The following is a 288,358-nucleotide window of genomic DNA, read 5'->3' on the forward strand; positions in this document are numbered from 1 at the left end:
TTAGCTGTTTGAAACCACCAGCTGCCCCTCAGGAGAAAGATGAGGCTTTTCACTTTCAATAAGAGTGACAGCTTCCGAAAGCCACCGGGGCAGTTCTACTTGTCCTATAGAGTTGCTATCCTTGAGTCAAAGTCAACTTAATGACAGCGAGTTTGAGTTTGGTTTTCAGTTATTTTAAAGGACAAACTAATACCCATTTATGGGTTTGCCATCAGATATTTAGCCTGTCTCCTAATGTCACACAACTCTGTTGCTTTCCATTTTCTTTTTTTAAAATTTTTTTTTTCAATTTTCTTATTTACATACTAAGTGGTAATGAACAGAGATATAGCTCAACTGCAGACTATTTTCCAGTAGCTTCTCTTTTCTTTCTATTTTCCAGTAGCTTCTTTGTAACAGGTGCTGCAATACTATGGTAAATAACGTATATGTGCCACTTTAATTTACTTCCACTGCCAATTTCCAGTCAGCCAATAACCAGAACTTCAGGGGGAACAATGATACTCGTGAGGCGTGCACACCTTTGAATCATCCACCATTTGAGATCAAAAGGGCAGCATTTACCCAAGGACAAAGTTCAGAAGAATTTGCAAAAAAGGAGGAATGGAAACAGGAAACACAAGGAGGAAGTGGGATAAAGGACATTATACTGTGGGGATTGCAATCATTGACATGAGACAAAATATATGCGAATTGTTTAATGAAAAACGGATCTCCTCTGTAAACCTTCATGTCATTCATAATAAAAAGTAAAAGAGAAAATGCCATAAACCCAGTTAAAAGGGGGGAGAGAATTATTTGTCCAATTTGGTAGAGAGGAACGCTTTACTAAAATCATCATCATCATCATATGGCATGGAGGAATTAGAGGGTAAAAATGAAATAAGACCCACCATGAATATCTGATTTTTGAAGCTCAGAAAGAGATGCACTGAGAAGCCTCCTATGTTCCCTTTATATGATATAAAATGGGTTTGTTAAAAGTGCTTTAAGCACAATTAAACCCATAGCTTAGGTGCAAATACTCATTACCTTACTTCCCAGTGTTAATTCCAATGAAAAACTTGGTGTGTGTGTGTGTGTGTCTAGACTTTTTCTATGCAAATACTATGCATATAGTGGAAGGAGTCACTAGGAAGTGCAAATGGTTAACACCCTCAACTGCTACGCCAGAGGGGCTTGGTGATCTCCTTCCACAATATCAGCCATGGAAGACTCTGTGGAACGCAGTTCTACTCTGACGCAGGGAGTTTGCCAGGAGTTGGGATAGACACGATGGTAACTGGTTGGTATTGCAGACACACAGACATCTAAAACAGCAATGGGTTGCAACTATGTTTCCCCCTAGCTCTTTTGTTTTTTTGCCTCCCTGTAATGTATTGCAGTCAATTGCTCATCCTGACTCCCTCCCAGTTACATTGTTCTCCTTATATCAAAGACCCTTAACTCAGTCATCTGATCCTTTATGGTAAATGATTGGGACAACTCCCATTTTCTGCTCCTACAAACAATGATGCAGTAAACAGCCTTGTATGAAGCTTAACTTTGAATATCTGTGTGAGCTACGACTTGTCTTGCAAGAAGTGGAATGGCAAGGTCAAGAGGTTTGCCTAGTTGAAATTTTTAGTAGGGATGACTAAGTTACCTTGGACATTTTATATCCAATTTGTGATCTTCTGTCCTGGTATGTAGCTGAGGATTCATGTCATTTAGGGTATGCAGTTGAGAAATAATATGACACCAGACATTAAGGGGCTTCAGGAATCAGTTGGTCTCTCTCCCAGGGAGAGCAAGCTGTGAGCATGGCGGGGTGGGAGGGAGAGCAAACCGTGAGCATGGCGGGGTGGGACCGAGGACACTGCTTGCTCTATCAGTGCCTGTAGGACCCTTTGACGGGGGTTGTATAGCGCAGTGGTTATGAACTTGCCACTCATACTTGAATCCCATTCTTACCATTTACTTGCTGAATAACTTGCTTGACCTCTTTGTGCCTCCGCTTCCTCATCTCCAAACTGGGGGTAATGCTGATCCTAGGGTAGCAGTTAAAGAAAGGGTGGGAGACTGCTCTTAAAGCTACATCTGTACCATTTTAATGAAATTTAATGTTAGTTTGTGGTGATTTGGAGGGACTAAGGACCCCCTTCCACACCAGTAGGCACTGCTATGCTAACTTAAGACTACGTTGTAGGTGGGCTCAGTGAGGTGGTGTGTGAAGAATTCCCAGTACTTGGCCCAGAGATAGCCCAGTGTCAGAGCCTGCTGACTGTGGATGACCTCAAGTCTGACAAGATGGAGGTCAGGAGTAAACCAGGATGGGAGACACCTACCCTCCAGAGATACTGGCCGGGAGAGTCCAAGAGAGATCCCTAGCTTCCTCCCCACCCACCCCAAAATAAACCCACTGCCAGTGAGTTCACTCTGACTCACAGAGGCCTTAATCAGGGCTTCTGAACAATGGCCTGTGGGCCAATGCAGCCTCGCACTTGTTACTGCAAACAACGCTGTATTAGAGCAAGTCATACTCGGTCACTTGTGGCTGCTTCCGGGCCCCAGCTGCAAAGGCAGAGTTGAATAGCTGCAGTAAAGATTGTGTGTCCTGCAAAGCCTTACACATGACCTATCCAGTCCTTTACAGAAAATGCCAGCCCCCGGCATAGACGTAGCAGAGAGACTCAGCCCAGGTTGAAGGGGCCCAATGCTAGAAGGACAATATAGATATTTTATAATGGGTGTTGATAACTATCAAGCATTCACTGTGTGTTAGGCCCTACTGTAAACACCTTATCTGTGCTGATTTATTTACTCCTCAAAATAAGCCTAGCAAGGAGACACTGTTTGGGATACTTGGTCTGAAAACATGGCCCAATGAACTCTGTCTTCTGGGGTTTACATCTTTGAGTCTTGATAGCCCATGACTTGTGTTAACTAAGAGAATAATGCTACAAGTGATGTTGTTCCCATTCCTAGTCCCACCTTTGTGAGGATTGGAAGCTTTGTTCCTTTCTCCTGGAACTGCACCTTGAGAACCATGAGATGTCATACAAGAGATCATGTGGGAAGTCATGTGGGAAGGCCATGTGGGAAGGCCATGTGGGAAGTGGGAAGGCCATATGGGAAGGCCATGTGGGAAGTCATGTGGGAAGGCCATATGGAGGGGCCGTGCACACAGAAGGGTCTCTGAGAGCATAAAGAAAGGGCTAGTGGTCCTGCTGTCCAGCTCATGCGGGACTTCAGCTAACTCCAGGAAAGAGACCCGTGCAAGCTCCGTAGAATTGCTGAGCCTAGTCAGCTCACAATACAGTGGTGCTAAGCTCACCGGATGGGGATGCTAAGTACCAATTGCCAACTGAGACATGACTTCTACTAGGATTATTCTAGGTCTGTCTGACCTCAGAACTTTAACCAGTAGTTCTCACCCCCTTCAGGACAGTAGAATCACCTACATAGGTTTAAAAAGTACTAATTAAATCAGCATTTCTGAGAGTGGCATCCTGGAGTAGAATATACACAGGTACACCTGAGGTGGGAAGCCAGTACTCTATCCACTATTTCCAAACCTTGCCTTAAACTAAAAGATGCCTGACATATTTGTGAAAAGCAAAAAACAGCAAAATAGATTCCTCCACTCTAATGGATATATCGATCTAGAATTTCCATGGGAGGACCCTGGTACTGTCCACGCAACAGGTTCCTTTGTGATTGTTGTTCTTGTTCGCTGCTGTCAGGTTGGTTCCTACTCACAGCCACTCTGTGTACAATAGAACACGAGACCACCTGGTCCTGCTCCATCCTCACAACTGTTCTTATGTTTGAGCCCCTTGTTGCAGCCACTGGGTCAATCCATGTAGTCGACGATCTTCTTCTTTTCCCTGCCCCTCTACTTAGACCAAGCTTGATGTCCATTACCAGGGACTGGTCTCTCCGGATGACATGTCCAAAGTCCGGGAGATGAAGTCTCGTCATCCCTGCTCTAAGGCGCATCCTGGCTGTACTTCTTTCAAGAAGAATTTGTTTGTTCTTCACCCACCCCCAAACCATTTTATTGGGAGCTAATCATATCATTCCATAGTTCAGTCACATCAAGCGGTAGAGTACAATTGCCACCAAAATCAGCTTGACAACATTCTCTTCATTCTTGAACTCTTTGACCTCAGTTCCCGTTACTCCACCCGCCCCCCACTGAGCCCCCAGGAGTCCTTATTCTACTTGCCGTCTTTATAGGCTCATCCATCCTGGGTTTCACATACTGAAAAACATATAACAAAAGTTCAAGAGGGTTATCCCCAAGACAAACTATAGCTGAGGTAATCCCCAATATGAAAAACAACAACTACAAAAGAAAATGTTTGCTCTTTTGGCAGCCCATGATACTTTCAATATTCTTTGCTAGCACCATAATTCAAATGCATCAATCATTCAAATACACGCTCACTCAGGTGAATCTTAATATCAAGCCAGATTGGAGGGGGAAAATAAAAAACTGCTGGAAGACTGAGGTTAAATGAGGAGGCTCAAATATAAGAGAAAGTTGGAAAGTTTTGCTCTGGGCTTGAAGCCTTTTCAGGTTTGGAGAACTGCTTGGCAGCTTAGCCTACACTTAGAATACAACACAGCCCTTTTCAGTAGTTCCCACAGAAGTAAGTCTCATGCCCACCAAAGACATGCACTATGATATTCACTACAATTTTACTTATAATGCCCTCAACCTGGAAATAACTCAAACGGTGCCCACAAGAGTCTGAGTATAGAAGGCCCTTCCCACAAGGGACTACTAGTCGGCAAGGAGACACAGCAATGTTCTGATATACACACAACATGGATGAATCGCACAGACGATGTTAAGTGAACAAGGCAAGTGTAGGAGGAGTGTTCCAGAACAGACAAAACAAATGTATGGGAATCAAGATCCAAATCATTATTTTCTCTGTGGATTCTCCTACGTGTGTGCATGTTCTGTGGTGCATGTATGTGTACATCCCTGTCTATGTGCATGTGAATGTGTATGTACACATTGTGTATGTGGTATATGTGCTGTGTGTATAAGTGTACACGGATGCATGTGTGTGTGTAAATCCTGTTCCCTCTTAGGATGCTATCAGAAGGCTTCCCAGGGAGGCAGTCACTAGAGGACAGGACTGACCATCATTTGGGGGCCACCTGAGAGAGCTTTGCTTGCCTGCTTACTCAAGACCTATGTTATCCAGTGAAGCGAGTAAATTGGAAGTACACGGCCAATACATACTTATGCACACATTGAGTATTCAAAGTGCTGTGGCAGGAGGCCCGGTGACACAGTGAGTTATACACTGGGCTACAAGCCACAAGGTTGTCAGTTCTTTACTCTTTAGGAGTGAGATGGGACGGTCGGCTCCCATGAATGTTTAGTCTTAGAAACCCTATGGCTCAGTTCTATTTTTTTCTTGAAGAGTCCCCGTGAGTCAGAATCAACTCAATGACAGTGGGTGGGGCTAGAATGCTCTTCAAGGACCCTGGAAAGGACACGTGTATTAAAAAAACAAACAAACATCCGGTCTGTAAGACTTGTAATCGAGTGGGGTACAGTACAAGGCAAACTATGTTTTCACTCATTCATTCTTTATGTATTTTTTGAGCACCTACTATGTGCTAATCTGTAAACCAGCACTGGACACAGAGCAGGAACCCAGCCCCAGCCCTGTCCTACTGTGGCTCACAGTTCAATTCAGCTCAAGGTCTCTTTTGCCCCTCATTCTGCCTATTCCATTTCCGAAATAGCTCCCAATTTCATTCCCACTGGCCCTGTCCTAGTTCATGCCCTCATCTTTTCTCATCTCTGAGTGATTATAGAAGTTTCCTGATCATTCGGGCTTCCAGTATTAATGCTTCTGGTTCATTCTCCAGACCGACAGCTCTTATTGAAGTGCTCAGTGCAAAACAGAGTTTAAAAAGTGATGGCTCGACGTAAAACAGTTTTAAAAGGCTGGTTGGCAACTCTGGCATCAGACTGTGAGCCTAAATCTCCACTTCCAAGATCCATGAACTGTGACTATAGGCAAGTTCCCAGGAGGCCCTAACTTAACATTGTCTGTGCGATTCATTCATGTTGTGTGTATATCAGAACATTGCTGTGTTTCCTTGCTGACGAGTAGACCCTTGTGGGAAAGGCCTTATATACTCAGGCCCTGTGCATCTTCTGTAAAATGGAGATGGAATACTGTGATAATAATATCAGGAAGAATATCACTGATCTCACGAAAGAAATTGAACTTTAATCTGTACTAAAAGCGACTCATTCATCTAGCATTTGCTAAACCCTCCTCCATCTATCTCACTGACATCGACCTGATGCTGACTCACGGCAGCTCTCAAGGACAGAGTAGAAATACCCTGGTGGGTTTCTGAGACTGTAAATCTTCACCGGAGTAGAAAGCCTCTTCTTTCTATTGAGGAGAGGCTGGTGATTTCCAAATATTGACCTTTCGGTTAGCACCCCACCTGGTAACCCACGACACCATAATCTTCCCACTGACTCCCCTTGCTTGCTCCTTGTCTGACATCCCCTTGGGCCCTGCCACCACCCCAGCCAGTACTGTGGAGGCACTTGTATTGGTTAGGATACCTTTTGGGTTCCAGTCCCTAAGCTTCTGTACCTGTCAGTCCTGCTTCCTAGAATGCCTTCCTTTCTAGCTTCTCCTGACTGGATCTTACTCAATTTTCAAGACTAGATGCTCCTGACCACCCCGTATGCCCCTTAACATAATCACCAGGATTGGCTTTGTACGTTGATCTCCTGTTTCCACTTGCTAGAATATGAATGTCTTCCAGGCACTGAGCCTGAATCACGGAAGCAAACGATTTTCTCTACCCAGAAACTGTACCACCCCACCCAGGCGGGTGCCCAGTATGCTTTCTGACCGGGGCAGGACATGCAAACATTCAATGACTTCTGAGTTAGCTTTGAAACATAGGCAATACATTAATTTTTTAATGTAACTTGTGCATGTATACAGTAAAAACCAAATCTAAAATGAACTAAAGGCTTATAATGAAAATTAAAAGTAGGCCACCTCTCAATGACCTAGCTCCGCTCCCCAGAGGCCACTGTTGAGATCAGTTTCTGTGTATTCTATGCTGACAAGAATTGTGCCACCTCCGATTTAAAAAAAAAACTTGTAAAAGTTTAAACCAAAAGAAGTTTGCAAAAAAAAGGAAGTTTGCAAGAATACTACAGCAAGCCCCCACACCCTTTACCAAGATTCACTAGTTAATCGTTTGTCTTATTATATTAAATATTTTACCAGCATTATATCATTGAATGTTCACAACTATCAGAGAGCGGGGCCCATTTTGGCAGATGAGGGAACTTGAGGCACCTGACAGATGATGGGGCTTGCCCAAGGCTACCCGGTTGCTGAGGTAGGAGCTTTATTCCTCAGGCTGCTGCAGGATTTTAATTCAACCTGTTGCAGCTCCCTTGGTGTTTTCTTACACCAAGGTGAAATCCACCTCCCTGGGATAGTCACCAGATGATCAGAGGAAAAGTACACACACTCCTGCCATGGAAGCATTTACTCCTTCCTCTCCTAAACCTTTTTAGTCCCTGTAAAACAGCCGCCATGGCTGTAGATTCCGCATGCGTCAAAATCACCTCCTCTGTGAAGGCTGAGTCAATCACGCCCCTCTGCCTCCCTTGCTGCCAACGGGATGCCATTTACATAACTGAGCCGAATACAGGCCCTAGTGATCTGAACTCCTGGAATCCTTTTAGCCTTCTCCCAGCTCCTGCCTTCCCTAACTCACCTCTCACTGTTTGCTCAAATCCCCGCTCCTCTGTGAAGTCTTTCCCTGCAGTCCTCTCCCAATGGTATTTTGGCCAGGAGCGTGAACAGGGCAGGCGGTTAGACTGGCAGCTCAGTTCCTGCCTAGCAGGACCACTTGCCCAAATTGTTGCAGGTGTCTGAATTGTCATTTTCTCAAGGCTATAATGGGGGAAATCGTAGCAAAGTCAGGGCCAGGCACGGGACAAGCCTTCTCTTCCGTTTCATAATAGAAACGGATGGCTCCTCGAGGCTTGTAAATCCCTTTAACCGCTATTTCTTCCCATTACTCCTCGAGGGTTAAATACGAGCTTTTGGACCAGTATGTGGCCCTAACATTAATGCTAACTACTACTATACTTCTGTAGCGCGCGCAGCTCGAGTCCGGGGGTCCGACTCCGCTCAAGTGCACGGAATCCGGCCCGTTGGGCGGGCTGGCTAGCCGAGGTTAGCAGCGAGCCCCGCCCACTCCGTGGCCCCTCCGCCCGCCCCGCCCCCGCAGCTGTCAGGTCGGCGGGCCTGCGCGCGTCCACCAAACTAGGCGTCAGGCGGTGCTTCCACCCCCTGACGCCGCACAACGTACCTTGCTTCCATGCCCTTGTTCCCGCCTCCGGCTTCCAGTGGCTGAAGAGTTTCTTTGTTAGCTGCAGCCCTCCATGATCATTGGTCGACGGGACTGTCGGTCGTGCGGGGAACGTGGCCCCGCCCCGCGCGCGGCCCCAAGGCGGCCTCCGCGCTCCGCCCCCGCCCGGGGACGCGCCCGGGAACGCGCTCGGCGCTACACTCCCATTTGCAGCGGCCGCGGGGCGCGGAGGTGGCCGGGACCTGCGGCCGCTGGGAGCACCGGAGGCGAGGGTCCGGTGGGACGGGTCGGGCGCACCGGGGTGCCGCGCCCTAAGGTGGCCCCTCCGGCGGCGGCGGGGCCGCGCCTTCCTCAGAGCCTCCTCACGGGCTGCCCGCAGCCACCCGCCCACCAGGCCGCCCCGACCGGCGCCGGCCGAGAGTCCGGCATGGCCCCGCGGCCCGGCGTGTGACGGCCCGCGCCCCAGCGAGCCCTCTCGCCGGCCATGTCGGCTGCCAAGGAGAACCCGTGCCGGAAATTCCAGGCCAACATCTTCAACAAGAGCAAGTGTCAGAACTGCTTCAAGCCGCGCGAGTCGCATCTGCTTAACGACGAGGACCTGAGCCAGGTGAGCGCCGCGGGCTGGGCGGAGGCCGAGGGCCGGCGGCGGGGGCGGGCGGGTGAGGAGGGCCCTGAGCGGAGTCCGGTGCACCCAGGGGACTCCGAGGGCTAGGGGACCGAGGGGACGGTGTGGGGTCGAGGGCGGGGCGACTGGGGGGTCGTCGAGGGCAGGGGGCAGGGGACCGAGGGCCAGGTCATTAGGACTAGGGTATCTAGCTCAGGGTCCTTGGGTCGGGTGACCGGGGTGGACACCCCGTGTCCCTCAAAGCTAGCTTGGGCCAGGCAGCCACTGGGCCCACGGGAGGCGCCCCCACACTGACACTCACCGGATCCCAACTTTACCCCTTATGAGACCGACGGTGCCTTTTCTGGAGGTGGGTGGAGGCTGGCCTACCTTTGAAAATCCAATGTATGCAGGAAGATGCGAGCGAGCGGGACTGGGACCCGGGATGGCCAGGGGGAGTACATGGATAGAGGAGGCGGACAAAGGGAATATCCTCAAGTATGCCGAAAAATAACATCGCCACCGTGTGACTCATATGTTTTGGGGGACTGAAAAAATGCCTGGGTTTTCTCAGGAGGGACACAGTACTTGGGGATGGTCTCTTGCCCTCAGAATCTGTCTTGGGTGCCACACTCAGGACTTACCTACCCAGAGTGACAGGGGACAGGAGAGTTGTGGTCCTGCCAGGCCTGCCCTGATTCTGAGTCATCCCTGTCACTGGCTATGGAAGTGGGGGAGGGGGAGCTTCCTGCTGTCTGAGGAGGGTCTTGAACTTGAACTTCCACTGGAGGGCTTTCCTTCCTGGGAGAGCTGGGGGCCCCTCTCCCTCTCTCAGCTCACCTTTCCCACCCTCCACTCACCTGTGGGCCCTCCCTTTGTGGAGCATCTGCCAAATGAGGGGTTGGAACTAGGTTAAGGGTTTCCCCCCAAAAGACAGCATCCTTGGCCTTTGAAAACAGAGAGGCCCAGGGCCACAGATCTGGAGACTTGATTCAGGAATTGGGAGGCCGGGCACTTCTTAAAGCTCACCAAGGGATTGTGCCTTGGCCTCACTGGCTTTTGTGAGGCCTACTGCCTTCCAGGATCCGTCGACACTTGGAGGGCTTGTGGCTTTCAGAGCTGGATTCTTGGGTGTCTTGACTGTGTTTGCAACTCCTTGGGATATGTTGATGAACTGCCCTCTCTGTTCCTCTCCCTCAAGTCACGGTCTTCACTGGGGTGCCCTCTCCTCTTGTACCGGCTCATGAGGCGGGAGCTTCCTTTATATTCCGGGTCAGTTTGACCTAGTTGTAGCTATTCCTGCAGACAAACCCTTACACTGAACACAGGGCTCTCAATGGCTGTCTCAGTGCAGATGAAGTGAATGTACACAGGGTGGAGTTGTTCACACGATGGACACAGTGGGGTGGCAGGCCAGAGATTATGGCCTGGGGCAAGAGGCCTTCCTCTCAGGCCCAAGATGAGGTCCTTTCCTCTGAGGTGAGGCTTCCAGCTCTCGTCACCTAAAACCAGAAAGTTTCACCAAATACTCAGAACTGTGAAGTCTGAGGTTGTGTGAACGGGAAGGGCCTTTGAGGAAGGTCAGCCTGGGAGGGGTGGCACTCAGTTTCCTAGTCGGGTGCAGTAGGGTTTCAGGAGTTGACTTTGAGGGAGAAGAACTGACCACCTCTTGTCATCTGGACCCTTTCTCCTGGGAAGGTCCATGTATGGAGAGGAGCTCCCACACCCTCCTCCAAGAATCAATAAGTCCCGCTTCGTGTTTTGGCTGTGGCTTTCAACTGTTGCCCTTGAACAAGTCACTTTGCCTCTGTATGTTTTATTTCTTTATCTATAATTTGGAAATTGACCGGCCTTGTGAGCTGTTAGGAAAAAGCAAATTATGTTGTTATTATTTTTTCTCTGACCGTTTAAAAATAAACAAGAAACCCCCTACAGCATAGGCACCTTTGACTGAGGAAGTTTCTGGGCTTGGCACAGGGTGTTCTGAGAGCGCTTTCCAAACAACTGGCCAAATCTGGTAAATTAGATATGTAAATTGCCAAGGGGCTATTTTCTGATTCTTTAACATATTAGAGGGGAACCTACGTGTCTGAGATGAGTCTGGTAAACACACAGATAGACACTTTTAAAGTCTGTTAATTGTTCACTAAATTGGATGGGAATGCATTTAAGGTACTTCACTTTTTCATGGTAACCGAAGTTAAATTCTGGGTTCAGGAATAGGCCCAAGCCTCCCCAGAGCACAAGTTGAACTGCCATTTCTGTATTAAGTAGTGTGGTTATTTGTCTTGGGAGATATTAGCCAGGCGTCTACCTCCTGGGATCTTTTGGGAAGAAGCTACTCTTGAAAAAGAGCGAGGGATGCTGTTGCCAGCCCCTGTCGCTATGGCCCTCTGTCTCCAGCCACCACCCTCTCCAGTGCTTACTTTTCAGGCTCCCTTAGAATACGTCAACCAGTCCATTCCCACCGGTCTCCTCCAAGCTCCTGTTTCCTCCTGCCCCTCACTGCCCTGAGCTTGTAGACTGTGCAAGCTTCAAGCTGTAGCCCCGATCTTTGAAGGCAGCCAACACCCAAACTGGGGCGGCTACGGGAAATGGTAGCAACAGTTGGAGAGGCTGGCTTTGGCTGTTGTGATGCCATCTTCCTAGGATGACAAATCTCCCATACTCCTGATTGGAACTTTCTTTCCTTGGCTTGGGCTCATTTCCCGCTTGAACTTTTCAGGGGAAACTTCCCTGAGCAGACCTGAAAGGGACAAAGAGAGCAGTTAATTTAACTATTACTTCTTACTGGTGAGAAAACAGAACCCCAGAGAAGGGAAGTGACTTGCCCAGGGCAGGGAGAGAGCCAGGATCATCCAGCAAATCCTCTGCCCCCTTCTTCTATTCAGTCTCTAAGAGGCATTCCATGAGTGCGTGATGACAGTGATGTCAGGGACAGTCATGTGTACGTGCTAAAGAGTGTGTGGTGTGGGTGCCCCACTAGGACTCTTGAAATCCTAGTGTGAAATGGAGCCGTCTGTTGACCTCTCGTCACCCCTGAAATTTAGAATGGCCTAGGATGCATCACACGTGACGGGCTTGTACTGCAAGAGTCTTCCCAGAAGTTTAGGGCACAATGTAATTAAAAGGCAGTGGGATTTTTCCACAGACTTTTTGAAGCCCCTTTGAGCTTGTTACTCATGCTCCAGGCTCGAGTGGTGGGTCTCCTTCCTGCTTTGCTGTGTGTTACTCTGCACACACGTGGGCTCAAAACAGTGAAACCTTTCAGTTGCTGTATATTTTTGCTTTGCAACTTTTTATAAAATGTTTACTTTACCCTAGAGTGCTTTTCTTGACACTATATATAAAGATTCCAGTCTTTTTACATTTATGCAAAATCTTTTTAGCATTGTGGCTGTACCATCATCTTAATGGTTTCCCTACTGAAAGTTATCTGGGTGGCTTCTGGTTTTGTTGCTACAAACAGTGGGTGGCCCCAATGAACATCTTTATAAATGGGTGTGTGTGTGTACGTGAATACTCTGGAGCATACACATGCAAGTATTTCTCTGGGACATATACCCCAAAATAGAATGGCTGCATTGACATCAAGCACACAAAGTTTTTTTTACAGATACTACTAAATCGCCCTCCAAAAAAGGCTGTCATGCCATTGACCAGGCTGGATATTTTCAAATGATTTAATTCTTTAATAATTTCCTTCATCATGTGAGGTCAAACTTCTTTTTATAATGTTTGGGTCTTATTGTTTCTTCTGTAGATTGCTAGTGTATATTATGTGACCGTTTCTGTTGGGTTAGTGTTTGCCTTTCCTGTCTTACAGGAGCTTTCTACATAGACTGCTGGCCTACTGCTAGTACTACCTTTCACCCTTGCGTCGATTCCAACTCATCATGACCCTACAGTAGAGCCACCTCTGTTGGCTTCCAGAACTGAAACTTTTCTGGAGTAGAAAACCTCATCTTTCCCCATACTGTCAGACAAGGTCTGGCAAACATTGTGTAAAGGACCACCTGTAAACATGTTAAGCTTTGCAGTCACTAGTCAGCTTGGTAGTTTTAACAGGAAAGTAGCTATATGATGATACTTAACACTAATGAGTGTGGCTATTTGTCAATAAAACTTTACTTACAAAAAAGCATTTGGTTAGTGGATTGCCCCACTCATCATCTGCTGACCTACTGGATAGTAATGTGATCCCGCTATTAAATATGCGAGACCTTTTATCCTCAAAAGTCCAGGATGGTATAAACAGCTAATACCTTGGCTGCTAACTGAAAGGTTGGGGGTTGGAGTCCACCCTGAGGTGCCGCAGGAGCAGGGTCTGGGACCTGCTTTTGAAACATCAGCCACTGAAATGCTACCCTGATACGCAGGGGGCTGACTTGACTCAGAATGGACTAGACAGCAGGTCTGATGTTTGGTTTTATGATAATGGTCTTTTCCATCATCATGATAGCTTTAAATATAAACGCAGTTAAACCTATTTCCCTTTATAGTTTTAGAATGCCCTCTTTCTAAGATTAGGAAGTAGTCTCTAATATTTTCTTAATTCGTCCAAAGCTATTTTTAAGTGTATCTTTTAAGTCTATCAGCTTTGTGTGTGTGTAAATTAATCCTCGCTGAAGGCAGAAATTTTAGTAGGGTCCCCTGAAGTAGTCTAGGTAGCTCACAATAAAGAGCTTTTCCAGGTCACTGATGGTGAGTATGACGGAAACCCTCTGTAACTTAGGGACAGTTGGTTGGTAGTGAAGTTGAGGGTAGCTCCTGTGTTGCTATCTTGGAGATCTGAGTGGATAGAGGTATCTTGGAAAAGACGGTCTCACAGATTTGGGAGGAGTGATAGGGTACATTTTAAGCTGTGGAGATGTCCATTTGATTCTGAGGTGGAGATATCCACTCAGGCTGTCAGCGGTTACAGTTCACCATATTAACCATTTTGCAGTGTACAATTCAGTGACATTTAGCACATTCATAATGGTGTGCCACTATCCCTTATCTCTGGTTGTAGAGCAGTATCATCCCCAAAGGAAGCCCTATACACAGCCACTCCTCGTCGCCTGTCAGTGCCAGGCCTGGGCATAAAGTGGAACGAGAGAATAGAGAGGAATCAGCTTGTAAAGAGGCAACAAAAGTCGGGGCGCTGCTGAGAAAGTCAGGGCAGTGGATTGGAGGCAAATGGTGAGTGAGTGGAGAACCAGGTCTGCAGCCCAGGTTCTTAGCTTGCAAACCCTCTTGCCAGCCTCTGTCTGGGTTTCCAGGCTTCCCAACTCCAAATCTGGTTATTCTGCTGACTTGTGTGACTTTCAGCATCACTTTTGTGTGTGGGATGAACCAGTTAGCACTTAAGTTCTAGTTCTTTTTCTAACAACATTTTGTTGTCTGACCTCAGTGTTTCCATCTGGAACCCGAGGTTAGTCTTGACCTCTTCCCAGGCTCTTCTGCCCTTCCTGTGTAATTCTTTCTCCTGCTGTGCTCAGAGTTGCTGGGCCTGTGGGGTGGGAATCCAGATAGGAAGGGGTGCCTGGCCTGGGTTTGTGAATCTTTTCATCCTTGATTGTCCCTTTGTTCCTCTGATATTCTTAGGTTTTCACTTCTTTGACTTAATATTTATCTTAGAAGGAGTGTACCTGTTGTAATTTTAATTTTGGCATCACCAAAGAAATTTATTTTCTCACAGTTTAGAATACTAATCTGAATTCAGGTTACTGGCTCAAGGGTAGACCTTCTCTCTCTCTCTGTCCTGGAAGAAGATCCTTGTCTCTTCTGAGCTTCTACTCCTGTATAATCTTTATGTGGCTTGGCATCACCCTTCCCTGGTCTCTGTTAATCTCTTTTATATCTCAAAAGAGATTGACTTAAAGGGCAGCATTTGCCCAAGGACTAAGCTCAGGTCAGGAAAGACTGGACAAGGAGGAGGAATGGAGAGAGGAAAACATGAGGAGGTAGTAGGAGAAATGATGCCCCATTGTGGGGACCGCAGTCCTGACATGAAACAAAATGCTGGGGAACTGTGGAGGGAAAGTCTAGTCTGCTACGTAAACCTTTACCCCAGACACACAAAGAGGTAAAAGAGACTCCGCTGGTCCTGTCTGAGGAACATGATAGGACACCCCATTCCCAGCACATACCCTTTTAGTAGGGGACTGATAGGTTGTTTGGTAGAGAATGTCACCTCCCCACTACTCTGTAGTCCTTGTATTACCTGGAGTGAGTGTCTGATTGTTTCGAGAGTTTAGACGAGGGGTGGACAGTTTTTTCTTCCAAGTTTTGATTGGGAGGTGGGTGAAGATTTACAGAGCAGATCATCAGTTTTACATTAAACAATCCATATACATTTCGTTTCGTGTCCTTCGTTGCTCTTTCCCCCATGGGGCATCGCTTATTCTGCTGTATCCCTGTGTTTTGTTTCCACTCCTCCTTTTCCCCTAGACCTTCTGAGTTTTGTTCTTGGGTAGTGCCGCCCTTTCCATCTCAAATGGCTGATGATTCCAAGTTGTGCACCCCTCCCTAGTGTTATTGCCCCCCCCCCCTTGGAGGACCTGCCTGTTGTTTGGCTGTTAATTGAACCAGGGAGTGAGTTTAGTTTCGGCCCTAAAAGGTGACTAAGGGCTTTAGTCTTGGGGGTTCTGTCAGTCTAACTGACCCGCAAGCTTGATTAGACATATTTTTTTCCTTAAAGGGATCCCATTGCCCTTGAGTTGATTCTGGTTTGGGTGGTGCTATAGCTCAGAGAAGGAGTGCCCCTGACAGTCTCCAAGGCTATAATCTTTTCAAAAACGGACGGGCACTTCTGCTTTCCCAGGATGCCTGGTGGGTTGAAACGGCTGAACTCATAGTTAGCAGGTGGCACATAACCCCTGCACTACCATGATTCCTTAAAAGGGATCAGAAAACCAAACTCACTGCCATTGAATTGATGCCGACTGATTCAAAGGTACAGACTATAAATCTTTCAGACTTTAGAAATAAATATAAAACATTAAATCACTTAATGTGGGTTGCAAGAGAATGCAAGGCCAACAAGCAAATTCAAAGAGATTTTGTAGGTATTTTTATAACTATGTTAGGAGCCTTGGTGTTCCTGTGGGTTACACTGTGGGTTGCTAACTGCAGTGTCAGCAGTTCAAACCCACTAACCACTCTTTGGGAGAAAGATGAAGCTGGCTCCTCCCTAAAGATTCACAGCCTCAGAAACCTTAGCAGTTGTACTGTGCCCTAAATGGTTGCTATGAGTCAGAATCATAGCAGTGAGTTTGGGCTTTATAATCACTTAAAAAATGTCAAAGCCCTTCTTGGTTCTTAGGCAGCTAGATGGATTTGGTCCATCAATGGACCAGGTATAGTTTGCCCACCCTTGCTTGTGCTAGACCAGTACTGCCAGCGGACATTTTCCTGCATTCCACGTTAAGCAATTTAATGTTTTGTATTTATCATATTTTAAAAGACCAGTTAAAATTCATACATTTTATGTAATTTGTAAGAACTTATATACTATGAGGGGGCTTTAAAAAGTTTGTGGGAAAACTCCACTATCTTTTCATTTTATTTTTCCACATACTTTTTGAAGCCCCCTTGTCTATTCAAATTAGCATTCCAGCAGGAGCCTCTGTGGCCCATCAACTGAACATTCAGTGCTGACCAAAGGTTGGCAGTTCAAACGCACCCAGTCACTCCATGGGAGTAAAGACCGACCGGCAGTCTGCGTCTGCAGAGATGACAGTTGGTAAAACCTTCAAAGTGGTTCTCCTCTGCCCTGTGTACGGTAGACGGCACCCAACAGCACTCCCAGCATGTAAAGAAGTGGCTATTGTGCGTACTCTACACTTAAGGCTCATTTCCATTTAGCCAGCTCCTTTATGAAGTGCCGGCTGCCCCTGCATGGCATTGAGCCCCTGGGGAAGCACCCTGTATTTCTGGGCCTGCCACCAAGCCACGAGGTGCTATCTGTGCAGATAGCTTCCAGGACTCCTGGAATGCTGGGCCTCATTACCAGAACGTTCCTGTTCTCTTCCATTACCCCTACCCCACACCCAGCCCCCCAACTCTGATATTATTTTGTCAACTTTTGGTGGTTTCTGTTTTGATGACCACATTGCCTTTAGTGATAATATATTGAGCTTTCCGTCCAGACCATGGGCTCTACTCCCCGATGGGCAGAGTTGGGGGCAGTGGAAGAAGGATGCTAGCTAGACTGGGTGAAATGTGGGAAGATGCGAAGGAGATAGGATGGATCCCCTGCCTTCCCACCCAGTAGGCCCATGACTTGAGTGCTTGAGTGCTAAGACTGAGTTCTGTGATAGAGTCAATGCCGACTCACAGTGATCCTATAGGACAGGGTAGAACTGCCCCTCTGGGTTTCTCAGACTGTAACTCTTGACGGTTGTTTCAAACTGCTGTATTTGGGGGAGGGGCAGGTAAGGAGGTGGTGTTGACCAACCCAGGCACAGGGGAGCAACAAGTGATCCAAAATTAGTGACAAGGAGGGTGTGAGAGGCCGGGTAGGGACTCAGCAAAGGCAATGTAACTGAGAGAAATTACTGAAACTCAAATGAAGGCTGAGCATGATAGTGGGACAAGAGGAAAGTAAAAGGAAATAGAGGAAAGAACTAGATGACAAAGGATATTTATAGAGGTCTAAATACAGGGATGTACATATGTACATATGTAGGTTGCTTTAGCTCTCCGTGCCTCAGCTTCCTACCTGTAGAGTGGGTAGGTGTCTATGTTTGCTGCAGTTGTGGGCTAATGAAATAGATGTTGGGCCCAGCATACCCTATCGAAACCCACCTCCTTGGCAGTTTACATCCTTGGTGGTATGCTGTCTGGGATGCCCTGTGAATACTGGGGCTCTGATGTCAGCCAGTGAAAATAGACTGCTGACTTAGAGCTCTGTCCCAGTTCCCAGGCTGCCATGGCATCTTACTGTTGAGAGAAAAGCTTTTAAGGAGAAAGCCTGGGAGGAAAGCACCGCCCTGGACCTCTGGCCCCCTAATGCTACGTGGGAGGGGAGGGGTTTCGGGCAGTATGAAAGCCGCTGGCTACTGCTAATTTGGAACCTTTAACATAAGAAAACAGGCTCTACTTTTACCAAGGGGTCCTTTCCATCTGAAATGACACAGTTGGACCGGTCAGTGGTTTTCAAGCTTTCATTAAATCACGGAGCCTTTCACCAAAAGAATCTCATCTAGAGAGAGAGTCTATGAGCACAACAGAAAAAGTGACACAACTCTGGGCCAGCTCTGTCTCCCACTTGGGGACTGAGGAGTCTGTGGGGAAGCTCTGCCCTAGTTGGTACACTTACTCACCCTGGTTTTAGCAGTGGGGGTTTTGTGAAATCCTCATGGTGGGTCCATAGCTGTATTTGGCAGGACCCCGGAATGCTCTTACCCACTGTTACCTACAGGATCAATTCCTTTGGGAGGTAGGAGCCTAGTGGGGCTGATTGAGTGGCGTTTTGTCTCCGGAGATTGGGACTGGAATCTTCCAAACCATGCTCGAGTTTTCTCAGTCAGGGTCATCCTAGTTCACGTGAAACCGCAGCCTGCTTTTGCCTGGAGCATGTAACCCTTCCGGTTCTTTCCTCCCTTTGCGGTCAGCGGGACTGCAACCCCATACAGCACTGAGGGCTGCTGCCCTGGTCTCGGAGGAAGCTTGCAGTGGGAGTCTTCGCAGTTGTTATCCACATTCCTAGCTCTAGTCCTTGGAAGGGCCCTATGATCACAGCCCCGGCCAGTTGCCGGCAGTTTGGTGAAGCAGGTAGGGCTGCTGGTAGTAGTGCCACTTGCTGGAGGCAAGGTTCAGAGGTTGAGTAGCCTGCCCATGACGAACCTGGTTGGAGCTTGATATGGGTGTTCAAAGAGAGACATGGTATCTGACTTTGACTTGATTTACATACTTGTCATTGTTCCTTTCTGCATGGGAAAGTTGATGGTGGGGTGGCTGGGGTATTACTGGGAAGCGGAGCCTCCAGGGGCTCTGCCTTCCCTCTGCCCTTGGAGCAGGAGAGGAATTGTCCCTGTTAGTGGGTGAAAACCCAGAAAGGTTGCTACTAACTTCCGACACAAGCAGGCCAGTGAAGGCTTTGGTGACCAGTGGTAACATGGACTTCACAGGGCCGTGTAGGTCATCTCCCTGTGTATGTTCTGAAATTCCCCATGTCCCCAGCACGGCTGTGGATTGTGGTGGTGACCACACCTTTGGCACAGCCCTGAGCAGGAAGCTCTATTTTTTCCCTCTGAAAGAGCAATTCAGAATCAGGAAATGGCTGTGTCCTTGATCTCTGGAGGTTCTAAAGTTGGCTTAACTGACAGACTAATCAAGACCCATGGTGTACTCTTCAGACCTGGCTTCCTACCTCAGTATGCTCTTAGCATAAAGCTGAAGGGACCAGGAAGCAGGGGACAGCACTGGGAGCTGAGCTGAGTCAGAGACCAGGGTCTCCATATCCTGGGTCTCCAAGGCTACCCCTGGAGTTCTCTCTGTGCCCGGACTGAGAGAAGGATTGGGGTCAAGAACTGGGCAGGCCCAGCTACTACTGTTCATTCAAATGGGACCAGGTACAATGGATAAAGCATAGTCTTCCACACAGATTTGGGTTCAAATCCTGGTTCCATTTTCAAAGCTGATTGAATAAGTTATTGGGAGGTACGGATGTCTGTTTATCTGAAAGACGATCAAAATCATCCCTGTGAAATTGATAGAAGATGCTGACTCAAAGCTCACTGCCATCGAGTTGATGCTGACTCAGTGATCCTATAGGGTAGAATCTAGCTGCCCCTGTGAGTCTCCAGGGCTCCCAGAGAAAACGCTGATAGAGCATATCAAGCACAGAATGAGTGGGTGCTTGAGTATAGTGGGTAGTCTGGACAGTAGGCTTCAGTTTTAGGCACTACTCAGTCAGCATGGGTCACACAGATGTAAGTTGAAGGCCCTGTCTTCTGGAGCTTACCATCTATACCTAGTTAATCTACTCTCATGCACATTCTTTTGAATGCCAACTGTGGGTAGTTGCTGGGTGAGATGATGTGTGTTCAGAGCAAAGCAGAGCAAGTGCCCCTCCCTCAGGGAACCCAGTAGGCAGTGGGGTATTTGTATTGGAGAGGACCTGAGATTTCTGGCTCCCAACTAACTTTACAGATGAGGAGAGACGGGCGACGAGACTTCTTCCAGCTTTCCATAGATAGCTGGATGTCAGCCCCTGATTCTGTGTTCCCAGTTTACTCCCACAGAGCAACTCAGCAGCCTTGTCACCCCAGCCCGACTTTGTACCACCCAGCAGCTTCCTGACAGTAATCCCTGGAGGATTGAAAGGGATACCATCAGCTTGGTTATATAGGCTTGATTTTCAAAAAATTTAAATAAATAAAAGATGGGATAGCTAAGAATTTTTGTTGATATTCCAACTCTTCAAAACCAAAGTGACTGCCATCGAGTTGATTCTGACTCCTAGTGACACTGTAGGACAGGGTGGAACTGCCCCTGTGGGTTTCTGAGACTCTCAACTCTTGATGAGAGTAGAAAGCCCTGTCTGTTTTTCTGCCATGGAGCAGCTGGTGGTTTCAAACTGCTGGCCTTATGGTTAGCAGCCCAACATATAACCAGTATGCCATCGGGGCCACCAAATCAAGCTCCCAACTCATGGTGACCCCAGGCATAGGTGGAAAAAATACTTCCTGCCCTACATCATCCCTATGATTGGTTGTGGAGTGACCAGTCTTGGGGCTTTCTCGCACTGGCTGATTTTTGGAAGTAGGTCACCAGGCCTTTCTTTGTCACCTTAGTCTGCAAGCTCCGCTGAAACTTTTCCAGCAGCATTGCAACATACAAGCAAGCCTCCACTGATGGACAGGTGGTAGCTGTACATGAGCTACATTGGCCAGAAATTGAGACCCCCACAGGGAAGGTAAGAATTATGCCATGGAATCACCACTGCCTCCTTAATTCTTGGTGGGAGTGCAAAAGGATCATCACCATCCCTTTTGGACTTACCATGGGCCTCAGGCTGCTCCAGTGAGCAGTGACCACCTTCGAGTTCCCCAGCCAAGCCTTGGCCCATGCCCCATGCCCCATGCAGGTCCTGTGGGTGACAGAGGCAGATCTTGATGTCCTCACTCACTCTCCCGGGGAATATCTCAGTTGCCTTTGGCACTTTGGGAGAGTTTGAAGGAAAGCTTTACTGAGTGAAGCGCCCAAAGGGTTATAGAAGACAGACAGCCCAGGGCCAGCGAATGGGCCCACACCCAAACTGCAGAGGGTGAGATGTCTGGCCCTTTGGTCTAAACACTGATTAGCCACCTCCACTGGCTGTTGGGTCCTGCTGCCATCGATACCTGAGATGTCCTTTCTTCTAGGAGTGGCGTGCCCCACTCATAAGACCATGGCAAAGAGGCCCTGTTGCCTCTTCAGCACCTGTGGGCTGGTTTTCCCCCCTCTGGCAAAAGCTACACGGGCAGAGACACCCACCGTGGCTCCCAGTTCACATGGTTCTCTTCCTGCCCTGCAGCCTGTGGGGCCAGACTTCTTGGGCTTGATTGAACCGTGGCGTTTTGTGGCGCTCAGGTTTTCATGGGCTTAAATCACAGAAACACCTGACGCACCCTGAGATTATTTGTCGAGGTGGTGGTGGTATTAATAGCTAACAGCACTTGCTCAGAGCCAAGCCACTGTTCTAAGCACTTTGCATATATTAGCTCATTTATATTCACAAGCAGCCTGGTGAGGTAGGTAGATGATAAAGTGGAGATAGAGAACAGTAATGAAACTTGCCCAAGGGCAGTGCAGTAAGTGGCCAAGCTGGGGTCTAAGTCTAGATGATGTGACTGAAGCCCTTGCTCTGTAGCCCTGTGCTGCTCTGTGTCCCACACTGACCCAGGCATTGGTTGATGGCCTTATGGACATTAGATTTCTGGTGGTGTGTGGCCTTTGTTGACTACTGGTGCCCAGGACTGGGGGTGTCCTATTGCACTCGGAGTGTGGGGGTGGGGAAGGGAAGCAGATTGAATGACGTGTCTTAGCATTAATTTGTTTCTCCTTCTCACCTGGTTCGTAGTAGGAAGGGCTGTTTTGAGGGACAGGGCATGCATCTTTCCTGAAAAGCTTTTGCCCCCAAAATGTCTCCATGCGTTCTTAAGTATCCCTCCCTTAGCTACGATGTTGTCATGCTCCAAAAATCCAGCAGCCATGGGCTCATTGTCAAGACCAAACAGGGAAGAAGCTTTTAAAAATGTCATGTTCCCCTCCTCCGCCAGCTGCTGTAGCACAGGGAGGAGCTGTGAGCAGGGGCTGGGCTCACAGGGCATGTGTGTGGGCAGAGGGTTAGGAGGAAGCCGGAATCGCAAGTGGGAGGGAAGGCTGCCAGTTGGCTCTTGCAGCCTGCACTGCTGCTCTGTGCTGCTGGAGGCACCGAGCTGTTTTCTGTCTGTTTGCTTTAACTTGAGGTGAAATTCACATAACAAAATTAGCCATTTTAAAGTGCACAGTTCTGTGGCAGTTAGCATATTCACTATCTTGTGCAACCACCCCTCTCTAGTTCCAACTGTTTTCTTCACCTCCCCAATCCCTGGGATCCTCAGCTGCTGACAGCCATGAATAAATATTGGTCTCTTTGACTTTACCTGTTGTAGATATTTCATGGGACTCTACAATAGTTCTCCATTTGTGTCTGGCTTTGTTGTCGCTCAGCATGTTTTCAGGGTCCTTTGATGTGGTAGCATGTATCAGAATTTCATGTCTCTTTATGGCTGAGTATTCGGTTGTATGTATGTACATCTCATTTTGTTTATCTCTTCATCTGCTGATGGACACCTGGGGTGTTTCTGCCGCCCATCTGTTGTGAAAAGTGCTGCAGTGCACATTGGTGTGCACACATCTGTTTGAGTCGCTAGTCCTTTGGGGTTGCTGGATCCTGCCTGTGTTTTAAAGCATCACATCAAGCCTGGTGTTGGGCATTGCAGACTCTTGAGGGAGGGAATGGCAAAGATGATGCTGGAGACATGCAGGACCACAAAATAACTCTGACCCCAACTGAGAATTCTCTCTTTAGAGACTCAGGTTCCTGGTGGACTCATAGAGGCTACAGCTCCTGTGTGTACCTGTGGGGTGGTGGCAGGTGGATTGTGTGGCTGTGTAGTGTGGCCTCCTTCCTGCTTGGTCTAACCTGGAGTTCAGTCAACCAGTCAAGGAGGGACCAAGTGGAGCTTAATTATTGTGTAAAATGGACTTAGGGAGACCCTGATGCCCCCAGGAGGCTAAGATGCACAGTGCATGTCTGGGAGAGGGCTACAGTGTCCTGATTCCAGGCCTCCAGGAGCACTCAGGGACAAGGAAGAGACCCTGTCTGTCTATCTTGATCACCACTGTATCACCAGGCTTCAAACTTTAATTCCTCAGCAGCAGAATACAAACACAAACCCAGACTTATTACCATTGAGGCCATCCCAGCCCCTAGCCTCCTGATAGGACAGAGTGGAATGGACCACAGGCCTTCTGAGCCTCTGATCTTTACAGAAGCAGAATGTCACAGCTTCCCCTGCAGAGTAGCTGAACTCTTGGTTAGCAGAAAAATGCTTAGCCCCCTGTGCCACCAGGGGTCCTTAACAACATTATTGCTTCCCCTTTATTTTCTTGCATGAAATATATTATGATACATAAAAACCTATGTATGAAGGCAGGGAGGAAGCATGCCCCCCCCCACCCTACCTCTGAAACCAACACTCCCAGGTGACCCTCCCAAAAGTCTATCTTCTGGGGGGCTTCACAGTTTGAAAACCACTGATTTATTCTAACTTTTGCATTAATATTTTAAATACAAGAATACTTAATGTATACAAAAGGATCTAAGTAGTACTTATGTGCATTATGAGCCATCACGGTAAACTCAATGTCTATGCACTTACTGCTTAAGAAAGAAAACCTTGTCAGTCCCATCGTCTTACTCCGTGTCCCTCCTCATAGCATCCTTTCCCCAGAGGCAACCCCAAAAGGTGATAGCTAAGAGGTGAGGTCCAAGGGGAAGTGTCTGAGCTGATTAGTGACAGTGAAGCAGAGAATGGGGACCAAAGAACATCTTGATACAAGCTCCCTGCATTTGTGTCTTCCCCTGACCTAAGGCGAGGGGGATTACTTTGCTGGCCTCTGCCAATGGATCTCCTACGCTCCTCACACACACAGCCCCTTCTCCTGGCTTTTTTGCCAAGGCAGAGATTGGCAGTTGTTGAAGTGAATGGTTTTCCTGTCGTGCTGTGTCTAGGAATCTGTTTCTATCCAGATGGGTTGTAACATAGGAGCTGGGAACACGCCAGCTTAAGATGCAGCCTTTTAAGGCAGTGCTGTCAAGTGGAAAGAACTCAGAGTGGAAACCAGAAAACTTGATGTGACTGGGCTCATTTGTGTCCCAGCTGATGAGTGTGGGGCCAGTAATCAGGTAGGAGGACTGTGAGCAGAGGCTCAGGGACCAGGGATGGTGGGCAGATGGACAGGTGCAGCATAGCAGTTACTGGGCCTATGAGGATGTGCTGGAATTATTGGGGGCTTGGCGTTCTAGGTTAGTGTCTCCCCAATCATTCGGTCTTGGGACCCTTTTACATTCCTAATTATCAAGGGTCTAAAAGGTTTATGTGAGCTCGGACCATCTTTATTTACTGTCCTTGAATTTAAAACCAAAAAAGTTAAGAATATGAATTCATTTTAAAATAACATAAAATGGCATGTGTTATGAAAAAGAAAACTTTGCTTTCCAAAGTCAAAAAACCAATTTCCCCCCAATTAGTTGGGATAATAATACATTAGTGAGAGTTTCTGTATGATTTTACATTTTTGTAAATCTCTTTTAACGTCTGTCAAAGTAGACAGCTGGATTCTCATAGCTCCCGAATTCATTCGTTTGCCCTGTGGCCTTCAGAAAACTCTACTGTATACTCATAAAAGAATGAGAGTCTTAGTATTATCATAAACATAGTTTTGGCTTGAGGACTTCTGTGAGAGGGTCTTAGGGACATGCAGGAGTCCTTGGCTGCACTTTGAGATCCATTTGGAAGACCGTGTGTGCCAAGACAGAGCGTTTCACTTTAATGGGAGTGGAAGTAAGGAAACAGGTTGTGATGGATCTGAGGAGGGTACAGACCTAGGAGAGACCCCAGGCGACACTCTGAGAGACAGTGAGTTGGGACTGAGGCCTCTTGGCAGGTTTGCTGTAAGAACTCAGGAGAATTAGAGAATTACAACAGCAGCTACTCCCAGCAGACGGTCTGAGCATGCCCCTTCTAGGCCTGGCTTACCCTTATTGTCCTGCTCTCAGGCTCTGTAAGGGATAGAGAAGTGTGGGGTACAGACGCGGACCTTTAGTGTTGTTTCAACGATGTATGAAGAACAGTGGACCTGTTCAATTTTCTTGATCTCACAGACAGAATCTGAGGCTTAAAGGAGGAATTTGCTTTATCTTAAGTTGCACTTCTGTGCTCGCAGGAAGAGGAAGGGAAGAGTCAGTTCTCATGCTCAGTGCTCACAGCAGGGAGACTGGATATCGATGTGGGCTGCTGATTTAGGGGCTGAAAGCACTTTGGGATTAACTGGCTCTCCTCGAAGCTCTATCATGAGTTTGTGCTGCAACCAGAAAGGGAAGCTATTCCTGTTCATCCACCCTTTCATCTATTCATTGAGAGGGCCATGCCGGCAACTTCTGACTTGATCTTGGTGACGGGTTCGGTGAGTTCAAGGTGTGGTGGGACCTAGGACTAGAGCTTGTGTAGGATGTCTAGGTGGAGAGGGAGATGGGGCTTTACTTGATGTAGAAGGAGGTGTGTCCTCTGAGGAGGTGGGGTGAAGGGAATGAGTGGAATCTGGGGGGCAACTCGAGGTCTACAAGTGGCCAGTGGACAGGGTTTTTGTGGGGTGGGGTGAGGGGAGAAGCCTGCGTCAGCGCTGAGGATGTGCATCATCAGAAAGCTCCTCTTTGTAAATCAACGTGTTCTTTACTGGGACCTGCTCCTTGGGTTTTTGGACAGGAATTTAGATGACTTTAATGTTAAGTAAGAGACCTGTCCTCTTGGATTCACATCTTTCAATTACACCACAGTTTTTGCCATGCCTGTATTTTTTATGGCATCTGTACAAAAAAAGATTTTCTCTGCCCCGTTCCTCCCTGCTCATTCTCTCAGCCCCCACCCTCATTGGCTATAGCTATGTTTGTGGAAAGGTCTGTCTATCGGTTTCTTTTGAGAGTTTTTCAGGGTGACCTTGGACTGCATCGCTGGGGTGCCAGGCCTCGGGGCCTTCCTTCCAGTGTACCTTCGGTGCTTTTCCCCTTTTTTTTGGCTTTTGAGCAGTTAATTATCCAGACTTCATATTGAGAGGTGGTATTTGTGTCTTTGGTTTCCCTTGAAGGTTTAAATACAAAGTTACCAAAGCTGTACATGAATATTTATAACAGCAGCACTATTCACAGCAGCCAAACGGTGGAAACAGCCCAAATATCCATCAACAGATGAATAGATAAACACAATGTGGTCTAGCTATACAATGGAATACTTCTTCATCCATAAACAGCAATGAAATCTGGATGCATGCCATTATATGGATGGATGGGCCTTCAAAACTGAGTAAAATAAATCATAAAATCCCATGTGTTGTATGACTCCATTTATAGGGAATGTCTAGGTAGGCAAATTCAGAGAGAAAGATAGCAGATTGGTGGTTAGTTAGTTGTTAGGTACCATTGAGTTGGGTCTGACTCACAGTGACCCTATGTACAACAGAATGAGTGACCACCCAGACCTGCACCGTCCTCACAATTGTTCTTGATGTTTGGTCCCATTGTCACAGCCACTGGATCAATCCAACTTGCACAGGATTTCCCTCTTTTTCACTGCCCCACTATTTTACCACCATGCATGATGTCCTTCTCCAGGGACTGGTTTCTCCTAATAACATGTCCAAAATACATGAGGCAAAGTCTCACTATCCTTGTTTCTTAGAAACATCTGGTTGTACTTCTTCCAAGACAGGTTAGTTTGTTCTTCTGGCAGTCCATGGTACTTTCAACGTTCTTCACCAGAACCACAGTTCAAATGTATCCATTCTGCTTCAGTCTTCCTTTTCAAGGTACAGCTTTCACAGGCATATGAGGCAATGGAAAATACCAGAATTTGGGTCAGTTGGAGCTCGGTCCTCAAAGTAATGTCCTTATTTTTCAATACTTTGAAAAAGATACGTAAAGCAGATTACCTAATGCAACTCAACTTTGGAGCTCTTGATTGCTGCTTCCATGAGCATCGGTTGTGGATCACAGCAAGATGCAATCTTTGACAACTGCAATCTTTTCTCCATTTATCATGATGTTACCTACTGGTCCAGTGTGCGGATTTTGGTCTTTTTTACATTGTGTTGTAATGCATACTGAAAACTGAAATCCTTGATCTTCATCAGCAAGTGCTTCAGTTCCTCCTCACTTTCAACAAACTAGGCTCTGTCATCTGCATATCGCAGGTTGTTAATTAGCCTTCCTTCAATCCTGATGGCAGATCTTCTTCAGGTCATCCAGCTTCGACAGTGGTTGGCTTTACTTTTATGTGACACCTCTGTGCTCTGAGGAATCAAAGCACCCATGTTTACAGCTGGGAGACTGGACTGGGGACAACTACGAGTGGCTCATTTGGGGACATGAGAGCAGTTTAGGGATTAACAGAGTGGGGTGATGAAAATATTCTAAAGTTGCGGTGATGTTTGCACAACTCTGAATACACTAAAACCCACTCACTCCGATACATTAAAAGGGTTAATTGTGTGCGAATTCTATCAATAAAGCTGTTAGCAAAGCAAAATGACAGTTTGTACCACCTTACTCTTCACTGGTGTGCATGTTTACATTTTGCCAAACCATTGTTGGGCAAGCCTTCATTTCGTGTCTTACTGTTATTTCTAATTATTTGACAGTTGCTACCAATGAGTTGGCTGCAACAATGGGCTCAAGCCTGTGAGAATGGGCAGGACTGGGCAGTGTTTTGCTCTATTGGATTTGGGGTGGCTGTAAGTTTGAACCAACTCAGTGGCACTTAATTAGCCAGCGAGTCGCGAGAAAGACAAAAGCTTTCCATTCCCATACAGAGGCACAGTCTCGGAAACCCACGGGGGCGGTTCTCCCCTGTCCTGTGAGAGGAGTGGGCTGTTACAACCCACTATCATGGCTTCGCTGTAAGGAAGTTTGGGCAAGACCCCAAGCAGCTGCTGGTCAGAAATTCCCCTCTCAGGAGAAGTCACCCGTAGGAGCAGGCCTCCTTCTGAGTTGGGGCCAGCCTCCATTCAAAGGGGGTGTCCAATGATGACATTAGATTGCCCTTGGGGAATGAGGAATGAGTTTTGGAGCAATGTACTGTGACTCAAATCCTGCTTCTGCTTTCCCCAGCTCTGTGGCCTAAGATGAGTTACCTTGTCTCTTTGGGCGCCTCCATTTGTCTGGAATGGAGGCAATGGTAGTGGTAGCTATGATGATCCTAGGGAGAAGTTCAGGTGCAACCAAGAAGGAAGACTGACGAGCATTTCCAAGCCAACTCACCAACCCTCTACCATTAACCTGATTACTGTGTCTCTCTGTGCACCCTTGTCGGCCAGGGAAGGGGGTGGGGCACCCACCACATCTGCTACACACCAGATGCCCCATAAGTTGATGGGTGGTGGCTCCTCACACCCCGAAGTCCAGCTTCTTCCCATAGCACACTGTCCAGGTCCATAGGAGGCCAAACGGCCTAGGCACTCGATGGAGCCCCTGGCTGAGGCCGCATGCAGTTTTTACTGTCTTCATACTCTTTGTAGGGGCTCACTTCTTGTATTTGGTGGTGATGTTGAGGGCAGAGTGTGAGTTCCAAGCTGTCTGATGGTAAAAGCCAAAGCACACTATTTTCTCTTGTTTTATTTTTTTAATTAATAAATCATTTTATTGGGGGCTCTTACATCTCTTATAACAATTAGCACATTTGTACATATGTTGCCATCATTTTCAAACATTTTCTTTCTGCTTGAGCCCATGGTATTAACTCCTCTTTGTTTCCTCCCTCCCCCATCCTCCCACCCTTGTGGACCCCTGCTAAATTATAAATTATTATCATCATATCTTTTTTTTTTTTTAAATTTTAACAATTTATTGGGGCTCATACAATTCTTTTCACAGTTCATATATATACATACATCAATTGTATAAAGCACATCTGTACAGTCTTTGCCCTAATCATTTTTTTCTCTTTTCTTCTTTTACATTTTATTAGGGACGCATACAACTCTTATCACAATCCATACATATACATACATCAATTGTATAAAGCACATCCATACATTCCCTGCCCCAATCATTCTCAAGGCATTTGCTCTCCACTTAAGCCCCTTGCATCAGGTCCTCTTTTTTTTCCCCTCCTCCCTCCCCCTTCCCCCCTCCCTCATATGCCCTTGGTAATTTATACATCGTTGTTTTGTCATATCTTGCCCTATCCGGAGTCTCCCTTCCCCCCTTCTCTGCTGTCCCTCTCCCAGGGAAGAGGTCACATGTGGATCCTTGTAATCAGTTCCCCCTTTCCAACCCACTCACCCTCCACTCTCCCAGCATCGTCCCTCACACCCTTGGTCCTGAAGGTATCATCCACCCTGGATTCCCTGTACCGCCAACCCTCATATGCACCAGTGTACAGCCTCTGTCCTATCCAGCCCTGCAAGGTAGAATTCGGATCATGGTAGTTGGGGGGAGGAAGCATCCAGGATCCGGGGGAAAGCTGTGTTCTTCATTGATACTACCTCACACCCTAATTAACCCATCTCCTCTCCTAAACCCCTCTATGAGGGGATCTCCGTTGGTCGACACTTGGGCCTTGGGTCTCCACTCTGCACTTCCCCCTTCATTTAATATGATATATATATTTACATACACACACTTATATCTTTTTTTTTGCATGATGCCTTATACCTGGTCCCTTGGGCACCTCGTGATCGCACTGGCCGGTGTGCTTCTTCCATGTGGGCTTATTTGCTTCTGAGCTAGATGGCCGCTTGTTCACCTTCAAGCCTTTAAGACCCCAGACACTATCTCTTTTGATAGCCGGGCACCATCAGCTTTCTTCACCACATTTGCTTATGCACCCATTTGTCTTCAGCGATCCTATCATGGAGGTGTGCAGTCAATGATATGATTTTTTGTTCTTTGATGCCTGGTAACTGATCCCTTTGGGACCACTCGCTCACTCAGGCTGGTGTGTTCTTCCATGTGGACTTTGTTGCTTCTGAGCTAGATGGCTGCTTGTTTATCTTCAAGCCTTTAAGACCCCAGTCACTATCTCTTTTGATAGCCGGGCACCATCAGCTTTCTTCACCACATTTACTTGTTCACTCACTTTGGCTCCAGCCGTTGTGTCGGGAGAGTGAGCATCATAGAGTTCCAATTTAATAAAAGAAGGTATTCATGCATTGAGGGAGTGTTTGAGTAGAGGCCCAAGGTCCTTCCGCCACCTTAATACTTGACCTATAAATATAGACACATAGATCTATTTCCCCATCCTCCTATATATATTTGCATGTACATGTCTTTGTCTAGACCTCCATGAATGCCCTTTGACTCCTAGCTCTTTCCTCCATCTCCCTTGACTTTCCTCCTGCCCTACTACCATGCTTCATCGCCACCTGGGCTAGAGTATATCTCTTCTCTAAGCAACCTTACCCTTGATCATTTCCCACAAGGCCTGCCACTCCCCCTTCTCTACCATTTGGGGTCCCATGTTTTTCCCTTGTCCCTGGGTTTGTTAACACCACTTCCTTACCCCCCCTCTACCCCCCCACCCCAAGTCCCCCCAAAACTGTCGGTCCCATTGTTTTTCCTCCAGATAGTTCATCCAGCCTGCCCTATTCAGACAGACCTGTGGAGTCACTAACATGCACGAAAACTAGACAGAGGAAAACAAAGCAACAGTATACAACCAGACAACAAAACAACAAAAACAAACCACTGACAAAGAACAGAATAAAACAGTTCACAAGAGAAAAGCTTGTAGTTAGTTCAGGGATCGTTTGCTGGCCCTTAGGAGCGTTTTCCAGTCCAGTCTGTTGGGGCACCACGCCCTGGCCCCGAAGTCCAATTTCAGCATTCCCTGGGGACCTTGCCACTCCATTACACCGTCTGCTCTCTCCTTTTGCCCATGTTTCTGTTATTCATGGCCCTGTTTTGGGGGTGGGGAGCAGTTTATACATAGATCATTTTAATCAGTTCCCTGTTTCCCCTCATCTTCTTCCCATGGTATTGCTACTCCCATTACTGTTCCTGAGGGGTTGTCTGTCCTGGATTCTGTGTGTTGAGAGCTGTTATCTGTGCCACTGTCCATGTTCCAGTCTAGCCAGATTTGTGAGATAGAACTGGGGTCATGATCGTATGGGGAAGGTGGAGAGGAAGCACTAAAGAACTTGAGCAGCGGTTTTCAACCTGTGAGTCATGACCCATTTGGGGGTCGAACCACCTTTTCACAGGGGTCACTTGATTCATAACAGTAGCAAAATTACATTTACAAAGTAGCAACAAAAATAATTTTATGGTTGGGAGTCACCACCACATATTATGGTTTATGAAACTGTATTAAAGGATCATGGCATTAGGAAGGTTGAGAACCACTGAAGTAGAGGAATGACTCTTTCCTTCCTTGTGACCCTTCTGTAAGGGAAGGCAGGACACTATTTTCTTAATGCGAGAGTCCTTGGTGGAATAAGTGCTTTCTGGAGGATGACAGTGATGACTGGCACTTCTTTTTGTTCTGCCGTGTTTGCTTTAGGGAACCCTGGTGGCTTAAAGGTTTCTGTTGGGCCGCTAACCTCAGGGTCAGTGGTCTGAAACCACGGGCTGCTCTGATTGAGAAAGATGAGGCTTTCTGTTCCCATAAAGCGTCGCTGTGAGTATCTGCTTTAAGGAAGAGCTTTGTTTTTCTGGGGCACATTGCACTTCAGTACTCAGTGGAGGTGAGTATGGTACCTGAAGGAACAGCCTGTTGATAGGAATGAGCCTTGGTGGAAGAGGGGCAGATGGCCCTGGTGAAAAGGTTTTCTCCTTGGGAGCTTAGACTTGGAGCAAGCTAGTCCTGGCATCATTAATCTGGGTGGCCACAGGACACTGAGGTCTTGGCTGCGATAAGACGTGAAGCTGGACTTTTTAGAGATCCCAGTACCTCTTTGTAACCCCTTCACATGCCCTACAAAAGGTAGATGACCAGGCGAGCTGTGATTTACACACTTACAAAGATATCTAGAAGGTTCCTGGACATGCTTTCTCTTTTCACATTCAAAACAAAGAAAAATATGAAACAGCTTGTGTGCTTAATTGTGGATATATTTTCTCAAAAACTCCTTGGGAAAAAAGCAGGAGTGAGGCAAAGAACCGACCTCAGAACCATAGAAACGGTATGAGTTACAGCCTACACAGTCTCCCCATAGACTCTTGCAGGTACACCTCTACCAGCAGACATGTGACTCCAACCTAATGCTTTGCTGGCCTCCACCTTTGGTCTGCAGAAATGCGTGCCTGCCAGATTTCCCCCGAGCTGGGAAACTGGCATCCTCAGCCATGGAGTCTTCTTTAGGAGTGCTCGGGACTTCTCCAACACAAGAATTTTTATGGGGGTGGTTATTCTGTTTGGAAATCTGGCCTGCAGCCTGCTGTGAGGGCGCCTCTGTGTGGTTTGGTGGACTCTCCTCTGCTTCCAACCTTGGAATCAAGAGTCCATTTGGTCTGATTCGAGGTGGCCCTGTGGTCATGCTGCACAGTGCTGTGACTCTGAAACTTATCACCTCTTTTGCTCTCCTGACTCCTCTGACTTCCATCTGAGCACCACTGTGTGCTAGGTGTTGTGATGGTCCTGGGATGAGTGTCCTCAACTCTAGGCATTCTCGCTTGTTCTGCTCCTCTCAGTGCCTGTTTGCTTGTCTGATAGGTTCTATTTTAATGATGTGGAGGGCTTGGTGTACTTCTTAATCTGTTGTAGTTGTAGTGGATGAGACTGGGACCCACACTGTCTCACCCTGGGTCATACAACAAGTAAGTCATGGAGCTAGGACTTGAATCCGGGCCTTTTTGTTCCCAGGCCAGGGTTTTTACACTGTCCAGAGCTGTTAGGTCCTACTGCTCTTGGTGGAAGACAGGCTATACTGGTTTCCTAATCACCCCCCACCCCACCCCCATCCTGCCATGAATGATGAAGGCCACCTTTTAGAAGTTATCCTGCTGGCACCATCTCAGAAATCACACCTTGTGTGCTCAGGAAAACACCCCCCCCAAACAAATAATATATGGTAAATGCTGTATGATAGTAACAAACCAGCTAAACAAACTAACCCAAAAATGTATGCATAATCCCATCAGTCAACAAAATTACTGCTTACCAGTTCACCTGATTAATAGACCACATAAAAATCAGACTCCACAACCCTGAGACTGGAAGAACTAGATGGTGCCTTGTTACCACTACCACCCACCACATTAGAAGGTCCTGGACAGAGGGAATGAAAATGTCAGGCAATACTTGAAATCATAAAGAAGACCACAGAGGAGACTCCCCAAACTGTGGCCCATAGTGACCCTTCAGGGCTAGCACTGGACTCAACTCTGGTAGAATCATCAAGCTTTCGAGATCAGAAGGACAGCATTTCCCCAACAACAAAATTCAGAGGGTTGGGGAAGAAGGAAGAATGGAGACAGGAGGCCCAGGGAGTGTGTGTGCTGACACACTGCAGCGGTTGCAGTGGGTGAATGGCTGAATGTAAAGCTGATGGTCTGCTCTGTAACCCTGTTCCTAATTCACAATAAAACTTAAAAAACAAAACAAAATCAGCGTTTGCTTTCTGACCCCATCTTTAGCCATCTTGCGAATGTAGCTGAGGTTTTCTTGTTCACATGTATGGTCACACTAGATTGCAAGCCCCTTATTTATTTCTTGTGCCAGTGGTGGTTCAAACTTTCACACGATTCCTAGGGAAATTCTGTTGAACACCTTCAGAGGGTGCCAGACATAGTGGGCAGCGTGCATGAAGCTGCCTGGATCTGGGCAGGAAGTGCTGGCTCATGGAGTTATGCTCTTGCTTAATGCTATGCCATGCGGTGGAGGGTTCCTTGAATCCCTCATAATTATTTGTAATTAATGACTGTGTAACATCTTGGTGAGTTAATAGACCATCATTTACTTAGCCTTTCCATACTGAAAATTGGGTTCCTTCCCTGTTTTGCTGGAATAGCTAGATAATTCGCCTGTGAACTCATTTGTGGGCTGAGCGTTGGCTTTACTTTGTCTTATTCTGGAGGCTCCACTTCTGGCCATAGGTTTACTGGGTCAGCAGCACAGCTGCCTCTCGACTTACTGCACGTTGCCGGGTTGCTGGCAGCACTTCTGCCCGATTTTCTTTGCCACCTGTTGGGCACACTGTGGTGTGACCGAGGATTTGCATCTCAGGGAGGAAGACATCTCAGTTGCAGTTCAGCCTGTTTGGGGCACCAGGTTCTGTGGTGTGCTGTTTGTCTCATGGCACTGGGGCTTGGGAGCTGGTGTGGCCCTGCGTGCCTGAGCTGACTTAAGAGTGCAGTTAAGTTCTCATCTGGTGGTAATGACTACTGTGTCACAGCATGTCCTCAGTCCATGGCTGGATTCCATCAGTACTCTTCCTGAAGGAGGCAGGAAGCTTGCAGGGGCTTCTGTATGGGTCAGTGGTTCCCTGGAGTAGAAGGTGTCTGGATGCAAAAGTGCCATTGATAAGTGGAGGGCCTTTGGGAGGGGCATTATCTGGCAGGAATGAGGGTAAGACCTCTGTTTGTGCACTTAGGCTATTGGGGCTCCTCTCTCCAGTATCATATGGTGCCCTGTGCCTGATCGCCATTTTCAGAAGACGGAGGCTCACCTAGATGCCCCCTTAAAAGGCCTGGTCCGCACTTGTCCCTCTACTTTCTGAGTGTCAGCTCTTTTCCTTGGTTGGCCCACGTGGCCTGGGCTGAGACAGGTCTGTCTCTGATAAAGCTCAGCTCTGCCAGAGAAGTGCCATGAAGAGAAAGGAACAGAAGGACCTGGTCCAGGCTAGCTGAGCAGACCTGGAAGGGAGAGTGTGTGTAGCATACGTATCTTGAGAATCCCTCGAAAGAAGCTGGCCGCACAGATTGGTCTAATGCCTGGGTGGTCAGCCCAGCCAATCTAGCTCTGTGGGCTGACTGCAAAACCATCTTGGTTGGAGCCTATAGGTTCCAGCACCTATATACCTGTGTAGGGAGTGGGCTGGAGGGAACATTTGCCAAATAACTGGGTTGTTGGGTTTTGGGTTTTTTTTAAAAGAAATCATTTTATTGGGGGCTGGTATAACTCTGTATCACAATTCATCTATAAATCCATTGTGTCAAGCACATTTGTACATTTGCTGCCATCATCATTCTCAAGACATTTGCTTTCTACTTGAGCTCTTGGTATCAGTTCCTCATTTTTCCCCCTCCCTCTCCGTTCTCCCCTCCCTCATGAACCCTTGATAGTTTATAAATTATTATTTTTTTTTCATGTCTTACACTATCCAATGTTTCCTTTTACCCACTTTTCTGTTGATCGGTTCCTTCTTTCTCCCCCACCTTCCCCTTACCGTCCTGGTATTGCTACTCTCATTATTGGTCCTGAGGGGCTTATCTGCCCTGGATTCCCTGTGTTTCCAGCTCTGATCTGTACTAGTGTACATCCTCAGGTCTAGTGGGATTTTTAAGGTAGAATTGGTAGTGTGGGGGAGGAAGCATTAAAGAACTAGAGGAATGTTCTTTGTTTCATTGTTGCTATACTGCACCCTGACTGGTTCTTCTCCTCCCTGAGACCCGACCCTTCTGTAAGGGGATGTCCAGTTGCCTACAGATGGATGGGCTTTGGTTCTCCACTCCACACTCCCCCTCATTCACAATGATACGATTTTTTCCTTTGATGCCTGATACCTGATCCTATCGACACCTCATGATCACACAGTCTGGTGTGCTTCCTCCATGTGAACTTTGTTGCTTCTCAGCTAGATGGCCACTTGTTTATCTTCAAGCTTTTTTTTTGTATTTAATCATTTTATTAGGGGCTCATACAACTCTTATCACAATCCATACATACATCAATTGTGTAAAGCACATGTGTACATTCATTGCCCTCATGCTCTTACAGCTCTTATAACAATCCATACATAAATTATATGGAGCATATTTGTACCAATATGTTCCCATCATTATTTTCTAAACAATTTACTTTCATTAAAAATTTTTTTATCTTCAAGCTTTTAAGACTCCAGATGCTATATCTTTTGATAGCCGGGCACCATCAGCTTTCTTTGCCATATTTGCTTATGCACCCACTTTTTCTTTAGAGATCACATTTTTCTTCATCATCATGGAATGCCAGTTTAATAGAACTTAGTGTTCTTGCATTGAGGGAGTATTTGAGTAGAGAAGTCCAATGTCCATCTGCTACCTTAATACTAAACTTGTAAATATATGCACATAGATCTATTTCCCCATCAGCATATATTATGATAGACTTAATTATTTTAAGATATTGTATATGATATTGTAATCTCTAATGTAGTTGTATGAAATCTTAATAAGGGGATCCCATGGACCTTTTACCCAGTCTATGCTCTCCCCCTTGCTACGTGCCGCTTCCTCCCCACCCCCTCCAGGGAAGCACCCTCTTGTTTGGTAGCTCATTGTCACCACCAGGATATCAACATTGAACTCCTCAAGAGATAGCACATTCCTCCGCTACAAGAACCCTCCTGTTGCCCTTTAATAGCCACACCCACATTGCTCCTGCTCCCACCCTACTACCCACCCTTAAGCAATCAGTCCTCTGTCCTCAATTTCTTCAGTTCAGCTCAAGAATATATACTACAGTAAAGATCACTGGAGGCTTTCCTTTTTTCACTCAGCATAATTGTAGGAAGTTTCATCCAGATTATTGGGTGTTTCTATACCTTGATCCATTTTTAGTAGTACTCCATGTTAATTTGTCCATTCACCTGTTGAAGAACATATGAGTTATTTTCTATTTGGAGTTCTTATAAATACAGCTGTTAGAAATATTTTACCCACCAGTTTTTTTGTGGATGTAAATGTTCCTTCCTCAGGGATAAATGCCCAGGAGTGCAATTGCTGGATTGTTTGGTAATTGCCTAATGAGGAAAGGCCAATCACTGGAGACAGACATTATATTTGGTGAAGAGGATAGCTTCCAAAAGGGAGTGGGGGCATCACAGAGATGGATTGGTAGCAGTGGATTCAAGCATGCCAGTGGCCATGGGGATGGTTTAGGCCCAAGTAATGTTTTGGAGCAGAAGAAAGGTGGGGCACTTTCTATTCCCGGAACCTTACTGGGGCAGTTCTACACAGTGCTGTAAGGTTGCTATGGGCCGCCATCGACTGGATGCACTGAGAGAGTGTGTGTCTTTTGGAACTGACTTGACAACAATCAACAGCAACATACTAATCACGTGTTTAGTTTATTAAGGAACTGCCCCAAGTTACTTTCCAGAAGGTCCAAACCATTTTAACTTTTTATCAGCAGTGCATGATGATCTAGTTTCACTGTACCTTTGTCAAAAATTCATACTGTCACTATGTTAAAAATTTTATTCTGATAGGTGTATACTGATGTTTCATGTAGTGCTAATATACTTCTCCCTAATGACTAATGGAATGCTGGCGACATCGTGGGTTACAAATTGGGCTATTAACCACTAAGTCAGCACTTCGAAACCACCAGTTGCTCCAAGGGCGAAAGATGAGCTACCACTCTCGACTCTGTCCTACAAGGTTGCTATGAGTCAGAAGCTGCTTGATGGCAGTAAGTTTGAGTTTTTAAAAAGCTAATAATGTTGAACACTTTTTTCATGTACTTGTCATCTGTTTATCTCCCTCCATTAAATGTCTGTTTCAATTTTTATGAAGTTCAGTTTATTATTTTTTCCTTTCATGGATTGTGCTTTGGGTGTCAAGTCTTAAGAAATCGTGCTTCGTCCTAAATCTTGAAGTCTTTTTATGTTTTGTTCTGAAGTTTTATAGTTTGATGTTTTACAATTAAGTCTGTGATCTATTTTGAGTTTGTTTTTGTATAAGGTTCGAGCCTTGAGCTGGGGGTTTCATTAAAGCTCGGCAATACGTTTACAGGAATGCTGCTCCACATAAAACAACAGCTTTCAGATGGATCAGCTTTTCAGGGAAGGTCAAGTAGTCTTCAAAGATGAGTTCAAAGCAGAGAGGTCAGCTCAGAAGGTTATGTATGTCAAGTGTTTTTTGGAATTGCAGTGGAGCAATCTTGATAGCCTCTACTTGTCTGTCAGTTTGTCATTCTGTGGTGGCTTGTGCATTGCTGTGTTGCTGAAAGCTGTATCACTGGTATTTCAAATACCCACAAGATCACCCAAAGTGAACAGGTTTCATCAGAGCTTCCAGATTAAACACAGATAACAAAGGAGGGATAGGTTGTCCACTTCAAAGGATAGCATCAAAACATTGTTAGTTACTGAAAACCTCATGATTAACAGCAGAGATAGTACCAGACCACGAGCCCCTCAGGTCAGTAGGCACTAAAACATGACTAGGAAAAGCTGCCTTTTCAAGTAGAACGAACCAAACCAAACTCTCTGCCAACACTTCATTCTGACTCATGGCGACCCTAGAGTTGACCATAATGACGTGGATGGAGTAAAGTCGCCCAGACCTTCATTTGCTGATTGGGCACTACTCAGATGAAAAGAAACAGCTATATGAAGTATGAATGTAAGAAAATGAAGGCAAGTGGAAAAAATGATGAGCCCAAAGAGCTGAACAGAAAGTTCAGAGGGCAGCTTGAGAAGACAAGGTCAAATATAATGAAATGTGGACAGGCCTTATGATAGTTTGTTTTTTTGTGCCAACAAGGCACCTGTAAGAAGATATGGGTGGAGTTTAGCCTGTCAATGAGGTCACAGCCTGATGATGACTCCCTATGGGTACGACCTTCTCAGAAAGAGGATCCTGGTAACCTCCCCCCACTCCCTACCCGACCCCCCCCCCTCCCTCCGACTCCACCCTACCTTCACCTTCCTGCCGGTTGACCCTGGTGGCTGTGAGCTTGTTGATCCGACCACTGCCATTGGATCCACACAACTTGCACCCACTGGCCTGTGATCTTCTTCCTGCATTCTGTATCATTGCAGATGGCTGTGTGAGTCTGCAGAGGGGCTTAGGACTAGCATCGGACTCATGGACTTGAGTTGGACTGGGCTGGGATGTTTGCTTGATTTATAATTACTTCTCAATATAAGGGTTTTTCTTACACATAAATGAGTGTCACTGGATTAGTTTCTGTTGTCAACCTGACTTAACACAGTCATACAGTTAGAAAACTAAAAAATATATATGTAAACAAATAAGCAGACTAATTAATTAATTAAAAATTTTAAATGTCAGAACACACCCAGCACACCTTAAACTGAAAGAACGGAAACAAAAATTCAAGCTTCAAGTTGCAATATTGAAAGATTCTATTGCAACATATTGAGTACAGGAAGAATCAAAAGAAGATGGAAAGAAAACACAGAGTCACTGTACTAAAAAGTAGCTGACATTCAGTCATTTCAAGAAGTAGCATATGAACAAGAAGCAATGATATTGATTGAAGAAGTCCAAACTGCACTGAAAGCATGAGCCCCAAACAAAAAGTTTAAGGAATTGATGGAATACCAATTGAAATGTTTTAACAAGTTTATGAAGTTCAGTTGTCTATGCCGGAAATTTGAAAGACAGCTACTTGGCAAACTAACTGGGAGAGATTTATATTTATACCCATTTTAAAGAAAGTTGACCCAACAGAATGATCAAATTATAGAACAAAATCAATTATGTCAACTACAAGTAAAATTTTGCTGAAGATCATCCAAAAACGATTGCCTCAGTACTTTGACACAGAGCTGCCAAAGATTCAAATCAGATTCAGAAGAAGATATGGAAGAAGGGATATCATTGCTGATGTCAGATGGATCTTGGCTCAAGGGAGAGAATACCAGAAAGATGTTTATTTGTGTTTCATTAGCCACCCAAGGCATTCAACTCTGTGGATCATAACATACTATGGATAACCGTGAGAAGAATGGGAATTTCAGAACACTTCATTGTAATCATGTCGAACCTATAGCTGGATCAAGAGGCAGTAGTGCAAATGGAGCAAAGGAATACCGCATGGTTTAAAATCAGGAAAAGTATGTGTCAGGGTTGTATTCTCTCACGATACTTGTTCATTCTGTATGCTGAGCAAATAACCAGAGAAACTAGATTATATGAAGATGAATGTGGTAACAGGGTTGGAGGAAGGTTTATTAACAACCTTCAACAGGCAGATGACACAGTCTTAACTTGCATGAAGTAAGAAGGACTTGTGGCACTTGCTGATAAGGATCAAGGATTGCAGACTTCAGTATGGATTACAATTTAGTGTTAAGAAAACAAAAATTCAAACAACTTGATCAATAGGTAACATCGTGATAAAGGGAGAAAAAATTGAAGTTCTCACGATTTCTTCTGGCTTGGACCCACAAACTGCTCATGGAAACAGTTGTACCCAGAGGAGGACAGCATGCTTGGAGAAGTGTAGAGGCTGTAAGAGAAGAAGCCATCCACTAAATGGATCGACGCAGTGGCTCCGACAGTGGACTCTAGCATAAGAAGAGCTGTGATGGGTGGAGTGCAGGACCAGACGGTGTTTGTTTCCACTGTGCATAGAGTTGTTTGAGTAGGAACGAACTTAAGGGCTCTGAACAACAACAATCCTTATAGATTTTATCAAAAGATACAGGATGGCCAATAATTATTAATAGATACTTAATTTTGTCAGACATTTTTCCTGAATTGGTTTTATGATCATATCAATTTCCCTTTTATGCTTTTAATATGGTAGATTTCATTAATTAATTTTCAAATATTGAACCAGCCTTGTGTCTCCTTCTTAACCCCACAATATCTTAGTATATCATTGTTTTTACATATTGGTGAATTCTATTTGCTGTTGTTTTATTGACGAGTTGTGAGCTTACATTCATGAAGGATATTAATGTGGCTTCCTTTAAATTTTTTATGTTTTAATTTTTTGGTACTGTCATTATCTAGCTTGGGATCAGAGTGCTACTAACCTAATAAAATGAGTTGAGTAATGTTCTTGATGTTCTGAAAGGGATAATGTAGAATTGGTGTTAATTTTTCCTTATATAGTTGGTAAAATCATCCAGTGAACATGGGCATTTCTTTTTGGGGAGTTTTAAAATGAAATATTCAGATTCCTCGGTAGGTTTAACCCACTCTTGATTCTTAGCAATCCTGTCTGACAGAATAGAACTGCCCCATAGGGTTACTTTCCAAAGCTGGCACCTAATCCACATATCATACATTTCCATCATTCAATCATATCAAGAAGAATTGGACAATTATCACATCAATTTTAGAAGCACACCGACCTGCCCCATGGTTACATATTGATGTATGTGTGGATTTTGATAAGAGTTGTATGCTCCCCTAATAAAACGATTTAAAAAATTAAAACAAAATAAAAATAAAATGGTAAGGATAAAATAATAGTAACATAAAGATAAAAATACAAATAATGAGCTAGAAAGAAAAGACTGACATTAATATTTTAGAAGTCAGAGAAGAAGTTTTTATCAGGGAATAGGTAGAGATACTTTCACCTAGAACAAATTCAGGTTGGGTCAAAACGGAGGTCAAGTATCAAGTTCAAGCACAAATTCAGGTTGGGTCAAAACGGAGGTCAAGTATCAAGTTCAAGCCAGCACAATCAATGTTGCAGTGATTTCTATCTGATGGTAAGGCTGTTTGAGACCTTTGCCGGGAGCTAGTGGGGTCTGCCAGCAGCTTAATCTAACTAGTTACTCTGTAGATGGGTTTTGGGCTCCCACTGTCCTCCATAGTCTTCTCCAAATTGGATGTTCATAATTTAGGCTCTGATACTCTTCCTTTCATCATATTTGAATTTTCTTATTGTCATCTTTGGATCACACAAGCTGGTGTGCTTCTTCCATGTGGAGTTCGTTGACTCTTCGCTTAGATGGCTGCTTGTTTAAATATAAGTCTTTTTGATTGATAGCCAGGCACCATCTGCTTTCTTTAACACTTTGCTGTAAGACCTTTGTCTTTTGTGATCATTTCATGAAAGTGAGTATGGAGCAGGGCGATGTTTTCAGTTCTTGGGTTGGGGCTAGAGGTAACTAGGAGCTCAGATTCCATCTCTATGTCCATGGGGTATGCACGACTCAGGCTTACTTTGGCAGCCATAATGTAAAAAATCAAAATCCCATAAGACCAACTACACCAATAACAGCAACAAACCAACCAGCAAACAAACAGAAAAAACAAACCAAAGGCAGGAAAACAAACAAAGATGTTTAACATTGTCAATCATCCCCCTAGGGCACCGGTTCTCAACCTGTGCGTCACCACCCCTTTGGGGGCTCGAGCCACCCTTTCCCAGGGGTCGCCCGATTCATAACAATAGCAAAATTACATTTATGAAATAGCAGCGAAATTAATTTTATGGTGGGGGGGTCACCACAATATGAGGAACTGCATTAAAGGGTCTCGGCTTTAGGAAGGTTAAGAACCTCTGCCCTAGGGTATAAGGCACTTACACTGTTGTCATCCATGTTCCCAATGACACAGCCCTCTGGACACTGTCTGTCTGAGGAGTCTGTGTGCGGACATTTCCACCTTGAGCTGCTGCAACCTATGAGTTGTTGCCTTACGCAGTTCGGTCTCCGAGTTAAGTGAGCTCTGTTTAAGTATGGGGATTGGTGCCAGAGGGTACCTTCCTGGATCAGTTCTTCCAAGTGCAGATCCCTGCCCAGCAGATTGAAACCTGTCATGTCACTGCGAGATGGGAATTGAAGTACTAAATATATAGTGATTCTGTTTCCATTGGACACCCACCAAGTTGTGGGTTCCCCCCAAGGTCCAGTGACTGCCACTTCCAAAGTCCCAGGTCAGCTATTCCGTGCTTCTTCTTCCATCCAAGTACCCCAGTCCTCTGTCCAAGGGTGCAGGCAACTTTGAGGCAGGACTCAGATCATTCAACCGGGCCTCTGTGTTAAGTCCTTCTGGTGTAGCCCCTGTGCTTTACCATGCTGCCTGCAGGGTCAGTTTCCATGATCATCATGGTACTTAGTCCATAGCATAGTTCACCAAAGGTTGGGTAGAAATATATTTGTAGTGTCTACACAGGAACACAGAATCTGTGCCATTGTTCCCCTAGGTTCCTTACAATCATTGTTTAGCATCCCTTCCTGATATGAGGTTACTTCTCCCCCAATCGCCCACCATACTCACCAACAGGACTGTCAGCATCTCCTCCAAAATGGAGATGATCCTCTTCCCTGGTCTTAGCTTGATTTTCTGGCAAGATTCTCCTACCATTCTTGTGGGGGCCCATGGATTTGCCCCAGTCTTGTCTCTGTGATGTATAGCCTCAAGTGCATGGTCATCTCCCATTTCTGCCCGCTTGAAGGAGTGACTCCAGGAATTACAAGGTCACCTCCTTCAAGATGGCTCTTGTGAAGTGCGCGAAAGGGAGGTGATGTATGGTTCATGGCCAGGTAGCCTTTGAACTTTTGTTGAAGAATTGGTTCCTAAGATTTGTTTAATTGGTGTTTCTTCTTAGAATAGTGGACTCATACAATACTTGTCCTTTTGTGATTGACTTGCTTCACTCAGCAAGGCGGTTTCCAGATTCTTCGTGTTATGCCGTGCTCTGTGCTTTCATCGCTGTTTTTTAGGGATGTCTCCTGTTCCATTGTGTGTATGTGCCATAGTTTCTTTATCCATTCATCCCCTGTGGGGGGTTTGGGCTGTTTCTGGTTTCGTGCTATTGTGAACTGTGCTGCTGTGAACCTGGGAGAGCACGCCTCCCTCATGTTGTGTCTCCTGTTTCTTTAGGGTATTTGACTAGCAGTGGCAGTGCTGGACCACATGGGATTTCAGTTCCCAGTTGTTTTAAGTATTGCCATATTATTTTCCCCAGTGGCTGTATGTATGTACACATCCACCAACAGTGTATACGAGTTCCAATTTCTCCAAATCGTTTCCAGCATTTTTTGTTTTTCTTTTTAAATTTGGGATAGCATTGTAGTTGTAGTGGCATCTCATTATGGTTTTGATTTTTAATTTGCATCTTCCTGATGGCTAGTGATCACGAGCATTTTCTCATGTGTTGGCCATTTATACTTCATTTTTAGGGAACTGTCAGTTCATATTTTTTAACCATTTCATAATTGGGTCTCGTTTTCTTATTGAGCTGTAGCAGCGTTCTGTATATTTTTGTCATTGTTAGAAATGTTTTCCCAGTCTGTGGGCTCTCGTTTCACTCTCCTGATGAAGTCTTTTGATGTGCACAAGGGGTGTAATTTCAGCATGTCCCAGTCATCTGTCTTGTCTTCTGCTGTGTGTGCTTCCTCCATTATACTTGGTAGTCTGTGTATGCCCTGCAATACGGCCCTTAAGTTTGTTCCAGCTTTCTCATTGATGATCCTGAGAGCTTTGGGTTTACATTCAGGTCGTTAATGCATCTTAAGTTTGTTTTTGTGCATGGGGAAAGGTACGGTATTCTTATTTCATCCTTTTGTTTGTTTGCTTCATTTTTCTGCATATGGAAATCCAGTTTGTCCAACACCATTTGTTGAAGAGGCTGTCTTTTGCCGCATTGACTCTTTCTAGCTCCTGTGTCAGTGTTATCCTTCTTTCTTCATCATTTCTTGTCTAAAGAAAATTTTTAATTTCCTCTTTTATTTGCTTTACTACTTTGTCATTATGTTGTTCAATCTCCATGAGTTTGTTGTTATGTTTCTGCTCATTTTATTGTTGATATCTGATTTTATAACTTTGTGGTCTGAGAAGATTGATTGTAGGCTCTCAGTTTTTTAAAATTTGAGAGTGTTCCGTGTGTATTAGAGATGAACATATACTGTTTTGTTGGATGAAGTAATCTATATATGTCCATGTGGTCATTTTTATTGGTTGTTGGTTTTTTTGTTTTTCTTGATGCTCTCTCTTTCCTTTAGAGTGGTGTATTAAAGTCTCCTGTTATTGTCAGTGTGTCTATATATCCTTTTTGAGTTCTGTGAGAATTTGAGTACATATTTTGTGGGTGTATCCTTGGGTGCATATATGTTTATTATAGTTAGGGGTTTCTGAGCCTTTGTTCCCATTATCATGATGTAGTGTCTGTTCCTATTAGGTTGTTTGCCTTCAAGCCTCTTTTCGGAAATTAATATCGCTACACCTGCTTTCTTTTGGTTACTCTTTGCTTGGTGTACTTTTGTCCAACCTCTGGTTTTTAATCTGTTCATGCCTTTGTGATGTGTGTTTCTTGTAGGCAGCATACTGATGGATTTTGTTTTCTTATCCATCCTGCTACTTTGTGTCTCCTTACTGGTGCATTTAGCCCATCAACATTGAGTGAGATTTTTAATATTTATGTATTTGTTAGTCATTTTGCTTTATGTATGTGTGTGCTATATGTTTAGTTTCTTTGTTCTTCCTGTTATTTCCTTGTTTTGGGGTGTTGGTTTGTGTGTATTTTTGTGGGGAATTGTCTTGTATGTTGATTTCAAGTTTGTGGGTTGTTTTTGTTGGGTTTTGGGCCATAGTGCTTCATTGAGTAATTTTTATAATGGTGATCTTGTTTTTGTGAATTCTTTGTTTTTCCTTGCCTTGGAATACTTTTATTTCTCCTTCATATCTGAGTAATATTTTTGCTGGCTACACGATTTTTACTGGCTTACAGTTGTTTGGGTTTTTTTTTCCTTCAAGACTATATATGCCACTCCATTGTCTTCCTGCCTGCATGGTATCTTCTGAGAAATATGAGGTTATTCTAATTCCTTCCCATTTGTATATAATTGACCTCTTTTTCTCTTGCTGCTGTTAGAGTATTCTCCTTGTCATTGCTAGTAGACATCTTGACTACAATGCCAGGGAGTTTTCTGTTGGGGCTCTCTCCTAGCTCGGGTTCTTTGGGCTTCCTGAGTAATCACCGTACATACTCATGTATAAGCCTAGTGTTTTAGCACATTTTTAATGCAGTTTTTGTGGTAAAATTAGGCACCTGGCTGATATTTGTGTGGCGTATACTCGAGTGTATACGGTAGCCTTGCCACCTTTAGCTATTCAGAAAGGTTCTCTTGCAAGAGCTCTTGGACTAATCTCTGTGTGGATTCTTTTTGCTGCTGCTTCTGGAATCCCTGTAAGACACGGGTTGTTTCACTTATTGTATCCCACATGGTTCTCAAGGTTTCCTCAGTCTTGTTAGTCTTTTAGGTTGGAATCTGTAGGCTTGTTTTCCAGCTCACTAATTCGGGCTTCCATCTCTTCAGTTCTGTTTCTCTGTTATTTTATAGTGTTGTGCTATTCCTTTACAGGGTTGTTTAATTCTGCAATTCTAGTGTTGGGTTTTTGTGTTTCTGTTTGGAGGTTACTAGCTGTTCTATTATTTCACTTTTTCTCTCCGACTCTTCCTTTAGAAAGTCAGGAAGAGTTATGGGAGGGAGAACAAAGAAACAGTAGGCTAAAAAAATGGGAGAAAGGGGTCAGGTAGTGTTATTTGGTAGGCTTAAGGAAGGGACATTAGAACCCTGAAATGCCTGATTTGCAGTGATGGAGGAATGAGTACTAGTATTTGCTAGGAAAAAAGACTTTTAAAATGTACGAATAGTGTCAGCTTTTGGTTTTATGAGGATGAGAAACAAATAAAAGGTCTGAGAAGAAATGTGAAACTAAAGATAGGTTAATAGTGTTATGAAATAAAACTTTAGATATTTAAAGAAAGGAAAATTAAAGGAAAGGGCTAGAGATAAAGGTTTTTAAGAATAATAGGAAAAATAATACTACAGTAAGTATAATAGTAGAGTAGGATGCAGGAGAGCTGTTAATGTATGTTTGTTTGGGCTCTAAGCTTTGCTCAGGAATTTGTAAAACCTGCTGCAGTTTCCCCTTGTTTTGTTATGCTAATACTTTGTTTTTGAACTGCATTTCAAAGAAGTATAAAAAGGTAAACCCTGGAGTGGCCTTATTTTTTAAGGTCTCTGGCTTTTTTTGGTGTCTTGGGACCAGGGGCTGTGCAGAGCTGTTGCCTCAGTGAATGGGGGATTCGATTTGCCAAGTAGGGCTGGAACTCCGTAGACTTGTGTTCTCCACTTATGCCCACTCTTGGCTGCCCTGTTGACTCACCCTTGCCCCGCTCGGAAGGCTGTGTGTTGGGAGCCAGGGCCGTGAGATATCCAGCGGGACTCTTCTGGTGTATGCAGAGAGCCAAAGCTTTATATTTTTGCTGCTCTGGGCTGGTCCCTGAGAATTACGTTCCTGCAGCTCTGCCACTCTTCTCCCACTGCTAGCTCCTCAATCCCACAGGCCTGGGAATCTGCACTCAGCCAGCCAAATGCTGTGGGGAGTTGACATTGCTGCTCTCGACTTTTAGTAAATTTGTGCCTACATATCTTTATGCTGAAAATCCTGTGGTCTAGAAGTATAGGATACCCCTCTCAGTGGCTCCTTTGTGCTGTTCTCCGTGGAGTCCCTGCCATGTATGCTACTTGATCGCCATCCTGCCCGGAAGTCCAAAGCTGTGATTCTTTAGGGAAAAAAATAGATTCATGGATTTGAATCACTGACCTCAATTAGCAGCCTAATGCTAATCCACTATTCCACCGGGGTTCCTTTAAGGATCCTGTAGAGCCAGTCAGTTTAACCATTTGGATGAATTTATTATAATCATTGATTTTTGTGGAATTAGTTAATTTCATCTAAGTTAAATTTATGTTTGCTGAGTTTCATAGTATATCCCTTAATGCCCCCTTTCCCCTCCTTAAATGTTACTTATGTATAGCAACCCAGTAGTTTCTGTCTGTATGATATAGTGGCATTGATTGCATTCCTTGAGGTATGCACCCCTTCCCACCACCTTTTAAAAATTATTGTCTCATTAACATAAACCTGCTGCCCTCTAAAACTCAAACAAGCACGCAAACAAACACCCTCTCATTGCCATCGATTAGATTCTGACTCGTGGCAACCCTTCAGGAGAAGCCCCTGTGGGCTTTAAGGTGACTGATTTCAGGTGATGTTTTTGATTTAAGATGTAAAGATTATTTTAGGACAATAGTTTCAGGGATGCATTTGCCCTCCATGACTCCAGAAAGTCTAGAGTCCATGAGAATTTGAAATTGTGTTTTGCATTTTCCCCAGTTTTGAACATGACTGTTTTTGTTTGTTTGTTTTTCCCTAATGAAAACTATTTTGTTATTCTTAATGATGAATTAGGTGGGGGGTTACATTTCACTGATCAGGATTCTTTTATGTTTGTCGGTGGAAACTGGGCACCATCCAGTTCTTCTAGTTTAATGGTAAAGGAGGCAGTTAGGCACATGCATTTCTTTCTCCTCCCACTCCTGAGTCTCCTTCCTCTGTTGCTCCAGGTGAGTTGGGACGAAATGTCGTACATTGGATGGCAGCTTCCAAAGTTTTAACGCCCCAGGCCCTACACAAACAACTAGGAAAGAGAACAGAACATCGAATTGGACCAGTTGACTAGGAGGTCCCATGAAATCATGATCTTAAACCTCCCAACCAAAGTACCAAATCCCATGAGATGTTTGATTATACATAAGCAGCCTTAGCAGCTGTTCTGCCCCCGTCCCCCCACCCCCATCATTATAAATATAAACCATCACACAACTTTTGCCAATTCAACTTTTTACAAATTTGTAACTTATTGGTAGTAATTGCAGTAATCAACTGTGCAGCCCAGCTCGTAATCAAAGCAGTTTTTCCATCACCAACCTCGTCCTTCCTCACACCTGGTAACTACTGATAAATGTTGGTCTCTTTATAAGTGAGTTCATGTAATATTTGCCCTTTTGTGACTGGCTTAGGTCACCTAACATAGTATCTTCAAGATTCATCTCTACTATTAAGATTTCATTTTTCCTACTGATTAAATAGTCTATTGTATGTTTGTATGTACGTATGTGTCTGCGTATGTTGCACATCTTGTTTATTCATTTGTTTGTTGATAGGCATTTAGGTTGTCCCATCTTTTGGCTACTGTCAACAGCACTGCGGTGGACATTGGTGTACAAGTTTCTTTGAGTTCCTGCTTCCAAGTCTTTGGGAATATACCTAGGAGTAGAGTTACTGAGTCATGTCATAGCTTGCTCTATTTTTAGTTTTTGAGGGACGGCCACCTTTGTCCCACAATGACTGTACCATTTAGTATTCCCATCAGCAGTGGATAAAGTTCCAATTTCCCTACATCCTTGCCAAGATTTGCTATTTTTTAAATCCTAGCCATTGGAGCATAGCAAAATGGTATCTCATTGTGATTTTGACCTGCGTCTCTGGTGGCTAATGTCTCTTTGGTGAAATGTCTGTACAAATCCTTTGCTCATTTTATGGTTGGTTTACTGGTCTTTTATTTTGTTGTAAAAATTTCATTTGTACTTTGATTCTTTTTAGAGATGCAGTTTCTTAAGATAGTCTCCCAGTTAGTAGCTTGTCTTTTCACATATTTGGTGAAGTTTTTCAACGAACAAAAGTTATTTATTTTGTCTTTAGTTATTTTTGTTTTTCTTATTATAGTAGGCAATCAATTGTTGAAAGCTAAGCCTGACAGCATTATCCTTGCTGTTCTTGTAGGAATTTTAGGGTTTTAATTTGCACATTTAAGTACTTAATTTATTTTTATTTTTATATATGGTATGAGGCACAGTTCCTGTTAGTTTTCTGCATATAGAAATCCCAATTGAAGAGACTGTTGTTTGCCCATTGAATGAACTTAGTTAGCATTTATCGTCAAAAATCAGTTGACCATCAGAGACTCCAAAAATCACGATTTTTTTGTTGGCTTGAGCTAATAGTCTCCTGTTTAACGGAGGCATTTTCCCTTTACTTCGGCCCTTTAATGCGTTTATATCTGGATATCTTTATATTATCCATTCAAAAAGCTTTTAAGTCTGACGCTTTTTACACAACCTCGGTCTTTGATTTTGTTGTTTATTTGTTTTGGGTTCTCTCACTTTTTCTTCTACCCAGCAACATGAGTGTGGGTGTAGCTTCTCCCCAAAGCCTTCCTGAACTTCCAATTCTAGAGATTCCTTACCAATTACCATGATTGTAGGAGCTGAAGAAATTATGCTCCTTGCCAGTGTCATCTGCTGAGGCGCCTACTCCGGCTGCCTGCTGTCTCTGCTCTGCCTTTTTCTGTTGTCCTGCTTCTTCAGGATACCCCAAGTCTTCCACCCATCCCAAAGTACTACTGCATGGTTCTGAGGAGAGCCCAGTGAAGAAGAAGTAAAGGTCAGGACAAGAAAACAGAAGGTCCTAACTGTGTTCTCTTAGACTGAGATGTGCATACTCAAAAGACTGACTTTAGAAACGGAAATAGCTCTGCCTCCAGCAGATGCAAGAACTTGCTGACGTCCTGAATCTTAGCTCCAAACAGCTTAAGACCTGATTCCAGAACCAGAAAACCACCAACTAACTGGTCAAAGAATAGCCATGTGTGACTCAAGTCTTTGTGCCTACAGAGTATCTAGACCTATGTGCTTTCTACCACCAAGGATATCTTCCTTCTGGAAACCTTCCAATGTGGAGCAGTCAGAGCTGGAAAAGCCAGACCTGTAACAACCAGAGCTGGAACAGTCGGGCTTGAAACAACCAGACTTGGAACAGATGCCAGGTGTGGACTAGCCAGATATGATGCACCCAAGCCTGGAATAACCAATCCTGGGACAAGTCAGGTCTGGAACAACCTGTTCCAGAACGGTGGAGAGGAATTCCTTTGCCCAGTTCCAGCAAATCTCTACCTATGATCTGGAGGCTGTACAAACTTTCACCTTATTTTTAAATGAAGCAAAAGCATATGATCTGAAGCTGGATGAAGATAGACATATAGCTCTATGTCAATCTGAGTAGCGACTGCATTACTTCCCTTTTTGTAGGTCTTCTTGTTTCAGACCTCTGCCTTGACAGCCTGATTTTCCTTCTTCCTATTGTTTGGGGTGGGGGTGGGACAGGTGGAGATTGCTACTTAACCAAAGATTCAATAATTGCCTCCTGACAGTTTGCATGGGTTGCTTTAGACAGGGTGGTAAAAGATGGCCCTGACTATAAATAGCTATATGTAATACTACCTTGAATATCTTTAAGATCTAGCCTCAAGAATAGGAACTAAAAGTACAAAGATGTGTGATGAAGGATTGTTTGTATTTATAGGATTGGGAGTCTTCTTAGTAAACAGTTTAGGAGTGAGGAAAGGTTAAGCCACAGGGATGGAATTTCTCCCCAAAGCCTTGGGATGGGAGGCAAAAAAAAATGTTCCCTTGTTGCAACTTCCTGGCCCTTTTCTCATCAACACAGCTTCCACTTTCTTAAAACTTCTTCCTAGTGGTACTTAGTTTGTTAGGTTGTTAGGTTGAGTTGGTTCCAACTCATAGTGACTCTGTGTACCAAAGAACAGAACACTGCCCAGTCCTGTGCCACCCTCATCACTTTTATGCTTGAGCCCATTGGGGCAGCCACTGTGTCTAGCAATTTTGTCAAGGTTTTCCCGCTTCTCACTGCCCCTCTACTCTACCAAGCACTAAGTCCTTTTCAGGAACTGGTCTCTCCTGATGACACGGTCCAAGTACTGAGTCTTGCCAGTCTTGTTTCTAAGGAACATTTTAGCAATTCTTCTACCAAGAATGATTTGCTTGTTCTTTAGCAGCCCATGATACTTTCAACATTCTTCACCGGCAGTCTTCCTTATTCAGTGTCCAACTTTTACATGCATATGAGGTGATCGAAAATACCCTGGCTTGGGTCAGGCGAACCTTAGTTAGTACTCAAAGTAAGATAGAGCCTTTAAAGCTTTTCAACATTTTAATGAGGGCTTGTGCAGCAGATTACCCAATGCAATGTGTCCTTTGATCTCTTCATGGCTACTTCAGTGAGCATTGATTGTGGTGGATCCAAGTAAGATGAAATTCTGGACAACTTCAGACTTCTGTTTCTCATGATGTTACCTATTGGTCCAGTTGTGAGTATTTTGGTTTTCTTTACATTGAGTTGTAGTCCACACTGAAGACTGCAATCCTCGATCCTCATCAGCAAGTGCTTCAGGTCCTCCTCACTTTGAGCCAGTAAGGGTGTATCATCTGTGTACTGCATGGTGTAGTTAAGCCTTCCTTAAATCCTGTGCCGTGTTCTCCTTCTCACAGTCCAGCTTCTCTGATGACTTGCTCTGCATACAGATTGAGTAAGCATGGTGAGACGATGCAACCCTGATGCACACCTTTCCTGGTTTTAAGGATTTAAGCCATGCACCGTCTATTTATCGATTAATTTATTCGAATGCCTTTGTTCTACACATCCATGTATAGGGTCCACATGAACACAATGAACTGTTTGGGGATTTCTGTTCTTCTCGAGGCTATCATATTTTGTTATGGTTCTCATAGTTTAATGTTATTGCTTAGTTAAGCATTTTTTTCTGGTATTCTCTGCTTTCAAACAAAATTCTTCTGACATTAGCAGTGATATCCCTGTTCCATGACCTCTTCTGAATTCAGCCCGAACCTCGGGGAGCTCCCTGAGAGTGTACTGCTGTAACTGTTGTAGAATGATCGTCACCAAAATTTTACTTGCGTGGGATATCAGTCATGTTGTTCTATAATTTGAGCTTTCTGTTGGGTCATCTTTCTTTGGAATGGGCACAAGTATAGATCTCTTCAAGTCAGTCGGCTCGAAGGCTGTCTTCCAACTTCCTGACACCGACAGATGAATACTTCCAGGGCTCCATCAGCTTGTTTAAACACTTTAACTGATACTATATCAATTTCTGGAGCATTATTTTTGGCTAATGCTTTCAGTTAGTATCTTGACTAATATAGCTTGGACTTCTTCCTTCAGTATCATTGGCTCTTGCTTTTACTTCTACTTCTTGAATTGATTGAATGTTGACTGGTTCATTTTGGTACACAGACTGTATTCCCATTTAATTTTGACATTCAATATTTTGCCTATATAATCTTACAGTACTGCAACTCAAAGCTTGAATTTTGTTCTTCGGTTCTTTCCGTTTAAGATTTGCTGAGTGGGTTCTTCCATTTTGCTTTTTTAACTGTAATCTTTACACACTTCATAGTACTTTTATTGTTCCTCGAGCTTGTTTGAATTTTTCTGCTCAGCTCTTGTACTTCATCATTTCTTCTATTTGCTGTAGCTCCTCTACAATTAAGAACAAGGCTCAGAGTCTCTTCTGACATTCACTTTGATCTTTGCTTTCTTTCTTGTCTTTTTAATGACCTTTTGCTTTCTTCATGTATAATATTCTTGATGTTATTTCGTAGCGTATCAGGCTTTCTGTCATTATTGTTCAGTGCATTGCATCTGCTCTTCACATGTCCTCAAAATTCATATGGAATATACTCAAGGTTGTGTTTTGGCTCTGGTATACTTTTAAAATTATCTTCAGCTTTATTCTGAATTTCCATATGAACAATTAGTGGTCTGTTCCACAGTCAGTCCCTGGCTTGGTTTTAACTGCTAATATTAAGCTTCTCGATCATCTCTTCCACAGATGTAGTGAATTTGATTTCTGTGTATTCTGTCTGGAGAAGTCCACATGGTATTGTTAAAAAAAAGGTATTTACAATAACGAAGTCATAGGTCTTGCAAAATTCTATCGTGATCTTCAGCTTTGCATCTGTCACCATATTCTTCAACTACTATTTCTTCCTCTTTGTTTCTGACTTTTGCATTTCAGTCACCAATAATTATCAATGCATCTTGATTGCATGTTTGATCAAGTTCAGACTCAAGGCTTAGGTAAAATTCTTCATCACTAGCTTTAAGGGTTGGTGCATACATTTGAGTAGTAGTTGTATTGACTGGATTTCCTTGAATGTGAATAAACATTATCCTATCACAGACAGCACTTTGTTTCATGATAGATCTTGAATTGTTCTTTTTGGTGATGAATCTGACTCCATTCCTCTTGAAGTTGACATTCCTACCATAGTAAACACTCTGCAGAGACGAGGTCTGTTCTGTCTTTGAGCTCTTGTCTGGATTCATCTGTGGACAGCAAGACACACTGCTGGGAATAAACCTGTGAGAGTATGAACTGGAACCCCGGTGGCCGCCCCTTTGACGCCCTCTCATAGTACTCACTGGGAATAGTGGCATCTTACTAAGTCTTAGAACCCATGAGCATGGAATATAATTGACCTAAGTATTCTTTAATACTCTGAGCAGGATTTGTAGTTGATATCTTTGTTTCATTCCTGATTTTGGTAATTTATGACTTCTCTCTTTTCTGTGCCAGTCTAGAAGTCTGTCAATTTTATTGATGTGTGAAGGAATCTGTCAGTCGGCTATCAATTGGAATAGTATCTGAGGCCCTAAAGGCTTGCATTCAGACAAGCAGCCATCTAAGCAAGGAGTCAACTAAGTCCACACGGTACACACTCCCCAGCTTGGGTGATCCAAAGATGACAATTACAAAATTTGAATATGACGAAGGGAAAAGTTTTAGAGCTAAAATTATGAACACTCAATTTGGAGAAGGCTATGGATGACAGTGGGAATCCAAAGCCCACCTGCAGAGTATCTAGTTAGATTAAGCCCCTGGCAGAGCCCCACTAGCTCCAGGCAAGGGTCTCAAACAGCCTTACTACTATCTGACAGAAATCACTGTAATACTGATTATGCTGGATTGAACTTGATACTTGGTCAGTTGACCTCCCTATTGACCCAACCTGAATTTGTTCTAGGTGCAAGTATCTCTTACCTATTCCCTGATAAAAATTTCTTCCCTGACTTTTAAAATATTGATGGCGGTTTTTTCTTTCTTGCTCATTATTTGTATTTTTATCTTTACGTTACTGTTATTTTATCCTTACCACTTTATTTTGATTTTGTTTTTCATTGTTTCTGCTGGGTTTCCCCATTTGTGAGGCACAGAAGGAATGGATGTATAGAGAGAATTACTGTCGGGCCGAGGTGGGGTTAGGATATAGGGAAGGGAAGGGGATTTGTGGAGTAAACAATGAATGTGGGGTGGGGGCGAGAGCACTAGAACTGATTGTGGTTACCCAACTCATTTCAAAAGTGATTTAATCATGGACAGGGGGAATGTTCCGAAATTAATTCTTCTTGACATGTTTGAACAATTGAAATGTATGATATGTGGATTAGGTGCCAATAAACCTGTTTACAAAGAAAAGACAAAGAAATAGAATGAATTAAAGAGATCTAACTTTCTGTTTTCTTCATGTTTATTATTTCTACATTTTTAGTTTCATAGATTTCTGTTCTTGTTTCCTTACTTTATTTTGCCTTTTTCCTAGGTTCTTAAAGAAGGCACTTAGAGTACTACTGATTGCTTCCTCTTCTGTTCTATAGTTAGCCTTTTGGGTACTACAAATTACCCTCCTAAATGTTCCTTTTCATTCTGTTCACTATATATATATATATATATATATATATATATATATATATATATATATATATATATATATATATATATTTGTTTTGGGGTTTTTTAAATCATTTTGTTAGGGATTCATACAACTCTTATTATTTGTTTTTAATGTCTCCAGAGTTTGTCCTTGACCTGTGGTTCATTTATAAATGTGTTCTTTAGTTTCTGTTTGGGGATTTTCCCTTTATCTCTCTCTTACTGATACTGAGTTTGATTTCATTGTGGTCATAGATAAAATGCTACATGATTAAGATTCTTTCTGGCGAAAAGCAAACCTAGAAAACCCGCCACTCTGACAGTCCTGGGGTTCTGTGGGCCCTGGCATGCTTGCCCTCTCTCCACCCTCAATGTTGGTTAAGTTTGTTTCTTATGTAATGTCCAGGATTTGTAGGAGCCCTGAGTGACAGGAAATGGAAATCTCAAATGACAGGCTTGAAAGGCTTTGGATTGAAGAGGTGGGTACTCAGGCCACCAGCCAGTAGCCAGTGTCAGGATACCAGAAGCAAGTGCTTTGGTTCCTGTGGGTCTGCCAGGCTTGGATTTAATTGACAGGGAAATAGCTCCGGGGAGATTTTCATGTGGTAACTTTGTGTGGGATCTAGACTAACAAACTGGGGACCCTTGTCCTGTGCAATGCTGCTTGACATAGAAGTCACGGATCTTCCTTTGCACCCTTAAAATCTGGCTCAGATCCTTAATATTGACAACAGATCATCTGTTTCTCTTGCCTCCACCTGACCCCTCATAATCCAGCTTCCCAAACAGCAGCCAACAACCACCGCAAACGTGTCACTATTTCTCAAGTGCAAGCTTGTATGCTAGCCTCCCTCGGGTTTCTCGTTTGTAGCCTGACTTTCACGTTTCACGGAGCCCTGAGTAAGAGGATGCCTGGCGGGGAGGGCCTCAGGAAGCCTTCATTTTTCCTACTTGGTGGTTTCAAAGGGTGTTGATGTCTTCACAGGAAAGTTACTCGAGCCTCCAGTCTGGTGGGGACACTAAAAACGTGGTCCATTGTGCTGTAGTGAGACCAGCAGGAGAGCAGTTGTGGGAGGAATGAATGGCGCTTCCTCCGGGAAGCCTTCCCTGGTCTGTGGGTGGTGTAGGGGGCAGAGCTGGACTGGAGGCCCCCCGAGGAAAGGTCCACACCCACGCATCATCTTGGGCAAGAGTGGTGGCCTCCCTTTCTTAGCACACATACCTTGAGCAGGAGCCAGTGTATTGCTGATGTAAACCCACCGGCAGAGGGACTGTGCATTTAGTCATGGACTTCAGTTAGCAGTGAGGGCTTGACCATTGCAACCACATACCAGGGAGGGTTTGGGGAGTACCTTAGGGGCAAGCACCACACTAAATTATTTTTCCCTTTAAGACAAGTTTTTTGAGATGTAATCAATATACCATAAAACTCATCCTTTTGCCCACAAAGCTTTCCAGCCATTAAACAAACAAAAAAGCCAAATCAGTCATTGTCATGTTGATACTGGCTGCTGGTGACACCTGTTTGTGACCTTGTACCAGTGAATCATTTCTTCTGAGATGCCTCTGGGGGAATTTGAACCCCTCTTGTTCAGTTAGTACTCCAGTGTCCGCCAGGGAATAATTGTGTAGCAGTGATGTTGTTTTTCATCCCATTCAGTCTGCCCTGCCCATGATGACTCAGGTGTCACAGAGTAGGACTACTTCTTGGCTGTAATTTTTTTTCTTTCTCTCTCTTTTTTTTTAAATCATTTTATTAGGGGCTCATACAATTCTTATCACAATCCATACATACATCATTTGTGTAAAGCACATTTGTACATTCATTACCTTCATCATTCTCAAAACATTTGCTCTCCACTTAAGCCCCTAGCATCAGGTCCTCATTTTTTCCCTCCCTCCCCGGTGCCCCCTCCCTCATGAGTCCTTGATAATTTATAAATTATTATTTTTTTGGCTGTAATTTTAACAAGAAACAGATAGGCAAGCTCTTGTTCCTTAGAGCCACTGGGTGGATTGGAACCAGGACCTTTTAGGTTAGCAAACCTCTTATGCCACCCAGGTAGGTCCCTTACCACTGACGCACCCCAGAACATTTTCATTACTTTCAAAAAGTAATGCGGTCTCTGCTAAAACTCACTCACCATTTTTCACTTTCCCCAGAGACTGGAGGGCAGTGTTCTACTGTCTACCTCTAAGATTTGCCCATTCTACATATTTCATGTCCACAGAAACTTATAATATGTGCTCTTTTGTAACAGACTTCTTTTTTCTCAGCATTGAGTTTTCATGTTTCATCCATTTTGTAGCTTTAGAATGCATTTATCACCCCCCCAAAAAAAAAAAAACTCATCCTTTACCTGTCACTCCCTCTATCCCCATCACCGTCCTCCCACTCCCAGCAACCCACCATCCACTCTCTGTCTGTGTAGATTTCCCTGTCCTGGAATGGGTGCAGTTTGTACAAGACATTTGTCACTTAGAATAATGTTTCAATGCCATTCTTGTGTTGGTACAGATCAGTATGTCATTTCTTTTTATTATTGACCAGTATCTCAGCGTATCTTGTATATCACATTTTGTTTATCCTTTCGTTCATTATTGGACATTTGGGTTATTTACCCCCTTTTTTACTGTTGGGCCTGACATTGCTGTGAATATTCACAGACAAGTTTTTTTTCAGTCATAGATTTTAATTTCTCTTTGGTGTATACCTGTGAGTGAAATTGCTGGGTCATAGGGTAAATCTATGTGTAACTTTTGAAGGACCGGCAGACATCTCAGAGTGGCTATTTTGCATTTTTGTGCTGTCTCATCAGTCCTAATAAACTTTATGAAATGTAGATAGGGCATCATCCCCATTTTATAGGTGCATGTCAGCATTGATACTCAGTTTTCTTATATAAATTCATATAACTGGTCGTTTGGTTAATGATTCTTTGGCAAACGGCAGCTTCTCCCAGATCTTGTTTTGGATTATTTCAGTGAAGGCATTGACATTTCATGTGAAGATACCTCATGCCTAGCACAGTACCCAGCACATTGGCATCAAATTTTAATAAAGTAAAATATCTTCTCCCCCTGATCAGAACCTTGGAGGCAGCCTTTTCTTAGGGATTGCTATAAAAATAGCCCTCTGTCATTTAGTTGATTCTGACTCACAGCAACCCTGTATAGGTTTCCCGAGCCTCTACGTCTTTATGGGAACAGAAAACCTCATCTTTCACCCATGGACTGCATGGTGATTTTGAACCAAAGACCTTGCAGCTAACAATCCATTGCCTACCTGGCAGTGCCACCGTGTCTCCTACAGTCTGGTGCATTCCACTCTGCCTAAAAGGGATGTGGAACCCTAAACATAACCCTAACCCAAACCCTAAGTATAAGCCTAATCCTGACCTTAAAACTAAGTCTAACCCTAACCTTAACACTAACCTTAAGTCTTAACACCAACTCTAATCCCAAGCCTAACCCTAGTCTAATCCTAACCCTGTCTTCAAAATCTAACACCAACCATAACCCTAACCGTAATCATAACCCTAAGTCTAACCCTCAGTCTAACTCCAACCCTAACCGTAACTCTAACCCTAACCCTAAAATAAATAAATAAAATTTAAAAAGGGATGTGACTGCACATCAGATGCTGACCTATGTTCAGACAACTCCCTGGGGAACCAAGCCTGTGGCTGAGGCATGAGATACCTTGGGATTGGTCAGGCTGAAGAGACTATTTTCAATGAACTTGTTTTCTTTTTCACTGATTGAAGGCCACTGATAACCTCCCCTCCTTTTTTTTCTCCTCTAGGCAAAACCCATCTATGGTGGTTGGCTGCTCCTGGCTCCGGATGGGACTGACTTTGACAACCCAGTGCATCGGTCTCGGGTATGGGTGAATTCTCAGGGTGTGAAGATTTCAGGAGGGAGGCGCCACAGGGACCCAGGGACAAATGAACTGGTAGAACTGAAGAGGGTGATAGGGATTTTAAAATGGATCCTGGATGACAGGACCAGAAGCCTCCCCACCCCCATTTGGCAAACTTGTAGATCCCACCAAAAAAAAAAAAAAGACATTATAGTTGATTTTACACACACACTTATTTATTTTTTATAAAACTTTCAACAAGTCAACTTGGACTCATAGTGACCCTTCAGGACAGAGTAGAACTGTCCTTGTGGGTTCCCAAGACTTTAAATCTTTCGGGGAGTAGAAAGCCTCATCTTTCTCTAGTGGAGTGGCTGAGGATTTTGAACTGCTAACCTTGCAGTTAGCATCAAACCCACTAAGCCACTGGGGCTCCTGTTATTATATATTGATTATATATAGTTCCCCTAAATGAGATGTGCTCACATGGCTGCCACTTTTTTTGAGGGACAGCTTGGCCATAGAACTCAACTCACTGCCATCCAGGTGATGATGGAAAAGACAAAGGGACTTTAGCAAACCTTTGTATTATACTAATTAGGCTCCCACCTTTCTTCAATGCCCAGACCCTGCTTCCCTGTTTCCACCCCATCCAGGACTCAACACTCTTGAGCAAAGTAGGGTTCTCCTCCTCCTCCTCCTCCAGACTTCACATTTTCCCTGAAGTACACTTATCCTAAGGGGAAAGGGTAGGGCCCTCGATTCTTTGGGGAGCCCCAGAACAGGCTCCCTGTTGGGCACAAGCTGCTAGAACAATCAGATCTAGATAGTGAAGCCAGCCATTGTGGCTGACTGACCTGTGGCCTGTTCTTTTGTTAAGAAACCTTTTTGAGGTTCTTTGACTTCACTGTTGAGCCTGTCTCCGTCTCATGCACTCTCTTCTGTTACTACACCACCACCACCCCCTTTGCCCTGTCCCCTTTGGTTCCTCTGCCACCCCTACTGGCCTGAGTATCACATTCTGCCCACAGACCTTGCATTGTGTCCTGGTCTTTGGGATTTCTTCTGGAAGGGGTTTTGGTTTCAAACACAACACATAGGAGCCTTGGAAATGTTTCTTGGAAGATGCCCAAGTGGCTTCTCCCGAGACACCAGCTTGGAAGCAACTCTGCCGCAGGTGCTCTTGCAGGCCCTGTGAATAGCCCTCCTTGTGCCACCCAGGCGAGGGGAGAGCAAGCACGACTATGTGCTTCCCTCAGCTGCAGCTGCAGCTGCCTGGGGGAAACACATTTTCCTCTTAGCCCAATCTGACAGAATTGCCACTTTCAGTTTCTGTAGAGCAAATCTACATTTTAAAGAATACACAATCCTGGCCCAAAGAAAAGAGAAATGACATTTTAGGTAGTTCTTGGGGCCTCATTGCCTATAAAAGTGTGAGTATGTGTTCTGCTGGACTTTTTGAAATGTTGAGCATAGGTCCCGGGCCATCATTCTGATCTCTAGGAATCAAGGAGCCGTTCTAGTCAGTCACTGATGTAGACCAGAAGTCTCATTGTATAGAGGCTTCAAAAAGTTCATGGGAAACTCCATTATCTTTTACTGCCATGGGCTTTTCGAAGCCCCCTTGCAGGTGGGCCCTTCTGACGACAGAGAGAAAGGGGGTGCTTCCTATGAGCCTCTTTGCAGCATGCATGTGACAACCCTTGGTGCTGTCCCGTAAGAGTGGTGGCAGATGCAGAGCATAGGCAGAGAGGATTTACTCTGAACCTGGGAGAGAGGCCTGTCTCCATGGGCCTTGTTTCTCTGCAGTCTTTCCCTTGTTAGACTCTTCCAAGTGAGTCTAACTCATGGAGTATAGGTATAATTTTTCTTCTAGGGTGCCACGACCTCTACCACCACTGCCTCTTCCTTAGACAATTCCTTGATTTTTTTCAGGACAATCCCTTTATAGCACTTTCCCAGATTTATTTATTTATTTTTCTCAGAGAAGCTGACTGGGTTATTCAGAAGAGTCTTGGGTTATTCTATAGTCATGTGAGGTATTTCTTTAACATATGAGCTCACATTATGTGATAAGCTCTGATGCGTGTCAGGAAAAATCATTTGCCATCAAGCTGATTCCAAACCTTGGCAGCCCCATATTCCCAGCGTCAGATTGTGCTTCATAGAGTTTTCTGTGCCTATGATCTTTTGGAAGCAAATCACCAGACATTTCTTCTGATGTGTCTCTGGTTGGTTCAAATCACCAACCATTTGGTTAGTGCTGGTAGTGTAGTAGTTACATGTTGGGCTGCTAGCCATCAGGTTAGCAGTTCAAAACCACCAGCGGCTCTTCTGGAGAAAGGGCTTTCTACTCCTATAAAGGGTTACCGTCTTGGAAACTCACAGGGGCAGGTTTCCCTCTGTCCTAAAGTGAATCACCATTAACTCAGTGACAGTGAGGGGATTTTTTGTTTTGTGTTTTGGTTAGTAGCCAAATGCTTAACCCTCTGCACTATCCAGGGAGGCTGCTGTATACCAAACCAAACTCAACTGCCAATGAGTCAGTGCTGACTTACAGTGACCCCTGTGGGTTTCCCAGACTGACTGTTCATGGGAGTAGAAAGCCCAGTCTTTCTCCTGCAGAGGTGCTGGTGACTTCAAATTGCTGACCATGCGGTTCACGGCCCAATTCGTAACCACTGCTACACCAGGGCTGGTGGTGTAGAGCTCCTCAAAAGGACTACTGAAACGTTGATGTGTTGTGCTTCTAAGCCGCTTACACAGTTAAAAGGGAAGGGGTGGGCTATTTCATTGTCAAATCTTGAAAATGCATGTGGAAACACAGGAGGTGATGGGCCTTTCCTGCTGATCCAATCTTGTCAACGAGTCAGGGTTTTTATGCTTACGGTCCCTCTTCCTGCCACCTGCCCCACTAAGGGAAACCTTGGAATCAGCTGGATGGCAAATGTTTTTAGCCAGTCGCCCCTGGCACGGGTTAGTTGGACCTGGGGACTCAGCCGACTGAAGCTGGGGCCAGAGCCCTCTTAACCTTGCACTTTGTGCTCTGTTCCAGAAATGGCAGCGGAGATTCTTCATCCTCTACGAACATGGTCTCTTGCGCTATGCCCTGGATGAGATGGTAAGTGTCCTGCTGGTAGTGGTCACACGAGTGGGTTGAACACAGCAGCAGTGTGCTCATGCTTGCCTTGCTGTCTGAGGAGTCTGGGGTATTTTGAAGAACTCGTGGCCATTCAGGGAGATGCCCTTCAAGCCCAAGGCATCGATTTGAGGCATCTTCTTCAAGAATAAGTGACGAGAGAGGGAGTCCCTTCTGCTCACACTAGTAGACGTTTGCATTCATCCACAGCACACTCTGTCACACAGCGGTCCGTGTAGAACTCTAGGTCGTCAAGGAAGAAATGTTTTGCTTCCTGTGGGGCTTGGGTGTGGGTGCGTGTATGTTTCTGTGCGAGCGTACAGACATTCGCATGCTATATTCTCAAAATTGCCTTTAATCCCCACTGGAAAAATTGTTTTTGCTCATCTTTGTGATCTTGGCTTAGTTGTTAGCTGACTGCAGAGTATCTTGGCCGTGTGCCCACTGTCCCTCTGCTCTGAGCCAGAGGGATATGGACTCCTCCCTGCTCTGCCCCTGGCCTGCTTTTCTGCCTATTTGCTGAGCAGGGTGTGTTACTGTTACTCCACAGGCAACACTGAAAACTAGCTAGGTCTAGGGCTCTGTGTTTTCCTTTTCTTCTCATGGCTTTTTCTCTGGTTAAATTATGGCTCACTCCAAACTTTGTAAAGTATCAAAGACAGAAGATACAGCTACTTTTGTGACGTGTGAGCGTGTGTGGGTGTACACATTGAGCATGAGTCTTATGTGTGAATGTCATTGCCATAATGCCTGTGCCTCCTCTGATCATGTCGACCCCGGTGCCTCACCATGTGGTGATACTGCTTCCTTTGAAACTGAACTGTGGTCTGTTAAGGAGTTTGTGCTAAGTCTAGCACGAAAGAGGCACTTGGGGGCATGTTTGGATGACATTTCTGGGATACCTTGTGGCGACAGTAGTGCAGCATTTCCGCATTGGGACTGCCCTAAAAGAACCTGGTCGTGCTGTGTACCACAGGCTGATCCCAGCCCATTGGGAGCCCATTTCTTTGCTGCACAGGTGAGGGCAGGGTTCCGGAGGGGTAAGCCGGGACTTCCTGTGCTTTCCCAGGACTTTCTGGACTGTTTGGACACTGATTTATAGGGTGGTCATTAAAGGTCATAAGTATAAGGCCATTAAAGGACCTGTTCCTGCACACAGAAATTGCGATCTTTTGATGTGATTCATACTCTGTACACTTCTGTTTTGAGATTAATAGCTATGGATCCTTAGCTGACTCTCACCTCATTAGTTCCTTGTTAAAAACTATATATATATACACAAGTAAATATATATTTCCCTTCTCAAACATATTTGGACATGGTAAAATGGGCCACAGAGGGTATTTGCCATGGAAATATCTGTGATCCAGAGTAGTTCGTAAGTGACCTAATAGGGTGGTGGAATTCATTGGAGGTGTGGAACAAAGAAGTAACCCTTGCCCTTGCCCTGGGGGAAGGGAACCAATCTAAAGGACTAGCTCTCTCAGCCCCCACACACACACCCATCCCCCACCCCTGCCTTTCTCCGCCCCACAGCATCCTAACAGCCTAGAAGGAGCCTTGTGTGGAGCGGTCATGATTCCTTTTGTGCACAAGGGTAGCTTCTGAGGGCACTGTCATGTTGGCACCATTGAGAATTGCTCCTCAATGGCCGAGACTGAGCCACAGGGACTGCCACTCTGGATATGCTGTTTCCCACCAACTTGGTGTTAGGGTTGAAAGGTGTCATACGCCAGCCATATGGGGACCAGAAAAAACTCAGGGAAAATTAGGACTGAAGATGGACATTGGAGTCCAGAGTTAGAAATCATGGATAGGCAACTTTTTGACAAATGACATTGGGGCTACAGGTGGTATTCTAGGCTCCCCCTGAGCAGTGTATATTCACTGCCCCTCTGGGAATAACAGCATTGTTTTCATGGATGCATACGAGCAGGGCCAGTCAAGTGGAAATACCATCAGAGGAACACTGAGGTTGTAAAGGAAGGCCTTGTGGGTGGAAAGTGTACCGTGATCCCCTTACAGCACTATCAGGCTGAGGGCAGGGTGGAGCCACCCCAGTCCTTGTGGCATCTCCATAGGGGCTGTAGGCAGGCCCAATAAGTGAGTGCTAGGGCCTCTCTACGTTTAGCGATTCAAGTGGTCTGACCAGTGATGCTAGAGCTTTCTACAGGAACATAGAAGTGTGGGTCTCAGCCAGGCCAGTGTGCCCTCAGGGCTATCTGAAGGCATCTTGAGATCAGTGTGGAAGGTCGCCAGTGGAGCACAAATGTCACCGGTGCCAAGGGGGAGACATGGGGTCAGTGATTTACCTAAATGTTTATTTTTAAATTAAAATAATGACTTTGAGTTCTGACTGATTGTCTTTGTAAAGAGTATGGAAGAAATCACCTGTTGGGTTTCCTGAGAGTGGAGCATGTGGATCAGATTTATGCCTGCTGGCTTTGAGGTCAGCAAAGAATGGAGTCATGAATGCTACCAGTCTGGAGGGTGGTGTGGGCTCATCACATACCAGGAATCCAAACAAAAACCAAACCCAGTGCCTTGAGTCAACTCCAACTCAGGCAGGTTTCTGAACCTGTAAATCAGTGGTTCTCAGCCTCCCTAATGCCGTGACCCTTTCATACAGTTCCTCATGTTGTGGTGACCTCCCAACCATAACATTATTTTTGTTGCTATTTCATCCCTGCCATTTTGCTACTGTGATGAATTGGGCGAGCCCTGTGAAAGGCTCGCTTGACCCCAAAAGAGGTCACGAATCACAGCTTGAGAACAACTGCTGTAAATGTTTATGGTAGCACACAGCCCCGTCTTTCTCCCACAAAGCCACCAGGGCTTCTAATCAGGCAGCCAGAGCCCAGCAGAATTGTTGATGGGTGTCTCCCACTGGAGTTGCCCAGGTCATGTGCCCTCCCTTCCTTCATCTTTTAATGCTCTGATCTTAGCTGCTTTCTGCTGCTGCTTCAGCCCTGGCTCAACCAGAAGCTTCCTTCTCAGTCCTTCCCGGGTGAGACTCTGCTACCTCCAATCCATTGGAGCATTTTGTCTGCCTGTTCTTTGAACACGTACTCAGTCTGCTTGAAGTTGTTATTTGACTTATACAATATTCCTATTTGTTTTCATTGGTTTACATGCTATCTTGCCCACTCAGTTGTAACTTTTTCCATTGTTAGCCTGATAATTGCTGGTGGTTCCCCATGTTATGCTGCTGGCTCAGGCTCGGCAGCATGCATACTCTGCCTTTGATAAATATTTTTTGAGTTGAGCGAGCCAGCTCTGTACATTCACTAATGCAGAATTTTGACTCCTATCTTGGGGAAAGGGAGAGGTGTGAGGAAGAGAAAGAAGGTGGGACCTAGGATGTTCTGGGAGTGGGATTCTCTGTGGTTCCTCAGCAGACAGACATCCATCCAAAGGGCTCTGCGGAGCAGCTGGGAGCGGTTGTCACAGAGCCCTGCCTGGGAGGGTACGGACGCACAGGGTGCTCCTTGCTGGTTATGGAAGCTAGCCGATGAGGTGACCCTCGAGGGCTTACTAGCCAGGCCTGGATCAAGGGACTTCTGCTGGGGCCAGGGCATTTGAATCCAGTCCAGTTCCTGACCATTGGCCTTCTCTCCCTGCACTTCTGAGAGGACTAACTTTTAGGATTCTCTTTTCCTTTTTTGGGAAATTTCATTCGAGATACACCCACATACCCTGTAACTGGTGGGTGTAGAGGAGAAGCAGATTTCCCAAAAAAGGAAAAATCTCCCAAATGCGAGTGGAGGTGAGGTGGGCTCAGGCAGCCTTTCAGACAAGTGAGGGCTTGAGGCGTTTGGCTGGGCTGCTGGGCTCTCGCAAGTGGGTGAGGAAAGATCTGGAAACCCGAACCTGTGCCTTTCTCCTCTGCTCTTGTTTCCCCATGTAGAACAGACTGCTTGTAGCTTTTCTCTTAGACTGCTGTGCATCTAACTTTTGCATCCAGGGCCTGATAGAGCGCTCAGGGACTGTTGTCTGCAGAGCCCAGGCGAGCTAGACACGAGCCCCTCGAGAAGCAGGAGCAGGAGCGGGGGGAGTGTGGAGCAGGAAGGGCTCTGAGCACTGTGGGCACCTGGCTTCTTGCTCCCACTCTTCCCTCCTGGACAAAGATGAGAAGAGAAAATGACGCTGTTGAACAACGACCCCTGCTCACCCAAAGGGACACAAACCGTGAAGAGATTTGTCACCGGGGCTTCCAGGCCAGTCTTCTGTCTCTCTTCCAGGTGCTTTTGTGTCTCATTAGATGAGTCCTTATTTAAGTCAGGACAGATGAGATCTGCAAGGTTTTGTTAGGGTTGTTAAGGATTTTAGCTCAGCCCACCCTTGTAGGTGTCATGGGGAACATACTGTTAGCTTATAGACATGGGTTTTTCTCAGGGCCAGTTTCTCTGGACTTCTCAGTCCCATGTTGGTTTGGAGTCATTGTTTACTCATGGGTAAGAGAGGGCCGGGACTAGATGATTTTTAAAGGACTCTTGGATGTGAATAGTTTAGGACTCTGTTTTTAAAGTTTTGTTTCTTGTGTGAGGAGGAAATTCCGGAATTCCCATTCTTGACAGATTCCTGGTGTTACATAAAAGCCATGCCCTGCACAGCTGATGGGCTGGGAGAAGACTGTCACAGGTTAGCCATGCGCTCTACTCCTGCCTCAGGCCCTCAGTCCACCTTTCCCAGAAATTCTCGTACACTCGTGTCTCTCAGGGCTTCCCCAGCACTCTTCAGGTGCAGAACCACATCTGATGAGCTCCACGAGACCTGCTTCCACCTCTACGGTTTCCCCTAGGTGCAGCTCTGGTTTTGCTTAATTCTGTGATGGTAAAATGTCCGTAACAACAAAGTGTCCCACTTTAACCATTGTTAAGTGAACAATTTAGTGATGCTGACTGCATGCTGTGCAGCCCTCACCACTGCCCATTGCCCCCAAGTTCCATCACCGGAGATGAAAGTAAGCTCTCAGTCCCCACAGCCCCGTCAGGGTAACACCGAATCAACTTTTATTTCTCTGTATCTGCCCGTTCTAGGTATTTCAAATAAGTGAGATTATACTATAGTTATCTTTTGTTGTCTGACTTATTTCACTGAGAATGATGTTTTTGAGTTTCATCTACCTGACATTGCAAATCAAGACTACTTCTCTCTGTCTGAAAAATGTCATCCCAGAATTTTGAGCCACTTCCACACTGCTTGAGTCATTGATAATCATTGTAGTTACTGGATTCTGAACAAAGAACTGTAGGAGAAAGATGCAAAGCTGTAAGAAGGTCCCTTGGTGTGACTAAGTGCACATTCTGTTGGGAATCCCATAAACCTGTGGAAATGGAAAAAGTAGCAAAATGAAGAGAGATGGTGTTAAAGGTGGTCGTTCGGGAAATCGGAAATGGGGAAGGTTCTTTCCCCACCCCCTCTGCCTTCTCAACTTGGGTTGTACTTTCTAAGGTAATGTCTTCCTTCTCCTCCCCGCCCCTGGCCAACAAAATATGTTGATGATGTGCAATAATTCTCCAAAGACTTGATAATAACCAAGATTAAAGCTGTTTCTCTCTCTCTCTCTCACACACACACACACACACACACACACACACACACACGGGCTGGGGCAGAGGGGGAGGGGAGAGAGAGAGAGAGACTGACTCCGACATTGGTGAGAACATTTTGTCGTCGAGTAGTTTGGGACTCTAGGGAACCAGCATGCACATCTGAGGAAAGGTAGAGCTGACTTTTCTCCTACCCACTCTCTAGTCTTCTCCATGCCACAGATGTGGCTCCAGAAAATGGGGAGGAGCGTCTGGAACCCGGTTTCATGTTGTAACTTACATTTCAGATGGGAAACACCCAGGTGAGGTCGTTTTGTCTGTTGCAGAATTTTTGCAGACTGGAGGAATCCTGTTGTGATGTGAGAGGAATGTGGTATGCGTGAGCAGCAGAGACACAGGTAGAACCTACTCTTGGTTGATGGGTTCTGAGCTCCCTTGTCTTTGCTTTTGCTCTTTGTCTTTATGATTATAAAAAAGGAGACTTGTGCACATGGGCTCATCGTTGCTGAAAATGAAAACAGCCCATGTTTGTTAGCAGATAAACAAACTGTGGTACATACATACAATGGAATACTGCTCAGCCTTCAAGAGAAAGGAACCCTATAGACATGCCACAACAGGAATGAACCCTACAACCTTGCTCGGTGGAAGAAGCCATTCTCAAGGCCACAGGCGGGTTGTGTTTGATTTCTTTTATCTAAATGGGCAAATCCATTACAGGTCAATAATACATTAAAAAAAAGAATGCATTAGTGACTGCCAGGGATAAATCCATTACAGGTCAATAATACATTAAAAAAAAGAATGCATTAGTGACTGCCAGGGATGGGGGAGTTGATGGGGTTAAAGGACAGAGGTTAGGGAGTACAGGGTTTCTATTGGCGGAGAAGAAATGTCCTAAAGTTAGATTTTGGTGGTTACAGAACTCTGAATGTATATAAAATCTGGGTGAATTACATATGGTTTATATTGTAACAAAGCTATAAGAAAAGAAAAAGGAGACATGATTTAGTCTAGTTCATTTCCTCTCCAGTTTGGTATTTTGGGGGAAAAAAGCATTGGATTGGGAGTCCGGAGAGAGCGGACTGATTGATGCCTCTCGGTGTGCCTCTGTGACCTAAGAGCCATAGCATATTGCAAACATCACCATCAGAAATTGGTATTTTTATTGGTAATCATCTGATTTATTTTGGACATATCAAGAGAGACCGGCCCCTGGAGAAGAACATCATGCTTGGTAAATAGAGGAGCAGCAAAAAAGAGGAAGACCATTGACAAGATAGATTGAGAGCGTGGCTGCCGCAGTGGGCAGGACAACTGTGAGGACGGTGCGGGACCAGGCAGCATACGGTTCCACTGTCCGTGGGCCACTGCAGGTTGGAGCCAACCCAGTGGCAGCGAATGTTGTTTTTAGTTGAGCTGGCTCTGACCAGAACAGAACACTGCCCAGTCCTTGGACATCTCCGTGATCATTGGCAAGTTTGGGTCAGTCAGTCCATCTGTTGGAGCATTTCCCTCATTTTCAGTGACCCTCTGGATGGCATGTCCAAAGTAAGCAAATCTAACGGTCACTACATTGACTCCAAAGGAGCATTCTGGTCGATTTGGTCAATCCTTCTCTCTTTTCTCTCTCTCGTAGTTATCCAGCTTTTATATATACACAGTAGGTGATAGAAAAGATGAAGGCTCTGGTCAGGCTCGCCTTCATGAAAGTGACATCCTTGCTTTTTAAAACTTTGAAGAACTCCTCTGAGCAAATTTCTCCGATGGAGTATGCATCGTTGGGTATCTTAACTGCTGCTTCCACGGGCATCGATTGTCTATTGGCCCAGTTGTGAACATGTTTGTAGTCCATATTAAAGTCTTTGATTGTCATCTGTAAGTATTTTAAGTCATTTTCATTTTCATCAAGCAAGGTTACATTATCTGCATATCACATGTTAATGAATCTTCCAATCCTGATGCTGCAGTCTTCTTCATACAGCCCAGTTTCTCAGATTATTTGCTGAGCATACAGATTGAATAAATAATGGGAAAGGACAGGGGGAAGGATACTGTTTCCAATTTTGAGTCACAGTATTCCCTTATTCTGTTAGGTTTTTTTCTTCCCCTAACAGTTTTATTGGCACACAATTTACATATCATACAGTCACCACCACATCTTATCTTAGAACACCCCCTCTCCCCCCGCATGGTTAAATCGCCTTCAATATGATTTGTACAATCACAATCAGTTCTAGTGCTCCCTTCCCCCTCCTGCCCTCATCTACTCCCCAAATCTCCTTTCCCTCCCCTTTGCCGATTCCCCACCCCTGCATTCCCTTTAACACCTTGTATCAGTTATTATCATTACACATCCATTCCTCCTGTGCTTCACCACTGGAAAATCCAACAGCCTTGGCCTGTTTTTATATTAACATCTGCAAGGGTCAGACATTCCATCCAGTGGGTGTGGTTCAGTCACAGAGCCTGGTGGTGCTGTGCGTTAGGGCTGGCCTGGTAACTGTAAGGGCGGCTGTTGAGACCTACTCTTTATGTTTATTATTTCTTCTGGTAACTGGGCTGATTTTGCTACTCTCCTTTGTCCAATTGTTGGAGATGTTGGGTTGAAATATTTATTTTAGTTATGTCTTTTTTGATGTATGTGTTTATGGCCATAAATTACCCTCTGAGCCCTGCTTTTGCTGTATCCCAAAGGTTTTGATGTGAGTCAAAGAATATTTGCGTTTCATTTTCTTTTCCCCCCTATTATCAGGGAATCATTTTTAAGCAAAGTGTTTAATTTCCATGTTTTTTATTCCCACACGTCTTCCTACTGTTGATTTCTAATTTCATAGTACTGTGGTCTGGGAGGATGAGAATTTTCTACTCCCGTTAAGAGTTACATTCTCTAAATAGTGAATACCTACTTTGCAGAACACTGTGGATGACGGGGAAAGTTAAAATCCATTTGCAGGACCCAGACATGGAGTGAGTCTCCGGTGAATCATGTCTGAACACAAGCTGGGGGTGTGAGTAGCCTTGTTATCAGACAGAGCATTGTAAAGTCCATCATGGCGTCTATAGGTGGGTTAAAATGTATATCATCTGATCTTCCCTTTGGTCCATTTTAAACTAGTTTGAGTTTAAAAAGAAAATGAAGGTGGAAATACACTTGGATTGGGCCTCTTCCTTCTGATGCTAGACCAGAGAGTTGTGAATAACTTCACTATCCCAAGGAATGCATTGGAAAGTGAATTCTTATGGTTGCATTTAAGTTAAAATTTAACACCTGATCATTTGATTTCCTGTCTGTTTTAAATTTGTTCTGCTTTTCAGTGGCTTCTGCTTTCTTTTCACTTGGGTTTTAATCTGTTTAATGGTCAATGCTGCTAGTATTCTTGTTGTGGCATGTTTCCTGCGTATGAAATCCAGGAAGAGTGAGTCTATAGAGACAGGAACTGGATCAGTGGTTGGGGGGACGGCAGGGGAGGTTGGGAGGAAATGGGGAGCTAATATAATGATGGCTAAGAAAGAAGAACATGTTCTAAAATTGATTGTGATGAGGAAGCAGATGGATTTGGGCCTCATCTTAAATCTTACCTCATGTGTTATTCCAGGTTGACTAGAGAAATAAATCCAGAGACACTCATGTGTGTATAAGAAAGCTTTATGTAAAAGAGCAATTGTATATTGAGAAACATCCTAGCCCAGTCCAGATCAAGTCTGTAAATCCAATATTAGCCCATATGGCCGATACCTGTCTATAAATTCCTTTTCAGACTCACGCACACATGCAATGATGCTGAATGCAAGAAGATCACAGGCCAGTGGGTGGAAAGTCTTGTGGATCTAGTGGCCGTGGAAGCATCTCAGCGCTGGCGTGGGTCTCCACGTGGCTCCTCCAGGTCCAGGGGTCTGGCTCAGTCCATTTGGCTCCATGTGGCTTGTCAACAGGAATGTCAAACAGAGCAAGAGTGTGTGTCCCACCACCAGGGAGGAAGACAAGGGTTTCCAGAATCCTCAGGAGAAGGCTATGCCCTCACAGCAGCCTAATTGGCTATGACCTGATTGACATGCTAGACTCCACCCCTTCACTCAAGTTGACAGGAGATTATGTAACTGCCACACCTCAGTACTATAGTGGTTTGTTCTAATAATGTGGCACTGTATGATACTCACCTTCTGACAACAATCGCTGAAGACAAAATGGGTGCATAAGCAAATGTGGCGAAGAAAGCTGATTGTGCCCAGCTATTAAAAGATATAGCATCTGGGGTCTTTAAGACTAGTAGTTAAGCCCACCAGGCCGTGATGATGATGTTCCTGAGTAGAGCAGCCAGTCCACAGAGAGAACAACATGGCTGGCCCCACTATGAGACATGATGCCCCTCAGTGACTAAGGGCGATACAGGGGACAGCACCGGAGACACAGTGTGGGAATTGCACCTGACCTGATCCCACCACACCGAGGCAAATCACTGGGGGAGTGCAGCGGAACAGCAAGGGAATGGAGTGGCAAGGTCCCCGGGGAATGCTGAAAGTGGACTTTGGGGCCAGGGCGTGGTGCCCCAACAGACTGGACTGAAAAACGCTCCTAAGGGCCAGCAAACGATCCCTGAACTAACTACAAGCTTTTCTCTTGTGAACTGTTTTGTTCTGTTCTTTGTCAGTGGTTTGTTTTTGTTGTTTTGTTGTCTGGTTGTACACTGTTGGTTTGTTTTCCTCTGTCTAGTTTTCGTGCATGTTAGTGACTCCACAGGTCTGTCTGAATAGGACAGGCTGGATGAACTATCTGGAGGCAAAACAACGGGACCGACAGTTCTGGGGGGACTTGGGGTGGGGGGGTAGGGGGGGTAAGGAAGTGGTGTTAACAAACCCAGGGACAAGGGAAAAACATGGGACCCCAAATGGTAGAGAAGAGGGAGTGACAGGCCTGGTGGGAAATGATCAAGGGTAAGGTTGCTTAGAGAAGAGGTATACTCTAGCCCAGGTGGCGATGAAGCATGGTAGTAGGGCAGGAGGAAAGTCAAGGGAGATGGAGGAAAGAGCTAGGAGTCAAAGGGCATTCATGGAGGTCTAGACAAAGACATGTACATGCAAATATATATAGGAGGATGAAGAAATAGATCTATGTGTCTATATTTATAGGTCAAGTATTAAGGTGGCGGAAGGACCTTGGGCCTCTACTCAAACACTCCCTCAATGCATGAATACCTTCTTTTATTAAATTGGAACTCCATGATGCTCACTCTCCCGACACAACGGCTGGAGCCAAAGTGGGTGAACAAGTAAATGTGGTGAAGAAAGCTGATGGTGCCCGGCTATCAAAAGAGATAGTGACTGGGGTCTTAAAGGCTTGAAGATAAACAAGCGGCCATCTAGCTCAGAAGCAACAAAGTCCACATGGAAGAACACACCAGCCTGTGTGATCGAGTGGTCCCAAAGGGATCAGTTACCAGGTATCAAAGAACAAAAAATCATATCATTGACTGCACACCTCCATGATAGGATCGCTGAAGACAAGTGGGTGCATAAGCAAATGTGATGAAGAAAGCTGATGGTGCCCGGCTATTAAAAGAGATAGTGTCTGGGGTCTTAAAGGCTTGAAGGTGAACAAGCGGCCATCTAGCTCAGAAGCAAATAAGCCCACATGGAAGAAGCACACCGGCCAGTGCGATCACGAGGTGCCCAAGGGACCAGGTATAAGGCATCATGCAACAACAACAAAAAAAGATATGTGTGTGTATGTATGTGTATATATGTGTATATGTATATATGTATGTGTATATATGTATATATATATCATATTAAATGAAGGGGGAAGTGCAGAGTGGAGACCCAAGGCCCAAGTGTCGACCAATGGAGATCCCCTCATAGAGGGGTTTAGGAGAGGAGATGGGTTAATTAGGGTGTGAGGTAGTATCGATGAAGAACACAGCTTTCCCCCAGATCCTGGATGCTTCCTCCCCCCAACTACCATGATCCGAATTCTGCCTTGCAGGGCTGCATAGGACAGAGGCTGTACACTGGTGCATATGAGGGTTGGCGGTACAGGGAATCCAGGGTGGATGATACCTTCAGGACCAAGGGTGTGAGGGACGATGCTGGGAGAGTGGAGGGTGAGTGGGTTGGAAAGGGGGAACTGATTACAAGGATCCACATGTGACCTCTTCCCTGGGAGAGGGACAGCAGAGAAGGGGGGAAGGGAGACTCCGGATAGGGCAAGATATGACAAAATAACGATGTATAAATTACCAAGGGCATATGAGGGAGGGGGGAAGGGGGAGGGAGGGGGAAAAAAAGAGGACCTGATGCAAGGGGCTTAAGTGGAGAGCAAATGCCTTGAGAATGATTGGGGCAGGGAATGTATGGATGTGCTTTATACAATTGATATATGTATATGTATGGATTGTGGTAAGAGTTGTATGAGTCCCTAATAAAATGTAAATGAAGAAAAGAGAAAAAAATGATTAGGGCAAAGACTGTACAGATGTGCTTTATACAATTGATGTATGTATATGTATGAACTGTGAAAAGAATTGTATGAGCCCCAATAAATTGTTAAAAAAAAGACTAGTAGTTAAACAAGCAGCCAACTAGTAGGGAAGCAACAAAGCCCCATGGAAGAAGTACACCAACCAGCATGTGTGATTATGGGTTGTCCACGAGAAGGGGTATCAGAAGTTCAGAAACAAGTAACCAAAACGATGTGAAGGGGTATGGATGTAGTGGAGACTCAAAAGCCACCTGTAAGATAATTGGGCAGTCCCGCTCAGAAGGGCCACGTGAAAGGAATGATAAACCCAGGGTACAGTATTTCACTGATTGATCACATAACTATCCTCTACTTCTTTAATATTTCCTCCCCTTGCTATTATTTTTCACCTCATTAATCATGTTAGAGTTGCGTATGTTCACTTGTGTATTTTAGATCATTGGGTACATGAAAGTCAAGATAGATAACCTATCAGAAACAGTAATAGGAGTAATGGGTCCCTGGCGGTCTGAGAAGGAGTGGGGAGAATGTGGAGTTGCTAGCATTGATGGTTGTATAACCCCACTCCATGGGATCAAACAACTAAAGTGGGTTTAAAAGGCAGGGAAGTGACTCTCTGTGGGTTGTACATCTTTAATTTTAACTTTCTACATGTCTTGTTCAGTGACATTGTCTATATTCTTTTTTAATTGCATAGGGTTTATTTACAAAAGTAGAATAGCTGTAACAGCAACAGTGATCTGTCATGGCTGATGTGGTCTTTGCCCCATCAATATTTTGTTGTTGTTGCAAAATACACAGCAGAACATGCCCCAGCCATCTCTATACATACAAGTTAGTGCCATTGAGCACATTCTTTGGGTTGTACAAGGATCCTCACCTTTTTTTCTGAGTTGTCTTTCCTCTTTAACACAAAATCACTGCCCTGAGGAGGTTCCTGTCTGATATTTCCAATTGCTGTTATCACTTTGATACTACATAGATAGTTCTTTAAAGGGCATACTGCTCAGGTTGCGTGGGTTTTAGTTAAGCTAGACTGTTGTTCACCTGTTCAGACTTCAGGGGTATGTTTGGTTTGAGTTTGAGGATTATCTCAGGGCAGTAGTGTCAGGGCCTCATCTACTCCTGAGGTAGTTAGTTTATTGTGCCAACTTGGCCGATAAATACGTGTGGGATTAATTGAAGGGGAGAGAGATAAATGGCTGGGCGAGCTTCGTTTTTCTTGTCTCTTGCTCTTTGATCATCGGACCACTGGGTGGCTGCCTTGCTTGTTCTGTGCCTCAGTTGGCAAGCTACACTACCTGTGGGACACCTAGCCGGTGGACCATGTCGCTGTAATTTGAGGTTCCTTCAAGACCTTCACCACACCATTGGAATTTACCTCTCTTGAGCTGGGGACTGTTGGACCCTGTCATCTGGCTGACTGTTGGTGACCTTGCTGTTGGCTGCCTGTGCCCGGATAGCCTGAATTGCTCTACAGAGGACTACCTGGTGAGCCTCAAGACTTGAAGGACTGCCAGTGTCTCACAACTGTCTCGTGGGAGTGAGTTGCACTGAGCCATTTGTACTGCTTTATAAGTTAATTGTTTATTCCTTATGTTATATATCTGTCTATTTATATAATATATATAAAAATTATTAGGATTCTGATTTTGTTTCTCTAGAGAACCCTGTCTAACACAACTCCAACACACCAGTAAGTGTGGAGTCCATGATGTATATTTTTAAATCTCCAGCTTTGGGTTTGTTGTGGCCTTCAGTTTTCCCACACAACGAGGTGCCACTTGGAGTCAGGCCTGGCTGTGTCAGGAGGCTGTGTGACCTGGTTACAGCATTAAACTTGAATAATATGGAGTCTAATCCCCTTGCTTTCCCCTTTGTCCATTTTTCCCTCCGGTAGAAACCTCACAAGTTGTTAACCTCAATCAGCTTTGAATCCCTATGCATTCCTTCTTCTCTGTTCCTTTCCCATCCTGGGCTTGCTACTATCATAATTAGCATTTTTGAAAATAACTGTAACCCTGAAGTGGTTTCCCCCTTGCACTAGCACTGTGAGCAAGATGGGGAGTGGTTAGAGGGAACCTCCATAGGTTGCCATCTCCCTCTGTCCCATTGGATCTCTGGTGTTCCCACTCTTCACTTAGAAGATCTCTTTCTTCTTTTTTTCCCTTTTTGTTGTTGAAAATATAGACCACTAGAGCACACAGGACAAACAAAGAGGGAAGAAGAGTGAGTGAAACACATCCTGGCCCACCAAGCCCCAAGGATGATATTCCTGCTCAGAACAAACAGTACACAGAGAGGACCATGGGGCTGACCCCACCACGAGACACGATGTCCCTCACTGAACCATAGCACTACGGGGGACAACACTGGAGACACAGTGTGGGAATTGTTCCCAATCTGACCCCACCACACTGGGGCAAAACATTAAGGGCATGCAACAGAGCGGCAAGGGGGGGTAGCAAAGCGATGAAGTCCCCAGGAAATACCCAAAATAGAATTTGGGGACAGAGTGTGGCACCCCACCAAACTTGACTGGAAAATTCTCCTAAAGGTCAAAAAACAGACCTGGGACTAAAAAAGAAAAAAATATAGAGACAGCAAAACATACACTAGTTCGACTATTTCTACACATTTGAAGTGGCACTATTGATAAAGTTCTTCAAATTCAAACCATTCTCACCAGTCTTTCCCCATTAACATGAACTTGCTACCCCTTAAATTCCTTGTCTGGCGTTTAGAATTACTGACATAGAGAGTTCTTCAAAGAGCTTAATGTTCAAGGCAAACATTCCTTACGAGATATAAGCGAGTTCATTGTTTGGTTTAAAGAAGACTTCAGGGGAAATTTTTAGGTATGGTTTAAAGATTATGTCAGGGAAATTGTTTTGGGGAATCATACAGCCAACCTGGCTCCAGAATACCTGGATTTAAAGAGAATTTAGGATCCTGTTTTATATCCTCCCCCACCCCTCTGATGAAAATTCATCTATTGAATCCCTGATCAAAATGTCCAGTATTAGTAACTGGGCACCATCCAGTCCTTCTGGTCTCTTTGGAAAAGGAAGCATTTTTCAAGAGATTAAACATGCATTTCTCTCCTTTTCTGATTGGCCATCTTTTCTGCGGTTCCAGGTAGACACCGGTTGTTGCACCTTGGATGGCTACTTGCAAGCATTTTATGAGCCGAGCACGATTCGGCTAACTGGAAGGTTGAACAGAACTGAATATCAGAATAGCCAGTTGTTGCCTCTCTGTCCTATGAAACTGTGACCTAAGCCGCCAAACTGAGAAGCCGGATCCCATGAGGTGTTTCATTGCACATAAGCAGCCCGTGTAGCTGTCTTTCCCTTGCATGGCAGGGGGGGCGGGGGGGTGCTGGGGAGAAGACTTCAGATGGACAGGGATGAAATCTAGAGATACATCACTCATTTGCTAGTTAAAATTTTGACAGGGGCACAACTTATTGATAATAGTTATACTAACTGGATTATTATCCTAAATCAATGTAAGTTTCCTATCAACAGAAACACAGTGCTCCATTAGCAAAAACTTCCCCTTTCTTCCTCCCTCCTGGCTCTGGTAAACACTAGTAAACTTTGTTCTCTATGCATCTGCCTGGTTTTGCTTTCTTATACAAGGAGATCTCCTTTTTTTAAAAAAAATCATTTTACTGGGGCTTCTACAACTCTTATCACAATCCATACATCATTTGAATCAGGCATGTTTGTGCATATGTTGCCTCATTCTTTTCTAGACATTTACTTTCTGTTGAACCCTTGGTATCAGCTCTTCTCTTCTTCCCCTCCCCAGGAGACCTCCTTCTTTAAAAATAGTTTTTGTTTAGAATCTGATACAATATTTAAGGCTCATAAAAATTAGTTAAAGTTGTGGACTCTCCTCCCCCCAGCCCCACAGGTGGTTTAGACCCCCTCAGGTGTCCCATCAGTGCCAGGCTCTGAGGACTTGCTGGATGAGGCAGGTCTCTTAGGTGGACCATTTAGTTATGCAAGGCCTGTGCTAATAGTCTGTGTTAGTCCTTGACTTTGAAGGTCAGGGACTGAGTTGGGCCCCCAGGCCTAGTGCAATCTACATATTCCCTGGGGGGCGGGGAGGGGGGCTTTGCCGCTGAGCACTTGGGTCAAGTTAACTTGTTACTGACTGCTAGAGGTGAGTGGGATGGGAAACTCCTGATGGCCTAGGTTTGTGGGCCCAGGGCTGCATCAGTGGCAGAGCTGGGAGCCATTAGCTAACAAGTGGCATGCGGATTTTTCTTTCCTTTTTCCCCCCAGTTTAATTCATTATGCCTCTGGCAACTTTGGATCCCCCCATTTGAAGGAAATAGGGGTGTAGGGATATTAACTGTAGGGGACTTTAAGTACAGATGCTGTTCTCTGAAACCTGGGGGCTGAACCTAAACCTCTCTTCTCTTCTTTTAGCATCTACTGGGGGTGGTATGGAGGCTGTGTGAAGAGATTCAGTGACTTCACATTTCTGGGGAGAAGCTTGAGGACATGAACTTGTGAAAATATTTGTGCTTTTTTACTATGATCTAAGCCCCTGCATGCTGACCTTGGAAACATTTTCTACATAGGGAACAACAGTGGGTCCAAGCCCTCCAGAGTTCATTCGAGGGCTACATGGGAAGGAATGAGGCCCGGGGAGATGAGTATGTCCCGGAATCTGAAAGTCAGAAGGCTTTCTGGAGGCAGCTGGGTCCTGCTCTTCCAGGCTGTGGACAAGGAGACTCAACTAGAGCTAGGGAGGTAACTGAGACTCTGCGGGGGCCCAGCTCATAAGTAAGGGCAGCCAGCTGGCTTCCCACGTCCTTGACTTCTGGTGAAGTGGGTAGAAAAGGAGGGGCTAAATGTCTTATGTAATATTTGAATTTAGCAAAAGTATAGGGGCAGCCTACACATTCTGTGCTTTCAGTTTTGGAACTTTCACAAGGATAGACTTGAGCCTTGGTGAAGAAAGGAAATAGGTAAGAGCATGCGGACTGAGTGGGTGAGGACAGCCAGATGGAAGGGAGCAGGTGTCAAGCCAGGTGGGTTGGGTGGCTGCAGGCAGCCCTTAGTCCTTCTCAATAACTGATCACCGAGAGAAGGTACAGGCCACCACTCCCAGTTGGTCTGCGAAAACATGATTCCCTCCTTCTAGTGTCCCTGGCCCCAGGAAAACAGTAGAAGTATCTGTCTCATTCTCCCAGACAGGGACTGCCTTTGACCTTTGGAGATGGGGAATGAATGATGCTGCTTTGTATCAGCTACTAGATTGGTGAGTCAGCGGTCCTCCCTGACTGCCTCTCTGGTGTGGGTGTGTTGTGAAAGCCAGTGTGTGAGCGTGTGGTGGCCTTGTGCTGGCCAGCAGTGATGCAGCACAGCTGACCTGGGATGGCAAAGTGGCCACCAGCTGCTTCCTGTGATCTGTCCTTAGGTACGCCTGTTCCACACACACACACAGTTAACTGAGGGGGCTGGAAAAGAGCTCATGTCATGCCCAACTGAGTGTCATCTGCCAGCTCCTTGGCCCTGGGCACATCTTTGAATAGTGGGAAGAGATGATGGGGTGGCAGGGACCGCAATCCTGACTGTCAGTGGTATCTCCAGCCCACACGCACCCTGCACTGGTTTGCTAGGAAGGAGCTGAGGAGATGGGCTGTGGCTGGCACCTTGTCAGGTATCTTTGAAGCGTGGGGGAACAGCCTCTGAACAGGGCTGCCACCCTGCTGTGCATGGTGCTGTGTGAGGAAGGGCTAGTGGCTCCCTCCTGCAGGGAGAGAGATGACTTTGGGCATTAGGAACGGGAATAGCTGAGGATAATTGGTTAGGAAACTAATTGCGAAGCAGCAGGGCAAGAACTACTGAAGACTTGTTTTATGGGGTTTAGCAATAAACATATTTGGGATTGAAAAAGCAAAGCCAAGTGTCTGGAGCCATGTGCCCATGTGTGTGTGCAGGCATACAGGCACGCACAGGGTTAATCAGTGTGAAGCCAAACAGCAGAGTACCTTCCCCTTCCCCTCTCGGCCCTCACTCAGGTTCTGAGATCCATGTGCCCAGCTCTGCCTGGCCTGACCAGGTCTTTCACCTAGCCTCCCTGAGAAATAACGGTGCTGTGGGTTATAGCACAGCCTGAGGAGCCAGACCCTGAAGGCCTTCCTTGTGGATCAGTAGCTTTGACATATTCTGCCTTAATCCCCTCCCTATTCCCTTCCACACAGTACTTTTTGAAAGAATCTTTTCTTTGAAGATTCCAGGGTTAGCATTTTAGAAATGCCAGTCAAGGTGAGAGTGTTTTACAGACGGCATTTTGAGATTAATAGTTTCATTTTATCATCCTGCAAATTTCTTTTACAGTTTGTTTGTTTGTTTGTTTGTCGTCGTCCTCCCCCCCCCCCCCCCCCCCCCCCCCCCCCCCCCCGCCAAGTAACAACAGGTGCTTAGCATCGGAAGGTGGCTATCTTTGTCAACCATTATTCAGCCTACCATAGTCAGTCATCAGAGGGAGCTAATAATACAAATTGCTTTGGAAGCAGAATAGTGGGTTGGCTTTTTCTGGTAGGCTCCATTCAGAAGGCTGAAGAGCTAATGTAGCATAGCCAAAGAGTGAGCCCTGGGTCAGTGGTGTATGGTTGCCTTGTCACTTTGTTGTCATACGTATTTTTTTATTCAGTTCTAGTTTGGGGCTCTGGAATGTTCAGCTGGATTGACAGTACTCCTGGGTGCTTCTGTCAGACATGACACAGACGTACTCACTCAAAACCAAACTCCACGTTCAATGAGTCAATTCCAACTCACTGTAGCCCTATAGGCCAGGGTAAAGCTGCTCCTCTGGGTTTCTGAGGTTGTATATCTTTATGCTCGTAGAAAGCCTCATCTTTCTCGCAGGGAGCAGCGGGGAGGTTCAAACTTCTGACCTTGAAGTTAGTGGCCCACTGTGCCACTAGGGCTCCCATTAAAGATGGGGAAAGAGAACAGCAATGCCCAGAAGATGGAAGGATGAAAGATGGCCCGAGGAAACAAGTCTAACCAGAGTCTCAGCTTCTCCTTTCTTCCATGACTACCTGTTTTAAGGATAATCAGAATCCTGTATTGTCAGCATAGGAGAGGACCTTAAAAAACAAGTCCTTTTTTGACAGATTAGAATATGAAGGCCTGGAGAAAAGTGGTACTCCAGCTCTGGCAGCCTCTCTGACTCGATGAGCCCCTCAGTGTGCAGGCTGTATGCAAGAGCCAGCCGCAGGGAGGCATGAGGAGTGTAGAGTTACTTGTCATCCTGGCAAGGCTGGATCTGTGCCTCTTCTAATATACGAGGCACATAAGCATGTTAGTACCAGCTAAGCTCACAGAGTACCAAGGTGAAGGAATTGGGAGGTTATTGGACAAGGATCCCAGGTCCAAAGGATGAATTCCACCCTGGGCTCTTATTTGGCCCTTATATTCTGTTTTCATTCCATCCCCCTCTCAACCAGATCAAGAGCTAACCAATCTCCTCAGTAAACCACAAGTCCCCCAATGTGCATAGTAATCCACCTGCCCTTAAAAGATTATGGCCCCATCCATCAACCATTTTGGCCAAGTTTTTTTGGGCCCAATTTTAAACTCAATCCCAGAGAGACCACATATAAAGGAATAACATAACACTGTGTCCTTCCAGGGGCTGTCACTGGATCAGGAGCCTGAGGCTCACTTCCTCCAAGTAGATGTCTGCATGTTTGGGAACCAGCTAGGCTCTGTGATAGATGTAGAAGTAAAATAAAATTGTGTCCCAGTCACAGTGTGTTCACGTTTGACCCTCCGCATGGCCCTGTGGTAGAACAGTCGCTTGCTCATGACGAGGGTGTTTTCTGGGTAGAGTTCTCACATCGAGCCAGGGGTCAAAGGCACTACGAGTGGAGCATTTGGGCTTAGTTCCTGTATGGTGAGTTGGGCTTATAGTCACCTCTCTGACTCAGGAATCTGGGAGCTTTCCCTGGTTAATGTTTGAAGAACTCTCCGAGACAGCAGGATAAGCTATAGCCTTACACCTTTCTTTGCAGGGTGTGGTTGGGCTGTCTGCTACTCATCAGATTTCTAAATGCCTTCAGTGTACTGGGCTGGCACAGAGAGGTAACCATGCAAAGGAAAGGGCTGGGCCACCCCCTTGCCCTCAACTCCCTGAGATGACTAGTATCTGAAGAATTTATTGGGTGGGCTGGTGGGGGTTGGCTTATGCCCGGGTATGGGGGAAATGCCTGCCTTGTCCCAATTTCCAGTGGATTTTCAGGAGAAACTCCACCCAGCACCTCTCGTGTCCTAATCACAGTTACTTAGGTAGTTGTATGAAGGGGTCAGGAGAATGTTAGCATGGTTCTTGGAAACATGTAGTCCTCACGTGTGATAGACAAGGAAGTCGAGAAGCCAGTGGGTGGACTCGGCTTCCCAGGCCTCTTCCAGAGACCCGCTTGACCTCCATGTGGAGCACTCTGGCTGCCTGGGTTTGGGATTGTGAGATGTGTACAGGGTTTTGAAAGCCGCTTTCTTTATTGTTCTTAAGAAGGTCTCTTTGCTCTCCATATAAACTTGGCATTTAGTTTTTCCATTTTTTTTGAAGAATGAAGATGGGATCTAGGTCATAATTGCATTATTATTTATAGATTTCTTTCAGGTACTGACATTTTCACACTATTAAGCCTTCCCCCCGTTAACATGGAATACTCTTCTATTAAGGTAGCCCTCTTTTGAGTTCTTGGAGTCGTGTTTTTTAGGGGTTTTGGTACAAGTCTTTTGTTTCTCTGATGATATTAATTCTTTCATGTAGCAATTGTAACTGGTAATGGTTTGGGGGATTTTTTTGTTTGTTTTTCTGTTTTGGAGCTCTCTTCATTAATGCACAGGAATCCATTTTGATTTTTGTAGGTTGATCTCATTTCCGGCCATAGTGCTGCATCTTTCCTTTGTTCCACCAAATTTTTGTCATGTCTTTGGGGATTTCTTTCCATATGGAAACATGTCATCTGCAAGTAGAGATAGGTTTATGTCTTCTTCTTTGACAGGTTGGATACCTTTGATTTCTTTTTAGTGCCTAATAGCTCTGGCTAAGACTTCCAGCACAATACTGAATGAGAGTGGTGATGGAGGACAACCTTATCTGGTTCCTGTTCACTAGGGGAATGTTCTCAGTCCCATTTGGGTGCAGTGTTGGCTATTGGTACTGCTGGTCTAGTCTTTATTGTGTTGAGAAATTTCCCTTTCATTCCTCTTTCATTGAGTGTTCGTATCAAGAGTGGGTGTTGGATTTTATCAACTTGTATCAAATGCCTATTCTCTATATGATGCATTTCTATGATCATATAGTGCTTATCTTTTCTTTCGATGGCGGAGTACATTGATTGTTTTTCCTTTTTTTAAATCATACATACACATATAAAGAAATCATTCATACATACATACATCCATTGTGTCGAGCACATTTGTACATTTGTTGCCATCATCATTCTCAAAACATTTGCTATTTGCTTTCTGCTTGAGCCCTTGGTATCAGCTCCTCATTTTCCCCCTACCTCCCTCACAAACCCTTGATAATTTATTTTTTTTAATTGTCATATCTTATACTGTCTGAGGTCTTCCTTCACCCTTTTCTGTGTCCGTCCCCCAGGGAGGGGGTTATACCTAGATCCTTGTAATCAGTTCCCCCTTTCTACCCCATCTTCCCCTTACCCTCCTGGTATGGCTACTTTCATTATTGGTCCTGAGGGGTTTATCTGTCCCAGATTCCCTGTGTTTCCAGCTCTTATCTGTACCTGTGTACATGCTCTGGTCTAGCCAGATTTTATACTGTTGAAATCTATTGGCTAGGATATTTTTGTTTGGTTGGGTTTTCATTGAGAATTTTTACTTCTATGTTCGTAAGGGATATTGGTCTGTAGTTTTCTACCCTGTTAATGTTTTTGCTTGGTTTTGGCATGAATGTCATCCTCGCTTCAGAAAATTGAGTGTTCAGGAGTTGGCTGTCCTTTTCTAAATTCTGGAATCGTTTGTATAGAATTTGTGCCCACTGATGATCCCATCCTTGCTCCCCAGGCCCTCCTGGGCGGTGGGTGACACTGTGGCTCCCCTGGGCTGGCCGGTTGGGCCGATGCCTGGGGGCTGAGGGCAGTGGCAATAGATAGATAGATAGATAGATAGATAGATAGATAGATAGATAGATAGATAGATAGATAGATAAAGAATTCGTATTGATTCTTCTCTTAGCTGAATTCTTGGTAGAATTCCCCAGTGAAGCCATCTGGTTCTGGTCTTTTCTCAGTTGGGAGCTTTTAAATGATCTGACCCATTTCTTCTTTTGTTGTGGGTCTGTTGAGGTTTTCTACATCGTCTGTGTTCATTTAGATGGGTAGCGTGTGTCTAGAAAGGTGACCGTTTCTTCCAGGTTTCTGAATTTATTGGAATACATTCTCAGTGGTGGCAGGCAGTAACTTTTTATGGGGTATGAAATATACATAATGTGTACATAATATACCATACTCAGTCTGTGTGCTGAGCAGATACTCTGAGGAACTGGACGATATGACAAAGAACTCAGTGTCAGGATTGAAGCAAGCAAGGCCTGTCAGCAACCTGCCATGTGCAGGTCTCACAGTCGTGCTGGCTGCAAGTGAGGAAGACTTGAAGCCTTTGCTGATGAGGATCAGTGACTCCAGCCTTCAATATGGATTATGACTCAGTGTAAAGAAAACCAGAACCCTCGCAATTGGACCAGTAGGTCACATCATGATTAAAAAAAAAGTTAAGGATTTCATCTTGTTTAGAGCCACAGTCAGTGCTCGTGAAAGTAGTAGTCAAGAAATCAAAGGACATGTTGCCTTGGCTAAATCTGCTGCACAAGACTGCTTGAAAGTATTGAGAAGTAAAGATGTCACCTTCAGGCAGGACTACTGTGTACCTGACCCAAGCCAGGTATTTTTCAATTGCCTCATATGCATGTGGAAGTTAGAATGAGGGAATCTAAAGAAGAATCGATGTATTTGAATTCCGGTGCTGGCGAAGAATATTGAAAGTACCATGGACTGCCAAAGAACAAACAAGTCTGTTTCAGAAGAAGTGCGTGCAGCCAGAATGCTCATCAGAAACGAGGATGGTGAGACTTAGCCTCCCGTACATTTGGCATGTTATCAGGAAATATCAGTCCCTGGGAAAAGACATCATGCTTATTAGTAAAGAAGAGGGATAGCAAAAAGGATGCAGACCCTAGAGCCTGGAGGATGGTGCAGGACCAGATGGTATTTTGTTCTGCTGTACATAAGGTTATTAGGAGAGGAAGCAACTTATTGGCCCCTAACAGCAGCATCCGAATAGGGTTCCATGGTAGAATTCTCAGCTTTCTTGTCAGTAACCTGTGTTGAATTCCTGGCAAGTCCACCTGGGTATACCACCACCATTCATCTGTCAGTGTAAGCTTGTATATTGCCATAATGCCGATGAGTTTCCAGTGGAGCTTCTGGACTAAGATGAACTATGTAGAAAGACCTGCCAATCTATTTCTGAAAATCCTCCTGTGAAAACCCCATGATAATTCAAGCTGTACTGGACTAGGGGGGTGTCACAGGAACGGGCAGTGTTTCGCTCTCTTCTGCATGATGTCGCCATGAGTCAGGGCCAACTCAGCAACTAACAGCCATGCATCGTGTATACCCACACCCCTCCCTGCAGCTCGGTGTTTGCCCTGGGATATTACTATGGTCACTGACACCTGTGAGGCTGAAAATGAGCCAGATGGGAATTTTTAAGGTACCATGAGGCTTTCATATTTTTGTTTTGTTTTTTCTCAAAATAAAACATGTGCCTAGTCTTAAAAGTATACTCTAAAGTGTACAGTAGAAGTTAAGCCATCAGTCTCTGCCCTGCCCCTCTTTTCTCCTGAGTCCTGTTCCCTAGATCAGGGGGTTGGCAAACTGCAGAACTTGAGCCAGATGGGGCTCTCATAGTACATACATGCGTCTCTGAAGTAAAATTGAAAAAATGTTAAGGCTATTATTCAGATCATGGTGGTTTCATTTGTTTGTTAAAGTATGTTTCTGGCTCTCGAGTAATTTTGAAATTGTGCGGGACAGGGCTGGCTCTTCCGTCTCATGGGTTTGCCCACTCCTGCCCTAGAGGAAGCCACTTGCAACTCTTACAACATATTTTAGTATCCATCCGTCTTCTGGGTTTGTAAATGATCGGGGTATGTTGCTAGTTCTCGGATTGTTTTAAAAGTGTTTGTAAAGCATATAATTCACGTACCATCTAACTCATTGGTTTAAATATATTAAAAAGAGTTGTGCAAATCATCATCCCAACCAGTTTTATAAGGTTTTCTTCATTCTTGCACCCATTATTAGCTCCCCATTTCTTTCCATTGGATTTTTTAAGATACTGAGTTTATAAACCAAAAACGAAGCAAAGCCCAATCATTGAACTGATTCCAACTCATACCCAACAACCACCTCCTGCCATGGAGTCGGTTCCCACTGAGTGGCACCACCTCATGTTCCTGAGGCCAGGAATCTATGGAAGAGACAGTCCCACCTTCCTCCTCAGAGTCACCTGTGAGCTTGAATTGCCCACCTATGGTTAGCAGTCCAGCCCTTCTCTGACAGTGTAGCTCGCCTCAACTGTGTCCCGCTGAGCAGCTGGTGGGTTTGAACTGCTGGCCTTGCAGTTCTTAGCCAACTCTCAGTGACCCAATATAGGTAGGTTTCCAAGGCTGTAGATCTTTTTTTTTTAAATCATTTTATTGGGGCCTCTTACAGCTCTCACAACAGTCCATACATCCATGTGTCAAGCACATTTGTACATATGTCGCCATCATCCTTTACAGAACACTTTCTTTCTACTTGACCCCTAAGTATCAGCTCGTTTTTTTCCTCCCTCCTCCATGAACCCTTTATAATTTATAAATTATTATTATTTTCATATTTTACACCAACCCATGTTTCTGTTGGTCATCTCCCCGGATTTGGCCTGGGGGCGGGGGAGTGTTAGACGTTGACAATTGTGATCCGTTCCTGGCTGCATATCTTTATGGGGCAAATAGCCTCATTTTTCCTCCAATACTTACCCAGCAACACCACCTTCCCAACCAGTGTGCTTCATAACTATATGTGTTATGTATACCCTGTAGGATGAGATGTAATTCTTTCACAAAATTAAGAATGAGGAGCTGATTCCAAGAGCCCAAATGGAAAGCAAATGTTCTGAGAATGATGAGGCCAACAAATGTACAAATGTGCTTGACACAATTGACGTATGTATGGATTGTGATTAGAGTTGTGTGAGCCCCCAATAAATGATTTAAATAAAAAAGATGTAATTATTTCACCTACCTAGTTTTGTGGCACACACACATATGTACAAGTATGTATAGGCACATACTCACCCAAGTTTTCTAACCCTTCCTCCAGCCTCCCAATAAAGTTATAGTGAATGAAATATTGAGGTTTTGTCATTATGTTTAAATTATTATACAAAGTGTACACCTTTAAACTCTGTATTGAACTATGAGTATATATTTCCTTCATGCGACTTGCGGTTTTCCTTGCTATTCAAGTTAATTATTTCTCATAGAACTTCAAACTTTCTGACAGAATTGTACCTTCCACCCTCTCCTGTTATCCTAGGAATTCTGTCTCTTTCTGTGTGTGCTCTACATTGCTCTCTCCCCATTTGGGGAAGCATCTTGGGAAAGGTGGGAAGGCAAGTTCGAGACCTTGCATGTCTACAAGTGCCTTTCTGCCTCCACACGCCCATGATTGGTAGCTGAACTGACTGTAAAAATAAAACCAAAAACCCACTGTCATTTAGCAGATTTTGACTAGTAGTAACCCTATAGGACAGCATAGTACTCAACTCCATAGGTTGTAAATCCTTTGAGAAACAAGCTGCCATACCTTTCTCCTGCTAAGCAACTGGTGGGTTCAAACTGCTGACCTGCCCGTTAGCAGCTGAACACTTGCCCACTGTGCCTCCAGGGCTCCTGGACCTGAATTTGACAGCGTAGAATTTTGAAGACATTGCTTTGTCTTCACTGTTGCCATTGAGAAGTTTGAAAGATCCCAGGCTGAACCAAGGATCTGATTCCTGATCCTTTATGAATGAAGTGAATTTTCTCTCTGGAAAGTTTTGGGGCTTCTCTCGACCCAATGTGGATTTGTTTCCTTCCCAGAGCTAGAACCCTGCTCACCCCTCCGGCGTCATACAGCCTAGCCTATAGGTCAAGAAAGTAAAGTTGTCTTGTATTTCTCCCGCCCTGCTTCGGAAATTTCCCTGCTCTTCTCTTTCCGAAACTCATGTTATTTGCTTGTTTTCCAGGACTGATTCAGATCCTCTTTCTATGTCACTTTGTCTTGCCTGAGATTCCACTATATCTCCCTTTTTTAACTATTGTAAATTACTTATAACATTTGCCAAGGCAACATTTTTCAGATTAACTTTATCTTAAAACCTGTTGGATCTTTATTTTTCTGTGTTTTCAGTTTCTTAGACCTCCGTGTTTTCTGTATGTTCCTTTCTTTATAACATGTTATCCATGGTTCATGGAGACAGCCCTCTCTCTTATGAATCTGGCTGTTTTGAAATGTCTCTTATCTCAGCATTGACTCATGTTCTCCTTCGTCCCCTCTTCTGTTTATTTTGACTGGGCCCTCCTCAGAGGAGTGGCAATCCTTGGTTGTGAGTTCATTTTTTGAAAATTAAAAGCCACATATTTGTCTGAGGGTGGGGTTGACTGTTAGGGGACAGTCAGGAAGAGAACTAGCTGCTTTAGGGGAGACCATTGAGTGTCTCCAGGTACAAAGCCCCTCATCTTTAATGTAGGGACAATGTTCGTTTTAGGAAGTCTTTGTCTCTACCTTGTCTGGTTTCCCTAGATCGTCTCCTCTTCAATCGGAGGAATGGGGAGCAAAGGGAAGCTGGGTGACTTGAGGCTGGGGTTCAGATTTCAGGAAGCAGACTTTATGGGATCACCTGCGCTTTATCCCTCCACCCATCCCCACCCTGGGCCTGACACTCACCCCAACTGCAGAGCCTTACAGGAGGCTCCCTGTGGTTTGCCACCTGCTTCAAGCTGCACCTGGGATCTAAGTGTTCCCACACAGGCACTTGTCTCTTCTCCCAGAGAGGCCCGATGCTTCCAGCTTTGTGCTGGTCCTTCCTGCTCTACCTAGCCCCATCTACTTCCTCCAGTCCAAATACTACCCATATGAGGTAGTTAGTTGAATGTGCCAACCTGGCCCATAAACACATGTGGGGTTAATTGACGGGCAGAGGGATAAATGGCTTAGTGAGCTTCGCCTTTCGAGTCTCTTGCTTTCTGAGGGCCAGACCAGGGTGCAGCTGCTTTAGCCAGTTCCCTGCTTTAGCTTGCAAGGCTCACTTCCTGCAAGACATCCCCAAGGAGAAGCCACATGGACCTACCCTGTATGCAGCCCTGGGTGAAGACCCTTGCCAGCGCTGAGATGTTTATGAATTCACTGACTCAGCTTTCCTCCTGCAGTCGGCATCATTGCGTCTGTTTTGTTAGATGGAGGAGGACTTTGTGGGTTGGTGTTGGACATATGGGTTAGTGTTGGACTTGTGGGCTTGGGCAGCACTGGGTTGGGATGTTTTCTTGATGCGCACTTAACCTTTATATAAAACTCTGTCTTAAACATGAGTTTCTATGGATTTGTTTCTCTAAAGTACCCAGACTAACACACCATACCTTCTGTCTGGAGTTGTTTCCTCTTCAGTTTTATCCTGGAGCTTATACTTTTTACCCCCAATTCCGCCATAGTCATTTTATTGGGAGTTGGAAGGAAACTAAAAGAGCACTCAGCTGTGCTCAGTCCGCCATGGTTAACTTGCCTCCTCCCTCATGCCTTGCCTTCACACCGGGCAGCAGCAGCTCCTGCCTTCCTTCCCCACCCCATTTGTTTCTGTGACTGTTCTTTTGGCGTTCTGCCCTTGATTTGTCCTTGGTAGGTCATACTGTACATACTGCATTTTGCTAGGGCACTCAAGTGCATACGCGTTCATTCATGTGATGCACACAAATATGTTGGGCAGGATGTGTAAGTGCTTATCTATGTACTTAGCAGTCTGCATGTGCACATGGGTGTATATTTAGCAGTGCGTGCATGCAAATACATGATGGTGTGTTTATGAGTATGCGTAGTAGGCTGTGTGCATGTGCTTGATGGTGTTTGTGTGTGCACATGCATGCACACATGTTTGGAAATATGTACATGTGTGAACATACTTATTGTGGGGTACACATTTGTTCACCTTCTGAATTATGTGTAGAATCCGTATTTATTGTCAGTACCTTTTATGAGGAAAGTAATACTTTAATAATCCTAGCTTCTCTTCTGGAAACAGAAGAGTTAATGATTGCTGCTTTGGAAAAGTTAGAGGGAGGCAGTTTATCAAATTTACCTGTTGTGAATAAAGCCCTTTGCCGACCCGCCCAGTCACCTACTTGTGACCAACAATAAGATCCTTGTTGTCTTGTGCTGGGCAGGTTCTGCAGCTGATAACTGGCTGCGTTGGAAAAGTACAACCAGGGCTCACAGCAATGGGCATATTTTCCTGGGGATCTTTAGAAACCACGAGAGAAGGTGAATGGATCCATTCCCTCATCACGTGCTGCTGTGTATGCCACTGGCAAGCTGGGTATCCAAGGTGAGACAGCCTCCCGACCCCCTAGGAACTCCCAGTCTAACCGGAAAATAGTGAAGTGCAAGAGCCACAAGGGAGCCTTCTGGGTTTCAGGAACACAGGAGAGAAAAGAGACAGGCAGCCAACACACCCTACTGGCCACCTTTATCAGACTGGCCGGTTCACTTCTTCCCCAAACTAAAAAACAAACAAACAAACAAAAACCTTGCTGCCAACGTCCTGCAGAGACCCAAAGGGCAGAGTGGAACTGACCCTGTCGGTTTTCCAGGCTAACTTCACAGGAGTAGAAAGCCTCGTCCGTCTAACGCAGCTGGTGGATTCACACTGCCGGCCTTGCATTTAGTAGCCTGATGCATAAGAACCACTATGTCACCAGGACCCAAATAAGGCCTCAACTGTGATGGAGGTGGAGGGTACCTCAGGCAGAGGAGGAATATTGTAGGGCTGAGAACAGACTTTCAAAGTGCTGGGAGTGGGTGGGAGAGGGGCTAAAGAGATGGCGGTTTGTGGTTTGTACCCCTGATGCCAGAAATAAAGTATGTTCACGGTGGAACACTGGGAAACAAGAAAACACTAATTCCCAGTGGGGTAGAAAGTCTGCCTATGGGCTGTGAACTGTGCACCACTCCCCTATGTGTACTTCATAAGACCTCACACTGCCTGGGGTCACTCCTTCAAGAAGGGGTGAGAGGGAGAAGATGCCGTACAACATTGAGACAAAGCTGTGGCAAATCAACAGGCCCTTGACAGGAATGAGAGGGGAGCCTTACTGGAAAACAAAGTTCAGACCAGGAGGGGAAGCTTCTACCTTTCAGAGGAACCGCTGATATTTCTGTTGGTGGGTGTGGTGGTTAAATGGGGTAGAGCCATCTCACACTGGGAAGGGATACTAAACATTAATTGTAAGGAACCTAAGGGAAGAATAAACCCAATTAGATATTCCTGCATAGACACTACGAATATGTTCCTACCCAACTCTTGGTGAACCACATGATGGACTAAGCACTGTGATAACCTTAGATGCTGACTTTACAGGCAACATAGGGCCACACCAGAAGGACTTGATGTGGAAGCCTGACTGAACGAATTGGGCCCTAACTCAAAACTACTTGTACCCTTGGATTTAGGACTGAAATTCCTTGATGGGAGAGGAAGCAAAGGATGACCACCCCAAGACTGGAAATAGTGGTCATTGGACCTTGGGTCGGGCCTCTGGTTTCATGAGTGTGCAATGAAAGGGGACCCAGAACCACCACATACTCTACCTCAATCCTTCCCCTGCATTAATATGACAGGTTTTAATCTGATTGGAAAGAATCTTCCCTTGTAAGAAATGGTACAGGAGAATTTCCCCTAGCACCAACCCCCAAACTCAATGTAAACCGAGCAAAAACTCATTGCAGCGCAGAGTTGGACTATTCTCAAACTCCTTATCAACAGTATCTTGGGTGAATTATTGGTGTTATCAGTGCTCTTCCTTATACCCTGAGAGGATGATTGCCTTTTGTTTCTTCACTTCTTTTTAGTTTTCGGCCTTCTGTTTGTTCTTTTTTTTGGTGGTGGGTGGTTTTTTATTTTGTCACAAGATGACCCCCAAAGTAAATTGAAGCGGTTCATAACTTGTGGCCCGGCAGATGGATTCAGGGCTCCCACCCGGGACAGTTAGTTCTAATAGGATAGCCCTGCTCCAGACTCCCCTGCATGAAGAGATCACTGCAGATAGGGGCGTTGCAGCAAAGTGTGGTGAAGAAAGCAGATGGTGCTGGTGACCAGTTAGAACAATGTCTGGAGGTGTCTAAGTGAGGGTGTCTCAATGAGGCATCAACTAAGCCCACATAGAAGAAGCACACCAGCCTGGGGGATCCAAAGATGAGGATGAAAAAAATCCAAACATGATGAAGGGAAAAGTATCAGGGCTTAAATTGCACACACCCGATTTGTAAAAGGCCGTGGAGGACAGTGGGAACCCAAAATCTATCTGCAGTCTAACTAGTCAGATTTAGCCTCTGACAGATCCTCTCTGGCCATAGGTGAGGGACTCAAATACCTTTACTATCAGAGATTATTGTAAACTTGATTGTGGTGGACCAAACCATGCTATGACGTACTTGGTCAGTTGAGCTCCCTCTTGACCCAACCTGAATTTGCTCTCAGCTCAACTATTGCTCTTGTTCTACAACAAAAATTACTTCTCTGGCTTTTAAAATATTGTTTGTGGTCTTTTCTTTCTTACTCTTTATTTTTATCTTTGTTATTATTTCCTTTATGCAGTTTCATTTTGTTCTCAATGGTTTCTCTTGGGCTTCCCAGTTGGTGTCGCACAGAAGGAATGGACACATAGAGACAATAACTGATGCTGGTTTATTGGGATGTGTGGGTGGGTGAGGGGATCTGGAGAGCAAACAGTGAATGGGGGAGGGGGAGGGGGAGGGAGCACTGGAACTGATTGTGATGGTGTATATACTCTGCTTTTTAAAAGCCTATATTTTATCAAGAAAATGAAAGAAAGAAGAAAAGGAAAGGAAACCAGCCAAACTTGGTCAGTGGTTACTATGAGTGAAAGAAGAGTATGTTTAGGGAGCACTAAGTTTATGTTAATGGTGGCGGAATAATTTGGAAAACGATATCAATAGTGGTTTTACATCACGAAGAGTATAATCAATAGCATTGAATTATACATGTAGAAGTTGTGGAATTGAAGAATGTTTTCTTGAGCATATTTTTACCTCAATTAAAATAAATTACATGGGGAAAAAAAAGCACAAGACAAAATCACCCACTAAGTAGTCTTTCATGACTGAGGTTGAAAACTAGTTAATATCTTGATTGGTAGACTCTTTAAATTTGTTTAGTAACTTTTCTTTGTGAATTGGATGAAGGTCTACAGAGCAGATCACTGTTTGAACATTCAGCCGTTGATGCACATTTTGTTTCAATTCATCCGTTTCGGTCCCCTTCACGCCCAATCACTTATCCCGCTTCTTGTTTCCATCCCTCCTCCTTTCCTAACTTTTTGTCCTTCAGTAAATGCCACCCTTTTGATCTTAAACGGTTGAGTAAAGTGTCACAGCTGAAGGGTCACTGAGGCTCATGGTTCCGGTCCCAAGAGTAAACTCAAGGGACCCCTTGCTTGAGTGTATATTTGTGTGCTTCTGTGAGACTTCAAATGTCCACTCAAGGGCACACAATAACTGTGAGTGTTTAAGAAACCTATCGTTCTAATTTTTAAAATTCTGTTGAAATGTTCTCACAGCATTCTGGAATTCAGGTAGCTGCCCTCTCTTGTTGGCCATTCCTGGTGCTTTTTTCCCCTTGTCAGCGCCATGCTCAGTGAGCTGCCTGCCAGCGGAGGCTGTGCACTAAGCAGCGGCAGCAGCAGTGGTGTGCACTGCCAAATTATGGTAGTGCCCTAGGCTCCCCCACTTTCTCTTGCTTCTGTCCTGGGAAGTTCAGGGCTGCTTTTTGAGGTGCATCTCAGAAGTTTATATGAATGATCCGAGAATTGAGGCAGCCTGCTTCATTTGAAGCCTGTAGATAACCACATGATCTTGTTTCAGAACCAGTTTCACTCTTCTGAAGAGCCCTGGTGGTGACATGGTTAAGCGCTGGGCTGGCTGTGGGAGCCCACCAGTGGTTCTGAGAGAGAGCTCAGCCCCTTGCCTCCAGGAAGAACACGGCCTTGTTTAGCCTGTAGGGGCTCTGAGTCAAAAGGGACCCAGTGGCCACAGCTTTGCTGTAGTCTGGTGCTGGGTTTTTGTTGTTTTTTCCTTAAACTGTTAACCTAGAACCAGTACTGGGGATGAGCTGGGAGGTGGCATTCCTACTTCTCCAAGCTCTTCCTCTCCCACCTTCCTCCTCCTCCCACCCCTTCCGCTTTTTCTGTCTACCCATCCCCTCTCCTTCATTGCCTCCTCTGTTCTCCCCTTCCCACTTCCTCCTCCCTCCCCTTTCTCCTCCTCCTGCCCTTCTGCCCTTCTGCCTTCTCCCCTCCTCTTTTCCTCCTCTAACCCCTTCTTGGCTGCAGAGAGGTGGGAAGGAAACACAGCTAGAACTGGCGGGGCAGGGGTTGAGGGGGGCCACCTGACCACTGATTCCCTCTCTTCCATCTCATGCCTTGGAAAGAGTGGCATTGGCCCACAGGCTATAAGTGAAAGCTCTGACCAAACACTAGCTGGAATAATTGGGGGCCTGAAAAGATCACTCCCCTCAGCCTCAATCAGAGTGTGCCCACCCCCCCAACCCTGCTCTACACAACCTCTTGCTCCTTCAGCCCCTGAATCCCCATGTCTTTCAGGTGATCTCATCAGTCTTTTTGCCTGCTTCCTCCCCACAGAATCTGTGCTTCTCCCTCCATCCCCTGGACTTGGGAACAAAGATCTTACTCTCATTCATCTCTCCAGCCTCAGAATGGCAATAGTAAGAAAGGCTGAGTGTCAGGCTGGAGGACTGCTGGCAGCTGGGCTCTGTATTCCTGGCACCCCACTTCCACCCCAACCCCCATGCCCAGCTCCTTCCCCCAAGGCCCACATCCAGGGAGCCCAGGAGAAATGAGGACTGTGCAGATGAGCCAGCTACCTTCCTCGCCCTGGCTCCTGCTCTGAGTGTGGGATGCTGGCCTCAGGCGGGATTCCGAAGCTGTGTTGCCTGTGAGAATGGAGCAGGGATCCCAGACCCAAGCAATGCTTGATTAGCAAGGCCCAGTAGGAGTCTGTGGGAAGCCCACAACCTCGAGGTTGTTCTCAGCCACCACTGGATCAGACTGGCAGCTTCAGACACCTCCCCGCCCCACCCCCTCCAAACATTGGACGCCTGCCTAATTGAAGCTTTCTTTATCCCCATGTTCCCCGCTCTGTATAAAGAGACCAGCAAGCAGCGAGCCCTTCCAATACTCCAGGAGCACAGAGCAAAACGGGGGGGGGGGGGGGCGGGGGGGGGGGGGCCGGGGAGGAAGACTGCTCCAGGGCCGCTTGCTTCCTTCTTCCCCTGGGGAGGAGGAAGGAAGCAGGGCTGGGGCAGAGGGAGCAGCTGAGCCTGGGACTGGGAAAAGGATTGCTTTCTCTTTTTCTTTTTTTTCACCCTCAAAGACCCAAAAATAACCATGTCAAAAGTGCAAGCTTTGCAAAAAGGGCCCAGAAGAGCCAGCTGAAAGCTATTTGCTTCTGGAGGCTTCCCTGATGAGCCCCTGGGAAGCACCACCCCGCACCCCACCCCACCCATGCCCCTTCCTCCCAGGCTTCGCCCCCCCAGGACCACGTCCTTCCTGATTTCAACAGAGCTTCCAGAGTCACAGTTAGAGTGAAAAGTATGCAAAGGGCAGCTCCATTCGTTTGTGAAAACTGATTAGAAAATATGAAATCGTCCTTCTACTTAATTTTCTTGTAAGTCGAATTTTCCTGTTCAGATTTCTTACAGCAAACCTGTAGCTAAAATGAGTTTGTTTGTTTGTTTGTTTGTTTTAGAATCATTAAGTCAACCCTGGCTGGGCGCAGTCCCATGTGTGTTGGAGGAGGGCTGTGCACCGTGGGGTTTTCAAAGACCAACTCTTTGCAAGTGTTTTGCCAGGCCTCTCTTTTCAGGTGCCTCTGGGTATACTTTAATCTCCAGCCATTTGCACCCCTCAGGGTCTCTGTAGCTTAACTGTTGTTTTGAGATGCTGTCAATCGACCCTGTGTGCAACAAAACACAGCACCCCCCACCTGGTCCTGCACCATCCTCACCATTATTCGTAGGCTGGAGCCCTTCAGCTGTCATCCCGTGCTGTCGCAGCCACCACTGTGTGACCCCTCCTTGTCAAGGGTCTTCCTCTTCTTCACTGCCCTTCTCTCTCCTGACAACATGTCCAAAGCACAGAGACAAAGTCCCATCATCCTAGATTCTAAGGAGCATTCTGGCTGGAATTCTTCCAAGACAGGTTTTTTTTGTCCTTTTGTAAAAATGTAGAGAATAAAAAACATATAAAAATGGAGTCTGATCTTAAAGAAAAGGGAGTGGTAATATGCAAAAGCACAAATGCCCCTTAAAATGGTTGTGTTCAAAATATTTTTCCAAATTGTAGAATTAACATTTTTTGTGTGTGTAAACAAGATGTCACAAAGATGTAAATATAAACCTACTTCCCAGAAATTAAAAAACAAAACCGATCGTTACATTTTGGGGTGTGCATAATGTCAGGCCCTTCTCGGTTTCCTTGCTTATGCCCCAAGGAAAGACCCTCCCACATGTCTTTCCCACAGCTGCTCACCTGTCTTGCTGCAGCATGGAGGGACTTCCTGTTGGCTGTGGTGAGACTAGGAGGGTAGATAGAAGGAGTAACCTTGGAAACTTACAAATTGGTTTTTTTGGGTTTGGGGGTATCTTTTAAATTTTTTAATCATTTTATTGTGGGGTTCTTACCAATCTTATGACCCTCTATCATTCAGTTGTATTAAGCACACTTGTATATACGGGTATGTTGCCACCAACATTTCCAAAACATTTTCTTTCTATTTTATTTTATCGGGGGCTCTTACAGCTCTTATCACAATCCATACATATAACATGTCTTAACACCCACTGCTGTCGTCCTTCATCCATTTTCCTGTTGTCTGTCCCCCTGGGATGGGGTTATATGCCAATCATTGTGATCAGTTCCCCCGTACTTGCTCCCCATCCTTCCCTTACCCTCCTAGTATTACTACTCTCATTATTGGTTCTGAGGGGTTTATCTGTCTTGGATTCCCAGTGTACGTGTTCTGGTCTAGCTGGATTTGGAATGTAGAACTGGGGTCATGATAATGGGGGGGGGGGGCATTAAAGAACCAGAGGAAAGTTGTGTGTTTCATCGGTACTATATTACACCCTGACTGGCTCATCAATTCCTTGTGACCCTTCTGAAAGGGGATGTCCAATTGTCTACAGATGGGCTTTGGGTCTACACTCTGTCCTCCCCCACCTTCACATCGATATGATTTTTTTTGCTTTGTTTTGGGTCTTTGATGGCTGATACCTGATCCCATCGACACCTCATGATCATGTAGGCTGGTGTGCTCACCCTCCACTTGGCTCTCAGTAATTCCTCTTGGATACATTGCACTTGATCAAACCCCACCATGCCTCCTCTCCATCATTTTTAGATCTCTTGTTCCCTCATCCCCCCCTCCCCACCCTCTCCTATGTCCCCCCAGAACCACCTGTCCCATTTTCTCTTAGGGATTGTTTGTCCTGCATATCTTATATAGATAGACATGGAAACTTACAAATCTTTATCCACAGGCATTCTGCTGGAGATCCAGGTTATCCAGGACACAACACAGTCTCTGGGGAAAGAGAATATGGTAACCCCAGGTGCCCGGGAAAGAGGACAGGCTTATTCCAAACTGAGCCTGCACACCCTTCCATGTCCTTCATGGAACCAGTCAAAGCGAAATGAGAGAGAGAGAAACCACTTCTGTCCTTCAGCAGTTTGTCAGAAAATACATCATTGGGGACTTGGGTTCTAGTTCTGTCTGATATTAGCTGACCCTGAGCAGTTTTTGTGGCATCATTCTCAAGAGCTTGTATTCTTATCTATAAAATGGGGAAAATCATAACAGCTTCTTAAGAGTATGTGAAAATTAAATTAGAACCCAGTGAAGCTTTGCTTTCTGTCACCAGCTGCTCTCCTGCTTCATGAATGAGTTCACAGTCAAAATGAGGGAGGAGGTGGGGACATGTCCTGTTGTACTTTTCATGGCACAGGAAAGACAGACGTCTCCCGTAAGGGCAGGCCTGCTTGAGTCAGTGTTGCTGCCTACTCGTGGCAGAAAAGCTCAGCAGCACGTGTAGAGCAATGTGCTTGAGTCAGTGTCATGGACAGTGTCTGCCTTTATCCCTGCAAAGCACACGCAGGCCCCTCGAATATACTGGTGAGGAAACTGGTTCAGACGACTGATGGAGACGCTAGAAGTTGAACCAAGTCCTTCTCTGCCACATGCTGCCTCTGAAGATGTTGCTATGGGACAGTTCCCTGGCAAAAAATATCAAACCTGGCATACAGGACCAGTCTACATGCTGTATATAGAGAGAAACACTGCATTGTGGCGTCAGGAACAAAGAAACCACTGGAGCAGACTTCATAAAAGGGGAGACTTCATGCTGACTTGAAAGACCAGTTCACCAGGCAGGCATGGGGAAAGCACAGGGTATGTCGGTGACAGTTGTGGGTGGGGATAGTTGGACTTGGAGATGAATGGAACGTGGGTCTGGGTCCATGTGCCTGTGTGATATATACATGCATATTGTGTGTACAAACCTATGTGCGTGCTGATGTGTTAGGCTGGGGTCTTTGGCAAATGACAGGCCACTGCTGGCTGCCAGGATTGACAAGGCAGTGTAGCAGGCTATTGGCTCAAGTTCAAAGACTCAGCAGTTGATGAGCCTGGTGCAGGATCCAGGTGCAGCAAAATGCAAAAGCAGGTCCCCACAGTGTCCACTTATATAGTAAGTAAGCCACACCCCTGATGAAACTTCCTTTCAATTGCATCAAGGCTGTGACCTGAGTAATCTTTTTAGAGCTGGTAGGCTGCTCACAGCAGGTCCCATTATGGAGTTGATTGCATTGTGTTTGGTCGGATCATGGGGGATGACAAGGCCTTAGCTGGCAAACCACTGAGAATCCTGACCCAGCCAAGTTGACAACAAACTTAACTATCACAGCTTGTCTATGTGTGTTCCTGTGGGTGTATGCATGTGTGTATGTGTGCCTGTGGGGGTGTGCATGTGCTTTGTGAATGTGTACATATCTATGTGTACACCTGTGTGGAAGATGGAATAGGATCGTCAGATGGGAGAAAGAGGAGAGATTCTGCCCTGGTATTGGGAGCTCTTTCCCTGTCTTTTGACTACAGACAGACACACACACCTACATCCAGGCCCTTGGAACCTGCAGCATGAGTGGGACCGAAACCCAGCACATATAAGCTGGATTCCTCCAGGCGAGCTGGCCCCACGCTTGCTTGCAGGGCTCCCCTTCCTTGGGCCCTGCCTCACTAGGTGCTCCTGCCATTATCCTCCTGACCCAGACCTCTCTCCTGGTGGCAGGTAATTCAGGCAATGCATACTGGTCGTATTGTAACCTATAGTAGAGCATGTCCACAGGTTTTCACTCCCATGATCTCCGAGGACATGAGAGGACACCAGCACTCCCTGTCACCTCCTCCAGAGTGAGTGGTGGACTGCACAGCAGCAGGGTTAATGGGGTCTTCCCCAGGAGATAGTAGGGAGCTGGAGCTAGCCCCAACCTATCCTTGCTTGTCCCAAGTCCCTCCAGCTGGACCAGAAAGGTCATTGCTCAGGCCCGCTCCATGCTGGAGTTGTCCCTTTGTCTGCTAGCAGTGTGCGTCTACACCTCCCTAGTTGGCACCTCCTTGTCCACCTTGCATTGTTGTGCTTCGTCGTATCTGTGTCATTCACCTGCCTGTCCAGGCCTGGTCCCACTCTGCTGCTGAAGGGTAAGGGGTGTGGCCAGTATGACCTCTGCTTCACAGCCAGGTAGGCCTAGGTCAGAAAGTGGACCCCTTCTTTCTAGTTCGGCTCCTTCTGCTTGTCTTATCTCTTCTGCAAAGTGTTAATCCTTGAGAACCAGCTTTGTGAGATGGCTGGGAGCCCTGACACAGTCTGACCTTGACCCTGAGCAGCTTATGGTTCCTTATGGTTCCTTACCAGATCTGTAAAATGAATGAAGAGAGTGAGGACCACCACTGCATGTCCTACACCTCTCAAAGGCCTGGGAGTGAGCACGTCACTGTGTTGTCGTCCATGTGTGTTGGGAGAGGCGCAGGTCCACTGCTTTATGCTGTCCTGACAAAGTAAGAGTAGACCATAGAAAAGTTTCAAGTTGGTTCTGTTTGGGGGTACCCAAAGGGCACATCACCACCCATCTGTCAGTTTGTCCTGTGTGTTACTGTGACTCTGGAAGCTATGACACCAGTATTCAAATACCAGCAGTGTCCACTATGGTAGACAGGTTTCAATGGAACTTGCAAACAAAGACAAAGTGGGAAGAAAGGCCTGGCTATTGATTTCTGAAAGCCCCATGGGTACAGAATGTTGTCAGATGCAGTGCTGGACAATGAGCCCCCTGGATTGGTGATGGACTCAGGCACACAGACCAGGCAGCCCTTTCCTCGGTCACACATAGGTCACCCTGAGTTTGAAGTGACTCCGTGGCAGAGTTGTATCACCACATGATGACACAACTGTCCATGATGAGACTGCACTGCTGCCTGAGGGCAGGGGACCCCGCCGTGGGAGACCCAGGGAGGAGGAGATGACACCGAGAGTATAGCTGGGTAGCCCTGGTTTGGGGTGTTGTGGTGAGGGGTATGCTGTGTTAGGAAAAAGCTGAAGGAGGAGATACTTTATGGTTTTCATGTTTGGGGTTTTGTAAGTGAAACCCTGACACTTAATCAGAAGTAAAAGGTTGTATTTGTCATTTGTGCTGATAAGCTAAAGGAAGATCAGCTTATTTTCCTTTCTGCCCAATTTTGCAGAACTTCACAAAAAAAATTTTTTTTTTGGACAAAATCAATCATATCATCAGTGTTGGGAGAGGCTTGGATGGCCAAAGACTGATGATGAGCAGTCAGACTGGAGCAGGACAGAGCCGGGCAGTGTGGCGCAGCCCAGCGCAGGCATCACCTGCCAGTTCAGGGAGTAGAGTTGCTGGTGCCACAAGGGCCCTGCATGGAGGAAGGCCTCACAGTAAGCAGAGGGATCCCCTTTGCCTTGAAAAGGTTTGAATATGGAGTGGCGGGGAGGCGGTAATTGTTGGAAAGTGAAAGCGCGGGTAGAAAGTGGAGACAAGACTGGTAAGATAGGTGATGGGGAAACCTACCTTATCATAGTGCCTGGAGCAACATTTTGGTATATTTGTTTCTATGATTATCTTTCCTTGTAACTTTTTAGATTTTTAAATTCAATTATAATACTGTTTGTGTGGTATTAAGGACCTTTTGTTCTGAGTATACAATATACAAACTAGAAAGAATTTGTTAAATCATTGCTCAAAGTCGTGTTTTGTACAGTTAAATATTAACATTTTTGTAATGTTATGTCCAAATTGCTTTAACAATAGATATTAAACACCACACATTTGGTGAACGTTGTGGAGGCAACGATGATGACTCCAGCATCCAGCCGTTCTCCCTTTTTTCTCAGAGTTGCATAAGGGTTGTACACTACAGGGAGAAGGAAAGCCCCCAGACCAGTAGGTGCACAGGCTCTGACAGCACAGGCTCCAAGGCTGGCCTACCTGCCTCATCCACTACTTGACAGATGGAGAGCTTGGCCTTGAATTAAGTGCCCCTCCTGAGGAGACTTGCACAAGTTGAAAGCTGTTTTAAGCTTTCACTCCCATTGTTGAAGGTGGCCACAAACAGAGTCCTGCCACGCCTGGGATGGGAAGGTGGACACACTGTCAGCTCCACTAAACTCACCAGCTCTTCAGCCCCTGATGGACTCTTGTGAAATCTGGCCTCACGTCTTCTCTCCGGAGATGTCCAAGAAATACACCCCAGTGCTGTCCCTCCTGAGCCCCTGGGGCCTCAGGGAGGGCTATCAGGCTATGACAAGATTTTCTGATACCAGTACCTAGCAAGCTAGGGGTGAGGAGGAAGTCTCTGTGTGAGGCTAGAATGGGTTCACAGCTGACTCACAGGCCAAGCAGCTCGGGTGAGTTACCTCCTCATCTTTGGAATGGCGACCATTCTCTCTCAGTATGTGGAATGTCTTGCTGGGGCCTGTACATGCAGGATGTACCCTGAGAGAATCCAGACCAGAGCAGGCATGAACATTCAGAGAATTGTCTGCACTCCCAGCTCTCTGCCTGGAGAATCACACCGGTTGTTTGGGCCTGTTGGGCAAGAAAGAGATGTGCAGCGTCCTTTATCCCGGGTGCCACCTCTCACATCACAGTGTGGCTGAGTCTTCTTCCTGGGCGCATCTAACCAGACCCGTGGCCCTTGCATAGGTTGGTATGTTGATTCACCTCTGTGGCTGCTATGCTTTACTCCATGTCCAACTTAGTGTGGAGTGCGTGGATACTCATGCTCCAGCCGTGCACGCACAGTGGCCACTGTGTGTCAGCTCGGGGCCAGCCTGAGATGAGGAAGTTGTGTCATATGAACTTCAGTGAAGAAAGTATTGGCAGTTTGTGGGGTTATAAAAGCCACAGCCACATCCTCCTCTGGACCAGTTAGCTTCCCTTACAAAGGGAAAAGGGATGTGGCTTCCTGGCCCCTGACATACTTTCAGCCCAGACAATCCATTGCCCCATTATCCCTGCAGGACCTTGGCCAAGTGAGTGAGTTCACATCTAGGCCAGCAGCACCCTAGTGGTGATGCAGAAGCCAGAGCCCTGAATTGGAGGGCTGGTGCAGTTTGCCTGGCGTACCTGGAACCCTGATCTGCCTGTATGGTGAGAATCAAGTTCACACCCTGAGCAACATGTATCTGTTTTTGCTGATTAGACCCTGTCATCGCTCAGCACTTGCTTTTGGCCCCTTGAGTGATTTCCAAGGTGCTGTCAGCATCAGTGTTGGTTCCTTCCTGAGATGGCCCTGGTGGTGCACAAGGGTTTCATATCTGCTACATCAGAACATTGTAGGAGTGAAAATAGCTTTGAGAAAAAATGAAGCAAAATTTTCTGCAGGAAGAGATTGATTTCAAATATACTCTCCTTCCCTCTTCCCTCAAACAATGGCCCTTTGCATATGATTTCCCTGATCAGTTTTATTTTCATTTTCAAAATCATGTTTTTGTTTTCAGTGAAATGTTTTGAGAATGATGATGGCAACAAATGTACAAGTGTGCTTGACATGATGGATGTATAGATTGTGATAAGAGTTGTACGAGCCCCCAATAAAATGATTTTATATTGTAGGGCAATTGTCTCAGTGAATCCTCTGATCTCAACTGGCCCAGTAAGTCAGGACGTTTTAAGAATATGAGGTTCTGGGGCAGGGAATGTATGGATGTGCTTTATACAATTGATGTATGTATATGTATGGATTGTGGTAAGAGTTGTATGAGTCCCTAATAAAATGTAAAAGAAGAAAAGAGAAAAAAATGATTAGGGCAAAGACTGTACAGATGTGCTTTATACAATTGATGTATGTATATGTATGAACTGTGAAAAGAATTGTATGAGCCCCAATAAATTGTTAAAAAAAGAATATGAGGTTCTGCCCATTTTTCTCCTCTTTTTTATTCGAAAGTTGGTAGTGGTAGCCAGGCATCACGTAGGTCTTCTGGTCAAATAAATGAGGTCGTAATTCTTACATACGACTAGTTCTGTAGACTAGTTTCTTCTTGAGAATTGTTGGTTTCTTTTTTTCACTTTTGGTCGGACAAGTAGAAACAAGTAATTATGTCTTATTTAGATGGTTACTCACAAACTTTTCAGACCCCAAACATGTACCAAACTATGATGTAGAACATAAGCTTTATGTTGGCCAAGTTGTCCTGAGTTTTCAAACCCCAAAACCAATCCCTTAGTTATATCTAAACATCATATATGTAATTGTATCCCCATGGGTTTTATTTATATATGAAAATGCAAACATATATACATATACATATGCTTGTACCTAATCATATACATACAACATATATAAGGAGGCTTGGTGATGCTGTGGATTAGATATTGGCGCTGCTAACCGCAAAGGGAGAAAGATGAGGCTTTCTGCTCCATTAGAGTCGTGGAAACTTTATATAGGATTGTTATAACAGAATCAAACATTGCCCAGGCCTCTGGCATCCTCACAATAGTTGATAGAGTTGAGCCTGTTGTCTCAGTCACTGTCAGCCATCGAGGGCCTTCCTCTTTTTGTGCTCACCCTCCGCTTTCCCCAAGCACAGTGTTCTTTTTCAGGACTGGGTCCCTCCTAGGACCATATCCAAAGTAAGCAACATGGAATCTCACCATCTGGTTTTTAAGTAGCCTTCAAATTGTTCTTCCAAGATAAATCTGTCCTTCCAGCAGGCCATAATACATTCAATATAGCATAATTACAACAGTGGTTCAGTCTTCCTTATTCAGCTTTTACATACATACGAGGCTATGGAAAATACTCTGGTTTGAGTCAGGCACACTTTGAGCATTCAAGTGACACCTACTTTGTAACACTTTGCCAGCAGATTTGCCCTACGCATCTACATAAAAATATACCCACACATATATTTTTGGTTGTTACAAAATTACATATTCCATAGCAATTACCAAAAGATCCTTTTCCCTTTTTTTGTATACCTCTTAGTGACTGACTGCATTTACCTTGGCCAAGTTGTGTACACTTTACCCACATTCAATGTTATGTTTCCTGTTTCCAAAAAAAAATAGGTGTCTACTATCTGGAAGGTAATTCTCCTTATCTTTCCCCACCCATCCCTGAACATTGGTCTCTGTATATAAACCTAGCTTTCTGTTTTTATAGATGTGACATCATACATTGCCCCTCTTATGATTGGTTTATTCCGCTCAATATAATGTCTTCCTGTCTTACTCATGTTATGTTTCAAAGACATCATTATTTCTGTCTGTATAATCTGTTGTATGTATTTATCAAATTGTGTTTATTTGTTGATGGGGCAGATAAGTTGCTTCACCTTTTTGCTATCTGACCAGTGCTGCAAGAAACATAAGGGTGTATGCTTCTGTTTCTGTCTCTTCTGTTTAATCTCGGGCATTCTAGAATTATTCATTCATTCATTCATTTTTGAGAAAGCACCATACTGTTTGACATAGTGCTTAACTTATAACGCTTTATCATCCCAGTGGCACTGGATAAGGGTTCCAATCTCTTCACATCCTTATCAGCATTTATTGTTTTCTCTTCCGTGTTCTTTTCCAGTCAGTACCATTGTAGCAGGGCTCCGATGAGACCTCACCATCGTTTTGATTTGCATCTCTCTAACAGCTAATAAGCACAAACATCTTGTCATGTGGGTTTGCTTTGTTTTGTTTTTTTACCATTTGTCCTTTTCTGTGAAGTGGTTGCTTAACTCTGGATGAAGTTTTCGATATGACCGTAACGATTGTGTTGAGGGTGATTGATCCCCAGTCCGTAGCTTGTCCTTTTCACTCTGTGGTAACATCTTTTGATGAACATAAGGAGGTAACTTTTTTGAAGTTACAGTTATCTAATGTGCCTTTGCTGTTCGTGCATTTGTAGTTGTATTGGATAATCTTTTGTTTGTTTATTTTAAATTAGGTTCAAAAGATCCCTATGTTTTCTTATAAGAGGTTTCTCCTTTTAGCTTGAATATTTAAAAGTTAATGTTTGTGTGTGGTGTGAGATATGGGTTCTGTTTCATTTTTCTGCAAGTAGTTAATCCAACCTGATTTTATTTAAAGCTGACTCAAACCTCTGAATGAAGCTTCTTTGTTGTGTTTTAGTAACAGGTTATCTATCGCATGTTGGGGGTGTTTTCTTGGGACCAGTCAGCATTGAGCGTTTCCCAACAGGGAACAAGCTTCATGACTCTAGCAGCTATGGGAATACCATGCAGAGTGTTTTCTCAACCCCAACGAGGAGTCTTACTCTGAGACCACCAGGGCCAGCTGGAACTGGGCACCAAGATTTTACACAATTAGCGTCGCCTTGTGAGAGCCCCCTATCTTTCCTGAAGCAAAACATTCCTGGAACTAAAATGAGCATTGAATTAGCATAATAGAAGATGCAGACAGAGCTTGAAAGACTAAGAGGAAGGCGGGGCTTCCTGGTGCTGTGGCCTTTCCAGGCTTCCTGATGCCTTACATCCTTGTTCGACAAATCTGTGTGGTTGTGGGTGTGGGTGTGCCTCCTGCCTGGTTCTGTCTTGTGTGGCCTCTTGTCTTGACCATGCCCTAATCAACACTGACCTAACCCCTAAGTTGAGCATGGGGAGCCTTTTATGTCATTAGATGGGAGGCACCTTGCTGCTGATTTATTTGCTCTGGAATTACTCCCGTATGTCAGCCATTGAGTGAGGCCAGGTGAGAAGGACCCCTTCCTGACCTTGGGGAGGACAGCTTTATGGGAGACAGACACCTGGACATGCTTACAGCTGGCCCACATGGACCAGTGCTGATTCTCTCATGAGGGAGACAGAGGTGTGGTGAGGAGACTAGGAGACTGAGCTCCCTCTGGAGAATCAGGTGAGAATTGGACTTGAGGAAGCAAGATCAGAGAAGACCTGGGAGAACCAGCAAGCTACGGAGAGATGGGGGGAGCACCCCGTCCACATGCTAGACAGACCAACCGACCTGGGGAAAACTTCAGGCCAGATAGTCTGGCATGCTTAATCCACTGAGGTTAAGGAGAGACAGAAAGTCCTCTCCTCGCAGCCCCAGTCCAGCTGGTCCTCTAGGTCATTCTGGGGCTAGAGGGGTGGTGAGTGCTTGTTTACACGTGCAGTGGTGGGATTGTGATTCATACACGTTCCCTCCTGCCCTACCATGGTGCCCTTGATGAGAACTGCGCTGGATTGTTACAGAGGCGAAGGGCTCTCCTGGCAGCCCCAAGAATGGTAACAGTAGGATAAAATGTCTCTCCCCAGCAAACCATCACTTTAGGAGACTTGGCCTGGTTCATGATTTATTACAGATTCTGCTCATCAGAAAACTGAGCCATTTGCCGATGTGTAGGTTTCAACTCGAGGCTGCCTGTGTGTCTGAGTAGAACCATGCTCCATAGGATTTTCAACAGCTGGTTGGGGAATAGATCGCCAGACCTTTCTTCCAACATGCCTCTGGGTGGACTTGAGCCACTAACTTTTAGTTAGTCATTGAGAGCTTAACCTATTGTGTGCCACCTATTGTGAGACTCCTGAACCTTGTCATGGAGAGACAATGAGTGAGTGAAGGCACCAGGGGTGATTTTACCTTTTAATAATTTTTAGTATATCTAGAGTTAAGCAGCCATGTCACCGTTGATTTTAGAGCACTGCCATCCCCCTCCTCCAAAATCCGTAGCCTTTAGCAGTGACTTCAACTTTCCTCCAGATGCCCACCCCAAGTCCCAGGTAACTTTGTCCCTTGAGATTTGCTGATTCTGGACATTTCCTGTAAATGGAATTGTTCATTGTATGTCCTCTTGTTTCTGGTTGATTTCTCTCACCATAAGGTTTTCAAGCTTCATCCATGTTGTAACATGTATTCCATTTTGTGGGGGGAAACGGTATTCCAGTTACCTGTGATGGGCGGGCGTTCAGGTTATGTGCACCTTCATGTTTGCACTACTGTGACTAATGCTGTTGTCAACATCCATGTACACATTCTGTTTGAACGTTTATGTGTTCCGTTCTCTTGGATATATGCCCAGTAATGGAATTGCTGGGTCCTATGCTAACCGTTACTTTGTTTAATTACTGGGGGAACTGCTGAACTGTTTCCCACCAAGCCTGCCCCAGTGTACAGTTTCAGCAGCAATGGGCGAGGGATCCAATCTCTCTACAACTTCACCGCGACCTGGTATCATCTGCCCTTTTCACGTAGCCATCTGAATGGGAGTGAGTGGTGTCTCACTGTGGTTTTTATTTGTGTTTCTCAGGCTCTTTTTTTTTTTTTTTAACTTTCTCTGAGCATGTTTCTTCGTGGTAACGAAGACATATGCTGTGTTTGTTTGTCAAATAGTCACGCTGCATTTAGCAATGTCCAGATGCTGTCCATTTTACTGTATCAGTGTTGACCCCTTTAGACCCATGACTGGTCTAATCAACGCCATTTCGTAGACAGCAGAGCAGAGGCCTGGGGAGTTTAATAACTTAGCCCAGGTCACTGTGCTGGGCCGCTGTGTGAGTAGCTGACATTTCCTGGTGTGTCAATGCCAGAGCTGCACTTAGTAAAATTTAGGGATTTGCTACACGGAGCCTTTTCTATGAAGTTAGTTGATAGTGACTAAACAGGATGGCTTTTCCTTCCTGCGGCAGAATGGCTTCTGTGTCCCTGGGTAGAGGAGCTGCTTCTTGAACGACAGGCAGGAATCAGAGATAATCGACCTCCTGAGTGGCTATGCCCTTCTTTCCTGCCTCCCTCCCGCCCTCCCTGCTTGTCTCCCTCTCCCTCCCACTCTCCTTTCTTGCTAAACAGCCTAAGGCTATCTACGTGAGTGTCCCCCAAGAACCCTTTCTTCCTCCATTCGCCCATTGTCTCTGTCACCTTGTTTTTCTGACCATCAGGAGACAGAGGCCTGGTGTTTCCTTTGACTGTCTTCTCCATGCTCACCGTCACCCCCACCCCATTACCCAAAGGCCTCACCTGACCGCACCAGCTGCTTACCCTGGTAGCCGCGCCTCTGCTCTGAATGATTAGGAACACCCACCCACCCCAATTTTTCACCCCTCATCACATTGTCTCTGCCCTAGTTTGGGTGGGGGAGGGTGGTTGGTGTGAACTGTGAGGGGCTCTGTCCCTTTAGACTGGCCGGCGGTGCCAGCCCCGGATCCACAGTGTGGATGTTGGGTGTTTTCTCCTGGATACCCTCCTGGATCATGGGCGCCCCTCTGTAGGGTTATATAGCCTCATGCAAAGACCTAGAATAGACAAATGCTATTCTTCCTCAGGCGGGCGCTGATCTCATCAAAAACAGCCTGAGATGGCACCATCTGTGTGCTTATGGTGGGATGCAGCACTCGTTTCAACAAGCCTTGTCACCTGAAGGTTTAGCTTGGTTCTCCATTTTCTGACCACAGGTCTCCTCAGATCCCAGGGCTGCCCGACCTGGGAGCAGCCACACCTCTGACACAGGTGGTGCTGGTCTTGAGGCTGTGGGGTGGAGAGAAGAGACCTCTTTCACCTGGACTTGGGGACCATAACACAGTCTCTGCCCCAAAGTTGTGGCCTCGATGCTGTTTGGGGCAGCCCAGTCGGAAGTGATGGTGGTGGTTGTGGCACTAGCAAGGGAAACGTGGTGCCTGGTGATCCAGAAACCCTGTAACAAGGAGATACTGTTCACCTGAAGACAGTGATGGGAGATAAGATGATGTGAGACCAGGTGTGGGCTTGTGGTTGTAGTCAACCATGTGTGTGTCCACCCGCCCCTGCCAGGCCTGTCTGCGGCCTGGGCCCACCATGGGCAGTGCTCTGGAGCCTGGGTCCAGTATGCCTCCAGGCTCCTGCATTCCTGAGTGCTAGTGTCTGACCAGTGGGGCATGGTCAGGGTGGAGACGGCTAGCGGCCCTGCGGGTAAGCCAAGGCCTCAGTGTCTCAGGTCAGGTTTCAAGGGCATAATGAAAGCAGGATCCTGTGACATAAACCTTGACTTTAAACCTGCCTCTGAGCCAGCCTGTAGGTTTTCTCCACTTGGCAGGACACATACATCATGAGTGGCATGCTGCAAGAATGGGCCTTGCTGTGCAGCTAACTCACAGTAAGGGACTGGAATTCCGGGGCATTGTTTGGGCATTCCTGGTGGGAAAGAGACCAGAGCACTGAGACAAGGACCTGACCTCATTTCCCAGATGCTGGCCTTGTACAGTGCTGACTGAAAACCTCAAGTTCCAACTAGACTCTCTTAGCAGGATAGCGTCTTCTCTGGAAGCAGAGGAGGAGAGGCAACAGGGAAAGTAACCCCAAAGAACACAGCCTCTGGCCCTCTTCCTCTCTGAAGGTCTTGAGTCTTTGTCATATTTGCTTAATCCTTGGCTCCCGCCCCTACAGCTTGGCAAATTTGACCTGGAAGAGGTCAGGTTCCATTGGGGAAGTTGGGGGACATAGCATTTACAGGCTTTCCTATGAATCCAGGGGTTCTGGGCATAAGTAGAGTCCAGAACCCTTAGTCCCCTCAGTTGCAAGCCCCCCTCCCCCAGATGCCTTCAAGAGGAAGCCAGGAGCCTGGATGGGTGGGTATGGGTACACTGTTTCTGCACTACGGTCAGTAGTTACGGGGAGCAGAGTCCTGACAGGTTCTCCCATCCCTGGGGCTTGTGGGCACTGGACCAGTCCTGAAGAGGCTTCTGGGCCACATGATGCCAGCTTGGCTTCCTTCTCTAGGAGCACCAGCAGTGAGTCCAGACAACCCCCTACCCGCACCCCCAGAGTGCCTTCCTTGCCTGCCATCCACCCTGGCTCCCGGCAGTGCTGGTCTCCTGGGTCCTCTGGGGCAAGAGGAGAAGCTAGAGAACTGAAGCCCGGCCTGACCTTTATCGTGTGCACGTTGGCTTCCACCTGCCAGCTACTTGGCTTCCTGTTGGCTCCTCTGCCGCCTTTCTCTGCTGGCTTTCTTGTGTCTTCAGATTTGGACCACTGTGAAAGCGCAGGATTCTGAGACGCACGCAGGGAGCTCAGTCCTGAGTTTCTCTACCTGGTTTGCCTCTTAGAAAATGTTGAAGAGTTTCTCCACACTGGATGATATGGAATCCTTTGGGTCCTCCCTGTGCTGTAGCCTGTGGTGGCCCTAGGCCCTGGTGGCTTGCCTTTAAAGGCTCCATATGATCCTCTCCGGTCTGTCAGTGGCAGGCAGGAGCAGTCCCGAAGCTCTTGGAAATGGGTCTGAGCACATCCCTTGCAGTTGATGTACACCAGCCAGACATTTCAACTAGACTTAAGCCAACGGAGCTGTCCCCAAAACTTCTGGGGAGGGTAGCAGAGATGGGGGTGCACCTCCAGCCTCACTGGGTACTTAAGGAGCTGGAGTGGGAGGCATGGTCACACTAGTGAAGTACTTCACCTCCCGTACTGGCCACAAGGGGGCGCTGGGTGGCTGGCCTCCCACTTCATAAGTTGTGTCATATTGGAGAGTATGACTAGTGCTTGTGCTGAGGGGACTTTAGGGCGCTGACTGTGTGAAGTCACCTTTCTGGTTGCCTCCACCTTCCGCAGATACTCCTATCTTCCCCTACCCCCCCAAACGAAAACTCACTGCCATCAAGCCAATCCGATTCAGTAGGACACAATAGAGCTACCCTACCCTTTTGGGTTTTCAAGATTGTAACACTTTCTAGGAGTCGAAAACCTCCTTGTCTTTCTCTGGCAGAGATGCTGACGGTTTCAAACTTCTGACTTTGCTGTTAGCAACCTAACACATATCCCACTACAACACCAGGACTCTGGTCCCTCACCCCCAGCATAATGCTTTCAGCTGGGTTTTGTCTCTCCCTCCCTCCATCTTCCATCAGCTCCTTTCTGGCATTGCCAAAACCTGTGAGTGATTCAGGACAGCTGGATGACAGACAAAACCAGAAGTTGCTCACTGGCAGAGCTGAGCCTGCTTGTGGCATCCACTGGACAACACTGATCATCAAGGATCAAGGTCTCTCTGTAAGACAGCTGTTCCCAGCCTTGTCTGGCAGCAGAAGCACTTGGGGTCCACGCCTCACTCACCCCAGCCCCAGCCCCAGCCCAGCATCCAGTGAGAGTCTATGGGTTCTACTATCTAATAAAACCTTCCCCAATAATCCCAGCTCTCAGCAGATGGCCGAACTTGACAGCTTACTGTTTAGGACAGCTTGCCTATCTTCTCTAGCTTGATGCAGAGGTCTTGATCTCCCATGATCCTTTCCTCCCTGTTTCAGACTCTAGCACTGGTTGGTGAGCAGGGAGGGGCTGCAGATGGGGTGTGGTGGACTTTAAGCTGCAGCAATCAACAGCTGGGTTTTTTGTTTGTTTGTTTGTTTGTTTTGTTTTTGATTTTTCGAGAGATGGGGTAGGCCTCTGGGCAGGTAGAGTTAAATTTTGTAAAGACTGGTTGCTAAGGGTGGCAGCAGCTAGAGGAGGTCTAGCTGTCGAGCTGGGATGTGAAATCTCCTTGCATTTCTCCTTTCAAGGCCAAGACCGCTGCTGAGACACCTGTGCCGGCCCTCTAGCAGTCTGCAGGCCTGCATGCCAGCTCCTGCCTCTTCCTACTGGCCCTGACACACAAACCCCTTGGCCAACTCGCACAAGGACTGTGTCTGACCAAGAAATGTCTTCAGCCACACTTCTCCCCTCTTCAGCCCTTCTCCACTCTCCTTTTCCTCCAAAATTTCCACTCCCTCCTTGATCAAAACACACCTTAGAGAAGATAGCTAATTTCCATTGAATACTCCGCTGTGTTCATTCCTAGACTCTTGAGTAGATAGAGACTATGACAGAATTTTTTTTCCTCTAGGTCTCTGGTATTTTCTCCAGCCAGTGGTATTTATTTTTTTAAATAAAAATGGCATTGAACAATTACTGTAAAGAAGTGGATGGCAGATGGTGGGTGCCAGGTTTCTCAGTGTTGAAGTAGGAGGTAACAGACAAGCAAGGGAGGCAGCTACAGTTATCCATGTGGTAAAGAGCCAGAGACACGGTCAACATGGTTAGGTTCCAGAGACTAGGTTGCTGTGTAAATGTTGGCACCATGCAAGAATGGAGGCTGACTACATCTTTACAGACATCAGTGCCGGTCCTTTCAGAGCCACGGCTTGGCCCAGTTGACCCTTAGCCTACTCCTCACAGCTCTGCGTTTGTTACGGCCAGGTCTGCGTTGCTAATGCACTAACTAGTTGGATGGTACATTCTTTACTATTGTCAGTACAAAATGTGGAGTAGCAAGATGAATTGATAGTGAAGACTAGGAGTTAGGCTGCGACTCCCGAGGTCAGCAGTTAGAAACACCACAGCCAAAAGGGACCGAGTCGGCGGCGTGGAGAGGGTATAGACATGAGTAGTTTGGCTTAGGGAGCAGTAGTGGCTCAACGGTAGGCTTCTCTCCTTCCTCTCCTCTGGGAAAGCTGGGCTCAGTTCCCAGCCAGCACACTTCATGCTCAGCCCCTGTTCCTCTGTCAGTGGAGACATGCGTGTTACTATGAGCTAATTAGGTTTCAATAGAGCTCCCAAACAAAGACAGTAAGAACAAAAGCCTGGCAATCTACTGTCAAATGTCAGCCTATGAAAACTTTATGGCTAACAGTCAGTCGTCTGATCCTTACCAATCATAGGGCTGACGCAAGACCAGGCAGTGTTTCATTCCAGTGTGCCGGCATTGCCATGAGTCACGGGCTGACCAACATCAGTTAACAACAGCATTGTACTTGGGCTAAGGTAGACACAGATGGGGATACACGCACGCAGCTTTATATGTTCATAGGTATGTATCTGTACACATCAGTATCTTATACACACATTTCCCTGTCTGTCAACCAAGAGGACCTGGGAGCAGGACATCACAATAGCCGTGAACCCACTTGGCACCCAGCCCTTGATTTCTGTTTCCATTCTCCAGTAATGGGAACCGTAGCTCCTTGGAGAAATGGCTGATTCTAAGACTAGGACAGGAAACTTACACAAAATGAGCCAGGAGCCAGCTGAAAAACTTGAGCAACAAAATAAACAAAGTAGCATTGAATTAACAAAATAAATGGATTAGTATTGGATTACAACACAGAATACAAAGTAAATGCTAGAAGTAAATCATTGAATAAGCAATTAAGTAGAGGAGACAAATCTCTTGTGCAGAAAAAGTCTAAATAATTTAGATATGTCACCATCAATGAGATGGGACATAACGCCCCCAGAAAGTATAAGCTTCCCATAGTAACTTCCTTTCAGAGAATGCAATGGTAAGAGAAAGAAATGACAACTATACCATGAAGAATTGTGACAGACACAGCCTAAGCCAGGTGACCAAGGCCAATATCAGCAATAATAGGGTATCTTGAAAACATATGTCTTGTCCAGGGTTCTCTAGAGGAGCAAAGCAAGTAAGCTGTATATATGAATCTATTTAGAAAGATTTCCTGCAAGGAAATGACGCACACAATGATGGGGGTTGGCAACTCCTAAATCTGTGGGGTCAAGAGATAGGCTAGAGACCTCTGCTGCTGGCTCATGGAATTGTACCGAACCAACCAACAGCCTGTTGTCCAGAGTTAACTGCAGTGCATAGATGGAGTAGAACTGTCTCAAAGGGTTTCCAAAGCTGTACATCTTCAGGAAGCAGACTGCACATCTTTGTCCAAGGAAAAGCTGGTGGGTTAGCAACCAAGAGCCGAACTGCTGTGTCAACAGGGCCAGCTGGAGACTCCTCAGACTTATGTCTCAAGAACTAGAAGTCAGGCAGTGAGAGGACTGCAGGAATGAGTGTCCTTACCAGAACACCCACTGTCCCCTGCAGGCAGACCCACACCCAAGGAAACTACTCTTTCAGCTGATTGGCAAAAGACACTACCAAAAAAGTTAAAAGGCAAGATCCTGGTTAGGAGAATATCTTTAGAAACTATATATTCAATAAGAATTCCACAACCAAAATATGTTTGAAGCTTTGACAACTTAGGCACAAAAAGACAACCCAATCCTAAAATGGCCAAAGGATTTGAATAGACATTTCACTAAAGAAGACATTCAAATGGCGCCCAACAAATGAAAAGATGCTCCACATCCTTAACCATCAAAGACACACAAATCAAAATCCCACTGATGCGCCAGTTCACTCCCACTAAGATGACAAACATTTTAAAATTAAAAGACAAATAATAAACTTACTGAAGACTTGGGGAAAATTGGAACCTTATCTGTTGCTGGTGAGAATGCAAGATGGTGTACCCTTCACAGCAAGCAGTGTAGTCATTCCTCAGAAAACTACATAAAGCAGAGTTACTATTGACCCAGCAACTCCACTCCGGGGAATAGACCCCCAAAGACTTGAAATCTTAGACCCAAATGGGTATACTTCTTCACCTGTGTTCACAACAGCCAGACAGTGGATGGCTCCACGGTGATGGATTAAGAAATGTGGGACACCTATACAGTAGACAGTGCTCGGCCAGTAGAGGAGCGAATCTCAGAACAACTACAGTATGGATGGAGCGGAAGGCACTTTGCTGAGTGAAATCCGTCATGTTGCTTGACCTCATTTACATAAAAAGGTAAGAAAAGGCCAATGTGTAGAAACCAAAGTCTGTACCTAGGAAGAGAGGGAGCTTTGGGAAGAAAACCAAACCCACTGCTTTTGCTTCAATTTTGAGCCCTAGCAACCCTGTGGGCTTGATCTGCTGGCCGACAGCAGCCCGTGTGTCACTCACTGTGCCAACAGGATTCTTTAGTGGGAGGCAGAAAAAGCCTGAGTCGCTGCCATTGAGTCTGATTCTTAATGACCCTATAGGACAGAATAAAACTGTCCCTTTAGTTTCTGAGAATATAAGTCTTTATGAGAATAATAAGCCTCCTTTTTCTCCTGCTGGTGGTTTTGAAATGCTGACCTTGTGGTTAGCAGCCCAACATGTAACTCACTTGCCACCTGGGCTCCTTATTGAGAGGAGGAGACTCTCTAATGGCGCACTGTTTGGATTTATGGCGATGGAAAAATCGCATTGGTTAAAGCTAAGATTGCAGTCAATTCTTGTAATCCCTGCCAATAAATCTTACACCTAGAAAAAGTTGAATTAGCAAAAGTTGTATGTTTGTTCTTTTTTAAGACAGTAACAAAAAGATGAGCTGCTGAAACTACTTACTTACAAGCAGTTTGGAGACTCGGTCATGATTTTGTGGGGCACCCCAGTTAATTGGCCTAATAGCATATTTAGTGCTTCTTTTCTACCTCCTAATTCATTGTGTAGTGACAGGGGTCTTAGACGCTTGGGAATGGTCACCTGAGTACAGCGATTGGTCTCTGTTTGCCTAGAGCAGCAGAGGAAGGAAAGTCAAGAGTAGGAGAAAAGAGAACATGTTGTTCCATGAACAGTTGCCACGCTTGCCATGAAATCAGAATAACTGAACGTGCTTGGCAAGTATTACTGAATATTCTGATAAAAGATTTTATATAAGAACCCTTCCCAAAAGGAGAAAATTACACAGCAGAAGTTGAAATTCTCATGGATCCCAGAGTTTGTGGAGCCATGGAAGCTGGCTGGATACCCAAGACCATTGCCCTGAGATCATCTGTAAACTGTCAGTCATAAACATTTCCTGAAGTCCTCTTAAAATGAAACAGTAGTGTAACTTCACTAGTAAAGAATGTCAGCCTTGAGCAGTATGCTCTTTTACGATCTGGGCATATGGAATTGCACTGACGAAAGCAACCCAGAATGGGCCAGTGAGTTTATTATGTTAACGGAGATGGGACAGCTCGGTAAAAGAGGGCACACTCAAAGACTGTAGTCGGTGCCATTGAATTGTACGTGAAGAGACTCGAATGGGTATAAGTTTTCAACAAACTGCAGAAATATAAATTATTAGGGGGAAAAAAGAGGCTCCAACTCTTTGACCTGGCCGCTCAGGGGGCATGAAGCTTGGGTGCAAGCCAGTGGATGGATGCCTCCGTGGCCAGCTGCTTGGGGCGATCCCATAGCTCTTCCTGGCGTGTACTGGTGACCAGACTGACTTCTCATCCTCAGATTGGGAGGCCCTCAGAATGTTAGGAGAATGTTTGCCACTGGGGTCAAGCCCTTGGTGTTTACAGCCTCAGGAGCCTCCAGTAAACCTTCTCAGAGCAAGCAGTGCGTCCTTAGTGTCCCTGAACAGAAGTGTGTTCCCCTCAGTGAGAAGTGAGGTGGCCTGCCCGCAGCTTCTCCAGGTCCAGCCAGGTTACTCTCTCATTCCCCTGAGCCCTGCTGCTCTATCCCACTGGGATAATAACCGGAGTGGGGGACACAAGGTTCCCAAAGGGTCCCTCCAACTTCCTTCTGGCTAGCCCTGAGGGCAAAAGCATTGAATCAGTTCTTAGCACCTCCCTACCTTGTGAGGAGAGAGAGAGAGGGGAGAGATTAAGCCCTCACTTTATGTGGGCATTATCACCTCCAGGCTCATGAAAGGTTTGTGGGGGGTGAGGGCATTACTGAGGTCAAATAGACATAACATAAAATTAAGGGGCATTTCAGGGACACTTAGTACATTAACAAGGATATGCAACCACGGCCTTTATTTAGTGCAGCATAATTTCACAATCACAAAAGGGGATGTCCATGACTGCTAGCAGCCACTGCTCAGTTCTGCCCTACTTAACTCTGGTATGCTTGCTTGTTCTCTCGCGCTCTGCATGTTTCATATAATTGGACTCCAATGATATATAACCTTCTGGGTCTCGATTCTTTCACGTTTTGTGTTTTAAAGTGTGTCTGAATTGTGCGGATGCATGTGTAGAGCTTCATTCCATCATCTGTGCTACAGAACATACGTAATGCATTTTGTTGTTGATGGGCATTTGTGTTTTTCTATTCCATGGCTCTTGTGAATAGGACTACAACAAATACTTGCATGAAAGTCTTTGTTAAGTGCTTGTTTGCATTTCTCCTGGGTCTGTACTGCAGGGGGGATGGCTGGGTCATATGGGTAACTCTTGTGTTCAGCCTTTGAGGAAACACCAAACCTCTCCATAGTGGCTGTACCATTCTACGTTTGAGACGAGAGAAACATCTGCCCTCATTTTAGATTGTGGGAATCAAGGCTGCAAATTTGTGACTTGCCCAAGACTACAGAGATAGTGAGTGGCAGCTCTTGGATTGGATGTCCAAGGTGGGACACTCCTACTCGGTTCAGAACCTAAAGCCCAGAGTCAGCTTTAGATCGCAAGCCTCTCGGGGTGGAAAGAACTGGGAGCTGGGGGGGTCTGTGGCCTCAGGTCTCCCTCATGCCCTAGCGGTGATGAGAGCCCTGGGGATCCCCATACTCCATTGCTCCCAGCTAGCTGACCTCCTGGGTGGCTGAATCATAGCATGCAAATTTCTTGTTGGATGTCTAAGGGTAGGAGACATTGAGAAACCTACCTTTTCCAAGAAGAGGTGTAGTAGTGTGGGAGGATCCGCCTCTGTGCATGTGGCTGGAGTGGGTCCAGGGTGACCCCGTGAGGGTACCCCATTACTGGCAATGGGCAAGCACTTACTGGGTGGCTGTCAGTCAATACTGGCTTCAAATAATGCTTTTCATAGTCTATGGGTAGATCATGATGAATATTAAACAATAAAAGTAAAACTGCAGTGTGTGTGTGTGCTTAGAGTAAGCATTGTTCCATAAAGTTTCCATTTCACCTGCATGTGTGCTGATCCCCACAGGTCACAGTCACACGGGAATGTGAGGTATAACATTCTTCCCTTCTCCTTCCCCTGGGAGAGATGGAGGTGGCCAGCTTTCCCTAAACAGCATCTGTTAGGCCCTGGAGTTGAGATAGAGATTACTAGGTAGTGAAGCTGCCTTGGGGACAGTGGGCTGTGGTGCCTTGGCCCTTCAGCCTGGTCACCAGTGAGGCTCAGGCGATCTGAGCCATAAGCAGGGTTGCCCGCTTAGTTGGTGACATCGAGGGCAGAAAAGGATCAGAGGCCCTGGGGGCTATAGGACTGAGTCCCTGGCATTGCAACATAGAGCAGTTGCCCTGGTCCACATCACCCTGTTTTGGGAAATTTAGATGAACCAAACTACTTTCAACTGGCCTCTTGGGAAGCCTTCTTCCATGCCCCTGGAGGGGCAGAACTGGGACAGAGAAGCATAACTTTGGAGAGCCACGGAGGCCAGGTGTTCTTTCAGCTGGATTCAGGTCACAGCCTAGATATCTGCCCTTGCTTGGCAGTTCAAGGTTTGGATCTAGCTAGGAAGCATACAGGTGGCATAGCTGACCTCTAAACTGAATCAGGGAGGGGCCTGACTGGAATTTGAAGCATGAACCTAAGCCCGAGTCTGGCCATCTGCACACCTGTAGTTGAATCTACCCCAGCTTTGTGAATCTGAGGCGCTAGAGTGCAGAGTAGTGAGGACCTAGCTCCAGAGCCAAGCACAGGGGTCTGAATTCTGCTTCTGTGTGCCAGCTATGTGAACTTGGGTATGTTCCTTCACTTCTCTCTGGTCTGCTTCCCCGTTTGTTGAATGGGGTGGCACTGGCTCCAGCTCTGTAGGGTTGCTCTGAGTTTCACTGGAGGTGACACGTGTGAAGCACTTGGACCATTATGTAGTTATGACTTGATAAAGGAGTGTTGTTGCACACCTGGGCCTGGACCAGTACAAGAGTACTTGGTTGGAAGTACATTTTGTTTGTTTGTTTTAAACGTTTTATTAGGGGCTCATACAACTCTTATCACAGTCCATACATATACAGACATCAATTGTATAAAGCACATCTGTACATTCTTTGCCCTAATCATTTGGAAGTACATTTTTTAAGGTAATACTGGACCCTCATACACAGCTGGGAGGAATGTAAACTGGTACAGCTGTTTGGGAAAACCAGCTGGTAGTACCCCAGAAACAGATTTAATTGATGTGGCCCACTAGTTCCGCTTTGAAGAGCAGCCCTGGTGGTGGAATGGGTTACATGTTGGTTGTTAACCACAAGGTCAGCAGTGTGAAACCCCCCAGCTGCTCCACGGGAGAAAGGTGAGGTTTTATGCCCTTGTAAAGATAGCCTTGGACCCACAGGGGCAGTGGAACTCTGTTCTACAAGGGTCCCTATGAGTTGAAATCAAACAAAATGTGGTATATGCATTTGCCATCAAATCAATTCTGACTCAGTTGCGACCCTATCGGATGGAGCGGAATGACTCCTTTGGGTTTCCGAGGCTGTGAATCTTCACAGGAGCAAAAAACTTATCTTTCAAGGAGCATCCGGTGAGTTCATGGGACATAATTCAGCCATAGAAAAGAATGAAGCACTGGTACATACCTACCACATAGATGAGCCTTGAAAACATTATGCTATGTGGAAAAAAAAACAACTTAAACTCACTGCCATCAAGTCGATTCCCACGCATAGCCACCCTGTAAGACAGATAGAACTGCTCCTGTGGGTGTCTGGGACTCTTTAACTCCTCGCAGTAGAGTGGTTTCAAGCTGCTGGCCTTGCACTTGACAGTCCAACCTATGACCGCTACTCTACTAGGGCTTTATATGATTCCTTTTATACGACTAGTGACAGGAAAAGTGGATTAGCAGTTTCCAGGGCTGGTGAGGTTGGTTAGTGGGAGAAAAGCAAGTGACTGATAATGTGCGCAGGGTTTCTTTCTTGCTTTTTTTGGGGGGGGAGGGGAGAGGGGGAGGCGGAGCAAGGCGTGGTAAACTATTCAAAATTGACTCTGTTGTTGGTTGGGTTGCACTGCGATAGTGAATTGTATGAATTGTATCGGTGAACTGTATCCTTTAAGGAAGGGAATCAACTGGCTTGTGAATTCTGTCTTTATAAAGTTGTTACTAAAAAGAAACCATCCCAGGTATAACTGAGAATGGAAGCACCTGAGGTTAGAGCAGCAAGCCTCTTCCCACCTTCTGGGCACCTCCTTCCTGAGACGCTGGAAATTAGACTTTTGAGTCCCAGGTGTGAGTTGGGGTTCCAAACCCAGTATTTGCTTCTTTTATGAGTGTTCTTGACATGTTTGCTCCACTTTCTGCGTATGTAATAGAATTGGTTAGTACCAGCTCATGGCGCCATGTAAAGGGGTGTGGAGGAGTTTGTCATTGCGTTAGAACCTCAAAGAGATCCTGCCATGCAGGTGTCAAGTAAACTTCAACTTTCTTCAGTCCTTACCTAGTTGGCCAGGTCTGTCTTTTTCTGATACTTCTAAATCCTTTGAGAAGGAGGTAGTGCGCTCATTTCACAAATGAAGACTCTGAGACCAGAGAAGTTATGTCTGGATTCTGTGGTGATGTTCTTCATGCATCTCTGCTCACTCCATCAGGGATACTCGGTCACATGGCCACATATAGCTACACAGCTGGCCAGTGACCATGTACACGCACACAATTGCCCCATGGAGCAAGGGGAAAACAGGCCTTGAGGGGCAATTTGCAGCTTGCTGCAGTGACTCAAACCAGAATCTGTGGTCTTCAGAGCAGAGAAGCCATCAGAATCTGTGTGCGTGTGCGTGCGTGCGTGCGTGCGTGTGTGTGTGAAAAAGAGGTGTGTGTTCTGTTTTCGTAATATGCTCATATACTGGCACTCTGTACTGACGGGCATGTGCTGTCGGCCTATAGATCAGTGTAGGAATCTCAGCCTAGAGAGAAATGGTTGCCTTTGAAACCCCTAACCCTCCACTTTCCTGCCATTCCTGTTTTCTGTTAACATATCCCTTGGGATCAGTTTCCTCATGTAGCAGAGTCTCAAGGCCTAGAGTGTCAAAGTGCCTTGTCCAGGGCCAGCTGGGGGATACTCACATCTGCACGTGGGCTTCTGCACTCTGAGAAGGCCATGTGATGGAGCATTAACATGATGTTGAGGAATAGGGGCAGGGGAAATTGGAATGTCTATAGAATCAGGTGATGACTGGAGCTGAGCACAGAGATGGTAATGTTGGACGCCCCTCCTCAGACCCCAGCCCCGGTTGGAAGCCCTGGTCTGTGTAAGAGACTGGGCCCTGTGTGGTCTTCTGCAGGCGCAGGGCAGGGAGGGACTTTTGTCTAACCCTCTTGGCCCAAGGAAAGCACTGATGTAAGGTCACATTCCGGCCCATGGCTCAGCTGAGAAACTCCATTCTGCCCCACCCAACTCTTTTTTCTGGCTGCCCCCCAAGTACCTTCCAAGAATACCAATCAAGGAATCCACACAGGTATCTAGGCATGGTTTCTGGATATGGCTCATGTCCCCACCTGGGTTCATTCTAAAGCAGGACACAACTTGTACACATCACTGAGAGTGCCATGAAAGGGTAGATGCAGACTCTGTAGGACTGTGTAAGCCCTGCCAGCAGAGCCTGCACGCATTCTAGGCTGGCCAGGCAAGGCGGACCAAGCCCGAGCCCCACAAGGCCAGGCTTCTTGGAATTGAGCAGTGGACTTCTTTCTCCAGTGCCACACTGCCGCCATGCTGCCCCTCCAGGGACAAAGACGATGGTGAGAGCTCAGGCCACACGCACGTTCTGTAGGCAGGACAGGCTGTTTCCCAGTTTCGCAGGCCAGGAGCTCATTGTTGGGGGAAGGAGGGGCCTTCCAACTTCAGTGTACCCATCAGCAGCCATTCTCCCCTGTGCTCCTCAGTGGAGAACCTGGAAGCAGAGGGGCTCTGGTCACTGATGTCTGCCCCTGTGTCAGTGTGGGGACACCTTTCCACACCTTGGCAACCTGCACAAGTCATGAGGCCACCAGTGGTGAAGGCATTAAGGAGGGAGGAAATCCAGCCCAGGGTCACCGTGATACCTGGTTTGCTCTGCACACCTCACTCCTCAAGCTAGGGTGCCTCCTTCCAAAGGACCTCCTCCCGGGTGGGAGGGAAAGCACCAAGCCAGGATGCTGAATACAGCATCCTTAATGGCTTCTCTTCCTGTGTGGTGTTCAGTTCCTTAGTTCAATGTCTTCAGAGGGTTTTGCGATAGGATGAAAAAGTTATTTTGGCATTATAGCCCCCAGATAGAAAGGTGCCGTGACTCTCCCACCCAGCCCGCCAGCCCTGCCTCCTGCTCCCACAGCGGCAGCTTCTCTGTGCCCGCCCCCACTCCACCCCCGCTTCTAAAAATAGCCTGGCTATTTTAGAAACCCACCTCTCTGGAGCCTTGTCTTACTGCTGTCTTGTGAAAGCAGGCTCTTGGCTGCTGCTCTCCACCAGCTGTCTCCATGGAACTGCCCCTCCTGTCTCCTCCCTGTTCCGACAACAAGGAAATGAAGCATGACTGAACGTTCTCTGGAGGAAGCCAAACCCTTGGCCTTCCTTCTCCCCTGGGATTGGAGGGAGTGGGGAAGACACAAGACCAAGAACCTGGGGGGAGAGTTAGCATGGGTAGGTGCCAAGCAGTGGGAAGAAGTTCCAGGCCTGTGGGGAGGTGGCCTGGGTGAGTGTAGTGAGTGGATGCCACCTTGTTCTGTAACTGTGAAGTTTGCCACTCAGTGCTCTGCCTCCTCCTCTCTTTTCAGCCTACCACCCTTCCCCAAGGCACCATCAACATGAACCAGTGCACAGATGTGGTAGACGGGGAGGGCCGGACCAGCCAGAAGTTCTCTCTGTGCATCCTGACACCCGAGAAAGAACATTTTATCCGGGCGGAGAACAAGGAGATCATCAGCGGGTGAGTGTGCCTGCTGTTTGCTGAGCTAGATGCTGCCCTTTGCTTGCCCGCATGGGCGCTTCTGCGGAACACATCCTCCCTCCCACCACTGCCTCTTTCCTTGAGCAGGTCAATTGCCTGAAGCATGAAGATGACATTTGGTGTCAGGAGAGTGCATACTGCTGTTCAGCCTGTGTTCAGTCCTGTGGCAGACAGCCTGCATCCCCTCTAGGACTGGGACAGCTCGGACTCCTCGGTCCTGGCCTCTGGAGTCCCTGCTGTGACCACATCTCTTGAGGTCCCCTCTGTTGGCCTGGACACTGGGGCCCCAGGGCCTTGCATGTGGCTAAACATTCCCAGCCTAGAGGCTCATCTCCTGGCTCCACCTCACTCTTTCTTGTCCAGCAGGCAGGGTCTTGCTGTGGAGTCTGTCCCCTGGACCCCCGCAGCCCTCTTGTCACCCTGAGGCACTTGAGCTGTCAGGGAGTCAGGGGGAACACGTGTACCCTGGGGATAGGTGGTTCAGCTCCCTATCTCTTCTCTGAGCTCTGCTTCTCACTCGCCCAGATGGAGCCCTTCCCGCTGCTGGATCTCACTGCTCCCACCCAGGGCTCGGGGCCCATGAAGGTCTGAGGCCTGAGTCATATGACAGTCAAGCTCCATGTCAAAGCCAGGTCCCCAGGGTGGTGTGTTAGGCCCAGTTGACCAGAGAAACAAATCCAGAGACATTCATATATGTTAAGAAAGAGCTTTATATCAAGGAGTAATTGTATATCAAGAAGACATCCCAGCCCAGTCCAATTCAAGTCCATAAAACCAATGCTAGTCCATAAGTCCCTCTTCAAACTCATGCAGCTGCATGCAATGATGCAGAATACAGGAATATCCCGGGCCGGTAGGTTCAAAGTCTTATTGGTCCAGTGGCTGTGGACACATCTCTAGAGGTCTGGCAGGCCTCCGGCAGGTTTCCAAATAGCTCACCAGCAGGAAGTTGAAGAAGAGAGAGAAGGGAAGTTCCCAGAATACGCCTTATGAGAATTCCACACCCACAAGGAGGTACCATCAGGCTGTGACCTGATCGACAGGCTAAACCCCACCCCTACACTTCTGTATGCCAAGTTCACATGAAGTTATGTAACTACTGCAGCTCTCTATGCCTCTTGGGCCACATGGGGTAGGGAGCCATAAAGGGGGCCAGCCCAGCCCTCTCACAGGAGATCAGACATGGCCCAGAGCCAGCCAAATGGGCCACTGTGTGCTGCCTAGAGCTGGACAAGGAATGTGACAGGGCTGCCAAGTCCACCATGTCACACACACCATTCCTTTAGAGGATAGTTGGAGGCTGGCCAGCATGGGCTCGTCTCTTCTGTGCACTCATCTGGGCATTCCTTCCGCTCCGTTCCCTCCTACTCCCTTACCCTCACTCACTCTGGTACTGTCCTCCAGACTAGGAGAGTCGACCTGAGCTATGGCCCCGTGTCCACATTGAGCCTCTCTCTCCCTCTGCTCTGGGTGCACTAAGTTCTGATTTCTAACACATTCCTGCTGACTCCTGTGAGGAATCTGAATGCAGAGGACAGGACCTACCACCACTGCCGGAGCCCGTGCCGCCCAGATTCCAGCACCCGCCCTGATGTGCAGAGACAAGCACCAACTGTGCTCTGAGGGTGCCCACCCTCACTCAGTACCAATGTGGCCTCCGGGGCACATCTTCCCTGGGTATCATCAGGTGCATAGCTGGTGTCGGCAGAGTCGTGGGAGGCCCGTGGGCCTAGGAACAGCCCCAGAATACCCCTGCTCCTACTGTGCTGCCTAGAGGCCCTGTTGCCTAGGCTCTCCTGTTCCTGTAGCTGTGCCCCACTCAGCGAGCACCCAGACCAGGTCAGGGCCGCAGGACATCTAGAGAGGCCCTGTGCCAGTGATCCCCCATTTGTGTGGCAATCTGCCTCCTAGATCAAGTTGTAAAGGGACTTTGTATCACAGTATGTTCCTGCTTCTGCAGCCCATGGAGAAAAGCGTGCAGGCCTAGGGCTTGGGCTTTGATGGAATGGGCACAGCCGTGGTTCTTTCTCAGCTAGGCAAGAACTGCTTGCCACAGGCCTTGTTAGGCTGCCAGTGCCCCCTTGGTCAGTAGGCTCCTCCCAGGTAAGGCCGGCTTCCCCACCACCAGCTACCATAGCTCACCTGACTATAACCTGGCCTGCCTGCAGTGTCCCCAGATTCAAGTAGCACCTCTGCCCCCAGCCCAGCGTCCTCTGGCCATGCTGATCTCTCTAGCCAGGCTCACTCAGACTGCTGGCCTCTTCCTCACCACAGGCCAAAGCAGGGCTAGTGTAGACCAGGTACTACCTACAGACCTGGCCACCTGTCTCTGGCAGAACCTTCCTACTTAGTCGAGCAAGCTCAGGCTTCATTCCTGGGTCCCCCAGGGCAGGAGACCCTCAGAGTAGATGAGCTTGGGCTGCCCTCCTCCTGCCCACCCTCTACTATGTAGACCTATTAGGAAGCCCATTTCTCTGTCCACTAGAAAATTGTCCAGGAGCTAGGGCTGCCAAGGTTTGCAGACCTTTGTTCTCCCTCTGCCCTGCCACCTTCCCTGCTGCCTGTCCAGGTGGATCCTACAGCCGTCAGTGCTGGCTTCCTCCCTTTACAAGATAGAGCCAAACAGAGAGCTGAAAGTCAAGAAGGCCACCCGCTGCAGGACTCTTTGGTGGCACAACAGTACAGCCCTGTACAACATTAAGCCCAGCCTATCTGTGCCCCTGCCAGGTCTGCTCTGAGAGCTGAGACTGACCCTGAGAACATGGCTGCTGGGGGAAGCAGTCACCATGTGGCCGGTCAACCCTTGTGTCAGGGTCATTCAGGACCTGTGAGCTCCCAACCCCAACCCCCACTGGTACCATGACTATCACAGGGTCAGCATCCAACCCTGGGGCCAATCTGTGCTCCCTTCCATGGCCCACTCTGCTAGCTCTACTAACCCATCCCAAGGTGGCACTCTCACCTGGGACAGCTCTGCACACAGGCATCGGAGACCAAGGACTTGACCCCACGGGCTCTGGTGATGGACTGTGCCCCTAGGGCCACAGCTATGATCCCTGATCAAGGATCTCACCGGGTGCCACGCTCTTCTCTCCACAGATGGCTGGAGATGCTCATGGTCTACCCTCGGACCAACAAGCAGAACCAGAAGAAGAAACGAAAAGTAGAGCCTCCCACACCACAGGTAGGCACCCCCTCGAGGCCTGGGGAGAAGGGAGAGGACTTCCTCATTGACCCAGGGAGCAGGGTGACGTTGCGTGTGCTGGGGCTGGGATGGGTGCTGTGCAGCACAGCATGTGCCGTGCTCTCCGCAACCCGAGGAGAGGCACGCCAGAAGTAGGTGCCCTTGCAGCCATCACCCCGGAGACTGTGCACGCTCTGGGCTTTGATCCTAAATGGTAAATTCTGGTATTGGCCTTGACTTTGCCGTGTGTGCACACTCTCACTCCCTTGGCTCCTGTGTGCTCAGAACAGAGGTGACGGTTATGCCACCAGGTCCACTTCTTCCCCAAACACCTCAAGGGTCGAATGACCCTTCCTCCTCCCTCCTCAGAGTGTCTGGACCGGGGCTCCCTGCCACCCACGCTCCTTCCCAACCTCTGCCATGTTGTTGGGCCCTAATGGGGTGATCTCACTTTGCTGAGCCTCGGCTTCCTGTTCTGCAGAATGTCAGGGAGGGTGTTGGATATCTAAGTCTTAGTGTTGCCGCAGCACATAAAGGAGCATGGAGGCCTGCCCGTCTCCTTCCTGGGCTCCTGGGCCACCTTCTCCTGCTGGATCCTCACGGCAGAGAGAAGCATGGGGTACCCAGGAGGCACAGGGCCTCCAGTCCGCAGTCCCCTGGCTTTCTGCCTGAGCCCCTTCTCTCCATGCCCACCAGGGACTCCTTGTGCATTCCTGGTCTCAGCCTGCCCTCTCTCTCTGCCCCTTCCTTGCCAGGAAGTCCCAGCAGACACCCCCAGCAGCGTCCCCGGACTGTGAGCGTCTCTGGAGGCAACTGGCAAAACTGCAATCAGGGCCATTCCCAGAGACTAAAAATGGGACTTCCGTGGTGCTTCCTGCCGGGAGCAGCAGTTAAACACACAAATCCCCCAAAGCTGCTGGCTGGAGAGATTTAAAAAAAAAAAAAGTTAGGCAGAATAGCAGCATTTGGGCCTATGCTGCGTTTCCATGGTGACACCTTGGAAATGCCATGGGAGCAGAGCTTCTAACTCCAAATAAGGTAACTCCCAGTGCAGAGGACACACTGCGCCAGTCCAGGGGATTTAGTGACTCTGCTTGTCCCCTAATAACCCCTCCGCTGTGGCAGTCCATCCTCCCCCCGCCAAAAAAAAAAAAAAATACTCTGACCATTGCCACTTGAAGGAGGTACCTTTTTGGTACCTTCTAGAGGTCGGTAGCTGGAGCTAGCATGATTCCAAGGCAGAAAGGTCACCCCCTTCCCTGAGAACCTCTTAGACCCAGGAAACTTGGAGTCTTTTGCCCCAGCCAGTTCAGCTTAGCCTTTAGAGCAGTGGTTCTCAACCTTCCTAACTCCATGACTCTTTAATACAGGTCCTCATGTTGTGGTGACCCCCCCCCACCCAGCCATAAAATTATTTTGTTGCTACTTCATCACTGTAATTTTGTTACTGTTAAGGGTCGGGTGACCCCTGTGAAAGGGTCGTTCGACCCCCAAATGGGTCACGACCCACAGGTTGAGAACTGCTGCTTTAGTGACTTTGGGCTGGCCTCACCTTTCCTCCTGGTGCTGTGTGCAGATGGGAGCCCTAGAGTTGGATGGAGGTCAGGTCAGAAAAGCTGAAAACCTCAGGGTCCTTTGGAAGCCTAGCCCTTCTCTGACCTCTTCCCCACGACCTACATGACTGACCCAAGAGAACTGCTGACCACGCAAGCCAATGGCTTAAGGCATCTTGCTGCTGTGTCCTATTAGCCTTGACTGCTGCCCTCAGTCCAGCAGGGAGTCCCCTTAAGGAAAGGTACTGTAGGGAAGCCGCGGGCCTTGGAAGGTCAGGCTTCATGTGAGAGACCACTAGTGTAGGGACTTCACCGAGGAGGAAAGATGATGATCGTCAAAGAGGCTGTGGGGGGGCACACCACCTTTAGCAGGAGGCAGGGGTCCTGGGTGGCAAGGATCACTCACAGCAAACAGGCCTCAGAAGCTGGAGGGAGCACCTTCCTTGCCCCTGTTAAGCTCTCAGCAGAAAGACTTTCCTGGCCCCCAAAACCTAGTGCAGAAGGAAAAGATCATGTAAGTGTGAACTCCTGGGGACCTGCTCTTCTCTGCAGCCAGGTTCCCAAGCACATATGCAAGCCTGGTGTTTCATGTGCCCAGCCCCCACCCTGTCATCCTCCAGGCTGGCCCTCCCTTCTCCCCAGCCCACCAGGCTCTCCATTCTCTCACTTCTGCCTGTCATTTTTCAGAGACCTTGAGACGAACCCAGCTCTTGGTACCCGAGGGCTCCCTCTGCCCCACGTTTGAGCCTTAGGGCCCAGCCAGGGCTTCTCATTTTGCAAAAGTCATGGTTTCCACTTGGGGCTGTGCCTCACCCAACCCCAGGGCTGAGCCCTCCCTTCTGCACATGGGAAGTGAAGAGTAAGGCTGCCTGCCCGCTGGGATTCCCCTGCTGTGAGACGTCTCTGCCCCACATCCTCTCCTGCTTTGAACCCCGTCTGATGCACAACAAGCAGCTTCCCTGCAATGCCCATCGCCCTGAGCACTGCAGCTGCCCTGGCCGTGCAGGATGCAACCCACAGGAAGGCCAGATGCTTCCCTGCTTTTTCTCACACAGAGGCATCCCCAGGAAGCGCTCTCCCCCTATACTGAAAGTAGAATGGGGAGAGAGAAGGTAGCCTGCCCTAGTTCAGCTCTGTTCTGACCCTCCACACACCTGCTTTAGAGGAAACAGGGAGAACTCCACACTCCTCTCCTTCCCTGGGTTGTCAAATGACTTCATTCCCATTGTCCCCATTGACAAGACGAGGCTTGGCATAGAGGCAAGAGGGCGCAGGTTGACAAGAGAGAAGGGAGCCTCTGTTAAACTGGGCTGTACCACATGAGTGTTCTCCTGGAATGAAGCCTGTCTTGGGTGGGGTCTCTAGAGAAGCAAGCCAGGAGCGCTCCTCTGTGTATATGTAGAGAAAGATTCTGCGCATAGTCACAGAGGCCGACACATCCCAAGTCCATGGGTAGGTCTCAGGCTGAGGCTTCTTCAGACACTGTGACTGCAGGAGCTTGACAAACCCAAGATCCAGTCAGAACAGGGCTGCTGGCTCAAAGACTGCAGAAGTTAACTAATCAAGGTTGGTAGGCAATACAGCAGACCACTGGCTCTAAATCCCAAGAACCAGAAGTCGGATCCTGAGAGCAAAATGAAGAAAAAGCTAGAGGGCTTTGCCAGGACATCCATGTATATTCAATGCAGGCCTTACCCTTGAGTAGCAAAACGAACCAAACTGCCATAGAGTGGATTCTGTCTCCTAGCGTCCCTCCAGGGCAGAGCAGAGCTGCCCCTGTGGGGTTCCCAAGCTTTAACTCTTCATAGATGCTTAAGCTTCATCTTTCTCTCATAGAGCAGCTGGTGGTTTCAAACTGTTCACCTTGCAATTAATTAGCTCAACTCGTAACCCGCTGTGTCACTGGGACTCCAAAGCACATCGGGACTGTGACTAGATTAAGCTTGTTACATTCCATCCGGACCTCTCTGAATCAGATCAGGACTGATCACCTCAGAGAACATCATGTGGAGGGATTGCATCATTACAGACCAGCCAACTTGACAGCGCATTCCGAACCATCATGAGGTCCTTCTACAGCACAGGGCCAGGAGGGCAGGATTTGCAGCAGCCAGCACCTAGGCCTCTCCCGCTGACTCCACCTCAGCCCCTCCTTCTGATTGACTCAGGGCCTGCTGCCCCTCTCCTCAGTCAGTGCCACTGTACCAGGACAGTTTTCTGTCCTCCCCTCCTACTCTGCAGGGCATGCTGCCCTCCAGCCCCTGCCCACCAAACTTGTCTGGCTTTGCTCTGGGGCAGAAGACCATAGGCTGTTAGGGAGGATGTAACAGCGGGAACATCTCCAGAGCCCAGAATAACTTCTGCTCTGAGGTAGTCATCTGACGGGACCCTGACACTGACTGTGCAGCCCTCAGGAGGTGATGAAGAAAAGCCATTGCTGTGTGCATTCTCAGGCTTCTCTGAGCTGTGTGTACACCCTCTGAGGTTCATCTGAGAACCACAAGAATACTGTCTTGTTGGGGGAGGGGCTACTCAGGAAGCCCTACTTCATTAGCCTACTTGCGGGTGTGCATGCTCTCTGGGGTGGTCCTTAGCCTGTAGACCAGTCTGCTGGCATTCTGAACCAAGCAAAAGCCTGCATCTGTAGAAGCCACCCAACCTTATCTCCTGTGCAAAGTGACCGGAGGTTTTGGACCCTGCAAGATGCTCACTCTTACTCTCACCTTGTGGAGACTGAGATGCCAGGTTTCTCTAGGATGCTAGCTCCAAGATAGTGCCCCCCCCTCTCCTGTACTGGTGGGATAGGACATATCTGCAAGAGCTGTGAGGGTGTGGTGGGCAAAGCGCTCTGCCTGAGCCAATACACCATGAGGGCACTGCATCGTTGCCTTGGGGATGCTGGGGCCCTGGATGCTAGCATGGCTGCCAGACCCTGATACAGCATCACCTGATGGGCATACTGTGGGACTGCATATAAGGCTTGCTCACCAACATGGGGAGTGGGGCTGAGGGCAAGCCCCTGTGTTTAGCAGCCCCTGTGTTTCAGGCAAGAGAGCTGAGCCACGGGGTGCTATGAGAGGGACATGCCGCAGCCAGGGAGGACTTGCACTGAGCAGGTGGCAGGGCCAGGACATGAAGCAGGGTAGCAGAGCGGAGAGGAGGTTACAGAGAAACTTGACTCCATACATCCCCAAGTTGAACCCCTGTGTCCACAAAGGTGTCCAACCACAAGGTGGCAAACAACTCCGTTGACTTGTAACACATTCTCTGATTGCAGACTCAGCAGGTCCAGGTTATACTGTATGTGTGCATGGGAGAGAGTGCGCTTGTGCATGTTTGTATGCGTGTAGGTGTACATTTGAGTACGATGTGTGGTTTGTGTCCCTTGATTCATTCCTTCAGATGGTACCCAGGGTGGACTCAGTGGAGAGTGAGTGGTCATAGTGTGAGTGCTTGCTTTGCATTCACCCCATGACCAGAAGATAGTGCTGAAGTATTCTCATTTCTCCCCCCTTAAAACCGAATGTATTACCATCAAGTTATTCCACTCCTAGTGACCCCATAGGACAAAGCAGAACTTCGCCGTATTTCTAAGATTATCGGTCTTTACAGAAGCAGACTGGAGCAGCTGAGGGGTGTTAAGTGCCTGGAGCTGGAGGATCTGGGCCAGCCCGAAGAGGTGCTATGCGAGTGCCCAGGCCGCTGCGATGGAGCACAGGGAGGACACTGTGCTTGGTGGCAGGGCTCTGAGCAGAACCTAGAGTCTTCAATCCATGTGTTTCCCAACGGTCTTAGGGGAAGCTGACTGGGCTGCAGAGGTGACAAAGCCATGGTGCCATCCAAAGGCAGTCCCTGTTCCCAGTCCCTCTTCTGCCCAAGCTTCGAGTTTTGTCACTGCCTTAGCTACCCCAGAATCAAGCACAGGGGGACCAGGAGAGGGGACGACCACAGCTGTACGCCGCCATACCCTATACACTGACGCCTCTGCCCTCTCCCCCTGGTCAACTTTCAGGAGCCAGGGCCTGCCAAAGTGGCTGTCACCAGCAGCAGCAGCATCCCCAGTGCCGAGAAAGTTCCCACCACCAAGTCCACCCTCTGGCAGGAAGAAATGAGAGCCAAGGACCAGCCAGATGGAAACAGCCTGAGTCCAAGCCAGAGCCAGCCTCCTGCTGTCAGCTGCCTGCAAGAACCAGGGTTGGAGGGCAGAGAAGGTAAGTGGGGCAGTCAGAACCTGGCAAGTCCAGCCATAAGCCCCTCCCCACCATGTCCTCCTGTGACCCTGAACCCTAAGGACAGGGCTGGCCTGGCACTGGGTCAAGAGCCTTGGGAGTGGATGTGAGAAGCAAAACTACGGGCAATTTAAGGGGGTATGTGCATGGAGCGCTTGCTGGTTCCGTCCTGTAGTGGGTGGCTACTCCAGGTCTGTGACCCTCCACGGGGGCAGCGTGAGCTGTGGCTTTCTGACCACGCTTCTCTTGGGCAGGAACACTAGTCTCCTCGCCCTCCTCAGGAGGACCTGACACCCTTGATCTGAGGGAAATGACAGGACTCGCCCTTTCCTCACCACCCGGCCTGCCCCAGCGCTGAGGTGAAGCAGAAAGGGTCGAGGTGCTGGGAGGAGGAGTGGGTCCTGGGTCCACCTCCCTTGCTCCAGAACCAGTGAGGCCCACGCCAGCCCACGTTTGTCATGCCTGGATCATGCGTGGCAAACAGATTCTTGGGCCTGTAACTCAGCTTGTTGAGGTGGAGGTTGCCCTCTCTGTGTAAGGACACACTTGTCCGTGTCTAAGGTACATACATGGTTCCCACCCAGCAGCGTCCCCCAATGCCGGTGGGTTTGGGTGTCAAAGGCAGAGAGCGGCCGTGCTGTGCTCATGAGCAGGCTTTTTGAAAACCCTTCATAGCGAAGGTGGCTGCATGGCAGTGCTGAGTGTCTCTCCCCTCCTCTGCCCCACCCCCATCTCGCAGAGGAGGGCACCATGAGCGGTGAGCAGATGGACTGTGGCCGCAAAGTCCGAGTGGAGAGTGGCTACTTCTCCTTGGAGAAGACAAAACAGGATTTGAAGGCTGAAGAGCAGCAGCTGCCCCCACCAATCTCTCCCCCCAGTCCCAGCACCCCCACCAACAGGTACAGTTCCCCCACATCGCCCTCCCAGGAGCTTGGCCATCCCCTTCCTTCCCCAGGTCCTCTGCCAACTAGCCGCATGGTCTGCAGCATCTCCCTCAACTCCCTGGACACAACCAGCCAGCCCCCCGCTCACCTGGACTGTGGCGGCGCTGGGGGGCGGGAAGCAGAGAGACTGGGGCACACCTTTGCCTTTAAAGTCAGCAGGCAGTATGCCGCCCTGGCCGACGTCCCTAAGGCCGTCAGGATCAGCCACCGAGAAGCCTTCCAGGTGGAAAGAAGGCGGCTGGAGCGTAAAACTCGGGCCCGCAGCCCTGGCAGGGAAGAGGTGGCCCGTCTGTTTGGAAATGAGCGGAGGTAAGGAGGGATAAAGGGCTGAACCCCCGCGCTCAGGTGCACGTGTAGTCACTCACTTTCTTGTCTCTCACATGGGTTCTCAGACACTTTCCTTGTTCAGACACCCCCACACGCACACACTTTCTTTTCTCTCACTCTCAGTCATACACTTTCTTTCTCTTACTCACACTCACACGCGCACACACTTTGTTCTCTCTCCCAATCATGCACTTTCTCTTACACTCGCACTCATACATGCACACATTATCTTACATGCGTGCACTCACTTTCGCACTCATGCCCTGTCTCGAACTCACACTCATGCACATGCTCCTCACTTTCAGTCATGCCCTTCTCTAATTCACCCACGCGGACACACACTTTCTCTCCCACACTGTGCGTACCTCCTCTCTCTCACACTCTCCCTGTGCACACACATTCTATCTCACAGTTAACTCACAAGCATACTTTCTCATACTCGTGCACGCCTTCTCCTGTCTCACATACACATACACACTCTTCCCCCATGTACACATGTAGAAACATACTACGCTTTCCCTGGGGAAGCACAATGGTTCTCCCCGTGGTTCAGAGCACGTGAGGGACCTCTCCCTTGTGGTCCTGCACTCTGATCTACCCCCGACACCCAAACTCTGCCTCTAGGAGGCAGAATATAGGGTTACTGGGCACCTTGAGACCCCAGTTAGAGCCAGTGCTTCTGGTGCCGGGACCCCAGGGGGACTGTAGCTGGGTTCATAGCCACCGAGGCCTGGGGATGGGGTCCTTCCTTCCTGGACTGCTTCTCATCGGAGAGGTGACTGTGGAAGTGGGCTGGAAACAGAGAGACCCCCCACCCCTCCTTTATAGTCTAGGAGCTGGCAGAGGCCCTGGCGAAGATGAGCGCAAGAGGCCCACTCCCCTGGGGGCCACAGAGGAGTGGAGCCTGCGTGTGTGCTGAGCTCCAAGGCCTCACTCTTACCTTAGCACTTGGCTGGGTGGAAACGCAGCTTCCTGGGGACACTGGGCTGTGGACAGCGTAGCTGAGGGCCAGACTGAGACTGCCATATGAGAAGCTGACGGCGCCCTTCTGCTGGTCCCACACTCCTTGGGGAGCACTCATGCTATCTCAGAGGGTGCCCTAGGTGGCACCTGGCATCGCCATCCCCACACCCCCCATTTTAGAAGCTGAGTCTCCAACGTGGGATAACTGGTATGCAGAGCTGGCTACAGAGCCGACATGAGGAGCTGGAATTAGTCAATCCTGACCAGACTTTTAGCTGGAAGTCCTTGCTGCTATGAAACAGCCCAGGACTGGGGCCAGGGGTTCTTCGAAGCAATTAAGTAGAAGTCAGTGGCCAGAGGGGCCAGGCAGGGAGTTCTGTGCTGCAAGGGCTCCTGGGTGAGGTTTCCACATCCTGGTTTAGCTTCACAATAAAGAATTCGCATTCGGAACCTTCGAGCTTGGGGGTGTCCATTTGGAGTTCTTTCTAGTGGCCCGGGTTTGAGGGAGTCTTGAGCTCAGCTCACTGCATGCTCTTTGCTGGCATGGGTTGGGTTTTTAGTTGGTGCTGGCACCCCTGGAACCCAGCAGCTCTATACTAACCCACCTTAACACTTTAGCATTGACTTCAATGGCTTCTCATTGGCTGAATGGCCCACCTAGCCCATGCTAGACTGGTCTCGCATTCATTAAAGCAGAAGCTTCACATTAATGAGAGATTGCCCCCTGGGGTGGTGGTTCAGCAGGATGACCCAGGAGCTAGGCTGCCGAGACAGCGGGTGTTTCTCTGATTCCATCTGACCCTGGCCAGCCGGACATGGACATGTCCGCTCTGCACACGCCCATCAGATCTCCGCCATTACTTCTTGTGCGGCAAGTTGCTGCTGATGACTGGGTGTGGGCACTCAGTGCTCCTGATGGAACTGGCCGGCAAGGCCAGCTCCCCATGCAAGTTTCAGAACCGAGGAGGATGGGCCTGGCAGGAGTGCAGCGCCCTGGCCTCATGCCTTCAGCCCGCCCACAGGGTGTGGCACTGGGAACGCACGCTTGTGGAAAGGTGGTCACAGCGCCCCACCCCTACCCCCTCTGCTGCACTCAGCATGTGACTTGCTTCACTGCACAGGGCCTCGTTGCTTTCCTGGGCTTTTCTGAGCTCGCTTTTGGGGCTGGAATCGTCTCCACACCTCGCCAGAGTGGTTCAGAATGTGGCCAACCGGTCAGTGTCTGCCAGAGCTTTTCCCTGACGCAGGAGCTCTCTCGCAGCTTCCTTACCTTCTGGCACTCTCGTTCTCCGGCTCCTTCTCCTGCCCAGCACACCCCACTACTGGATTGATGGCTTGCTGTGGGCACTGACCTCCACTTCCCACATGGGCAGCCCTGGTGTGGTCTAGAGTTCCGCTTCCAGGGTATTGATGAAAATAACCTGAGAAGATTTTCACCAAAGCTGGCCTCTTGGGGAGCTCTCGGGATCTGCACCTGCCCCCTCTCTTCTACCTGGCGTTTGCACTCTGGCGGGCTCCTGGGCTATTCAGTCTGAATCCCTCAAGTCTCACCATTCATCCCGAGTGGGAGCGGGCACCCTGAGTAGAGCGCAGGACAGGAGCTGGCGGCCGGTGCTTGCACTGGCTTAGGTGTCCCTTGAGAGCAGCTTCTGGGCCGTGTAGCTGCTGAGTCCCAGTCCTTAGGAAAAGGGGGATATCAGTGGGACTGGGCCCGGCCAGCCTCCGCTGCCCAGGGCGTTTCTCAGGACTGTCCCTCCCCGTGGTCACCTGGGGTTGCTCCTTTCATTTCCTGGGTAGTTTTGGTTTGCCGTTACTTGATTTTTAAAGACAGTTCTTTTTCCATGTATTCATTTTCCAGCCTTATTTTCTTCCAGGTCTTGCCCCTCTCCACCTCCTCCTGCTGTGTCGCTGTGACGTTACTCGTCCTTCCTCCGCCTGCTTCGCTCCCATCTCAGCTCCGTCTCCAGCAGTAGACAACCTGATGATGCCGCCAGCCTTTTCACATGAAATCAACCTGCTTTTTTGTTTTGTTTTCATTTGGTTTTTGATTCTTTTCACTATTGGCAGAAACAGTGTTAATTCCTGGGCCTCTTTCTTGCTAAATTGTGGGTTTCCGGGATGGGGACTGCATCAGGGTCTGTTGACAAGCGGCGGCGGGCACTGACGCTGCCTCCCCTTCAAGGTGGTGGTACCTCCTGATGCCACTGTGGTCAGGAGAGGGTGCTGGGTAGCCAACTGTGCAGTGTGGATGTGTGACCACCTCAGCCTCCGGGGACTGGGGCAAGGGCAAGGAGAGAGCAGTGTGGTAGAGGTGGCTTCACCCCTAAGCTGCTGCCGGCATGCGTGCAGCCCTCACTCGCACAGAGGGCCGCAGGGCCCCCGCTCGGCCACAGCATGTCATGGAAGCCCACTCGGGCAGAGAGGCTCTGCCGGGCTTGACCAGGGGGAGGGTGTCAGTAAAGGAGCGTCACCTCTGCTGGCCAGGCCCGCATGGGGACTGGAGGAACCCTGCATCCGTCAGCAGCCTCTACATCCTCTCCTGCAGGAGGTCCCAGGTGATTGAGAAGTTTGAGGCCTTGGACATCGAGAAGGCAGAGCACATGGAGACCAGTGCACCGGCTGGGCTCGCGCTGGCCGGTGACACTCGCCAGGGCCGAAGCGAGAAGAGGGCATTCCCCAGGAAGCGGGTAAGCTCCCCGGGCGTCACGTGCTCTCAAGGGCCTCGTCACTCTGTTCACAGGTCGTCCCCAGCCCCCAGTCAAGGCCATCCCTCCCTTCCAGTCCTCTTCTGGGCCTTCCTGCGATGGCCTGCCTGACCATTTCTGGGGCACTCCCCCTACGGTTTCGTAGGTACTCTTTTCTGCTCTGGTCTTCTTCTCAATCGGCCTTCTTGAGGCCAGGGCTGGTCTTTGGCATCTCCATGCTAAAACTTCGTCTGTTTTTGCAGAAGGATGTTCTGAATGAGGTTTTAACACCCAAATTGCATCTGGAATCTTCTCTTCTTATCTGCCGTGGCCTTGGCAAAGAGTCTGAATAAACCACTTCCTTAGTCTTTGTCTTGAGGGGCTGCTGAACCCGTCTCTCTGCTCACCCACAAGGAAGAGTCAGCGTGACTGTCCTTCTGGGTAGCATCCTCCCACCACCACCTCTTCTGCAGCTGCCTCTCCTCCTCCCTGCCCTGGTTTCTCTCTTCCTTGTGTAGGTTGGGCACCAGCATGCAGGTGACAGTAGCCTCCATTGGCTCTCCTACCTGCTCACAGCCTCGTGTGGCCACCCCCACAAACCAGGAGTGGTCCTCCTGAGAAGTGAGAGGCTGAAAGTGGCCCAGGCTTCGGGGCGGGCGGGCTGGTGGAGGAAGAACAGGTGATGGTGGTGATGGGCACATCTGGAAGAGAAAACTGCTCTCCAGATGGAGAAGGAGCTCAGCCCCAAGGTGTGCAGTGGAGAAGCCCAGCCACAATCCAGGGCTCAGGTCGGTGCCAGCTCTGCCAGGCACTGCTCTCTGACCCCACACAGATCTTCTCACCCTTGGGGCACCTTGTGGGACCTCCTACCTAGATTTGAGCTGTCCAAGCTGCTGCAGGCCCCCGCCTGGGGCCACATGTCCCCCGGGTTTGGCTGCACTGACAAGCACTGCTCTTTGCCATAGGACCTCACTGCTGAAGCCCCTACAGCCCCGCTCCCAGATGCACCAGCTCCCCCTCTGTCTCCACACCGAAGAGCCAAGTCATTGGACAGGAGGTCCACGGAGCCCTCCATGACGGTGAGCCCGCCAGCACCCAAACAGGGGTCCTTGGAGCTGTCCTGCTGCCTCTGCCCTCCGACCTGTTTCTGTGTCTGTTTCTGTCAGCGCTTCAAGAGCCACTTCTGTGTGCCTGACCCAGCTACCACCTCCTAGGACTCAGAAACAGACCCTGGTGTGGCCTTGCTGCCTTTTCCTCTGTGGATCCTGCAGAACCAGAGGAGTCCACGAGAGTTTCTAGCATTGCTGGAGTATCCTGTGAGGAAGGTCCCCTCGGCCACCACAGGAGAACCTGTCTCCAAGCCAAGGCTAGAGCAGCAGGGGCCTCAGCCTGACCCTGTCCCTCGCCTCTGCTCCTTGGGAGGCAGGACTGCTTTCACTGCGCACTGGGGTCCCCACAGCAGGAAAGCAGGTCTTGGCTGCATCCAGGTTGTACTAGCTCAGGGCATGTCACTGAGTGTGGCTGGCGGCTGAGCAGGGTCAGCAAGGGCCTGGTGGGAGCAGGAGAGGGAAGCAGAGGCCTGGGTGTGCAGCCCACTGGTCAATAGAAAACCTTTTCCCTGCTACTGCCTTCAGCCTCCTAAGAAGATGAGATCTCATTGGCCACACTCCCTTTCATGGGGCCATGGAGTACGAGCCAGAACATTTCCTACTGGGGCAAGTTTTGTGTCACCTTTTAAGCTGGGTTTTGCTCCAGAGTTTGCCGTAGAGGCAAGAGAATACTGTTGTGAACTCTCTCACTCCTTCTGCCTCTCGCCCATTCTCTGATTCCAGAGCTGCTTGGATGGCTCTGGGAAAAACAGAAGACTACCTAGACCAGAGAAGGGTTGGTCCATGTCTGTCAAGGGCACCCTACAGCGGGCCTAACGAGTCATTCTGGGTGTGGGAGCCCAGGGCGGCAGGTGGAGAACAGTTCATTGTGGTCTGGGAGAAAACTGACTGGGTGATTTAGTGTTCCACTCGACAACCCACACAGACTCTGTTTCATGACCTTGGCTGTACTCCTGACTGCTCACTTCCTCTATGGCCTTCCTCTTTCCGTTCACTCCTCACTTGTGCCCCTTCTGGCCTCTGGCTGGATGTTGTCAGCAAATGCTGTCCTTCTGGTTGAGCACGGTCCTTGGGGTGCTGTCGCTGGCTTTCAGGCCTGTGTGTTGTTCGGCTGAAAGGGGACTGCACAGGTGGCAAAGGTGAAGGGCAGAGTCTCAGGGTTCCAGCAATCTAACCAGACCAGTCAGTCTGGTGGTTTTTCATTTTCTGGTTTTAATTTGGTTCTTCATTTTCCTCCCACTCTGTCCAGGACTTGTATTATGAGCCCGATCCGAGCTGTTAGAAGGAGCAGGAAGCCATCATCAGGGTCTGGGTGATACTTCTTACAGGGATGAGATGGAGACTAGCATCCTGATGAATCAGAGGTCTAGGTCTTGACAGGGCTAGGCCACTGCTTCCCACAGGCTGGGGCGACCTGTGGCCACCGGCTTTAGTTCTCGGTCTTCCTATGCCTTCTGTGGAAAAGCCTTTCTGATTCTCTCTTCACACATCTTGGTGGGTTCCCCTTCAGTTAAGCTGCTCAGTGGTTCTCTCCACCTGAGCCCCATTCTTCTGAAGCCCCAGCAAGCCTCAGTGAGGGCTTTCTTTGAGAGCCACTATGGCTCCTCCTGCTGCCTGCAGGGTGCCTGCTTCTCCTCCAGTGTACGCCTCCTCTCTCAAGACACGTGTGTTACGAAGACATCTGGGCAGCCAGGCGCCCCTTCCGGTGCTCCCTCAGCTGGACAGGAACATGCACCCTCCCGGTTGCCCCTTTGCCCGTAACCTGAACACTGTGATTTCCTCTGATGGGGTTTTTCTTCTTTCTTCCTTTCCTCAGCCCGACCTGCTGAATTTCAAGAAAGGCTGGCTGACTAAGCAGTATGAGGATGGCCAGGTGAGTGTGGGAAGCGGGGTGGCCCAAGGACAGTCCTGCGGACATCGAGCTCTGTCTTCCTACTTCTCCTGCGCACCAGGACGTGACCAACAGCCCCACACCCCCTTTTCTGCAATGGGTGGAGGGTGGGGGAAACGACAGGATCTCTGCAACATTAGCTCCCCCACCAGGAACTCTGTCTTGGATGTTCTCCAGGGACCCAGTTCCTCGGGGCCAGGGAAGCCTATGGTTGTGGGGTTTGGCTGTTTCTGCACAGACAGCAAAGTGAACAGCAGCGTGGGGCTTCTAGATTCTTGGCTCTGAGAGAGCATCTGGTGCCATTGGGCCCTGGAGGAGCCAGTGTGGTCATAAAACACAAGAAAGAAGCACCATTTGCAGTCCACCTTGGCAGCCTCAACTTTGACCCAAGAGCAGTGAAGAGGCGCCTGCTAAGACTCTACCCACGATAGCGGCCTGTAGAAACCCATCCTGCTGTGCAGCCAGCCGCTCCTGCTTCCAGCCAGCTGGGCAAACATGCTTCCTCCTCCATACCACAGCCCCTTGAAGAGCCACGTCTCCCTCTGGGCCACTCACAGTAAAGACAGGACCCTAAGTGACGATTCATCCACGCCAGCTGACTGAAGGTGGGCACCCACCTCTGAGCAGCCAAATCAGCGTGGGTACAGGTGCCCTCCTCACTGTCCCCCGTCATCTCTGTCAGGCCTTTCAGGCTAAGGATGGCCCAGCACCACACACCTGTGCATCCACGCAGAGGAGCTACAGCTTTGCTGGCACCCAGGGCATGAGCGCTTAGCTGCCTGCAGCCTGCACAGGCTCCTCTGTGTGCTGCCAGCCATGCACAGGGCCCTGGTTCTGGGAAACCTTGGCAGTTCCTGGTGGTTGAGTCTTTTCTTGTCCCTTTTAGTGGAAAAAACACTGGTTTGTCCTGGCGGATCAGAGCCTGCGGTACTACAGGGATTCAGTGGCTGAGGAGGTGAGTGTTTTGGATTAGCCTCTGTTGTGGAGGCAGCTGGGGGACCCATGCAGCCCCAGAGGCTCAGGACCCACTCACGGCGCCACTGCTCTCTCCCTGTTTGCCTGGTGGGAGGCGAGTGTTGGGGGGAAGGAAGGATGTTTGAGCACAGCACCGCCACAGCCAGCTTCCATGGCCGCTCCCTCTGGGCCTGCTGTGGGTGCCCAGCGTAGGCCCTCAGCAGCTGTCCTGGCTTCTCTTGGAACACTCTCTGCGACGTCTCACTTGGAAAGTCGGGTTTTCACGGGGAAGTGAGTCATTAGCAGAATTGACAGAGATCTTGTCCACTATGTTCAGGAGAGGTAGGTCTGTGCACTAGGCTAGCCTTTCTTGCATCACTCAAAACAGCAGAAATTGGAGGCAACCCGGACACCTGTCCTTAGGGACTGGTTAGATGTATTTGCATACTTGAAATCTCAAACGCACAAAGTGCTCTCTGCACTGTAGTGGAAGCATGTGTCCGTAATACAGATAGACGACTCTTGTGAATGACCTGCCCCCATTGATGTCTAAAATCAGAGAAGGCGCACATTTAAGTGGTGGCTTGTGTACACACAAGAAATTCTCAGAGCATGGCCTGTAGGCTCCGGGGGTGGGGGTGTCGGGCGGGAGGTTCCTGGAACCTTTGAAGGAGACTAGGGCAGTCAAAGTAAGCCTTGTAATGCCAAGTACTGTTAGCTTTGCGTTATTTTGACGTTGGCACTGCTGATACAAAAGCCATGGCAGTGAGTGAAACTGCTATTGCACTAGCAGAAATCATAGACGTGGCATTCAGCTGTGCTTGTGTTCAGTGCCGCCCAGGGAGATTTAAGTGCACATGAGACTTCCCCTGATGGAGCAGTGAGCCTGGGATGTTACCCTCACACCCTCACACCTCCATCTTCTCAGTAGTCTGTAAGTCACTTGTGCAGGTTACAGGAAGCACTGTGAGGGCCCCCGTGCCAGCTGAACCACGGGGAACACCATCTTACTTGAAAGAAGAATCGGCCAACTGTAGTCATTCAGGTTTGAGTATGTGACAGACATTTTCTTAGGAATGGGCCAAGGGGCTTCACCTGCTCCTTGAAGGAAAACCTTTCAGTATTTGTTGACAAAGATACCATTTGAACCTTCAAGCAATAATTAGAATTTGGGGAAACTGTTATTCACTGTCAGGAGCTCGGCAGCTTTTCTTTGTGCAGAGACTTTGCCAGTGTGGTGGTTTGGGACATTATTTAGTGAAATGCGTCCACAATAGGGAGAGCTGCAGCCTGACTGGCACATGCTGCTCGAGCCATGCATGGGCCAAAGACCACTTGAAGAGCAGATGAAGACAACGGGGTTCAGAGTAACCAAAGGTGCAGAGTTCACTGATTTGACCACAGGTTCTACAGTAGAAATTATCAGCCACAGTCATCTGAAGATGCCGTGACAGGACTCTCCCAGCTACGCAGCTCTGTGAAGCCAGGCTCAGCAAAAACACTGTATTGACCAGACTGATGGCTGCAGCAGGCTGTCTCTATGTCGGGCGTTAAAGAGATTTACTAAAAATGTAAAACAGTACCAGTCTGCTTACTGATTTTATTGTATTTTTGCTTTGGAGAACTTTTTAAAAATCATCTTATCGGGCTCATACAACTCTTCTCACAATCCACACATACATCCATTGTGTCAAGCACATTTGTACATTCATTGCCCTCACCATTCTCAAAACATTTGCTCTCCACTTAGGCCCTGGCATCAGCTCCTCATTTTTACCCCCTCCTTCCCTGGAGAATTATCTTTCATAAAAATAAAATGGTTTTAGTCTTAAAGGAAACAGTAAATAAATAACATCTTCCCATGTGACTTGCCAATATACCGGTTGTGCATACAAAGTGCCCCGGCTTACAGCAGGGCGGCATCCCAGTGCTTCCATCATCAGTCGTTTCTGACTTAAGTCACAACTCTGGGTTTTTTGTTGTTGTTATTAGTTTGTTTCAGTTTTCATTATTATTGCCTTTCGTTACCAGTATTTTTATGAATCCAATTTGGAAGCTGTAAACATTACATGTGGACATAAAGATAGAGTGGAATATGGTGTGTAGTACATATTACCAATAAGGTGTACTTACCACTAAGAAAAAGAACAAATAGTTGTCAAAAGCAAAAATAAAATTAGAACCAGCCTTTTTGAGCATTAAACAATATGATTTCCCCATACAAGCGCTGAAGACAAATGTGTGCATAAGCAAATGTGGTGAATAAATATGATGGTGCCCGGCTATTGAGAGATACAGTATTTGGGGTCCTAAAGGCTTGAAGGTAAACAAGCTGCCATCTAGCCCAGAAGCAACCAAGCCCACATGGAAGAACACACCAGCCTATGTGAAAAATCGTATAGTGAATGAAGGGAGTGTGGGGTGGGGACCCAATGCCAATCTCTAGGCAACTGGACATCCCTTTGCAGAGGGGTAGCGTGGAGGAGCTGAGTCACTCAGGGTGCAGTGTAGCATCAAAACACACAACTTTCCTCTAGTTCTTAAATGCTTCCTCCCCCCACTATCATGATCCCAATTCTACCTTACAAATCTGGCTAGACCAGAGGATATACAGTGGTGCAGATAGGAACTGGAAACACAGGGAATCCAGGACAGATGAACTCCTCAGGACCAGTGGTGAGAGTGGTGATACCAGGAGGGTGGAGGGAGGATGGGGTAGAAAGGGGGAACCGATTACAAGTATCTGCATATAACCTCCTCCCTGGGGGATGGGCAACAGTAAAGTGGGTGAAGGGAGACGTTGGGCAGTGTAAGATATGATAAAATAATGTATAAATTATCAAGGGTTCATGAGGGAGGGGGGAGCAGGGATGGAGGGGGAAAAATGAAAACAGCTGATTCCACGAGCCCAAGTGGAAAGCAAATGTTTTGAGAATTATGGCAATGAATGTACAAAAGTGCTTTACACGATTGATGTATATATGGATTGTGATAAGAGTTGTATGAGCCCCAATAAAATTATTTAAAATCATAATAAATAAATAAACAATATGATTTCATTAAATGTCAACCCTGTCCATAGCCAGCGATGAGGAATGGCACTGTGCTGCTTCAAGGGAGTGGGAGATAGGACCTGCGTTCAGTGTGAGTTGTACGGGGAAGTTCCATCTTTGCATTTCTCTCTGCAGGCAGCGGACCTGGATGGAGAAATTGACTTGGCTACATGTTACAATGTCACTGAATATCCAGTCCAACGAAACTATGGCTTTCAGATACATGTAAGCACAGGGGGGCGGGGGGACTTGGAAACAGACAGGGTGGAGGTGGGAAGAGCCAGGCAGAAGCTTTTGGGAGAGTTCTCCTCCACCCCCATGCCCTAGTTCCAGGAGCATCCTGGGTGAGCCAACTGCCACCTGTTACCCTGGCCCTCATTCTTCCCCGTTAATGTGGTCCCTTATGTCATCTAGCCCCAACCCTACTCCGAGTCAGGATCAGAACCCAAAATTAGACACACCATCTTTCTTCCCAAGGTTGCTTAGAGGCTTTTTGCAGATGAAGGTCCTCCTTTACTGTTGAGGTTTGGGGCAGCTAGAAGGATGTGAAGTAGGGAAGCAAAGTAAAAATGTTTGTTAGCTATTTAAATCTCCGGATCCTAGCTTTTTAGTTCCTTCTTCAGTCATTCATCATTTATTCACTCACTCACAAGTCTTTGTTTTTCCCAACATCTTGTAAGGAACTTGGTGGTGGACAAGGCAGACTCTGGCCCTCAAAAAAAAAACTATGATTGGGCAATCAATGCATGCTCTTGCTGGCTTTCCATCTGTGCTGTGGAGGTAGAGGCTTCAGGTCCTGTGACAGAAACTCCATTATATCAACATATTCGAAGTCGATCAGGAGTTCCTAGGTAACCAGATGTGTTAGGCCAGGTTGCCTAGAGAAACAAATCCAGTCACACTCATATATGTGGAAGAGAGAGCATTATATCAAGATGTAATTATATATGAAGAAAACAGCTCAATCTAATCAAGTCCATAAGTCCCTCTTCAGATCCATGCAGTGATGCAGAATTCAGAGAGATTTCAGGCCAGTGGATGCAAAGTTGTGTGGCTCCAATGGTCGTGGCTCCATCACAGGGCTTTGGCCTCCATCAGGGAGGTGAAGGTGGGGGGTGGGGGGGAGGGCTCCAGAGAGCCATTTATAATTTTTAAAGCAAGGACAATATTAAAATATTTGTGCCTAACAGGATAAAACTAAAATGCATACAACTCAAAATGTGTCAGCCTCATTTAAACACAATATTCTATAAGTGAACAAAATAATATTCTATACCTAACAATCAGTTATATTAACACCTGCACCATAATCTTACAAAATATTTCCCCACCGGTGTTGGAGTAACATCAGTCTAGCTTAAACGAATTACTAAGAGGCAGAAGGGTAAGCGTGATGGTGGGAAAGGAGGAAGGTAAAAGGAAACAGAAGAAAGATCCAGGAAGCAAAGCTATAGATAGAGGAACAAACATAGGTGTGCACTTATGTAACTATATTAATTCATAAAAATAGTGGTATTATCATATATACATATATTTATATGCCAATACATTGAGTAAGTGGACGGACTTGGAGCCTCTGCTCAGGCCCTCCCTCAACGCAAGAAAGCAACCTGGAATTCTGTGATGCTCACTCTCCCAGCACGGTTGCTGAAGACAAGATGGGTACACAAGCAAATGTGAAGAAAGTTGATGGTGCCTGGCTATCAAAAGGATTAGCATCTAGGGTCTTAAAGGCTTGAAGTTAAGCAGCCATCTAGCTCAGAAGCAACAAGCCCACAGGAAAGGAGCTCACCATCCTATGCAATCATGAAGTGTCTATAGGATCAGGCATCAGAAGACCCAAAAGAAACAAAAAAAATATTGCTGAGAATGAGGTGGGTCAGAGCACAAATCCAAAACCCATCTGTAGACAGTGGGACATCCCGTCACAGAAGGATCACAAGGAAAGGATGAGTCATCCAGGGCGCATTTTAGCACCCCTGAAACACACAGTATTCCTCTGGTTCCTTGAGGCTTCCTCATCTTCTCCTCCTCCTCCCCCCCCCCCACTATCATGACCCCAATCCTGCCTTTCAGTTCAGACTAGGCTGGAGCATGTACACAGGTACAGATTAAGAGCTCACTACACATAAGAGCTCACTACACATGGGATCCGGATCAGATAAACCCTTCAGGAACAGAATGGGAGTAAAGATAGCAGGAGGGAGGAGAGGGGCATGAAACGGGTGAGGGGAGCGCGTGAGGGGAAAGACAGAGGTCAGTGTAAGATACGAAAATAATAATGTGGGGAGGGAGGGTAAAAAAAGGAGCCTGAAGCCAGGGACTCAAGTAGAAAGTAAATGTTTAGAGAATGATGATGGCCACATATGTACAAGTATGCTTGATATAATTGATGTATGGATTGTTGTAAGAGCCTCCGATGAAATGATCTTTTAAAAAATAATAAGCCCCCCCCAAAAAAAAAACATGAAAATTTGTAAACCCGCCGCTCCATGCCTTTATCCCTCACAATTTGGGTATCCAGGTCCTATTCTGCCCTTTCTTTCAACCCAGTGTTCCGAGGAGATAGGCATGTTCACTGATGTGAAGAATCTTCATTGCAGTTAGGACCTTGTGAGTCTGCATCCATAAGCAAAGTCAAATTAGGACAGGCCGTCCATAAAGTCGGCAGCAGTAGGCATCAATTCACAGGCTCAAAATTCTTCATCTGATGAGGTTCTGGTCAAGTCAGTGTGGGTCACCTTACTTGGCCTTACCATTGGCCCCCTTGGAATTCGACCATGGGCTGGGCCGCTTCACAAGTTCTCAACAGCCCTGGTCTCCTTGGGCTGGATCAAGCCATAGACTGAGGTTCCACACAACTATAAACTTCAGACCAGCCAACCTGCTCTCCTCTAGTCCTCATGAACTAGGCTCACGAGTGTCCATGGACAGACTCAACCCATCTGTTGCTGCATTTTCCCCCTTTCACTCAATATGTGGATCGAGGTGGTCATCACTTAGCAAGCATTTCAGGCTACCCGCAGGCTCCCTTTAATGTTCACTCTTAGAGAGGAGAGTTCCTAAATGGCTTCACATTTTTCCAGCTTCAGGAGCAAACCTGTACTTCAAAATTCATGAAGGCCAAATGGCTCCTTTTTTTTTCCTCCTTCAGTCTGCCACCAGCTCTTTCAGCAGGTCTTTTCGAATGCAAATGTCCTGAGCATTCAAGGCCCTGGATAGGGCTTACCTTTTCTAAGCATTCTTTGCAGATCTGTCCTACACCCATTTAAAGATCCAATTTAATGCTGAAGTCAGTGGGCTTACAAACACTCTATTTTCATATTTCCCAATCATTTCTACCACACATTATATGAATAACAATAAGTAGGAAAAAAACAGTACAATCCTAATACAGCCAGATGCTAAACACATTTTTAAAACAGTCCAATTCAATTCCTTTCTTTAAACCATAACATTCATATGCAATATGGCTGCATCAAGCCAGGGCATGGCCTCAGAGAAGTTCAAGGGGCAATTGCACCCCCTGAGCCCAAAATTCACAATTATCACATTCATTTTTCACCTTTCCAGAGAGGAACAACCAAAAACAACATGTAGGAATCAAAACCTTACTTCCCATGCCCTTTCCAGAAAACAATCAAGTAAGCAGCATGACCCTGTCTGACCTCTGGCTAGCCAGAGAGGAAAAACTACCATGAGGTAGAGGTCAGACAAGCACCCACTCCATATTCATGATTTGTTTCTCCAGTACCCCACTCCTAGTTCCACAATGCATTAGACAGGTTGACTAGAGAGACAAATCCAGTGACACTCATGTGTGTAAGATAGAACTTTATATCAGGAAGTAATTACCGTATATACTCGTGGATAAGCCAAGTTCTGTGGTGAAATTAGGTGCCTCCACTGATAATTGGGTCGGCTTATACTTGGGTGTATATGGTATATATGAAAACATCCCAGCCCCGTCCAGATCAAGTCCCTCAGTCCCTCTCCAGAGTCATGAAGTCACATGCAGTGACAGAGAATGCAGGATGAGCACAGGCTGGTGGATCCAATGGTGGCCACGTCACAGGGCCGTGTCTGCCACTAGGAAGAGGAAGGCAGGGGGTGGGGAACCTCCAGAGAGCCATTTATCTTGGTTGCACCTCTTAAGGGGGTCATCAAGCTGTGACCTGGTTGACAAGCTAAATTCCATATCTCCTCACAAGTGCCGTGTTGGCACAATAAACCTCTCACACCAGACTTAGAGGAAACCCAGGCCCTGGCCAGCAGCCAGCGTGTTAATGCTAATGAGGAGCTCAGCTTCCAGGCCCGCAGGGCTGCGGAGCTCCTGTGCAGCCTTTGCCAATAGCCTTGGCATAATCCAAGATGGGTTGTTGGCTTGTTCTCATGGCTGGAAGGAGGGGATCTTGTTTACTGACAAATGGCCTCCAGCTAAGATTTCCTCCCACCCACCCACCCCCAAAAAACACCAAGAAACCTAGTAGGTTTCCTTAGGAAGCCATTCTGAGGGAGAACGTGGGCTGTTAACAGGGGCAGCTCCCTGACCTGAACAAATCGCTACTTGGTGGTATGGGTCATTTTCTCATGAGGTGACTCCCACCTGAAACTTGCGCATCCCAGCAGCTGCCTAAAAGCATGTCCTGCACTCCAACTCCTGCCATCCCAGGGCCCGGAGGCAGCCTGATCCTCCAGGTCTGATTTCAGGGCTCGGGAACTAAGGTGCAAAAGCCAGACAGGGCAAAGACGGGAGGCAGGTACTGTGGGAAGCTGGGGAGGAGAGAGGAAGATGGGTGGTTGTGAGGAAGACATGGGCCATAGTAGGTGAGGGAGGTTGTCCAGGATGAAGGAGAAGCGGATCTGAGCTGGGAAGGAGCCCCAGGTGAGCAGGGAGGTGGGGGGGGGGCGGGCAGGGGTGAAGAGCTCAGAGCCTCCAGGCGGGTCATGAATGTCCACAACATGAGGACGGAGTAACACACCGGCCAAGAACCCGGAGGTCATCCAAGCCCATCTGCACCCTCTTCTCACACAGTGAGATGCGTGACTCCTTCATCTTGGGGGTGGGGGTTGACACTGTTGGTAGAGGCTCCAGGGAGATAAGAGCAGCACCAGCCGGCAGGTGAGCTCTCTTCAGTTTTGTCCTATACCCAGCCATCCTCAGGACATTTAACACTGAAGCCACCCCATTAGACACGGCTGTAGACACACACAACATGGAGCCCAACCCTCCTCACACTCACCTTCACTGCCAGTCCAGCCACAAGCAAAGCTGTTCCCCTACTGCACCCCCTGCACCCTGCCTGCCCCTGCAAAAGACCCCGGCCACCCTGACTGGGGTCAGGAGGCGCTCAAGCTGTTTCTCTGCCCTGACTCAGCCTCATGTCTTCCTCATGACCTGCCCCTTTACTGTCACGCCTGCCACCACCATGCACTCTGCAGCTCCAGATCTTTGCCACAGCAGCCTCCTGGACTTCCTCCGTGTAACCACCAGGGCCCTGACTATCCCTGCCCACTGGTCCTGTTCTTACCCCATGCACTAAATGTGTGCCCCACAACTTGCCGTGGTGTTGCACGAAGCAGGCCCTCGCACTGCTCCCTGCCTGGAACATACATCTACTTCCATGCACCCTTCCAGTGGTTTGTCAGACCACAAGACCCAGCGCCACGTGGCTGTGTTGTAAGGCTTCACTCGCCACTGCTGGTTGCACACGTACCGTATTATGCCGTCTCTGTGAGCCCCAGGGAGGACCCTGTTGTCTCGTTTGTCCTTAGCACATGTGAGCTCACTTGACGTCTGTCAGAGAGGAGCTCCTGGCTGACTGCTAACGAGTGCCGCTGAGGTGTGCACAGTCTCCCTGTTCCTGCTGTCCACCTGATGTGCCCGTGACACTCCTGGAAGGGCTGTCTTGCCCAGCCAGGCCCCTACATGACTGCCAGGGCTGGGAACTGCAGGCATGTTTGGAGAATCACTGGTTACCCTCATCTTTTGTACAGACCAAGGAGGGCGAGTTTGCCCTCTCGGCGATGACATCCGGGATCCGGCGGAACTGGATCCAGACCATCATGAAGCATGTCCACCCAACCACTGCTCCTGATGTGACGAGGTAAGCCAGGCCCGAGGCTGGCCTCCCTCCAGACCAATGGTTCTTTCTGACATTCCTTCTCTACTGTCCCCTTCATCCCTGCCTCCTGCTTTCCTGCTTCCGGCCAGCCCTTCCTTTCCCAGCCCACGGGTTCTGCCCATGCTGAGGGTTCTTTGGGCACACCCTACCATTCTGCCAGATCCTGGTTTGTTGGCCTTTGCTTGGGCCCAGTGTTGGTACTTGTGGCTCTCTGCTGTGATGCTTTAAGTCCTGGCAGCCCTGAGACGGCAGTACTCACAGGCTCTTGTAAGCCTGCCTTTTCCTCTTTTCACCTGTCTCACATATATGGTTTTTGTCCCCACCAAGAAGGATGGGGTGGAGGGGTTTGTAAGGAAATTAGTAGGTCACCACAGCCAAGATCAGCAAACAGGAGACAGTCATTGGTCCCCTGCAGCACCATTCCCCACTCTCCACCTCTCCACCGTGTGGTCACCTGGCCAGGAAGCTGCACAGCCGCATGGTCTGAGCACCGCTCCTCTCCCATGTATCATCTCTGTGCCAGCGGAGCTCGGTGCTGAAGCCCTGATTGGAAGACTGCTCCCTCCTGTGTCTCTGGCCCTGCCTCTCACAATTGGCTGTGTGCTAATCCTCTTTTCAAAAGAGAGGAGATGCTTCTTGTGTGTTGGTGGTGCTGTGAAGGCCAGCAAGTGTTCTTGCTCGCTGGCCTCGGGGCCAGGAGCCTCTGACGTTCACCACAGCCTCTCGGGTGCTTCGTGCACTTAGCCGGGGAGCTCGGTGGCAGCAGGGAGGCCAAGTCTGGGCGTGGCCACTTGCTGGGTGCTCTCCAAACCCTGCCTCTCATCAAACTGACTCCAGACCACTTTGAACAAGAATTAAGAAAAGGAATCCCACATTGATTATTTCCTCTTTCCATATTACTGTGGGAAAACATATATAAAATCTGTGTCATTATAGCCATTTTCTGTGGAATTCAGTGACATTCACGTCCTTCCTCATGTTGTGCACCCACCACCGCTCTCCCATGTCCGGACCCTTCCATCACCTTCCACAGGAATTCTCCTTCCGCTCTCCCTAGCCAGGTAACCAGGAGCAGGTTTGCATTCTATTCGTTTGCTACTTCTGGGTATTTCAGTTCAGTGGGATCAGACATTCTTTGTTCGTCTGACTGACTGGCTTCATCCAGCAAAATGTTTTCAAAGTTCGTCTATGTGATTGCATCCGAATTTCATTTCTCTTTATGGCTGAGTCATGCTCTACTAGACGCCTGTAGACCAGACTTTTTTCTCCGTTCATCTAGTGTTAGACATGCCGCAGTGAGCAGTGGTGTACAGCACATCTGTGTGAGTCCTGTTTTCCAGTATTGTGACTGTATACATTCCCAGCAGTGGAACTGGTGAGCCTTGGGGTAGTTTTGTTGGTTAGTCTTGTAGTTAGCTCAGCTCATCTTGAATCAGAACCAACTCGATAGCAGTGGGTTGGGTTGGGTGTGGTAATTCTGTGTTAACTTTTTGAGGAACTTGATTCTTCTTTGATCCTTTCCTATCTTTATTGGCATCGTTTGTCCAGGGCTTCTCACGGTTCTCACTGGTTCCTGAGTCAGTCAGGCCAGGAGACTATGACCAGGACTAGCACGCTGTTTTCCACCTTTCAGGATCGACTCCCTGATTCTTAGAGGAATCAACCCCCTTCTCGTAGGGTGTCTTGTCTGCCCAGTGAGGCAGGAGGGTGCAAGGGAGTGCGGGGAAGGCTTCCCTGCCGAGGCTACTGGCAACAGCAGAGGCTCGCCGTGTGGGTTCCAAATACACAACGGCCAGCTAGTCTGGCGGGGGCTCCATGGGCCTTGCGCTCACTCCTCTTCTGTGCAGTGGATCGAGGCTCCTGCCTGCAGACACTGACCCTAGCTCCTCAGCCCTGGGATGTTGCTGAGCAGGTGTATCTGTGACCTGGGAATGCTATGTGCATGTGGGCAGAGCGGGTCCAAGGAAGAGGCCCCACCCTGGCTCTCCTGTTTCTCTTCAACGTGGTGTGGCCTCCAAGCCCTACGCAGATGCCTGGGATCACAGTGAGGTTCAAGATGCGCCTCCTACCTTCCGGGGACCAAATCCCATACAAAGGTTTGGCGCAGTAGTTACCTTGCTGACTAGAATTTATGGACCGAGCAGAGTACACGTCCCGCATTGGTTCTCAGCCTTTGTCCTTAGGGGACTTCACTATTTGAGGAGTGAAGCGCTCTTTAGTACTGCAAGGCCCAATCCCAGGAGGGCATTACAAACAGAGATGTGTCAGAAGGGCTAGGTGCGTGCCCTCCTTGTTCGGTCGTCCTTAGACTTGCTGGCTTGTTGCCCATTTTCTGCCTCTGAAGCTAGAGGCTCCTCAAGGAGCAGGCCTGTCCTCCATGGAGAGCCGGTCCACACTTAGGGAGGGCAGCCTCTCCCTGCTGGGAGGACCATGCATAAGAGGTGGTCCCTCTTTGTGTCCCAGCCATGGCTGTCAGCTGTGGGACACACTGGTCATTGTTTTGCAGATATGCATGGTCTCAGATGAAGGTTTGCAGACCCCCATAGCCCTGAAGCTTTGTGTGTGCCTTAGCCGGCAACTGGAACTGGGCCTCGTGCAGACCTGCTTTCTTTGGCCCCATTTGCCTCTGAGAGTTCTGGTGGGGCCACACTCCCCAGCCTGAAGTTGGTTGGATTCTCCTGAAGCCTTTCCAGGGCAGGGAGCCTGGAGACTGCTGTCGCAGATCTACACCTAGCCTTCTTGCCAGAACACCCCCAAAGCAGTGCCTTGCCCCACCCCTGCTCAGATAGGCCATCTTCAGGGTCTGGGCAGACAGGACCCAGCCGAAGCATCCTCAGGTGCCCCAAGCCTTCTCCAGGCCTCCCTCACCTACCTAGTGTGCTTGGGGGCCAGGCTCCACCATGTGTCCTCCAGCTCAGGCTCCCCTGGTGGGGGTGCCCTCCAGCACTACGTAATGAAGCCTGCCAGGTAGCTGGGCTGTCTCACCCAGAACCTGAGCCAGTCCTTCTGACCCATCTTCCATGCCAGCAACAAGAATAGTTTCAACACATTATTTCTGCATGCTGCTTACCTGCTTGGTGTCCACCCATCCACCTGTCAGAAAAGGCCTAAGGAAGTGGCTGTTTTTCATTCATGCTGCCACCACTGCCCAGTACAGAGACACCACAGAAGAAGCCAAGTCTATCCAGGAGCCCAGGTGGTGGCCATATCAGCATAGCCTACAAGGCACTTGGTCAACCCTCGTCTGGACAGTGTGGGCCAGGCACTCAGCAGAGCTCTGTCTCGGCCTTTGGGCAGCAGGGCCATCGTGACACAGCCGTCATAGCGCCTGTCAGACAAGGGAATCTCCATCCACCTTCATGCCCCCAACTGGAACCCTGGGCAGCTGGTGGCTTCTCCTCTCCCATCACTCAGAGCCAGGTTTGAGTTCTCTCCAGGACGGGGTAGCTGGCTAAGGGGTAGCCAGGACACTCCCTCTCTGGCTCTCCTGATGGCCTCGAGGGCATCTGTGTCATTGTGCAATGTGGAATCGTTACCTGAGCTGCTAACAGGTACTGTGCCCTTGTCCCGCCAGCTCATTGCCAGAGGAGAAGAGCAAGAGCAGCTCCCCTGAGATCTGCCCTCGGCCAAGTGAAAAGCAGGAAGGCGGCCTGGGAGAGCCGGACCCTGAGCAGAGACGGAGCCGTGCGAGGGAGCGGAGGCGCGAGGGGCGCTCCAAGACCTTTGACTGGGCCGAGTTCCGTCCCATCCAGCAAGCCCTGGCCCAAGAGAGGGCCAGTGCCAGGAGACCCTGTGATGCCCAGGACTCTGGGTGCACTGAGGCAGACCTAGGGGAGCAGGAACTGGAACGGGAGCGCACCAGGCGCCGGGAGGAGCGCCGCCGACGTTTCGGGGCCCTCGACACTGCAGACCCAGGGCCAGGAGCAGATGATGCTGTCTCTCACATGGAGGTAGACCGGAGCTCGGGGCTGCCCGTGACCTCAGACCTGAAGACACAGAGTGTCCATGTGGAGATTGAGCAGCGTTGGCATCAAGTGGAAACCACACCCCTGCGGGAAGAGAAGCAAGTGCCCATTGCCCCGCTGCACCTGGCCCCCTTTGAGGACGGAAGTGACCGGCTCCCTGCACACGAGCTGACCTCTCTGCTGGAAAAAGAGGTAACACAGAGGGTGGGGACATGCCTGGGGACACCTCCACTGCTGGCATGTGTAACCATGGAGAAACAGACACAGCAGCAAATGCTCATGGTTTAGGCTGAGGGCTGAGGGGATGCAGACATCCCAGCCAGTCCCCAGGAGAGTGCCAGCAGGAGGCGGGGCCTGCTTCCAGAGAGCTGGACAAGATTAGGGCAGTGCCCCAGCGCAGGGTCTGTCAGCCAGTCGCAGGGTGGAAGCGGACAGGGATGTGACCAGACTCCAGTTTGGGCTGCTCCAGGGCAGCAGAGATGGGACTGACTGATGGAAGCCTGGAAAGCAGCCAGAGGGTCATGATGTGGGACTGAGGTCCAGGAGGCGGCCTGCAGAGCATGCAGGGATGGCCTGAGTAGACATGGAAGCCAGGTGCGTGATTCCCCACCATCCTGGTAAAGAATGGGTGGGTGCCTCTGGCAGCTGATCTGAGACCAGCTTGGATCTATTTGTTATTAGACTACTCAGGGGGCTAACTCCTCTTGAACCCTCTTTAGGGCGGTAAGGTACAGCATGAATAAGTAGCCTCCCACACGTGTGACTTACCAAGTCCGTGCTTTAAAATAATCCAGAACTCAATCCGTGCAACTTCACAGGGGCTCCATGGTCTAGAAGCTACACATGGTATTGCTATGAAATTCAGAGGCCTGGTTATTAGCAACATATTTTAAATGCACTCTTCGACATAACTAAAGTCAAAGATTTCCCCTGTACCTTAGAGCATGTCGAGTGCTTCTGTTGTACCTTCTCGTTCGTTGTGTGGCCTGGCTCAGAAGTGTTTACACTCGGCCATCCCAAGGCACCTTTGCTCTCTGTTCGCCTGGAGAAACAGAGAAACTGGAGAGTCGGGAATCCGAGGAGGACGGGGCTGTCTGAGGAGCCCTGCTGGCGTATTGGTTTCTGGTTAGGCTGCTAACTACACGGTCAGCAGTTTGTAACCCCAGACGCTCCACAGGAAAAAGTCTTGGCTTTCTAATCCCATAAAAAGGTCTGAGAAGCCCACAGGGACAGGGCTACCGTGTTCTTTAGGGTCCCAGTAAGTCAGAATTGACTCCGTGGTGCAGTGAGTTTGGGTGTTTTGTTTGTGGGCAGGGTTGGTGGTGGTGTGGGATATGTAACTAGTCACCCCATGAGCAAGTGCTTCCCTCACCATGAGATCTGAAGAACTAGGTGGTGCCCAGCTTCCAATACTAAACGTTTGATCTAAAATTCTATAGAAGAATTCCAATCCAAAGGCAGAAATACAGGACAGAATTACAAGTGATGATGAACTCCAGACTGAAACTGAGGCAATCTTAAAAACTTTAAACCAGACCCAGCCCCTGGAGTCTTCTTAAGGCCAAGCAGTAGTGTAGTTAATCCCGTTTTTCGTTTTCAAGTTGCCCTTGAGCATGTGCGTCCGAGTGACGATAGCCATTTGGAAGACGGGCGAGGAACTTTAGGAGGCAATGAGTGTGTATGAGCCGGGAGAGAAAGCTCAGATGGTGGTGAGCACTTGAGAGAGTGTGGTCCAAGTCACTGAAGTGTGTGTGCTTCGCTATGTGTGTGCGCAGCCAGGAAAGAGGGGAATTGCCCCTGACCCACTCCTCATCTTATTCAGGGGTTCAGGCTGACACTTGGCGCTAGTGCCAACACGCCCATTTTTCCATTTTCTGCGCAGGTTAATAAAACAATGAAGCCAAGAGAACCGTGAAACACAGCTCAGGCCCACATCACTGCCGTTGGGATGGGCTGTGCCAGCAGCCTGCCAGGCACCATGCCCAGGCTGTGATTTTTCTCAGACTGTCAAGTGCCCACCATAAGAGCCCTGGCAACAACAGTGTAATGGTCATGTGCTCAACTGCTACCCAGAGGTCAGCATTTTGAACCCACGAGCTGCCTCTCGGGGAAAATGTAGCTGTCTACCACAGAAAGCTCTCGCCTTGGGCGTCTTCCCAGGGGGCAATCATGCTCTGTTCTGCAGGCCGCTGTGGCTCAGAATCGACCCTGCAGCCTGGGCTCTGTTCTTTATTTTGAGTGCTGCTGGGTCTTCAGTGTTTAACAGCCAGGGGACCTTGATAGCAAGCCCGCTATACCTTCTGAGTCCTCCCCACCAAGGAGTTTCCAGCTCCTGACTGCCAAGGTTACACTCACGAACACTCACGCACACACTTTGCAAGTGCCCAGGAAGGGGTAAGTGGGTGGTGGAAGAAGGGAAAGTGGGTGCCTGGTCACTGGGTTCATACTGCCAGGGAGGGAGCTCTTTAGCCGACAGAACTTTCTGTGGGATCTGTCTCTCATGATGTCAGAGCAGAGTCCAGATTCGTCCACAGAGGGGAGCGAGCGGCCCCAGGTGGGACTTGGCCCAAGAGGCCATTTTCTAGTGTGTGTGTTACAAAAACACCTGCAGCACAGCATTGACCAAGTCAACAGTGTCTCCAGAGCATACTGCAGTGACACTGGTTCCCCCTCCAACCGCTCCTGCTCCCCTTCTCCAGCCACTCGCCACTGTGAGCACAGGCCCAGGAGGCCACCAATAGCCTGTCTTTTCTTTGTGTGTGTGCCTATTTCGTATCAGTGAGAGCAAGTAGTGTGTGTGTTAGCCACAGACTCATTGTGTTAAATACAGTGTTTTCAAGGTTCATCCAGTCACAGCATGTTTGAGACCACATTTGTGTTTACAGTGGAGTAGGAATCCATTGTCTCTGTATCACATCTTGCATGTCCAGTCATCCCCAGGAAGACTTGCATGGTGGACAGCTCTACTTCAAGGACATAAGCAAGTGTGGGGCTGATGCAGGAGCCTAGGTCTGCCAGGAACAGGAAGGACGAGCCAGGTCTCATGTTCCCACCACCACCAGGCATAACTCACAGTCTGTGTGGGTTGAACCTGAGTGGTTGAGGGCTAGGTCAGCCCGTCTCCAGAAACTGGAGACTCCAAATGGCCCTAGCCACATGGGAGACCAGGAGGAGAGTCACTATGTGCCATAGCCCAGACGGACGGGGTCCCACCAGTCGTCTTCATCTGCCTTCATTATGATTGTGGCTTTGTTGTGATTAAAGTGTGTGTCTTTTGCCCACAGTTGGAACAGAGCCAGAAAGAGGCCTCTGAACTCCTGGAGCAGAACCGGCTTCTCCAGGACCAGCTGCGCATGGCGCTAGGCCGGGAGCAGAGTGCGAGGGAGGGCTACGTGCTGCAGGTAGGGCCTGGGCACGGCACATGGGGGCTTCCGTATGGGCATTCACACCCCATTGGGTACGAATGTGCAAAATCTGGCTGAATGGCACCATGCCCTGCCCCAGGAGGGGCTCTGTGCAGTGGGGGCTTCTTGTGTGTTTCCTTCCCGCCTCCCCACTGGAGGTTTTGTTTACAAATCATCCTGGTGCTCTGGCCCTGCTACAGGTGCCTTCTCAGCACCAGGTCTTGGATGCCACTGCTAATGGTTTTCCCAAAGGCCCTGTTTGCAGAGCTCAAGTCAGAGCCTGACTCCCTGGCCAGAAACTAGCCTCCCGGGGAACAAAGGGGGTACACCACACCTGCCTAGAGCACCTGGGAGCCGTGTTGTGCTCTGACGGGCAGTCTGGGGGAGAAGAGTCCCCACACTGGTGGAAGAGCTAGCTGATCTGTGGGTTCTGATGCAGGGTGCCCGCTGGGGCACAGCCTCTACTTCCTCTGGGCGGTGTCTGAGCCACGGCAGCCATCAGTGGCATGCTGCAATGGGCAGCTTGTGGCACTCGAAGGCATTGGGGAACTTTGCTGCAATGGAGAAGGAGTGATGTGTTGATAGGCTTACACATCCGCCGACAGGGCAGCCAACAGGCCCAGCCCTGGGCAGCACCAGGTCCCCACTCCAGCCTTCCTTTCTAGGAAGACTTCCAGCCACTCAGCCCACAGAGAAGTGCACAGAGGGTCCTAGTGCAGTGGCCCCAGTGAGGTCACCTGTCCGACAGGGCTTCAGGCACTCCATATGCCAGAAACAGTGGGCGCAGAGCTCCTGTTGCCTGAGTGTTGCTGATAATAGGCAGGGGTCAGCGAGAAATGGGTGGAGAGGAAAGATCAGAGGCAGCAGAAGCAGATACTGGGAGGACACAGACCTGGAGACATGCCAGGAAACTCAGAAAGGCACATGATTTGATCCAGAAGTCCAAGTTCAAGTGCTAGCCCTGCCACTAAGCAGAAGAGGTGAGTCCGCATGCCCTCCCCAATAGGCCATCCTCCTGCCTGGGTCAGCACAGCCCAGTGGTCAGGGTTGCTGGCTGACAGGGGCCTGGCCTCCTCAGTCCAAAGTGGGACAGCTGGCTCTCAGCTTCCCTTGGTACAGAGTCAGCCCTTGTGCCTTCTCCCCACTCTCTTTCCATGACGTTTTTCCTTCGTCTTCAATTGGTTCTCCCATTTCTTTCTGCCCCAGCTTTGATCCTGGCCCTAGACCCTTGTCCCTTGAGCTCCCTGTGACCTATTGCCATGCCCAGTGCCCTCTTGTTGAATGGTGGGAGGGTGTAGCAGCAGGCGTTGCACATTGCTAGTGTGAGGGGTTGCTTGGTCAAGGACCTGAACCCACACGGAAGCCTGGCCAAGAAAATGGTCTGCATCACGGCCCAGGAAGCTGTGCACCTGGTCAGGTGTGACCACCCTCTGGGCTTTGGGAATGCTTATGACCAAAAGCCAACTGCCAGGAGGAGCCCTGAGTACAGGGTGGGCACAGCACTGACCTGTGTGGGGAGGTGGGGGGGGGCGGGTGCTTGGGCTTGCATGGGTGGGATATTGAGCATGGAGTGGAACTCACTGTAACTGAGTGTCACATCTGTGGCTTCCCTGCCAACAGACCGCTGCCACAAGGCAGGTCAGGTTCTTAGACTGAGCTGTTCCTCTCATCTGTGTCCATGTTTTTGTCCCCCACCCCAATTATATTAGTCTGTCCACTCTGCATGCCTTTCAGTTGGGGGGTTCTGTTTCATTTGGTTTTGGTTTTGTTTTGTTTTCCGCATGTTTCACTTTCTTATTTTGAATGCCACCAAGGTTTGTTTGTTTTGTTGATTATTATATTTTACTCCATGGTTCCTGGTCCTCCCCTTCCTCCCCTTACATTTGTCTTGTTACAGGTAGAGATTAAATCTTCCTGTTACTGTAGGATTGGACACTTCCCAAGGGAAATGTTCCGGTGTCACCACACTGACATCTCCCAGCAGTCACCTTCCTTCCTTCTCCTCCACCGTGGAAGGAAGTGGCCTCACGCGCCTGCACCCGACACCCTGCACTTCTCAAGAACTGGTTGCTAGAACTGGGTACTTTTGTTTTGCAAAACAAACAAACAGATGCAGGTCCTCGCTTCTCCCCTCGTGTCGTCCTCCCCGCCGTCTCATGCTCTCAGGTCCTCGTTTTGCTTATCCGTGTGCTCCATCATTCCGTTCTGTTTGGTTTACTTCTCCTAGAAGCTATTCCGCTAGAGATGTGTAGGTGTGATTGTCCATGTTTTCTGTTCACCTGAAAGCAACCACTTCCAAAAAAAGTTAAGATGATTTGTTGGATTATTTAACAGAAAAAAATATATACATATATACATATCATATGGTGCCAAGGAGAAAAGCCAAGCCCACCCCAGGAACTTTTCCGTGGTGATCCTGGCCAGAGGTGTGACACTCAGAACCAAGAGGCCAGAGTGTTACTAACCTAGTGTCTCATCGGTTTTTTTAAGACTGAAGTGCCCGGCGCCTGGCAGAGGCTCCATAAAGTCAACCAAGATCTCCAAAGCGAACTGGATGCCCAGTGCCAGCGCCAGGAGCTGGTCAGTCAGCAGATTCAGGCCCTGAAGCGCAGCTATGGGGAGGCCAAGGACATGATCCGACACCACGAGGCTGAGGCCCAGAGCCTCCAGGCGAGGCTGAGCAATGCCGCTGCTGAGCTGGCCATCAAGGAACAGGCACTGGCCAAGCTCAAGAGCGACCTGAAACTGGAGAAGGACAAGGTCCACGAGCAGCTGGAGGAGTGGCAGCACAGTGAGGCCGCCCTTAGCGGGCAGCTCAAGGCCAGTGAGCAGAAGCTCAAGAGCGCAGAGGCCCTGCTGCTCGAAAAGATGCAGGAGCTGCGGGACCTGGAGACGCAGCAGGCACTGCAGAGGGACCGGCAGAGGGAGGTACAGAGGCTTCAGGAGCGCATTGCCGACCTCAGCCAGCAGCTTGGCGCCAGTGAGCAGGCCCAGAGGCTGATGGAGGAGAAGCTGCAGAGAAACTACGAGCTGCTGCTGGCGAGCTGCGAGAAGGAGAAGCAGGTGCTGCTGAAGAGCCTGAAGGAGGTGGAGGACAGGGCCAGTGCCTATGAGGACCAGCTGCGGGAGCGGGAGCAGCAAGTGGAGCTCCTGCAGAAGGAGAAGCTGAGCGCCACACTGGAGGGTAGTGAGCGCGTGCACCAGTTGGAGGAGCAGCTGGAAAGGAAGGAGGGCAGCATCCAGGAGCTCGCTGAGCACGTTCAGGTCCTCCAAGATGAGTGCCACCTCCTCAGACAGCGCTTCCAAGAGCTGGTGGCCCGGGTTGCCGTGTCGGACGGGAATGTTGCTGCGCTGCAGGCCCAGCTTCAGGGGAAGGAGGCTGACTACCTCAACCTGGAGCACTCCTTCGGGGAGGTGTCTGGGCAGCTCCAGCGCATGCACACGCTGCTGCGGGAGAGGGAGGAGGAGCTGGGACGCATCAAGGACCTGCACCAGAGAGTCCTGGACAAGAAGGAGCAGGACCTCAATGAGGCCTTGGTGAAGATGGTGGCCTTGGGCAGCAGCTTGGAGGAGACTGAGATGAAGCTGCAGGCAAAGGAGGAGATGCTCAGGAAGCTGGTGGATGAGTCTCCACAGGGTGCCGAGGAACTTCCTGTCACTCTGGGAACAGTCCGTGGCAGCCTTGCCCAGATGGGGCCGGTTGCTGGGGCACCTCTGGGCATCCCACACACGAGGCCGAAGGACAAGGACCCGGGGACTGGTCTGGGAGAGGCTGGCGGGGAAGACACTGTGCCCCTGCGATCAGCGGATATAACCAGGCCTGAGTCAGGGACACCTAGCAGCAAACGGCAAAGAATCCGGTTCTCCACCATCCAGTGCCAAAAGTACATCCACCTTGATGGGTCAGAGAAGACCTGGACTGGCAGCACGTCCTCTGACACCAGCCAGGACCGCTCACTCTCGGAGGAGAGTATGTCTTCTGAGCCTGCCCCTGGGCCCAGCGACGCGGACAGCTACCTCTCTGTCATCCACTCCTTGGAGACCAAGCTGTACATCACAGAGGAGAAGCTCAAGGATGTGACTCTCCGGCTGGAGAGCCAACGGGGCCGAGATCAGGAGGCCCTGATGACCCTGCACCACCAGTGGGCTGGCACTGAGGCCCAGCTCCGAGAGCAGCTCCAGGCCAGCCTTGCCCATGCCGGTGCCCTGGCCTCCCAACTGGAGCAGGAGAGGCGAGGGAGAGCAGCATGCACAGAGAGCCATGCTAGGGAGCTCGGGAGCTTCCGGGTGACAAACAGCCGGGCCCTTACCTGTTTAGAAGACTGCCGGGAGCAGCTGAGGTCCCTGCTGAGGACAAGCCAGGAGGAGTGTGCCGCAGCCCCCTCCACCTCTCTGGCCAGCATGGAGAGTACACTGGCAGATGCTATCCAGGTCTTGCAGCTGCCGCCAGCTCCCACAGACAGCCCAGGCCCCGCTCTGCAGGAAGATGGGAGCCGCCCACTAGGTGGGCAGCCCTGGCCGCCAGAGGTGAATGAACAGGAGCAGCTGAAGCTCCTCTCACAGCGGATCGCTCTGGAAGCCTCACTGATCAATCAGATTGCAGACTCTTTGAGAAATACCACCTCGAACATCTCCTGTGTCCTCCAAGAGATCTCTCAGTCCAGAGGGCTACCCCTGGAGTCTGAATGCACGACAGCTTGTCCAGGGCCTTTAGCAGATAGCCTAGCCAAGAAGCTGCTGGTGGAAGGGGAATTCTGGGGCCAGGTGGAATCACTGAGCCAGCACCTGGGGACATTAGGATGTGAAGCGGGAGATGCCAATGACCGGGGGTGGAGGCAGGGCCTCCTGCCTGCCCTTGGCCCCACCGTGGCAGATGCAACCCTCGTCAGGGCGGAGCTGAGCTTTGCCGCCCAGTCTGTGAGGGAGTCGTTTCACCACAGGCTGAGCAGCGTCCAGGAAAACCTGCACAGCGCCACAGCCGCCCTGCAGCGGCTCAGGTACACACTGCGTGAGATCCTGGGTGCCTACCGCACCCCAGATTTTGATAGAGTGATGCAGCAGGCGTCAGAAGCCCTTGGACTTGAAGCAGGTGCTGGCGAAGGTATTCTGCAGCCCTGGAACTTGAACCCCGTGGGGGAAATGCTAAGTGGCGACCCCAGCAGCTCCCCAGAGCCCTGTCAAGTGCTCCGCGAGGGCCCCGGCACCCTGGTGGCGGTGCAGGAAGAACTTGCCCAGCAGCTTAAAGCCAAGGCCCACATCCTGGGGGAGATAGCGGCTGCTCTTACCTGCCTCCCACCAGTGGAGTCGCTCAGCAGCTGCCAGCAGCTCCTCCAGGCCTCCCAGGCCCTCTCCTACAGCGCTTGTGTGGGAGGCCTGGGCCAGTACTCGTCATTATTGGTGCAGGATGCCATCGTCCAGGCTCAGGTGTGTTATGCAGCCTGCAAAATTAGGCTGGAGTATGAGAGGGAGCTCCAGTCGTACAAGGATTCATGGCAGAGCCGCGTCTCCCCCTGCCAGGAGCACTTGCAAGCTCTCGGGGCCCTGAGAGAAGAGTACAGGGAGCTTCTCCGGAAACAGAAGAGCGAATACCTGGAGGTGATTACCATCATTGAGAGGGAAAACGCAGAGCTCACCACGAGGGTCACCCAGCTAGGCCACCAGCAGCTCTGTCTGGAGGCCATGGAGGGGCGGCCCGAGGAGGAGCTGCTGGGCGTAGTGGAGCAGCTCGGCCAGGCAGAGCCCACCCTGCAGGCCGCCTCCACCAGCCACCGGCAGGACCTAGAGCAAAGCCACGTGGAGCAGATGCAGAGCCTGGAGGACAGGTTCCAGCTCAAGATGGAAGAACTGCAGGGCATTCACGCAGAGGAGCTGCGGGCACTGCAGGAGCACTATTCCCAGAACCTGCAGCACCTGAAGGAAACCCTCAGCCATTACCAACAGCAGCGCCCCGAGGCCCTGCCAGCCCCCGACCCCGCAAGCAGTCCCTCTCTCCGGGGTCCCAGCTGGCCAGCCAGTCAGGCCGAAGAGGTGGCTGAGTCTGCAGCCGGCCTTCACCGGCGTGTCCAGGAGCTGGAGGCGAAGACTGACGCCGTGCGAGAGGAGCTGGAACACAAGGGCCTGGAGAGCGGTGCGGCCATGCTGCGACAGAAATACCAGAGAGACTTGGAGAATCTGAAGGTCATAACGCACCCTTCAGTCTGAGCCCAGGGCCAGGAAGGCCCTCCCCTTCTTCCCGTGGTACACCATGCACCGGTGGCTGCCCGGGGGAGCTGAGCGGGGCTCCTTGGTGCTGATCCCTATCCAGAGGGAACTCGGTTGAAGTTCTGTTTGCTGCTTCTGCTCCCCACTGACCTCAGTGGGAGCTCCGGGCTGGCCTGGGCCAGTGGCCCAGCCTCCTGTTGCCCATTACCCAGAGGGAGAGGAGAGGGGTAGAAGTCAAAACCCATCCCATCAGTCTTCCTCACTGCTTCTCACCCACTCACGGGTACCTTTCCTTCTGCCTAGGGGGACTTTGTTGTCCTCTCCCATGGCAGAGCTGGGTTCTCAGAGGAGTCCCTGCAAGTCCCCTTCCAGGTCCCCTGCCTCATCCTGCCCTCCTCCCCAAAAACTCCAGCCAGTGCTAAAGCACAGGCCCAAGGGGGGCCCTCAAGTCCACAGGGACAGAACCAGCAAAGGACCAGGGAGACATGGCCAGAGGCTCCCGCAGAGGCCCTTTCCTGATTCTGCTCAGTGGCCCTTGCCGTCACAGCTCCATGTGGAAGCTGAATTCAGGGACTCTGCCCAAGAAGCAGAGTTCCCAGCACAGCTTAAAGCTACCTTTCTCCTGCTATAGGAGGCAGGAAAAGCCCCATCCTGGTCACTGTCTTCCTGTCGCATACCATCTTTGGCCCTGGCCCTCGGGGGATTGGGCCATATGGGATGTCGGGACCTCTCACCCATCTCATTGCCCCCAGACACCCACATGCATGGGGGCTGTTGGGAGGGCAGAATAGTGCCAAACCAAGCAATAAGATCCGGGGGCTCTTTCTGAGTGGGCACCCGGCTGTCTTGGTACTGTTCTCACAAGATCTTTTTGTACCTGAGACTCAACAGTGCCATCACTCTCCCGCCCTCTGGGAGATGGTGCCTCACCCCGCCTGGCCGCCTGCAGGCCAGGCTATGGTTACCATTCTCCCTAGCGCTTACAAGACCCTGATGCACAGTTCTGCACCGTTGCCACTGCCACCCCAGCACTAAAGCACACTGTTAAGCAAACTGCGGGCTTGCTTCCTAGCTACACACACCTCCGGCTCTGGGAGAAAAGTTTAGTAATTAACCTCCCACCCACCCACCCCCCCACCGCCATGATAGCAGCCAGTTTGACCAGACAGGCAGGGGGCTGTTCTTTCTCCGAGCCAGCCATGAATGAAGCCGCAGGGTCAAAGCATGTGGGATGATGAGCCCTGTGGTCTAAACTCAAGTGTAAGCGGCAGCGTCAGGGTAAATCACCACACACCCTGACAGTGGCCTGAACCCGTATCCCAGGTGCCCTCCTCAAAGAGCCCCAGGCTGTGGGCTCAGGTCCTGCATCCCACAGGACCTCCAGAATGAGGTGACTCCCACCTCCGGGTGCAGAGGAGGCCCATACTGCAGATATCGGCCTGCCAGTTGGCAGACAATGAGAATAGAAAAGCTGCATACTGAGGGGGCGCTCACAAAGCAAGCTGCCTCTGTCCCCAGCCCCTTGGGTGTTTGCATGACCCCTAAGAGAGGAGCATGGATCCCTTAACCCTTTTTGTAACTAACAGTCCAGCAGAGCCCAGCTGGTTTATCAGTCACTTTGTCTTCCTGCGGGTTTCCCTCCTAGTCAGGGAAGCAAGCCTTGTTCTAGTGCCTCCCTACCCACATGGGACGCTTCTGCTCCAAGGCACAGGGAGGGGGGTATTGCTGGGCATTTTGTTGATCACAGGGATAAATTGCTAAATTTACTCATTTATTAGCATACACATTCTCCAAGGAAGCAATTGGGTCTTTTAAAGATAATCTCAGAGGCTTTGTTAGAACTCTGACCCTTACCTTCAAATATTGTGAAGCATTCAAACAAACCAAAGTCAGAATCGCAAAGCCTACCAACTGTATGTTAGCTGCAAAACCACAGATGTGGCCCAGAGCCGTGGACAGGGTAGACCATGCTGAGAGAGCCGTAGGAAAGGAGATGTCTACTTGGATGGCTCAGCAAATCTGTCTCAGTGAAGTTTGAAGGGCAGAGAGAAGGAGCTGGGAAAGAGCTCCTGGTTGGGGAGTTGGCGCTGTTATGATTACCAGCCTTTCTGAGCATCAGCCAATTAATGTAGTCCGGGAACCGGTGGGTAGGGAGTGGGGAGTTGGCAGACAATCCCACCCCCACCACCAAAGTTGCCTTTAAAATGTTATTTGTCAAATGTCCCCCATCTGGAGGCAGCAGCTCTTGCAGGGCTGTAGACTGTAAGCAGCAAACCCCAACACAACACCTAGAACTGTTGTCCGCAACTGGCCCTCCTGGTGTGGGCTGTGGCCAGTGGTCCCTGCCTGGGGCATGTGTGTCCTGTGCTCCTGTCCAAGTCGTAAGTCATCCCCAAGGTGGCAGGGCATGGTGTGGAGAGTAGTTCTGTGTGTGCCCTTCTCTGCACACCTTTAAAAGAAAATGTATCGTGGGCCAGAAGGGAAGGCAGGCTATCAGCCACCTGGGAAGTGTCTGGTTTGTGGCTGGCACCAAGAGCTTTTCACACTCTAAACCAGGAGCAGTGAAGTCTCAGCATGAGTTCTTCTCACCATATCCATCTGGCACAGCTGTGCCAAGGAAGTCCAGGACTGACCATTCCAAATTCTACTGCGCCCGCTTCCCGCCCACAGTACCCCCTTTCTGAAGAGAAAGGGGATCCACGGCAGTCGCATGGGAACAAGACGCAGAACTGGCCAGTGCAAACACCGTCTTTTGCGGTGTTCTAATGGCACTCAAGTGCCCAGAGGCCTCAGAGCAGGCCTTGGTAGCCAGCGCACCCACCACCAGAGGCTGGTGGGGCAGTCAGGTGCCAGCTACTTAGGAGATAGGAAACCCAACTCGGGAGTCGAGAGAAAAGCCAACAGCCTGCTGCGTTTTGCAGGCCACGTGCGAGCGGGGATTTGCAGCCATGGAGGAGACGCACCAGAAAAAGATTGAGGACCTGCAGAGGCAGCACCAGCGAGAGCTAGAGAAGCTGCGTGAGGAGAAGGACCGTCTGCTGGCAGAGGAGACTGCTGCCACCATCTCAGGTAAGTGGCCCGGGGGTGGGGGCGGAGAGTGTGGTTATTCCAGACAGACAATGCCCCTAACTCCCTGCCCAGAGCCAGGCCCCAGCACCTCCGTAGTGAGGCCTCTGTTCAGTCCAGCACCTGCACTTCACTTGGGTGCTCGGTGATGCTGCTACAGGGTTGTTGTGGTGTCAGTGCCAAGGAGAAAATGAGCCCACTGGAACACTTGCATGTTTCATGAACTCAACCTTGGCGCTTCTTAGTTAATCGGCCCACTGTCCTAGCGAGAAAATTCTGTCGCTTCTGGGAAAGAGAGCTCAGTGGGTGCCGGCCCTCAGACACCTGGTGCGGGAGGCCTGCCTGTCCACGGGCCGTGCACCTCCTGTGCTGAGCCTGTGCCCTTGCGTCCTTGCAGCGATCGAGGCCATGAAAAACGCCCACCGGGAGGAGCTGGAGCGGGAGCTGGAGAAGAGCCAGCGTTCCCAGATCAGCAGCATCAACTCGGACATCGAAGCCCTAAGGCGGCAGTACCTGTGAGTCCTCCGGTTTGCGGGCAGTGTGGCGCCGTGTGTGGGCACCTCCTGCTGCCCCTCAGTCAGCAAGCCACCCGTGGGGCGGACGCCCCCTTAAACTGCTGTGCTCTGACAAGACCATGGCCCGAGTGGGAGCTTCCTGTTGAGGAGCAAACCAATGAGCAATGACTGCTGAACTCTGAAGAATAGGGTGCAGCAAATGAGACCTTAGAAACATGAGAGGGCCTCAGAGATTTCATGGGAAACCCCACGACCGTTTGAGGCCTTTTTCCAGGAGCTTTGTCAAGTCCCCTCCCATGAGTTGTTCTTTAGGACAGTCTCTGCAGCCACCCCCAAGGAGTTTGTTCCCATCCCTCGAGCAAGGCCATGGAGGCCCCACCCAGAGCGGTGCCTCCTTCCCTGGGCCCAGGTGGCAGAGGGCAAGCCCGTGTTGGTTTCTCCTGTGTAGAATTAGCACTTGCAGCCTGGGCTGTGGGAGCCGAGTGTCCCTGTGTCTGAGGAGCTCCCAGGATGGCACAAGAGACAGCCACAACCAGACAGGTGCATCCAAGGCTCAGGGCCCTGCCTGAAAGAGGCACAGCGTCTATAAACCCCAAGTACTTTGTGGTTGGCCCTTATTTTTCAGATGGGTTTAAAAAAATGGTTGAGAACAAATTGACCAGGCCTGCTCGCTGTGGCTCTGAGTTTCTGAGCATTGCGGTGCCCCACAAAGACAAGCCGTCAGAGACGCAGGCTGGAGGGAGGCCGGTGTGAGTGGTGCTCTCCCTGCAGGGAGGAGCTGCAGTCGGTGCAGCGGGAGCTGGAGGTGCTCTCCGAGCAGTACTCGCAGAAGTGCCTAGAGAATGCCCACCTGGTCCAGGCGCTGGAAGCTGAGAGGCAGGCCCTGCGGCAGTGCCAGCGAGAGAACCAGGAGCTTAACGCCCACAACCAGGTAAGCCATGCCGGCTGCTGAGCCACTCGGGAGCCATCTGATCTGTGTCAGCAGGTGGGCGGGGGGACACAGAAGCCGAGGACTGAGAGAGGGCTGTGTTGCTCACCTGAGCCTGCTGCTGTGATCAGGGGCCACTTGTCCCAGCCCTTTTGCTACTGCTAAAATACAGTCCTCTCTCCCCATCTCTGGATGTATGCAGCAGATGCGAGGGCAAGGGAGCGAGCGGCAGGGCCCAGACTCAGTGAGAAAAACCATGGGACAGATTGACACCAGTTCTGTGGGCATCACAAAGAGTCCAGTGCTTAGCTGCTAACCACAGGGTCGATGGTTCAAGTCTACCCAGACGTACCTCAGGAGAAAGGCCTGGTGGCAAAAGCCAGTCACTATGGGCCCCGTTGGAGTGAATGCGGTGGCAGCTGGTCTACAAGAGAGTGTGGGGTGCTCCAGTCGTGTGTGCTGTTTCTTATGCTCGTAAATCCCTTGTACAGGACCCTGGGTCGTGGCAGGTAGTGATACCCTTCCTGTGTTCAGGCTGGCGTGTGCACAGATGCCTCACCCTCTGCTCGCGGGGGTGTCGAGCGTGACTTCTGTTGTGCTGCTCTCCTGCAGGAGTTAAACAACCGCCTGGCTGCAGAGATCACACGGCTGCGGACATTGCTGACTGGAGACGGCGGAGGGGAGGCTGGGGGTTCACCTCTCACACAGGGCAAGGACGCCTATGAATTAGAGGTACTCCTCAAGACCCGAACAAGAGCAGTGTGGTCCCTGGCTGACGGTGTATGAGGGAGGGGGGGGCGACAAATGAATGAATACTTTTTCCCTAACGATGGAAGAGGCAGCACGGCCAGGTCCAGCCCCCTCTCCGACACTCTCTCCTTTTTACCACAGCCACTTAGGGTTGTCACACGTAGTAACCGTACCGCACCTTGTTTGAGTTCCCTTACCTCTCCACAGCTTCTCGTCATCTCAATTGCATGCTGAGGGTCTAGGCGCCATGGGAAGTGGCGCACCGTCTCGGGGTGGAGGACTCATGGGACCCCACAGTAAGGTCCCTGTCCTGACTCCTCGCCCTCTCCAGGTCTTACTGCGGGTCAAGGAGTCAGAGATCCAGTACCTGAAGCAGGAGATCAGCTCTCTCAAGGATGAGCTGCAGACTGCATTGCGGGTAAGGGCTGGGTTGCTCGGAGGCCCTAGGCCTGGGGAGCCGGGCGTGCCCCAAACGCCCACCCCAGTCATTCTAGAGCAGATGGCATCCTCCAGAGAGCAATGTCATGGGCAGATCCTCGGGAAACCACCGCCTGTGGTCAGTTGTCTTGTCCTTGTGGGGCAGGGGTGGGGAGAGCAGAGCACAAATTCCCTATGCATTCTCCACAAGTTGCTAGAGGCCTGGCCTGCTGTCAGGTTGGCAGACCCTACTTGTCTCCTCCAGGGGATTCTTGGAATCAAATAGAGAACCTGGCTGAATCTCTTCTGGGGAAGTTGGGTCACTCTGAATGTGCACCAGAGATCCTCAAGCAGGTGTAGTTACGGGCAAGAGCTCACAGGCTGACTGACCGTGGCTCAGGGGCACCCCTTCTCTTGAGCTCTGGGAGGGAGGTTCCAGCAATTCAGGTGGCTGCCTCGCAGTGACCTTGGCATCAGGCTCCCACTGGCTGTACTCTGCCCCAGCATCATGCACTGCACCTGGACAAGTGTCCAGGTCTTGTGCAAGCAGGAAGATGGCCCCGTGGTTTATGGTGAGGCACCAGTATGACTTAAGGACCATGTGCCTCTGTTCTCTGATTTCCAAGGACAAGAAGTATGCCAGTGATAAGTACAAAGACATCTACACCGAGCTCAGCATCGTGAAGGCAAAGGCAGATTGTGATATCAGTCGGTTGAAGGAGCAGCTAAAAGCAGCTACAGAAGCACTGGGCGAGAAACCCCCCGAAAACACCGCAGTGTCGGGATATGGTGAGACCCTTCTCTCAGAGCAGCAGGGCCCCTGCTCTTCCTGGCGAGCCTTGCTCCGCAGTGGAAGGGCGGAGCCCTGGGGGCCGTCTCTTCCCGGGGTCCAGTGCTGCTGTTCTGTTGAGGGTGGGGTACGCAGCTCTCCTTCGATGCTTGACCCCAGCGTTTCCTGTAACATCTGGAAAAGGCCCCTGAGAGGCAGGTAGGAGGCTGGCTCATTTTGCTCCTGTGTGAGCATAGACAACATCACATGGAAGGTCGGCGTCGCTGAGCCAGGGTCCAGGCCTTCATGTGACCACCACGTTGACCTTTTTCAAAAGACCAACAGCCATGGCATTCTGTCTCCAATATCTACAAGAGCCCTCCTGTCTTCCTCGCTCAGCTGACCATGTTGTTTAGGAAATGCAGTGGTCAAAAAATGTGTGGCTGTAGAGCAAGCTTTGGGAATCTTAAGTGTGTCTGTCGTCTGGTGCCAGAAGGTTTTGGAAGACAAAAGTAACAGTTCTGTCTGCCTCTTCAGATATCATGAAATCTAAAAGCAACCCTGACTTCTTGAAAAAAGACAGATCCTGTGTCAGCCGGCAACTCAGAAATATCAGGTCAAAGGTGAGTTCATTGTTCAACCTCTGGGGCGGGGGGGATTGAGCAGACATTCCGGGGATGAGCACAACTCCAACCCAGGAGCCAGCCAGACTCCCAGGGGACACAGGCGGCCTCCAGCACAGCCCAAAGCCCCAGGTCACACTGGCCTCTAGCTGCGAGGGAGGCCAGGCTTGGTCTACCCACCAGGATTGGCAATGTCCCTGCAGTAGTGAGGCCTCTCCAGGGCGCAAGCCTAGGACAACAAGCTTCACCCTGCCCCCGCCCCCCTGGGCCTTGTAGTGTCCTGTGCCAGCTGTTCCCGCATGTCCTTGTTGTCACATTGTGCTCCCTGCCCTCAAGCCTGTGGTGGCTGTGGCCTTCCTGTGCACTGTGGTGGCAAACCTGTGAGCTTCCCAGGACGGGTGGGGGTGGGGAATGCTGCACGTGATCTCTTAGGATTTATTGTGTGTGTTGTTTTATTTTGCTCTCTCCCCCGACAGTCCGTAATTGAGCAGGTCTCATGGGATAACTGAAACGAGCCCGATTCCAGGTCCCCTGTCGTGTAGGTAAACAAACGCCTCTCACCACCACCACCTGGCCGCCTGGCGGCCCACTCTGCATGCACTGCTCACACCGTCATGTCAGACGCCTGTTGGTCACCCTGTTTCCATCCACCCTGCTCTCCAATCACGTAGAAAAGCTTGAGGACGCCTTCTAACCTGTCCTAGGGAGGGCGTTAGCTCTGTGACCTCGTCAGAGTTGACCCTTGGCTAAAGGCACGCTCTCTCAGCCTGAAGGCAATGGGCCAGTGGGTGCCCTGGCCCGGCAGCATGCATATGAGATGCCCGATGGATGTCCAGTAGCCCGCTCATGCACACTGGGAAACCCAGCATGCCCTCTGTCTGTAAGGGGTCCCGGCCACCCCTCTACACTGACAGGCCACACTCATCATCCCAGACTAGCTCAACCCAGGTTCAACCCGCCACCCTGCAGAAGTTTCTCTCTGTCGTCACGGCTGGCGGGTACCTCCAGGGTGCTAACAGACCGTGGCCTGTAGCGTTGAAGATGTTCAGAAGAGCAGAGTTAGGGATGCTGTGCAAACTGACAGGAGTAAACATCTGGCAAGTAGTTGGGGGTTCAGTATTTTACCAGCACTTCTCTTTTTAAAAAGGCATCTCACTGGTGGCATCTGAGGGCTTTCTTACAAAGGGGAGAGGAATGGGAGTAGCCCCCACCTCCACAGACCAGACTGCCTGCCCCCTTCCAACATAGCCACTTGCTCTCCAGGGTAGCCACTGGCTGAGCTATTTGAAGGTGAAGCAGAAAGAGCCCAGGCACTGTCCGGGCAGCGGGGGTCCCTAAGGTTGCCCCTGAGCTAGACTGGCAACAGAAGCCTGGCTCCTTGACTGCTGCTCCTGGAGTGTGTTTGCTTTAGGACACAATTCGACACACAAATCTGAGTGTGTCGAACCCAGCCACTGGTACAGTGTGTCTACCTTCCTCTAGTTCCAAGTCACTTGCGTGGCTCTGGTTTGACTGGAGAAAGACCTGGGCACTTTTCTTTAACACCAGGGTTTACGTGACTCGTGATTTTGACACATTTCATTTTCCTCATCAAAAAGTGCAGCTCTTTACATTGACCTCCAACCTTTTAGGCTGACTTTTATCCATTTGACAAGACCAAATGCACATCCGGCTCATTTGCTTCTGCCTTCTAATCTTGAATGTCTCTGTGGTGTACCTATCTCTGCAGATACGTATCAATTTGATGTGAACATAAACTGAATATTAATCCCAGTAAATTGGTTTCATTCATGAAAGCTTTACTACTTCAGTAAAAAAATACAAACATAGTCAAAAGGTTTTTCACATCAAAGGTCAAGACAAACAGTGCAGCAGAAATGGTCATACCGACTGTCCTAAGTGACCCTTAATCATCCAGGTCAGTGGGTCAAATGTTGTGTAATGTTAAATATTGTAAATGTCATATAAATATATATGAGGGGTACCCCCACAAAACCGGAAAAAAGTCTCTGCTAGGCAGAGCTTTCATAGTATACCTTTTTCCCACTAGGCGAGCTTTGGGCAACTCCATCTGAGTTAGGGCATCCAGTGGTGTCGTCTGGGAAGGTTTTCTCTGGTCACTGAATTCTTTTGTAAAAGCAGTTTTGCTCAAACCTTGTTTTTTGTGAGGGCTGATTTAAGAGAACAGCGTGCTGCTGTGAAATTTTGTTTCCTGCTCAGGAAAAATGCCGCAGAAACTTGTGATCTTGAACACAGCTTTACAAGGAAGCACTGCGGGGAAAACTCAAGTGTATGAGTGGTTTTCCAATTTCAAAAAAAGGTGAAATGTCTGTTGATGAGAAACCTCTTTCTGGACCTCTGTAAACTTCCCGAATGGAAGAAAATGTCGACAGAATTTGTGCAATTGTGCCCCAAGACCAAAAATGGACCACTGAAGAGATGGGAAAGTTATCTGGACTGTCCTGTTGCTCGATTCAGTGAATTTTAACGGATTTTGGAATGAGAAGGGTCACTGTGAAATGTGTGCCTCATGTTCTGACTGACCAGGACAAAGAGTGTGGAGTAGAGGCACGCCTTGCTCTGAAAAACCCTCCAAAGTGAGGAGACGGGGTGCTCCTCTTAGGGCCTGAAAGCAGACATCAGTCAAGCCAGTGGAAGACGCCATCGTCACCTCACCCACAAAGCTCATCAAGTGAAATCAAAGATGAAGACAATGCCCCTTTGTTTTTTTGATGTGAGGGGGATAGTGCATTTGGAGTTCATTCCACCAGGTCAGACTCTTAATCAAGCTTTCATTTTAGAGGTTCTAAAAAGATTGCATCACCACGTGCAACAAAAAAAGCCTGGTTTGTGGCACACGGAGGACTGCCACCCCCACAAGGCACCTGCAGCCATCTCAGTGCGCCTCTTTTTGGCAAAAAAAACCACAACAAAAACCAGCATGCCTCTCTTGCCCCAGGCACCTGACTCGCTCCCTGAGACCTTTTTTTGTTGTTTCCTCAAATGAAGAGGGACATGATAGGAGAGCGATTTGACTATGTAGAAGAGGTGAAGAAAAAACGAAGGAGGTGAGGTGCTGTCAGCCATCCAAACAGATGAGTGTGAAAAATGTTTCCAAGAATGGAATTGCAGATTTGACAAATGTATGAAGTATAATGGAGAGTACTTTGAAGGTGATACGATTGTTTTTTAGGGGGGAAATTAAATACATAGCTTTGAAAAACTTCCGGTTTGGGGGAGTACCCCCTCATAGTATCACATAGTGTTCATTTATAAGTTCATAGTGTTGCTTTTAAATAAAATAAGTTGTTTTAAAAAGAAAATAAGTGGTTTCATTCACATATTAATTTGACGCATGCCTGGCCATAGAAATAGGTCCATAAGAAATGTCCATAAACTCCAGTGTTAAAAAGAAATTTAAAACTATTAAAAAAGGAAATGTCGTGTTAAACATGAAGAACCTTCTGTTTAGCAAAGGAAAGCAAGCTCGTGTGTGCATGTGTGCGTGCTCTTACAGTTTTCTCATTGAAGATTCTGTTTCCTATTTGAAGCTAGGGTGTGTTAAGTTCCACTTTTTTACAGTTTCTGAACATTTGGATATCCAGGAAACATAGTGATGGAGGCCTGGCCAGGTGTGACAATAGCACGGCTAAGTTGTCTGTCCTCCTCTAACTTCATGTGGGAAGAATCATTTCGGCATCAGCAGCCCAAGGCTGATTTCTGTGAAGCTGAGTCAGACAGGCCTCCACCTTCCAGCTTCTTACTGATTCTGACACCACAGTCTCCCCCCCCCACCCCCCATATGACACACGCTCCCTCTCTGCCGGGTCTGATAACTGCCCGCAGTGGCCACTCGGAGCACAGACATTGCTCACAATGATGGGTTTGTTTGGGAAGTAAAGCTTACAAAATCAGCTCAGCCCACAGTTTTCCAGGCACAATAGCTTGCTGTACCCACAGGCATGACACTCTCTGACCCATGGTCCCCCTCAGCCTCTCCTCTGTTTGGACACGTGTTACAATGCTCTTTAGTTCTTCTGATAAGTAACTGGAGGCCCCTCATCCTGGCAACATGGCTGTTTTCTCTCTTGGCCAAGAAGCCATTTCCTGCCCACCTTCTGCTCTGCTTTGCTCCTGCTCTGTTTACTGCTGCTGCTGCTGCTGCTGCTGCTGCTTGCCGTATCTGGTGCGTGTGTGTGCGTGTGTGTGTGTGTCCTCAGAACAGACATGCCAAGTTTACAGACATGTCCCACTCTGGCTCCTCTGTTTGGTGGCTGAGGTCTCACTGGAATGGCTCACATTAAGCCTATCAAGGCCCATGTTAAAGTTCATTACACCTTTTTTACATAGTCCCACCACCACAAGGGTGCAGGGTACCTAGCACCTTATTTACCTTATTAGCTAATTATCTAATCACCTTGGTGAGCCACAGCAGAGTCCGTATCAAGTAACTCACTTGCACCACTGGCACCCAGAGCTCTGCTAGCCATTGACCCTGTCCTATTGGAAGAATTAACTTCTCCCTGTAACCATTTCAGTCATCCAAAACGTGCTTTCACAATTAACAGTGCTTCAGCAAGGCAAGGAGTCCACAGGACAAGTTTACTCACTACCAGCCATACAGGCCCTCAGCAGGTACCCTATGATCTAGTCAGGTTCTGCAAATATTCATCTCATCTACACCCTTTCTGGAATCTGATACAATTTAATGGAGAGAAGATTGTTTCCTTGCTCTGAGCTTCATGAGGCATAGCAAGACTTTTAAGGGACTTTAGGTTTGGCCAGTGTACTCCAGTAGTGCCTCACCCGTAGTCCACTCTTCCAACAGCCTGTGCAACAAGCAGTCACACTGAACCCTGTACTCACACCTGAGTCGTCATCGTATCCACATCTTCCCTCACCCCCTCTTCCCCAGACCCCAAGAAAAGAGGATCCCCTTTGTCCTCCTTTTGAGTTTCTGGACACCCATGTAAGCATGTTAGCCAGCTGCTTCTCTCCTTTATCTCCCTCCATTTTGCATAGCCAGTGTTTAAATTGTTCCCCTCCCTGCCTCCAATTAAGCCAGCACTTTGAGGAGACAATCATGCGCCTTGTTGTAAAGAGTCTTTCATTCTGGCTGGAACTTTGAGCATCTGCATCCAAAGCAAAGGCTACTCTGGAGAAAGCCGTCAGATTGTAGCTGTCTACACTAGCCCAGTGAGGTCGAACCTTGGACTTCATCACTCTCTCACTCTCACTTGGTCTGCCCCTCACACCCCTACCTTATGGCCTTTCTTCTCATGCACATATGTTCTTAGCAGTTCTAGGTAGGGCTTCATGTCTTCTCAAATGCAAAATTTTCAACCTAAGCCCCTCTAGGACTATGGCTTGTGAAAAGAAACCCTGTTTTTCCTGGAGGCGTGTTGGGCTGCTAACTGCAAGTCCAGCAGCTGGGAACCGCAGGAGAAATGGGAGGCTCGCCCGTAGAGATTCACAGGGTCTGTTTAGGTAGGTACAGCGTGATGGCCGTGAGTTTGGTTGTTTATGGTGTAATGGGTTATGGTTTGGTCAGCAGTTCAAAGCTGCTAGCCTCGCTATGGGAGAAAGGTGGGGTTTTCTGCTCCTGTAACCTTAGAAATCTGAAAGAGCTGTCTCAACAGCTGCCTGGCAGTGAAGTTTTTGGAGATTCATTTTGGTTTAGGACAGTGGGTCTGAGAAACATTCCAATTTCATCTTCATACTGTAACTACCTTATTTTCATGTGTCTATGGCGTTGGGCCTAAGGCCGTAGCCATCATTTTGCTGCATCCACTGGGCTGTAAACCCAGGCCCCTGCCTGCGTGAGTCAGTGAACATGGGTTCTGATGCCACCTGTACAGGTGTCCTGGCTAAGGCTGAGGTCAGACAACCTCCAGCCTTTTTACCAATTCCGACACCAGCCGCACCCTCTGCTTCTCTCCGTGTCCCATCACAGTACTCATGGGGTGAGGTTGCAGTCCAGGATTGACACGGGCCACGGTTCTTCAGTTAAGACAACAGCTTTTCAGATGTTCTCACCGGCCCAGTTCTCTCTGGCCTCTGTTCTCAGGCTCCTTGGCCTCTGTCCCAGCAAGTGTTCCAAAGCTCTTTCGATCTACCAGTAGGGCCTGGAGACACCTGCCCAAAGGCATTCATTCAGCTTCCTCTCTATGACCCAGGAAACCCACCAAGGTGGCTCTTGCTTGTCCCCTGGTTCTGTTGCCACTGTTTTTTGGTTTGTTTGTTTTTTGTCATCTCTTGCTCTCCCCAGTGTGACAGCTCGCTCTCTGTCCCCTCCGTATGGGAGGCCCGAGTACAGGGATTCTCCCCTGTCTGCAGATGCCTTCCATTCCTGGCTTGCTTTTTAATGTGTTAGTGTCTGATCCACCCACACATCCACATCTGGAAAAAGCTTTGGTGTGCAGGACACCCTGCTGCCCCAGGGGAAGGCAGGACGCTCGGTGTCTCAGAAGGTGAGGTGCCACTGGCCTGGATGAGCCCGGGTCCCCACAGCACTATGGGATGTGTGTACACGGGAAATGCCCGCCCTTACCATCGTTGGGAAACTAGCCCCTGTGCCCTGTGCCCTGCCCCCATAAAAAGAGGCTGCCCAGAAACAGACGAGCTCTGGTTGCCGTGGGATCTGGTGTGTGTGTGTGTGTGTTTAGATCTGTCCCTGTGTTCCGGTTTCCTGTTCTGTTCTGCCTCACTTCAAAAAGGTAAACAGTCCCGCCACGCACAGAGTCACAGCCAACAGGAGCAGCGTGGCCCTTTCTGGGCTTGAGACTGGGAGAGATGTTCCCAGGGGTCCTGGAAAGTGCCTGTGTTGGTGGCGAGCCTAGTATGGCAGACTGCCAGGTACCCCTCAAGTGAGGGTGGGGCCCTGAGAGAGAAAGCAGCCCCAGGGCTCTGGGGATAGCTGCGGTCTCAGGTAGCCCTGGGCTCTGGTGGGAAGCAGGCACTGGCTTATAGAGCACCACCCCTTGTCTGGGCAAGAGGTGTGGTATGTCAGGTGCTGTTTTTGAAGGCTGGACCTTACCATAGATGGGACACCCCTTCATTGCCTGCTTGCCCTGGTCAACCCTTCCTGAGCATGGCATGGGCCTCTGGTTCCTGCCCAGACTGGGCTGCCAAGGCAGCAAAGGCCCCCTGTCCACAGAGTATGTACAGTCAGCACACACCTCGCCACGCCTGACTGTCCCCAGCTGAGACAATAGGCATGGCCTGCAGGTCTGGGTTGTGACTTGGGACAGCATGGCCACCACCAACACCTGGAGGCCGGCTGTGTGTGTCCCATGAGGAATAACAGGGCCCGGCTGTAAGTGAGAAGTGGAGTTGCTCCCCTTCCCACCACACTCTGGGAAAGGCGTCCAGAAACCCGAGCACAGACCAGTGAGGTTCCAGATGTTTTCCACTCATGCATCTGCATACATTCGAGTATGTCTATGTGTACGCATACACATGTATAGCCACAGTTTGTTAAAAACACAGCTGTTCTGGAGGAGGCTGGGTGAGGAAGGGGCTACCGGAACCTGCTCTCACCTTTGAGAGTCCACAGGACCCCCAAGCCTCTGTTAGCAAAACCTGCTCTTGAGTAATAGATTCAACTCAGCAGCTGACTGGCCCCCACTGCGGTACCCAGAAGTCTTGTAGAGACCAGACTGCTGTCGGGCTCATGTCTCCATGCCCTGGGGGCCAAGCTGGTCCTGCGCCCCCAGCATCCGATTCCCCATGACTGTCCTGTAGCAGATGGGTCTAGAGAGCCCACGCCGGTGCCTGCTCCAGCACTTACAGACCACGTGGACGAGCGAGCCCAAGTCAGCCTGTCTCCCTGTAAAACGGGGGCAGGGAGGCTTTCTGCAGAGGATTACTGTCCAGGAAGACAACTTGAAAGTAGACTGGCTGTCCCTAGATGCTAGGACCCTGTGCATTTTGTCATTCTCTGAGCCGTGGCGTCTCTTCTTATCCAGAAGTGGAATCTTTGGTGGAAGTCCCCTAAGAGTGAGTGAGTGAGTGAGAGAGAGAGAGAGAGAGAGAGCTGCTGGGGACATGGAGATTTCCCCCCTTAGTGAAATGTCATTCACCTCCGAGTTCCCAGGATTCTACAGAGATAGCATTGGTTGTAGGTGGAAACCTGAGTCTATATGTTGGCCTGTTCCAGAGCACTGTAGCCTTCGTTGGCCGTCGAGAAAAGCCCAGAGGGGAGCAGGCCCTGCAGGTCCAGGACAGGGCAGAGAGGGGCCTCCGGGCCTGAGGGGAGTCCAGAGGAGCCGAAAGAAGTCAGAGATCTTGAGTACTCTGCGTGCCTGGCATGCATTCCCAGCTGGACCAGGCTGGTGGCTGCTTGTCTCAGAATCTAGCTTCTTAAATGCACGGTCTGTCTTGCTAATTTCTTTCCCTTTGTCACCCGGTAACCTTCAGGCTGCAGCACGTCCCACCTGTAACTGCCACCTCACAGAGAACATTTTTCTCCTTGGCATGCCCACTAATCTCTGTCAAGGAGGCACCCCTCCTCTCTGCCTTTGCACCCTGCCCCCTTCATCTGCCAACACCCCATAAGACCTCTTTGACCTAACCCTGGACCTACTGAAGTCTGGGCTTGGTGGCGCTAACCTGCCTGTGTGCTCTCTCCTCCCCACCCAGAGTCTGAAGGAAGGCCTGACGGTGCAGGAGCGGCTGAAGCTCTTTGAATCCAGGGACTTGAAGAAGGACTAGCTGCCTCCCACCCCACCTGGACACCTCCCCGACTTGCAGCAGCCCCACCAGGCGGTGCTCCCTGTCTGACGTGACTTTTCGCTGTTGTTGGCAGGGACACGGGGCTGCGTCAGGGGTTGCACACACATGTACCTGCCTGGGGGTCCCGGCTTCCCGGTGTCTTATCAAAGCTCTTTGCAGAAATGAGTCAGTCAGCTGGGGACTAGGCATCTGTCTTGGCACCCCCATCCTTGCTCTAACCACCACACTAACTGTCAGTATTAAGGCCAACAGCCTGCCAATAAGCTAGCTCCGTCTCGCACGGGCACCCGGACCGTGGCCACAGCAGCTCTTGCCCTTGTGCCCTTGCAGTGGTTTGTCCTGGATCCTCTGGAGCTGAGCGCACTCCTTGAACTTGGCTGGCCTCCATGGTGACCCTCTGGGTCCAGCACAGCCATCAGGTCACGGTCACGGGCCGCCTGGTCCGCAGCACTGCAGCACACTAGCCGAAGGGAGAAGCTAGAGGGGGAGCCCCCGAATTCCTCTGAGGGCCCAACACAGGGCAGGACACAGTCTTGTATTTGTCTCACCAACGCAGCTTAGAACCACATCCCAGAGCTCCACCTGAAAACTGTTGGAAGCAACCATTCCTAATCTTGTTTGTTTTTTATTAAATCTTGCACACAAAATACCAGGTCCCCTCTCCATCCTTCCTCAGAGTGTTTTCTTGGTCACTGATCACGCTGGGATTTTCATAGTAACATCAGTGTTGACCTGCAGCCCCGTGTTCTGAACGGGGATTGTGAAGAATGACTTGTTCCCCATGGAGAATCTTCCAGAGAGAAAAGAGGAGAAAAGAAAGCGTCGCGTGGCTTGTGAGAAGGCTGAGAGGAGTCCAGTGTGGGTCAAGACAATGGGAGAGCGGTTTGTGTGTCCTGGAAACTGCCCGCCGTTGCTGCTGCTGCTGCGGCCGCCGCCGGGCTCTGAGCTCCAACTTCGCTCGTCCAGCCCCAGGAGCATCCTCGTTCAGCAGTCTGCTCTGGGAGCACCGGGTCAAGGGACCCCACACGAACAGCTTCCCTTCTCTCCTCATGGGAGTGAGGTCTTTGCGACTTCTCATCAGAAACGCCGTGCGACCCTGTTAGGTTCGGTGACCCCACGAAGACCAGGGCTCCCAAGAGGTGAGGGGCGTAAGCACCGCCTGGCCCGTGAGTACCCGGCGGAGCCCTCCTGGTCGCCCCAGGCTGCCCAGGCATGGTCAGTGGTTCCCCTCACCGGGCAGTTAGCACGTGGTCTTAATGCCCGCATTCATTCCTGGTCTCTGGTCTATGGCCACTTGGGGTCGCACAATGTAACCATACTCTTGCTCGATCTCGAGTTGAGCTACGATGGGGCACCGAAGCATTTCAAGGCTCCTCGCCTCTGTGCACCTATTCTGTTTTCAAGCAGGAGGAAATGAGATCTCTTCTTAAGAATGGTCTCATCTAAAATGGGCCTGGCCCTTCTGTGCAACACAGGACAGAGCCCGCAGGGCTTCTGGGGCGCTGTCAGCTGTCCGCCCCGTGACTAACACAGAGAGCCACGGGCGTCCCCTTGGGCAGGCATGGGCTCGGATGCTGGAGGTGTCCTTGCTGTTCCCTGGGCCTGGTTTCCTATGTGAGCATCACACTTGCTCTGGGGAACCCCAGGCGTCCCCCCAGCAACTCCCAGTGCCTTGGAGTCCTCCAGGGCCCTGGTTTCTCAGTAATTCAGCTTAGACACCCTCGGGCCCTACTGCCGGAGGACCTGACACCGCTGTGGTATTCTGAGTAAAGATGAGTTGCCCCAGATCAGAAAACCATTTGGCTGCACTTCAGGCACCCCAAAGACCTCAGTCTCACCATGGAGTGACTGGGTGGCCCCCGGGCTGAGTGTGGGGCATGCCAAGGGAAGAGGAGTCTTAGCACCGAGCCACAGAAGAACTCGGAACCTCTCTCCTGCTTAGGGCTGTTCCGACTCAGCCCCCAGAAGCCAGAGGCTCAGCGATAGCTCTCTGCCAGGTGTGAAGTCAGGCTGCCTTTCTCCAAAGACAGCAAGCTAGCCCCAGAGGAGACGGTTCAGTCCACTGCCAGAGTACATTCTGGCACAGGGGATGGATGGCCTCCAGGGCACTGACCCTGAACTGGCCACAATATCTGCCGGCTGTGGGTCCACACAGATTGCCTCAGTGTGCGCCCAGTGCCCAGGCCCTGGGAAGGAGGGGATGGCGGATCGAAACAGAGCCACCTTGGCTTCTGGCAGGAAAAGACCCCTCTCGGTGATGGAGGCTGAGAGTGTGGCTGTAGTCAGCATCAGACCAGTGTGTGCGCGTCCGTGGCTCCACGCCCTGCGCCCCTAGAAAACAGCACGGGCGAGCCTTTCCCACCCTTGGAACGGGGACGAGGTAGAATGGCTAGGATCTCCGCGGTTCTGCTTGCCTGTAAATATGTATGACCCCATGTATGCTCTGCACTGCTTCACAGGTACACTTGTAATCTGGCATGGGCACCCACAAGTAACCCCTGTCAAACCTATTACGGAAAAACTACATTGTCTTCCTTTTCTGTGACGGTTTTTGTGGGCAGATGCAGAAGTCACTGTATGTGAGCACAGCAGCCGTTGCTTTTCATCAGTGTTGTGAGCCTGTGGTCTGAGAGCTAGTGTCCCAGTGACCGATGGCCACACAGCCCCTAGTGAGGTTCGGTTTCAGAGAGCAGGGCCGTCAGGCAGGGTGCTGCCATTGCAGACTGAAGCCTGGGTGAGGCACGTGGGGAAGGTCCACTTGGAGCGTGTGGTTGAGTGAGCAAGGGCCCCGCCCCGAGGAGCCGACAGGACAAGAGGGAGGGAGAGTGCCACCGACTCACTCGGGGAGACTCGGCGACGGTCTGCCTACCATCTGGCCAGATCTCACCACTCGCCCGGGGCCTGGCTCCGACGAGACCCAGAACACAAATTCCGGTTTCTAAAGAGCAAAGCCACGCACACACGCCTGAGCACACAGCAGCAGAGTAGATAGAATGGTGGTTCAACACCTTTGTATAGAAATGCACCAGGCTGCGCATTAAGTATTGCCACAGCCCATCTCACAAGCCTGTACTACTCAGCAGCATTGTCCACAGGACAGGGTGCTCTCTCTCTCAGCATCTCCTCTGTTCTGGGCTGCACTTTGGAAGGGCCAGTGTTTCCTCGCTGCTCTCTGACACCCAGTCAGAAGGGCCATGGGGCCCCCTGCAGGGGCGCCCACTGCGTTCCTTTGAAACATCTCTCTCTCCTTTGGGAAACAGAGAAGTCTGACGGGGCAAGATCCAGGCTGTGGGGCGCTGAGGCCGGTCCTCACTTCCCTTGAAGGATGAGCCGGTGCACTGCAGTTGGAAAGACAGTTCCTCCGCATGCTCCCTAGCTCCCGCACGGAGGCAGCTCTCCGGCTTCTTCAGACTTCTTCCAAATAAGCCCCTGTGAGCATCCCGTGTCCTTAAAAGATCGATCGGGACTACCCTCACAGGGATCCCGAAACCTAGTCGCCATTAACACTCTGAGCTGACCTGTCTGCCTTGGTTTCAAAATCCTAGATCCTCCTAAACAATGTGTTCTGTGTGAAGCAGGATTTCTGTCAACTTAGGGCCAAGCTACAGCGATCGTAGATGTGCACATTGGATTAGCCTGGACCTCAAAGCCGTCTTGTTCTGTGGCGCTCTGGCGGGACTGAGAGCAGGTGTTGCTGGCAGAACGTGTCTGCACCCCTGATAACCGAGGCACGTTTGCACATGGAGCAGGCCCATGCACGTGTGCATTGGGACCCTAGGAGCAGTACTAGGTCAGGCGTTAAGGGAGAACAGTAACTTCTAGCCACATGGAAACAGCATTGGAGGATAGACCTTCTCGTTGACACCAATCCCTGACCTGCTTTTTAGCAAAGATACCTAGTGAGGCACATAGGACAGCGGTCAGTCAGCCGCTCACCGGGCCCGGGGTCATACACAGCAAGGGCTGTCCACTCAGCTGCACATTGCAAAGTCGGACCCAGTCCCTCCCAGCTCTCACCAGCTGTGGCAGAAGCACTCTTTCTCCAGGCAGGGTCTCTGCCCTCCCTCTACCACCTAGTAACCAACCAACCCCAGAGTTGAAAGGTGCCATTTGGCTTGCTCACCTTTGGATACAGCCAGGGTGGGCTGTGAGAAGGCTGCCCTGCCGCCTCTCGCTTTGCGCCTGTGTGTGCACGGCTGAGCCGCCACGGCTTCTCACCACTGCTCTCTCTAGGCCCACCAGTGAGCCCAGTGACACGTCTTCCTCCGTGGAATTCAAAGTCACTTCCACTTAGTGCAGAACACGCAGCCCAGCAAAGTTTTGAAAAAAATATTGGTTGAAAATAAAAGTTTGCTCAGCATTGCCCTAAAACAAATTGAGAAAGATATACTTATTTTAAAAAGAAAGAGATGCACAGTGATCCCTGACCCTTTGTCATCATCCAAAATCTGGTTGGGGCAGGGGGGAGACGCTGAGTATTTTCAGAACTTCACAAAGGCCTGGGAAGTACATGATATACTTGGAGAGGAATTAAGGTGTTTTTTTTTTTTAAAGAAAGATTTGGCACTTGATAATTAGAAGCCCACTTCTCTGGAATCTCAAAATATCCTGGGAAAATCCGGAGTCCTTGAGCTATTCCATTGCCCTATGAAATGTTTGGCCCCGTGGGCAAGTTCTTTGTGCTCCTGCCAAAGAAAGTCCTACTGAGCTCAGCCAGCGGCTTGCTGTGCCCGCAGAGGACCCCCACCTAGAGGCACAGGGAGAGCGCCCCAGCACTGATGCACCCACACGCTGGCTCTCCGCCCCTTCCAAAGCTGCTCTAACCTGTCAGGATTCCCACAGAGAAGTCGCCAAGCAACTCAAATAAAGCACCCCTTTCCCAACCAGTGGACACTGGAAGTGCCGCTTCCTCTTTCATAAGCGCCACGTGTTCAAGTTGACCTCCAGAGAAAGCTGCTCTCTGGCTTTCCCTGTCACCAAGCCCTCGCCCATGCGGCACAGACGGCTCTCGGCTTTTGACTGAGTCCACAGCAGGGCCGGTCAAGATGTTCCTCCCATTACCCTCAAAAGATGACTAGCATGCAGTGTTGTGTGTAGAATTCCGTACATGCACACACCACGCTTGAAAACAAGACCAGCTTTGGGTGAGGTCTAGTTTAAAAAATGTTTTTAAGTGTTTTAGCTTTTCTGCTAGAGAGACGTTACCTAACTCCAACATGAAAAATACACGTTTCTCCCAATTTTTATCTGTTGCAGAAAGATCCCTACTTTATTCCTTTGCCCTTCAGAAGACAGTGAGCTTCAGAGTTGCTTGTTTTAAGTGCCATTCTCTGTAAGGACGAGGTCTCCTGCTCCTGACAGCTCCTAGCAAGTGAAGCCACCACACGAGCACGGGAGTTACCCGCTCAGCACTAACTCTGCACTGAGCGCGTGGCTACTGGTTACACAGGTTTGGTTCAGGTCTCTAGATGGTCGTATCTGTGGCTGAGGGACTGTACTTTGCACCTACTTCAAAGCTATTGCCAGCCCATGGTAGCTTCCAGTTTCTCTGTAGGAGAGCATCTTGCTTCTTCTCTGCACTACATAGCACCCTGTATATAACTCAGAGCAAGCGGTGTAAATATTTCTCAGAAGTTTCTGCAGGGATTTTTGTGACCAAGTTTGTGGATTTTTAAAATCTTTTCATGCCCGTCTAAGGGAGGAAGAACAGTTTGGGGTGCGGTGTTGAAACCACACTGAGCATCTGAAATGAATGTTTTTAGCGACTTTTCTGCCTTTCTAAAAATGTGGGTCATTTGATAGACGGCTTTAAAGACTGCACACCGGATCTAACCTACAGCCGTACGTCTTCCATTAGGTTGAGTTCTGTCGCTGTTTTTCTTAGCAGAACCTTTCAGAGTCCTTTGTAAAACCAGGAGCGTGAAGAAAACCGACCGGTACTTTTACATGGTACCTTTGCAGTCACTTCAGACTGCTGGGGACACTGGCTTCAGGCCCAGGGCTAGACTCAGGGATCCAAACGTGACTGGCGGCATCCAGGGCTGCGCAGGGACGTGTCCTGGAATACAGTCCCAGCGTGTGACACTCACTCCTCGTCCACAGCGAGTAAAGCAGCGCTCACAAACCCTCGGACTGCCAGCTGACCAGGGAGGAGGCTAACAGTGGACGTGAGTTAACAAGATTGTGGGTCCCCAGTGGTGACAGCTGGTGGTGAAACTTCCCAGACTGCAGCGTGGATTCGCCTTAAGGAATTAAATTGCAAAACCAGAGCTGTCCTCAGACACGGGCCACCACGCTGCTGTGTGTGTTCTACTGAATCTGCCCTCTGCCCTTTCGCCCCCGCAGACATAGTCTGATCGCGTACTTCAATTTTCTGTTATAGAAAGCTAAGAATAGATTGTAAAGCACACTAAGTTCACTGTTGTGTTGTGTTTATATCACAAAGCTTCAGCTAACTATGGATTTTAAGAGATTTCACCTTTTAGTGTAAGACATATCTACTGCCTTATTTTTAGGATTCAAACCCAGTTAAGTGATAAGAATTGATTGTGTGGTTTTCCTAGGTAATATTTATTAAAGGTAAAGTACACAAGCAGCTCTGAAACAATTAGAATATTTAATGACATGTTTCACCAATATGCCCTTCTGAGAACGAGATGTCTCGGCTCACTCACTAATGACAAAAACTTACACTATGCCAAAATGGTGGTGGGGTGGTTTATGGACAAAGTGGAAAGTGGGGTAACTTCCTCTGCTGTCATAATTTCGGAACCAGTTCCTAGCCATCACTTCTAATTCCTTCAGCAGGCGTGTGATAAACATTCAAAGAGCAAGCTTAGATACTTTAATTGGTGTTTAATTTCTGTAATCATGCTAAATGATAGTGTTCACTAGATTCAAAATTTCATGCAAATGAAAACGGGGGAAGGGGGGCACTGGAGAAACCAGGTAAAGCTGAGCGGAAGCCTCTCCTGGCACAAGGCTCCACCTGGGGCCAGAGAGCCAGTGCAGGGCACTGGCCGCTGGGCCCCCAGGAAGCACCACAGCAAAGCTGCCTTCTCTTCTTGACAGTCCAGGTCTCCTACAATTCAGTTTAAAGGGGTTTTGTTTTTTCCGGTGGGTTTTTTTTTTTTGTTTCATTTTGTTTTGTTTTTACATAGGTTCTGATCAACTGTTGTTCACTGCAATTGAAGTGTTATGTTGTCAAAATATTTATTCCTTTGTGTGACACACTAGATTCCCATGGATGTAGCTGATAATTTTTATTTTGTAAATATACCTAACTTTACACAAACTATATCATAATAAACTATTTTTGCATTGCCCTTGGCATGCTGAGTAATGAGGTCTGCTTACTGGAGGGCGGGCCACAGACAAAGCAGTCCTTTGAGTCATGCTCACACACTGGTAGGCAAGAAATCTGGAGTGTTCTGAAAGGTAGGAAGATTGGGGGTAAAGAGGGTGATCTCCACCGAGTGCCAACACTAAACAAATATCAGCTGACCATGCCACAATAGAGGGGTTCAAAAGAAATCAGGCGCATGGTAGACAGGTATGGGGATCATCCAAAACTGGGCATGCTCAGCCTAAGGTCACCTAGACGCAGGTGAAGGTCAACCTGGGCATTCACACTAGGTGTCAGTAACATTATGTCTCCGGTGTCTAAACTCAGCCACTAAGAATTAGCCAATACCCTCAACCACGCCCCTCAGGTGAGGTGAGGCAGGATAAAAGGCAGAGCCCAGGGAAGTTGCTCTCCTCCCGCCCCCTCCGCCCTACTCCTTCCTCTTTGTTTTTCAAGGCCCCCTCAGGTGACCATCTTCAGTCTCCAGCTCTTGCTCGGTCCCCCACCCAGCCTGCACGCCTTCCAGGGACAGCGTGTGCTCCCTGAGACTACTTCCCGAAAGGTCCCTGTCCCTCGCAAAAGTGACTTGGATTACAAACGTGCTTCTGCCCGTGCATTCTTGAAGAGTTGAGAAGCAAGAACTGGGACAGCCATCCCAGGAACCTTACAGTTTGTTGGCCTTTTAACATTTATAACCTTTTAAAAGTTTTGTAAATGATTGGGTTGGTTGTCAGGATTCTAAACTTAGGAGATTTCACATAAAAATCCAGGTCGTACATGTGCACACACACCCATAAGGATAATGGATTTCTGAACAGTAGAAAGAGCTGGTAACAGCAGTGCACACATGTCCCTAGGGAGGAATGTGCCCTCCACTCAGCAGGGGGCGTCCTGCTCCCTGCCCCTCCCGCAGATCCTGCTCAAAAGAGCACGGCCGTTGTCCTGTCCCCTGCACCACAGTGGCTTTCCCAACTTCTGACAAACGCAGAGCAGGGAACAGGTCACATGCCGAGTCTATCGCAGACGCATTACTTGTAGAACTCCCAGAGAGCCAACATAACAGTCAGAAATATTAATGAGTTAACGACGTACATAAGGGAGGTACCGTATGCCACCTCTATGGATCCAGAATATTACAAGATGTATTTATAACAAAATGGTTTCAAGAAAGATGCATTTTATATCACGATCCAGATATATAACTCCAGACAAAAGTTTCATAAGATACTATACCCTTATTTTGATATACTATAATTCTACTATTAGAACGGGAATCAAAGGGAAGCGAGCCCAGAGCATGGGTTAATTAACTGGTTTTACTAGAGTCAAGGACCTTCTGGAGTTTGGATTGGGATGCGGGTCAAGGGGGCAGGGTGCGGGGAGACTGGAAGACAGCGGAGAGAGAAGGGCAAAAGGAAGAAGGGGAGAGCTGGAGAGGGGAGGAGACAGGGACGGGTGTCAGCCGACATGAAGGTGAAGAAAGATGGAACAAAAGAATGCAGTGTTAAACTCTTGGGATAGAAATAATCCTGTCTAAAAGGAGCCCCCGCTCCCCCACACAGCCCTCCGTTGGCTGCAGCATCAGCAGAACAGGGAAGGGAGGAAGGTGTCTGCGAGGCACCTTGAGAAGGTGAGGTGTCATGATAAGCCCTTCACTAAGATGGACCTTATATTCTATTTCGTTGTCGCTCAATTTTAATTTAGAACTTGGATTCCACCCCCCTCCCCAATATTGTCACTCTCCGCATTGAAATGTTTATAAATGACGGGGAATCTGAGTTTCATCCAGATAAATGTAGAAGAAAATTCAAGTCTGGCACTTGAATTTAAAAAAACTAAGCAAACACATGGTGAATAAAGACCTAAAAGACACTACTGTCTGTGTCCTAAGAGTTTGAGAATGGTACGCCCATTTAAAAAAGGTAAACTTTTCAGGTCAGAGGTACATGCCAACATTAGTAGACACTGGCCTAAAATAATGTTCTCTAGCTCTTAGTGCCCACTGCTATTCCAGTTTGTTTGTTTGTGTTTTTCTTTTCCAGCCTATATAAGTTGTTTTATAAGTCAGTCTGTGACAAAAATCCAACACCCACTCATGATAAAAGGGGAAAATATCAAACTAGAAACTGAAAGGAACTTCCTAGACCTGACAAAAGGCATTTGCGAAAAAGCCACAGTGATTTACTAGTGGAAAAGACTGACCGCTTCTCCCTGTCAGGGAGAAGACAGATAGATGCCTGCTGGCCGCACTCCTGGTCAGCGTTATGCTGGGAACTGTCTCCAGAACAAGTAGGCACTCGGGGAAAAGCATGCCAACCAGAAAGGACGCAGTAAACCCTATTCACAAGCAACCTTGTATGGGCAGAGGAAGCTCAGTGTTGTTTGGGGGTTTATTGCCATTTTCTTAATTCTCCAAGTTTTATTGAGCTGTAATTCACATAGTTCAGTAGTATTTTAAGCACGTTGGTATGCTCCAGTCCATCCTCCCCACTCCCGTACTCATCATTTGCTCTCCAAGTCCCCTCGGCTTCTCCCTCCTGTCTCCCTCCATGAGCTATTAACAGCAATTATTTTCTCTATACATCTGCCTCGTGCTTCAAAAACTGGTAGACGTACCCCCACCAAGAAAAAGTGTGTGTGTGTGTGTGTGTGTGTGTGTGTGTGTAAGAAAGAAAAAAAACTGCTATTAAAATAAGCCAGAGAGAAAACCTCTGTTGAGAAACAAGAAATATTTAAACTTAGAACAAATCCCTACTGGGTAACAGGAGCATCAGTTGACCAGGTTTCATATAATATATTCCCATAACCAAGTTTAAAATAATCCGTCCAATAGACTATTCATCTCCCAGAGGCTTAATCCACGTAGGTGCTCTGCAGATGGACTTCAGGGTCCCACTGTCACCCATGGCCTTCTACAAATGCAGCGTTCACAATTTAAGCTCTGATACCTTTCCCTTCATCGTATTTGGATTTTACTTGTCATCTTTGGATCACATAGGTTGGTGGGCTTCTTCCCTGTGGATTTGGTGGATGACTCACTTAGATGGCTGCTTGTTTGAATACAAGCCTTTAAGACCCCAAGAAACTGCTCTTTTTGGTAGACGGGCACCATCTGCTTTCTTCGCATTTCGCTGTAGCACCCTTATCTGGTGATCTCTTCATGAAGGTGAGTATTGAGTAAGGCTACGGCATAAGAATTAAATGTTCTTGGATTAAGGCAAGAATTAAGTGGGAGCCCAGAATCCATTCACTTGTATGTAGAACTCTGGTTCACTTTAGCAGTCTCATGATAATTTTAAGACACAACGTTATCAATCATCCCCCTGGGGCATAAGGAAATTCCACTGCAGTGCCATGAACCTATCCAATGGCATACAGTTTAACATACTGTTACGAGAAGGAGGTTATGCTAGTGCAGCCCAGCCCAGCTCTGAACCACGAGCCATGAGTTAATTCACATACAGATCAAATTCTTAAGTGACTGGGCTGTTTGTGTTGGCCATGGGAGTTTGTGCTAGGGCAAATTTTCCAGTAACATTCATTTACAAGGCCAGGTGCTTGCTTATCAGATGAATATATGTCATATTAAACTAAGGTGGGCATTAAAATAGTAAATATATGGTAGTTCTGCTTTCATTGGATGTCTGCTAAGCCAGGGATCCTAACCAAGGTCCAACAATAGCCAATTCCATAGTCTTAGGGTGACTGTCATGTGTTTCTTCTCACACCAGGGAATGGTGGTCATAAGTCCTGGGGCTACTGGTAATTTTAAGGTAGAGCCCAGTTCACTCAGTGGGGTTTCCATGGTGAATCCTTCAGGTGGCCTATGGGGGGTGCCATGTTCCCTGAAGGGACAGCGTCTAGTGTGGTACACTGAGAGACTGGATGAAAAGGTAATGCAGCTAACTCCCTCCACACTCACAATGACAGGTCTGGAAAGCCGACTCTGGTGGGGGAAGACCCTCATAGTTATGAGATATACATAAATCTTAATCCACATTCTCATGACTGAACACAGTCCCTCCAACAACTCCCCATTAAGGAACTGTCTTTAGGAGCTACCATCTAAGATGAATCATTTGTGCTTCTGGCTAGTCCCTGCTCCTGAAGTTGTCTGTAGATAAGAACAACCAAGTTCTACAGCCAAATCACCATAAAGTGCAGCAACCCCCTGGGGAGGGCTCAGGGGTACTCCAGGTCAACAAGCACTAAGTCAAGATGTTGACTCACTTCATTGTTTGTTTATTGTGTTATTGCCTGTGATGTTGCCTACTGATTATGCCACATGTTAGCTGTATGCCATGCATGCCTTATGTAATATCTGTAAGCCCCAGTATATATACCCATTGAAAAATACATTCTCTCTCCCAGACCTGACATGGCACGAGGAGTCGCTGAGCCCCGCTGTCTGCCTGACTTCAATATTTTCCACAATCGCAGTCGCTCCTGAGGACCAGTTGGAGTGTCGGGGCCCTCACCCCAACAGTCCAAGGTCATTGTAGTACACAGCCCATGGTGAGACTGCGAGAGGGTGGGTAGATGAGAATTCAAAGGTGTATGAACAGGAACGAGGCCTGGTTTTATTCTTCCCTTGGGTTCTCTGTAATTATCATTGAGCCCCTCTCTGAGGTGAGATTGCTCCTCCCATTTGCCCACCAACAGAAATATAATTGTTTCCTCTGCAATCTAGATGCTCCCCGCACCCGATCTTTTATTTTTTTTGGGGGGGGGGCTCTTAAAACTCTTGTCAGGAAAACACTCCTAAAGGTCAACAAACAGACCTTGAACTATTTACAGGCTATTCTTTTTTTGTCATTGGTTTTTTTTTTTTTTAAACATTTTATTAGGGGCTCATACAACACTTATCACAATCCATACATAGACATACATCAATTGTATAAAGCACATCTGTACATATTTTGCCCTAATCATTTTCTTTTTTTTTTTTCTTCTTTTACATTTTATTAGGGACTCCAACAACTCTTACCACAATCCATACATATACATACATCAATTGTACAAAGCACACCCATACACTCCCTGTCCCAATCACTCTCAAGGCATTTGCTCTTCACCTAAGCCCCTTGCATCAGGTCCTCCTTTTTTTCCCCCCCTCCCTCCCTTTTCCCCCCTCCCTCATATGCCCTTGGTAATTTATACCTCGTTATTTTGTCATATCTTGCCCTATTCGGGGTCTCCCTTCCCCCCTTCTCTGCTGTCCCTCTCCCAGGGAAGAGGTCACATGTGGCTCCTTGTAATCAGTTTCCCCTTTCCAACCCACTCACCCTCCACTCTCCCAGCATCGTCCCTCACTCCCTTGGTCCTGGAGGTATCATCCACCCTGGATTCCCTGTATCTCCAACCCTCCTATGTACCAGTGTACAGCCTCTGTCCTATCCAGCCCTGCAAGGTAGAATTCGGATCATGGTAGTTGGGGGGAGGAAGCATCCAGGATCTGGGGGAAAGCTGTGTTCTTCATCGATACTACCTCACACCCTAATTAACCCATCTCCTCTCCTAAGCCCCTCTATGAGGGGATCTCCATTGGCTGACACTTGGGCCTTGGGTCTCCACTCTGCACTTCCCCCTTCATTTAATATAATATATATATACACATACATATATACATATACACATAAATACACATACATACACACACTTATATCTTTTTTTTTTTTTTGCATGATGCCTTATATCTGGTCCCTTGGGCACCTCGTGATCGCACTGGCCGGTGTGCTTCTTCCATGTGGGCTTATTTGTTTCTGAGCGAGATGGCCGCTTGTTCACCTTCAAGCCTTTAAGACCCCAGACACTATCTCTTTTGATAGCCGGGCACCATCAGCTTTCTTCACCACATTTGCTTATGCACCCATTTGTCTTCAGCGATCCTATCATGGAGGTGTGCAGTCAATGATATGATTTTTTGTTCTTTGATGCCTGGTAACTGATCCCTTTGGGACCACTCGATCACACAGGCTGGTGTGTTCTTCCATGTGGACTTTGTTGCTTCTGAGCTAGATGGCCGCTTGTTTATCTTCAAGCCTTTAAGACCCCAGTCACTATCTCTTTTGATAGCCGGGCACCATCAGCTTTCTTCACCACATTTACTTGTTCACCCATGTTGGCTCCAGCTGTTGTGTCGGGAGAGTGAGCATCATAGAGTTCCAATTTAATAAAAGAAGGTATTCATGCATAGAGGGAGTGTTTGAGTAGAGGCCCAAGGTCCTTCCGCCACCTTAATACTTGACCTATAAATATAGACACAAAGATCTATTTCCCCAACCTCCTATATATATTTGCATGTACATGTCTTTGTCTAGACCTCCATGAATGCCCTTTGACTCCTAGCTCTTTCCTCCATCTCCCTTGACCTTCCTCCTGCCCTACTACCATGCTTCATTGCCACCTGGGCTAGAGTATACCTCTTCTCTAAGCAACCTTACCCTTGATCATTTCCCACCAGGCCTGCCACTCCCCCTTCTCTACCCTTTGGGGTCCCATGTTTTTCCCTTGTCCCTGGGTTTGTTAACACCACTTCCTTACCCCCCCTACCCCCCACCCCAAGTCCCCCCGGAACTGTCGGTCCCGTTGTTTTTCCTCCAGATAGTTCATCCAGCCTGTCCTATTCAGACAGACCTGTGGAGTCACTAACATGCACGAAAACTAGACAGAGGGACACAAAGCAACAGTATATAACCGGACAACAAAACAACCAAAACAAACCACTGAAAAAGAACAGAACAAAACAGTTCACAAGAGAAAAGCTTGTAGTTAGTTCAGGGATCTTTGCTGGCCCTTAGGAGCGTTTTCCAGTCCAGTCTGTTGGGGCACCACGCCCTGGCCCCAAAGTCCACTTTCAGCATTCCCTGGGGACCTTGCCACTCCATTCCCTTGCTGTTCCGCTGCACTCCCCCAGTGCATTGCCTCGGTGTGGTGGGATCAGGTCAGGTGCAATTCCCACACTGTGTCTCCGGTGCTGTCCCCTGTATCGCCCTTAGTCACTGAGGGGCATCATGTCTCATAGTAGGGCCAGCCATGTTGTTCTCTCTGTGGACTGGCTGCTCTACTCAGGAACATCATCATCACGGCCTGGTGGGCCAGGCTGTGCTCCACTCTCTCCTCCTGCCCCTTCATCTGCTCCCGTGTGCTCTGGTCAAATATGACCATCTCCCATAGCTGCAGGGTCAATGTCGTCCTTTGGAACAAGTTCTTTTCGGGGGAGGGGCAGGAATCATTGGTTTTTTGTTGAGGTTTTTTTGTCATTTTGTTTTTGTCGCTTTGTTTTGCTCTGTCTTGTTTTTTTTTTTTCTTTCTTCCTCTTCCTCTTTATTTTTACGTTTTATTAGGGGCTAGTACAACTCTTATCACAATCCACACATATACATACATCAATTGTATAAAGCACCTCCGTACATTCGTTGCCCTAATCATTTTCAAAGCATTTGCTCTCCATTTAAGCCCTTTGCATCAGGTCCTCTTTTTTGGTCTTGTTTTTTTGTGTATATTATCTGTGCAGGTCTATGTAGAAAAGATAGGCTGGATAAACAATCTGGAGGAGAAAATAACAGACCTATGGTTCCTGGGAGGGATATGGGAGGCAGGGAGGTGGGAAAAAGGAAGTGGTGTTAACAAACCCAGAGAAAAGGGAACAAGTGATCTAAAATCAATGGTGAGCAGGGTGTAGGAGACCTGCTAGGGTGTGATCAAGGGCAATGTAACCAAGAATAATTACTGAGACTCAAATGAAGGCTGTGTATGATAGTGGAATGAGAGGAAAGTAAAAGGAAATAGGAGAAAGAACTAGGAGGCAGTGGGTGAACAACTAAATGTGGCGAAGAAAGCTGATGGTGCCCGGCTATCAAAAGAGATAGTGTCTGGGGTCTTAAAGGCTTGAAGATAAATAAGTGTCCATCTAGCTCAGAAGAAACAAGGCCCACATGGAAGAAGCACACCAGCCTGTGCGATCACAAGGTGTCGAAGGGATCAGTTATCTGGCATCATCAGAACAAAAATCTTACCATAGCAAATGAGCGGGGGAGTGCAGAGTGGAGACCCAAAACCCATTTGTAGGCCACTGGACATCCCCTGACAGAAGGGTCTTTGGGGAGGAGACAAGATGGTGCAACGATCAAAAATACAACTTTCCTCTAGTTCCTAAATGCTTCCTTCCCACCCCCCACTCCACCCCCCCGCCCTCCACTGTCATGATCCGAATCCTACCTTGCAAGCCTGACTAGACCAGAAGAGGTACACTGGTGCAGATGGGAACTGGAAACACAGGGAAGCCAGGACAGATGATTCCCTCAGGACCAGTGGAGTGAGTGGCGATACTGGGAGGGTATAGGGAGGGTGGGTTGGAAAGGGGAAACCTATTTCAAGAACCTGCATTTGACCTCCCTGGGGGACATACAGCAGAAAAGTTGGGGAAGAGAGACATGGGACAGAGCCAAGATATGACAAAATAATGATTTATAAATTATCAGGGGTTCATGAGGGAGGGAGGAGCGGGGAGGGAGGGGAAAAAATGAGGACCTGATGCCAGGGGCTTGGATGGAGAGCAAAAGTTTTGAGAGTGATGAAGGCAACAAATGTACAAATGTGCTTTACACAATTGTATGTATGGATCGAGATGGGTGGTGTATGAGTCCCTAATAAAATGATTTTTAAAAAATAAAATGTAAAAAAAATTGTACGAGCCCCAATAAAATGATTAAAAAAAGAATTAGGAGGCAAATGGCATCTATACAGATCTAAATACAGGATGTACACATGTAAATATATTTATACATGATGGGAAAATAGATCTTTGTGCATATATTTATAATTTTAGCATAAAGGTAGCAGATGGCCATTGGGCCTCCACTCAAGTACTCCCTCAATGCAAGAACACTTTGTTCTATTAACCTGGCATTCCATGATGCTCACCTTCCTGGCACTATCACACACAAATGAGTGCATAAGCAAATGTGGTGAAGAAAGTTGATGGTGCCCGGTTATCAAAAGATATTGGGTCGGGTTTGAAGCAACAAAGCCCACATGGAGGAAGGACACCCGCCTGTGTGATGAGGATACCTCAGTATCGATCATCAAAGAACAAAAATTCATATCATTGTGAATGAGGGGGAATACAGATTGGTGACCCAAAGCCCATCTGTAGGCAATTGGACATCCCCTTACAGAAGGGTCTGGGGGAGGAGATGAGCCAGTCAGGGTGCGGTGTAGCAATGATGAAACATACAACTTTCTTCTAGTTTTTTAATGTTTCCTCTTCCCCACCTCCCCCCACCCCCACTGTCTTGATCCCAATCCTACCTTACAAATCAGGTTAGACCGGAGGATGTGCACTGGTACAGATAGGAACTGGAAACAGGAAATCCAGGACAGATGATCTCTTCAGGACCAGTGGTGAGAGTGGCGATACCGGGAAAATGGAGGGAAAGTAGGGTAGAAAGGGGAAACCAATTACAAGGATCTACATATAACCTTCTCCCTGGGGGACGGTCAACAGGAAAGTAGGTGAAGGGAAACGTCGGACAGTGTAAGATATGGCAAAAATAATTTATAAATTATCAAAGGTTCATGAGGGAGAGGATGGTGGGAAGGGAAGGGGGAAAATGAGGAGCTGATACCAAGGGCTCAAGCAGAAGGCAAATGTTTTGAGAACGATGACAGCAACAAATGTACAAATGTGCTTGACACAATGGATGTATGCATAGATTGTGATAAGAGTGGTACAAACCCCCAATAAAATGATTTTTTTAAGTTGCAGTCCATACATCACTTGCATCAGGTGAATTGTACATATGTTGCCTTTATTCTTTTCTAGACATTTACTTTCTATTGAGCCCTTGGTATCAGCCCTTTTTCCCCCTCTCTAACCCCCCCACCCTCATAACCCCTTGATAGAGTATACATTATTATTTTCATATCTCACACCAACTGCTCTCTCCCTTCACCCATGTTCTCTGTTGTTCTTCTCCCTGAAGAGGGGTGTATGGTTATGTGTCGGTCATTGTGATCAGTTCCCCCTTTCCCCCTTGCTCTCCCCCACTTCCCCATACCCTTGTATCACTATTCCCACTCCTGTTCCCAGAATCTCTGTCCTGAGCTATCATCTCTTATCTATACCTGTGTACATGTTCTGGTCTAATCTAAATTGAGAAGCAGCACAGGGGTCATGGTTGTGGGGGGCGAGGAAGCCTCAAGGAACCAGAGGAATATAGTGTGCTTCATCAGTGCTTAACTGCACCCTGGTGACTCATCCATTCCTTGTGACCTCTCTGTGGGAGAACTGTTCCATTGTCTACAGATGGGCTTTGGATCTCTGTTCCACCCCACCTCATTCTCAAAAATATGTTTTTGTTTGTTTGTTATGTGTCTGCTGATGTCTATTGCCTGGTCCCTATGACTCCTCATGATCGCACCGGCAGTGTGCTTCTTCCATGTGGACTTGTTGCTTGTGTAACTTCAACCCTTTAAGACCCCAGACACTGGATCTTTTCATCCGCCTTCTTCACCACATTTGCTTATGCACCCACTTTGTCTTCAGCAATTGCGTCGGGAGGGTGAGTGTCTCAGATTGGTTAGAAAAAATTGTTCTTGTATTGAGGGAGGGTGTGAGCAGAGACCCAAAGTCCATCCCCTACCTCAGTGTATTGCCATGTAAATATATGTACATGGGCCAATACCTCTATTTTTGTGGATTAATGTATTTACATATGTACATCGCTATGTTTATACCTCTATCAATTGCTTTGCTTCCTAGGTCCTTCCTCTGTTTCCTTTTACCTTCCTCCTGCCCCGCCATCCCTTTCCCCTTATGGTACCTCCTCTTAGGTAGTTTGCTGTTGCACACACACACACACACACACACACACACAAATCCCTATCTTCTTGTTATTGACTCCAACACCCCAGTTGTTCCCCTGTCCATGGTGCTACCTGCTCACCTCCCCCTTCTCCCATCACCCTCACCCTCCAGGTCTCCCCAAGACCATTGGTCCCACTGCTCTCTCTTTGGGCATGCCTACCGTGCCTATCCTATATAGGTAGGCACACCGACCATGTCATAGCCCAAACTGATTAAAAAAAAAAAAAGATTGAAAAGAGAAAAGGAGACGAAACAAGAAGAAAAAGAAAAGGGAGAAAAGAAAATAGAAGGGAGAAGAAATACACAAACTCCCCAGGTCTGTTCGCTGGCCTTCATGACTGTCCAGGAGCTGCCCCTCCCGGCCTGGAGCCCCAAAGCCGGTCTGGACTTGACTTTCCAGGAGGCCCCCTCTCATTCCTGTGGAGTCTATTGATTTTGTGCAACCATATCACTGTGTGGTGTGGCTTCAAGGGGTGACCCCCCGCTGATGTGGCCTCCTCTTCCGAGGCAGTCCTGAAGATGTGCAAATAAGGGGTGATGTATGGTTCGTGAACAGTAGGCAGGCTCTCTACCCCTTTGTTTGGGATTTGGTCTCTAAAATGTATCTATTATATGTTTTTCCTTATGATAGTGGGCTCGTACAGTATTGTCCTTTTGTGATTGGCCAACTTCACTCAGCATCGTGTTTTCCAGGTCCTTCCTTGTCAGGCTGTGCTTCATGCTTTCATCATATTTTTTAGGGATGCATAGTATTCCACTGTGTGTACGTACCTTAGTCTCGTTATCCAGTCTCCTAATGTTGGGCATTTGGGCTGCTTCCAAGTTTCTTTTTATTGTAACCTGTGCTGCAATAAGCATGGGAGAGCACACATACATGCGTGTTCTACATCTTATTTCTTTGGAGTCTATGCCTAATAGCAGTATTAAATGTCCTATGGTATTTCTATTCCTGCTAGGTTTCTAGAGTGGGTTATATCTCGGCTCTTGGCTTCACACAATGAAAGAATTCACATGAAGCCCGTTTTGTAATCCAAGTGGGTTTTTAGGAAGGACGGGACGAGTTTCAGGTTCTCCAGTCTCAGAGGGGGTCCCAACTGGGCCCGAACAACCACGTGGAAAAGAGCACCCACATGTGTGGAACTGGGGGTTGGAATCCCAGGAGGTCAGAAGCCCAAGAACGCTAGAGGCTAAGAGCATGTGGGCCAAGAGGTTGTGGGCCCCAGAAGGCCCAGAGTGGGCGCATATGCACCTGCCTGGGGAAGGGAGACCCTCCCCCTGCCTCTGACCAGGAGCAAGGGTGAGAGAGCGGCCTTCTCACAGCCAGCGTATTTCAAACCTCTTGCTGCGGAGGCATGGTTGATGGTATTGGCTGACCCTATTGGCTGGGTTACGCCCCTCTCAGTGAGGTCATGAGCCTGGGCCTAGTTTGGCCTGCCCAGGTATACTTTCCACCTGTCTTGAGGTCTTAAGTAGGAGCATGCTCAGTTCGGGGTCTTCATAGGTATCTAATGGTTGACAGATTTTTCTCCAACTTCCTTTATGGGGTCTTTTGCAGGCATGGGAGGGACAACCCCCCTGTCCCTAAATCTACCTACCTAATATTCCCCGTTGGTTTGGGTAGCCCCATGTAATTTTCCATGGTGGATGTATGCATTTACAAGTATACCAAAGCGTATGTGTGTTCCATTCTCTCCATATCCTCTAGCATTTGTTGTTTTCTGCTTTTCTGAATTGGACTGTCATTGTGGGTGAAGTTCATGTCTTTTGCCCACTTCTTAATTGGGTTATGGATTACCGTCTTATTGAGCTGTTGCAGAGTTCTGTAAATTTTAGTGACTAGACATCTACTTTGTTAGTTGTCATTGGTTAAAAAAAGTTTCCCCACTCTGCAAGCTGTCATTTTATGCCTTTGACGGTCTTTCGATGTGCATAAGTGACTTATTTCCAACATGTCCCGATGATCTATGTTGTCTTCCACTGTGTGTGCTTCCTTTACTATCGTTGGTGGTCTATGTCTGCCCTGAGATAGGGCCCGCAGGTTCGTTCCAGTTTTCTCACTGATGACCCTAATAGCTGTGAGCTTTACATTTAATCCATCTTGAGTTCATTTCTGTGCATGGGAGAGAGATAAGGATCTTGTTTCATTCATTCTTCTGCATATGGAGATCCAATTAATCCAACACCATTTGTGGAAGAAAGTGCCCTTATCCCATGTGTTAGGTTCTGGTCCTGCGTGGAAGATCAGTTGGCTGTAGGTAGATACTTTTACTTCCGGTTTTTCTGTTTTGTTCCATTGCTCTATGTATCTCATTGGACCAGTGCCGGGCTGGTTTGGCTACTGTAGCTGTGTAGTGGGACTTTAGGTCAGGTATTATGAGGTTCTTCTTCTAAGAAGTTTTTGCCTATCCTGGGCCTTTTCCCTCTCCAGATGAAGTGGGCAATTAGTTTTTCCATGTCTTTTTCTTTCTTTTTAAAAACCATTTTATTGGGGGCTCGTACACAATCCATACATACATTGTGTCAAGCACATTTGTACACTTGTTGCTGTCATCGTTCTCAAAACATTTGCTTTCTACTTGAGCCCTTGATATCAGCTCATTTTTCCTCTTCCCTTCCCACCATCCCCCTCCCTCATGAACCCTTGATAGTTTATAAATTATTATTGTCATGTCTTACACTGTCTGACGTCCTCCTTCACCCACTTTTCTGTTGTCCGCCCCCCAGGGAGGGAGTTATATATAGACCTTTGTGATTGGTTCCCCGTTTCTCTCCCACCTTCCCCTCCTGGTATCGCTACTCTCATTATTGGTCCTGTGTTTCCAGTTCCTATCTGTACCAGTGCACATCCTCTGGTCTAGCCGGATTTGTAAGGTGGAATTGGGATCATGATAGTGGGGGGGTTGAGGAGCATTAAAAAACTAGAGGAAAGTTGTATGTTTCATTGTTGCTACCCTGCACCCTGACTGGCTCTTCTCCTTCCCACAACCCTTCTGTAAGGAGATGTCCAGTTGCCTACAGATGGGCTTTGGGTCCCACTCTGCACTCCCCCTCTTTCACAATGATATGATTTTTTTGTTCTTTGATACCTGGTACCTGATCCCATCGACACCCTGTGATCACACAGGCTGGTGTGCTTCTTCCATGTGGGCTTTGTTGCTTCTCAGCTAGAAGGCCGTTTGTTTACCTTCAAGCCTTTAAGACCCCAGACGCTATACCTTTTGATGGCTGGGCATCATCAGCTTTCTTCATATTGTTCCATTTCTTTAAAGAATGTATTTGGGATATGGGTTGGAATTGCATTGTATCTGTGGGTTGTTTTATGTAGTATTGCCATTTTCACAATACTAAGTCTGCCACGACACAGGATAGTCCTCCATTTATATAGGTCTGGTTTGGTTTCTTGTAGTAATGTTCTGTATAGGTCTTTTGTTTATTTGGTTAGGTTTATTCCAAAATATTTCATCTTTTGTTTGGTTACTGTGAATAGTATTGTTTTCTTAATGTCATTTTCCAACTGCTTTCTGGTTGTTAGTTTTGTATCCTGCTAATTTGCCAAATCTCTCTCTTTTTTCCCAGCAGGCTTCTTGTGTAAGTCTTTTGGGTTCTCTCTATACGGGACCATATCATCTGCAAGTAGAGTTTCACTTCTTTGCCTATTTGTATTCCCTGATTTTCTTTTGTTTCTGATAGTTCTGGCTAAGACTTCTAGTGGTGATAGCAGGCATCCTTGTCTGGTCCCCATTTTCAGAGAAAATGTCCCTAGTTTTTACCCATTGAGCATAGTGTTGGCTGTTGGTTTTTCATATATGGCTTTCACTATACTGAGGAGTTTCCCTTTTATTCCTATTTTGTCGCGTGTTTTTATCAAAAGTGGGCGTTGCATGCCTTTTCTGCATCTATGGATATGATCATGTGGTTTTCTCCTTTGACTTGTTTATATAGTGGATTGCATTGATAGTTTTTCACTTGTTGAACCATCCCCGCATCCCTAGAATGAATCCCACTTGGTCGCAGTGAATTATTTTTTTGATATGTTATTGAATTCTTTTTGCCAAGCTTTTATTTAGGTATGTCTCTGTGCAGGATAGACATTTGTGGGGTCTTTGCCTGGTTTTGGTATCAGGTTTATGTTCACTTCACAGAAGGGATTTGGGAATTTGTTGTCGTTTTCTACATTCTGGAATAGTGTGTGTAGTATTGGTGACAGGTATTCTCTGAATATTTGGTAGAACTACCCTGTGAGGCCGTAACTATCTGGTCCTAGGCTACTGTTGGCTGGAAGTTTCTCTTTTTTTAATTTGTAACTGGCATTTTATTGGTTGTTTTGAGATCAATATAGAGCCATTAACAATTTGTACACAATTTTTTTGCATATTTTATTTGGAAATGTTTTAAAACAAAGAAATGAAATGTTAGTGGCACCACATATCATGAGTTTATTATGAAAGAGAGATTTGGTGATTCTTTGCATGATGAGAGATTTCAGAACTTCAGTGGAAAGGGCAGCTTCACATGATGCCATTTCAACAGTCGTTTCCTCTGGTTCACATACTTCCCAAGAATGCCACCCTCTCGAAATAAATCATCCTTGTCATCTGGGACTACATTGGTGCCTCCAGATTCAGGGAGAACTTTATCTCCAACTCTCACACTCACTGGTTCAATCTCTCCACCCTCTCCTTTCGAGCTCGACCCAACAGCTATGACTTTTGGTTACAGTTTCAGCGCCACTCCTTTCCACCAATATTCCGTCAAAGAGGGGAAGAAACTTTCAAAATGCCCGTCCTGCCAAGACGCTTGGGTGGCCGCAGCAGGTACCCCTCTCACGCTGCGCCGCTGCAAGGACCACAATTCTTCTTCTTTTGTATAAAACATTCCGTTTATTGGTCTTCTCCCCTCCCCCACCCCCGGATTGTAGCTGAGTCATTATACTTGTAGCCTGTCAGCATCCACTGGTCCATTTCTTGATGCTCCTGAGGAACTGGTTGTTTCCGCAGAGGTTCAAGGGAAGGCCTTTGGAGACGTGTACAAGTTCCTTTTATATATTAACAAAGGATTTACTTACTTGCAACATTTCATCATGCACAGGGTTTTACTTCCTAAGATTTGTGCTGCCTTTGCTTTGTTTTTAGACTTCAAGCGTGTTGGCTCACTTTGTGAAAGACATTCCTGGCCTTCTGCCCGATTCGTTTGTTCTTGGCCATCTTTGCTGCATGCGTCCAAGTGCTCAAGCCCCAGTGATGCCCTCGGCAGGATCCAGTTACTTCTGGGGGAGCCACAATCCACAAACCAAAATCCTAAAATGCCATGTAGACACCGTTCTTTTCTAAGTTCCAGTGACCTTCCTTCCAGCTTTAAATTTGGAAGCAGTTTTTAAAAAGAGGTTACAAAGTACCATTATCTTCAAATATCGATAAGCTGTTACACCTTAAGACCCACTAATTCACAATTTAATGTCATACACACTACACAAATGTTCAACCCTTCCCCGCATATAGCCAAGTTATCAGGAGAACGGAATTATTAAGACCAAAGGCGTTACAGAACGCACACCATTCTGACAAGAAAGCCATGATGACAAAATGGTTTTTAGCCACAATTCTATTTTAAAAACCCTGACACCCCTTTTGCACTTGCCAGAAGCCCATTCACAGTCACAGTTGAAGATGTACCCGAGACAGCACAAGAGGAGTCCATTGAACTTATTAACAGTGATGCAGCGAGAACTGATTTCTCTACAATGCCAGTTACAAAATTCTGGATCAAGTGTTTGCAGTCACATCCTGTTCTGTCTGAGACTGTGTTGCGCCTCCTTCTTCCATTTCCAACAACATATCTTTGTGAAACAGGGTTTTCCAGCTTGTTGGTTTATCAAGTCTAAATACAGAAGTAGACTTGTTGTGGAAGATGATCTTCGTTGTGCTCTTGCAAACACTGCCCCGAGAATGTCTGATCTGGTGAGAAAGAAGCTATCTCAACCTTCACACTGACCGTTTTTTACACATACTGTGGCAAAATGTAGCAATGTAGTTTACTGTTATTATATAAAGACTGTTAAGACAAAAATTCATTTATTTGTAATTGAAAGTATTTCACAATATAGTACATATTGTTTTTGTGATGAAAAAAAAAAACAACCCCAAAACCCCATGGAAACAAAACTTTAAATGTTCAAGTCATACAAATGCATGACAAGGGTCAATGACTCCAAATTGCCATTGACTATGTTTTATATTACGGATACATCCCCCCATCCCATGGAATGTGATGTTGACACCCAAGCAGTTAAACCTTCCAACAATTCAACATCCCACTATTTTCTGGTTGTACCAAAAAATAAACAACCAGTAAATTATGCCATGGCTTTAAAAAAGGCGGGGGGGGGGGGGGATGAAAGGGGATGATGTGGGATTTCCTCCTTCTTAAAAAAAATGCTTCTTTTTTAAAAAAATCATTTTAGTGGGGGCCTGTACAACTCTTACACAATCCGTGCATACATACATTACATGTCAAGCACATGTGTACATGTGTTGCCCTCATCGTTCTCAAAACATTCTTTCCACCTGAGCCCCTGGCACCAGCTCCTCATTTTCCCTCCCTCCCCGCTCCCCTCTCCCTCATGAACCCTTGATAATTGACAAATTATTAATTTGTCATATCTTACAGTGTCCTCTGTCTCCCTTCATCCACTTTCCTATTGTCTGCCCACCAGGGAGGAGGTTCTATGTAGATCCTTGTAATCAGTTCCCCCTTTCTACCCCACCTTCCCTAAAAAAAAAAATTCTTCTAGAGCTACTACAAAAACTTGTATTTCTAAGAGTTGATAAAAAATATTCCTCTGGATTGTAGAAGAAGGGCGCTAACAGGACCCAGTGATAAGCCATGGCAGGTAAACGTGTCAGACTGGGCTTCACTGATCACAGGCTGGACTCTCCTCATGTCTCCGTTGCTGGCAGGTAAATCTTCCGTTTCCTGCTTAGGGGCTTCTGCGAACCAGTCTGGTTCCCTGCGCTCACACTTTTTCTTTTTTTCCTGGAAGGTTTTACTATTGTGGTGGAGGGCACGTCACTCACTCCTTCTTGGTAGTCACCTTCCTCATGGCGACCACCACCTTGCTCTGCTCCTCTTCCTGTTGGCACCGATGTGTGACCTTAAGCACCCGCTTGCCCTTGGAGACCTGAGCAGCTCCATGGCCGAACTTCTAGGACTCAAAGCCACACACTGCCCAGATCATGTCCCCCACGGAGTTGGTGTGCGTGGTCAGGAGCCCACGGCCAGAGTGGTGCGTGACTGTGGTGCTGCTGCTCGCTGGCCTCCGCGGGGGAGGGGCTGCGTGCACTCTCCTTTCGGAAGAGTTAACCTTTCCTGCTGCTTATGTTGGTTTCGTCTCCACTTTCGCAGGTGCAGGCGTCACCGACAATCCTAGCAATATCCTCTTGGGCTCCTCCGCCAACACTCCTTCGGCCAAGCTGACCTTCCTTTGGGGCCTCTTGCCTGTGGGGAGGGTGCTTGCCTGGTGCCTTCAGACTGAGGGACACCTGGAGCTGGGCTGCCTTGGCTGCTGCTGCCCTGCCTGCTCCCAGAGCCACTAGGACCCGGGCAGAGCCAGTTTCTGAATGCTATTCTCTAGTTCTTTTGTTTGGGGTCTGTTGAGCTTTTGAACGTCTGTCTGCCCTAGTTTGCGTGGGTGATGTATTTCTAGGTCCAATTCTAAGTTGTTAAAATTTTGTGAGAGTGCAGTGTTTCTTAGTAGTGTGTTATTATTTCACTTGGATCTGCTGCGGCACAACTTTGCAGCTCTTATTCCAGGTATGGGCATCTTTTCTTTCTTTGTGACAATGATTTTTGTTAATCCTTTCAAAGACACACTTCTTGTCTTGATTTTTTCCAGATCATGTCTGCTCTGATCTTTATTATGTACCTCTTTTGTTGGAGGGTTTATGCTGTCCTTGTTCCAGATCTTGAAGGTGTTGTGCAGCGGTTCTCAACCTGTGGGTCGTGACCCCTTTGGGGGTCAAATGACCTTTTCACAGGGGTTGCCTAAGACCATCAGAAAACACATAAATATTTCACAATATATAATTACATATTGTTTTGTGATTAATCGCTACGCTTTCATTAGGTTTAATTATGTTCAATTTGTAACAATGAAATACATCCTGCATATCAGATTCTTAACAGTAGCAAAACTACAGTTCTGAAGTAGCAACAAAAACAATTTTATGGTTGGGGTCACCACAATATGAGGAATTGTATGTACAGGTGACAGCATTAGGAAGATTGAGAACCACTGTGTTAGGGTGTTGATTTTGGATTTCCCCACTTTTCATGTGTATCTTGATTTTGCTATAAATCGCCCTCTTTGCTGTGTTCCAAAGACTACGATGTTATAGTTCTGTTCCAAGGAATTTCCTTATTTCATCCCTTATTTGATTTATTATTTAATCATTTTTTAGTATTGTGTTCATTCTCCATGTTTGTCTTTATGCTTCTGTTCATTTTATTACTGATTTCTAGTTTCATAGTGTTGTGGTCTGAGAAGATAGGTTGTAAAATCTCAATTTTAAAAAAATGTGTTGAAGATGCTTTGTGATCTCATATGTGGCCTATTTTTGAGAATGCTACCTGTGCCCTGGAGAAGAACGATGCTGTTTCTATTCACTGGGGCCTCTGTATCAGTCTGTGAGCTCTAGTTTGCTGATTGTGACGTTGAGCTCTTTTGTGTCTTGACTGAGTTTCTTTGTTGCTGTTCTGCCTTTCCTTTAGTGTGGACTTTGGAATCCTCCTGTGATTAGAGTAGAGCAGTCTGTCTGTATGTTTCCTCGATTCGATTCGGTGAGGATTTCATTGATGTGCCTTGTAGGTCCCTTCATTGGGTGCATATGTTTATTATGGTTATCTCTACTTGGGCTATTGTTTCCTTGATCATTATGTTGGGTCGTTCTTGTCTTTTATGATGCTGTTTGCCTTGAAGTCTGTTTTTTCAGAGATTAGTATTGCTATACCTTTCTTTGGGTTGCCATTTCCTTGGTATGTTTTTGTCTAGCCTCTTATTTTTAGTCTGTTGATGCCTGCATTTCTGAGGTATGTTTCTTTTCTTTCCCTTTTTGTTTAAATCATTTTATTGGGGGCTCCTACAACTCTTACCACAAGCCATTAAACATCCATTATGTCAAGCACATTTGTACATTTGTTGCCATTATCATTCTCAAAATATTTGCTTTCTGCTTGAGCCCTTGGTATCAGCTCATTTTATTACCCCCCTCCCCGCTCCCCCCACCCTCATGAGCCCTTGATAATTTATAAATTATTAATTATAAATAATTAATGTTTCCCCTCTCCACCCCACCCTCCCTGCACCCTCCAGGCATCGCCCCTCTGAGGAATGTTTCCTATGGGCAGCATATTGACTGGTTTGCCTTCGTATCCATTCTGCTACTCTTTGTTTTTCCTGCTGAATTTGGCCCATTCATGTTCAATGAGATGATTGATATAGATTTGTTGCTGTCGTTTTGCTTTGTATTTGTGGGGGCTGTTGGGGGTAGTTTATTATTCCTGTATGGATGTTGTTCTGTGTGTTTGTTTTTGTGAGGAATTGCCTTGTATGTTGGTTTCAGGTGTGTGTGCTGTTGGTGATGGTTTTATGGCCATAGTACTTCCTTGAGAAATTTTTTGAAGTGGTATTGTTTTTGTGAATTCCTTTATTTCCTCCTTGTTTGGGAGAAATTACTCCCAATTTCTCCTTGTTTACTTCTCTATCATATTTGAGTGAATTCTTTCTGGATACACGCTTCTTGGTTGACATTGTTTTGTCCTTCAAGACTACGCACAGCTCCCCACTGCCTTCTTGCCTCATGGTTTCGGTTGGAAACCCTGTGATTATTCTAATCACTTCCCCTTTGTAAATAACTGTTCTTTTTTCTGTAGCTGCTTTTAGAAGTTTTTCCTTGTCATTGATGTTAGACACTGTGCTAATTAGATGATTTTATATCAACTATACACTTCTGGCAAGGGGGGCAGTCAAACTTGTCAGTCAGGCCCCAGCCTGATACTGTCTCCTTGGGAGTGTGAACTTCTCAAAGGAAGACCCTGGGATCCTTTCCTCTCTACCCCCTTTTGCCTTCCTGCTGCTGGAACTGGGTCACTGACCGTTAAGGTTGCTGGGGGCCTGCCATGTTTCCATGACACTGGATCCACACAGCTCTGCACCCCCAGGCTGTGATCATCCTGTATTCCTCATCGTTATATATGACTGTGTGAGTCTGAAGTGGGATTTAAGACTAGGATTGAATTTATAGACTTGATTAGACTGAGCTGGTATGCTTTCTTGATCTATAGTTACTTCCTCATATAAAGATCTGTCTTGTACATATGTGAGTGTCACTGGATTTGTTTCTCTAGTTAACCCAGCCTGATACAGAGACCTTGATGGCACTATGTTGGGGAGTTTTCCTTTTGGGGTCTCTCCTGATTGGAGTTCTTTCGGCTTCCCGAGTATAGCTATCTTTAACTCATTAGGAAGTGGGTAGATTTTTCTTGCAGCACTTCTTGGGTTATTCTCTTTGTGGACTCTTGTTTCTTCCTCTCTGGAATCCCCATAAAATATAGACTGCTCCTCTTGATTATACTCTACGTTGGTCTTAACATTTCTTCGGTCTCGTTTGCATCAATTTATATTATTTGTTCTTCTCTTATATTGGAATCTAAAGATTTGCCTTCAAGCTTGCTAATAGGGGTTTCTAGCTCTTGCTTTCTCTGTTTTTACAGTTTTGTGTAATTCCATTATCATAATGCTTGACTCTTTTGTTTCTATTTGGAGTTTTTCTTGTAATGTTTGTAGAGAACTTTCTAGCTTATCTATTCTTTCTCTTGTTGTTTCAGACTCTTCATCTGCTGTACAAGTGCAATTATAACTCTTGTGATAATTTCATAGACTGCTCAATTTCAGGCATTTCTTTTAGGTCTAGGTATTGTTTATTTTGTATTTCTTTCGTGTGTGTTGTTTCCTTGACATTTTAGTGTAGCTACTAGGGGTGGTAGAGAGGTGGGGTTGTGTAGAGATTATCAGTTAACTCTGATAAGGTGGTGCTGTGGAAGATGGTAGACCCTTAGGGGAGAGTGTTAAAATAAGGGCTAAGGAAGAGATCAAAGGATATAAAGGAATGTACTAGAGGAAGGAGAAAGAAAAAAGAGGAGGCAAAAGGTGGGATCACATAGTGTTAATTGGTAGATTATAAGAAAGAAAAATAGACCATAAAAAGTTTCCTTATTTTAAAAGAAAATTAAATTTCCTTATTTTATAAGGTTGAAGGAAAAGCCAATAATGATGATCAAAAATAAGAGAAAAAATTTAAGAATAGTATTAGCTGTTAAGATAAGAAGAAAAAAGAAGTATTGAAGAGAAGAAAAAAGATAATCCTAAAGAAATTAAAATATTAAAGTTAAAGGAGGAAAAAACAAGAGATAAAAATATTTAAAATACAGTCATGACCCCACTGCTGCCTCTCACTTCAGACTAGACCAGAGCATGCACACAGGTACAGATAAGAGTTAAGAGCTCATGGCACACAGAATCCTGGAACAGGAATAGAGATACCAGAAGGGTATGGGGAAGCAAAGGAGAGGAGGAGAGGAAGGGGGAACCAGTCACAATGATCATACACACATCCTTCTAGAGGGACAGACAATGAAACATGGAGGAAGGAAGACAGAGGTCTGTGTGAGATATGAAAATAATAACAATTTGTAATTTATCAAAGGGTCACAAGGGTAGGGGTGGAGGGAGGGAGGACAAAAAGAGGAGCTGATACCAAGGGTTCAGTAGGAAGTAAATGTCTAGTAAAAAATGATGGCAACACATGTACAAATATGCTTGATACACTTGATGTATGGATTGTTATAAGACCCCCCCAACAAAATGATATTTTAATTAAAAAGGAAAAATATCTTTAAAATGTAAATAGAAAAAATAATATTACAATATGACGCAAACAGCTATTAACATATGTGTGGGCTCTAAGTTCTGCTCAGGAGCGCTGGCTCTGATGTTTCCTGAAGAACGGGTGGGAATGATGAGTGGATTCTGAGCTGTGCTTGGCGCACAGCGGTGAACAGTTAAAGTCGTGGTGTGTGGGTGAGTGAATCCTCCTCGTCAGACACTCGGGGTGGCTAGAGGTGGAATATGTTTATGTTCTTTGGTATCCTTTGGTATTTTGACCACCTATAATTTTCCTAAATTCATGTTCTGCACATTCCAAGTTCTAATCATTAGAAGATGTTTGCAGCTGTTTCTCCTTACCTTGACTTGTGCCCCATCTGCAAACTAAGATCCTAAAGGATTCACTCTCACAGGGATTACCTCACTCACATCACCATCATTGCCTCTCTTCCCAGAAATCAGTCCTCTTCAGTCTCATTTCGGAGGGGCCCATCCTCTGGCATGAGTCTGACAATGTTCTCCTTCCTTGTTTAGCTTAAGCATCTGACAATGTTTTGAAGCTTTCAGCGGCTTCTTCCTCCACAATGTAATGTGAGACATTCCCTCCTTGAGAACAGAGAAACAGTGTGCCTCAGAAATAAGGGCCTACTGCTAGAAACACAATGACAGACTCTGGTAGGTGACTCTGGTAGATCTTTTAGTATATTCCTCACCTAGCCCAACCACCTCAACACCTCGCCCCCCACCCACCCCACCCCAGTGAGCTGCTCTTTTCTAAACGATCAAGCAATAACACATCTCTTATAACTTCCTCTTTCAATCGATAAAAATAACTAAATTTAACAGGAAGGCTTCCTATGATTAGTATCATCGCTGAAAACCTATTCTTGTGTACCTACCTTCTCTCTGTCCTACCCACCCAGCAACCATTCCTTCTGCATCTCCACACAAAACAATTTCCAGCTCTTATCTGATCTTCCTCCTCTAACAAAAAGAGCCAACCTTCCCTTACTTCTACACAACTCAGAATCTACACATCATCTACAGCTGGGCCACTATGCCACATAAACAGCAGCCAACAGTGGCCACCACAAAAAAACACACAAAAAAACAACCACGACAGAAAAGTCAACTGAAGATTGCCCAAGCCCAACAGAGTACCCTGAAGCAGCAGCCTGGAACAGCCAGAAAGAGAGTACAGGAGCATGATGTGTGTGATCATATAAGAGATCTGGGAATAAATCCTGAAAACAAAGGAAATAATTGAGATAATAAAAACTCGGAAGTTAAATAACATGTTAGCAGAAATTTATAACAAATAATAACACAGTATAAGAGCTGAGCAATAAAATAGGAGAACAGGAAAATCGAATAAGTGACCTCGAAGACAACCAAGTAGACTTCAGCAAATGAGAGAAATAATCAAACAAAAAAGCAAAAGAATCTGAGGAAAGCCTGCGGATGAGCTGGGAGGCCATTACAGATAGTACTGTAAGGGAATTCGTGTGAGAAAACTCCCCCAGTAGTACAAAGGAGGAGATTATAACCTCCGGGAAGCATAGAGAACAGCAACTAGATTAAATCACGCCCCGCCTCCCCCAAGAATACAAAAAGCACAAAACACATCAATACATACAAGAGTCAAATTATCCACCTTCAAGGGAAAAGAGACTCCTGAGAGCAGCTAGAGAGAGAAAACACTGTCCCGTACAAAGGTAGACATGTAAGAATAAGCTCAGGCCTCCCCACAGAAACCACACAGGAGGAAGAAATTAGAGCAGTATATTCCAAAGTGAAAAGACAAAATTTTCCACCCAAGAATTCTATATCCAACAAAGCTATCCATCAAATTTGAAGGAAAAATAAAAGTATTCTCAAACAAGGAAATATAGAATTTGTTTTTTAAAAAAATAATATTGCAAAAAAATACTATCCAGTTCTTTCTGATCAGAAAGCCAACACCTGTAGCCCTTAAACATGAGACCACCACAAGGTGTAACACCACCCAGAAATCAGCACGTTGAAACAGTACCTCGAGTAATACAGATCTAGGGGGAACGAAGACAAGAATCAGCACACACACGAGAATGAAGAAAAATATCAAGCACAAATAATACGAGATGACAGTAACTAATATACATTTAGAATTAATAACGCTGAATGTCAATGGGCTAAACAGACCAATGAAAAGACCAAGAATAACAGACTAGATTAGGAAAGAAGATCCATCAATCTACTGCCTTCCAGAGATACCTCAACCCCCCTACAAGGGGAAGAACAACGGAAACCATGGGGAAAAGGAGACAGCGGTCAGTGTGATTTATGAAAATATTAATAATTTATCATCTATTAAGGGGTCACAAGGGGGGGGTAAAAAGAAGGCTCAATAGAAATTAATTGTGTAGAAAAGAATGATGGCAACAGATGTACAAATATGCCTGATAAAATGGATTGTAATAAGAATCGTAAAAGCCCTCGAAATGATTTAAAAAAGAGATACCTCAAACTCACAAACAAAAGTAGACAGAGTCAAAGGATGGCAAAAAGTTTACCAAAAGTTTGATTGCTAATGGCAATAAAATTAAAAAAAACAAGAATGGCAATATTACTCTCCAACAAAATAGACTTCCAAGTATACAATATAGTAAGAGATGAGCATGGACATTACATAATGCTGAGGGGATCAATAGACCAAAAACAGATAACCATGATAAACATATGCACCCAGTGAAAGGCACTCAAAATTCACCAACACAACCCTCAAAGACATAAAAAGAGAAATCACAAGATCTACAGTAATAGTAGGAGCCTTCAATACACCACTCTCAAGGAAAGATAGATCAACAGTCAAGAAAGTCAATAAAGCAGCTAAAGAGCTAAACAACACAATCCACAACTCGACCTTCTAGATATTTATCAAGTTCTCCAAACACGGCAAAAAAAAAACCCAAAACACATTTTTCTTCAATGCACACACACGTATTCTAAAAAAGAACACATGCTAGATTATAAAGCAATCCTTAGCAAATTCAAACACTAGAGATCATTCGATCCATCTTCTCAGACCACAGTGCCATAAAACTTGAAATAAACCATAGAAAGAATTTTTATAAAAACAAAGATAAATACTTGGAGACTTGGGGGAGCGAGGAGGGAGGTGAAAAAATGAGGAGTGGATGCCAGGGGCTTAACTGGAGAACAAATGTTTTGAGAATGATGAGGGCAATGAATGTACAAATATGCTTTACACAATTGATGTATGTATGGATTGTGATAAGAATTGGATGAGCCCCTAATAAGATGGTTTTAAAAAATACTTGGAGACTCAATAAGAGATAATATTAGGAAGTTCCTAGAACTAAGGTGACCAGATTTTAACATTGATAAAGCAGCAGACCAGCGGGACACCATTGATAAAACTTAGATCCTGGTGAAATAGCCACATGGCAGCTGAAAATTGTATACCCTAGCTTGTCATGCATTCGTTCCAAAAATCGGGACTTTTTTAAACTCCACAGGACGCGGGAAAAAATTGTTAAAAATCGGGACTGTTCTGCCAAAAGCGGGTACGTCTGGTCACCTTATTCTAGAAACAAATGAGAATGATTATACAGCATACCAAAACCCATGGGACACAGCAAAAGTAGTGATCAGATGTCATTTTACAGTAATTAACGCACGCATGAAAAAAAGATCATGCTCAGCACCTTAACACAACACCTCCAATTAGAACTCATAACAGCATAAACACTCCAACAACAGAATCATAAACTGTAGAGCAGAAATAAGTTGCCTAGACAACAGAAAACTAATGGGGGGGGGAATCAATAAAGCAAGAAGTTATTCTTTGAAAGGATCAACAAAATTGATAGACCTCTAGCAAACATAACAAAGGTAAGGGCAGGCAAAGGTATCTAACATTAGAGACAAAACAGTTGATGTCACAACAGATCCAAATGAAATAAAAATAATACCACAGTATTATGAAAGGCAGCTTTCCAACAAATTCAATAATCTAGACCTACTCAAAAGCTTAGAATAGCATTCTCTTCTCAAATTAATGGACAGATGGACATTAAGAACTTGAACAGATTCATAGCAAGTGAAGAAATAGACAAGGTCATCAAGAAACTTGCGAGCCAAAAAGCCCAGAACCAGATGGCTTCTGTGATTTTTATAATCTGGTGTCAATTTGGGACTTTAGAGGATTAAGAGTGAAGGGGTGGAGTCGAGTCTGTCAATCGAGTCATAGCCAATGAAGCCTTTGCGTGGGCATGGCCTTCTCCTGAGGATTCTGGGAACTCCTGTATTTCCTCCTTGGAGGCAGGAGACACTCTCTCTGCTAATTCCCTGAGAGATGTTCTACTGACAAGAAACATAGCCCCACACTGATAGACCTCCATGCCCTGGAAACTGGAGGAGCCACGTGGAGACCCTTGCCAGCGCTGAGATGCTTCTACCACCATTGGATCCACAAAACTTCCCACCCACTGGCCTGTGATCTTCCTGAATTTGGCATCATTGAATCTGAAGAGGCCTTTATAGATTGGTATTGGACATATGGACTAATATCAGACATATGGACTAGGCTGGGATGTTTTCTCAATATTCAACTGCTCTTGTATATAAACTCTTTCTTACGCACATATTTAAGTGCCTCTGGATTTACTTCTCTAGTCTACCTAGACTGACACAGCTTCACAGGAGAATTCTACCAAGAATCCACAGAAGAGCTGACACCAATTTTACAACAACTCTTCCAGAATATAAAAAGAGACAGCTAACTCCCAAACTCATTCTACAAAGCTAGTATCACCCTGATACCAAGACCAGGCAAGGACCCCATAAAGACAGAAAACTACAGAATATAGATGCAAAAATTCTCAACAAAGTCCTGGCTAATAGAATCCAACAACATATCAAAAATAATATAACTCAGTGGGATTCATACTAGGGATGCAAAGATGGTTCAACAATCAATAATAACTGTAACCCACCACATAAACAAGTAAAAGGGTAAGAACCATATGGTAATATCAATTGATGCAGAAAAAAAGCACTTAGCAATACCAAACACCCATTCCTAATAAAACAATAAGATGCGAATAGATGGAAAACATAACAATAAAGGGGATATATGAAAAACCAATAGCCAATATTACACTCAGTGGAGAATAGGTGAAAACATTTCCATTGAATAAGGGACCCTGACAAGGATGCCCCATCCCCACTTGTAGTCAACATTGTGCTAGAAGTCCTGGCTAGAATCATAAGGCAACAGCAAGAAAGTAAGGGAGGACACGTGGGGAAAGAAGTGAAACTTTTGCTATTTGGAATACTTCGCAGCACTAAAAAAAAACAATGATCAAATCATGAAATACAACACCACATGGAGGGAATGGAAAACATGCTGAATGAAACTAGTCAATCACAAAAAAACAATACTGTGTGAGTCCACTGCTATAGGACCTCACAGGTTAGCAGAGGGCTCCTCTCATCCGCTGGGATCAGATTGTCAAGGGAGGGGGACCGGAGGTTGACCACTTAGTGACTGTCATACAAAATTATGATGAGGTTTCCCCAGCTGCCAGGCAGGTAGACGTCCCTATCAGAGGGATGGGAATCTCAAGTCAGGAGAAGGGAAATGGAGTAAACATGTCTGGGAGAACACAGGTACATGTCTGTTGGTAGAAAATGGGGAAGGACCGACCCCCAAGTGGGAGAAGACTAACTAAAAATACTTTTAAGGATCCTAAGAGGGGGGGGGGTAATGTCCCTGGTAATATGCACTGAATAAGCCACATTGGCCCAAGCTTTTGGACACACCCTGGGGACCCAGGCCAAATGCCATATAACACTGGGGCATTGAATCCTGGATCTACAGAGTGCACAACCCACTACAAAGGCTGATGACACTACACACTACAGAGATCAGATGCTGAAACTCCACTAGGTGAGCTGGACTCTTATCTCAAACACCTGCAACCTAAGGACTAAGACGGAAAATTCATGGCACTTGAAGAAGCCAGCTATACCACGAGTACTGACTTGTCAGTAGTTGGACAATTGCGGACTTACTGTATCGTTGTCCCATATGCTGTAAAATAAGAAACATTTATTCGTGCAAACTTGTGACTGACATTCTTGGTGAATACTGTTCTAAGTCTTCCCTGACAACCAACTGCCACTGTTTGTGTAAGTAATGTATAGCCACAGAAGGATTTCTTCAGTACAATGGGGAAATTCAGGTACTGCAATATGTGGTTAGCCTACTTTGGCGTAATATCCCCCTTTCAACTGTGCTTTCAAAATTAGTACCAGGAGCTAATCAATTATGCTCCAGGGAGATGATTGATAAAACTCTACCATAGATTAACAAGGAGGTCTCTAATAGAAGCCAAAGGCAGATTAAAAAAAACAAACATAGATCCGGCAATGGGTTTGGGGCTCACACTGAATCTTGGTTCCAATTTAAGAACAATGAGCTCTTACATCATGGTCCTGCTCAATACCAGCCCTCAGGAAGGAAACAAGGTACAGTAAAGTGTGGGGAGTAAATCAGGTGGTGCCTGGCTAGCACGTAAAATAGCGTCTGGAGTTCCGATGGCTTGTCTGCACACAAGCAGCCATCTAACTGAGATGCCAACGCAGTCCACACGGAAGAAGCGTCCACATCAGTGACCGAAGGATTGAACATCAGATCATCTGAAGCCCCAGGAGGGAAAGTGTCCGCCTACATTGTGAGATTCTGATTTGCAGAAGGCTATGGACAGTGTGGGATCTGCAGAGGAAATAAGCCTCTGGTGATTCCCCTCGATCCCTAATGGAGGCACGGAGGTAAACTGGAGAGACTATCGGACATCCAAATGATGAACCCTTACCGATTCACCTCTCCCACACGCATTGGGCTTGATAAGGGTCGTCAACATTTCTGTTTGCTTTCTTTCTGTTCATCTGGGGGCTTAGCTCTAAGGTGTTCAGCCATTGGGATAGCCCTCTTTAATTTTTGTCAGTATGTTTTACAGTGTATGAAACCCAGGGTTGGTGGGTGAATTCATAGGGATGGCAAGTAGAATCAGGGTTTCGGGGAGGGGAGGAAAGTGGGGAGGGGAGGGGAGGTAAAAGAGAAATACTGTCAAGGAGTCCATGTAAGAAAAAATGTCTGGAAACGGATTGTGTCCAATTCTACTTGCTGCGACTGGACTATGGAATCCTAAGGGATTGAATTTGAATGTTCTAAAAAGAATTGTGTTTAGGATTTGGCTATACTAGGATTATACTGATTTCTCCTACCTACTATTACTGACATAATGTGTAACAGAAATATGCGCAATTATGAGCTTGTAGGTCACTGCCTTCAGCCTTTACAAATCTACCTGTTAAAAGGAAAACTGAGCATTCCCTAGAAGAAATGACTTTTTGTTTAAAGCCAAGAAAGAAGGCTTAGAAAGGGTAAGCCTGACTCAGTGCCTTGAAGGACAGAGTGCTTGCCTGGGAAAAGGCATGCGACTAGAACTGTTCACGGACGGGAGAGGGGAAGACAAGGTTACTCGGGCTTTATAAATACTGAACAAGCAGTTTGCTTCTGGATGCACCCAAACCAGAAAAGGCTGTGCCATCAGAACCCCTCTTTTGGGACTGAATGTTAAAAAAAAAAAAAAAAAAAAAAGAGCACCCCAGGCAGCCTGAAATCTCACTAGGCAATCCCTTGGATCAACTTTTTATTTTTTTAAGTAGTTAACACATATTCATTTCCTGAATTTAAAACTAATTTCACAATTGAACATTTCTCTAGATTTTTAAAAAAATATTTTATCGGGGGCTCTTACAGCTTTTATAACAATCCATACATCGACTGTATCAAGCATATGTGTGTACATATGTTGCCATCATTTTCTAAACATTTACATTCGATTTGAGCCCTTGGTATCAGCTCCTCTTTTTTCCCTCCCTCCCATCCCCCCTTGTGATCCCTTGATAAATTAAAATTTCATATCTTACACAAACCACTGTCTGCCTTCTCCCATGGTTTCTACTGCCCTCCTCTCCCCACCTCCCCCCCCCAACCCTTCTGGTATCTGTTCCTGGGGGTGTTATATGACCTGGGCTCTTATCTGTACCTGTATACATGTGCCAGCCTCACCAGCAGTGAGAGGCAGGACTGGGGTCGTGATAGAGGAGGGTGAGGAAGCCTCAAGGAACCAGAGGAATACTGTGTTTCATCAGTGCTCTACTGCACCCTGGTTGACTCATCCCTTTCTTGCCACCCTTCTGTGAAGGGAAGTCCCATTGTCTACAGATGGGATTTGGCTCTCTGCTCCAACCCCCCTCATTCTCAACAGATTTTGTTTGTTTGGGGTCTTCTGATGCCTTTACCTGATCCCTTTGACACGTCATGATTCCACAGGCTGGTATGCTTCTTCCATTTGGGCTTTGTTGCTTCTGAGCTAGATGGCCGCTTGTTTATTTTTAAGCCTCTAAGACCACAGAGGCTGTATCTTTTGATAGCCGGGCGCCATCAGCTTTCTTTACCACATTTGCTTGTTCACCTGCTTTGTCTTCAGTGATTGTGTCAGGAAAGTGAGCAGCACAGCATGCCAGGTTATTTATTAGAACACAGTGTTCTTATGTTGAGGGAGTACTTGAGTCAAGGCCCAGTGTCCATCTGCTACCTTAATACTTAACATATAAACATGTGTCTATTTCCCTATTGTTATATATATTTACATAAGTACATGCCTGTATTTAGACATCTATTAATGCCCTTTGCCTCCTAGTTCTTTCCTCTATTTCCTTTCACTTCCCTCTTGTCCCACTATCATGTTCAGTCTTCATTTGGGTTTCGGTAATTCTGCTCAGCTACATTGTCCTTGATCAAGCCACACCAGGCATCCTACACCCTCCTCCCCATTGATTTTATTTTTTTAAATCATTTTATTGGGGAATCGTACAACTCTTATCACACTCCATACACACAACCATTGTGTCAAGCATATTTGTACATTTATTGCCATCATCATTCTCAAAACATTTGCTTTCTATTTGAACCCTTGGTATCAGCTCATTTTTCCCTCCCTCCCTGCCCCCCCTTCCTCAAGAACTCTTGATAATTTTTTTTTGCAGGACTTGAACGTGTTTTATTCTGCTGAATATAGGATCGCTATGAGTAGGGACTGACTCAATGACATCTAACGAAAACAAAAATATGTTTTGCAGATATTTTAAATTTCATCCTATTTTTAAAATAGAATACTTTTATAATAACTTTTTAAAATTTAACATTTTCACATATATTTCAACATTGTATTTTTATCCATACATAAAATATTTATCTAACATATATAAGTGGTCATAAAAGTGTGTCCTATTGAATTCTGAGATTTAATCAACACAGAATATCACTTTCATAAAAGATGGCTAAAAAGAAAAAAGAATCTTTTCTGGTGTGATTATTATTGATCGCTACACCAAGTTAAATTAATGATCTTTTGTGAAACCATTACACTGAGTCAATAGTGTTTAGTATATCTATGGAGGGGCGAAATATTTACAGATTTAAACAACTGATATATACTGTGAACCTGGTGATGTTCTTCAGACTTGGGCAGACATTGCTCCGATGGCATGTCTGTTCCCCTTCCCACTGTCTTCTCTTTACTGCATGTTGTGTGCAGTCCCACTGAGACTCGACACCTGGACCCTGGGTACAGCAGAACAAGGCACTGCCTAATGCTGTGGGCCGTCCTCACAGCTGTTCTTCAGTTTGAGCCTATTGCTGCAGCCACTGGGCCAATCACTCTCCTCCTGGGATCCCCTTTTTTACCCTGATCCTCTATTTCACCAAGCTGGTACCTTCCCCAGGGACTGGTCTCTCTTAATAACCTGTCCAAAGTGCTTGAAACAAAATCTGTGTATCCTCACTTTTTAAAAAAAATCGTTTTATTAGGGGCTCATACAACTCATCACAATCCATACATACATCAATTGTGTAAAGCTCATTTGTACATTCATTGCCCTCATCATTCTCAAAACATGTGCTCTCCTCTTGAACTCTTGATAATTTATAAATTACTTTTTCATGTCTTACAGACATGTCAAGAGAAAAGTGGGTGAAGGGAGACATCGCCATCGATTTTAGATCACTTGCTCCTTTGTCCCTAGGTGTGTTGACACTCCCCTTTCCCCCACCACCCCCTCTCCTGCGTCCTCCCAGAACCATCGGTCCCACTGTTTTCTCGACTCTTTATTCCGCCTATCTTATCTAGATAGGCATGCAGAGACAATAAACACAAAACAAGACAAACACAACAAAAACTGACCAAAAAAATAAGTCTATAAATAATTATAGGTCTGTTTGTTGACCTCTAGGAGTGTTTTCTGGTTGAGTCCCTGGCCCCAAAGTCTATTTTTGGTATTCCCCAAGGTCTTCATTGCTTTGCTTCCCTTGCTGCTCTGTTGCATGCCCTTAGTGTTTCACCAAAGTGTGGTGGGGTCAGATCGGGCACAGTTCCACACTGTGGCTCCAGTGTTGTCCCATGTAGTGCTATGGGTCAATGAGGGACGTCAAGTCGCATAGTGGGGCTGGCCCTATGGTCCACTCTGTGCATTGCCTGCTCTTGAGCAGGAATATTGTCCTCGAGGATCTGTGGACCAGGATGAGTTCCACTCTCTCCCCTTCCCTCTTCATTTGCTCCTGTGTGCGCTGATCAGACATGCCCCTTTCCCTGGGCTGTAGCTTCAGTGCTGTCCTCAAGTGCCTTCTTGGAGGAAGGGGGCAGTCCACGTAGTTGAGATGGGGGCCGGCCCCAAAGACCTCTCTATTGGTTCCCTGCTTCGGGCCGGTATGTTGCACTCACATCTTAATGCACTGGGTGGAAGTCTGGTCCCTCTCTCCCTCTCCTGTGGAGATATAAACAATACTCTCCCTGTGGGTGGGTTAGTGCTGTTTCCCTGCTACCCGTCTTTTTTTCCCCTTCCTTTTTAGTTGGGTGCCATATGTACCCCTGGATTAGGTCTGGCCCCTGCCATAGTACCTGGACCTCACCCCAGGAATGTATGTATATAGGAGCTTTTCCCCTGTACCCCCTTTGCATTTGTAAGCTTACCTCAGCAGACTCATGTTGTACTTGTCCTTTTGTGCTTGGCTTACTTCACTTAGCATAATTTCCTCCAGTTCTTCCCATGGGGTGATGTCCTTCATGCTTTCATCATGGCTTTTTAGGGATACGTAGTACTCCATTGTATCTATGTACCACAGTTTTTTAATCCATTCATCCGCTGATGAAAATTTGGGTTGTTTCCAACTCCATGCAATGGTGAACTGCCCCACGATGAACATGAGCACAGATGTCTGGCCATGGTTTGTTTCTTGCCTCTTCTGGGGACACCACCTCTATTTTTATGAATTAAAATATTTGCATAAGTGCACCCGTTTATACCCCATTCCTAGCTTTGCTTCCTAGATCTTTCTTGTTTCCTTTTACTGTCCTCCTTTCACACCAACACACATACCCTTCTCCTGCCTCTTAGTAATTCCTCTCAGCTAGACTGCTGTTGCTCCAGCACCCACAGGATCTCCACGTCCTCCTCGTTGGTTTTCATTCCCTAGTTGTTCCCTTGTGGCACTGTTTGCTCACCACTCCCTTCTCCCACTTCCTTCCTCCTCCATGTCCCTCTGGAGCCTTAGGCCCATTGCTTTCTCCTCGGGCTTGCTTCCCATGCCTATCTTCTATAGGTCGGCAAACAAACAACAACATAGACAATACAAAAAGAAAACAAAAAACTGAACAAAAAGAGGGGGGTAAAGGAAATGGAAATATAAAGAAAAATAATAACTAGCAAAAAAAACATATAAAATTCCAGGTCTGTCCACTGACCTTTATGACTATCTCCCCACCACTCCTGGGGGGTCCCGAAAACTGCCCCTTCTAGCCTGAAGTCTCTTTTGGGGGCTCCTAGGGGCCTTGTGGTTGGCTTTGCTCCCACTGCTGATCTGTTGTGTTCCCTTCTTGGCTTACCCTGCTGTGGGGGGTTCAGACTGGATTTGCTCCCTGTCGTGTATCCCCAGTACTGTCCTCTGTCACAGCCTACTCCAGCGAGGGGTCATCATGTCTCGAGCTGTTGTGGGCCCTACAGCCCTCTCTGTGCCTAACAGCTCCATGCAGAGACGTCACCCTCAGGGCTGCTGTGCCACTATGGGGTCTAGTCCCTCACTTTTTCCCCTTCTTGGTTTGCTCCGTGTGGGCGCGGCAGGCGGCCCTCTCCCCTGCCTGTAGGTTTAGTGTTGAGCTCTGTAGCACACACTTCTATGGAGCGGGGCCAGCTTGGCTGATTGGGACTGACCCGTAGCCCGCTCTGTTCATGCGCTGCTCCATGTGGTTACACTGTCCTCAAGGTGTGGTGCCCCGTGGTGGGGTCTGCAAGCACACTCCCGGTTCTCTTAATTTTCTGGTCTAGCAACAGGAGCGCCAGTAGGTGGTTCTACCTGGACCCCACCTTGGGGCTGTATTCTGGATCCACTTTTTGAGTAGAAGTAGGAAAGGCAGCAATGGAGAGGTAGGTGGGTTGAGCCTGACCATTCATATCCGCGAGTCTGGTTCACAGGGGAGAGAGGAGACACAAAATGAGCCAGCGCATGGAATCTGAGCCGATGGCATGTCCTAGCCTGAGCAGGCATGGCTTACTGAGAATTTGTGAAGGGGTCAGTGGTCTTAAGTAGGGGAATCACCTGGGGAACTTCTTTACTCTAGCACCCATCGACCTAGCCCCGAATGGCTATGACTGAGTTGATCAGAACCCGACCAGAGGAAGAGGCAGACGTTTGTCCTGTGTGCTGGTGCATGTTGCTTCTGAGCTAACGGATGCTCTGCTCCATAGTTAACGATGCTCATGGATGCAGACGCACACGTTTCAACTGGAATGAACATTCTTCCTACCAAAGAACACTCTTGTCTCCTCAGAGCACTAGGTTGATAGAAATGGGCAGTTTCAATATTATCTAGAATACATACTCAAAATGAGAGGGAAAGGCATGAAGTAGCTGGCTTACAGACGTCCATGGGTAGGGAAACATGTTTGCGCCGTTGCATGGGAACCATCTCACCTCTTAGAAAGCTCTCCAGGAGACCGAGGAGGACAGGGTTTGTCTGTCTTTAAAGGCATCGTGATCTGCTACTGAGGCTCAAATAGTCAGTGAGGGTGCTGACGGGAGGGCAGTACACAAAATTCTCTCGAAGCCCTTGCTGAAGTGGTATTCGACATCAGAATAGTTCTTCAGTGTCTCCTTACGTAGGGGCCTGTCACTGCCCAGACCCCCTGCTGCTCTCGGATAAAGTCCTCGAGAGACGCAAAACTACACACTGCCACAGTTTGTGAGGAAGTCACCTTATTTCGCTCAGTGCCCGTCGTCATACATTCACACACATACATATGGCTGCCAAGTGACATGAGTTCCTATGTGCATTCTATGTTGCAAATCTAAGCAATCATTTAGATCGCTGGCATAATCCTAGGCCCTGTCAAATGGTTTGTGAAATGTATGTCTACTTTTTGTAATCAACCACCTACTCCACTTACTGTGCAAAAATGTTTTTAGAAGGTAAACTTTCCACCTTGAGTTAGCCCTCTGTGGCCCTGCCCTGTACACGCCACAGCTAGAAGAGCACAGAAATGCACTAACGCAGATCAAGCACATCTGATGAAATTCACCTATGACTGGTGCCCGCTGAGAGGGCACTTGGTGCACTGTGTGGAGCACCATCTCAAGGAGGTGCCTGACCGGACACTGCTGAATGATTCAGAAAACACCCACTACTTAGCACTGCTTCAGACTTACGTCCCAGGGACCCCCAAAAGGTGAAGAACAAACTGTGACCCAGAAAGTTCAAAAGAACGGTTTGATTTTTGAATTGTACGAACACAGACCCGGAGAACAGGTGTAAGAGTGCTAATTAAGGTGTGAGATAAAGGTGCAAGGAACATCAAGTTGGGTCCATCTGAGTTTATTGATATGGGACCTTTCCAGAGAGAAGTCAAACAGCAACCCGACGGCACACTGATGACATTGGGCCATGCCTATCATGGGAAGGGCAGCATTTGGGTTTTTCACTATAAGAGGTACCCTGGAATACGGATTTGCCCTCCCTGTACTCAATCTGTGGACGTATCGAAAGGCTTATCCTCCGGTGTCATCGTAGCGCACAGGATCGCCGCAGACTGCAGGGCTCGCCTCACAGCAAAGGAAGCGTGGCCACGGCCACACTGGAAGTCACTGGCTCCCCACGTTCTCCACTGTGATGGGGAGGGGTGATGCCAACTCCGCAGTCCTGGGGAAGGGTAGGAACGGAGCTCAACTTACAGATCTTATCACAGCCTGGCGATCCCTCCTTGACTTCATAAGCCTTTTTGTACGACAGACAGACAGACAGAAACATGTAGGACAGTTGAATCCTCTTTGGCCCTTCACCTTCTGCCAGAAAGTGTCTGCTTCCTCAATCTCCTGTTGTGCTTCCTGTCCCTCCTACGAGCTGTCAGGGGAATACCAACAATGGCTTCGTTCCGCTGACTTGGGACTTCTGCATCCCCCAGCCTGAGCCCTTGCTGTCTCTGCTTCATCTTCCTGCTTCCTGACTGGAGCTTCTACTCATCGGAAGCCGACTTGAGTCAGACTGGACCCAACCTATTTTGACAACTGGGCAAGCCATTTCTTGATATATACATCTTTTTATGTACAACAGACATGCATCACTGGTTTCATTTCTCTGGAGAACCCAACCTAACACACTTATCACCCTGAAGCAGTGGGCTTCACAGAACGATGAAATAGTCTTCTGAAGATACACTAGGGTACCGGCTAGGTGGCAACACCCTGCAGGGTTGGGGTAACATTCTTTAGGGCTGTATATGCTCTAAACCACCATCTAGTATGCGGTGCTATTTCTCCAGAGGCCAAGATCCTGGAGTACAGAAATCAAGGGGTAGGGATGGGATTGGCACCACTCAAAACTTAGCGACCCACTGGCAATATTTTTGCTTCCTGTCTCTGTGACCCTATGCTCTTCATGTATGGAGGAGAGCTTTGTGCCACCTGACGACATGACTGACTCCATTGGACTGACCACCACTTGAAGCTCCTTAAAGGCGAGGAAAGGAGTTGCTGTATTGGGTTGTGTGATTGATCTTGACAACCAAGGGGAAATTAGATTGATACAACATAGTGGAGGTAAAGAAAACCATGCCTGGGAACCTGGAGACCCTTTATGGTGGCTCTTCGTACCCCATGCCCTGGGACTAATGGCGGTAAAAGAAACGGTAGGCCACATCAACCCTATTCTGAGTGGACAACTAATGACCCAGACCCCTCAGGAATCTGAGTCACCCATCAGGTAAAGAAACATGACAAGTTGAGAGACTTGCTGAGGTTAAAGTGAATTCAGAATTGGTGGAAGTAGTAATGGCATGTTCAATTGAAAGAATCAGGGGTATAATTGTTAAGTGTATTTCCTCATGTCATGTATGCATCAGATATTTTGTTTACTTACAAAATATACAAGTGGGGATAGTTCTGTGTTAGTTATTACCATGTTAGGCATAAGTATGACTTCGTTTTTATTTAGAGAATATATATAAAGATATATATACAGGTACCAAGCTGACAATGGCTGGACAGTGATAACTAAGGCTTTGTGCCAACTTGACTGGAACAAGATTCTCAATGGTTTGGCTATTAAGACCTAGTAATCCCCCATGATGAGCTCTTGAACGCACAGCCTGCTCTCAGTGTAAGAAGATGCTGTGGAAAAACTTGTGTCAACTTGGCTGGTCCATGACTCTCAGTGGTCTGGCTGCTATGATGTAATCATCTTCCATGATGAGAGCTCATATGATGTAGGCACCTCTGTGATGATATGTCTTATGAACAGCCAATCACTGAGAGGGAGCTTCTTCAGTGACATGGTCTGCCTCTGATAGCTGAATTCCTGGTAAAGCTTGCTTCTTGTTACATCTGGATACTGACTTCTGGTTCTTTGGGCTTGAGCCAGAAACCTGCCAACCTGGGAATCATTTGCCTCTACATTCAGAAACCTGTCAGTTTTTCAGCCTCTGCAACTAATGAATCAAGAGAGACTTCCAGAGTGACGTCTTACCCCTGGGACCTGCATCTTACCTGCCTCTGCAACTGCGAGAGCCATTTCCTTGACATAAGCCTTTCCTCCTGTACACATATAAGTGAAGTGTCTTCTCTAGAAAACCCAGCCTAAGACAGAGGGGACTGTATCAGATCTCATCATGGGCAATGACATCACAACTATCAAACCATTGAGAACCGAGGCCGAGCCAAGTTGACACACAACCTGAACCATCAGTGGTCATCGTCCTCTGCCCTGTGAAGCTGATTTTCACATAACCACCTGCTCTTTGGGACAGAACCACATTAAGTGAGGAGCAGGTATACTATATGTGTGTGTGCACTATGGATATTTATTATTGTATTAAACTTATTGAGAGGGAGACATGAATCTTGTTGGCAAGAGTTTCAAATCTCTCAGGTATGTGTACCTGTGTGCACCTGCACACACACACACACACACACACACAACCAAGTCTCCACCCTTGTTCCATTCTATGTTGAGACACTGGACACTGCCCCCTTCTAGCAATCCGTTCCTCAAGTGTCAGCGCAAAACAGAGAGACCCACCGTTCTAGTCTCCAAGGCACTGCTGCTCACAGCTCTCACTCCAGGAGCTCACGATGGCCCGCCCAGCACCTTTCCTTGGTAGACTGTGACACCTGGTACTCTGAATGCGTCTGAAACAGGAAGTGAGCCACGCATAGCGTAAGCATCACCTGGAGACGAATCAAGCAACGTATTTATAAGCGTCTAGTCAAGATGGATGAAAAATAGCCTCTACTTGTGAGGCAGATTTCCGTACTGTATTTACGTCATACTAAATAAACTCCCACGCCTATTCAATTTGTAGGCAGAACAAATAGGCTGGACTATAAGCAGAACGGAGCATCAGGAGTGGAAGGCGGCTTATTAAAAGCCTGTGATATGCAGATGACACTTTACTTGCTGTGAGGGAAGAGGACTTGGAGCATTCACTGACGAAGATCAAAGTCTGCAGCCTTCAGTGTGGATTACAATTCAATGTAAACAAAACAAAAATCCTCACAATTGGACCAGTACACGTTATCATGATAAACAGAAAAATGACTACAGGTGTCAAGAATTTCACTGTGCTTGGCTCCACAATCAATGCTCATGGAAGCAGCAGTCAAGAAATCAGGTCACATATTACACTGGGCCAAGTACGCTACATCAGACCTCTTCCCAGTGCTGAGAAGCAAGACTGCTCCTTTGAAGAGTAAGGTGCACCGACCCAGTGGACGCGGATCAGGCAGACTGCAGAAGAACGGATGCACTCCAATTATAGAGTGGGTGAAGATTCCCCTAGACTGCCAGAAGAACAGCAACTCTGTCTTGAGCAAGTACAGCCTGAATGCGCCTTCCAGGTGCATATGGCGAAACCTCGTCTCGTGTACTCTGCCCGTGTTCACAGGGCATCATGCTTGGTAAAGCAGAGGGGCAGCGCACAAGCCTGGCGACAGATGCCTTTGCACTTGCAACAAGGGGGCAGTGCTGTGCATGAGATCTGCTGAACACGAGTTCGCAGACGAGTCAGAACCAACCTGCCTGCATCTCACAACTTACCTTAGTAAACTGCACTTAATTATAAATTATTTATTTCAGAAGGTTAACTGTTACCAGAAACTTTGTTAGATTTAATGCCCCACTGCTACTAAAATGATTACAAAGTTTTGTAGTTCATAAAACATTTATGGATAGCTAACAAAATTATTACATATGCATACAGTTACTAACAACCATGGAAATACCCATGACATAGATTTTCACAAGCTTTATAGGACAAAGCAGAATTACCACCACTATGGGTTTGGTTTTGGTTCTTGCAGAATAAACCTCCAGGCAGGGTGTGCACCTTCATGCTGATGCTGACGTGAACACTTCCTGTCCAGGGTCTATGCTCACCCCGAGACCCCAGTGGGCTCACGCAGACACAAGCAGGGACCCAGCAGAAACTGCCCTTGCTCCTCACCGGGGTTTTGGAATGGGAAGCCATGCCTCAGTCACAGACTGCTGACAAACACAGAAGTTTTAGTCCTTGCAGGGAGAAATGCGGTGTGCCTGCAGGCCAGCCCCGAGGCTGTGGGCAGAGAGCGAATGAAAGAGAGGTGTCAGACGTGGGCACAGCCTTTATTAGGGTCTGGGTCAGCAGAAGTTGGCAGGGGTCGGGGTTGTCTGGGCATGGGTGTCATCAGCATAGTGCCCTCAGTCTCACTAAAGGTTGAAAAAAACAAACGGCAGCTGGCAAGAGTGGCCAACTATTGTCTGCTTTCTAAGTCAACATGCAGGCAGATTAGGCAACCTGCTAACACCCAATGTTGTTTGTTTAGGCCTCTAAGGTAGATGCTGAGGTCAGGACAAACCCAGGACCATACCAACCTGTTGTCTGGAAAGGAAGAGTGTAATTATGGGTGAGAGTCGGGAACTTCAAGGACAGCTGGACCCCACTGGGAGTGAGCTGCGCCTGATCACACTGTGATCAGATAGGCGGGAAATCATGGCTCTATCTGGTAGACACAGAAACAGTACCAAAAGACATCTGGCCATTGGAAAGTACTTTAATCTAGGAGGCACGCAACACCTTTCTCTAGAAAAGTTCCCTTCTTCTTTACAAGCCTTTTTAACTTGACCAACAAAGTTTCTACAAAGTAGATATTTTCCCTCCATGAAAAACAAAGTTGTGTTTATTCAATAAACAGTAGCCACACCTCAATGCCTCAGTCATGGGGTAAGGCAAAGTTAGGATAACATAAACATTATAAAATAAGAACACATTTATTCAAGTAAGGCACAAGTTCCAGATAACACTGTTTCATGAGATCAAAATAGCTTCCACTCTCTTCATTAGAGAAGCTGCACGGCTCACAGAGAGCGCACTGGAGACGTCACTGGTGGAGCACACTTTATAGCTCAATCAAATACCAAAATATTCAACTTCAAGTTCACTTGTCTGTCACTCTAAGTCAAGGGTAACTTGAACTCTATCACACAGGTGGCAATGCTGAGGAGAGCTGGGAAAAGACGAGCCCACAGTCACCCTGAGCAGACTTCTGGAAAACCACATGGTTCCCTCACACACAGAGAGAAATACAACAAGATGTTAGGGTAACTCACCCAGCTCTCTCCCTGCTAGCTACAGCTCAGTAACCAGAGAGGAAAAGCGACTGTGGGCATTTCCACGGTCTGATTTAACACGCCCCTTCTTCAAACGACCTGCAGAGGCAAAAACTATGGAAAACCTTCAGGAAGACTGTTTGGTGCCTGGGAGCATACAGCCCCATTAACCATACCTCTGCCGTGCCCGAGAAGCACCCGGGCCCAAGCTGGGGAGAAATGGGCATATGAGGCAGCAACTGCCTCAGACCTTCTGAACGTGAGAGTTAGCAGTCCACCAGTATTCAAGTTAGGTCACTCCCAAACACCACCAGACGACTTCAGACGTGTGAGTGTTTTTTATGTATATAAAAAAAAACATGACAAGCATAACGCAGTAACAGAAAGCCGTTTCTGCCCACTGCCCACAGCCTGGGTCATTAGGCAAGGGAGCTGTCCCCAGTGTGAGCTGCCTGCTGTCGTGGCAATGGGAACTAGAGCTGGGGTGAGCCTGCCAGGGTCTGGAGGGGATAGCACGACTCATCCCATTTCCACTTTGCCCCTGGCAAGAAGCCCCCAGGAACTTGGTGACACCTGTAACCAATCCCAGGAATAGTCTTGTTTCTTCAAGGGCCGAGCTGGATGGGAATCGGCCAGAGCAGAAAAGGAAGTCCCTGTCTTTGCCACCCTGCAGTGTCCACTCAGGCAGCAGCACAAAGAGAAGCCCTTCACTCCTACGCTGGGACACCCGGCAAGATTTCCGAGTGCACGTGTGACTTAAAAACAAAACCCAGTGTCGCGTGTTTACTTGGGGTGGAGAAAAACAAACACAGAACAAAGGGGCTCCACTCCAAAGGCTGACAAGGTCAACAGAGGACACTTCCCCTCCATGTGCCAGTAAAGGCACCCAAACCACGGACCTCACGGAACAATGCTTTCCTTGTAAACCCCGGACACTCTTGAATTCCATTTAGGGACGGAATGATTCTTCTTTTTCCTCCTGAGAGGAACTTTCTACTGCTCCAAGGGCAGAGCCCGTGCTGCAAACATCGCCACGCTCCGTGGCTCCGGCTCTGGAGCGGAGGCTGGCTCAGCCCTTCCTCTGCTGGCACCAGCACACAGCATGGGAACAGCTCGCCTCCGCTCACTCGGAAGGTGGAGTAGAGAGCCCAGCTTCAGTGACCTCTCTTTTCTTGTGGGAAAAAGGTGTATTTTGTAGGGTTAAACTCTTCCCAGATCCGCTCAAATTCTTCCAGGAAAAGCCTCACGTACTCGTCATCCTCCATGATCAGCACGTTCTCCCGGTTGTTCTGGATGGCTTGGGTGGTCCAGTTGAGTGAGCCCGTGATCAGCACTTTCTTATCCACGATTGCGAACTTGTGGTGCATGTAGCCCAGGTCTTGATCATGCCGAACCTGAATACCTGCAAAAATGGCATACGGGCCTGTCACTGCTGCCTGCACAGAGATGACCTCAGGCACCTGCGGCGCCTCCTCACCTGCTGCCTGCTTTCTGGTAGCTACAAATGTTGCCCTTTGGCGGGAGAGGAGAAGAGAGCCATGCTTAGGCAGGCAAGGACTTGGTCAGTGACCACTCCCAGAAGCCCCCTCCCAGGAGGGATTGCCAGAGAGAGGGCAAAGGGTGAAGGGGTTTTAGCCTAGACATTGGCAGTGGCACTGCGTGCAAAGCTGTGGATGGGGTGGAAACCATCTTTTTGTGGGGACAACTCGGGGGGGGGGGCAGGACGGACAGGAGACCTCACAGCGGCTTTTCTTGGTACCGCTCCACTTCCTTAGGGAAACAGCTCCCCACCCCACGACATCTCTGGAGACCACACCCATCAGTCCCTCCTTCCAGGGACCTGGGTGCCCGCTGTGCATTTTCATCTTGTCCCAGCAAAAGGCAAGGAGGGGCTCCTGGGCTGTGACATTCTCCCTTTGCCAGAGACCCCTGTAAGCCTCATGTCCTCACACTGAGGCCTGCAGCTGCTGGCGCCCCTTGCCACTCTAGGACACACACCTGGGCAGAAGGTGAGCAGGGTGAGCTCACTGGAGGCAGTGAACCAAGTGTACCTGCAGTCCCCAGATGGGTTAAATTGAGGCAGAGAGGAACTACTTTCTTTCAAAGCACCCACATTCCTTCCCCATGTTGTCCGTGATCAACTTTCATTCGATGGGAGGTCACTCTCCCACCATCTCAAAGGCTCCCTGGGGCAGGGGGCTGGGCTCTGCTGCCTACTTTGCTGGACGAATTCCTGGCTGGGTGAGTGGGGCACTCAGAAAGGTGCCAGTTCTAGCAAACAGAAGTACAGGGTGCCCTGGTTAAACCTCAACCGCAGATAAACAAGCCATTGTCTCAGCATCTGTCTCAAGGAGCCCTAGTGACTGTAGTTGCTCACGCACTGGGCTGCTAACTGCAAGGTGCTCTGGGGGAGAGAGAGGAGGCTGTCAGCCTTGGAAACCCCTGGGGGCAGCTCTGCGCTGTCCCATAGGTCACTGTGAGTCCCCTTCAATGGCGGTGAGTTTGGTTTTTAAGTCTGGGGAGCTATGCTGCATGCAGTATTTCCAGACATGCTTACGACTGAAAAAGTTCTTTGTTGTGAACTGGGCCACCTGGAAATTAGTGACTGCCTTACCTCAAGCACACCTGGCGCCTCTTCTCTTCACACCCTTTAATCCACTGGCAAATCTTGTTGGCTCTACCTTCAGAGTCTACCTCAGATCCAATCATTTTTCCCATCCCTATGCCACAACCTCCTCATTTCATCCTCCCTCTCCACCGCACAGACAACTCTGTGAGACAGACACTCCCAGCCCTGTAGGTCTCCGCCCCTCCCCACCTCGGCTGCCTGTGTGTCTCCCGGCTGTGGTCATTGACGGGCTGGTTCTTCCTCCAGTCTCCTCCCAGCTCCCGGCACTCGGGCTCTGTGCACAGCCCTCATCCCTTCCCCTGCTCTGCATCTCCTCACGTTATCAGCCCCGTCGCCACTGTCTTGCTCACTCTGCACCGCCAGCCCCGAAAGCCCCCTTCCGGCACACAAGGCCACATACACTGGGCTCGGGGTCACGCAACTGTGTCTGCGATGTCACCTCGGAGGCCCCATTTACAATTCTCTCCAACCCTGAGATTCCAACGCTCGGAAAGCAAACATCTCAAACACACCCGTTCACCATCCTCCATGAAAATGATGGGCAGGTTTGGGACACGTCTTTAGGAGCCAGTGAGAGCCCGGTGAGCCTGGGAGTCCTTCCCTCTTCAGACTCCTGAGGGGTGGGATGAACACATGAGCCCCGTCCAGGTTGGCTGCCCCACTTCCTGGGTAGGCAAATGCCCAGGGAGAATGGCAGTGCGGCTGCAAGACCAGGCAGTTCTCAAGGCGACAGGGCACTCTTCTGGCCCTGTGACCAGCTGCATTTAGGTCTGGGCAAGATGAGCTTTCTTAGGGTCTGACAGGAGCTATGCATTCTCGACTGCGCGGTGTTCACATGCCAGCAGCAAGAACTGCCTTACCCGATGCAGTCCGAGAGGCTGAAGCACAGGACTCATCATGAAGTAAGGACTGCACTGGGAATGCCTTCCAAATGCACCCTTCCCGAACTGGAGAAAATCACGCTAAGCGAAGTAAGTCAGACACAAAAGGACAAGTACTACATGAGCCCACTGAGGTAAGTATTTAAAAAAATGCAAAAGTGGCATAGGGGAAAAAGCTACTGTATACAAACATTCTTGGAGTGAAGACTGTGTAGTATGGCAGAGACCAGACCAAAACCAGGGATGCACATGGTAGACAATGGTGGAGGAGGGGGGGAGGAAAACAAAAGGATGAATATAAGGAAGAAGAGGGTAGTGGGGGCATGGGGCACTAACCCATCCAAGGGGAGGGTATTGTTTATATCTCCACAGGGAAAGTGGGACCAGACTTCAACCCAGTGCCGCAAGGTGTGAATGCAATATCCCGGCGTGGAGTAGGGAACCAGTGGAGAGGCCTGGGAGGCTGGCCCCAGCACCAAAAATTAAGTGGATTCCTGCCCCTCCCCCCAAAAGAATTTGTTTCAAAGGACGACATTGATTCTGCAGCTCCAGGAGATGGACATATCTGATCAGAGCACACGGGAGCAGATGAAGGGGCAGGAGGAGAGAGTGGAGCACAGCCTGGCCCACCAGGCCGTGAGGATGATGTTCCTGAGTAGAGCAGCCAGTCCACAGAGAGAACAACATGGTTGACCCCACTATGAGACATGATGCCCCTCAGGGACTAAGGGCGATACAGGGGACAGCACCGGAGACACAGTGTGGGAACTGCACCTGACCTGATCCCACCACACCGAGGCAAAGCACTGGGGGAATGCAGCGGAACAGCAAGGGAATGGAGTGGCAAGGTTCCCAGGGAATCCTGAAAGTTGACTTTGAGGCCAGGGCATGGTGCCCCAACAGACTGGACTGGAAAACGCTCCTAAGGGTCAGCAAATGATCCTTGAACTAACTACAAGCTTTCTTTCGTGAAGTGTTCTGTTTTGTTCTCTGTCAGTGGTTTGTTTTTGTTGTTTTGTTGTCTGGTTGTATGCCATTGCTTTGTTTTCCTCTGTCTTGTTTTCGTGCATGTTAGTGTCTCCACAGGTCTGTCTGAAAAGGACAGGCTGGATGAACTATCTGGAGGAAAAACAACGGGACCGACAGTTCCGGGGGGACTTGGGGTGGGGGTGGGGTAGGGGGGTAAGGAAGTGGTGTTAATAAACACAGGGACAAGGGAACAACATGGGACCCAGAATGGTAGTGAGGTGGGAGTGGCAGGCCTGGTGGGGAATGATCAAGGGTAAGGTTGCGTAGAGAAGAGGTATAGCTGTAGCCCAGGTGGGGACAGAGCATGGTGGTAGGGCAGGAGGAAAGTCAAGGGAGATGGAGGAAAGAGCTAGGAGTCAGGGGCATTTATGAAGGTCTAGACAACGACATGTACATGCAAATATATATATGAGGATGGGGAAATAGATCTATGTGTCTATATTTATAGGTTTAGTATTAAGGTGGCGGAAGGACCTTGGGCCTCTACTCCAGCACTCCCTCAATGCATGAATACTTTCTTTTATTAAATTGGCACTCTACGATGCTCACCCTCCCGACACAACTGCTGAAGCCAAAGCGGGTAAACAAGTAAATGTGAAGAAAGCTGATGGTGCCCGGCTATCAAAAGAGATAGTGTCTGGGGTCTTAAAGGCTTGAAGATAAACAAGCGGCCATCTAGCTCAGAAGCAACAAAGCCCACATGGAAGAACACACCAGCCTGTGTGATCACGTGGTCCCGAAGGGATCAGTTATCAGGCATCAAAGAACAAAAAATCATATCATTGGCTGCACACCTCCATGATACGATCGCCGAAGACAAACGGGTGCATAAGCAAATGTGGTGAAGAAAGCTGATGGTGCCCGGCTACCGAAAGAGATGGTGTCTGGGGTCTTAAAGGCTTGAAGGTGAACAAGCGGCCATCTAGCTCAGAAGCAACAAAGCCCACATGGAAGAAGCACACCAGCCTGTGCGATCACGAGGTGCCAAAGGGACCAGGTATAAGGCATCATGCAAAAAAAAAAAAAAAAGAATATGTGTATATGTGTATATATATGTGTGTGTATGTATATATATGTGTATGTGTGTGTGTATATATATATATGTGCCATAGTGAATGAAGGGGGAAGTACAGAGTGAAGCTCAAGGCCCAGTTGTCGGCCACTGGAGATCCCCTCACAGAGGGGTTTAGGAGAGGAGATGGGTCAGTCAGGGTACGAGGTATTACCAATGAAGAACAAAGCTTTCCCCCAGATCCTGGATGCTTCCTCCTCCCCAACTACCATGATCCGAATTCTACCTTGCAGGACTGGATAGGGCAGAGGTTGTACACTGGTGCATATGAGGTGCAGGGAATCCAGGGTGGATGATACCTTCAGGACCAGGGGTATGAGGGGCGATGCTGGGAGAGTGGAGGGTGAGTGGGTTGGAGGGGGGGAACTGATTACAAGGATCCACATGTGACCTCCTCCCTGGGAGATGGACGGCAGAGAAGGGGGGGAAGGGAGACTCCGGATAGGGCAAGATATGACGAAATAACAATCTATAAATTATCAAGGGATCGTGAGGGAGGGGAAAAAAAGAGGACCTGATGCAAAGGGCTTAAGTGTAGAGCAAATGCTTTGAGAATGATTAGGGAAAATAATGTACGGATGTGCTTTATACAATTGATGTATGTATATGTATGGATTGTGATAAGAGTTGAATGAGCCCTAATAAAACGTAAAAAAAAAAATTCACCCTTCCCCTGTCATTCTGTCACCCTAGCCCAGGGAGGTCAAGGGCTTCTGTGGGTTTCATCCAGGCAACTGGAGAAATAATGAAGAAAAATGCTGATCAACCTAATATTTTAACACCATTGTGCCAGGTAAGGGACGCCTGGCCCGTGGATCCTATTAACTCACTGCCGTCTAGTTAATTCAAAATTCATAGCAACTCCACAGGACAAGGCAGAGCTGCCCACCCACCCCCCAGTCCCGGGGGTTTCTGGGACTGTAACTCTTTCCGGGAGTAGGAAACCTTCTCTTTCTCCCCTGGAGCGACCGGTGGTTTTGACCCCCCCAATGGTCGGCTGAGGCCTGCTAACATCACACAATGCCAGTGAGCATCACACACGCAGTTCCAGCCATGCATCGACGTCGGAAATACCCAAATCGCCCACGACACAAAAAAGGTTCCCACCCCGGCGGTCCTGGAACTGAAAGCCAACCGTCTAGCTTACCCTGTGGGAGGCTCACAGTAAGTGACCACGGGCCGGCCAACAGGTTTGCCTTTTTTAACTCTGCCCCTTCCCGCCCCCCCACCCCACTCCTTGCGCTCCATTCAGCTAAGCCACCACCGTTGATGCCAGGCTCTTCACCTACCTCACCCAGGGCACACGGCCCCTCGGTGTTCCTGAGCTATGCTGGGCGGGAGGGGATCTTGGGGTCTGACGGGGACCCAGGAGGCCGGCCACCTGCTCCAATGTCATCTGAGCGCTCTCCTTACCAGGTGTGGGGACACATGGCCGGCGGATATGTGGCAGGAACCTCTGCCAGGGCTCTCATCCCATGTTAGGGCTCTGGCAAAGCAAAGTGCCTCCCACCCCAACGGGGTAAGCCCCCTGGATGGGAGGGCTCCGTGTTCTCCGCTAGAAACAAGTCACTCGTTGCCATCTGGGCCAAGCTGACAGCGACCCTAGAACTGCCCCTGCGGGGTTCCAATACTGTCCCCCGTTACAGGCATGGAACGCTCATTCTCTAGCCCAAGGGCAGCTGGTGCTTTCGAACCGCTGACCTCACGGTGAGCGGTCCAAGGCGTCACCACTGCTCAGTAGGCCATGCCCCCGAGGGGGGCCCCGTGTCAACTGCCCGCGCCCGGCCTGGGTCCAGCCTACCTGCCTTGCGGAGCAGGCCGATCTGCGAGCCGTTGAGCGCCATGTAGTCGCAGTCGGTGACGACCCGCACGCGCACGCCGCGCTGGTGCAGCAGCTGCACGGCGCGGCCCAGCTGCGGGCTGGAGAAGGCAAAGAGGCAGAGCTCGAGGCTGGCGCGGGCGGCCAGCAAGGCGCGCAGCAGGCGGCTCAGCGAGCTCTCGCCGTGCGGCAGGCTGCACTGGCAGCCCGACGGCGACCCGGAGGCCGCGGGGGACGGCCGCGTGTCCGGGGCCTGCAGCAGCGCCTCCGTGCAGGTCACCTGCGACGGGAAGAAGAGCACCTCGCGCCGGGGCCGCCGCCGCCCGCCCCGCAGCCAGCGCAGCACCGAGGGCAGCGCCTCCACGGCCAGCGCGAGCCCCACGGCCGCCGCCGCCGCCGCCTGCCACGGCAACGGCCACCGCCTCATGTCGCGGCCCCGGCCACCCCTTCCGGCCGGCCGGCGCCACGGCGCGTGCGCGCAGCACTGCGCCTGCGCCCTGGGCCGCCACGTGCGCGCCAGCCCGCCAGGGCACGTGCGCGCACAGACCCAGGAGTCGGCTCCGGAGACGGCGCGGGCCCCGCCCCCCGCCCCCGCCTGGCGCGCCCCTGGGGGCCCACCTGGGAGCGGGACTCGCCCGGGATGCAGCCGGCAGCCTCTTTTGCTGGGCTGGGACATGTCCGACCCTTGAATCTTACGACCGAGTCACACCTGGGCCAGGTGCTGGCCCCCGCCGCCCCAAGTGCAGCGCCTCTGCCCGTGACCCTGCCTCCACCGCATAACGAACGCAGCCTTCGATTCGAAGGAGCCGCTGTGAGCACAAGCCAAGTGGAGACAAAGGGCCAGCAAGCACCAGGGCCAACGGATATGCTTTTTTTTTTTTCCAGAAGGCTTGGGTAATTTTTGCAGGAAAAAGACTAAAGGGGTTGCTTTTTTTTTATTGTTAATAAGACGCCTTTTTCTTTTTCCCCTGAATTCTTGTCAGGAATTCGCATGATTGGCTCCTATGTTATCCAACATGAACACTTGGCGGGGTTGGGGGAATACTTGCTGGCCCGGTCGCGCTCCCGGCAGCCTTAACTGGCTCAGCAGCTGAACCTCATGTCCTTTCCCAAGGTGGAAAAGGTTAGGTAAAATAAAGGGCAGATGGAAGGAGAGGGGAAAGAAACGCCGGGAGTGAGTTAAGTGAGAAATCTAGCATTGTGTTAATGCCTCGAGAGGCTGGGAAAAGGGGAATAGGCTCTTAAAGGTTATCAGGCCAGAATGGATGAAGGCAAGACAAACTCCCAGAGGAACGAAAGCCTGCAGCGGACCACAGTGGCTGCTGCTCAAGGCACCTCACCCTTAGGACTCTTCTCTCCACCCTATCGAAGACCTCGTTGGTTTTTTATTGAATGTTTTGATTTTCTTTTATTATGGAGGGATTACATTTCAGACTTTCAACTCTGATTTCAACAAGATCACACCATGCCCCCCACCACGCCCTCCACTCCCTGAGAACTCTTTTCCCTCTTCCAGACTTCAGTCCTCTCTCACTTCCAAGTCTGTACTTGTCAACCCTCTTGTCCATTGGCTCATCCTTCCTCCCTCCTTGGAGAACCTCCAAGTGAGGGCTAGTTATGAAGGGCTGTTGAGCTGGTGTAAGGACTGGGGGGGGTGGTCAATTCATCCTCCAAGAGTCCATGGCTACAAGAGCAGTGAATTAAATTAGCCACAGTCCTCCATTTATAATGTATTCTAAGCCCTAGCCCCAAGACTTGTGGTTATGGTCTCATTTTGGAGAGTAGAGGTGAGATGGGGGTGAGCTATAGCTTAAGTCACTCCCTACTAGAAGGTGTGACTCAGTTACCACCTTTAGTTTCGATGGGGTTGTGGTTTATGATCTGCAGAACAAAGGTGAAAGGGGGTGGGGGTGGGGCATGGAGTGGAGAACCAATACCTATCTGTAGACAACTGAACATCCCTCTGCAGAGGGGTCACAGGGAAGAAATGAGCCAGTGAGGATGCAGTATAGCACCAATGAAACACCCAACTTTTCTCTAGTTCCTTGGTGCTTCCTTCACCCCGCTATCATGACCTCAATTCTACCTTACAAATCGAATTAGACCAGAACATTCACACTGCTACAGATAAGAGCCAGCAACACAGAGAATTCAGGATAGATAGCATACACACCCCAGGGCCAACAATGAGAGTAGAGGTACCAGGAGGATTAGGGGAGGGTGTGGGGAGAAAGGGGAAATTGATCACAAGGATCAACCTATAACCCCCTCTCAGAGGGACAAACAATGGAAAGTGGGTGAGGGGCGATGGAGGGCGATGTAAGAGATGAAAATAATAATGTATAACTTTTCAAGGGTTCATGAAGGAGGGAGGGAGGGCAGGGGATGGAGGGGGAAGAAATGGGGAGCTGATATCGGGTTCAATTGGGAAGATAATGCTTTGAAAATGATGATGGCAGCATAGGTGCAAATGTGCTTGACACACTGGATGAATGTATGGATTGTGATGAGTTATAAGAGCCCCCAATAAAGCTAATTAATAATAAAATTTTTTAAATGATCTGGTAAAGTTCTCTCTCAATCAGGATGCTACAACTGGCCTGTCTTAGGCCTATTGTATGACTTGATTCACTGACTTGCAGCCTTGAAAGTGCTTAACATTAAGTTCAAAGGATAGCTTCTGTCTAACTGCCTCCTTGTAATCAGTAAGTGGCCTCCGTGATTTCTGTTTTAAAAGTAGATGGTAGAAAATAAAGAGCTAGCCTCAATAATATTGGAAAATATGCTTGATTAGCAACTGCAAGACTACGGCGAAAAAGGCCACAAAAAAGAAAAAGGTTATAGCTATAAACACTGTTCTATAGGCGATAAAGTGTTTCCCATAGGGGTCTTGGGTACCAATTCTGAAACTGCTCTATGTGTAAACTGGAGCTATATGTATGTAGATCCCCCAAACCACTGCCATTGAGTCAATTCTCACTGACAGCAACCCTATAGGATAGGGTGGAACTGCCGCTTTAGAGTTTCTTAGACTCTTTATGGGATTGGAAAGCCCCATCTTTTCCACATAGATACATAGATCTTACAAACAGATTACCTACCTCTTGGAGGGCCTGAAACAAGGACACCCCAAGTAGCACACTTAGGGTCCACTTCTTTTCTTTAATCATTTTATTGGGGCTCATATGTCTTATCACAATCCATACATACATCAATTATGTAAAGCACATTTGTACATTTGTTGCCCTCATCATTCTAAAAACATTTGCTCTCCACTTAAACCCTTGGCATTAGCTCATTTTCCCCTCCCTCCCCGCTTCCCCCTCCCTCATGAACCCTTGATAATTTATAAATTATTATTTTGTCATATTTTACACTGTCTGATTTCTCCCTTCACCCACTTTCCTGTTGTCCATCCCCCAGAGAGGTTATATGTAGATCCTTGTAATCGGTTCCCCCTTTTCACCCCACCCTCCTTCCACCCTCCCAGTATCACCACTCTGAACACTGGTCCTGAAGGGATCATCTGTCCTGGGTTCCCTGTGTTTCCAGTTCCTATCTGTACCAGTGTACATCCTCTGGTCTAGCCGGATTTGTAAGGCAGAATTGGGATCATGATAGTGGGTGGCAGGGGGGTGGAGGGGAGGAGGAAGCATTTAGGAACTAGAGGAAAGTTATTTAATCATTGCTATACTGCATAGGGTGCACATCTTGATTCTAATTCCATTCTCCAATAAAGAATGTTCTTTGAAGAAATGACTTATCCTGCTGCTGGAGCAGAGACTATACAAGATGAGGCTGAGACATCATGCAGAATCAGTAAGGATGTGTTCAAAATGCAAAACATGGGGACATGCCATAGGGACAATAAAACAACCTGAAAACACATGAAGTAGTTTAAAGTAGAACAATTCAAGTAACAAAAAATGTAGTGTGGGGTTATAACCTCAGTCTATAACAATGGTTCTCCACCTTCCTAATACCCTTTAATACAGTTCCTCATGTTGTGTAGACGCCCAACCATAACATTATTTTCATTGCTATTTTGTCAATGTAATTTTGCTACCGTCATAGAGATGCAGGATGTATTAGGCGACCCCTGTGAAGGGGTCGTGCCCCACAGGTTGAGAACCGCTGGTCTATAGTAAATATCCTTGAGTCTGTACTTATGCAATCAATGACTGAATGAATGAATGAGAGAGAAGGCCCAGTTCTTCCCCAGAGAAGTCATGAAACACAAGGAGGAACTGAGAAACTGTCACAGACTAGGAGTGCTGGAGAAACATGGTCATTAAATGCACAGTGGTTCCCTGATATTAGAGGGAAACTGGTGACATCCAAAGAAGCTAAGGGTGTTGATAGTCATCTACCAATGTCAGTTTCTTAGTTTTGACCAATGTATCATATTACTGTAAGATGCTAGCTATGAAGGAAACGGGTGAGGTTCTATGGGAACTCACTGTCCTATCTTTGAAACTGTTCTGTAAATCTAAATTTGTTCCAAATCAATAGTCTTTTTACCAAGCATAATGTCCTTTTCAAGGGCTGGTCTCTCCTGGTAACGTCCGAAACCTGAGATGAAATCTCCCAGCCTTGCTTCTAAGGAGCATTCTGACTGCTCTTCCCACACATTTGAGGGCTTTTGGCAGCACTTTCAATATTCTTTGCCGGCACCAGAATTCAAATGCATCAGAGGTCTGCCTTATTTGGTCTTCTTGATTCATTGTACAGCTTTTGCATGAAAACGAAGCGATTTACAATAACATGGCTTAGGTCACACACGTCCTAGCCTCAAAGTCACACCTGCTTCCAACTTCAGACATTCTTTACCATCTCTCATGAATGCATTGGTGGTTCAGTGGTAGAATTCTCGCCTGCCATCTCTCACTCATACTCAGTGTCCCCTCCCACAGCCCGGTCTGCTTCTCAGTGGGGTTGATAATTCATTGCAATGACCACAGAAAACATACAACTATGGGGCCACTGAGGGAAGTTAACAGTACAACCCAGGACCAAAAATGCTCCGGCTACAGTTCAACAGGACAGCCCCTTCTCAGTCGTGCCTACAGGCAGGTCTCTCGCTGACCCTTGGCCTCTCAGCCACAAGGTCCTGTGGTCTCTGCCCTGGTGAGGAAAAGCTATAAAGCTGTTTTAGTGCTCCTGACATATGCCCAGATGGCACTACTCTGTTACAAGCGTCAGCAGGTACATGCTCAGCTCCAGTTGCTTGGGGCAACAAAACCCACTCCACCAGTGACCTACCTGTCTGAAGTTCACTCAGCTTTCCTCACTCCCTGGGCCAGGAAGCCCACCACTCTGTCTCATGCTGTCACTTACATATCACACTTTCTGTCCCTGGATGAAGGTGGTACAAGGCACAGAGACTTAGGAGTCCAAAGGGTGCACTATGCGGCTCTTTATTAATGGCAGTGGGATTTCCTTTCCTGTTTCTGAGATGGCTCATTTTACACCCAGCAGGACATCAAAGTTAACCAACCCCCACGTCCAAGAGTTCCAAGTTTTCACAATCACAATGAACTCCTCTAACTAGCACTCCCAGTGGAACCCTATGATCCTATCAGCATCCCTTACCTCCTCTTACACAGACCTTTCAGGAAAAGAGGAAATGTGGCCACATTACATTCCGTGGTCTCAACTAGTTTTTTGGTGGGAATTACAAAAACTATAGCTAGAAGAGCCAGATCAAATAATTCACAGCATTGCAAGTGTCTATCAATAGTGAAATGTAATGTGAATGGACCAAAACTTTAATCAAAAGCTGAAATTACAGATGGAACATCAAGGCATGATCTATGAGAAACACTTTAGATTTAAAGACACACAGAGCTTGAAAGAGGATGGAAAAGACAGACTATGCAAACAGCAGCCATAACAGAGCGGGAATGGCTTTATCAGACAAAATAGACTTTAGGGCAAAGAATAGTACTACAGGCAAAAAATTCATATAAATTTCATAATGGTAAAAGTCAATCAATCCCTTACAATATAGACCATTAATAAATATTTCCATAGATCAAGATCCAAAAAACACAACTTGACAATTGAAAGGAAAATTATGGTTGGAAATTTTAATATTCTGCTCATTAAATGATAGGACAGCTAAACAGAAGGTCAGTCAAGATACTCTAAAGAAGACTGGACTAGAGTGGGGATCCCTCAGTATGATTCAGGGTATATCTGAAAAGTCTACATGATATTCAATGGAGAAAGACTGAGCGCTTTTGCCTTGGAATCAGGAACACTCTCATCACTGCTTTCCAATATTGAATTAGAATTCCTAACCAGAGCAGTAAAACAAGAGAAACAAATGAAAGGTATCTAGATTAGGAAGAAGTAAAGTGATCTCTATTTGCAAATGATACAATCCTAGGGATAGGAAATCTGGAAGTCCACAAGAGAGTTTCTAGAGTTAATGGAGGAATTTAGCAGTTACAATGTAAAAGATCAACTTAAAAAATGATTGGGGTTTTTATACATCACTAGTGAGAAATTCCATTTAGAAAAGAATGCAAAAGAATGAAATACTTAGGAATAAATGTTACCAAGGACATGAAGGACTGGTACAATGAAAATTATAAAAACACTGCTGAGAGAGATTAAAGCTGCCTCCAGTGAGCCCCTCTGACCAGAGAAAAGGGGATGTGAATAGTCTTGCTATCACGCAGACTGCACTACAAAAGAAATTATTGCAGATGCGGTTGAAACTTAACACCTTATCATTTGATTACCCTTTTGACCCATTTTATATTCTAGTTTTTAATAATTGTCTTCCTTTTTGATGTTTTTATTTTAGCTAGTTGTTTGATATTTTCCTGTGTATGAAATCCAGGATAGGTGAGTCCATAGATATGGCATGGGGGCATGGCAGGGGGGGTTGGGAGAGACGGGGAACTAAGGATGATGAGTAAACGAACCAAGAAAATGTTCTAAAATTGATTTTGGTGATTGAACAATTCTTCTGAATATGGTTTAACTATTGAATTTTATGATTTGTGAATTTTTAAACATGAGAGAAAAGCCACCAGTGGAACATGTGGGAGATTCTGCCTGAGTGGTGGGGGCACCAGAGGTAGTGACGTCAGGACCACAAGATAGAGCAGAGGAGCCCCAAAATTGTGAGGTAGAGCAGCAGGCAGACTTTTTAACTCACAAAGGAGAGGCTGAGGGGCCAGAGAGACATGTCTGCCAGCAAGGACAAGAATCATGGGAGAAAAAACTGTATCCTTAACATTTTGTACCTGCTAGTTTCCCTAATAAACCCCACGATTGTGGGGAGAAAAAGACCTACATAGATAGACTAGGCTGTCAGTACTACCCAAAGCAATCTATACATACAACATAATCCCGATCAAAATTGCAACAGCGTATTTCTTTATGAAATAGAAAATCATTATTGAATCATTTCAATCATTAACTTTATATGGAATGTCAAGAGGCTGTAAATAGCTACAACAATGTGGAGAGAGAACAAAGTAGGAAGGCTCACACCAATTTTTAGAACATACTACACAGCTACTATGATGAGAACCTGGCCCTCGGACTTTCGAGTCTTAAAAGCCCACGAGGTCAGTTCTTACCTGCCCTGTAGGGTCACTGTGAGCCAGAGTTGGCCTGATGGCAGTGAGTTTGGTTTTGGGTTTGGTTCTGGTACTGGTAGAACAATAGACACATAGATCAATGCAATAGAATTGAGAATTCAGAAATAAAATCATGTGTCTATAGCCAATTTATTTTTGACAAGGGTACCAAGTCAGTGTGATGAGGAAAGAAAGCCTCTTCAATCAGTGATGCTGGGAAATTTGGATTTCGACATAGAAGAATGAAACAGGATCCAGGCCTCACACCATATATAACAACAATTTCACAATGGATGAAGGGCATGTGTAAACTAAGACCATAAAATCCCATGAAGAGGGGTGCCCGCAAAAGCGTGCAGAGTCCTAGCTCCTGGGTCTGCCAAATTTGTTTTTCCTTCCAGACCCGAGGCCAAAGCCGCAAACATGCTGCGCCAGATCCTGGGTCAGGCCAAGAAGCACCCGAGTTTGATCCCTCTCTTCGTGTTTATCGGAGCTGGAGGTACTGGAGCTGGGCTGTATATCATGCGTCTGGCATTGTGTAATCCAGATGTCAGTTGGGGCAGAAAGAACAACCCAGAACCATGGAATAAACTTGGTCCCAATGACCACTATAAGTTCTTCGCTGTGAATACGGATCACAGCAAGCTGAAGAAAGAAGGCCCTGACTTCTAAATGAGAAGTTTTCCCCTAAAGCTGCTTAGAATGAAGGTCTTCCAGAAGTTATCCGCACAATTTTCCACGTGACCAGGATATGGTTATCTCCTAAATGCATGAAATCATGTTGGAGTGTCATGTTGGGGTTTACACTGAATAATAAACATGTGAAACTTAAAAAAAAAATCCCATGAAGAACAAACAGGGGCAATACTGTCAAACTGCTCTTTCAGCTAAAAAACAGAGTTAAAACCAGAAAACGTCTTAAAAAATTAAATAGGACCTCATAAAAATTAAAACTTTTGATTGGGAGAGTATCTTCAGAAATCTATCCAACAACAATCAATAGCTAAATATAAGGGGGTACCCCAAAAAACCAGAATTGCGCCGGAGCTTTCGCTGTTGTACCCATTTTTCCTGCTGGGTGAGCATCAGGCAACTCACTCTGAGCTAGCGCACCCAGTGGCGTCGCCTGGGAAAGCTCTCTGGTCACAGCGAGTTTTTCTGTAAAAGCAGTTTCACTCTAACCTCGTTTTTTTGTGATGGTCGATTTAAGAAAACAGCGTGACTGTGAAATTTTGTTTACTACTCAAAGGCGTCATGTTGAACACTGCTTACAAGGATAGCACTAAGGGAAAAACTCAAGTGTACACGTGGTTTTCTTCCCGAACAGACGAACATGTGGACTCCTAGTGCACTTGGAGTTTGTTCCACCAGGTTATATTGTGAATCAAACTTTATATTTAGAGGTTCTCAAGATTGACAAGAGGCTGATTGTGCCACCAAAACAGTGCATTTGCTCATGCAGGGCAAAACACAGCATGCCTCTCCTGCTCCACGCACCTTACTCACCTGACCCTGCTCCGTGCGACTTCTTTTTGTTTCCACAAATGAAGAGGGGCATGAAAGGACAGCAATTTGATGATCTGACTATGTAGAAGAGGTGAAGAAAAAAATGAGGGAGGTGCTGTCAACCATCCAAACAGATGACTTTGAAAAATATTTCCAAGAATGGAATCACAGATTTGACAAATGTATTAAGTATAATGAAGAGTACTTTCAAGGTGATAAGGATTTAGAACAAAATTAAATACCAGCTTTTGGGGGTGTACCCCTTTGTACGTATCATTTTGATAAAAACACAAACAGCCCAGTCATAAAACAGGCCAAGGACTTAACAAACTTTTCCCCATAGGATATTCAAATAGCCACCAAACACATGAAAAAATGCTCAGTATCATTAGACATCACAGAGCTGCAAATCAAAGTCATAATGAGATGTCATCTCATTCCCACTGGGAAGGCTAAAATAAAGGAAATCAGAACATAACCGTTGGCAAGGATGTGTGGGACTGGGACCTCTTAGCTGTTGCTGAAGGGTGGTGGGTCCCTGGTGACACACGGGTTGAAGGCCTTGGTGCTAACCAAAACATCAGCAGTGTTGAAACCACTAGCTGCTCCATGGGTGGTAGATGTTAGTCTACTGTAAAGAGGACACTTGAAAACCCTTTGGCACGATCCTACCTGTCCCACAGGGCTGCTAACAACCAGAATCTACTCAATTGTGATGGGTTCTTACACATTGCTGGAGGGGATGCAAATGGCATAGCCATTATGGAAAACACTGTGGGTCCTCAACAAATAAAAACGACCACCTGACCCAGCAATTCCACACCTAGGTATATACACTTTTAAAGATCTGAAAGCAGAGACTCAAAAGAAGACTTCAACACCACTGTTCATTGCAGCACTATTACCAGTAGCCAAAGGTAGAAATGACTTACAGGTCCATCAACAGAACAGATAAACAAACATGGTACATACATACAACGGAATACTACTTTGCCCGTGGGAGCAATTGTCTTGAATAGAACTTGAAGACATTATGCTGAGTGAAATAAGTCCACCACAAAAGGAAAAATACGAGGAGCTTAAAGGGAGTTTTGGGGGGAAATTCCATGATCTTGTCATCCATTTTGTTCACGAACGTTTTAAAGCTCCCTCATGATATGAAGGAGCCCTGGGGGCACCGTGATTACACACTGGGCTGCTCCTTTCAAGGCCAGCAGTTCAAAACCACCAGCTGCTCCTCAGGAGAAAGACAGGGCTTTCTACTCCCATAAAGAGTTACGGTCTAAAAATAAAGTTAAGTCTAGAGTGTGGAGGTTTTTTTGCATAAAGTATGACTTTCTTATATAAAAAGACAAGGCAAATGTCTATAAGCAAAGTTAGTGACTCTAGGGAAGAGAGAGAAGGGTCAAGGGAGGGTTAATGATAATGTAAGTTATACTGAAATGTTAACTGGAAAAAGTTTTGTTTACAATGATCCCCACCCACTAAAAAATACATATAGCTGCTGAATATTAAAAACCACCAAAATAGTCACGGGACTTAGTTTCTTGAAGAATTGGGGTCATGGTTTCATGGGACATCCAGGTAATTAGCCTAAAGAAATGGTGAGTCCTTCTACTCTACCTCTTAGTTCAAGGTGTAGCACCTGGAACAAGTGCCGGCGTCGGGCAGAGGAGGAGGATATGGAGTGTGTGGCTAATTTCCTCTACCAACAGCTGTCTCCCAGGAGACTGAAGAACTGGAATGGGGTGGCTGAAGGGGGCACTACTGAACATTTTTATCAAAGACTCCATAGAAGACTTCTAACCAAAAGGGGAATTATACAGAATAGAATTTCAAATTTTCATGGACTCTGGACTTCCTGGAGCCATGAAAGCTGGGTGAACTACTGAAACTACCATCCTCAGACTTTAAATCTTTTTTTTTAATCGTTTTATTAGGGGCTCATACAAATTTTAACACAATTCATATATACATCAATTGTGTAGATCTTTACATCTTAAACCAAAAACCAAATATTCCCTAAAGTCTTCCTAAAACCAGTCAATAGTTTAACTAGTAAAAAAAATGTCTTACGTCCTTTTAAGAACATCTGTATAAAATCAATAATAGCAACTTGAAAATTTAGATAGGAACCTGGTTATGGATTGGTGCCCATTGACTCCGTTCTGATTGACTGTAACCCGAGAGGGGCAGAATGAAACGCCGCCTCATTCTGTACCTCACTCACAATCTTTGCTGTATTTGAGGCCATTGTTGTAGCCACCGTGTAATCCATCTCCAGATCCAAAGAGAAAGAGATTGGCCAAACCCAAGATGACTTATTACGGTACCAAAATTAATAGTGTAGTTAGATCTTGGGGCCAGTCTCCCACATCTGCTCCTCTCTGCTGGATGTGATCAATCAGTAAGCACTGCACTATTCTCATGAGGGAAAACCAACAAAGTTACAGCTAGCTAGAAAAAGGAGTCCGTTGATGGTTCTGCCTGCTCGTCCCAGCAGTTTCCTTACTCACTGGAGACTGAGATCAGACATTCCTACAACACGAATGCTGAGCTACCAAGCGGATTGTCACTACACTGGCAGACGACTGGCGGTCAGTCTTCCCAAGTCAAGTTATGCAACAGAGAAAGGAAAGGCAAAGACCTAAAGACAAGAAAGAGGGCAGCAGGCATCGCCTCTGCCCTTCTTCACTCTGGCCCCGAGTGGGCTAGGGCGGAGCTGAGCAGATAACCAAGACACCCCTGTTGCTTTTAGGTGCTGCCACTACCACTCACTCAGGTACACTCCATGCATCTTCATCTCAAGTGGATGTTCCTTGTATTGTTGAGGGATGAACATTTCCCAAAGGTGAACAAATTCTGAGCACGGCGGCACACACTCTATTTATGTCTTCAGAGTAAGTCAAACATGATCTTCTTCCCACTTGAGACTTCCAATGACTATCTCTGGGAAGATTGTCCAAGACCACTACAGTACCTTAAATGTTCACACCCAATGGTGTTCTCTTAACCACATTAATGTTTCTGCGACGGAGCGGACGTGAATCTTATGCATCCTCAGTAAAGCCAAGTAGCCAATAATTTACAAAAATATGTGTTTATTGTTTCAATGTTCTTGCATTATAGACAGATCAAACACACTTAATCTTCATGTTAAATATAAATTAGATAAAAACTCCAAAAAAACTATCAGAGCTGCTGAAATCCCTTCAAGTCACAAATCATTTAAAATGTAGTATAGGATGATGAAATTGCTTTAAATCACCTTACTCTGAAAATTGTTAACTGTAACCAAAAAGAAGCAAGGAAGAGCAAAGTGACAGGTTATCAAACAATGGTGTGCTGAATTCTGTACCCAATGAACTGGACGAGTACACTCGACTGGAAAGATGCCTGCCCACCAGTGGCTGCGCCAGATCAGGTAGGTCTTGACGGTCACTCCAGGGGAGGGCGGCTGGAAGAGTGGAGTCAGATGATCTCTGGAGGCTCCACAGATGAGGAAAACACCCATTCTCAGAGTCTTCCCTCAAAATCACGTAACTGAAAAGTAAATATGGGCTGGAGTAGGTGTTGAATAATAGTTGTAGTAACAGACATATGTACAAACTAGGAAACTCTTGCTGAAGATCCACGTGGAGAGGTTCAAGTGCTAACTTCAAAAGATGGCGTTACAGGAGTTAAGCAGGCCGAGCCGGCCTACCACATGTTTCCGGTGAACCTGGAGATGGAGGTGCCCATTTCTCTGCCGTCTTCTCAGATGTGTAAGAGCACATGGGACCTGCAGCTCGCCAGCCTTCTCAGCCTTCTTGAGTGCTGCCGCAATCCGAACAGTTCATAGAACGGGAACGACTATCGGCCCCAGTCTCTCAAAGGGCAGAGTTCAGCCCACACAGTTTCTAGTTCTTAGTAAGAGACAGCTCCACCCCAAGAGCACAAACACTAAAGGACAAACCTCCCTTGAAGTTGGAGCGGGCGTTTCACTGTTTCTAGGCGTGGTGGCAAGGACGCCACACCATTTTCCAAAGTCATGATGGAGACAAGCTCTCATCGTGGGGTCAGTTGCGACACTCTGAGGCTGTGGGGCTCCGGACAGTGGACATGAGATGTGACTTATAGGTTTTACTCAAGCCCGTCATCCAAAACTTCAAAAGCTTGACGTTGTCTTCCTCTGACGCCCCAAGGATACTCAGGAGTTTCTGTGTGTCCTCTTTTGGGCGACTGTCCACCTTGGTGAATTTAAAAAGCACTTTCACTTTGCTACGGAAAATCAAAAACAAAACACTCAGATACTACTGCGCAGTCATGGGGGTTCAGGTCACTGGGGCTGAAGTGGTTCAGACCAGCGAGGGCAGAACTGAGACTCAAGGACTCCCCAAAACACCAACATGCCTTACATTTGCCCAAGCGGTCTGGCCCTGGGTAAGGAGACTGGAGAATCAATGGAAAACAAGTTCGTTTCCTTTCAATCTATGGAAGGATTGGTTATGCCTGATCTTTATTATTTTAAGTCAGATAATCACTAACTAGCAAAGATTTGATTAAAGAGTTCCTACATTAAATTAACTTGCTTTAAAAAAAGGGAACGTAGCTTCCATTAGAGGACGCGCCAGCACAAACTCAGAGTCAAATTTATTTGACTCTCAACAACTGGTGGGGTCCGTATCATGCCCGTTTGAGAGGAGCCACCTGAGCTTGGGGATGCAGGGTTCTTGCAATGGCCAGAGCTAAAGGACGCGTTCTTACTTCATCCACTCTTCCTTGAGGCAGATGAGACACTGGTCCACCACATCCACAGAGAGATTCTGATTGGTCAAAGCAGCTTCAATCTTATTCAGGATGGTGGGGCCAACTAGGAACAGGAGCAGAAGCAAAGCAAGGGTTGGTGTCAACACAAAGAAAGAAGTGCCGGCTAACGCGTTCCCTCCCGTTCTCCTAAAGCACAGGCCTTCTCTGATCCAAGGTGGGACAGATTACGTGACCTTGACACTCCTGGGTAAGGGTGGGCACGGGACCCAACCTACCAACCGGGTCCTTATGACACCTCCTTGGTCATCAGGCTTCCTGCATCCTGCTTCACCTTTCTGCTTCATGGGCCGGCAGCCATGTGAGGCTGAGGAGGGCCCTCCGGTTGGGCCGCACTCTTTCTTAGACATGTGTGTCACTGGCCTTGTTTCTTTTTTTTTTCTTTGGCCTTGTTTCTTTAGACACCCGCCCTCACACAGAAGGCAGCCTGCTTAGCGACACCTACCTCGATCTGCAGACACAGGGCTCCCACTAGTCACCACAAACTCATATTTGCTGAGAGACTGGTCATCCTCAGGCCCCACGGGGTAGACGCTGGGGTGGGGGGCCACGTGGGCCTCCACGATGACAGCGAACTCTGCGGCAGCATAAAAACATCACTCCATGGAGTGCACACTCACCTCCCCGACAGCACTTCCCTCACGCTGTCCCTCCAAATCACTCCGGCTTTACTAGGGGAAATGCCTTTTAAGATTAAAGCTTTGATACTTTGAACCATTTCTATTTTATTTGTGAATAGAGGTAAAGGTTAATTTATATCCCAGTTAAACTACACTAAGTATTAATAACCTTATAAGCAACCCACTTACTATGCAAAAGCCTTATCAGGTTTGATCCCACTATTACCTCCAACTTATAGACAAGGAAACAAAAGTGACTTGGTAGGAACAATGTCTGCCCTGGCTCTAGGTTCAGGGCATTCCTAACCCTCCCTACACTGAGCCTCGTGCCCCTGAGGCTGAGCCTGTGAACACTGGGTGCATCAGAGAGCACAATTTTCACCTCATAGGCGTGCCCAGGGAAGCCCAACCAAAAGATGGGTGACATGATGTGTCTGTACTCGATCAGCACTGAGGACACGCACTAGACTGATCAAGCCCCACTGAACTCGAGCACACTGAAATTCCAGGGCAGACTGAGATTACAGGACGGAAGGGAAAGAGCGGAAAGAAGTGTGACGGGAGAATAGCAGGAGGGAAAGGAGGGGAAAGAGATCGTGGCTTACACAGGGTAGAGGTCAGAGAGGGCACATTAGCCCTCCTGACGTCTGGGAAGGTAAGAGGCGACAGGCTCCTTAGTAGTTTGTCCATCCTGTTTCCGGGGACACACGTCTCACTGCCCACTAGAACTACAGCCGCAGCAAGCCCTGGCCACCACGCCCATTCTTAAAAGTCAGAAAATGGAGTTCAACTCTTACTGGCTATGGAAAAGCTGGTTCTAGAAATTGGGTTCTCCTGCCCCCAGAACCAGCAGGCAGTGGCCCCTCACTCTCAGCTAGGACCTAATTCCACTTGAGCCCCGAAGTCTATGAACTCACCAATCAGGCCATGAGCACACGCACCTGAGGACAGCACATGGGCGGGGATCTGCACCTGTGGGCTGAGCCCCAGGAAGTTACAGCGGTACGCTTCCTCATACTGGTTGCTGTAAGGGATGACACAGACACAGCCCACCGGCAGCATGGTCTAGAGAGGATGAGAATGACTGAGAACCAACAGCAGCCTGACCTAGTCCCTCAACACTCTCTGCCAAGGCTTCCTTGCCCTCGGCCCTGCAGGAATGCCTCTCCCCACCACGAACCAACTCTCATCTCTGCACTGGTCACACATGGACTGTGCTGGTCAGTGTCCATTCCTGCTCTGCTCTTTGACATCTCAGTCTCTTCCAGTTGTCACGCTTGTTTCTGTACCCTCACAGGCTAAGGCAGGTAAGGCAAACACTTCCACCGACTTACTCGAGTGTGACTCGGAGCTAGCCAGGGCTTACTCTCGACTCCTCCCATGGGAAGGGGACAGCTTGTGACAGCGGCACCCCACCACCCACTCCCTGAGGACACTCTGCAAGAAATGCAATGGCCTGGTCTGCTGAAATGGCAGCCCAAGCCCTCCCAAATGGCCTTCTCAGGGGATCTGGAGGTTAGATTACTATCTGCCAGGATGGCCACGACTTTAATAATGTAAAAAACACATGTCTAGCTTAGAATTCACACACTGACCCTTTCCTGAGCACCTGAACATTCATATCTAAAGCCAGAATTTTAATTTTTTTAAACCCACTAACGTAAACACTTCCCTACTATAAAACACAAGGAAAAAGATGTTGTTACCCGAAGAATTTCAAAAGCTGACTGGACAAGATCCACATCTCTGCTCTTCCAGATCACCTGGTTCCCCATGAGAACGTGCCAGGCCAACATTCGGAAAGACGGGGCACCCAGAACCTGGGAAAGACAGCTCAGTGTTTACAACATGACCAAGAGAATTGTTTCTTATTTCTCCAAAGTTATTCTAGTCATTTGTTCTTCTAGAAACTTCTCTCCTATGGTGATGGGCTTGGGAGAAAAGGCAAGCCCTTATCCTCTCAAAGCCTCAGTCACATGTCAAAAGAAAAAGCTTAGTTAGGGGGAGTGGAGGCAGCCCAGGAATTGCACCTAGAAGCCTGATTATAAAGGTCTTGTACACACAAATATCTTTTGCCCTGATTTTATTTGTGAAAATATAAAGCAAGCAGTTGTTTGCTTTTCATTAACATTCACATTCTCTTTTTAAAAAAAATTTAGAGATTAGTCCCTTGTCTGATATGTCATCACCAAAAATAACAGAGAGTGAGGGCTCTTTGTACTCCTGCCCAACTACCCTCTGCTAGAGTTTTACACCAACAAGTTCAAAGATCATATGGAGGCAAGCTGGGAAGGAAGACTGGGTCCTTCTCCTTTAACTCTTCCTCTGCGACCTACCTGTCTCATGTGCCGAAGGGACTTAAAGACCGCCAGCTTCCGAGGCCGCCAGCTCCCGCCGTCTGAGAGGGAGGACAAGTCTGGTAGGCGTTTGGGCCGCTCCCGCCCTTCTGATCCTTCAGGGAACACAGGCGCCTTCTCTTCGGCCTCAGAGTTGTCCCAGCTTTCTGATTCCTCTTCTAAGTCTGCAAACCGGATGAGAGGCAGTTACAGAACATGCTGCTCTGTGCACCACACCACCGCGCTGGGCTGGCCGCCAGAACTGTGGGGTCCCAGGCGAGTCGTTACTGGCTTCCTGTTCTGGCAAACTGGCACATGAGGCCATGATCTTGGATATCCCGGAGCCCTAGAGAGGGAAAGAGGTGCAGCCCCCTGATCACCTGTAAGGGTGTACCTGGGGCTGTACCTTGAGTTTTTAAGGCACTAACTTGAAAGAGGCAAGCTGTTTGCTGTTGGTTGGGGAAATTTCAAAGCAATGATGAACACAAGAGCTCGCATTTATTGAATCCTTCTCCTCTGCCTCTCAGGCTCTCCTAAGAATTTTATGTGCATTATTTTATCCAATCCTGAGGTCAATACTATTAGCCTCATTTTGCAAATAAAGAACTATGGCAGCTCCTCTGTAGGGAACCCCCCACAAGCGAGCACATGTCTGTTCCACATCGTGGCTGAGACAGCTGGCCCAGAGGAAGGAACTTTGCCGACACACTGCTGCCACGTGCCAGAACAGCTAGGGTTAGTGGCAGGCCAGTTCGACTCAAACACGGCTGTACACTCCCAACTTTCATCTCTGCCATGACCCACAAACACCAGCATTTCTGCCTTTTCTGAAAGCTTCCCTAGCTCTCAGTGGCCTCGAGACTGCCCTGGCCATCTCGACCAGCACAGAAACTGTACTCGCCACTCATGAAGGTGTGATGCTGGCTTGCTGCAGCACACTCTCTCCTCGCTCCCTCCCTCCCCTCTCGGCAAAGCTCATTTACAAGTGAGCATGCGCAAGAGCCTGATGACAGCAATCATTGGGAAACAGCTCCCACTTACCACCCGGGTAAACCATCTGTAAACTGCACCAAGCTGTGGCACAGTGGGTTCTGCTCTGCGCTGGGCTACTACTAACCTCCAGGTCAGCAGCTGGGAACTATCAGCCACTCTGCGGGAGAGAGATGAGGCTTTTTGTTCTGTAAAGAGTCTCGGAAACCCACGGGGCAGTTACACCCTGTCCTATAGGGTCTCTGTAACTTGGAATTGACTCTCAATGGTTTGGTTTGACCTGCTACAGGTATTACAACTAGGACTTAACTAACCCACAGCTAAAGCCCATGGACCTAGATAATCAAAAATCACAGCATGTCGATAGCAAGCACAGGTGAAAGGGTGCTGGGGTAATGCCAAAGTGCACCCAAACCCCTTGGAAAGCCCCTGACACACACAGGGCATTGAAGACCAGGCAGGCAGATTCTGATGCAAGGATCTGGGGAGGGGGAATTTGGAAATCAATCTTGATAGGAAGGGAAACGTGAATCCAACTGAGGCCTGTCTTTGTTTAACAGAAGAGAGTATTAGCCTACTGCCAGACTACACTGGGCAGCCAGACCTGCACAGGGCGGTCTTCCCACATTCACGCCCTTCCACAGACAGACTGACCAACAGCGGATTTCCCCGCTGCCTGAAGAGACCACCTCATGTATCATGGAGAGTAAGAGATTCACAGTAAGACACAACGACTAAAGAGTGACCTTTAACAATGCTCATCAGCCTGGGCCACCCCCACGCACATTCCTACATGGTGGACCAGAGCTCGGCTGCTGTGCGCCTAGAACACTGAAGGGCAAAGCCTCGTGCACCCAGCACTACCAGGCGAGGTGCCGGCACACTCCCCTTCAAACCTCACCAGCGAGCTTCTCCATCTGGACCAGTGTGTCCTCGGTCGGCGCACCCTCCAGCAGCTTCTCGGTCAGCCGGCTGCCACACGCTTTCAACAGCCTGCAAAGCACAGTCATGCCCAAAGAGAAATGGAACCTGAAACGGCCGCTCTTCTTGATGCAACTACCAGTTTACAGGGAAGATGGGAGTAACAGAACACGCACAATGCCACCACGGGGCACAAACGGCCTCATCTAGAACGCAGCCAAGTCGGTAAGACAAATGGCCCAGGCCCGTCAGTGAAAGGTTGGGGCGGCAACAAACAGCCTGTTCCAAATTGAGAGCTTTAGGAAACATAACAAAACAATACGTAAGTATTCGACTCAAAAGTGACTCTTGAGACAAAAAGGGAACACTGAACATGGATTGGGTCCAGGATGCTATTACAGAATCACTGTCTGTCAACATTGTTGGAAATGGTAATGCTTTTATGGTTCTACTTATGGCTGAAACAATTAAGTGGGGGGATCAGTAACAAAGTAGCGGAGTGCTGGTCACTGCTAAAGCTGGTGGTAGGGAGTTCAGGAAATTATACAATTTATACTACTTTGGGTACCTTTGTAAGTTTTCCCTACTATAATTTTGAAAGATAGGAGAAACTGTACATTGAGTGAGTGGCGAGGAGAGAATTTTTCTCTTGAGCTTCTAAGCCTTCCAAAGCTGTGTTCCATACTCCAGTGCCTAAGATTCTTCCACAACAGGACCTGGTTGACAGGACGAGATTCCAGACTTCAGGCCAATTCCAGAATGCAGGCTGCAAAAGAAGGTGCCCGGGAGACAGTAGATTTTACATCCAGGTGGAATAGAAATAATCTGTGGCCAGAGGACAGACTCTAGCAACTTTTAAGTAGCTCCACAGGTTCTTTAAAAGGCTGTGGGCTAGATTTTGTAATGTGACACACACACTTCCAGTGAGCGTGTGTGACTTCTGGGCCCAGGTCAGGCTCTGCCTTACTCTCTTGGGTCACGTTCATAGGGGTGGGGGTGGGCACAACTCCCACATCCACACAGAAAACAGGGCAGCCAATGTGAGCTTGCCAGCCTCAAGAGCAGGCCCCTCAGAAATGGAGCCTTCCATTGAACCTACAGATGCCTGTCCCTGCCTGAATCAGTAAGTTCTGCTCCTGTTGAATTTCTAACCCACAGCAGAAGCAAAAGAAATGTTTCTTGCTGTTTTTCTTGGTATGGGAGCATCACTGGGACGGGAAGGTCATCTAAGTGCCCCAGAGACCAGGAGAGAAAGCCCACGGAAAAGGAGGGTGGCATGTCTGTTGTTCCGTTTTCATGCATTGAAAAGTTTCTATTTAGCATGAGTCAGCTGGACTCAGTTTAGATGATTCGGATTCTGTTGGCAACATCTAAAGCGTCATAGTCAGGAGCCAGTCGGACATACGCCTTCTTCTCACCGTCAGGTCTGTTTGAGGTGTTGACATTAGCCATGGCACAGAGCTTCTTCACAGCCTGTTGGAGCTGTTTCTTATTGGCCTTGACAGCCACCATGAGCACACCTGTGTTCTCTTCCATCTTCTCTTCCATCTTCTGCCTGGCGGACTCCGTGGTCGGGGAAAGCCTGATGATGGCCTAGTGGTCAAGCCTGTTCCTCCAGGGGGCACTCTTCCGAGGGTCTCTGGGCTGCCTTCTTAGCCTCAGGGTCGTGGGCTGCTGGAAGGTGGGTGACACGCCCATCCTTTTTTGTGGTTGTGGACGTCTTTCAGCACAGCCTTCTAAGTCTTTGTGTTGGCTTCCATTTTGCGAAGGGCCGGGGCTCCCTTCCTCGCCTGCAGCACCATCTTCCAAGATGGCGTGTTCACGCTTGCCTAACGATTGTACACCCAGAGCTCTTCCACAGAAGCAAGGAGGGAACTGTTCCACTCCATGCTTCAATACAACCCAATCTGCAGCATTCTCCAACCAGCACATAACCGCACCCAGCCAACAGGTGAAGAGCTCATTACCAAGCAAAGGAGGTGTGCAGACATGCCCACAAGTTGTCGTCGCTGGTCAGAGAGGTCAGTGACCGGGCTGCGTTGCCATTCCTTTGATGCAGGAATGGTGTAAACGCTGTGTTCATCCTTTGGGCGCGCTGTGGGCATCCAAACTGCTCTGCTTCAAACACCTGAAGTGCACAGGGAAGGGAAGCTCAGTATCAGAGCCAAAGCAGGCAGCCAAGGTTGCCGCTCCCTCACAGCCCACTTCTGAGCCTGCCCCGCCCCGATGCAGGTCCCAGCAAGGCTCTGCTTCCCCAGAGAGAGTAACAGCTGCCCGAGCGAGGGACCAGTGCCGACTCTCTCCTACAATGCACGCCTCAGGCAGATGACCTGCTCAGGCAGTCATCAGCGCTGCTCTCTAAACATCCCCAGACCCCTTTCCCAAGCACAGGGAGGATTTCCCTGGTGAGGTGTGAGGCATGCGACTAGTTCTGGCCAATAAAATTAAAAAGAGCAGAGCCCTTCAGTGTCCTATTCCCTCCACAGGGCAAATGAGCAGCATCCCAGTTGGCTGCCACTCAGTTGGCTGCCAATAAACAGACCCCCCTGGGCCTCCTGCAATGGACTCTCGGCATGAGCAAGAAGCAAACCCTTGTGGTTGTAATCTGCTGAGGCTTGAGGGGCATCTGACCAGAGCCCACCCTGCTCTACAGTGACAGGTAATGCCACACTAGAAATCTCATTAGGGGTGGATATGCTATGTGACTGACAGAAGCAGGGATGAAGCCTGGGCCTGAACACCATGAGCCGGGAGTAAACGAGCTGAGCAAGAATCGAGAGAACAGTGGGGGCAGGAGAGACCAAGATGGCAATTTGGGGCTGAACCACCATGAGTTTATCACATGCAGTCCCAGTGGAAATAGAAATTGGAGAGGCCAGGGCCCACCCCAGCAGGCCCCACTCCCATCAATTAACTGCACCTTGAGGGCCTTGCCCTGGAGCTCATCGATGATCCCTCGGATCTTCCCGAGCAGGAAGGGCCAGGAGTTGATGAGATAGATGCGATCCATCATGATGGCAATGATGCTGTACCAGCGCTGGAAGCCCCTGGCCAGGCTGTCTTTGATAAAGAAGGTGTGGCTGAATACGAAACCATGCTGCTCGTCTCCAAAGAAGATGGGACCTTCACGCCCAGGGCAGACCTGCGAACATGGCAGTAATGGGACGCAGCAGTCCTCCCGAGCCTCAAGGGCAGAGTCCCACCCAGCTCTTCAGACTTCTGTCTGCACTGATTACCCAGAATGAATTGCTAGGCAGAGGAGGGAACCAGGGAAATTTTGCATTCATCTGTTCATCTGATCACTTTCTGAATACACTGGTTATCAAGAAACACAAGTCAAATAGGTTGTTTCTACTTGAAGCCAAAAAAACTTTTTTCCTATATAAATATTCCATCAATTCTCGGCTGAAATATATCGATCTGGAATATAATTCAGAATCATGCAGGTCAAAATAGCTACTACACAGTCCATAAAATTTGCATACGATATTTTTAGGAGAAGACTATTACAGATCCCTCCCTCATGGTAATTCACTCACAATTCTAATACAGAGTAATTCGCTTTCCAGGAACCCTGGTAGCATAGCAGTTACAAGTTGGGTTGCTAACCGCAGTCTGCCCTTTGAAACCACCAGCCCCTCCGCAGGAAAAAGATGAGGCTCTCTACTCCTGCAGAGTCAGTCTCAGAAACCCACAGGCGCTGCTCTCCCCTGCCCTGCAGGGGCACCGTGAGTCGGCATCGACTCGATGGCAGTGAACAGATTAGAAAGCAAGCTCACTGCCATCGAGTCCATGCCGACTCACAGGGACCCTGAGGGCAGGGGAGACCTGCTTCTGGAAGTGGCCACAGCTGTCACTCTTTACAGAAGAAACCCTGTCTTTCTCCTGAGGAGCACCTGGTGGATTCAAACTGATCTCAGCCCAGAGGGCAGGAGGACATGTAAATAGGAAAAACAGCTGAATAGCAACACACAGCCACAATAAATGAAGCCTGGCAGCCAGAGCGCACAATCTGTCTGACAGGGCAACCACCAGGGAAAAGAGGTTTTAGTACCTCAGTTATGAACCTATTTGTGGCAGACAAAACACTCCACAAAAATTAAAACTAGAACCTCACACCAGCAGTCACAGGGTCCAGGAACAGAATTACACACCTAACACACCCTGGGCCATTAGAGCTTAAAATGAGGACCAAAATTTCATTAAAAGGTTATGTTCGAATGCTGTGAAATCGTACTTAAAAAGAGTCCTAACCTTAGATATAAATCAAACGAGAATGAGCAAGTGATCTAAATTTGGTGCTCAAGGTAGAAAACCAGTCACCAATGCAGAAGCCTGCGCAGCTCACAGGACTGATTCACAGGGCCCAGAGACCTGCTGAGGCCTCGGCTCCACAGGGGGCCACTGACTTGACCTGCAAAGCATGAGATCCCCCAAAACGTCTCCCACCTCACAGCTCAGGCTCCGCACGCAGGCTTGACGGACAATGCTGAAGAGCTGAGGGTGGTTGGGGTGCTGGTGGCTGACATACTTAATGGAGGTTTCCTTGTCATGGCTGATGTACCCCGGATGACCCACAGCGAGGGATCGGCAGCCCTGACCAGGAGAACGAAAATAAAATCAGTTAGTTGGGAAGCAGCCAACAGATCCTTTTATTTCTGAATTTAGAAGATTCATCACTTATTTGAGGATGTTAAATGCTAAAGTGACAGGCTGCCATGATGTTACTGAGCATTTATCTACCAGATGTAGGGATAAGGTCTTTGCATATTTCGTCTCATCCCATGCACAGCACCTGAGAAAACTACAGTGAGAACCCCCACGGGGACACTGAGGCACCGAGATGGTAAGGAGGCGGCCCAGGGCCGCAGAGCTGGCAAACGGCAAGGCTCGGCTGCACTCAGTTGTGAATCACTGTGAGTGACGTGACCCACCCTGCCACCTCAGCCCCAATGCAAACAACTGGCAAGGCCTCGGGCCAGAGCAAAGGGTCAAGCATGGAACACAAAAGAGGCCATGACTGTGGCGGCCCCCACTCAAAGGCCAAACACCAGGGACCACCAAGTCAACCCCATTCCCATAAGATATGGCCCCTCTAACGGGTAACTCTGCTCAAGGTCCCTCCAACAACCTGGCTGGACCCACCCAAGTCCCTACATGCCCCCTATTTTTCATGGGTGGCCTCAACTGTTTAATCTCCTGCCCACCGAGTATCCACTTGGGAACTGTATCTCAATAGAGCCTGCTGGTCATGTTGTAGTGACTGGCCTAACACCACCTGGCTCTACGCACTCAGAAGAGCCTATCTCACCAAGTGACACAGAGGCTTCCACTGGGGAGCCTTTAAGGACACTGGGCTACAGAAATCAGAGTACGGCACTGAGCGTCTGCCACTCCATCAGGCCACCCTGCTCCTGTACAACCCACCCCAGGATGGCAGGAGCAGGTGCTCCAGCAACCAAGAGGGCACTCACTTCACACATGTCGGACTTTTTGGGGCCTGGGCTGCTGGCTTCTGCACTGGCCCCTTCTGCTGGGCTGTGAGATCGGATACGACTGCTCATCTGAATGCCCCCTTCTTCCTCCTCGGCTTGCTCACCCTGGCTAGGACTGTCCCCACTCTCGGCCCCTTGGGGCAGTGGGGCATGCAGAACTTCCGTACAAAAGAGAGTACGGGGACCATGCAGCTCGCAGAAGTGACAGAGTGCAACAATGGCGTTCATGGTGTTGAGGAACTAACTTGCAGCCTGCAGAGAGAAAGGAGACACCATCAGTTGGCCCCTGCCATGACCCCCACAAAGGGCCTGACACTGGTGCACAGGAACCAGGAGGAGTCATGGGCAAGTCAGCCCTACTGCCAATCAGCCCCTACCCCACAGAGGTGAGCCCCACATCTAGTCTGTGTCTCCTCAGCCCTGGCCGTGCCAACAGTCGCATGCAGAGGCACAGACAGACCTGCCCTGGCCCACGTGAGTTCCAAGCAAACAAGAAAATATCAACACCGCAAGAGATCTTTAGTTAAAACGGCAATCAGTGCTGGGCACAAACAGTCCAAAATAGAATGACAGAATGACAAAGAAATAGAGCAAAATATGGCAAATACCACACAAAAAAACAAAACATCCTCAAAGCCAAACTCAGTGTCACTGAGATGATAGCGCAGCTATGAATCTCCAATGACTTTTTTTACTCAAACAATATGATGCCAGATGGCTTATTGTTCCATGGGGTTTTAAAAATAGTTTCAAAAAATAAGAATAGTTTCAAACAATCTACCAGCAAAACAGGTCTCACTGTGGAGTAGCTGGTGGTTTCAAACTGCTGACCTTGCAGTTAGCAGCTCAACACATAACCACAATGCCACTAGGGCTCCTAAACACCACTAAGGTGAGAACGGCATATGGTAGATTTCCAGGGAGAGAGTAAGGACCCCTCAAAAGGGCCTACAGGAGAGCTGAGGAAAGCAGGGCGGCCGGGGAGCAGAGGAAAGTGCATGGCTCCAGGCCTCACTGGGGCATGACCTGGGCACATCTAGGGCGTTGGGATAGCATCAGGAGTTGCCAGTTAAGGTCAAGGTGGAAGCAGGGGAAAAACTGAGGTGCTCCTCCACTTAAAGGATAGTCATGTTGTCACTATATTCCCGACCAGAGCCAGCAGAGGGCACTGAAGGATGGAGTGTGGGTCAGAGGCAGAGGATCAGCTGGGGCAGAAGTTAAGTATACAATGCCATCCACACACCAAGAGAGCAGTGTTCTGAAGAGCAGATGGTGATGTGCAGGTTGTAAGTGGAGTGAAGGAAGGGAAGCTGCAAGGAATGGAGTCAAAGAGAAGTGTGGTGTCTTCTTTGAAAGAAGCACAAAAGGAAGAGAAGGAAATGTGTACAGGCAAATTTAGAGAAAAAGTGCATCAGAGGTTACTGGGGGTGTTACCAGGTTGCTGCTTAATGGTACAAAGTTTCTATGTGGAGAAAAGGAAGTTCTAGAAATCGACAATGGTGACGATGCACAACCTTGTGAATATAATTAATGCCACTGAATGGAAGACCCATTGACTAACTGGAAAGTCAAATTTTTATGTTTTTAGTACAAGAAAACATAAAAACAAATTCTAGCAAGATACTCATATGAAAGCAGCACATGATCAATTTTTGTTTATCTGCAGAACATGGATACTAACCTCCTGTTATTTAACAGAATCCAGCTTCCAACTTCTGGCCAGACGGTGAATTAGGCAAACATGCTACCAGACGCTGTACATCAAAGACATGAAGGATCAAATGAAGCCAATCCGGATGATGATCCTGAAACTCTGGGCTTCAGAGAAAGGATAAGGAAGTAGGGAGCTTATCAGCTGGCAGAATGCACAGACCTGTACTGGGTAGCCCACCCCCTACCACCCTCTCAGCCAGGCAGGAACACCATCTGTCCCTGTCAACTTCTCTGCTCTCATTCTTTTTCTTTGTTTTCTTTTGCCTTCCTTATTATTTTTATTTGATCTTGTTTTATTTTGTCCCATCCAGCAGGAGACAGCAAAAATGCCCACAATGGCAAGCAATTCTTGCATCTCCAGCAGCCCTACCCATGGGTGGGGGTCACCACCCACTCCTGCACCACCTGACCAATGATAAACAGAAGCTATTACCAGCCCAACCTGCCCTCAACTGCCCTACACAAATGATGAACAAAGAATTGCACACACATTCATCCTCTATCACTCCCACTAGGAGACAGATAGTGAGCAAGCAGCTAAGAATAAATTAACATACAATCACCAGTTAAATGCAAATACAACATTAAGTCTCCAAGACAACAGATGATTTCAGTTCATACAAACAAACCAAAGTGATACAAAAAGATGACCATGAACAGCAAGGAATTTATGAGGATGTTGACACATTGTGAAATATGTCAGCAATATCATGATTTAAAATTGTTTAGATGGAAAAAAAAAAGATTACCAAAATACAAAGCCAGAAAATGTACTGAGAAAAATTCTACTGCATCTACCTGATACAGAATTTAAAAGAATGATATTTAAGGACCCTCAGCATACTGAGAGACCAAGGGAATTTCAGATAAAATCAAGAAAACACATATATAATCCTTTAAAAATTCTGAAACACTAGAAGAACTGAAAATAAATGAAAACTTGGAGTCTTGTGACAAACAAGTTTACTTCAAACAATAAAAAAATAAAAATAAATGAAAAAGGAAGATATCCACACAACAGTAGCAAACAAGTCCAGAAGATTAATGCTAAGATTTCCACAATAGATAACATACTGTAAGGCCAAAGGACTAGAACTGACTCAACAGAAAATCTTATTAGTAAGATTTAAAACAAATCTCTGAATATGAATTTGCTAGAGGAACAATCAGGACAGGCGGTGGGGACAGAAAAGAAGGAAAGCAAGCCCAATAATTATGTGGGACACTGTCAAGAGGAATAACTTGTTTGTGTTCAGATTTTGGAGATCAGTTGGAAGAAAACTTCCCTATTATCATAACATATCAGAAAATATTCAATGAACTCACAGACCCCCAAAGAAGTCAGATCGTGAAAGAAAATCACCACAAAATGTCACAATCACCAAAACCAAAGTCAAGGAAACAATTCTGAAAACAGCTGGGGCAATGTGAAAAGTTACCTATAGAGAACAAACACAACCAAGCGTTGGTTTCTCAGCAGAAAATCATGCAGCCATGAAAGCTGACAAGCAGAAAATTCTGAAAGAAAAAGATGCCAACCAGGAATTATATACCCAATAAAACTGTCCCTCAAACATGACAGCAAAATCAAATCATTTCCAGAAAAACAAAAATTAAAGGAATTTGTAAAAACCAGACCAACCTTACAAGAAATGTGACATATTAGGTTACTCTAGAGCTGCTAACCACAAGGCCAGCAGTTCAAATCCCCTAGCTACGATGGGAGAAAGTGGTGGCTTTCTACTCCTGGAAAGAGTTACAGTCTCAGAAATGCACTGGGGCAGTTCTACCTTGTCCTACAGGGTTGCTAAGAGTTGGAATCGACTCAAAGGCAGTGAGTGGGTGAGTTAATTTGAACAGAAAACCAACAATGGTGGACAACAACCTGAGATTAAACACACATGACCACACACTCCAGAGAAATCAACATATAAAGAAGGATCCAAAGTAAAACAAATCTACAAATTGATAATTGGGAGCCAGAGCTAACAATCTATAAACAAAAGTAAAGAGAATAGTGTGGTTACAAAATTTTCAAAAGGGAATCAGGTCAATTTCACTACAGAACAGATTGTTTCAAATCTGAGAAGAAATTAATAAATTACATGGTAACCTCAAAGAAAATTAATTTCCACAAAATTAAAGTGGAAATCCATAAAAATATAAGCACTAAAACAATGAAATTAAATGACCTCCACACAGAAAATTAGGTGAAACAAAGAAACTAGTAACTCCCCCACCCCTGCCAAATAAACCACATACACAGCAAGAGAACAATAAATTCATATTATCAATAATCACAGAATGTAAATTGCTTAACTGCATCAATCAAGAGACAGAATAACTGAATGAATAAGCAAGCAGGGCCCATTGACATACTGTCTACAAGAGATATAACTCAGACATAAAGACAAAAATAAACTGAAAATCAAAGGGTGGGAAAAAATATATAACAAGTTAATGGCAACCAAAAAACCAAGTTAATGGCTATATTTATTCTTGAAAAATAGACTATGGCAAAAAACAGTTCTTCCTTTTATGATGTATTCTAAATTCTAGCTGCTACACCTGTGCCCATTGTGAAGTGAGCTAGCTATCTGTATGTTAATAAGACAGGATGAGAGTGGGATAAATTTTGAATGAAAACCTTATTAGAGGGTGTGAATCAAGTCACTAAGCTTTGCTTCTTTTGGAGTATTGGCTGCAGGATTAACCACATCTCCATCAAAGCCATCATTGCGATCTTCCCTTTCCAACTGAACATGCACAGAAATAAGTAAGATCTGCTTTTCATTTTTGGACTTTTTCACTCTCTGCTCTGGATCCCACATCTTACTTCTTGAGACTTGAGTTGTAGCCTACCACTTGAACAGGTTCTGCAGTCTTGTACATAGGCAGAATCCTCCAGATGTATGAACTTCAAATTTGGGACGTATTAGCAACCACAACCATGTAAACCATTTCCTTAAAGGCCTGTTGAGTTCAATGGGACCTGCTCCCTGAGGCAATGAATATACCATGAGGAGGAATGGTGGTTGTTACAAGTGATAATGGAGTAGGATAGCATTCGGGACATCTTTAATTTCCACTTTGGGACTAGGCTTGCATTAATTTTCCTAAAACACATTATTTTTGCACCAGCACAGAGAAAAAGATGGACATTAAATGAGAAATTTCAAAAAGTTCCAGGAAAAAATAGAATTGAAAGATAACAGAATTTTCCCATGAACTATTTGAAGCCCCCTCATCAAAGGATTAAAGGGTCAAAAGAAAAAGGGCATAGACATAATAAAAATCTATGCCCCAATGAAAGATTATCAAAATTAAGAGCAGTAATAGCCCCCACTAAAATGATTTAGAAAAAAAAGGGGGGAGACAAAAGATAGGGAAGAATTGGATATGTTATTAAAATATCCTTATGCACCAAAAGATGGGATGTATTAATGTCTAAAGGTAAAATAACAATATTAAAAATTCATGTTATAAAACATTTGATAGCTATGTAAAAGTTCATGCAAGATTTTAATAATTCAATTAATATAAATATTTTAAAAATACTAATTCAAGATAAAAAACTAAATCCAATAAACAGATAACTACTAAAAAAAGTATCAAAATACAGAAATCAAACTAATAGAATTGAAAAATGAAAATGTCAAGATGACTTTAAAACACTACTTTTGATGAAGGACAGAACTAAAAAGACTCAACAGAAGAACTAGAGAACATACCCAACTTGACCCCATAGACACATACAGAACATTTCACGCAACAGCAAAATTTCGACTCAGTGATCCCACATGTTCAGAGCAGAACTGCTCCAAGGATTTCCAACCTGTCTTTCTTGGTGCCTTTGCGTAGGGTTAGAATGACAAGTTTGAGGCTAGCAAATGAATATTTAACCACTGCACAGGAGCCCTGGTAGTAGAGTGGTTACATGCTGGGCTGCAGATCCTCATGCCAACAGTTCAAAACCACTAGCAGCTCCAAGGGAGAAAGACTGGGCTTTCAACTTCGTTTGGGTATCCACTGGTATTGACTCAATGGCATCAAGGTGTTGCTGTTAACCACTTGCATCACTTTATTGACTCAGCATATTTTCAACTTAGAGTAACCATGTGACAGAGTATAACTCCCCAATAGGGCTTCTTGACTGTAATCTCTACAGAAGCAGCCCAGGTCTTTATGCTTTGGAGTTGCTAGGTAGGTACTAACCTCCAACTTTTGGGTTAACAGCCAACCCTTTGACCATTTCTCCACCAGGGGTCTTCCCACCTTGGATATAACAGTTGAAATAGTCTAATTTAATGATTTTTACATTTGTTTCTGAGTACACCTAACATCTATTCAATGAGTTTTCCAGAACCCAAGAGGCAGGCATGCTTCCCCTGCCAGGCAATCCATTAGACATGATTGTCCAAGTCATGATTCGAGTACCTGGAAGAGAGAGCCTTTCGGTTCAACTTCCCTTACACCCTGGCTAAGTTTGTGGAAGTGACAGCGATCTCTGCACTCACCTTCCTCTCTCACCCCATGGAGTGCTTGCTCTGTGCCCTGGACCTATTTCAGAGGGCTATGAGGATTAGACTACAGTACACTGTGGACATGAAATATCACAGTGATTCTTGACCAGCTGTGAGCATCAGACATATTTCACACAGAAGACCACAAATCAGTGACTGGGATCCCAGTGAGAGCAAAATGGAAAAAATCCACAGGAGATTATTTCCTGCTCAGACTCACCAACACTGTGGATCTACTATGACTGACTTTGCCCAGGCTACTGTTTAGTTTCTAGACATACGACTTTAGCAGAACAAATGAAGTGTCATATGCCACTATTCCTCAATAACTCAGCGGCAATGTTGGTGGGCTAGCACCTCCAGCACTGGATGGATATGGTCTTTCTCTGCTTCAAAATGAAGTCTCTTCTGCCAACCCAACTGGGTACCAATGGGTAGTGCCAGGTATCCAAGGCCCAGAAATCAAGTATTTCCTTTTAGCAAGCTCTCCACACACTCTGCTACCACCAGTGTGAACCTCAATCTGCAACTAACCAATCCCTGAACCACACATTCTCTGCAGGTGGTAAGGATACCACTGAGCACACCTATCAAACTAGAGAGCAGGTTAGTTCAGCTCCTTGCCCTGGAGAAGCAATACAGACCTATCAGCTTGCCAGAGGGGCCTCAGAATGCCAGCCTGGAAGAACAGGAGCCATAATACAAATCAGAGGCAAGGCAAAACCTGGGTGAGAAAAAGCAAAATTAAATGAAAAAAAATCATCAGTGACCCTAACAGGTCACCTTTCTATCTGCACATTCTATATATAGAGGTCATGGATTTGGCCCTCACCCCCTTAACCCTACCCTCCCCCTTCCATATCTCAGGGTCTGGCAGACCCCTTCCACTGCAAACCACCACCATCACCCCTCACTGAGAAAGCCCAGATCAACTCAAAACTCAGTTGTGCCCTTTCCAGCTGACCCTGTAGACCGGTCTGGCTTCCTCTCTGTCCCTGGAGGGTCCCTGGCGGTAGGAGCCTCACAGCAGGGATGGGGGGTTAGGTCCTTTAGGAGGCAGCCTGTCCCTGTTGGAATGTCAGCTCTCCTTGCACTACCTGCAGAGGTCAACCTTGGCTGGAGCCTCCATTTCTGCAAGAGCAAGGCGAGGATAGTCCCGCCTCCCCTGAGCAAGGCGCGCAGACTCGGGCCCGCGGCTAAGTTGCACACTTACCAGCAACAACTCCCATTCCCCCAGCTCATGGCCCGCTCGCAAATCCCGAGTAGTCACTGGTCCAGGGGGCCGAAACCCGGCGCCCCTCCTCCGACCCCAGACAAGGCTCCCAGCCCGACCCCTTCTTGCCAATCGACCCCATCGTTCCTTCCACCTCCCGGCAGGCTGGCGGGCCGGTCAGCGGCCTCGGCCCTGCGCGACAGCCCGAGCCCCGCCGCGCCCCGCCGGCCCCTACCCCCACAACGCGGGCCGACCCCTCACCTGAGCGCGCGGACAGTCCGCGCCGCCCCGCCGGAACCGCAAGCGCGTGACCCGGCCGGGCCACACCAAGCGCCGGCCGCGGGGGGGTGGACTCCGCGGGGCGGCCCGGGCGCGCCTTCGACCCGGAGACGGGTGCAGCCGCGCCCGGCCTCGCGCAGCGTCGCCCGCAGACCAGACGCGCCGAGGCCGGGAGCGCGTCGGCAGCAGCCGCCCCCACGGCCCCTCGCCGACGCGGGCCCGATGCGCCCCCCCCCGGCTTAGAGCCGAATGGTCCCAACCACGCCGGCGGGGACCCATGACTGGGGTGCGGGGACGCGTAAAGACGGCGAGCCACGGAGACCGGCGGGAGGGGGTCGGCACGCGGTCCGTAACGAAGAAAAGGGGGGCGCGTCCACGTTCTAAGGACACGGTAATCACTTTAGGTTCGACGTGATGCCCGGGCCCCCCCACCTCACGTGAGCGTGGCCCGTTGCGGCGGGCGGGGCGGAGCGGCCGTCACGTGACGTCGCGTCTCGTGACCGGGGGCGTGGCGATGTCGTCACTCGGTGGGCGGGGCCGGCGTGCGCCTGCGCGGGAGCCGGAGCGGGCGTCGGGCGTGTTCTTCCCGCGCCAAGGTCAGTTATTGAATAATCACACTTCACAAAACCAGACGAGCCCGGCTACTTCGTGGTTGGTTTTCAGCCGTTACTGCACGTCGCGGTATGAGTACACAGAGTTCTGCCTCCGGGTGAACTAAATACCTCAGAAGTCACGGATACTAGAGTTTCTTGCTAATAGAGCCGCCACAAAAACAAACCAACAAAAAACACCGTTGCGTTGCCAGCAAATCCCCCTCCTCCTCTTCCTGGTAGCAAGTCCAGCATGTGAGGGTATGGAGCGTTGGGGACGGTTACAGTTAGGTCTCCCCCTTGCTGATGGACGGGGGTGGGGTGGGGGGGTTGGCATTCCTTTGAGCCTTTTCCCCTGCGTTTGCCCTACTGAGGTGCCCCGCGCGCTGCCCTGGGCTGGAAGCGATGCCGCGGGGTGTTTTCAGAGTCACCCATGGTTCGAGGGGACCTTCCAGAGGAAGAGAGGAGAGAGCTAGCAAAGTGCTTCTGAAAACTCACCTGGGCCCTGGCGGCCCTGTAGGACAATGAGGACCACGTCATCGGGAGCACTCAGAACGGGCATCCTGACTTGTGAATCGCAAGGCCGCTGAGGGGGTAGAAGGCCTCAGTGCCTCCAACATGCTGGCCATTCTTGTGTCAGAGTTGACCAGGGACTGTTAGTTGGAATAACATTTTTAGGCATGCCATTTCAAATTCCTGTATTTTCTTGTTTGCAAACATCTTTGAGAACCTTGATGGAAAAGCACATGAAGTATGGTACAGCTTCCTTATAGCACTGTTATTTCAAGGTGTTTTTTTCTGATTAAAAAAAATCACGCCTTTTCACAAAGATGGCGCCGAAGGCAAAGAAGGAAGCTCCTGCCCCTCCCAAAACGGAAGCCAAAACAAAGGCTTTAAAAGCCAAGAAGGCCGTGCTGAAAGGCGTCCACAGCCACAAAAAAAAGAAGATCCACACGTCACCCACCTTCCGGCAGCCCAAGACCTTGAGACTAAGAAGGCAGCCCAAATACCCTCGGAAGAGCTCCCCCAGGAGAAATAAGCTAGACCATTATGCCATCATCAAGTTCCCCTTGACTAGAGTCTGCCATGAAGAAGATCGAAGATAACAACACACTTGTGTTCATTGTGGATGTCAAAGCCAACAAACACCAGATCAAACAGGCTGTGAAGAAGCTCTATGACATTGACGTAGCCAAGGTCAACACCTTGATCAGGCCTGAAGGGGAGAAGAAGGCCTATGTTCGACTGGCTCCTGACTATGACGCTTTAGATGTTGCCAACAAAATTGGAATCATCTAAAGTGAGCCCAGCTGGCTAATGCTAAATATAAACTTTTTCAATATATGCTCTTCTTATCTTTGTCTTGTGTTCCGAGTGGGCTCTGGAGGAGCCTTGTAACAGCACACCTAGCTGCAGGGCTTGGGGGTGACTGTCATCCTTATTGCAGGGGTTGGCAAACTAGTGCATGAGCCATGTGGCTCTGAGGGAAAATGGAAAAAATAAAATTGAAAATTATCAATTAAAGTTATTGACATAATGATTTTTTTTAAATCACGGGGGGGGGGGGCGCTCATACAGCTCTTACCACAATCCATTTTGTTGCCATCATTCTCAAAACATATTCTACTTGAGCTCTTGGTATCAGCTCCTTTTTTCCCAATTCCGATTTTATATTATACTTTTGAATTACTGTTTAATACTGATTGGTCTAATATATTAAAGAATATCAAAATTATATCCATCGAAATCTTAAAATTAAGAAATATAGTGAACCACGTAGAGTTATAGATAGGATTTCCATAACTCACTTTTAAAATAGAGGCCCATATGGAGTAATAACAATCGATGGATTTTAGAAATCCTAGGTTTTGATTCTTTTTTGTTATTTCAGTTCTTAAAAGAAAAACCTTACCAGCATTTAGAAAAGTAAATGAAAATTACCACAGCGGTAATTTACAAATCTGATGAGCTGATTTCAACACTAATAAGCAAAGGACTTGGGGGAAAAAACTTTCATATATATATGAAAGTCAATCACATATTCTGTTGTCTCTTGAGACAGGAGGGTTTTTGTTGTTGTTTGGGGGCTTTTTTTTTTTTTTAATATGGAACGCTTCACGAATTTGCGTGTCATCCTTGCGCAGGGGCCATGCTAATCTTCTCTGTATCGTTCCAATTTTAGTATATGTGCTGCCGAAGCGAACACGGGGCTTGTTTCTTTAGCACTTTACTCCCACTTTTGTATCCTGCAGTTATAGATTTTTGTCTCCCCAAAATACATAATGAAATCCTAGCCTGTAAATAAGATTCTGTTTGGAAATATGAGGTTGTTGTGTTAATTAGCCCATTAACTAGTAGGGCAAATGCTAAATGTAATTACTTCTGTTTGTGTGCTGCCAAATCGAGGAATAAATCCAAATACTTCTAAATTATAAAAAAAGAAAAATTAACATAGAGAGGACGAGGATGCTAGAGGGACACACAGACCCCATGTGAGGATGGACTATAAACCCAGGAATTCCAAAGAGTGCCTGAGGATGCCAGCAAGGAAAAGAATTGAAACTGAGGCCCTGATTTGGCCTCCAGAACTGTGAAAAAAATCCATTTTTCTTTAAAAAGCTGCCGGCTTATGTTTCTGTTACAGCAGCTGTAAGTAACCAACACATCTCTCTCTCTTTTCTCTTAGCAATAAGAATTCTTGAGACCTGATATGCCAAGAACTTTTTTTTGCATCTTGTAACTTTAATTCTCAGAACTTCTAAGAGTTCATGGAAACAACCACCTCGCCCAAATTATTCTTTTTTTTCTTCAAATTATTGTATTTTCATGTTGGTAAAGTAATAAAGACCCCAAGAAAAAGATTTGTCCAACCACTACTATTTCAATAAAATGCAATGTGGATTTGCTACATCTGAATTTACTTTATGATATCGTTCTCTTTCCTAACACCCTGTCTTAGCCAACTACCTCTTCAGGAGGTGCTCTCTATAACCTTGTTGAAAAACAAAACTAAAAACTACCAACTACTTGCCAAATCCTTGCCCCAGTGAATTGTACTAATTGCTAAATAAACTGGGCTCACTTAGAGTACAAACTTGCAAATAAAATCAACAAAAGGGACATCTAGAAGCCAGAAAACAAACCCAATGTTATCAATGGGACCCAAAAACAAAAGCGATCAAGTCATGCTGGTTCACAGTGACCCTACAGGGCAAAGTAGACCTGCCCCTGTGGGTTCCCAAGACTGGACACTTCACAGGAGTAGAAAGCCTCATCTTCCACAGAGCAGTTCTTGATTTCAAACTGCTGACCTGTTAGTTAGCAGCCCCATACATGGCCACCACCCCAATGGGAAAAGCAAAACGTAGCAGTGATGTTCAGACAACAAAGCTGCCAAGAAGACAAGAATGGAATATATATATATATATTCAGAAGCCAATTCATTGGTTGTTACCAAGGATGGATGGGGGAAAGGGGAGGAATCACCCTTTAAATGGTAAATACTTGTTATTTCATTTTTTTTAAAGATCATTTTATTGGCTTTTACAGGTCTTATAACAATCCATACATCAATTGTATCAAGCATCTTTGTACATATGTTGCCATCATTTTCAAAACATTTATATTTGAGCCTTTGGTATTAGTTCCTCTTTTTTCTCACCCTCCTACCCTCATGATCCCTTGATAAATTATAAATTTATTATTATTTCCTATCTTATACCAACCGCTGTCTCCCTTCCCCCATGTTTCTATTGTTCATCCTCCTGGGGGTTGGAAGGTAGGAGGGTAGGGGAGTATGTGTTGATCACTGTAATCAGTTCCCTCTTCCTCCCCTCCTCCTCCCACCTCCCCCCTATCCTGGTATCGCTACTCCCATTTCTGTTCCTAAGAGGTTTATCTGACCTGGATTCTGTGTGTTGTGAGTTTTTATCTGTACCTGTGCACATGTTCCAGTCTAGCCCCAAGTGAATGGCAGGACTGGGGTCATGATAGTGGGGGATGAGGAAGCAAGGAACCAGAGGAATATTGTGTGTTTCATCAGTGTTATACTGCACCCTGGTTGACTCATCCCTTCCTTATGACCCTTCTGTGAGGGGATATTCAATTGTCTACAGATCGGTTTTTGGGTCTCTGCTCCGACTCATCTCATTCTCAACAGTATGTTTTTTTTGTTTGTTTTGGGTCTTCTGATGCCTATTACCTGATCCTGTTGACGCCTAATGATCACACAATCTGGCATGCTTCTTCCATCTGAGCTTGTTGCTTCTCTGCTAGGTGACCACTTGTTTAACTTCAAGCATTTAAGACCCAGATGCTATATCTTTTGATAGCCTGGCACCATCAGCTTCCTTCACTACATTTGCTTATGCACCCATTTTGTCTGCAGCAATGGGCATGGGAGGGTGAGCATCACAGAATGCCTAGTTGTTAGAATCAACTGTTCTTGTGTTGAGGGAGGGCTTGAGCAGAGACCTAAAGTCCATCCACTACCTCAGTTTATTGCCATATAAATATATGTACATAGGCCAATGCCTTTATTTTTATGAATTAATATATTTACAGATGTATACAGCTATGTTTATACCTCTATCCATACCTTTGCTTCCTAGAGGTTTCCTCTGTTTTCTTTTAACCTTCCTCCTGCCCTACCTTCATGCTTGCCCTTCTGCCGCTTAGTAATTCCTCTCAACTAGATTGTTGTTACTCCAACACCCCCCAGATCTCTATGTCCTCCTTATTGTTGATTTTGATTCCCTAGTTGTTCCCCTGTCTATAGCATAGGTTGCTCACCACTCTCTGCCCTGCCTCCTCCTCCCTCCAAGTGTCTCCGGAATCATTGGTCTTCTCGTGCTTGCTTCCCATGCCTATCTCTTAATTTTCTGGTCTAACAACAGGAGCACCAGGTGGGTGGTTCTACCTGGACGCCATCTTGACTCTTCCCAGTACTTGTTATTTCAGATGATGGGAAAAATAACACCAAATGTGCACAAAATGAACACTTCTTGACTAAGTGATGTTACTGTAAATACACAAGAGAAAAAAGATGTGTAGATGTTTGTGCTAAAGAATATGACATATCTACTTGAACTATAACACCAATAATAAACACTAGTGTATGGGTACATATCTATGTGCACAGGCATGTGTGTGTACAAGTATACCAAACACTCCCTGCCATTGAGTCAATTTGACCCATAGTGATCTGATCAGACAGAGTAGAACTGCCCCTGTGGGTTTCCAAGACTGCAGCTCTACAGGAGTAGAAAGCTTCCTCTAACTAAAAAAAGATAAAAAGAAACCTAATTTGGCCAACAGTTACCATGGATGAAGGAGGAAGAGTTGTTGCTTAGGGGCATTGAGTTTATGTTAATGGTGGTGAAATAATTTTGAAAAGGACATCAATAATGGTTGTACAAAGCAAAGCGTATAATTGCTGGCACTGGAATATACATGTAGAAGTTGTGGAATTGGAGACTTGATGCATATATTTTTGCCACAATTAGGGAAAAAATTAATTACATGAATAACAATGAGTACAAAGAAGAAGAAAATGCTCTAGAATCGAATGTGGTGATAGTTGTACTATTCTTCTTGGTATTAATTATTTTTGAGAAATTGAATTATTTTGGGGAAACTAACACAGAGAAATATGACCAGGACTATATTCCTAATTTATAAGAGAGGGAACATAGAAAGCTAATATTCCACAGTAGGAAAGACTCCACTTTGGTAAATTAGAGAGATAGTCCAAGTACATTATCCTGCTTTAAACATCATTCCGACAGATTCTCCCCTAACAGCTAGGCTGCTTTAAAGTGAATACATGGTTGATTCTGTCTCACTATAGGAGCAGACATTCCCTGATTATCTCCTCCCACCGGAGGCACCCATCCCCCTCATGCCTTCCCCCAATGCAGGCATTAGGTTGCCTCACCTGTCAGCTTAGGAACTTTACTGTGATTACCATCCACCTGGTGGTGACTTATGTAACTCCTGAATATGCATGACTTGTGCCTACCTATAAATGCCCCAAGACATTAAAGTCTCGCTTTCTCTTCTTTCACCTCCACGTGGACTACCAAGAGGGGCTGAGGTAAGCATGTGACCAAGAAATGTGTCTGACTCCTTTATTTTAACTTCTCCTACTTATCCCTCCTATTCTCTGACTTTATTATCTTGATGGATTATCGCTGTACAGTTGCACCTACAAACCCTGCGGTTGTCAGAGGCTGGTTTGCTCTACAATCATTGAATTGTATGACATGTCGATGAAGTGCTAGTAAAACCATTAAAAAAGAAAGCCTCACCTTCTCCTGCCAGGGAAATAGAGGTTTGTGTGTATTTGTGCACATACACATATGATCTATTCAATGAGGACACGGTTACAGATACTTCTCAGACCAAACACCTTGCACGGTTAGGCTTTCTGGGTTTGAAGGTTTATGACCTTAGTCTTTATGGGAAGCTCAGTTTACAAAATAGCGAGGTGGGCTTCACTAATTTTTTTTCACAAACTTTTAAAAATCATCATATGAGGGGGTACCCCCCCACCACCAAAATGGATTTTACCCCCAAAGCTGTGTATTTAAATTTTTTTCCCCAAACAACCTTATCACCTTCAAAATACCCTCCATTTGTCAAATCTGCGATTCCATTCTTTTTTTTTTTTTTTCACAAGAGAAAAGCTTGTAGTTAGTTCAGGGGTCGTTTGCTGGCCCTTAGGAGCGTTTTCCAGTCCAGTCTGTTGGGGCACCACGCCCTGGCCCCAAAGTCCACTTTCAGCATTCCCTGGGGACCTTGCCACTCCATTCTCTTGCTGTTCCGCTACACTCCCCCAGTGATTTGCCTCGGTGTGGTGGGATCAGGTCAGGTGCAATTCCCACACTGTGTCTCCGGTGCTGTCCCCTGTATCGCCCTTAGTCACTGAGGGGCATCATGTCTGCGATTCCATTCTTGGAAACATTTTTCACACTCAATCTTTGGATGACTGACAGCACCGCCCTCATTTGTTTCTTCACCTCTTCTATAATGTCAAATCTCGCTGTCTTTTCATCTCCCTCTTCATTCACAGAAACAAAAAGAAGTTGCACAGAGTGGGGTCAGGTGAATAAGGTGCATGGGACAAGAGAGACATGTTTTTTTGTTTTTGTTTTTTTGCCAAAAACTAGCACACTGAGATGGTTGCATGAGCAGGTACATTTCATGGTGACAAAACCAGTACCCTGTCTGCCACAAATCAGGCCTTTTTTGTCCCACTGTCATGCAATCCTTTCAGTGCCTCTAAATAGAAAGCTTGATTAGCAGTCTGACTTGGTGGAATCAACTCCAAATGCAATATGAGTTGACATTTTTGCCCGTTTGGGAAGTCAGATGTCCAGAACTAGATTTGCCATCAATCGACATTTCACCTTTTTTGAAATGAAAATAACCACTCATACACTTGAGTTTTTTCCATGACACTGTCCTTGTAAGCTGTGATCAACACCACAACAGTTTCTGAGGCATTTTTCCTGAGCAGGAAACAAAATTTCACAGCTGCACACTTCTCTTAAATCAGCCATCACAAAAAAACCAAGGTTCGAGTGAAATTGCTTATACAAAAAAAATTAACTGACCAGAGAGAATCCTCCCAGGCAACGCCACTGGGTGCACTAACTCAGAGTGAGTTGCTTGATGTTCGCCTAGTAGGAAAAATGTGTACTATGAAAGCTCTGCTCTGCCCAGCACAATGCTTTTGGGGGAGGTACCTCCTAGTATGTGTTCACAGAGTTCATATTCTTCATCTTAGAAAGATGAATGCCATCTGAGGGGTACCGGTTTGCGAGCAGCGCTCTCAGCTAGCAGCCCAACGTGCTGACTGGAAAGAAGGGCAAGCAAGTGGCCCCAGCCCCTGTGGTCATCAGGAAGCCAAGAATACGGTGGACCCCTGTTTAAGAAAAGGCCCAAGAATTTCGGTATATCAGGACATCCAGCCAAAGAGGGTCCTCACGTCTGTCAGCTATTGTGACAGAAGGCACATACCGCCTGCCATCAGCCAGTTCACCCAGGCCCTGCACTGTCAGCTACTCACCTGCTGAAACTGGCCCACAGGTATAGGCCTTAAATGAAGCATGAGAAACATCAGAGGCTGCAGGCCTGGGCAGAGAAGAAAGCTGCTACCAAAGGGATGTCATCCCCACCCACCCCCAAAAGGCGGCCTATTCTGTGAGCTGGAATTAATACTGTCACCACCCTGGTGGAAAACAAGAAAGCTCAACTGGCGCTGATCACATAGTGTGGACCCTACCAAGCTAGTTGTCTTCTTGCCATAAAATGTCTTCCTGTGTCATAAATGGGGGTCCCCCACTGTATCATTAAGGGGAAGGCCTGGTGGGTGGTCCACAAGAGACCTGTAGCCCTGGCTAAGCTGGTGGTAGCAATCAGGACCAACTACATGGACGGATAGGATGAGATCAGCTGGGGAGGTAATGTCCTGGGCCCCAAGTTAGTGGCTCACATCACCAAGCTGGAAAAGGCCAAGGTCAAAGAAGTTGGCACCACAGTGGGTAAATGCACACAGCTAGTTTTCTGTACATAAAAGTAAAACTCGTTCTTTAGCCTGTATCCATTTGTCATTGTGGTTGGAGGTATGCGTGTCCGTGGGGGGTTCAGGCAAACATGCTCAGAGCTGTATGAAGCTCTATGTCCAGCTCTGGTGTTTTTGTTCAAGATAAGAAAGCCCTGAAACAGTTGGGTTACTGGGAAGAAATAAAGGCACATTGTGCAAGTGAGGGGCTCTACTCCTACCTGGTGACCCAACATGAAAGTTTTCAAGCAGTTCTTTAAGATACAGCTGTTAGTCTCTACTTGTTAGGAGCAAAAGAGAAAGGGGACCTCACTATAAGGCAGATTTGGCAACAGAAAGAAAAAAGGGAAAGGCAGAAAATCGCTTTGAAGGTTTATTTCAGAGCTCTGGGGCAAGGCTCCCGGTCCCTAGTTAGGGGCCTTAGAAGTTGTCCTGCTTGGAACAGAGGGGAAGGGTTTTATGGTACTGGTCTGAGGTAAAGGCATTTGAGGAATTTTCCATTGCTGTCTGGCTGTTTTGCAAGGTGAGCGGGCAGTTAGTAACACTGTAACAATGTAACGATGTAACAATGCTTGTCTGGAGCTCCGATTCTTCTGCATCTGGGCTTTATAGGCCATCCTCAGGAGTTATTGTCACTGCTGTGACTGTGGTCAGGGTAATTGCTCCACTTGCCTGCCCCACCAGTCCCCCTTTCGGCCTAACACTCAAATTTGAGAGAAGAAACTAGTTTATTGTGGGAAACTAACAAATGTCACTCCTGCAGATTCTCCCCTAACAGCGATGCTGCCTTGAAGTGAGCACGTGGTTGATTCTGTCTCCTTGTAGAGACAGACATTCCCCGATTATGTCCTCCCATCGAGGCACCCATCCCCCATCATGTCTTCCCCTAATGCAGGTATTGTGTTTCCTCACCTGTGAGCTCAGGGACTTCACTGTGATTAGCACCCACCTTGTGATGTATGTAACTCCTGAATATCCATGTCTTATGGCTATCTATAAATAGCCCCCAAACAATAAAGAAACACTCTCTCTGGCCCTGTCCCCTCTCCTCTGGTCCTCCTTCCCCACTCCCTCTCCTGCCCTGCCCACCTTCTACATCCCCACGTGCACCACCAAGCAGGGTTGAGGTGACCATGCTACCATGAAATGTGTCTGACTCCTTCATTTTACTCTCTCTCCTGTCTCTTATTCTCTATAACTTTACATACTATAGCTGTACAATTGCACCTACAGGACCCATAATGATTTGTTGGGACTAGCTACACTGACAGGGCTGGCAGACGACACCAGCCATGGCCTCATTTACTGAGACCTGGAAAGTGTCTGGCTACTGCTACCAACTGTCCTGATCAGGGTCACAATAGATGGGCCTTCAGAGTACAGAAAAGGAAAACAGAATAGAATTTAAGTTCTTGAATAGTGCCCACTTCCTGGACAAGTTGAGATGAGAGGGTTTCCTGAGATTATTAATTCACCGTGCTACTCTTTAAATCTTGAACCCAAACAGCACTGGTTGACTTGTGTTTATTTGGGAGCCCTAGTGGGGTATTGGTTACTTTGGGTCTGCGAACTGAAAGGTCAGCAGTTTGAAACCAGCTGCTCTACAGGAGAAAGATGGGGCTTTCCACTCCTGTAGAGCTACAGTCTCAGAAACACCTGGGGCAGTTCTACCCTGTCCTACAGGGTCACTATGAGTATGCATTGACTCAGTGGTGACTTGTGTTTACTAATCTTTAGTAAACGGCTTCACATGGGTTATGATGAAAAACCTGTGAAACGAATTGCTACAGATTAGTAAAGGAGCACATGTAAACCCATGTTTATCTTGCTATTGGGTGAGCTGACATGTCCCAAGATTAGTGAAATCATAGATTGGCACACAAAATCATGGGTATTATCCTTGTGTACAGTGCTCCATTAAAAAAATCTGTGAAACTTGCCTTCATAAAAAAAAATCACTGAAGATATGGGTGCTAGAGCAAAGTATGGTGAAGAAATCAGATGGTGCCTGGCTATCATAAAGAATAGCATCTGGGGTCTTTAAGGCTTGTCTTCAATTAAGCAGCCATCTAAGGGAGGCATTAACTAAACTCACATGGAAGAAGCACACCAGCCTGTGTGATCCAAGGATTGTGAACAATGAAATCCAAATCTGGGGGAGAGCTTAAATTCTGAACTCAGTGTGCTATGAATGACGGTGGAAGAAAAAATCTATTTGCAGGCTCTCCACATGGTCCCTTAAGCAATCTAGAGATATAACATAATCCAAATCCCAAAGGTATTCTCTAAAGAAATGGGGAAATGGATGACCAATTTCCTAAGGGTAGGCAAAAGGCCCAAGAGAGCAGATAACTTTCAAAAAAGAAGAACCAAGAAGAGGCCTGACTCTACTTGGTCTACTGTGATCTACCTAGCCGCAGCAGTCGAAACAGCCTGGTGCTGGTACAACTTCCAAGTTCAACTTCCTTCTTTAAAGAAATGGGAACACAACAACAACAACAAGTAATTACCAACTTCACATGAAAAGGGATGAGGCCCAGAATAAATAAGAACTTCTCAAAAAGAAAACAAAGTAGGAGGTCTTGCATTGCCCAACCTCAAAACATACTGCAAAGCCAACATAATCAAAGCATATTAGTACTAGCATAATGATAGATACATAGATCAAAACCCAGAAATAATAGCATCCACCTACAGGCAACTGATTTTCAACAAAGGGGAAAAAAAAACCCAAACATGAAATAGGAAAGGGATACATTCTTTAACAAATGGTGCAAAAAAGAAATTTTAGATCTCCATCTGCAGAAGAATGACACATGACCCAGTACCTCTCCCATGCACAAAAACTAACTCAAGATGGATTGGAGACCTAAATGTGAACCCCAGAGCTATAAAGATCATCAATGAGAAAATTGGAACAAACTTAAGGGCCTTATTGCAGGGTATACACCAAGTACCACATGTAATAAAGGAAGCACACACAGTGGAAGACAAAAGGAATGCCTGGGACCCATTAAAAATAAACACTTATGCACATCAAAAGACCATCCAAAGAGTAAAATGAAAATCCAGGGATTGGGGGAAAAAAATAAAACATCAGTGATACAGCAGACAAGGTACTAATTACTAAAATCTATAGAATTCCACAACACTTCAATAAGAAAAACAACTAATTCAAATAAAAGGTGGGCAAAAGACATGAATAGACAATTCACAAAGGATGACACTCAAATGGCTAAGAAACACAAGGAAGTGCTCATGATTACTAGCCATCCAGGAAGTGCAAATCAAAACAATGATGAGATATCACCTTCCACCCACAACGATAGCCCGCACACAAAAAAACATTGTTGAAATCAAGATGGTGCTACCTAAAACATCTGGGAATAGAAATACCATCTGATCCAGCAATACCTTTGCTGGGCATACACCTCAAAGTAATAAGAACACAAAAGACTTATGCTCTCCCTTGTTAATTGCAGTACACTTCACATTAACAAGAATCTGGAAACAGCCTAAATGCCCATTAGCAGAAGAATGGATGAAGAACTCTGGTACATACACACAACGGAATACTGTGCATCCCTGAAAAACAGCCATGGATCCATGAAGCACTCATGACATGGGTGGACCTGGAAACCATTATGCCAAGTGAAGCTAGTCAATCGTACAAGGACACAGTATATGAGTTCAATCCTATAAGGATAAACACCAAGAAGGCAGGCTTCTACTCAGGTGGTGTAATCTAATCTGGTATTCCAAGCAACAAGGTAGAGAGCTTGCCTAGCGCCCACAAGCCATATATACCTACAACTTATAAAAAGTATTGGGAGGCTCATACAGGTCTTATCACAATCCATACATATACATCCATTGTGTCAAGCACATTTGTACATATGTTGCCATCGTCATTCTCAAAACATTTTCTTTCTACTTGATGTGTTTGGTGGTTTTAGCTTCAAACCCACCATCAGCTTCACAGGAGAGAGCTGTGGCAGTCTCATGGGAGAGTTCCACTCTTCTCCATAGGGTTGTTATGAGTAGGAATTGGCTCTATGGCAATGCTTAAATTTTTTTTAATTTTAACAATGTAAAGAAGATGCCATTCATACAGGGCAGAAGAATTTCATTGCTTTATCATCTCTTAGTACAAATCTTTGGTTCAGAAAGCACATACTCCTGTTAGGTTTCTGAGATGGTTTTCCCCAGTTCTTGCTTCTCAGTGCCCTCCAACCTGAAAAAGAAGCCTGCCCACTTTTTATCCCCTCCTAAAGGGTGTGGTGGTGGTGTGTGTGTGTGTGTGTGTGTGTGTGTGTGTGTGTGTGTGTGTTTGAGGGTATTGACTGTTCTTAGTGGGTGAGTTTAGGCACATGTGTGACATAATGTTGCTAGTGCCTTGTGTGCAGGCCCAGGTTGACCTTCACCTGTACCTCGGTGATGTTGGTCTGAGCATGCCCAGCTGATTGCCCCATAGGCATCTAATGTGTGCCTGATATTTTAAAACCCCTTTATTGTGGCATGCCAGCTAATTTTTGGTTACCTTTTGTTTAGCATTTAGTGGAGACAAACCCCTTGCGATAGTTTATGGTGCCAGCCTGGCCGATAAACACAAGTAGGATTAACTGAAGGGCAGAGGGATAAATGGCTTGGTGAGCCTCACCTTGCTTGTTCTGTGCCTCAGTTTAAAGGGGTACACTACCTGTGGGATGCCTAGCCTGTGGACTGAGTTTCTGTAAGTTGAGGTCCCTTTAAGTCCACACGATTGGAATGTTCATCTCTGGAGCTGGGGACCAACAGTTGATGACAGTTGGAGACCTGCCTTGCTGTTTGCTGCCTGGGTATATATAGCCCAGCTCTCTCTACAGAAGGGGACTGGCAACTGGTGGCTCTCAAGCCTTAAAGGACTGCTAGTGTCTCACTGCTTTATAATTTAACTGTTAATTTCTTGCATTATCTATCTGTATATAATTTAACGGTTCATTTCTTGTATTATATATCTATCTTTATAAATATATTTATATATAATTACTAGCAATCTGGTTTGTCTCTCTAGAGAACCCTGTCCAACACACCCCTCTATCCCGAATCTGTCTACCTTTCACTACCATCTTCAACAAAATTGTGGGGAAACTGCATCTTTTAATTCCATTTTTCCTTGAGCTCTTTGAAACCCCAGTGTCTGTTTAAAGAACATCTTACACCAGGGTCTTTGAAACTGCTATAGGTCTTCCATAAAGTCGAGAAACGTCTCTTAGAAGTTCATCACTGCCACTTTTAGGGGTTCATGTGACACCAATACAAATAGAAACATGCATTTAATGCAAGTACTGGATCTGGTAAATAAAAAATACCAAATCACTTGTCCTGAATCAATTCCAAATCACAGTGGCCCCATGTGTGTGGCAATTAATTGTTTTCATTAAGGACATTTGCAATCACCATGAAAAGACAAGTAAAACAACAACAGAAAAAGAACCCTCAGAGAACTGGCAAGACCATTAATGAACAACAAACGAGAATACATTTTTAAGGCACTGGCTTGTGGGTAATTTCTGCCATAGCAGCATTCATTTATAAAATAATCTCATAATTCCATAATCTCACCATCTTCTTGTTAGGTGCAGATGAGCCAGCAGAATGAAACACTGCCCGGTCCTGCGCCAGCCTCACAGCTGTGACTGTGTTTGAGCCCATTGTTGTAGCATTTGGGTTAATCTATTTCATTGTTGAGGGTCTTCCTATTTTTAACTGTCCCTCTATGTCCACTTTCAGGGACTGGTCTCTCTTGATAACATGTCCATGAGATGAAGTCTCACGAGTCTCCCTTCTAAGGAACATTCTGGCTGTACTTCTTCTAAAACATATTTATTAGTTCTTTTTGCAGTCCATGGTACTTTTTTTTCTCTCATGATTAAGGGGACCCAAGAGGCAGAGTAGTTATGAGTTGGGCTGCTACCTGCAAGGTCGGCAGTTCGAAACCACCAGCTGATCTGAGGGGGAAAAGATGAGGCTTTCTACTCCTGTAAAGAGTTACAGTTTTGGAAACCCATAGGGAAAGTTCTACTCTGGCCTATAGGATTTCTAGGAATTAGAAAGGACTAATGGCAATGAGTTGGGTTACCACAAGCCAAGATCAGAAAATATTAAGGATACAGTTATAGGTCCACACCTCTCCTTAGCCAGCAGCCAAATCTTTCCCTCTAATCCTCAGCCTTTCAGCCATGTGGCCCCTTGTTGCCTCTAATGGACCAGGAAGCCAGTCCACTTCATAGTCTCCCAGTCTCGGTATTGCTCCTCTGTTATGTCTCATGTTCTCCTTGCCTTGCCTTTGGTCTCACTTGGCACATATTCTTCACCAGAGCCATACTTTAAATGTATCAATTCTTCTTCAGTCTTCCTTATTCAAGGTCCAACTTTTGCATGCCTACAAGGTGACTGAAAATACCGTGGTTTGGGCCAAGCTTCCCCTTGGAAGAGGCCTTGTGCAGCATATTTACCCAACGCATTGCATAACTTGATCTCTTGACAGCTGCTTCCCTGAGCATTCACTGATTGTGGATCCAAGCAAGATGAAATCCTCAACAGCTTCAATGATTTCTCCACTTATCACGATGTTACCTATTGGTTCAGTTGTGAGAATTTGGTGGTGTTGTTGTTTTTACATTGAGTTGTAATCCATACTGAAGACTGTAATCCTTGATCTTCATCAGCAAGTTCTTTCAGCAAGCCAGTTTTCCCCTATCCTAATGCAATGTTCTCTTTTTTCTCTCACATAGCCCAGATTCTCTGATTATTTGATCAGCATACAAATTAAATAATATTGTGAGAAGGTACAACTTTATCGCATACATTTTCTGAATTGAAACCACGCATTATTTGCAGTATTGCTTTCTTCTGTTCCCACACCTGCCTCTTGAGCCATGGACAGATTCTGCATGAGCTCCATGAGTGTTCTGGGATTCCCATTCTTTTTCTTCCTTTTATTAATAAATCATTTTATTGGGGCTCGTACAACTCTTATCACAATCCATCCATCCATCCATTGTGTCAAGCACATTTGTACATTTGTTGTCATCATCATTCTCAAGACATTTGCCTTCTACTTGAGCCCCTGGCATCGCCGCATTTCCCCCTCCTTCCCCCGGGATTCCTATTCTTCTCAAGGCTATCCATAGTTAGTTCGTGTGATCCATAGTTGAATGCTTTTGCATAGCCAGTAAAACACAAGTAAACAATTGTTTCAGGTATTCTCTGCTTTCAATTAAGAGCCATCTGACATCAGCAATGATATCTTTTGCTCCATGTCCTCTTCTGAATCCAGCTTGAATTCTGGAAGCCCCCTGTATGGCTGCAACTGTTATTGAATTATCTTCAGCAAAATTTTACTTGCATGTGATATTAATGTGATACTGTTTGATAATTTCTACATTCTGTTGGATCACCTTTCTTCATACAAATATATATAAATATGGACCTCTGCCAGTCAGTTGGCCAAGTAGCTGTCTTCCAAGTGTCTTGGTATAGGTGGGTGAGTCATAAGCTTGTTGAAATATTTCCATTGGCATTCTGCCAGTTCCTGAGCCATGTTTTTCATTACTGCCACCTTTTATTATCATCAAAATGCTGCAGTAAGCATTTTTGTTGCCCGGGTCAGGCTCCTGTCTTATTGAAAGAAAGAATTACTCTGGTCAGATACTGAGGTAACACTGTTTTATTATTATTGGAAACTCTGGAGGGAAAACTTCAACCTGAAAATTGGTGAGGTTAGGAAATGGCTTCCTAAGTACATGTGGCTATTGGTTTTTAAGTGTTCCCACTGAGTGTGAGGGATTCTGGGAATTGTAGTTTACAATGTTTTGTTGGGAAGGGAAAACAATGAGTTTCAAAATGGTGTTGGCTGTGAGGATTTCTGGGAAATGTATTCCTGTCCATGGAATGTAGTCCAGATCATGACCTGTTTCCACAGGATGGTGTTAAGAAAGGGAAGCAAGAGCGTATCCTGTCTGAACTCCAGTCCCATTCCCAGTTAGTCAGATAAGGGAATTGCTTTTAGCTCATCTCTGGTCAAACAGCTTCCATTTGTGCTTGCCTGCCTTATCTCATTTTTACAAAGTACACAGTTTGCTACTGAGAACTAGCTACTTAGTTCAAAGGAAAAGGTAAAAAACAAAACAAAAAAAACCTCTCAAACTTATATTTACTATTATTGAATTGATGCTGCCTCATAATGATCCTATAGGACAATGTAGAACTACCCATTTAGGTTTCTAAAACCTTACATCTTTACAGGAGCAGACAACACATAGTTTTCACTGTTTTGTTTTGTTTTCTTTCCAGAAGTAGGTCGCCAGGTTTTCCTTGAGCGGCACCTCTGCGTTGACTCAGCCAACCTACGTTTCAGTTACATGCACCAGGGACTCCAGAATGTACAAAGATGCATTAAAAGTGATAAGACAATCATAAACAGTACATCCTTTTGCTGTCAGCTAGGGTGAGGAATTTTCCACTCAGGCTTATGGGAACCTTGAGCTGAACTCTGTGAGTAATTAACAATATCACCAGATGCGCCCAATCAGTTAACCAAGAGGAATAAACCCCAAACCAAACTCACAGCCATAGAATCAATGTGGACTCATAGCAACTTGTCCTGTGGGTTTCTGAGACTGTAACTGTTTACAGGAGTAGAAATCTCAGTCGTTCTCCTTCAGAGCTGCTGCTGGTTTCGAACTGCTGACCATATGGATCAAAGCCCAATGCATAACCACTACACCACAAGGGTTCCCTACCCGAGGATTACCACACTCTAATTCTTGCCAATCTCCCTCAATGTCTAGTCTTTCAGTTGACAGATGTCTTTTTCAGTCAACGGACCCCCAAGGTCTAGGTCAAATGTCAAAGAGGAGTCAAAGTAAAACCATATACACAAACACCTTTCAGAAGTAAGGGGTCTTGTTGGCTAATTCCATCTAAAATTAAACCTTGTCCCTTAAGAATAATGTATAACTTTCTCCCAGAAAAAGCCTGAATATGTACAACCTCCTCTCCTTTTCTGCTTAAATATCCCCCCAGGTGCTTTGTTCGAGGAGACAGTATTAGAGTGATCTCCCTGTTTTCTTACTCATGGCAGTAATAAACTGTGCAGCCTGTAGTGGGTTGTGTTGGACTGTTGGCCACAAGGTCAGCAATGTGAACCCATCAACCGCTCTAGGAGACAGGTGACGTTACCTCCTCCTGTAAAGCTGCACAGCTGAAGAAACCCTAGGGAACCGTTCTGTTCTGTCCTGTAGGATCCCTGCGAGTCAGAACTGACTTGATGGCAGTCGGTGTAGTTGATGTTCTAAAACCACAGAGCTCTAAATCTTAGATTTCCAAACAGCCCCCTTTTCAGAAAAATACTCAGCGCCTCCCAGAAATTAAGAGCTTTTGTACTCTGTGGCCCATCACCAAGGATAAAGTGTAGGTATCTGCTCTTATAGCCTCCCACCCCCATCATTCTAGAATTTGGAGAAACTGATCTAAATTACTCTGAGCTAGAGGACGAGCATTGAACCCATTGTGTTGGTTAAGAAAACTTGGCAACCATGAAGGAACTCTTAAGGGGATCTTTGTTCACTGCTTCTCAGGCTTGGTGAGTTTCACCTCTCAGCCATTGATTTTGATTTGGTTGAATAGACTAGTTTTGAGTTAGGAACCGGGTTTGAGTTCCCCCACCAGCAGCACACTTTGGGTATGGAGGTAGAGTAGACACCTCCATAAGGTGCTGGCATTTGATTGGGAGATTGAATCCCCCCTCCCCCCAACCCATCACCGACACCAGCTTGGCAAAGAGTACACTCTAGACAGAGAAGGCAAGACA

At 47.4% G+C, this 288,358-nt stretch overlaps 3 protein-coding genes, 2 non-coding genes and 2 pseudogenes across 12 annotated transcripts; 3 read left to right on the forward strand and 4 right to left on the reverse strand.

Moving 5' to 3' along the window:
- Nucleotides 1-8,561: 8,561 nt before the first annotated feature.
- Nucleotides 8,562-181,148, forward strand: MPRIP (myosin phosphatase Rho interacting protein). 6 transcript variants are annotated; one of them, XM_075560930.1, is made up of 25 exons: nucleotides 8,564-8,986; nucleotides 59,321-59,398; nucleotides 62,433-62,498; nucleotides 123,942-124,093; nucleotides 127,214-127,298; nucleotides 132,864-133,062; nucleotides 133,820-133,979; nucleotides 137,860-138,001; nucleotides 138,964-139,077; nucleotides 140,924-140,980; nucleotides 141,885-141,953; nucleotides 145,141-145,230; nucleotides 151,003-151,112; nucleotides 154,705-155,287; nucleotides 158,380-158,496; nucleotides 160,990-164,676; nucleotides 167,622-167,769; nucleotides 168,164-168,281; nucleotides 169,053-169,212; nucleotides 169,822-169,941; nucleotides 170,291-170,377; nucleotides 171,003-171,165; nucleotides 171,683-171,768; nucleotides 172,245-172,310; nucleotides 180,409-181,148. In XM_075560930.1, exons 1-24 carry the CDS (start codon nucleotides 8,864-8,866, stop codon nucleotides 172,275-172,277), a joined length of 6,747 nt encoding a protein of 2,248 aa, XP_075417045.1. In that variant the 5' UTR covers nucleotides 8,564-8,863; the 3' UTR covers nucleotides 172,278-172,310; nucleotides 180,409-181,148. The 6 variants fall into 6 exon arrangements, with proteins under 6 accessions (XP_075417043.1, XP_075417045.1, XP_075417046.1 ...); XM_075560931.1 differs by having other exon boundaries at nucleotides 172,245-172,306; XM_075560928.1 differs by lacking the exon at nucleotides 172,245-172,310 and having other exon boundaries at nucleotides 8,562-8,986; nucleotides 133,820-134,333.
- Nucleotides 84,582-84,688, forward strand: LOC142460654 (small nucleolar RNA SNORD23). The gene has a single exon (XR_012786822.1). It is a non-coding gene; the product is annotated as a small nucleolar RNA SNORD23 (small nucleolar RNA).
- Nucleotides 181,149-203,198: 22,050 nt separating the features above from the next.
- LOC142458599 (10 kDa heat shock protein, mitochondrial pseudogene) lies at nucleotides 203,199-203,643 on the reverse strand (annotated as a pseudogene).
- Nucleotides 203,644-228,503: 24,860 nt separating this feature from the next.
- Nucleotides 228,504-237,791, reverse strand: PLD6 (phospholipase D family member 6). Its single transcript, XM_075559138.1, has 2 exons — nucleotides 237,329-237,791; nucleotides 228,504-231,318 (listed from the first exon to the last, which is right to left on the reverse strand). The coding sequence occupies exons 1-2, from the start codon at nucleotides 237,771-237,773 to the stop codon at nucleotides 231,071-231,073; spliced, it is 693 nt and encodes a 230-aa protein (XP_075415253.1). The 5' UTR covers nucleotides 237,774-237,791; the 3' UTR covers nucleotides 228,504-231,070.
- Nucleotides 237,792-245,364: 7,573 nt separating this feature from the next.
- LOC142458087 (cytochrome c oxidase subunit NDUFA4 pseudogene) lies at nucleotides 245,365-245,616 on the forward strand (annotated as a pseudogene).
- A 3,924-nt stretch (nucleotides 245,617-249,540) lies between these two features.
- Nucleotides 249,541-269,409, reverse strand: FLCN (folliculin). Of its 3 annotated transcripts, none has more exons than XM_075560936.1 (14): nucleotides 269,329-269,409; nucleotides 268,499-268,578; nucleotides 263,300-263,436; nucleotides 261,723-261,870; nucleotides 260,573-260,719; nucleotides 259,044-259,265; nucleotides 258,091-258,251; nucleotides 256,104-256,195; nucleotides 254,213-254,397; nucleotides 253,583-253,696; nucleotides 252,818-252,941; nucleotides 251,702-251,833; nucleotides 251,197-251,302; nucleotides 249,541-250,710 (listed from the first exon to the last, which is right to left on the reverse strand). In XM_075560936.1, exons 4-14 carry the CDS (start codon nucleotides 261,804-261,806, stop codon nucleotides 250,509-250,511), a joined length of 1,569 nt encoding a protein of 522 aa, XP_075417051.1. In that variant the 5' UTR covers nucleotides 261,807-261,870; nucleotides 263,300-263,436; nucleotides 268,499-268,578; nucleotides 269,329-269,409; the 3' UTR covers nucleotides 249,541-250,508. The 3 variants fall into 3 exon arrangements, with proteins under 3 accessions (XP_075417051.1, XP_075417049.1, XP_075417050.1); XM_075560934.1 differs by having other exon boundaries at nucleotides 261,598-261,870; nucleotides 269,329-269,406; XM_075560935.1 differs by lacking the exon at nucleotides 269,329-269,409 and adding an exon at nucleotides 269,068-269,212 and having other exon boundaries at nucleotides 261,598-261,870.
- Nucleotides 269,410-272,035: 2,626 nt separating this feature from the next.
- Nucleotides 272,036-272,142, reverse strand: LOC142460381 (U6 spliceosomal RNA). The gene has a single exon (XR_012786593.1). It is a non-coding gene; the product is annotated as a U6 spliceosomal RNA (small nuclear RNA).
- Nucleotides 272,143-288,358: the final 16,216 nt, after the last annotated feature.

This window comes from Tenrec ecaudatus, chromosome 10 (assembly GCF_050624435.1).
Source record: "Tenrec ecaudatus isolate mTenEca1 chromosome 10, mTenEca1.hap1, whole genome shotgun sequence".
Classification (NCBI taxonomy): domain Eukaryota; kingdom Metazoa; phylum Chordata; class Mammalia; order Afrosoricida; family Tenrecidae; genus Tenrec; species Tenrec ecaudatus.

Bases quoted from the DNA above. Each gene is read 5' to 3' on its own strand.
- MPRIP (XM_075560928.1), top strand. From the start codon at position 8,864: ATGTCGGCTGCCAAGGAGAACCCGTGCCGGAAATTCCAGGCCAACATC. The intron at 127,299-132,863 runs GTAGGCACCCCC...GTCAACTTTCAG, and splicing joins TAGAGCCTCCCACACCACAG to GAGCCAGGGCCTGCCAAAGT. The intron at 158,497-160,989 runs GTAGGGCCTGGG...GGTTTTTTTAAG, and splicing joins GGGAGGGCTACGTGCTGCAG to ACTGAAGTGCCCGGCGCCTG.
- PLD6 (XM_075559138.1), bottom strand. From the start codon at position 237,773: ATGAGGCGGTGGCCGTTGCCGTGGCAGGCGGCGGCGGCGGCGGCCGTG. The intron at 231,319-237,328 runs GTAGGCTGGACC...CCATTTTTGCAG, and splicing joins CGGCCTGCTCCGCAAGGCAG to GTATTCAGGTTCGGCATGAT.
- FLCN (XM_075560934.1), bottom strand. From the start codon at position 261,846: ATGAACGCCATTGTTGCACTCTGTCACTTCTGCGAGCTGCATGGTCCC. The intron at 259,266-260,572 runs GTGGGAGACGTT...CCATGTTCGCAG, and splicing joins TGCGGAGCCTGAGCTGTGAG to GTCTGCCCTGGGCGTGAAGG. The intron at 254,398-256,103 runs GTGAGGTTTGAA...TCCGGTTTGCAG, and splicing joins CCAGATGGAGAAGCTCGCTG to ACTTAGAAGAGGAATCAGAA.